Source organism: Pseudophryne corroboree, chromosome 3 (genome assembly GCF_028390025.1).
Source record: "Pseudophryne corroboree isolate aPseCor3 chromosome 3, aPseCor3.hap2, whole genome shotgun sequence".
Taxonomy (NCBI): domain Eukaryota; kingdom Metazoa; phylum Chordata; class Amphibia; order Anura; family Myobatrachidae; genus Pseudophryne; species Pseudophryne corroboree.
In genome coordinates this window covers 488,582,643-488,871,000 of record NC_086446.1, presented here as the reverse complement: position 1 = coordinate 488,871,000, position 288,358 = coordinate 488,582,643, and the positions used below count along the sequence as shown (strand labels likewise).

At 46.7% G+C, this 288,358-nt stretch overlaps 3 protein-coding genes across 4 annotated transcripts; all 3 read right to left on the bottom strand.

The window, feature by feature from the left end:
- Nucleotides 1-8,864: 8,864 nt before the first annotated feature.
- On the bottom strand, nt 8,865-12,326 carry TOB1 (transducer of ERBB2, 1). Its single transcript, XM_063960916.1, has 2 exons — nt 12,000-12,326; nt 8,865-10,648 (listed from the first exon to the last, which is right to left on the bottom strand). Exon 2 carries the CDS (start codon nt 10,571-10,573, stop codon nt 9,629-9,631), a length of 945 nt encoding a protein of 314 aa, XP_063816986.1. The 5' UTR covers nt 10,574-10,648; nt 12,000-12,326; the 3' UTR covers nt 8,865-9,628.
- A 133,060-nt stretch (nt 12,327-145,386) lies between these two features.
- On the bottom strand, nt 145,387-286,983 carry ANKRD40 (ankyrin repeat domain 40). Of its 2 annotated transcripts, none has more exons than XM_063960915.1 (5): nt 286,407-286,983; nt 274,969-275,117; nt 273,610-274,065; nt 220,633-220,814; nt 145,387-145,459 (listed from the first exon to the last, which is right to left on the bottom strand). In XM_063960915.1, exons 1-5 carry the CDS (start codon nt 286,511-286,513, stop codon nt 145,448-145,450), a joined length of 906 nt encoding a protein of 301 aa, XP_063816985.1. In that variant the 5' UTR covers nt 286,514-286,983; the 3' UTR covers nt 145,387-145,447. The 2 variants fall into 2 exon arrangements, with proteins under 2 accessions (XP_063816985.1, XP_063816984.1); XM_063960914.1 differs by lacking the exon at nt 145,387-145,459 and adding an exon at nt 215,819-217,615 and having other exon boundaries at nt 286,407-286,980.
- Nucleotides 166,731-169,927, bottom strand: LOC135057927 (UDP-glucuronosyltransferase 2A2-like). Its single transcript, XM_063963636.1, has one exon. The coding sequence runs from the start codon at nt 169,727-169,729 to the stop codon at nt 168,131-168,133; it is 1,599 nt and encodes a 532-aa protein (XP_063819706.1). The 5' UTR covers nt 169,730-169,927; the 3' UTR covers nt 166,731-168,130.
- Nucleotides 286,984-288,358: the final 1,375 nt, after the last annotated feature.

Genomic DNA, 288,358 nt, shown 5'->3' with positions numbered 1-288,358 from the left:
GGGCTGAGAAGCCAGCTGTCCCACAGCTGTTTTACGTCATCCAGCCTTGTAAGGAGTTGACATTGTCGGTTAATACCTTCCACCTATCCATCCACTCTGGTGTCGGCCCCACAGGGGACGACATCCCATTTATCGGCCTCTGCTCCACCTTCACGTAACCTTCCTCATCCCACATGTCGACACAGCCATACCGACACACAACACACACAGGGAATGCTCTGACTGAGGACAGGACCCCACAAAGTCCTTTGGGGAGACAGAGAGAGAGAGTATGCCAGCACACACCAGAGCGCTATATAATGCAGGGATTAACACTATAACTGAGTGATTTTTCCCCCAATAGCTGCTTGTATAAACAATATTGCGCCTAAATTTAGTGCCCCCCCTCTCTTTTTAACCCTTTGAGCCTGAAAACTACAGGGGAGAGCCTGGGGAGCTGTCTTCCAGCTGCACTGTGAAGAGAAAATGGCACCAGTGTGCTGAGGGAGATAGCTCCGCCCCTTTCCACCCGACTTTTCTCCCGTTTTTTTATGCATTCTGGCAGGGGTATTTATCACATATATAGCCTCTGGGGCTATATAATGTGATATATTTGCCAGCCAAGGTGTTTATTGCTGCTCAGGGCGCGCCCCCCCCCCCCCAGCGCCCTGCACCCTCAGTGACCGGAGTGTGAAGTGTGTATGAGGAGCAATGGCGCACAGCTGCAATGCTGTGCGCTACCTTGGTGAAGACTGATGTCTTCTGCCGCCGATTTTCCAGACTCTTCTTGCTTCTGGCTCTGTAAGGGGGCCGGCGGCGCGGCTCTGGGACCGAACATCAATGGCCGGTTCCATGCGGTCGATCCCTCTGGAGCTAATGGTGTCCAGTAGCCTAAGAAGCCCAAGCTACCACCAGTTAGGTAGGTTCGCTTCTTCTCCCCTTAGTCCCTCGCTGCAGTGAGTCTGTTGCCAGCAGATCTCACTGTAAAATAAAAAGCCTAAAATATACTCTCTCTAGGAGCTCAGGAGAGCCCCTAGTGTGCATCCAGCTCAGCCGGGCACAGGATTCTAACTGAGGTCTGGATGAGGGTCATAGTGGGAGGAGCCAGTGCACACCAGGTAGTCCTAAATCTTTCTTAGCTGTGCCCAGTCTCCTGCGGAGCCACTATTCCCCATGGTCCTTACGGAGTCCCCAGCATCCACTAGGACGTCAGAGAAAATAAGAATTTACTTACCGATAATTCTATTTCTCGGAGTCCGTAGTGGATGCTGGGGTTCCTGAAAGGACCATGGGGAATAGCGGCTCCGCAGGAGACAGGGCACAAAAGTAAAGCTTTTACAGGTCAGGTGGTGTGTACTGGCTCCTCCCCCTATGACCCTCCTCCAGACTCCAGTTAGGTACTGTGCCCGGACGAGCGTACACAATAAGGGAGGATTTTGAATCCCGGGTAAGACTCATACCAGCCACACCAATCACACCGTACAACTTGTGATCTAAACCCAGTTAACAGTATGATAACAGAGGAGCCTCTGAAAGATGGCTTCCTAAACAATAACCCGAATTAGTTAACAATAACTATGTACAAGTATTGCAGATAATCCGCACTTGGGATGGGCGCCCAGCATCCACTACGGACTCCGAGAAATAGAATTATCGGTAAGTAAATTCTTATTTTCTCTATCGTCCTAAGTGGATGCTGGGGTTCCTGAAAGGACCATGGGGATTATACCAAAGCTCCCAAACGGGCGGGAAAGTGCGGATGACTCTGCAGCACCGAATGAGAGAACTCCAGGTCCTCCTTTGCCAGGGTATCAAATTTGTAAAAATTTACAAACGTGTTCTCCCCTGACCACGTAGCTGCTCGGCAGAGTTGTAATGCCGAGACCCCTCGGGCAGCCGCCCAAGATGAGCCCACCTTCCTTGCGGAATGGGCCTTAACAGATTTAGGCTGTGGCAGGCCTGCCACAGAATGTACAAGTTGAATTTTGTTACAAATCCAACGAGCAATCGACTGCTTAGAAGCAGGTGCACCCAACTTGTTGGGTGCATACAGTATAAACAGCGAGTCAGATTTTCTGACTCCAGCCGTCCTTTAAATGTATATTTTTAAGGCTCTGACAACGTCCAACAACTTGGAGTCCTTCAAGTCGTCTGTAGCCGCAGGCACTACAATAGGCTGGTTCAGGTGAAACGCTGATACCACCTTAGGGAGAAAATGCGGACGCGTCCGCAGCTCTGCCCTATGTCGAATGGAAAATTAAATAAGGGCTTTTATAAAACAAAGCCGCCAGTTCAGATACTCTCCCGGCCGAAGCCAGGGCCAGTAACATAGTCACTTTCCATGTGAGATATTTCAAATCCACATTCTTTAGTGGTTCAAACCAATTGGATTTGAGGAAATCTAAAACTACATTTAGATCCCACGGTGCCACCTTAGGCACCACAGGAGGCTGTATATGCAGTACTCCTTTGATAAAAATCTGGACCTCAGGGACTGAGGCCAATTCTTTTTGGAAGAATATTGATAGGGCCGAAATTTGAACCTTAATAGATCCCAATTTGAGACCCATAGACAATCCTGATTGCAGGAAATGTAGGAAAACGACCCAGTTGAAATTCCGCCATCGGAGCACTCCGCTGCTCGCACCACGCAACATATTTTTGCCAAATACGGCGATAATGCTTCGCGGTGACTTCCTTCCTTGCCTTTATCAAGGTAGGAATGACTTCTTCTGGAATGCCTTTTCCTTTTAGGATCTGGCATTCAAACGCCATGCCGTCAAACGCAGCCGCGGTAAGTCTTGAAAAAGACAAGGACCCTACTGAAGCAGGTCCCTTCTCAGAAGTAGAGGCCACGGATCGTCCGTGACCATCTCTTGAAGTTCCGGGTACCAAGTCCTTCTTGGCCAATCCGGAGCCACTAGTCTTACTCCTCTTTGCCGTATAATCCTCAATACCTTTGGTATGAGAGGCAGAGGAGGAAACACATATACCGACTGGTACACCCAAGGTGTTACCAGCGCGTCCACAGCTATTGCCTGCGGATCTCTTGACCTGGCGCAATACCTGTCCAGTGTTTTGTTGAGGCGAGACGCCATCATGTCCACCATTGGTTTTACCCAACGGTTTAATAGCATGTGGAAAACTTCTGGATGAAGTCCCCACTCTCCCGGGTGAAGGTCGTGTCTGCTGAGGAAGTCTGCTTCCCAGTTGTCCACGCCCGGGATGAATACTGCTGACAGTGCTATCACGTGATTCTCCGCCCAGCGAAGGATCCTGGCAGCTTCTGCCATTGCCCTCCTGCTTCTTGTGCCGCCCTGTCTGTTTACATGGGCGACTGCCGTGATGTTGTCCGACTGGATCAACACCGGTCTTCCTTGAAGCAGAGGTTCCGCCTGGCTTAGAGCATTGTAGATTGCTCTTAGTTCCAGAATGCTTATGTGAAGAGACTTTTTCAGGCTCGACCACACTCCCTGGAAATTTCTTCCCTGTGTGACTGCTCCCCAGCCTCTCAGGCTGGCATCCGTGGTCACCAGGATCCAATCCTGCATGCCGAATCTGCGGCCCTCCAATAGATGAGCCTCCTGCAACCACCACAGAAGGGATACCCTTGTCCTCGGCGACAGGGTTATCCGCAGGTGCATCTGAAGATGCGACCCTGACCATTTGTCCAACAGATCCCTTTGCATGGAATCTGCCGAAAGGGATTGCTTCGTAAGAAGCTACCATTTTTTCCCAGGACTCTTGTGCATTGATGTACAGACACCTTTCCTGGTTTTAGGAGGTTCCTGACCAGGTCAGATAACTCCTTGGCTTTTTCTTCGGGAAGAAAAACCTTTTTCTGAACTGTGTCCAGAATCATCCCCAGGAACAGCAGACGAGTTGTCGGCATTAATTGGGATTTTGGAATATTCAGAATCCATCCGTGCTGCTTTAGCACCTCTTGAGATAGTGCTAAACCCATCTCTAGCTGTTCTCTGGACCTTGCCCTTATTAGGAGATCGTCCAAGTATGGGATAATTAATACGCCTTTTCTTCGAAGAAGAAATATTATCTCGGCCATTACCTTTGTAAAGACCCGAGGTGCCGTGGACAAACCAAACGGCAGCGTCTGAAACGGATAGTGACAGTTTTGTACAACGAACCTGAGGTACCCCTGGTGTGAGGGGTAATTGGAACGTGGAGATACGCATCCTTGATGTCCAAGGATACCATAAAGTCCCCTTCTTCCAGGTTCGCTATCACTGCTCTGAGTGACTCCATCTTGAACTTGAACTTCTTTATGTACAGGTTCAAGGACTTCAGATTTAGAATAGGCCTTACCGAGCCATCCGGCTTCGGTACCACAAAAAGAGTGGAATAATACCCCTTCCCTTGTTGTAGAAGAGGTACCTTGACTATCACCTGCTGAGAATACAGCTTGTGAATGGCTTCCAAAACCGTCTCCCTTTCTGAGGGGGACGTTGGTAAAGCAGACTTCAGGAAACGGTGAGGTGGCTCTGTCTCTAATTTCAACCTGTACCCCTGAGATATTATCTGCAGGATCCAGGGATTTACCTGCGAGTGAGCCCACTGCGCGCTGTAATTCTTGAGACGACCGCCTACCGCCCCCGAGTCCGCTTGCGAAGCCCCAGCGTCATGCTGAGGCTTTTGTAGAAGCCGGGGAGGGCTTCTGTTCCTGGGAAGGAGCTGCCTGTTGCTGTCTCTTCCCTCGTCCTCTGCCTCGTGGCAGATATGAATAGCCCTTTGCTCTCTTATTTTTAAAGGAACGAAAGGGCTGCGGTTGAAAGGTCGGTGCCTTTTTCTGTTGGGGAGTGACTTGAGGTAGAAAGGTGGATTTCCCGGCCGTAGCCGTGGCCACCAAATCCGATAGACCGACCCCAAATAACTCCTCTACGCATCGCCTGTCCACTGTCGTGTCCATAAAGCTCTTCTGGCCGAAATGGACATAGCACTCACCCGTGATGCCAGTGTGCAGATATCTCTCTGTGCATCACGCATATAAAGAAATGCATCCTTTATTTGTTCTAACGACAGTAAAATATTGTCCCTGTCCAGGGTATCAATATTTTCGATCAGGGACTCTGACCAAACTACCCCAGCACTGCACATCCAGGCAGTCGCAATAGCTGGTCGTAGTATAACACCTGCATGTGTGTATATACCTTTTTGGATATTTTCCATCCTCCTATCTGATGGATCTTTAAGTGCGGCCGTCTCAGGAGAGGGTAACGCCACTTGTTTTGATAAGCGTGTTAGCGCTTTGTCCACCCTAGGAGGTGTTTCCCAGCGCTCCCTAACCTCTGGCGGGAAAGGGTATAAAGCCAATAACTTCTTTGAAATTAGCAGTTTTTTTATCGGGGCACCCCACGCTTCATCACACACGTCATTTAATTCTTCTGATTCGGTAAAAACTACTGGTAGTTTTTTCACACCCCACATAATACCCTGTTTAGTGGTACCTGTAGTATCAGCTAAATGTAACATCTCCTTTATTGCCAAAATCATATAACGTGTGGCCCTACTGGAAAATACGGTTGATTCGTCACCTTCACCACCGGAATCAGTGCCTGTGTCTGGGTCTGTGTCGACCGACTGAGGCAAGGGGCGTTTTACAGCCCCTGACGGTGTTTGAGGCGCCTGGACAGGCACTAATTGAGTGTCCGGCCGCCTCATGTCGGCAAACGACTGCTTAAGCGAGTTGACGCTATCCCGTAATTCCACAAATAAAGGCATCCATTCTGGTGTCGACCCCCTAGGAGGTGACATCCTCATATTTGGCAATTGCTCCGCCTCCACACCAATAACGTCCTCATACATGTCGACACATACGTACCGACACACAGCAGACACACAGGGAATGCTCTATACGAAGACAGGACCCACTAGCCCTTTGGGGAGACAGAGGGAGAGTCTGCCAGCACACACCAAAAAGCGCTATATATGACAGGGATAGCCTTATGATTAAGTGCTCCCTTATAGCTGCTTTTATATTAATATATTGCCATTTATTTTGCCCCCCCTCTCTGTTATACCCTGTTTCTGTAGTGCAGTGCAGGGGAGAGACCTGGGAGCCTTCCTGACCAGCGGAGCTGTGACAGAAAATGGCGCCGTGTGCTGAGGAGATAGGCCCCGCCCCTTTTTCGGCGGCTCGTCTCCCGCTATTTAGTACATTTAGGCAGGGGTAAATATCTCCATATAGCCTCTGGGGCTATATGTGAGGTATTTTTAGCCTTTTTAAAGGTTTTCATTTGCCTCCCAGGGCGCCCCCCCCCCCAGCGCCCTGCACCCTCAGTGACTGCCGTGTGAAGTGTGCTGAGAGGAAAATGGCGCACAGCTGCAGTGCTGTGCGCTACCTTAAGAAGACTGCAGGAGTCTTCAGCCGCCGATTCTGGACCTCTTCTTGCTTCAGCATCTGTGAGGGGGCCGGCGGCGTGGCTCCGGTGACCATCCAGGCTGTACCTGTGATCGTCCCTCTGGAGCTTCATGTCCAGTAGCCAAGAAGCCAATCCATCCTGCACGCAGGTGAGTTCACTTCTTCTCCCCTCTGTCCCTCGTTGCAGTGATCCTGTTGCCAGCAGGAATCACTGTAAAATAAAAAACCTAAGCAAAACTCTCTAAGCAGCTCTTTATGAGAGCCACCTAGAATTGCACCCTTCTCGGCCGGGCACAAAAATCTAACTGGAGTCTGGAGGAGGGTCATAGGGGGAGGAGCCAGTACACACCACCTGACCTGTAAAAGCTTTACTTTTGTGCCCTGTCTCCTGCGGAGCCGCTATTCCCCATGGTCCTTTCAGGAACCCCAGCATCCACTTAGGACGATAGAGAAATACATTTTTAAACTCTTACTTCACGATCCATATGGACTACGATTGAGAATAGCACCCTGTGCCAATCGCAGCAAGGCACCCTGCCCAAAGCATGGCGAGCGCAGCGAGAGGAAACCGTGCACTAATTGGGGTTCCCAGTCACATTCCGAAGAAAAACCCCCCCACCCCCCCCCCCCCCCCAAAAAAAAAAAAGCCTCAGCTCAGCCTCTCTCAGGTGTCTACCTACTCACTGTTGCCCAATAGTGGTCGACCCAATGAACCACACACGTGTGCATACAGTTGTGGACATTAGTGTATGGAGACCAGTAACCCTACAAGCCATGTTAAGGGCCAGAACCTTGACCTATTTGAATAGATACACACACACGTCCATTTGCATTTAACCTCCCTGCACATTAAACATCCCTTCTAGTGATGCGACTTATTAACAAAGCATCTTTTTTCCATTAAAATGGATCTTATTTGAAAAATATTGTCTTTCACACCACTATTCTATGTCAACTGCAGTTGTATCTGCATATGAAACGCTACAGAATTTCAAGAACACACTAACAGCATTTCAGATGCAGATACAGCAGCAGACACCCACAGAATTGGTGTGAAAAAGACATTTTCAGCAATAAAAAAAAAAAAGTTGCATGGCAATTGTTAGCTCACTCACGCTAGGCATCTTCCACTGTGTGGTGCATTGAGGCAAGCTGTATGAAGACACATCTGTATCTAATATACCAGAGGTTCCCCAACTCTCATCAAGGTACACCAAGAACCCACATTTGAAGGATATCTATGCATAATCACAGATGGTTAATTCAAATTGACATACTAATGTGCTTAAGTATGAGGTTCTGAAAAGATGCACTTTTAGGAGGCAAGAGATTAATTGCCCCTTGAGCACCCACTAGTGGCAGCTGAGGGGGAACCAAATAGTTTCTCCATTCAGGGCATGTGTGCAGAGGAAATATTTCTTATCACAGCTTCCTGAGGTGGCATGGATACATGTGTGAATAGTACAGGGGTTGTGTGCTCAAACCAGGACTATAGAAGGGTTTATCTGCTACAGACAGCACTGACAATTCAATGGTTCCAAGTGCTGTATATAGCAGCAGCTAATTTCCACAAGATTACGGACCGCAACGCAAAGTGCCATTTAGGTGTCCAAATGGGACACTTCACACATTTCTGCTTGTCCCCTCAGGATGCTGCAAACAGAAATTGCAGCACTCACACCTGAAAGGAGAAACAACTGAATTGCTCTGTCAGATACCCAATAGATCGTCGTTTTGCGTGTGGCTCTGTCTCAAAGCACCCTATAGGGATGGATGTATAAAGCAGTAAAAATAGTGGAGATGTAGCCCCATAGCAACCAAAATATTTACCTATTCTAGAGAATATACTTGACAAAGGCTTCCTCAGAGCACATTAGTTGCTATGGGCAACTTCTCCATTCCTTGAAGGATCAACCCTAGTTTGGGTGACACTGAACTACACAATAGATGCTAGTCATTTGTTGACCATAACGTTCCACTGAACATTTGAAAAGATATCTTGTTAAGTATAAATAAGCCTCTGCAGATTGTTCCTGCTTATTTGATGTGGAAAAATGGATTGAGGACAAATAAAAATTAGCAATTAAACATAGGCAAATCGTATAAAAATGGGTAGTTGCAGTGCAGGCATTTTAATTAAGGGGCTTATTCACATCTATACAAATTGATAGTGTAACTTATTTTCAGATATGCTGAATTTTCTGGCCAGCCTACTGAGCCTTAAATAAACTTTCACTTTATAAAAAGTAAATCAGCAGTTTTATTGAGTCGGCTTTCCATGCTATTAATCCTGAATACAGGCAGAGAGTGCTGATGCATTGGTCTGTAGACTATGAATGGATTTTACATCCATTCAGAACACCACAGCAGCAAGTTCCATTGTGTTACCTGGACCCTTCCTGCATAAACAAGTACATGACCAAAACCTAGAAACCTACCATTAATATATGTAGAAAAGACTCAATAGTCACTCACACAAATTACAGTAAACAGAACAGAGGCACACCAGTTTAATTTAAAAAAAGGTTTTTAATACAAACTAAATATAAACTATTTCAGCTCTTAACATGTAAGACACTGACTTTATACTTTAACATTTCTTTTATCAAGTATTGCACAATTTAGATACAAAAGTTACAATTACATATCTCCATCTTATATAGCAAAAATCTTATTTGTAACAGAAAATACAACTCTGAAATTACAGTTATCCCTCTATATTATAAGGTACAGTGAGGAATAATCTGATAAACTTTTTGAACAACTGGTGTTTCAAGAACTTTACAGTTTCCAGATGGAAAAAAAAAAAAAAAATTCTACATAAAGCTGCTGAAAGAATCACAGATCCGTAAAAATCTTGAAATGTATAATGTAAATATATTTATATATATATATAAAACACATACAGAGTTGGAAAAGTTAATCCCCTTTTATACATTTAACAATATAATTTCACACATCCACCTCCCAAACATGTAGGTGAGCGGGGTAATCCAAGCTTTGTGTGCATACTTTATACATACCAATGGTTTCAATTTAGAAAAAAATAATTAGCTTCTAAATACTGTAAGAGGCAATATTCCTTAAAAAATGTAGTGAACACAAAGTAGGTTTGCACTTATCTGAAAAAATAAAATAAAGAGCTGTATGTGCTTATGCAACCAACCTTGAATGTATGAGGGCTACAAGCTGAGGAAATAAGGAATAAAATCATCACCTTGGGTTCATGCAGCTTGTACAATACTTTGGATATATAAGCAGTTCTATTACCGGTTAGTTAGCCATAACCGGCTGGAATTGCTGGTTAGTATACTGCACATTGTTCAGGCTAAAGCTTAACCCATCCACCAGCGATTTCTCATTGAGACCACCATAAGCAGAAAACATGTCAAAGGCATTACTGTATGGTAGAGGGCCAAGGCTTAGAGCATTGTCAGGCCTTTCTTCATCTTGTACACCAGGGAAGATAAATTCCTTAGCATTTGGAGAGAGGGCAGAAGTCTTCTGCTGGAGATTAGTAAGGCCAAGGCCATACAAAGAGTGCATGGAGGACGACATACTGCTCTGCTTTAACAAGTTATTGACATTGAAGTTGAACTGTGTTGGTGAGGATCTTGCTATCTTGTTACGGGTGTTGCTCTTCATTTTGGTAGAGCCAAACTTGGTGGCAGCAAAAGTGGCAGTTGTAAAGGTTAAAGGCTGAGTAGCTCTAGGCATAAATGTTGGACTTACTGCAGCAGAGTCACCAAAAGGAGGCGATGGAGAGCTGGATACAGGAGAAGATTGGTCAGTAATTGGCAAAAATGCTTGGGCTTCTGGATTAAAACTGTTCTTAATTTCTTTATCCAGTTCTGATCCATTCTCATTGTTGTCATCAACATAGAGTACTTTTACTTGTCCCTTCTCGCCAATCTGGTAGGAGACTTCTGAAGGATCAATCCATACATTTAGGTCCTGAGGAAGGTTCCTGCGGATATCATCGATGTCCAAACCACTCTCATTGGCTGCTTGCTCAATGACAGGCTCAACCTTTTCTCCTACATGTATGCACCTATATCCTGATCCTTTATAAGGTCTATCAGGATACCAGTGGCCTTCATATTTTCTCTTCAATAATCTTTCCAGCTCTTCTCCAAATATATTGACTCGTCTCCGTGGCAGTTTGTTATACAGATATGAAATTATAAAATTTAATGCTACTTGAATTTCAAGCTGCATATCTGTCTTAATTTTTGACAAATATTAAGAGACTGTCAAAATGGCAGAGGGAATGTTTGCTCAACCTTTTTTTCCCTGCAAAAAGGAAAAAACAGAAGTTACAATCAAAATAACCCCCTTTTTTTAATAATAATAATAATAATAATAATAATAATAATAATAATAATAATAATAATAATAATAATAATAATTATTATTATTATTTACATGGCACCACAAGGGTTCTGCAGAACCCAATTACAGAGTACAAATAGTCAGAACAGGAAGACAGCAACTTACAGTTGAAGACAATATAAGACAAATGTTAAGGGAAAGTAAAAATTGTAGATTCCACAAGAGGTCAAGGAAAACACAAGCCAGACAGATATTATTCTATGTATGACTAGCCAAGTCACAATGAAGGTTTTATTTTGAACACCAATGGCCTAGCACATGGAAACAAGTCACAGTCACTGAGTGCATAAAGAAAGTCAATATTTATCTGGCACACTAGTTCCAGGCAAAAGTTTCTAGGTATGCATGCAATATAAACATGTTAGATCATAAGACCGCAGAGGAACTTCAGCCACATGTACGTATGAAACCTTTACATATTTAGAATCTAAAACCTTAAAACTATACTTGTAAATAAAACTATGAACCATTATGGGGTTTTTTTTTTACTGCAGTCCTGTAGTACAGTCCCTTCCCCCATAATGTGACACAATCTTTGAAAGGTATAAGGCGACCTTTAAACATTTGCTAGCTCAGCAAGGGTGGAGTAAAGAATAAGGATGAGACAACAAAAACTTATAGAACATGCCAAGTTATATACTGGCCTGGAACACACCCGTGCAAGTTATATACTATAACTTACACAAATATTACATACACACATACCAATGTGCTTAGGTCAGTGTATGTACTAGGGTGCCCATCTGAAGACAAGCCTTGACATGCTGAGATTTCTAGTTCTACCAGGAACTAGATTTCTATAGTTAAAAGACTGAGCATCATCATATTAGAGATAATACTAATATATAACATACCCCTAGTACAACATTGATATACACCTGTGAAAAACTATAAATACTTACAATGCATACAACACACCTACTTTATGCATAGGAGGCATATAGGAACATATCAAACTGACACTAGACGACCACCTGCCACACACACATGCTAGGACACACCCGTAAGGTGACAGCCCCCCTCCGCTACATACCAAGCTACACGATGTCTCATACAGCCTACACGACGCGTCGGGCCTCCTATAGAGCGATGTGCTCGCACGGGCCCGTTCGTGTAGTCGCTTACTCTAGCCGCTTATACATGGGTGACACGAACGTAGGCAGCGTTTCCCACACATATGTCACCTATGTACTACGGTCAGACTACACATATGTGACGGCACACAGAGAGGGATGTGCAGAACCGGCCTTACCGTTGAAACCACTGCCGTCCGAGGGGATTCTACGCGTATCCCTGCCCCCTCTCCGACCGACGTACTTCACTCCAGCCTGTCGCCTGTCAGGTAGATCATTTATACGGAGTCTCCGCCATTCTGAGAACTGGGGGAGGGCGCGATGGTGCGCTGTTAGCCAATTGTAAAGCGATAGTCGTAAACTAGAGCGTTGCTATTGGTCATGTTAGGTGTCAGTATAGAGGGCGGGGGAGTGACGTCAGATGATTGGCTAAATACCGCCTTGCGATTAGTGCTCACGAACACCAATGATTTAAAGTGTTGTTAAATGTGGGTCAGGCAGTGTCAGCTCATTGGGTGATCGGATTGTCACTCACTGAGTACATGAAGGCCCTATTTATAGGAGTGCTGCCAACTGCAATGGGCTGTCCGTGATCGGTGTGACGTCATGTGTAGCAAGGTTACTTATAGCTCTACGTACGGGGTATAACACCCCTCCCTCAACATGTACACGTATTTTCCTCTAGTAACGTGTATACCACTACTGCATAAGTATAGCATCCCTCCCTCTAATATCTCTCTCTCTCAATACAGAGGGGATGGCCTCAGGGTACTGACCCCTCTGTATTTCTAAATTGGTGGGTACCTACCTAGGACATGGACACCGGGGTAAGAACTTTTCTGATTTATTGAGTGCCGGATCACAAAAAAACAAACTCTATCTAGCTATCTATATTATACTTTGCGTGATCCGGCATATATATATATATATATATATATATATATGTAGCTAGATAGATATATATATATATATATATAGCTAGATAGATATATATATATATATATATAGAATGTCGGAAATCGGCGGCACTCAGAGACTTTCACATCCAGGTTTAATCAAACATAAGGTGCTTTTAATCGGTCAACGTTTCGGGGGACGGACCCCCTTCCTCAGGACACTGCAAACTAGTGACAAAAACAGAACATACAACTTAAATACCTTACCTATCCTGGATACCTCCGGCTGTCCCCACGCCCACGCCGCCGAGAGAGCGGTGCCCGTGCTTCCGGCAACGCGCCTCCAGCACCGCCCGGAAGTCGCGTCATCCAGCCGCACGGGCTCACTGATGACGCGGGTGGCAGTCGGAGGACCAGGTTACCATGGAGACGCGGCGCAGCGTGGCGACGCTGCGCCGGCCCAAGTGACACATCTATAGAAACAAGTATATATATAAGAGTGACATCAAAATAACAATTAATTGCATGAATATTAAGCAGCAAACATGTAGCGTAGAATAAATATGTAAACATAAGTGATAAAGTGCATATCAGTGCATTATATATAAAAGCACACATTGAAGGTACGTGACAATTCTACCTGAACCGTTGTGGTGGCCTAGTCTGGCAAGGCTGGCCCGGCCTCAAACTTTAAAGTATAAATATCAGCAAAAACTGTGAGCAATAACAGTGTAAAGATGCACAAAAAACATCTTAAATATAATACCACCCAGGTGCCCCCGGTGCTCTCCTTCGGAGCTTGGGCACTACCCACCAGATCTCTACCTACCCATGGGAGTGATTATAGAGCTTCTTAAAAATTTAACTATTGAACTTAACTAAGCTACATTAGGGCCAACCGGATGATGACATTGGCAGTGTTTTTAATAAGGTTGAAATATACCCGCCGTTTCGGGATATCATGTGCTCATCTCCTCTAGAGAAAGCATTGTAGATGAAGCTGTTCATTGAGACCTCTGGGGTGGATAGTGTCTAATTTAAAAATCCACCGAGCTTCCAATCGGAGTAGTTGGACTGCTCTATCACCTCCACGGTGAGAAACTGGGATATGGTCCACAATTTTATATCTGATGGCTGCCACGTTGTGGCGCATCTGGGCGAAATGGCGAGCGACCGGTTGGTCACTTTTGCCGGAGTTCAAGGCCGCCCTAATAGCAGACCTATTGTCACGATCCGGGTATCTGGACGCCATTACTTACCCTTCAGATGCCTCCTAAGGCGGGCTCAGCGTTCCAGGACCAGATTCCGCTGTTCCTGAGTTTCCACATGCAGAGTGTCAGAGTGGTGTTTTCATCAGCCGCGGCCTCCGCTGTGCCCGCGTGGTTAAATGTGCATCTATCAGCCTGGCGTTTCCTGTCTCCGCTGGCCGGCGCCGCCATTACTGTTTCCCAGACCACATGGATTACAAACCAAACTTCCCTCCAAGTGTCTGCATGGGCGCAGCCATCTTGGATTCTGTCATCTGATCATTTCCACCAATCTGCTGTTTGTATTGTTGATTTGCATAATTGCCTAGCCAACCCCTTCCTTGCTGCAGGTATAAGTAAGCTGTGCCTGAGCAAGGAAGACGTCAGTGCTTTGGTTGTCAAACCTAGTTCCTGTTTGTCTCTCTTCTATGATTGTCTTCCAGGTTCCAGCTCCTGTCTCAAGACTTCCACCATAGAGACCCGCACCAGCATTCCACCTGTGGTGTAGCCTGACTCTCCAATCCATTGTGGATTCATCTGTTTCCAGCTACAACACTACCTGCTTCCAGCCTCAGCTTCCAGCAGAATACAGCTTCCCTTAAAGGGCCGGTGTCCTTTCTACACTTTACCACTCTCCACCGGAATTATTATTTCTCCGCTCTCAAGTTCTACATTTCAGTTCACATTTCATCGCTCCCAAAGTTCATTTATTATTTAACTGGTTCCAGCCAGTATCCACTCCGTGCTAACAACAGTCTGGTTCCAGCCAGTATCCACAGCAGCTGTTTTACCTTCAGCAACCCAGCTCTTCCTGGAACACCAGCTGGTACAATCCTGGGTTATCTCCATTGCTACAGCCGGGCCTGGTAAGGACTTTCCATCTAGAAGATCATAAGAACTATCTCACACTACCAGTGCCCTGTGGCTCCTGCCATGCTGTAGTACTCAGGAACTGTATTTATTCTTTGCTGACTTTTACGTTTTCTTTATTGCTGCTGTGATGCGGAGTTGTCATAATAAACATCATTGACTTTTATCTAAGTTGTCGTGGTCACGCCTTCGGGCAGTTATTATTCATGTTACTTACATGTCCAGGGGTCTGATACAACCTCCCAGGTTCCGGTACATCTCAGCCCCTACAACTGAGGCTGCCTCCCGTCAGCTCAGGCCCTCAGTTGTGACAGTAAGCACTGACCTAATGAATCCAGCCGGAGACCAGGATCAAGCGGCCAGGCCGATGCAAGAACTGGCAGCCCGACTAGAACATCAGGAGGCTGCACAGGGCCACATCATCCGCTGTCTCCAGGATCTCTCTACTCGGCTGGATGGGATTCAGACCACTCTCCGTGGATCAGGCGCGTCTGGTGCGTCAACCACAGTGACTCCAGCTATAACCCCACCCACCTTACCCATTCCTGCTCCACGTCTTCATCTTCCAACGCCAGCAAAATTTGACGGATCTCCAAGATTCTGCAGGGGATTTCTCAACCAGTGTGAGATTCAGTTTGAGCTACAACCTGGCAATTTCCCCAGTGACCGTACAAAAATTGCCTACATTATTTCTCTTCTCAGTGGCTCAGCCCTCGATTGGGCATCACCGTTATGGGAGAGGTCCGACACCCTGCTATCTTCTTACACTGCATTCGTGTCAACATTCAGGCGCATCTTCGACGAGCCAGGCCGGGTAACTTCAGCTTCGTCTGAGATTCTCCGTTTACGCCAGGGATCACGTACTGTAGGACAATATCTTATACAGTTCCAGATCCTGGCATCCGAACTGGCATGGAACGACGAGGCCCTGTATGCTGCATTCTGGCATGGTTTATCCGAGCGTATTAAAGATGAGTTAGCTACCAGAGACTTACCCTCCAAGTTAGATGAGTTAATCTCACTTTGTACGAAAGTTGACTTACGTTTCAGAGAGAGAGCAACTGAGCGTGGAAGATCATCTGCTCCAAAATCTTCTGCTCCTCCTCCTCGCCAACTGTCACCAACTAAAGATGAACCCATGCAAATTGGCCGTTCCCGTTTAACTCCTGCTGAGCGCCGAAGACGTCTCTCCGAGTTTCTCTGTTTGTACTGTGCAGCTCCGTCTCACACCATTAATGCCTGTCCCAAACGTCCGGGAAACTCCAAATCCTAGCTCGCCAAGGAGAGGGCCGGCTAGGAGTAATGATCTCCTCTCCATCTCCTCAAGATTGTAACCTCCCAGTCTCGCTTCAAGTTGCTCAACGTTATCAGAACGTCATTGCCCTCCTGGATTCCGGAGCAGCTGGGAACTTTATTACCGAAGCCTATGTTAAACGGTGGTCCCTACCCACCAAGAGACTTCCTTCGTCCTTTTCCTTAACTGCTGTGGATGGCAGTAAAATTTTTGATACAGTTATTTCTCTAAGGACTCTACCAGTTCGTCTGAGAGTGGGAGTTCTTCATTCCGAACTTATTTCACTTTTAGTGATTCCAAGAGCCACACATCCTGTGGTCCTGGGCCTTCCATGGCTCCGTCTTCACAATCCTACAATTGATTGGACGACTACGCAAATCCTGGCATGGGGTTCCTCCTGTACTAAGACATGTTTGTTTAAAGTGTTGCCTGTCTGTTCCTCCTCCCCCAGGTCGTCTGATGTTCCACCTCCTCCATATCAAGATTTCACGGATGTGTTCAGTAAAGCTTCTGCTGATATCCTTCCCCCTCATAGAGAATGGGACTGCCCGATTGATCTCGTTCCAGGGAAGGTTCCACCTCGAGGCCGAACTTATCCGTTGTCTCTCCCCGAGACGCATTCTATGGAGGAATACATAAAAGAGAACCTAGCAAAGGGGTTCATTCGACCTTCTTCTTCTCCAGCCGGCGCAGGCTTCTTTTTTGTAAAGAAGAAAGATGGTGGTCTGCGGCCGTGCATCGACTACAGAGGTTTGAACGACATTACCATCAAGAACCGCTATCCTTTACCCCTGATTACTGAGCTCTTTGACAGAGTTAGCGGAGCTACCATCTTTACAAAGCTGGACCTGAGAGGTGCATACAATCTCATCCGGATCCGTGAGGGTGACGAGTGGAAGACCGCATTTAACACCCGTGACGGACATTATGAGTACCTCGTCATGCCCTTCGGATTGAGCAATGCTCCAGCTGTCTTCCAGCATTTCGTCAATGAGATCTTCAGAGACATTCTATACCGTCATGTCGTGGTCTATCTAGATGATATCCTCATTTTTGCCAACAATTTAGAGGAACATCGTTTCTGGGTAAAGGAGGTTCTGTCCCGTCTCCGTGTCAATCATCTCTACTGCAAATTAGAGAAATGCGCCTTTGAAGTCAAGTCCATTCCGTTTCTAGGGTACATTGTGTCCGGTTCCGGACTAGAGATGGATCCTGAGAAACTACAAGCAATCCAGAATTGGCCAGTACCCTTAACCCTCAAAGGGGTCCAGAGGTTCTTAGGGTTCGCCAATTATTACCGAAAGTTTATACGAGACTTTTCCACCATTGTGGCGCCTATTACTGCTTTCACCAAGAAGGGTGCTAACCCGTCCAAGTGGTCTGAAGAAGCCATGCAAGCTTTTCATCTTTTAAAACAGAGGTTCATCTCTGCACCTGTCCTGAAACAGCCTGACGTCGACTCTCCTTTCATCTTAGAGGTGGATGCCTCCTCCGTTGGAGTAGGAGCGGTGTTATCTCAGAGGGCTAAAGATGGTCATTTACATCCTTGCAGTTTCTTCTCACGGAAGTTCTCCCCAGCGGAGCGCAACTATGCCATTGGCGACCAGGAGTTGCTAGCCATCAAGCTCGCTCTAGAGGAGTGGAGATATCTGTTGGAGGGAGCTTCTCATTCAATCACCATCCTTACAGACCACAAGAACCTTCTATATCTAAAAGGCGCACAATGTCTCAACCCTCGTCAGGCCAGATGGGCACTTTTCTTTTCCAGGTTCGACTTTAAACTCCAGTTCTGTCCGGGCTCTCAGAATCGCAAGGCCGATGCCCTTTCCCGCTCATGGGAGCAAGAAAATGAGTCAGAGTCTTCAGACAAGCATCCTATTATAAATCCGTTGGCATTCTCCACGGTAGGGATGGACTCTACGCCCCCATCAGGGAAAAGTTTTGTGAAACCGACACTAAGGAAGAAGCTCATGCATTGGGCCCATGCTTCCCGTTTTGCCGGACATACAGGTATCCAAAAAACCCTGGAGTTTATCTCTAGGTCCTATTGGTGGCCAACTCTGAAAAAGGACGTTTTGGAGTTTATTGCATCTTGCCCAAAGTGTGCTCAACATAAAGTATCCCGCCAGTCGCCTGCGGGGCAACTGGTTCCACTATCTGTTCCCCGTCGACCATGGACCCATTTGTCGATGGATTTTATTACAGATTTGCCCATGTGCAACAAGTTCAATACCATCTGGGTGGTAGTTGACCGGTTCACCAAGATGGCACACTTCATTCCTCTCACCGGTCTTCCGTCAGCTTCCAAGTTGGCTCAAGTATTCATACAAGAGATCTTCCGACTCCACGGTCTTCCAGAAGAAATTATCTCAGATCGAGGAGTTCAATTCACAGCCAAATTCTGGCGAAGTTTATGTCAAGTCCTCCAAGTCAAGTTAAAGTTTTCCACGGCTTACCATCCTCAGACCAATGGTCAAACTGAGAGGGTGAATCAGGACTTGGAGGCCTTCCTCCGCATCTATGTGTCCTCCTCTCAAGATGACTGGGTTCAATTACTTCCCTGGGCCGAGTTCTGTCATAACAACCAGTATCATTCTTCATCTTCTTCAACACCATTCTTCACCAACTTTGGATTCCACCCTAAAGTCCCTGAGTTCCAACCGCTTCCAGCAACTTCTGTTCCCGCAGTGGATATCACCTTGCATCAGTTTGCCAATATCTGGAAGAGCGTACGATCAGCTCTGCTCAAGGCATCGTTCAGGTACAAGAAGTTTGCGGATAAGAAGCGTCGAGCAGTTCCTGCTCTCAAGGTGGGTGATCGGGTATGGTTATCCACGAAGAATTTGAGGTTAAGAGTTCCCAGTATGAAGTTTGCACCTCGCTACATCGGTCCTTTTAAAATTGATCAAGTCATCAATCCTGTTGCTTACAGACTCCAGTTACCTCCCTTCTTAAAAATACCCAGGACATTCCATGTTTCCCTGTTGAAACCGCTAATCTTGAATCGGTTTCATTCCTCACTTCCACCAACTCCGAAAGTCCAAACTCAACGAGGCGTTGAGTATGAAGTGGCCAAGATCCTGGACTCACGTCACCGTTACGGTCAACTTCAGTATCTCATTGACTGGAAGGGCTATGGTCCTGAAGAACGCTCTTGGACCAATGCCTCTGACGTCCATGCTCCTGCCTTGGTCCGGAATTTCCACGCAAAGTTTCCTTTAAAGCCTAAGAAGTGTCCTGGGGCCACTCCTAAAGGGGGGGGTGCTGTCACGATCCGGGTATCTGGACGCCATTACTTACCCTTCAGATGCCTCCTAAGGCGGGCTCAGCGTTCCAGGACCAGATTCCGCTGTTCCTGAGTTTCCACATGCAGAGTGTCAGAGTGGTGTTTTCATCAGCCGCGGCCTCCGCTGTGCCCGCGTGGTTAAATGTGCATCTATCAGCCTGGCGTTTCCTGTCTCCGCTGGCCGGCGCCGCCATTACTGTTTCCCAGACCACATGGATTACAAACCAAACTTCCCTCCAAGTGTCTGCATGGGCGCAGCCATCTTGGATTCTGTCATCTGATCATTTCCACCAATCTGCTGTTTGTATTGTTGATTTGCATAATTGCCTAGCCAACCCCTTCCTTGCTGCAGGTATAAGTAAGCTGTGCCTGAGCAAGGAAGACGTCAGTGCTTTGGTTGTCAAACCTAGTTCCTGTTTGTCTCTCTTCTATGATTGTCTTCCAGGTTCCAGCTCCTGTCTCAAGACTTCCACCATAGAGACCCGCACCAGCATTCCACCTGCGGTGTAGCCTGACTCTCCAATCCATTGTGGATTCATCTGTTTCCAGCTACAACACTACCTGCTTCCAGCCTCAGCTTCCAGCAGAATACAGCTTCCCTTAAAGGGCCGGTGTCCTTTCTACACTTTACCACTCTCCACCGGAATTATTATTTCTCCGCTCTCAAGTTCTACATTTCAGTTCACATTTCATCGCTCCCAAAGTTCATTTATTATTTAACTGGTTCCAGCCAGTATCCACTCCGTGCTAACAACAGTCTGGTTCCAGCCAGTATCCACAGCAGCTGTTTTACCTTCAGCAACCCAGCTCTTCCTGGAACACCAGCTGGTACAATCCTGGGTTATCTCCATTGCTACAGCCGGGCCTGGTAAGGACTTTCCATCTAGAAGATCATAAGAACTATCTCACACTACCAGTGCCCTGTGGCTCCTGCCATGCTGTAGTACTCAGGAACTGTATTTAGTCTTTGCTGACTTTTACGTTTTCTTTATTGCTGCTGTGATGCGGAGTTGTCATAATAAACATCATTGACTTTTATCTAAGTTGTCGTGGTCACGCCTTCGGGCAGTTATTATTCATGTTACTTACATGTCCAGGGGTCTGATACAACCTCCCAGGTTCCGGTACATCTCAGCCCCTACAACTGAGGCTGCCTCCCGTCAGCTCAGGCCCTCAGTTGTGACACCTATGTTGGGCCATGCGTTCCTTGAACTGGCATTGGGTCTTGCCCACATAATATAGGCTGCAAGGACATATCAGTACATAAATTACATAAGAGGAACTGCACGTTAAGGGCCAGGTGATGTTAATTTTCTTACCAGTATGTGGATGTAAAATAAAATCGCCAGTCAGCATGTAGCTGCACGTGGTGCAGCCTAAACATTTAAAACAACCGGATTTGCGACTTAAAAAGTGTGGGACTGTTGTGGCAGATTTAAAACGGGTTACGTCATTTTTGACCACCAGGTCCTTGATATTAGCACTCCGGGTGTAGCAGGGCATTATTTTAGTGTGTTTAAGGGACGGTAGACTGGGATCTGTGCTGATCATGGGCCACATCTGTTTAACGCGTTTATTAGTCGTGGCACTATTTGTGTTATACTCGTTAACCCAGGTGATCTTGTCACCTCTTACTTTGGTATCAACACCATTCAGGGCCTCACTTCTACTAAGGGCCATCACCTTCCTTCGGGCTTGTTTCAAAATATCTTGCGGATAGCCTCTCTGGCGGAACTTATCTGACATTAACGCTATCTGGGTTTCAAAGTCTTCAGGTTCACTGACAATTCTGCGGACCCTGAGGAACTGGGAGTAAGGCAGGCCCCTCACCAGGGTTCTAGGGTGAAAACTATCATACCGCAACAGCGTGTTGCGGTCTGTGGGCTTGCTATAGAGGGTGGTCTGGATCCTGCCTTCATGTATACTGATTTTGATATCAAGAAAGCAAATTTCACTAGCATGGGAGTTAAGGGTGAATTTAACAGGACTAGCTGACCTGTTATGGCCCGCAATTAAAGTGCACAGTGCTTCAGGTTCACCTGTCCAAAACAGAAGTAAATCATCTATGTATCGCACATATAGTGGGATATGTTCTGAGATAGACGTGTGTTCATAGAACAACTTACGCTCTATCTCCCACATATATGTGTTAGCCAATGACGGGGCTACTGCTGACCCCATGGCACATCCTATCTTCTGGATAAAAAAGCGGCCATTAAACAGAAAATAATTATGGGTTAACGTAAACTCCAACAGTGCAATAAATAGATCTATGTCTGGGCCATTGTATAGTGGATTACCAGTAATGAGCAACCTCACTGCAGCTAAGCCTGCTTGATGCGGGATGCAGGTATATAAGCTGGTTACGTCGAGCGTATTTAATGTAATACCACTGTCAACCGGGCCATAGTCGACCAACTTCTTCAGCAATGCATTAGAGTCCTTTAGGTGGGTGAAGGTACCCTGTATGCATGGCTGAAGATGTCCATCTAAATAAATGGCCAATGCCTCACATAATGAACCCCTGGCGGATATGATGGGCCGACCAGGGGGGTGCTGTGCATCTTTATGCATTTTGGGAATGGCATAGAATATAGGAGTAACCGGAAACCTGCAGCATAACTTTCTGTATATTTCATTTGAAATGAGCCCTTCAGACATGGCTGAGCTTAAGATCCCATCAAGCTCTGTTTTAAATTCAGCAGTGGGGTCTATTGGCAATTCACTGTAAGTCTCACTGTCGGCCAGAAGGCGATCGCATTCCGCAATGTAAAAGTTCGTATCCAAGACGACAATGCCTCCGCCCTTATCTGCTCCTCGCACAATTATGTCCTCTCTCTCATGTAAAGATTTCAAGGCCAGTCGTTCCTCTCTGGTGAGATTTTGATGAAACCCAGGGGCCAGACCATCCTGCAAACTGTCCATCATGCGTGTAAAGGTCTTAATGGATGGGTTAGTGGAAACTGGCTCAAACTTGGAGGTAGAACCGAATTTACTGGTGTGCGTTTGTGAACTGGGCTTAACTGGCGGAGTGGCGGATTTATCGAAATGTTCACGAAGTTTGAGAGATCTGTTAAACTTAAAGGTCTCGATCTTCCATTTGAATCTATCCGGGGATTTGGTGGGGACATAAGCCAGACCTTTGGCTAGGACCGCGGTTTCTGCCGCGGATAGAGTTTTTGAAGATAAATTGAAAATTACGTCCGAGTCGATCTCGGGGGGCGGCCGCCCCTTTTGCCGCCTCGACTGCCCGCCCCTGCGGGTGGGTGTTTTCTTCTGCCGGACGCCACTGCCCTGGTGATTGCCCCTAAAGGGGCCCCCTGGCTGGAGGAGGATGGTTGATCTGAGGCCATTGGGTCGTCTGTTTCACTGGCTGAAGTACTACGCTGCGAGTAGTAGGTCCGTTGCCTGCGTGGTCCTCTGCCCCTGTGCTGGGCAGGGGGCGCTGCCGTGTTGGATAGCCAAGTGTATACCCGGTGTGATTCATAATCAGCTTGCATTTTTTTTAACTTATCCTTCTTGAATTTAATCAACTCCGTGCGGTAGGTTTCAATCTGTGTTTTTAACTTCTCCAGCCAATTGGTGGTCTTATCTCCTGAGAGGGTGTCTAGATGTTGTTCCTCAAATACTTTTAATTTATCCCGTGTGCAGGTGACTTCTCTGGTGGACTCCTCAATCACCAGGAGCATCAAGTCCATCGCGCATTTATTAAGCACAGCAATCCATCTTTTGCAAAAAGAGGGGTTGTGGCGTCCAATGGTGGGAGAATTTTGTACCCGAAACCCCCTAGGGATCTGTTTATTTCTGTAATAATCAGACAGCGTGCGACCATGGAACATGAAATCAATTTCCCGTTTCCTTAATTTGTATAATTCACGGTAAAGTTCCTCATTTGTGGTGCCAGTGCTTTCGTCAAACGCAGATTCCTTCAATAAAATGTGATCAGCCTCTACATCCGAAAAGCTCAAAGTGTCATACGTGTCGCACTGGAGAATATATGACATGGCGTCTCCAATGTCTGTGTCAGCGGCCGACATCTTTGTTGGATGTAAACACAACGGCGGCAAGCCGTATCAACGTGGCAGTGCAATCGATCAGTAATGGTGCACTAAAGTGCCAGTGCAGTAAAGTGAAAAAAGTGCTTGTATTTTAAAAAACAGAGTTAGTGCCAACAAAAAATCCCCACCGTGCAAGGAGAAAGCTGTAATCCTGCGTGACTGTAGTCGGTGAAATAATTACAGGTGCCTTGGCTGAGTGGAGTGTCTGGTTTCACCCAGAATTCCACTAAACATGGTCCATGGAAACAGCCCGGCACTCCGTGGTCCCCACAGGGGTATCGCTCTGGTGCCCTCCTCGGGGTATGGCGGCCCCAATATGCAGAATGTCGGAAATCGGCGGCACTCAGAGACTTTCACATCCAGGTTTAATCAAACATAAGGTGCTTTTAATCGGTCAACGTTTCGGGGGACGGACCCCCTTCCTCAGGACACTGCAAACTAGTGACAAAAACAGAACATACAACTTAAATACCTTACCTATCCTGGATACCTCCGGCTGTCCCCACGCCCACGCCGCCGAGAGAGCGGTGCCCGTGCTTCCGGCAACGCGCCTCCAGCACCGCCCGGAAGTCGCGTCATCCAGCCGCACGGGCTCACTGATGACGCGGGTGGCAGTCGGAGGACCAGGTTACCATGGAGACGCGGCGCTTTTTTCACTTTACTGCACTGGCACTTTAGTGCACCATTACTGATCGATTGCACTGCCACGTTGATACGGCTTGCCGCCGTTGTGTTTACATCCAACAAAGATGTCGGCCGCTGACACAGACATTGGAGACGCCATGTCATATATTCTCCAGTGCGACACGTATGACACTTTGAGCTTTTCGGATGTAGAGGCTGATCACATTTTATTGAAGGAATCTGCGTTTGACGAAAGCACTGGCACCACAAATGAGGAACTTTACCGTGAATTATACAAATTAAGGAAACGGGAAATTGATTTCATGTTCCATGGTCGCACGCTGTCTGATTATTACAGAAATAAACAGATCCCTAGGGGGTTTCGGGTACAAAATTCTCCCACCATTGGACGCCACAACCCCTCTTTTTGCAAAAGATGGATTGCTGTGCTTAATAAATGCGCGATGGACTTGATGCTCCTGGTGATTGAGGAGTCCACCAGAGAAGTCACCTGCACACGGGATAAATTAAAAGTATTTGAGGAACAACATCTAGACACCCTCTCAGTAGATAAGACCACCAATTGGCTGGAGAAGTTAAAAACACAGATTGAAACCTACCGCACGGAGTTGATTAAATTCAAGAAGGATAAGTTAAAAAAAGTGCAAGCTGATTATGAATCACACCGGGTATACACTTGGCTATCCAACACGGCAGCGCCCCCTGCCCAGCACAGGGGCAGAGGACCACGCAGGCAACGGACCTACTACTCGCAGCGTAGTACTTCAGCCAGTGAAACAGACGACCCAATGGCCTCAGATCAACCATCCTCCTCCAGCCAGGGGGCCCCTTTAGGGGCAATCACCAGGGCAGTGGCGTCCGGCAGAAGAAAACACCCACCCGCAGGGGCGGGCAGTCGAGGCGGCAAAAGGGGCGGCCGCCCCCCGAGATCGACTCGGACGTAATTTTCAATTTATCTTCAAAAACTCTATCCGCGGCAGAAACCGCGGTCCTAGCCAAAGGTCTGGCTTATGTCCCCACCAAATCCCCGGATAGATTCAAATGGAAGATCGAGACCTTTAAGTTTAACAGATCTCTCAAACTTCGTGAACATTTCGATAAATCCGCCACTCCGCCAGTTAAGCCCAGTTCACAAACGCACACCAGGAAATTCGGTTCTACCTCCAAGTTTGAGCCAGTTTCCACTAACCCATCCATTAAGACCTTTACACGCATGATGGACAGTTTGCAGGATGGTCTGGCCCCTGGGTTTCATCAAAATCTCACCAGAGAGGAACGACTGGCCTTGAAATCTTTACATGAGAGAGAGGACATAATTGTGCGAGGAGCAGATAAGGGCGGAGGCATTGTCGTCTTGGATACGAACTTTTACATTGCGGAATGCGATCGCCTTCTGGCCGACAGTGAGACTTACAGTGAATTGCCAATAGACCCCACTGCTGAATTTAAAACAGAGCTTGATGGGATCTTAAGCTCAGCCATGTCTGAAGGGCTCATTTCAAATGAAATATACAGAAAGTTATGCTGCAGGTTTCCGGTTACTCCTATATTCTATGCCATTCCCAAAATGCATAAAGATGCACAGCACCCCCCTGGTCGGCCCATCATATCCGCCAGGGGTTCATTATGTGAGGCATTGGCCATTTATTTAGATGGACATCTTCAGCCATGCATACAGGGTACCTTCACCCACCTAAAGGACTCTAATGCATTGCTGAAGAAGTTGGTCGACTATGGCCCGGTTGACAGTGGTATTACATTAAATACGCTCGACGTAACCAGCTTATATACCTGCATCCCGCATCAAGCAGGCTTAGCTGCAGTGAGGTTGCTCATTACTGGTAATCCACTATACAATGGCCCAGACATAGATCTATTTATTGCACTGTTGGAGTTTACGTTAACCCATAATTATTTTCTGTTTAATGGCCGCTTTTTTATCCAGAAGATAGGATGTGCCATGGGGTCAGCAGTAGCCCCGTCATTGGCTAACACATATATGTGGGAGATAGAGCGTAAGTTGTTCTATGAACACACGTCTATCTCAGAACATATCCCACTATATGTGCGATACATAGATGATTTACTTCTGTTTTGGACAGGTGAACCTGAAGCACTGTGCACTTTAATTGCGGGCCATAACAGGTCAGCTAGTCCTGTTAAATTCACCCTTAACTCCCATGCTAGTGAAATTTGCTTTCTTGATATCAAAATCAGTATACATGAAGGCAGGATCCAGACCACCCTCTATAGCAAGCCCACAGACCGCAACACGCTGTTGCGGTATGATAGTTTTCACCCTAGAACCCTGGTGAGGGGCCTGCCTTACTCCCAGTTCCTCAGGGTCCGCAGAATTGTCAGTGAACCTGAAGACTTTGAAACCCAGATAGCGTTAATGTCAGATAAGTTCCGCCAGAGAGGCTATCCGCAAGATATTTTGAAACAAGCCCGAAGGAAGGTGATGGCCCTTAGTAGAAGTGAGGCCCTGAATGGTGTTGATACCAAAGTAAGAGGTGACAAGATCACCTGGGTTAACGAGTATAACACAAATAGTGCCACGACTAATAAACGCGTTAAACAGATGTGGCCCATGATCAGCACAGATCCCAGTCTACCGTCCCTTAAACACACTAAAATAATGCCCTGCTACACCCGGAGTGCTAATATCAAGGACCTGGTGGTCAAAAATGACGTAACCCGTTTTAAATCTGCCACAACAGTCCCACACTTTTTAAGTCGCAAATCCGGTTGTTTTAAATGTTTAGGCTGCACCACGTGCAGCTACATGCTGACTGGCGATTTTATTTTACATCCACATACTGGTAAGAAAATTAACATCACCTGGCCCTTAACGTGCAGTTCCTCTTATGTAATTTATGTACTGATATGTCCTTGCAGCCTATATTATGTGGGCAAGACCCAATGCCAGTTCAAGGAACGCATGGCCCAACATAGGTCTGCTATTAGGGCGGCCTTGAACTCCGGCAAAAGTGACCAACCGGTCGCTCGCCATTTCGCCCAGATGCGCCACAACGTGGCAGCCATCAGATATAAAATTGTGGACCATATCCCAGTTTCTCACCGTGGAGGTGATAGAGCAGTCCAACTACTCCGATTGGAAGCTCGGTGGATTTTTAAATTAGACACTATCCACCCCAGAGGTCTCAATGAACAGCTTCATCTACAATGCTTTCTCTAGAGGAGATGAGCACATGATATCCCGAAACGGCGGGTATATTTCAACCTTATTAAAAACACTGCCAATGTCATCATCCGGTTGGCCCTAATGTAGCTTAGTTAAGTTCAATAGTTAAATTTTTAAGAAGCTCTATAATCACTCCCATGGGTAGGTAGAGATCTGGTGGGTAGTGCCCAAGCTCCGAAGGAGAGCACCGGGGGCACCTGGGTGGTATTATATTTAAGATGTTTTTTGTGCATCTTTACACTGTTATTGCTCACAGTTTTTGCTGATATTTATACTTTAAAGTTTGAGGCCGGGCCAGCCTTGCCAGACTAGGCCACCACAACGGTTCAGGTAGAATTGTCACGTACCTTCAATGTGTGCTTTTATATATAATGCACTGATATGCACTTTATCACTTATGTTTACATATTTATTCTACGCTACATGTTTGCTGCTTAATATTCATGCAATTAATTGTTATTTTGATGTCACTCTTATATATATACTTCTGTTTCTATAGATGTGTCACTTGGGCCGGCGCAGCGTCGCCACGCTGCGCCGCGTCTCCATGGTAACCTGGTCCTCCGACTGCCACCCGCGTCATCAGTGAGCCCGTGCGGCTGGATGACGCGACTTCCGGGCGGTGCTGGAGGCGCGTTGCCGGAAGCACGGGCACCGCTCTCTCGGCGGCGTGGGCGTGGGGACAGCCGGAGGTATCCAGGATAGGTAAGGTATTTAAGTTGTATGTTCTGTTTTTGTCACTAGTTTGCAGTGTCCTGAGGAAGGGGGTCCGTCCCCCGAAACGTTGACCGATTAAAAGCACCTTATGTTTGATTAAACCTGGATGTGAAAGTCTCTGAGTGCCGCCGATTTCCGACATTCTGCATATTGGGGCCGCCATACCCCGAGGAGGGCACCAGAGCGATACCCCTGTGGGGACCACGGAGTGCCGGGCTGTTTCCATGGACTATATATATATATATATATATATATATAGCTAGATAGATATATGTTGAGTATCCAATATCCAAATACTCAGAAATACAGAGTTTTAATTTTTTGAGTGCGATTGAGATAGTGAAACCTTTGTTTCTCTAACGTCCTTGAGGATGCTGGGACTCCGTAAGGAGCATGGGGAATAGACGGGCTCCGCAAGAGATAGGGCACTTTAAGAAAGCTTTGGATTCTGGGTGTGCACTGGCTCCTCCCTCTATGCCCCTCCTCCAGACCTCAGTTTTACACTGTGCCCAGAGCAAGATGGGTGCACTGCGGAGAGCTCTCCAGAGTTCTCTGCCTGAAAGCATTTTTGTTTGGATTTTTCTTTCTACTTTTTACTACTTTTTTCACAGGGAGCACTGCTGGCAACAGGCTCCCTGCATCGAGGGACTGAGGAGAGAGGAGCTGACCTTCTTCTCAAAGATAGGCTCTGCTTCCTCGGCTACTGGACACCATTAGCTCCAGAGGGGGTGAACGCAGGTTCTTACTGGGCGTCCACCCCCGGAGCCGCGCCGCCGTTCTCCTCACAGAGCCAGAAGTCAGAAGACGTCTCAGGCGGCAGAAGCCATCAGCTTCACTGAGGTAACGCACAGCACTGCAGCTGTGCGTCATTGCTCCCATACACCTCACACACTCCGGTCACTGTAAGGGTGCAGGGCGCAGGGGGGGGGGCGCCCTTGGCAGCAATATAAACCTCTGCATGGCAAAAAGACTATATACATGTACAGGTGGGCTCTGTACATGTATATAAAAGAGCCCCCGCCATATTTTACTAAGTTTGAGCGGGACAGAAGCCCGCCGCCGAGGGGGCGTGGCTTCTCCCTCAGCACTCACCAGCGCCATTTTCTCTCCACAGCACTGCTGAGAGGAAGCTCCCCGGACTCTCCCCTGCTTACACACGGTGAAAGGGTGCTTAAAAAAGAGGGGGGGGGGGCACATAATTGGCGGTTTACATATTACACAGCGCTGCTGGGGAAAAACATTTTGTGTTGGTCAACAGGGTTATTGCGCTGGGGTGTGTGCTGGCATACTCTCTCTCTGTCTCTCCAAAGGGCCTTGACAGGGATACTGTCTTCAGAAAAGGGGTTCCCTGTGTGTGTGAAGTGTGTCGGTACACGTGTGTCGACATGTTTGACGAGGAAGGCTCGCTTACTGTGGAGGGGGAGTGTTTGAATGTCAGGTCGCCGTCTGCAACGCCGACATCGGAATGGGTGGATATGCTGAATGTCTTGAATGCAAATGTCAATCTATTGCATAAAAGGTTAGACAAGGCAGAAGCTAGGGATCAGTCAGGTACCCAGTCCATGCCTGTCCCTGTGGCGCCAGGCCCGTCGGGGGGTCTCAGAAGCGCACCATATCCCAGATCGATGACACAGATACCGACACAGATTCTGACTCTAGTGTCGACTATGAAGATGCAAAATTACAGCCGAAGGTGGCAAAAGGTATTCGGTACATGATTATGGCCATTAAAGAGGTTTTGCATATTACTGAGGAACCCCCTGTCCCTGGCACGAGGGTACACATGTATAAAGAGAAAAGGCCTGAAGTCACTTTTCCATCATCATTTGAATTAAGTGAATTGTGCGAAAAGGCTTGGGACTCTCCAGATAGGAGACCACAAGTTCCCAAAATGATTCTTATGGCGTATCCTTTTCCACAAACTGATAGGATACGCTGGGAATCTTCACCAAAAGTGGACAAGGCGCTGACACGCTTGTCCAAAAAGGTGGCACAGCCTTCTCAGGATACGGCTTCCCTCAAGGAACCGGCTGATCGCAGGCAGGAAATTACCTTTGCTTAACAAAAAGATTAAGGAACTTATGGGCAAGAAAAGGCGAGCATTTAAAAAATACAAATCTGACGGGGAAGCAGAGTCATTTCAGCACTATAAGGAATGTAACTAAATTTGCAAAAAGGAAATAAGAGAGGCTAAAGTAGAAACTGAAAAACTAGTAGCAAAGGAAAGCAAAGCGAATCCCCAAAAATTCTTTAAAAACATTAATAGCAAGAGATTAAAGAAGGAGAGTATAGGCCCTTTAAAAGACAAGTTGGGAGTCTTAAGCAAAAATGATAATGACATAGCGGACACACTAAATGAGTTTTTTTCAACAGTATTCACTAGAGAGGACCCAATTCAGGGACTGACACACAATCTCAATAATGAGAATATCCCACTGATAGGTACTTATTTAAGCGAGGAAGTAGTCTGTGACCGATTAAAACATTTAAAGATTAATAAATCACCAGGGCCCGATGGTATTCACCCAAGGGTTCTAATGGAGCTTCACTCTGAACTGGCAAAACCGCTATCTTTGATCTTTAAGGATTCAGTTATATCAGGTATGGTTCCCAAAGAATTGCGTATAGCGGAAGTAGTGCCTATATTCAAAAAGGGAAGTAAAGCTGAACCAGGTAATTATAGACCAGTTAGTCTTACATCTATAGTGGGGAAAGTATTGGAAGGTATTCTAAGAGATAGTATTCAGAAGTTCCTTGAAGTCAATAAGGTCATTAAAAGGAATCAACATGGGTTTATGAAGGACAGATCCTGTCAAACCAACTTACTTGGCTTTTATGAAACTGTAAGTGCAAACCTAGATCAGGGTAAAGACGTGGATGTAATCTTTTTAGACTTTGCCAAAGCGTTCGATACTGTACCACACATGAGACTTATCTACAAGTTACAAGAATCAGGGCTAGGAAGCACAATATGCACTTGGGTCAAAAACGGGTTAGATAATAGGGAGCAGCGCGTTGTGGTTAATGGATCTTTTTCAACTTGGACTGAAGTGCTAAGTGGTGTGCCGCAAGGCTCAGTATTAGGACCGCTATTGTTCAATATTTTCATTAACGACCTAACAGAAGGTCTAGAGAGCATGGTGTCAATTTTTGCAGATGATACCAAATTGTGTAAGGCTATAAATACAGAGGAGGATGCCGAGTCTTTTCATAACGACTTAGTTAAATTAGAAGCATGGGCAGCCAAATGGAGAATGCGCTTCAACACAGACAAGTGTAAGGTAATGCACTGTGGTAACAAGAACAAAAATTACACCTACCTACTAAATGGGATAAAATTAGGGGATTCTGTACTGGAAAAGGACTTAGGTGTCCTCATAGATAGCAAATTAATCAGTAGTACCCAAAGTAGGACTGCAGCAAAGAAGGCTAATAAGATATTAGCATGCATAAAACGGGGTATTGATGCTAGGGACGAGAGTATTATACTCCCGTTATATAAATCACAAGTGAGGCCACACCTTGAATACTGTGTACAATTCTGGGCACTGTACTACAAAAAGGATATCCTGGAGCTAGAAAAGGTTCAGAGGAGGGCGACCAAACTAATTAAGGGCATGGAGACGATGGAATACAAGGAAAGGCTTGAAAGACTAGGCATGTTTACATTGGAAAAGCGGAGACTAAGAGGGGATATGATCAACATCTACAAATATATAAGGGGACAATATACAGATCTTGCGCGGGACCTGTTTTTGGTTAGATCAACACAAAGGACTCGTGGACACTCGCTCAGGTTAGAGGAGAGGAGATTCCGCACAATACGGCGTAAAGGCTTTTTCACGGTAAGGACAATACGTGTTTGGAATTCCCTGCCTGAGGGAGTTGTAATGGCGGAATCTGTCAACACCTTTAAGAATGGGTTAGATAAATTCTTAATGGATAAGGATATCCAGGGGTATGGTGCATAGTAATGCATTATAGTTACTATAAATAGGGATAAAATGCAACGGCTGACAGCAGCATCAGTCAGAAATTTTAGTCAAATCATCATGCATAGGAGACCACAAATAGGTTGAACTCGATGGACAATTGTCTTTTTTCAACCTCAGATACTATGTTACCTTGAAACACATTTACACTCACTCCGGTACTATTGCTAGACCGGCTATGGCGTCGGCCTGGGTTTGTAGTGCGGTTGTGGCATGGGCAGATTCCTTATCTGCAGAGATTGACACCTTAGATAGGGATGCCATTCAAATGACCATAGAGCATATCAGAGATGCTGCCTTGTATATGAGAGATGCTCAGAGAGACATTTGTTTATTAAGCTCCAGAATAAATGCTATGTCTATTTCTGCTAGGCGACTCCTGTGGACCCGGCAGTGGACGGGAGATGCCGATTCTAAGCGGCACATGGAGTCCTTGCCGTACAAGGGGGAGGAGTTGTTTGGAGACGGCCTCTCGGACCTTGTCTCTACGGCTACGGCTGGTAAGTCGAATTTCTTACCTTATGTCCCCCCGCAGCATACTAAGAAGGCACCTCAATTTCAAATGCAGTCCTTTCGTTCCAATAAAAACAAGAAGGTGCGGGGATCGTCCTTTGCTACCAGAGGAAAAGGCAGGGGAAAGAAGCTGCACACAGATAGTTCCCAAGAGCAGAAGTCCTCCCCTGCGTCTGCAAAGTCCACCGCATGACGCTGGGGCTTCCTGGGGGTAGGCAGTTATGGTGGGGGCTCGTCTTCGGTTTTTCAGCCATGTCTGGGTTCATTCGCAGGTGGATCCCTGGGCAGTAGAGATTGTTGCTCAGGGATACAGGCTAGAATTCGAAGACTTGCCTCCTCGCCGGTTTTTCAAATCGGCTCTGCAGACTTCTCCGTCAGAGAGGGAGTCAGTGTTGACAGCAATCCAAAAATTGTATGTTCAACAGGTGATTGTCACAGTTCCTCATCTCCAGCAGGGAGAGGGATATTATTCAACCCTGTTTGTGGTCCCGAAACCGGACGATTCGGTCAGGCCCATTTTAAACCTGAAATCTCTGAACTTGTACTTGAAAAGGTTCAAGTTCAAAATGGAATCACTCCGGGCGGTCATCGCCAGCCTGGAGGGGGGGGATTGGATGGTGTCCCTGGACATAAAGGATGCATACCTTCATGTTCCAATATTCCCCCCCCCCATCAGGCGTTCCTGAGATTTGCAGTGCAGGACTGTCACTACCAATTTCAGACGTTGCCGTTTGGGCTTTCCACGGCCCCGAGGGTTTTCACCAAGGTAATGGCGGAAATTATGGTGCTCCTGCGCAGGCAGGGGGTCACAATTATCCCATACTTGGACAATCTCCTTATAAAGGCGAGATCTCGGGAGAAGTTGCTGGACAGCGTGTCTCTGTCCATGAAGACGTTGCAGCTACACGGCTGGATGCTCAATATACCGAAGTCCCAGCTAGTTCCTACAACGCGCCTGACCTTTCTGGGCGTGATCCTAGACACAGACCAGATAAAGGTTTTTCTTCTGATCGAAAAGGTTCAGGAACTCATGACCATGGTCAGGAACCTATTGAAACCAAAGAAGGTTTCAGTGCATCAGTGCACGCGGGTCCTGGGGAAGATGGTGGCTTCATACGAGGCCATCCCTTTCGGCAGATTCCATGCGAGGACTTTTCAATGGGACCTCTTGGACAAGTGGTCCGGGTCCCATTTACAAATGCATCAAAGGATCACCCTGTCTCCCAGGACCAGGGTATCTCTCCTGTGGTGGCTGAACAGTGCTCACCTTCTAGAGGGTCGCAGGTTCGGCATTCAGGACTGGGTCCTGGTGACCACGGACGCAAGCCTCCGAGGCTGGGGAGCAGTGGCACTGGGAACAAATTTCCAAGGCCTCTGGTCAAGCCTGGAGACTTGTCTCCACATCAACGTCCTGGAGTTGAGGGCCATATACAACGCCTGCGTTAAGCGGAGAACTTACTTCGGAGAAGACCAGTTCTGATTCAGTCAGACAATGTCACGGCAGTGGCTCATATAAACCGCCAAGGCGGAACAAGGAGCAGAGTGGCCATGGCAGAAGCAACCAGGATTCTACGCTGGGCGGAAGGCCATGTAAGCGCGCTGTCAGCGGTGTTCATCCCGGGGGTGGACAACTGGGAGGCGGACTTCCTCAGCAGGCACGACCTGCATCCGGGGGAGTGGGGACTTCATCAAGAAGTCTTTGCACAGATCGCGGATCAGTGGGGCCTGCCTCAAATAGACATGATGGCGTCCCGTCTCAACAAAAAGCTAAAGCGGTATTGCGCCAGGTCAAGGGACCCTCAGGCGGTAGTGGTAGACGCTCTGGTGACACCTTCGGTGTACAGATCGGTCTATGTGTTTCCTCCTCTTCCTCTCATACCCAAGGTGTTGAGAATTGTAAGAATAAGCAGGGTCAGAACAATCCTCATTGTTCCAGATTGGCCACGGAGGACTTGGTATCCGGAACTGCAAGAGTTGCTCACAGAAGATCTGTGGCCTCTTCCTCTAAGGCAGGACCTGCTGCAGCAGGGGCCCTGTCTGTTCCAAGACTTACCGCGGCTGCGTTTGACGGCATGGCGGTTGAGTGCCGGATCCTAGCGGAAAAAGGAATTCCGGAGGAAGTCATTCCTACCCTGATCAAAGCTAGAAAAGACGTGACGTTGAAACATTATCACCGTATATGGCGGAAATATGTTTCTTGGTGTGAGGCCAGAGCTGCTCCTACGGAGGAGTTCCATTTGGGCCGTCTACTTCACTTCCTTCAAACAGGAGTGACCTTGGGCCTAAAATTAGGGTCCATAAAGGTCCAGATTTCGGCCTTATCCATTTTCTTTCAAAGAGAATTAGCCTCTCTTCCTGAGGTACAGACTTTTGTGAAGGGGGTGCTGCATATTCAGCCTCCCTTTGTACCTCCGGTGGCGCCTTGGGATCTTAACGTGTTGTTACGTTTCCTCAAGTCACCTTGGTTTGAACCACTTAAAACTGTGGAGTTGAAATACCTCACGTGGAAAGTGGTCATGTTGTTGGCGTTAGCTTCGGCGAGACATGTGTCAGAATTGGCGGCTTTATCGCATAAAAGCCCATACTTGGTTTTTCACGTGGATAGGGCACACTTTCTGCCTAAAGTGGTCTCATGTTTTCATGTGAACCAACCTATTGTCGTGCCTGTGGCTACAAGGGACTTGGAGGATTCCGAGTCCCTGGATGTAGTCAGGGCTTTGAAGATTTATGTGACCAGAACGGCTCAGATCAGGAAGACTGAAGCTTTGTTTGTTCTGTATGCGGCCAACAAGGTTGGCGCTCCTGCTTCAAAGCAGACTATTGCTCGCTGGATCTGTAACACGATTCAGCAGGCGCATTCTACGGCAGGATTGCCGTTACCGAAATCGGTTAAGGCCCAATCCACTAGGAAAGTGGGCTCTTCTTGGGCGGCTGCCCGAGGGGTCTCGGCATTACAGTTGTGCCGAGCAGCTACTTGGTCGGGGACAAACACCTTTGCAAAGTTCTATAGGTTTGATACCCTGGCTGAGGAGGACCTCCTGTTTGCGCAATCGGTGCTGCAAAGTCATCCGCACTCTCCCGCCCGTATGGGAGCTTTGGTATAATCCCCATGGTCCTTACGGAGTCCCAGCATCCTCAAGGACGTTAGAGAAATTAAGATTTTACTTACCGGTAAACCTATTTCTCGTAGTCCGTAGAGGATGCTGGGCGCCCGTCCCAAGTGCGGACTTCTTCTGCATGCCTTGTATATAGTTATTGCTTACATAAGGGTTATGTTATAGTTTTCGGTGATACCGTGGCTATGTTGTTGTTCATACTGTTAACTGGGTAAGTTTATCTTAAGTTATACGGTGTGATTGGTGTGGCTGGTATGAATCTCGCCCTTAGATTTACAAAAATCCCTCCTCGTACTGTCCATCTCCTCTGGGCACAGTTTCCCTAACTGAGGTCTGGAGGAGGGGTATAGAGGGAGGAGCCAGTGCACACCCAGAATCCAAAGCTTTCTTAAAGTGCCCTATCTCCTGCGGAGCCCATCTATTCCCCATGGTCCTTACGGAGTCCCAGCATCCTCTACGGACTACGAGAAATAGATTTACCGGTAAGTAAAATCTTATTTTTCTGATGGCTCAAAGTGCACAAACTTTGTTCAATACACAAAGTTATTAAAAATATTGTATTAAATGACCTTCAGGCTGTGTGTATAAGGTGTATATGAAACATAAATGAATTGTGTGAATGTACACACTTTGTTTAATGCTCAAAGTTATTAAAAATATTGGCTAAAATGCCCTTCAGGCTGTGTGTATAAGGTGTTTATGAAACATAAATGCATTCTGTGCTTAGACTTGGGTCCCATCGCCATGATATCTCATTATGGTATGCAATTATTCCAAAATACGGAAAAATCCCATATCCAAAATACCTCTGGTCCCAAGCATTTTGGATAAGGGATACTCAACCTGTATATTATATATATATAATATATATATATATATATACACATACATACATATATATATATATATATATATATAGATAGATAGATAGATAGATAGAGATATAAAGAATCCAAGGTGTTGGCACTCACAAAAGTACATTTAACATCCTGCTGGGGTGCACCGCAGGTGTATCCACAGAATCCATCCATAGTAGGCCATATATTTTCATCCAGAACTAGAGAGAGCACTCACCAGTCTTCTTTCTTTAAAGTTCCAAATGTTTAATTAACTTACAGCATGCTGTTCACCATGCTGTAAGTTAATTAAACATTTGGAACTTTAAAGAAAGAAGACTGGTGAGTGCTCTCTCTAGTTCTGGATGAAAATATATATATTTTATTTATTAGCAGTTACTTATATAGCGCAGCAAATTCCGTTGCACTTAACAATTGGAATATATATATATATATATATATATATATATATATATATATAGGAACAGTTGGTAGGTGCGGCACTCCAGTCAGAAGAAATTCACGTACAATCAAGTGGATTTACAACGTTTCAATGCCTTTAATATGGCATTTTCATCAGGCTAACAAGTCAGCTACAATGTGGAGTGCCGGTAACACGTATCTATATATATATATATATATATATATATATATACCCAACTCGAACAGCCGGCACTCCACAGGATATTTCAATGACTTGCCAGGGTGCGCTCCAGAGGCTTGCCAACCTCAAACATACTCTCCCAACGATAGAGTCACTCCTGGACTGCCAATTCGGTGAAAAAATCAAGGTGTTTTATTCAACGATTCGGGGTACTGCCCCCCGTCAGGTGTTGTGTGTCCTGATGACGGGGGGCAGTACCCCGAAACGTTGCATAAAGCACCTTGATTTTTTCACCGAATTGGCAGTCCAGGAGTGACTCTATCGTTGGGAGAGTATATATATATATATATATATATATATATATTTCTCTAACGTCCTAGTGGATGCTGGGAACTCCGTAAGGACCATGGGGATAGCGGGCTCCGAAGGAGGCTGGGCACTCTAGAAAGATCTTAGACTACCTGGTGTGCACTGGCTCCTCCCACTATGACCCTCCTCCAAGCCTCAGTTAGATTTCGTGCCCGGCCGAGGTTGGATGCACACTAGGGGCTCTCCTGAGCTCTTAGAAAGTTATAGTCTTAGAATTTGTTATTTTCAGTGAGACCTGCTGGCAACAGGCTCACTGCAGCGAGGGACTAAGGGGAGAAGAAGCGAACTCGCCTGCTTGCAGCCGGATTGGGCTTCTTAGGCTACTGGACACCATTAGCTCCAGAGGGATCGACCGCAGGCCCAGCCTTGATGTTCGGTCCCGGAGCCGCGCCGCCGTCCCCCTTACAGAGCCAGAAGCAAGAAGATGGTCCGGAAAATCGGCGGCAGGAAGACTCTGTCTTCACCAAGGTAGCGCACAGCACTGCAGCTGTGCGCCATTGCTCCTCTCACACACTTCACACTCCGGTCACTGAGGGTGCAGGGCGCTGGGGGGGGGCCCCCTGAGGCAGCAATAAAAACACCTTGGCTGGCTAAAATACCTCAATATATGGCCCCAGGGGCTATATATGAGGTAAATACCCCTGCCAGAATTCCATAAAAAACGGGAGAATAGGCCGCGAAAAAGGGGCAGAGCCTATCTCCTCAGCACACTGGCGCCATTTTTCCCTCACAGCTCGGCTGGAAGGAAGCTCCCTGGCTCTTCCCTGCAATTCTACAGTACAGTAAGAGGGAAAAGAGAGGGGGGGCATTAAAATTGGCACTGTATACAGTATATTATATAAAAAGCAGCTATTAGGGACATAACTCAGTTAGTCCCTGTATATATATAGCGCTCTGGTGTGTGCTGGCATACTCTTACTCTGTCCCCCCAAAGGGCTTTTGTGGGTCCTGTCCTCGTTTAGAGCATTCCCTGTGTGTCTGCGGTGTGTCGGTACGGCTGTGTCGACATGTTGAATGAGGAGGCTTATATGGTGACAGAACAGAGGCCGATATATGTGATGTCGCCCCCTGTGGGGCCGACACCAGAGTGGATGGATAGGTGAAAGGTATTAACCGACAGTGTCAACTCCTTACATAAAAGGGTGGATGACGTAACAGCTGTGGGACAGCCGGCTTCGCAGCCCGCGCCTGCCCAGGCGTCTCAAAGGCCATCAGGGGCTCAAAAACGCCCGCTCTCTCAGATGGCAGACACAGATGTCGACACGGAGTCTGACTCCAGTGTCGACAAGGTGGAGACATATACACAATCCACTAGGAACATCCGTGACGTGATCCCGGCAATAAAAAATGTGTTATACATTTCTGACTTTAACCCAAGCACCTCTAAAAATGGGTTTTAGGTTTGGGGAGAAAAAACAGGCAGTGTTTTGTTCCCCCATCAGATGAATAAATGAAGTGTGTGAAAGCGTGGGTTCCCCCGTTAAGAAACTGGTAATTTATAAAAAGTTACTGATGGCGTACCCTTTCCCGCCAGATGGATAAGTTACGCTGGGAGATATCCCCTAGGGTGGATAAGGCGCTCACACGTTTGTCAAAAAAGGTGGCACTGCCGTCTTAGGATACGGCCACTTTAATAGGTACCTGTTGATAAAAAACAGGAGGCTATCCTGAAGTCTGTATTTACACACTCAGGTACTAGACTGAGACCTGCAGATAGTGCTGCTGCAGCGTGGTCGGTGACCCTGTCAAACAGGGATACTAGTTGGCAAACATAAAAACATATTAAAGACGTCGTCTTATATATGGGGGATGCACAGAGGGATATTTTGCCGGCTGGCATCCAAAATAAATGTAATGTCCATTCTGTCAGGAGGGTATTAGAGACCTGTCACTGGACAGGTGATGCTGACTTAAAAAGCGCATAGAGAGCCTTATAAGGGTGAGGAATTATTTGGGGATGGTCTCTGGGACCTCGTATCCACAGCAACTGCTGGGAAGAAATAATTTTACCTCAGGTTTCCTCACAGACAAAGGTACAGTCCTTTCGGCTTCAGAAACAAATGGCGCTTCCTTTCTGTACAGAGACAAGGGTAGAGGGAAAAAAGCTGCACCAGTCAGCCTGTTCCCAGAATCAAGATTCTTCCCCCGCCTCCTGTGAGGCCACACCATGACGCGGGTGCTCCACAGGTGTAGCCAGGTACGGTGGGGGGCCGTCTCAAAAATTTCAGCAATTAGTGGGCTCGCTCACAGGTGGATCCCTGTTTCTTTCAAGTAGTATTTCAGGGGTACAAGCTGGAATTCGAGATGTCTCCCCCCAGCCGTTTCCTAAAATATGCCTTGCTGACAACTCCCTCAGGCAGGTAGGCTGTGCTAGAGGCAATTAATAAGCGGTATTCCCAGCAGGTAATACTCAAGGTGCCCCTACTTCAACAAGGACGGGGTTACTATTCCACACGGGTTGGGGTACCGAAACCGCATGGTTCGGTGTGACCCATTTTATATTTAAAATCCTTGAACACAAAAATTCAAGTTCAAGATGGAATCGCTCAGGGCGGTTATTCCAAGCCTGGACGAGGGGGATTACATGGTATCCTGGGACATCAAGGATGCTTACCTGCATGTCCCCATTTACCATCCTCGCCAGGAGTACCTCAGATTTGTGGTACAGGATTACCATTACCAAGTCCAGACACTGCCGTTTGGACTGTACATGGCACCGAGGGTGTTTTATCAAGGTAATGGCCGAAATGTTGATACTCCTTCAAAAAAAAGGGAGTTGTAATTATCCCGTACTTGGACAATCTCGTTATAAGGGCGAGGTCCAAGGAGCAGTTGGTAGTCGGGGTAGCACTATTTTGGAAAGTGCTACAACAGCATGGTTGGATTCTAAACAGTCCAAAGTCACAGCTGGTTCCTATGACACGTCTACTGTTCCTGGGGATGGTTCTGGACATAAACCAGAAATAGTGTTTCTCCCGGAGGAGAAAGCCAAGGAGTTGTCATCTCTAGTCAGAGACCTCCTGAAGCCAAAATAGGTAGCGGTGCATCATTGCACGCGAGTCCTGGGAAAAATGGTAGCTTCCTACGAAGCAATCCCATTAGGCAGGTTCCATACAAGAACTTTTCAGAGGGACCTGTTGGACAAGTGGTCCGGATCGTATCTTCCGATGCATAGGCTGATAACCCTGTCTCCAAGGACCAGGGTATCTCTACTGTGGTGGCTGCAGAGTGCCCATCTTCAAGAGGGCCGCAGGTTCGGCATACAGGACTAGGTCCTAGTGACCATGGATTCCAGCCTTTGAGGCTGGGAGGCAGTCACACAGGGAAGAAATTTCCAGGGACTTTGGTCAAGTCAGGTTATTTCCCTACACATAAATATTCTGGACCTGAGGGCCATTTACAATGCCCTGAGGCCGGCAAGGCCTCTGCTTCAAAACCAGCCGGTACTGATCCAATCAGACAACATCACGGCAGTCGCCCATGTAAACCAACAGGGCGGCACAAGAAGCAGGATGGCGATGGCAGAAGCCACAAGGATTCTCCGATAGGCGGAAAATCATGTGTTAGCACTGTCAGCAGTGTTCATTCCCGGAGTGGACAACTGGGAAGCAGATCTTCTCAACAGACACGACCTCCACCCGGGAGAATGGGGACTTCCTCCAGAAGTCTTCCAATAGGATTGTACACCATTGGGAAAGGCCACAGGTGGACATGATGGCGTCCCGCCTCAACAAAAAGCTATAAAAGATATTGCACTGGGTCAAGGGACCCTCAGGCGATAGCTATGGACGCTCTGGTAACACCGTGGGTGTACCAGTCGGTTTATGTGTTCTCCCCTCTGCCTCTCATACCAAAGGTACTGAGAATAATAAGAAGGCGAGGAGTAAGAACGATACTCGTGGATGGCCAAGAAGAGCTTGGTACCCAGAACTTCAAGAATTTATATCAGAGGACCCATGGCCTCTGCCACTCAGACAGGACCTGCGGCAGCAGGGGCCCTGTCTGTTCCAAGACTTACCGCGGCTGCGTTTGTCGGCATGGCGGTTGAACGCCTGATCCTGAAGGAAAAGGGCATTCCGGAGGAAGTCATTCCTACGCTTACTAAAGCCAGGAAAGAGGTTACAGCAACTCATTATCACCGCATATGGCGAAAATATGTTGCATGGTGTGAGGCCGAAAAGGGCCCCAACAGAGGAATTTCAACTAGGTCGATTTCTGCATTTCCTGCAAGCAGGAGTGACTATGGGCCTTAAATTGGGTTCCATTAAGGTACAGATCTCGGCTCTGTCGATTTTCTTTCAAAAAGAACTAGCTTCAGTACCTGAAGTTCAGACATTTATAAAAGGAGTGCTGCAGAGTCAGCCCCCGTTTGTGCCTCCTGTGGCACCTTGGGATCTCAACGTGGTGTTGAGTTTCTTAAAATCACATTGGTTTGAACCACTAAAAACCATGGATCTGAAATATCTCACGTGGAAGGTGGTTATGTTATTGGCCTTGGCTTCTGCCAGGCGAGTATCAAAGTTGGCGGCTTTGTCTTGTAAAAGCCCTTATTTGATTTTCCATATGGATAGGGCAGAATTGAGGACTCGTCCCCAGTTTCTCCCAAAGGTGGTGTCAGCGTTTCACCTGAACCAGCCTATTGTGGTGCCTAGGCTACTAGGGACTTGGAGGACTCCAAGTTGCTAGACGTTGTCAGGGCACTGAAAATATATGTTTCCAGAACGGCTAGAGTCAGAAAATCTGACTCGCTGTTTATCCTATATGCACCTAACAAGCTGGGTGCTCCTGCTTCTAAGCAGACTATTGCTCGTTGGATTTGTAGTACAATTCAGCTTGCACATACTGTGGCAGGCCTGCCACAGCCAAAATCTGTCAATGCCCATTCCACAAGGAAGGTGGGCTCATCTTGGGCGGCTGCCCGAGGGGTCTCGGCTTTACAACTTTGCCGAGCAGCTACTTGGTCAGGGGCAAACACGTTTGCAAAATTCTACAAATTTGATACCCTGGCTGAGGAGGACCTGGAGTTCTCTCATTCAGTGCTGCAGAGTCATCCGCACTCTCCCGCCCGTTTGGGAGCTTTGGTATAATCCCCATGGTCCTTACGGAGTTCCCAGCATCCACTAGGACGTTAGAGAAAATAAGAATTTACTCACCGGTAATTCTATTTCTCGTAGTCCGTAGTGGATGCTGGGCGCCCATCCCAAGTGCGGTTTATCTGCAATACTTGTACATAGTTATTGTTAACTAAATCGGGTTATTGTTGAGCCATCTGTTGAGAGGCTCTATTGTTTCATACTGTTAACTGTGTTTCATATCACGAGTTGTACGGTGTGATTGGTGTGGCTGGTATGAGTCTTACCCGGGATTCAAAATCCTTCCTTATTGTGTACGCTCGTCCGGGCACAGTACCTAACTGAGGCTTGGAGGAGGGTCATAGTGGGAGGAGCCAGTGCACACCAGGTAGTCTAAGATCTTTCTAGAGTGCCCAGCCTCCTTCGGAGCCCGCTATCCCCATGGTCCTTACGGAGTTCCCAGCATCCACTACGGACTACGAGAAATAGAATTACCGGTGAGTAAATTCTTATTATATATATATATACTAGGTGCTTCATCGCGCCCTACGGGCGCTCTTCACACCGTCGCAAGGGGCTACGCCTCCTTAACTCTTGCATGCCTTTCTGGGGTTCAATATATGTATTATATAAAGTATTACCTGCATTCCTTTGTTAGTGGTTAAATATTGCACAATGAAAGGGCGTGCGATGGTGAAGGAGGCGCAGCCCCTTGCGACGGCGTGAACAGCACCTGCAGGGCACGATGTACAGAATGTAGCGGGTGCGGGGGGGACTGCGGAAGGTGTCTGTAGATGCTGCAGGTGGAGGGGGGGCGGAAGTGGGGGTGGGGCCCGGATGGGGAATAGTCGGGAGGTGCTGCGGGTGGGGGAGGGGCAGAGGAGTGGGGGCTGCAGATTGGGGAGGGGTCCGGAGGCACTGCAGGTGGGGGAGGGGCCGGGGTGCCATGGGTGGGAGAGGGGCAGGTGTGGGGATGTTGTGGTGTGGGGATGTTGTGGATGGGTGAAGGGTTCCGGAGGTGCTGTGGGATGGGAAGGGGCGGGAGTGCCGGGGGTGGGGTAGGGATCCGCAGGCGCCATGGGTAGGGGAGGGGCAGGTACGGGTGGTGCAGCGCATAGGGAAGGAGGTCCGGAGGTGCTGCTGGTGGTGGAGGGGCAGGTGCGGTGGTGCCATTGGTGGGGGAGGGGTGGGTGAGGGGGGGACCGCGGATGGAGGAGGGTGTCTGCAGATGCTGCGGGTGGAGGGGGGCAGGTGTGGGGGGAGACATATAAAGGGGGTGGATGGTGGAGGGGGCCTGGAGGTGCTGTGGGTGGTGAAGGGGCGGAGGAGTGGGAGCCGCGGGTGGTGTAGGGGGTCTGGAGGCACAGCGTGTGGGGGAGGGTGAAGTGCCGCATGTGGTGGAGGGGAAGGTGCGGAGGTGTGGTGCATTGGGGAGAGGTCTGGAGGCGCTGCGGGTACTGTACCTGCCAAAAAGGTAGTTGGAGGGTATGCAGTAACAGGACCAGGACAGGGGTGACAGGGTCAGAACAGGGTTGACGGGGCCAGGACAGGGGTGATAGGGTCAAAAAAGGGGTGCGGGGCCAGGACAGGGGCGACGGGGCCAGGACAGAAATGACAGGGACAGGATAGGGGTGACAGGCCAGGGTAGGGGTGGCAGGAACAGGACAGGGGTGACAGGGCCAGTATAGGGTTGACAGGGCAAGCACAGGGGTAACAGGGCCAGGATAGGGGTAACAGGGCCAGCATATGGGTGGCAGGGCCAGCATAAGGGTGACAGGGCCAGGATAAGGGTGACAGGGCCAGGATAAGGGTGGCAGGGCAAGGCCAGGGGTGGCAGGGCAAGGCCAGGGGTGACAGGGACATGACAGAACACAGGGCACGGGAGAGATTGGTATTAGGGACAAAACAGTGGTGACAGACAGATGTGTCTTACCGGAGTCACTGCTGCTGGCTGCTGCTGTTCCACTCCAACCTGTTGGGATCTGCTGCTGGTGGAGACTTGGCATGGCTGACTCTCTTAGGCTGGAGTCCTGCTTCCTCTGCCCGTCCGCATCCCTCCCCCCCTCCTCAGTCACACACCGCAGACCTCGCACAGCTGCCGGGCACTGTGGTAAGGGGAGACTGGGAGTGACTGGTTAGCCCCCAGGAGATGCTGCGGCTGGAGGGAGGAGGGGGTCGGAGCCTGCAAGCAGCTCGGACTTCTGCAGCGTTACCCGCCGGCTAAAGTGTGTGAAGGAGCTGGGCGCACCTCACTGTGGGTGGCAGCGCTGCAGCTAGCGGTGGGGTTGCCGGGGCTGGAGATAACAGAGGCAGTACGGAACCTGCACAGCGGCAGGTGCCCCACAAAACTGCAGCTAAGAAGCGTGGAGTGTGTCAGAAAGTGACGCTCCTCCGCGCCAGAGAGGGGGGGGGGTCAAGCACACAGTGAGCCGGTGCCCGTCTGTCTGTATGTATGGCATACCCCCTCACACACCCCCATACCTCCCAAATGTTTCGATTTGCGCGGGACAGTCCCATTTTTTTGGGTCTGTCCCGCTGTCCCACCCGCGGGTCGCAGTGTCCCGCGGTAACGGGGGGTTCAGTTGGAAAGCTCCTGTACTCGCTGTTCTGCTTAGCAGAGCAGCGGTGAATAGTGGAGACAGAGGGAGAGGGGGCATCAGGGGGTATGGATTAAGGGGGGGGTTCCAGCAGCAGAGCCGGATTAAGGGGGGGGGGGGGGCAGGGGGTACATACCATTGGCCCCACAGTTTTAGGGGGCCCCCCGGATCGAGTAGCTCTGTCCCAGCTCAGAAGCTCCCCCGTCCCGCCAGCAACAACGGCAGCATTGTGCTACTGTCAGCACACGCTGCTGCGTATTGGCAGGCTTGTGGTGTTGCAGGGATGCAGCAGTCTCTTCTGCCTGTGCGGGTGTGTAGAGGGGAGAGACCACCCCCTCTGGATTTACCCCTAGCTGAGGGGCCAAAATTCCATTAAAAAACAAACAAACAAAAAAAAACCCTGGAATTTGCATAAGGGGCGTGGTCTCACGGCCCGCGATTAGACCACGCCCACAACCCACAGCAGGCACAGCAATGAGATAGGGCTCCCCTGTCACAAGTGCCCTGGGCCCCCTGGACTCATAATCAGCCCCTGGGGGCATGCCAGCAGCTCACAGAGTGCTGGGCATGCCCCCTCAGTGATGAAAACGGGGGCCCTCCCGTGAAGCCATGCCCCCTTTTCGCCGAGTGTGTGTCCCTCCTTCTGCCTGAAGAAAGCTCCTGCAGAAAGCTGGGAGGTATGACCCCTGCCTGTGCCATGCCCATACTATCTGCTTCTGCTCCTAGTCTCCTATAGATGTGGCCAGATCTGTGACTCATTTGACTAACTCCGCCCAGTGTTGTGACTCCGCCCAGCGTTAGCAAATGAATCACAAAGTCACAGAATAGGGCTATTATATAGGAGATATATATATATACATATGTGACTAACCATGTACACGTATGTACCTGTACTGACTGCATACAACACCACAACATGTGCACATATATACAGCTTTGGAGTATAACAACATACACACATATCACCATAAACATACATCTACTGGGAACCTTGCGCTCAGTGTTCCAATGTATCTGAAAGCCATACCTCCCAACATAGTGAAATCTTCAGTATGGACTTTATATGATGTTAGCCATGCATCCTAAAGTGACATTTCGGGGGGTGACCATGTGTCAAGCTTGTGTGACTTCAGATCTCCGGCAGCTGCTGGGCATCCCCCAGCGTCCTCATAGCACCGTATGCGTGGAGCATCCATTTACCAGCAACCTCCTATTTCTCTAGCATCCATAAGGGATACTGGGGTCACTTAGTACGATGGGGTATAGATGGGGTCCAAAGGAGCCGGTGCACTTTAAATTTCTTCAACTGGGTGTGCTGGCTCCTTCAGTCTATGCCCCCTCCCACAGCCAGTTTAGCAAAATGTGCCCTCAGGAGAGGATGCACACTCTGGAGCTCCAGAGGATCTTTCTTCATTTTCTTTTAGGGGGGGGGGGTCACTGGCCTTGTGAGGTGCAGAGCCGCTTCCCCGCTGCAGGACCACTGTCCTGAGGGGCTGTTTGTTCAGCAGGGCACTGTGCCATAGCTGTCGGAGTCGCAGCATGCCGTACACCCCTAACGCTGCCTGAAGGTGATCGCCGGTGGTGAGTAGACACCGGGGGCCCCGCTAGGGGGGTCCCCCGGTTCCTGGTGCTGGAAAAGCGTGGGTGAGGCATACGGGTCCCTCCTGGGGGGGATCCGCTGTAGCCCCTGCGTGACACTGGCTGACATTAGCTTAACATTTATGTGACACTATAGCGCATTTAGGAGACTTAGCCAGTATAAATATGTAACAGTAGCACTGGCGCAATTACGGGGGGGCGGAGCTATATCAGAGCGGACTCAGCTGTATTTTAGCGCCTTCCTCTGCATAAGCAGCAGCAGCCTCACATGGGATCCAGTCTCTAGGTCGACAATAACTAGGTCGACCACTATTGGTCGACAGTAACTAGGTCGACAGGGTCTTTAGGTCGACATGTTCTAGGTCGACAGGTCAAAAGGTTGACATGAGTTTTTCACAATTTTTTCTTTTATTTGAACCTTTTCATACTTAACGATCCACGTGGACTACGATTGGAACGGTAATCTGCCCGAAGCATGGCGAGCGAAGCGAGCACTAATTGGGGTTCCTGGTCACTCTACAAAGAAAATAACACCCCAAAAACATAAAAAACTCATGTCGCCCTTTTGACCAGTCGACCTAAAGATCCTGTTGACCTAGTTACTGTCTACCTTTCATACCACACCTGCCTCACTGCTCCTCCGGTCTGTCACACGCTGGATCACTGGTACAGGGTGTTTGAGTAGGGGGAGAGCCGCTATTTGTGCACAATATTCCTCTAGGGGAATCCTAGTTAGAAACAGTTTAACTGATATACAGCCCTTATCCAAAATTCAAAATCCCAAATTTTTGGTCCCCTACTGAGATAATGACATATATATTATATATTATGTGTATATATAGATATATTATATAATATATAAATATATGTGTCATTATCTCAGTAGGGGAACCAAAAATGTGGTATTTTGGATAAGGGATACTCAACCTGTATCTATATAAAAACGCTGACAGCCTCACTGGGGCTCTGCGAGTTGGTGTGCTGGTGTCCTCTTTTTGTCCTCTCACATGCAATAGGGCAGGCCTGTTTGTAACTCAGTATGTGTTATTGTGTGTTACTCCATAATGGTGAAACAAAAATTGTGCAGTATATGTAATGCCAGATTCTCCCCTCCCTCATCTGGCTCCTTATCATGTGAGCAGTGTAGTCAGAAATCACAAAATGCTGACAATGTGGGGGAGAGTCACGAGCCCTCCTTGCTGGGGGCTATCAAAAATAGGATGTCTGATATGTCATCTCAATTAACTGCTAATGCCAATAAAACACAAGAACTGCAACAAGCAGTAGCAAGTCTAGCTGCCAGGGCTGATGCCCCCCATCCCCCCTGTCTACTACAGGTGCACATAAACGTGCTTTACCTGCACTCCTGTCAGATACTGATAATATACAGGATGATGTGGACCCCATAACAGGGTATTGAACCCCTCATTTTGGCTATAAGGGATGTGCTAAAGATCCCCCTGGAGGACGCTACAAATCAGCAGTCAATTTTCCTCCCACAAGACAAACTGACAGTCACTTTTCCTGATTCTAAGGAATTAGATGATTTGTTTAAATTAGCCTGGAAAACTCCTGATAAAAAATATCTGGTGTCAAAACGATTTTTGCATAACTTCCACTTTGCCCCTGAAGGCAGAAAGTTCTGGGAAGAATCTCCAGCTGTAGATGTCTCTGTCTCCCACCTTTCCAAAAAGGCAGTACTCCCTGACGCAGGATCCTTTACGGTAAAGGACCTGGGGGATAAGAAAATTGAGGCCACACTAAAATCTATCTACACTGCTGACGGTGTATCTCAAAGACCAGTCATTGCAGGTTGCTGGATGACACATGCAATTCATTCCTGGGCTACTCAAATTCAGGATGGTCTCTAGGGGGATATGACCCTGGTTACTACAGTTACTTTCCTCAAACACATTCAGGACACGGCTAGAGTCCTCTGTGACTCCCTAAAAGAGATTGGCAATATTAATGCTAGGACCACTGCTATGGCTGTATCTGCAGGCAGAGCCATATGGTTGAATCAGGGGATTGCAGACGCTGACTCCAAATGCAATGTGGAATCTCTTCCCTTTAAGGGTGAATGTCTCTTCGGAGGTGAATTGGACGCATGGATTTCCAAGGCTACTGCTGGAGAATCGCGTTTCTTCCCTCTGGGGCTCCCCCTGCTAGACGTACCTACCCGGGACCGTCTACCCAGTCCTTTTGGTCCACCAGATTTCGATCTAGGACCAGGGGTGCCTCCAACGCAGCTAGAGGTACCAGAGGTAAGCCTAAGAAACCAGCCGTTGCGGGCTCTCAGGAACAGAGCACCAGTTCAGCTTCCGCGAAAGCTTCAGCATGATGTTGCCCGCCCACCCTGAGGGGATCTCGTGGTGGGAGCTCGGTTACGTCACTTCAGCCACATCTGGGAAGGTTCCTGCCAGGATGTCTGGGTAACAGACCTCATCTCTCAGGGTTACAGGCTGGAGTTCGACGGTGCTCCTCCCCATCGATTTTTCAAATCAAGCTTACCAGCTTTGGAAAATATGCGTGTTACACTGCTACTGGCCATCACAAAGTTTGTCCAGTCCCAGGTCATTGTTCCAGTGCCCCATGCATCAACAGGGACAAGGTTACTACTCCAGCCTCTTCGTAGTACCAAAACCAGACAGGTCTGTGAGACCCATTTTGAATCTGAAGTCCTTGAATCCTTACCTGAAGGTTTTCAAATTCCTGATGGAATCTTTAAGAGCAGTGATCGCAGGCCTGGAACCACAGGAATTCCTGGTATCCCTGGATATCAAGGACGCCTACCTCCATATCCCGATTTGGCCTCCTCATCAGGTCTATCTGAGGTTCGCCCTGCTGAACGATCACTACCAGTTCCAGGTGTTACCCTTCGGCCTGTCTACTGCTCTGAGGGTGTTCACGAAGTTTGATGGCTGAAATGAAGTTTACACTCAGAGTCTAGGGGGTCAACGTTGTCCCTTACCTGGACGATCTCCTGATTAAAAGCGAATTCCCGGGAGCTTCTCCTGCTCCATATAGATCGCACGATACAACTTATGTCTAACCACGGGTGGATCCTAAATCTCCAGAAGTCCCGCTTAGACCCATCTCAGCGGCTCCTGTTTCTGGGTATGCTACTGGTTACCGTAGCACAACGCTTATTCCTCCCAGAGGACAATACGAGAATGCTCCAGGAAATGGTGTCATGATCTGGGTAACTGGACGCCATTATTTACCTTTCAAGTGTGTCCTGAGGCTGGCTCAACATTCCAGGGCCGGGTCCCAGCTGCGTTGCTGACGTCCCCGCTTCACATCTCCTCCCTGTTTTCCCGCAGCGCTGTCACAGCAGCTTCATAGGATTACTTGTTAAATCCTAAAATGGCGTCTCCAGCCCTCCGCGGCCTCCGCTGCCATCCCTGTGTTCCAGTGTACAAATATTCAAGTATGGCGTCTCCTGCCCTCTGCGGCCTCCACCGCCATTACTGTCGTTTCTCCACATGGTTTCACAAACTGACTTTCCCTCCAAGTGCTAACATGGGCGCAGCCATGTTTTTCCCAGTCACATGCTATCACTTCACCTATCCGCTGCGCTGCTGGACTCTATAATTATCCTGTTCCTGGACTAGGAAAGTGTCAGTGCTTTGGTTGTCAAACCCAGTGTTTCCAGTCTCTCCTCTTTGTGGTTGTTTTGCTAGCTCCAGGTATTTCCAGCTCCTGTCTTCCACTCCACTAGAGACCCGCACCAGTTACCACCGACTCTGCAGTGCCCTATCATTGCACCCTGCGACTGGCAGTTTCCTAACACCGGCTTCCAGCATCTAGCTTCCAGCGGTGTCCTGTCTCCAGATACCTTCGGTGCTCCGCTATCGATTTCCAGATACCATCGGTGCTCCGCCATCGATTTCCAGATACCACCGGTGCTCCGCCATCGATTTCCAGATACCATCGGTGCTCCGCCATCGATTTCCAGATACCATTGATCCCCAGCATCACCAGTGTCGCTCATCTGTTCTCCTGCTACATTGGTGCACCAGCACTCTCACACAGTTCATCACCTGGTCCGGTTCCACCCGGCAGTTCACTTGTGCTTACCCAGAACCAGTGATTCTACAGTACTTCCAGCTTACAGTGTAACATCAGCTGGTCAGTTCCTATTCTCATTCCATTACTCAGCGGATGGGTGTTGGTTAAGGACTTTCCACCTCCTGGTTTCTTAAGACTGTCTTGTGATATTACCACACCCAAAGGCATCCTAACCACTGCTGCATTTCTAGGAACTGTGTACTGACTCTATTTGTTCATTATACCTGACCACTGCAACTGCCGATGTACCATCTGAACTGTGCTTTAATAAAACTCATTAACTTTTCTTCTGTTGTCGTGGTCACTCCTTCGGGCGTTGGTACTGCAAGCTCATCTGCATGTCAAAGAATCCCATATTGCCTCCCAGGTTCACGTACACCTCAGCCCCTACAACTGAGGCTTCCCCTGGTCAGCACCAGCCCTCAGTTGTGACAAATGGTTCGCATGGTTCTCCAACCTGCTCGAATATCCATTCATCTTTGCTTAAAATTGTTGGGAAAGATGGTGGCCTCGTACGAGGCGATACAGTATGGAAGGTTCCATGCCAGACCCTTCCAATTGGACATCCTGAACAAATGGTCCGGTTCCCATCTCCAGATGCACCGGATGATTCAGCTGTCACCCCAGGCCAGGATTTCTCTCCTGTGGTGGCTACAGTCTTCCAAACTACCGGATGGTCGACACTTCGGGATTCAGGATTGGGCCCTCCTCACAATGGAATGCTAGTCTAAGAGGATGGGGAGCTGTCACCCAGGGGGCACAGTTCCAGGGCAGGTGGTCTGCCCAAGAGGCCCTACTTTCGATCAACATCCTGGAACTTTGGGCTATCTACAGTGCTCTGATTCAGGCCTCCCCTCTGCTCCGGAATCTGGCAGTCCAGGTTCAGTCAGACAACACCACGGCCGTGGCGTACATCAATCGACGAGGAGGGACAAAAAGCAGGGCCTGCACGCGAGAAGTGTCAAGGATACTCCTCTGGGCGGAAAGAAATGCAAGAGCACGGTCCGTAATCTTCATTCCGGGAGTGGACAACTGGGAAGCGGACTTCCTGAGTCACCACTATCTCCACCCAGGGGAATGGGGACTCCACCCTCAGATGTTTCAACAGATCATCGACCGGTGGGGATGCCCACAGATCGACATGATGGTGTCTCGCCTCAACAAGAAGCTTCGCTGCTATTGCGCGCGGACCAGAGACCCTCAGGTGAGCACGGTGGATGTGCTGACATCGCCTTGGTCTACCTATTTCCTCCGATTCAGTTGATCCCAAAGGTACTCAAGAGGATCAGGCATCAAGGAGTGCAAGCAATTTTGCTTGCCCCGGATTGGCCCCAAAGAGCGTGGTACGCGGCTCTCCTGGACATGTCCGTAGAAAACCCTTGGCCTCTGCCACTAAGAAGGGATCTTCTTCAGCAAGAACCGTTCATCTACCCGGACTTACGGCAACTTCGTTTGACAGCATGGAGGTTGAGCGGAACATCCTAGCTCACAAAGGGCTTTCCAAAAAGGTCATTGCCACTATGGTGCAAGCCGTAAAACCTGTGACGTCAAAACACTATCATCATATCTGGCAGAGATATGTCTCCTGGTGCGAGGAACGCACATATCCATCTGCAGACTTCCACTTGGGAAGATTCCTTAGTTTCCTGCAAACTGGAGTGGATAAAGGTTTACGTCTGGGACCCATTAAAGTCCAGATTTCAGCTCTTTCCGTCTTCTTCCAGAAGAAGTTAGCTCTATTGCCAGAAGTTCAGACCTTCTTGCAAGGGGTGCTTCACATACAACCTCAGTTTGTGCTGCCTACGGCACCTTGGGATTTGGATGTAGTGTTATGTTTTCTACAGTCCTCCTGGTTTGAATCTCTGATGACGGTGGAAGACAAGTGTCAGGTTCGGTTTTGCTTGTGTCCCCGGAGGGGGCGCTAGTGGGTCAGTGGAGGTAGGATGGAAGAAGTGAGGAGGCTGGATTGGGTTTCTGCGCATCAGCGCAATGGTGTTTTATTAACATAAAAGTTCACACAATAAGGCAGCAGAATAACGTGCAGGAATAAACAATAAAAAGTATGCAATGGAAATGGTGCAGCTTGGAAGCTGGGAGTCTATGGAGGAAATGGTAATGATGGATAAGTTCACTGGTGTGAGAACCAGAATGGTTTAAAACGTGGAGCCAGCAGAGATGGTAATAAATGTGTAGCAAACCTGGTAGCAGATGCAGGAGACTCAGGTGGAAGTTCACAGAGCAGTTCGTTAAGCACAGGCAGCTAGCAAACTGCTTCACAGGTGAGGTGATGGAAAGCACCTGGAGAGAGTCTCTACTGCAGAGGCTGAAGCACACAGTGGTTGTAGATAGGTGTGGAGCCAAATACAAATGCAGGGATTGCTGATGCTTGTAGTTCCACGGAGATGTAGCAAGGTAACCAGGAACACGGAGAAACAGGAAGGTAACCAGGAACACGGAGGATCCAGGCACATGGGTCGCAGGAGTGACACAAAGTTCAGGACAACCACAGGCTCACTCTGCAGCTCCTGATATACCCCCTGGTGTGCAGACATTGGTTGGAGTGGGAAAAGGAGGTGCGGCCAAGCTCCGGATTGGCCGCCGTACTCTGACCGATGGAGACTGTCATGGCGGCGCCCATGCCGCGGCCCGGCGGGAACGCGGCGTGCTCACACGCCCGCTGTTACAGGAGCGTTCCTAGGCCCAGGATGACGTCTGGTGGCAGAGGAGCGGACGACAGCAGAACGTAGGGACCCCGGACGGAGTCCGCACCGACGGACAGATGTAGCTGTGGTGAGTCGATTCCTGACAGTACCCCCTCCTTTATGGGTGGGCACTGAACACCCACGTGGCTTGGAAGGATGAGTTCTGTGGAAGACACGGACCAACCTTGGAGCATGGACATCTGACGAATTCACCCAACTTCTCTCCTCAGGACCATAAACGGACCAGTCGATAAGGTATTGTAGACGACCGTACCGGCAACGGGAATCCAGAATCTTCTCTATCTCGAACTCCACGCCCCGCTGAGTTCGCACTTTGGGGCCGACTGGAAGAGCTCTTTGGAAGCGATTCAGGACTAACGGTCTGAGGAGAGAGACATGAAAGGCATTAGGTATTAGTAGAGAAGGTGGTAACTTGAGCTTGTAGGCCACAGGACTGATGACTCTTTCGATGGAAAAGGGACCGATGAAACGTGGTGCAAATTTCATCGACGGGACTCTAAGACGGAGGTTCCGGGTGGAAAGCCAAACCTTGTCACCAGGTTTCAGGCTAGGAACTGCACATCTTTTGCGGTCAGCAAAGAACTTATACCGGCTAGAAGCCTTCTTGAGAGAAGCATGAATCTTCCTCCAGGTTGAAGAGAACTGACTCAAGACAGCAGTGGCAGCAGGAACATCAATGTGAGGAAGTTCTTGAAAATCTGGAACACGGGGATGTTGTCCATATACAGCAAAGAACGGAGTTGTTTCTGTAGCAGTATGGTAGCGGAAATTGTGGGCAAATTCAGCCCATGGGAGCAGGTCCAACCAGTCATCTTGAGAAGACGAAACATAAAGTCTTAAAAAGGTTTCTAACTCTTGGTTTACCCTCTCCGTCTGCCCATTCGTCTGAGGGTGGTAGGCTGACGAAAACTTGAGGTTGACTTGCATGGCAGAACAAAGGGCTCTCCAAAATCTTGCCACAAACTGAACTCCACGGTCAGATATAATTTCAGTGGGTAGTCCATGTAAGCGGAAAATCTCCCGTAGGAAGATTTGGGCAAGCTTTGGTGCGGAAGGAAGACCCTGGAGTGGTACAAAATGGGCCATTTTGGTAAACCTGTCAACCACAACCCAGATGGTATTGAATCCTTGAGAAGAGGGAAGGTCAGAGATGAAATCCATGGTCAAGTGTGACCAGGGACGGCTGGGTACAGATAATGGTTGTAACTGACCTGCTGGAGATTGTCGAGGAGTCTTGTGCAGCGCACACTTCGGGCAGGATGCCACAAAATCTTTGATGTCAACTTTCATCTTCGGCCACCAGCATGTCTCAGAGAGGAACTTGAAAGTTTTCAGGACACCAGGATGCCCAGTGAATTTGGACTGATGAGCCCAAGACAGCAACTTGGAACGGAGTTCTGGGGAAACAAAAGTCTTACCAGGAGGTGAAGCAGGAGAAACTTGAGACGAAGCAAATACCACTGGACTCAGGATGGAATGCGGAACCGAGTCGGACGTCTCCTCTTCGGACTCCATAGATCGGGATAAAGCGTCTGCCTTGATATTCTGAGAACCTGGGCGGAAATGAAGCTTAAAGTTAAAACGAGAGAAGAACATAGCCCACCGGGACTGGCGAGGATTGAGGCACTGGGCTGCCATCAAATAAAGCTGATTTATATGATCCGTATAGATGTTGAACGGAAATTTGGCCCCTTCCAGGAGATACCTCCATTCCTCAAGGGCCAGCTTGATCGCTAGTAGTTCTCGATCTCCAATGGAATAGTTAGCTTCTGCAGGGAGGAATTTACGAGAATAAAATCCACAAGGGTGAATCTTCCCATCAGTTCCCTTCTGGGAGAGAACAGCTCCAATTCCTACTGTGGAGGCATCCACCTCCAACTCGAATGGCTTGTTTACATCCGGTTGAGACAGAACTGGAGCAGACATAAAGGCCAGCTTGATCTTTTGAAATGCCGCTAAAGCTTCTTCTGACCAGTTGGAATGATCTGCCCCTTTCCGAGTTAAGTTGGTAATAGGAGCGATGAGAGTTGAAAATCCTCGGATAAACTTCCTATAATAATTGGCGAATCCCAGGAATCGCTGAATAGACTTGAGACTACTTGGAATGGACCAATTGGCAATGGCTTCCAACTTTGTCGGGTCCATCTGGAGATCCGATCCGGAAATTATATACCCCAGGAAGGGTATGGAGGGAACTTCGAAGGTACACTTGGATAATTTGCCGTAGAGACGGTTCTCACGAAGACGTCGGAGGACCTCACGGACTTGCAGACGATGAGAAGAGAGATTTTGGGAGAAGATGAGGATATCATCCAGGTAAACTACGAGGTATTTGTACAGAACGTCACGGAAGATTTCAGTAACAAAGTGCTGGAACACTGCTGGGGCATTGCTCAACCCGAATGGCATTACCAGGTACTCGTAATGACCATCTCGAGTATTAAAAGCTGTCTTCCATTCGTCACCACTACGGATTCTGATGAGGTTGTAGGCACCGCGGAGATCTAACTTGGTGAAGATGCGGGCTCCCTTAACTCTATCAAACAATTCAGTGATGAGTGGTAATGGATAACTGTTTTTGATGGTAATGTCATTGAGACCCCGGTAGTCAATGCATGGACGTAATCCTCCATCCTTTTTTTTAACAAAGAAGAAGCCCGCACCAGCGGGTGAAGATGAGGGACGGATAAATCCTTTCTGTAAGTTCTCCCTGATGTAGTCGCTCATCGCCTCAGTTTCAGGAACGGATAACGGATAGGTACGCCCCCTTGGTGGTTTCTTGCCGGGAATGAGGTCAATGGGGCAATCCCACTCTCTATGGGGCGGCAGAACATCAGCGGCCTTTTCACTGAAGACGTCAGAGAAATCTTGGTAAGCCGCAGGAAGATTTGACTGGGTTTTGACTTCAGAAGACTTGATAGGACAAACTTGGGCTAAGCAGGATTGGCGACAATGCGAACCCCAGGAAGTGAGTTGTAACGTAGACCAATCAATCTGCGGATTATGTAGTTGGAGCCAGGGCATTCCCAACACGATCTCCTGGGTTGCCTGAGGAATAACTAAAAACTTTATTAATTCAGAATGCAGGAACCCGACTCCCAGAACCACTGGTCTGGTTTGGTGAGAGATATTCCCCTTGGAGATTCGGCTACCATCTACTGCAGTGATGTAGACTGGATATGAGAGTTCGCAAATAGGCAAACGAAACTTATCTACCGCAGCTTGAGTGATGAAGTTTCCTGCGGCTCCACAGTCCACTAACGCAGATGCAGACTGAAGACCATCTGTAGTCTCTAAAGTCACAGGAAGAATGAGGTCTTGGTTTGAAGGAGCTTGTCTAGAAGATCCCAACTTTACTCCTCCTTTACAAGTCAGGATCTGGCGTTTCCCGAACGCACTGTACAAGAATTGATCTGGTGACCTGCAGCCGCACAATAAAGACACAATCTCTCACGGAGTCTTCTTGACCGCTCCTCAGGAGTTAGGCGGGACCTATTGATTTGCATAGGCTCATCAGAAGGTGGAGACTGAAATTGTACTGAAGGTACCATTCTTGACTTGCGCGGCTCACTACGAGCACGCTCACTGTTGCGTTCGCGGATGCGAGAGTCCAACTTGATGCAAAGAGAAATCAGTTCAGGCAATTGCTCAGGGACATCGCGGGTTGCCAGTTCATCCTTGATCCGATCTGAAAGTCCATGCCAGAAGGCTGCTACCAGGGCTTGATTATTCCACTGAATCTCTGCGGCTAACGTCTGGAACTGGATGACATATTGTCCCATACTCCGGGTACCTTGACGAAGCTGAATAAGGTCTGCAGAGGCTGATGTTGCACGACCTGGCTCGTCAAAGATACGTCTGAAGGTTGACACGAATTCAGCGTAGTTGTTCATCAGAGGGTCAGCACGTTCCCACAGAGGAGACACCCAACTCAAGGCAGAACCAGAGAGCAGTGAGATAATGTAGTCAACCTTGGATCTTGACGTGGGGAAATTGTGTGATAATAATTCAAACTGGATTTCACATTGGTTAAGGAACCCGCGACATAACTTCGGACTGCCATCATATTTGCTAGGCACGGGCAGGTGCAAGCGTGACACTGGAGCTGATGCAGCCGGCGTAGCAGAACTCACAGCACTTGCAGGTGCTGGGGTAACTGGAACTGGAGTAGCAAGTACACTAGGCAGGGTTTGCTGTAGTGTATCATCCGGGAGGACATCCCTTGCAGAAACTGGAACATCTGCTGCTGCACAGCCTCTTGACCATCCAAGCGGGAGACCAGATTTTGTAAGGCCCCTGACCCCACACTCTGACCACCGTCCGAGTCCATGGGTCCTGAACTTACTGTCAGGTTCGGTTTTGCTTGTGTCCCCGGAGGGGGCGCTAGTGGGTCAGTGGAGGTAGGATGGAAGAAGTGAGGAGGCTGGATTGGGTTTCTGCGCATCAGCGCAATGGTGTTTTATTAACATAAAAGTTCACACAATAAGGCAGCAGAATAACGTGCAGGAATAAACAATAAAAAGTATGCAATGGAAATGGTGCAGCTTGGAAGCTGGGAGTCTATGGAGGAAATGGTAATGATGGATAAGTTCACTGGTGTGAGAACCAGAATGGTTTAAAACGTGGAGCCAGCAGAGATGGTAATAAATGTGTAGCAAACCTGGTAGCAGATGCAGGAGACTCAGGTGGAAGTTCACAGAGCAGTTCGTTAAGCACAGGCAGCTAGCAAGCTGCTTCACAGGTGAGGTGATGGAAAGCACCTGGAGAGAGTCTCTACTGCAGAGGCTGAAGCACACAGTGGTTGTAGATAGGTGTGGAGCCAAATACAAATGCAGGGATTGCTGATGCTTGTAGTTCCACGGAGATGTAGCAAGGTAACCAGGAACACGGAGAAACAGGAAGGTAACCAGGAACACGGAGGATCCAGGCACATGGGTCGCAGGAGTGACACAAAGTTCAGGACAACCACAGGCTCACTCTACAGCTCCTGATATACCCCCTGGTGTGCAGACATTGGTTGGAGTGGGAAAAGGAGGTGCGGCCAAGCTCCGGATTGGCCGCCGTACTCTGACCGATGGAGACTGTCATGGCGGCGCCCATGCCGCGGCCCGGCGGGAACGCGGCGTGCTCACACGCCCGCTGTTACAGGAGCGTTCCTAGGCCCAGGATGACGTCTGGCGGCAGAGGAGCGGACGACAGCAGAACGTAGGGACCCCGGACGGAGTCCGCACCGACGGACAGATGTGGCTGTGGTGAGTCGATTCCTGACAACAAGTACCTCACGTGGAAGACAGTGATGTTACTGGCCATGGCTTTTGCTAGACATGTCACGGAATTGGGGGCCTTATCGTGTAAAAGTCCATACTTGGTCTTTTACGAGGACAGAGTGGAGCTCAGGACTAGACAGCAGTTCCTGCCGAAGGTGGTCTCTGCATTTCACTTGAATCAACCTATTGTGATTCCATCCAGTTCTGGCACTTCTGCCCCTCTGGAGACATTGGATGCAGTGCGAGCCTTGAAAATCTATGTCAAGAGAACTGCTTGGATCAGAAAAACGGATTCCTTGTACGTGCTCTATGATGCGCTGAAGAAGGGTTGCCCTGCTTCAAAGCAGTACATTGCTCATTGGATTCGACTTACTATCCAACAGGCCTATGTGTTGGCAGCCTTACCTGTTCCTAAGTCTCAAAGTCCACTCTACAAGATCGGTGGGCTCTTCCTGGGCGGCTGCCCGTGGAGTCTCGGCCCTACAACTATGCCGAGCCGCTACCTGGTCGGGGAGTTCTACAAATTTGATACTCTGGCCAAAGAGGATACCCAGTTTGGGCAGGCGGTGCTGCAGATGTCTCCGCACGTTCCCGCCCATTCTGGAAGCTTTGTTACATCCCCATCATACTAATGTGTCCCCAATATTCCTTATGGATGCTAGAGAAAATAGGATTTTAATACCTACCGGTAAAATCCTTTTCTTGTAGTCCATAAGGGATATTGGGGGTCATTCCGACCCAATCGCTTGCTGCAGTTTGTCGCTGCGCAGCGATCGGGTTGAAACTGCGCACTGCGGAGCTGGCGCATGCCAGCCGTTGTTGCCTAGCGATCGCCTTTGAGGCAGAGGCGGTCGCTGGGCAGGAGGAGACTGGATGGCAGCTTTAAGCTGCTGTTTAGGGGGGCGCGGTCCGGCCAATGCAGGCGTGGCCGGACCGTTGGGGGGGGCGGGCCGCGGCGGCTGCGTGACGTCACACGTCTAAAGCTGCTCTGGTCGGGAGCTACTCTTGAAGTGCAAAGGTATCACCGCTATGCGATGCCTTTGCACTTCTGCGGGGGAAGGGGGGGCGGCACTGACATGCGGGGCGGACTAGCCCTGTGCTGGGCGTCCCCCCGCTTGTCAGTGTGAATGATCGTAGCTGTGCTAAATTTAGCACAGCTACGATCAACTCGGAATGACCCCCATTGGGCACCCGCCTCTGTGCAGTGACTTTCTGCATGTTCTCTGTTCTGTGTTACCTGTTCAGCTGTTGCTGTTATGTTGCCAGCCGTTGCTGACCCGGTTATGTTTTGGTGTGCTGGTGTGTAAATCTCACCACATTTATTGTTATGTTCCTTCTCTCAAGTATGTAATTTCTCCTTCGGGCACTGTTTTACCTATAACTGCCTGTGGGAAGGGGCATAGAGGGGAGGAGCCAGCACACCCACTGGAAGAAACTTAAAGTGCACTGGCTCCTTTGGACCCCGTCTTTACCCATCGTACTAATGTGTCCCCAATATCCCTTATGGACTACAAGAAAAGGATTTACAAGTAGGTATTAAAATCCTATTTATCTCATGGTCGGGCAGGGCTAATGCTCTAAATATGAATTATTTCACAGACTTTTATGTATTTCAAGCCCTTCCAGTAAGGATTCTTCCAAGGCTCTTCGCTCTTTACAGCACAAGCTCTCACAACTGTGGGTAGGCGGATGTCCGAGAGTATAATTGAGAGTACTCTATAAACCAGCTAGAGAAGGAGACTAGGGGGTCTGTTCATGAAGCAGTGGAAAGAGCGAAGAATAGAATGGGGAAGGAAATGAATAACAAATTTTATTAACTTTAAAAATGCCTCCCCCACTTCATTAGCATTACCATCGTAAGCCAACACATAGGCTTACTTGCTTGCCAACTGTCTGGGAAAGTCTGAGAAGGTCCCAAATTTTGGAGGGCTCTCAGGACTCCTGAAACAATGGGCCAGGCTCCCACATGCCACCCACTACTCAAAGTGACATAGGCGCCCGGCAGTGCCGTAACTAGACATTTCTCTATCGTCCTAGTGGATGCTGGGGTTCCTGAAAGGACCATGGGGAATAGCGGCTCCGCAGGAGACAGGGCACAAAAAGTAAAGCTTTAGGATCAGGTGGTGTGCACTGGCTCCTCCCCCTATGACCCTCCTCCAAGCCTCAGTTAGATTTTTGTGCCCGGCCGAGAAGGGTGCAATCGAGGTGGCTCTCCTAAAGAGCTGCTTAGAAAAGTTTAGCTTAGGTTTTTTATTTTACAGTGAGTCCTGCTGGCAACAGGATCACTGCAACGAGGGACTTAGGGGAGAAGAAGTGAACTCACCTGCGTGCAGGATGGATTGGCTTCTTTGGCTACTGGACATTAGCTCCAGAGGGACGATCACAGGTACAGCCTGGATGGTCACCGGAGCCTCGCCGCCGGCCCCCTTGCAGATGCTGAAACGAGAAGAGGTCCAGAATCGGCGGCAGAAGACTCCTCAGTCTTCTTAAGGTAGCGCACAGCACTGCAGCTGTGCGCCATTTCCTCTCAGCACACTTCACACGGCAGTCACTGAGGGTGCAGGGCGCTGGGAGGGGGGCGCCCTGGGAGGCAAATGAAAACCTTTTTTGGCTAAAAATACCTCACATATAGCCTCCGGGGGCTATATGGAGATATTTAACCCCTGCCAGAATCCATTAAAGAGCGGGAGACGAGCCCGCCGAAAAAGGGGCGGGGCCTATCTCCTCAGCACACAGCGCCATTTTCCCTCACAGAAAGGCTGGAGGGAAGGCTCCCAGGCTCTCCCCTGCACTGCACTACAGAAACAGGGTTAAAACAGAGAGGGGGGGCACTAATTTGGCGTTAGAAATATATAAAAGATGCTATAAGGGAAAACACTTATATAAGGTTGTCCCTATATAATTATAGCGTTTTTGGTGTGTGCTGGCAAACTCTCCCTCTGTCTCTCCAAAGGGCTAGTGGGTCCTGTCCTCTATCAGAGCATTCCCTGTGTGTGTGCTGTGTGTCGGTACGTGTGTGTCGACATGTATGAGGACGATGTTGGTGAGGAGGCGGAGCAATTGCCTGTAATGGTGATGTCACTCTCTAGGGAGTCGACACCGGAATGGATGGCTTATTTAGGGAATTACGTGATAATGTCAACACGCTGCAAGGTCGGTTGACGACATGAGACGGCCGACAAACAATTAGTACCGGTCCAGACGTCTCAGAAACACCGTCAGGGGTTTTAAAACGCCCGTTTACTTTAGTCGGTCGACACAGACACAGACACGGACACTGAATCCAGTGTCGACGGTGAATAAACAAACGTATTCCTTATTAGGGCCACACGTTAAGGGCAATGAAGGAGGTGTTACATATTTCTGATACTACAAGTACCACAAAAGAGGGTATTATGTGGGATGTGAAAAAACTACCGTAGTTTTTCCTGAATCAGATAAATTAAATGAAGTGTGTGATGATGCGTGGGTTCCCCCCGATAGAAAATTATGGGCGGTATACCCTTTCCCGCCAGAAGTTAGGGCGCGTTGGGAAACACCCCTTAGGGTGGATAAGGCGCTCACACGCTTATCAAAACAAGTGGCGGTACCGTCTATAGATAGGGCCGTCCTCAAGGAGCCAGCTGACAGGAGGCTGGAAAATATCATAAAAAGTATATACACACATACTGGTGTTATACTGCGACCAGCGATCGCCTCAGCCTGGATGTGCAGAGCTGGGGTGGCTTGGTCGGATTCCCTGACTAAAAATATTGATACCCTTGACAGGGACAGTATTTTATTGACTATAGAGCATTTAAAGGATGCATTTTCTATATATGCGAGATGCACAGAGGGATATTTGCACTCTGGCATCAAGAGTAAGTGCGATGTCCATATCTGCCAGAAGATGTTTATGGACACGACAGTGGTCAGGTGATGCAGATTCCAAACGGCACAAAGGTGTATTGCCGTATAAAGGAAGAGGAGTTATTTGGGGTCGGTCCATCGGACCTGGTGGCCACGGCAACTGCTGGAAAATCCACCGTTTTTACCCTAAGTCACATCTCTGCAGAAAAAGACACCGTCTTTTCAGCCTCAGTCCTTTCGTCCCTATAAGAGTCATATCTGCCCAGGGATAGAGGAAAGGGAAGAAGACTGCAGCAGGCAGCCCATTCCCAGGAACAGAAGCGTTCCACCGCTTCTGCCAAGCTCTCAGCATGACGCTGGGACCGTACAGGACCCCTGGATCCTACATGTAGTATCCCAGGGGTACAGATTGGAATGTCGAGACGTTTCCCCTTCGCAGGCTCCTGAAGTCTGGTTTACCAAGGTCTCCCTCCGACAAGGAGGCAGTATGGGAAACAATTCACAAGCTGTATTCCCAGCAGGTGATAATCAAATTACCCCTCCTACAACAAGAAAAGGGGTATTATTCCACATTATATTGTGGTACTGAAGCCAGAAGGCTAGGTGAGACCTATTCTAAATCTAAAAAAATTTGAACACTTACAAAGGTTCAAATCAAGATGGAGTCACTCAGAGCAGTGATAACGAACCAGGAAGAAGGGGACTATATAGTGTCCCGAGACATCAGGGATGCTTACCTCCATGTCCAAAATTTGCCCTTCTCACTAAGGGTACCTCAGGTTCGTGGTACAGAACTGTCACTATCAGTTTCAGACGCTGCCGTTTGGATTGTCCACGGCACCCCGGGTCTTTACCAAGGTAATGGCCGAAATGATGATTCTTCTTCGAAGAAAAGGCGTCTTAATTATCCCTTACTTGGACGATCTCCTGATAAGGGCAAAGTCCAGGGAACAGTTGGAGATCGGAGTAGCACTATCTCGGATACTGCTACAACAGCACGGGTGGATTCTAAATATTCCAAAATCGCAGCTGATCCCGACGACAAGTCTGCTGTGCCTAGGGATGATTCTGGACACAGTCCAGAAAAAGGTGTTTCTCCCGGAAGAGAAAGCCAGGGAGTTATCCGAGCTAGTCAGGAACCTCCTAAAATCAGTGCATCATTGCACAAGGGTCCTGGTAAAGATGGTGACTTCCTACGAAGCAATTCCATTCGGCAGATTTCACGCAAGAATTTTTCAGTGGGATCTGCTGGACAAATGGTCCGGATCGCATCTTCAGATGCATCAGCGGATAACCCTATATCCAAGGACAAGGGTGTCTCTCCTGTGGTGGTTGCAGAGTGCTCATCTTCTAGAGGGCCGCAGATTCGGCATTCAGGATTGGATGCTGGTGACCACGGAGGCCAGCCCGAGAGGCTGGGGAGCAGTCACACAAGGAAAAAATTTCCAGGGAGTGTGATCAAGTCTGGAGACTTTTCTCCACATAAATATACTGGAGCTAAGGGTAAATTTATAATACTCTAAGCTTAGCAAGACCTCTGCTTCAAGGTCAGCCGGTATTGATCCAGTGGGAAAAACATCACGGCAGTCGCCCACGTAAATAGACAGGGCGGCACAAGAAGCAGGAGGGCAATGGCAAAAACTGCAAGGACTTTTCGCTGGGCGGAAAATCATGTGATAGCACTGTCAGCAGTGTTTCATTCCGGGAATGGAAACTGGGAAGCAGACTTCCTCAGCAGGCACGACCTCCACCCGGCAGAGTGGAAACTTCATCGGGAAGTTTTCCACATGATTGTAAACCGTTGGGAAATACCAAAGGTGGACATGATGGCGTCCCGTCTGAACAAAAAATGGGACAGGTATTGCGCCAGGTTAAGAGACCCTCAGGCAATAGCTGTGGACGTTCTGGTAACACCATGGATGTACCAGTCGGTGTATGTGTTCCATCCTCTGCTTCTCATACCTAAGGTACTGAGACTTATAAGACGTAGAGGAGTAAGAACTATACTCATGGCTCCGGATTGGCCAAGAAGGACTTGGTACCCGGAACTTCAAGAGATGCTCACAGAGGACTTATGGCCTCTGCCGCTAAGAAGGGACTTGTTTCAGCAAGTACCATGTCTGTTCCAAGACTTACCGCAGCTGCGTTTGACGGCATGGCGGTGGAACGCCGGATCCTAAGGGAAAAAGGCATTCCGCAAGAGGTCATTCCTACCCTGGTCAAAGCCAGAAAGGAGGTGACCGCACAACATTATCACCACATGTGGCAAAAATATGTTGCGTGGTGTGAGGCCAGAAAGGCCCCACGAAGAAATTTCAACTCGGTCGATTCCTGCATTTCCTGCAAACAGGAGTGTCTATGGGCCTCAAATTGGGGTCCATTAAGGTTCAAATTTCGGCCCTGTCGATTTTCTTCCAGAAAGAAGTGGCTTCAGTTCCTGAAGTCCAGAAGTTTGTCAAGGGAGTATTGCATATACAACCCCCTTTTGTGCCTCCAGTGGCACTGTGGGATCTCAACGTAGTTCTGGGATTCCTCAAATCACATTGGTTTAAAACCAGTCAAATCTGTGGATTTGAAGCATCTCACATGAAAAGTGACCATGCTCTTGGCCCTGGCCTGGACCAGGCGAGTGTCAAATTGGTGGTTTTTTTCTCAAAAAAGCCCATATCTGGTTGTCCATTTGGACAGGGCAGAGCTGCGGACTCGTCCCCAGTTCTCTCCCTACGGTGGTGTCAGTGTTTCACCTGAACCAGCTTATTTTGGTGCCTTGCGCCTACTAGGGACTTGGAGGACTCCAGGTTGCTAGATGTTGTCAGGGCCCTGTAAATATAGGTTCCAGGACGGCTGGAGTCAGGAAAACTGACTTGCTGTTATCCTATATGCACCCAACAAACTGGGTGCTCTTGCTTCTAAGCAGACTATTGCTAGTTGGATGTGTAATACAATTCAGCTTGCACATTCTGTGGCAGGCCTGCCACAGCCAAAATATGTAAATGCCCATTCCACAAGGAAGGTGGGCTTATCTTGGGCGGCTGCCCGAGGGGTCTCGGCTTTACAACTTTGCCGAGCGGCTATTTAGTCAGGGGCAAACACGTTGGTAAAATCCTACAAATTTGATACCCTGGCTAAGGAGGACCTGGAGTTCTCTCATTCGGTGCTGCAGAGTCATCCGCACTCTCCCGCCCGTTTGGGAGCTTTGGTATTATCCCCATGGTCCTTTCAGGAACCCCAGCATCCACTAGGACGATAGAGAAAATAAGAATTTACTTACCGATAATTCTATTTCTCGGAGTCCGTAGTGGATGCTGGGCGCCCATCCCAAGTGCGGATTATCTGCAATACTTGTACATAGTTACAAAAATCGGGTTATTATTGTTGTGAGCCATCTTTTCAGAGGCTCCGCTGTTATCATACTGTTAACTGGGTTCAGATCACAGGTTGTACAGTGTGATTGGTGTGGCTGGTATGAGTCTTACCCGGGATTCAAAATCCTTCCTTATTGTGTACGCTCGTCCGGGCACAGTATCCTAACTGAGGCTTGGAGGAGGGTCATAGGGGGAGGAGCCAGTGCACACCACCTGATCCTAAAGCTTTACTTTTTGTGCCCTGTCTCCTGCGGAGCCGCTATTCCCCATGGTCCTTTCAGGAACCCCAGCATCCACTACGGACTCCGAGAAATAGAATTATCGGTAAGTAAATTCTTATTTTTAGCGCTGTGTGCAAGAAACAGCATCGGCGCCTCCCCATATACAAACAGGGGCCAGTGCGTGCCTCAGGCGCGTGCCAAAAATATAGGGGCATGGCTTCATGGGGAAGGGGTGTGGCCACCAAGCTCCCTTTTACACAGTACGGCAGGCAGAGCCCCCTTTTACACAGTACGGCAAGCAGAGCTCAGTTTTACACATTACGGCAGGCAGAGTCCCCCTTTTTTTATACATATGGCAGGCAGAGTCCCCTTTTTTTAGACATTAGGCAGGCAGAGTCCCCTTTTTTACACAGTAGGCAGGCAGAGTCCCCTTTTTTACACATTAGGCAGGCAGTTCCCTATTTTACACATTAGGCAGGCAGTGTCCTCTATTTTACACATTAGGCAGGCAGAGTCCCCTATTTTACACATTATGGCAGGCAGTCCCCATTAAAAAAACAAAAAAACATGGCAGGCAGTCCTCCTATTTACACTTTGTGGCAGGCAGTCCCCATTTTAAAAAAAACAACAACATTATGGCAGGTAGTCCCCCTATTTACACATTATGGCAGGCAGTCCCCATTTTTTGTTTTACACATTATGGCAGGCAATCCCCCTTTTATGGGAGGGAGAGAGAGAGAGAGAGACTCACCTGTGACCTGGCATCTATCACGCTCGGCTGGAAATGAGGATCCGGCGACTGAGGTTTGCCTGAGGAAGCGGACACTTGCGAGGGAAGAAGACGAGGTGGCTGGATGTAATTCCTACTCATGGGTCAGGAGCAATGGAAGTGGAGACTACCGAGAATGGATGATCACTGCAAATAATGAACTGCGGGTGGTAATCTGTGACTTGGAAAACTGAAGACTGTGAGCTGTGGCTAGAATAACGATGCTTAAGAGCACTGAAGATGAAGGACTGTGAACGGTGGGCTGTGGCTTGGATAACGAGGCTGAAGAACACTTGAAGATAATGAACTGTGGTTTGAAAGATGAGGTTGAAGAATGCAGAAGATGAGGGACTGTGAACGGTGAGCTGTGGCTTGGATAACGAGGCTGAAGAACACTTGAAGATAATGAACTGTTTGAAAGACGAGGTTGAAGAACGCTGAAGATGAAGGACTGTGAACGGTGAGCTGTGGCTTGGATAACGAGGATGAAGAACACTTGAAGATAATGAATTGTGGTTTGAAAAATGAGGTTGAAGAACACTGAAGATGAAGGACTGTGGACTGTGAACAGTGAGCTGTGGCTTGGATAACGAGGCTGAAGAGCACGGTAACTGTCGACGACCAAGATCCTTGAAGAATCAGGATTACCGAGTACGCCCCTCTCAGATGGTATCAGGTTAGGGACGGCGGGACTGCTACAATCAGAAAGACCGAGGCAGAGCAAAGCTGGAGAGTAACCAAGGTACCGAAGTAACCTGGAAGCACAGGGCTGGAGATCCTACACCTAAGTAGTAATTTGAAGCACTGGCACCTATAACCTGAACCAGCCCCCTTTTAAAAGGAGAGATCTCCCTGGATTGGCTGGACAGAATGAGCCTGTGCAAAGCTTTGGTCTCCAATATGGCGGCCCCTGTGCAGCAGACACATTTTAGTGTTTTACACCAGAACTTCCCCTGGCCTCTCCGGAAGCTGCTCCCTAGTGTCAGCAAGCCCGCTGCAGCAGCCTTCAGCTACTACGAGCGGACCCGCCACAGCATCCCCTCTCTGCCGCACACGGACATGTTGCAGAAGCCCAGCACCGCCGCTGCCCGCCAGACACCTGAGCGGTAACCACTGCTGCGCCGATTGCATGGTAAGGCTCCGGGACGTGACAGCATCCATCTGCAATGTTCATTCGGCAGTCTGGCTGCAGAGAGAGGCAGAGACCCAGGAGCTGGCTGCAGTGCTCCCGCGTCCCCTGCAGAGGCGGTAGGAGACAGGCGCTGATGGGACTCGGAGCCTGGCATTCAGAGTCCCTTCAGAGGTGGCGGCTTCGGTGGGAGACAGGCGGCACTGTGGCAGTGCTGGGAGGATTGCTGAATGCGGAGCTCACAGTCCTTCCAAAGCGGCGGCTCCGGCGGGCGGTGGATGAGAGGCGTCAGCGCTGTAGTGAGTAGTGACACCTGGCTGAAGTGGCTGCGACCGTGCTGGGGGGGTGTCTTTGGGTGCACACACCTAGTTACGGCTCTAGATTTGATGACACGCGTTGCATTGAATCATGGCCCTAATCTGAGATGATATGCAATTGCAGCAGGTGCAGTTTTTGTTCAGGATCCATGGTCTCCACAGGGTTAACCTTGGGGTATACTTGTTGGAGACCAGGATCAGGCACTGAACAGCAAAGCTTTGCAGCCTCCCAGGATGCACTAGTTCCCTCTCCCCTCATACCTTGCCCACAGCTCAGGCTCTTCAGTTTTCATTTGGTGCCAGCAGGAGCTGGTCATCAGTGAACCGTGAGGCTGTCCAAACTTTTCATATTGAATTTTTACTTTTTACTATTAATTGTTACTGAGCAAACAGCGCTTGGCGGTCCACTGGATGCCAGCGCTAATGCTCCATCACCCCCACCTTGCTGCGACACAAGCCATGGCTCGGTGATTTGAGCGGGACCCTGGAACTTTCCACTAGCAGAGGCACATAGGGACACCATGCTCTGAAGAGCTACATGGGCTGTACTAGTTTCATTAGAAAAACTGATTCCTTATTCTCCATGGCTTCCACAAGCCAATAAACAAACATTGACACATGGGCTCCACATGACCATCTCACAGGCTTACATGCAGGCTGATCTTCTTCCTGTTCCAAGTACACTTTCTGTTCACTCTACTTGCTCTGTGGGTCCTACGTGGGCAGCTCACCATGAATGTCTGCTGAATAACTATGCAAGGCCATGGTCTTCTGCCAATACATTTCTTAGGTTCTGTGCCTTTGATACGTTTGCCTCTCAGGATGTAATCTTTGGCTGCAATGTCCTCCTTTCAGCTTAGGAACGTTTCCTCCCTCTTGCAACTGTTTTGGGACCTCCCCATGGTTAACGCTGTGGAGACCATCGATCCCGAAGAAGAAAATAAGAGTTATGGTAAAACCCTTGTTAACTCCATGGGATCCACAGGGCGCCCACCCTGACGCACCTAGGTTCAGTGGATTACTTCTCTTGGTCACCAGTTCCCTTCTCCTACAAGTGAGAGTGTGTTTCCTATATGTACCATCCTTCCTTCTCTCCTCCCCAGCTCCTGTTTTGGGCTTGTTAATTAAAACTGAAGAGCCTGCGCTGTGGGCAGGGTTTGAGGGGAGAGGGACAGTGGGCATCCTGGGAGGCTCAAATGCTTTGCTGTGTGGTGCCTGATCATGGTCTCTACACCAAGTATGCCCCAAGGTTAATCCTGTGGATCCCATGGACCTCGAAAGAAAAAGTTAAAGGTAAGTTTTACCATAACTCTAATTTTCAGACAGACACACTCACTGTCGGCTTCTCAGATCCACCAGTGTAAGTCGCAAGTAAGATGCCATGGCCAGAACCACTGCGTAAGAAAGTACAGTTGCATGGTCACGACATGCCTGCTTTTGAGTCGCCACACCCATGTTACCTCCGACAAATGGCACTATCTGTTAATCACTCTGTGTCCTGATCCACAATATGAGCACTGATGCAATACCATTGTGGCACATTCATCGGGCGATTCTGTCACATGTGCAGTAGCAAACCATTGGATAACTGTGCAAATACGGCTTTTGCATTCACCTCTAAACCAGGCCCAAAGCACCTCAGTGATGCCATGTATACTGTTTGCCTATTGCAGAGGTTCCCAAACTCGGTCCTCAAGGTACCCTAATGGCCCAGGTTTTAAGTATATCCATGCTTAGCCCCAGGTAACTTAATTAGTACCTTAATCAGTTTGATTTAACCCTCTGTGCTAAGCCATGGATATCTTTAAAACTTGCACTATTAGGGTGCCTCGAGGACCGATTTTGGGAACCACTACCCAAGTGGTCAGATAATAAATAGCTTGGATGAGTTACCAATTCCAATTTATGGGTTAAAATGATTATGAAGGGCATCAAGCTCTACGCTACTAGAAAAATAGTATGGCAGTCATTAAACATTTTAGTAAAAATATTTATCATAAACTACTTTCTAGAACATTTACTATAATTACATCAGTGGTTCCAAAACTTTCTTGAATCAAAGCGCCCTAGATTATCAACATTTTTTTCACAGCATCCATTGGATAAGAATTTTTTGATGATAAATGTGAAAAAATATTAACATAAGTAAATTGTGCCAACCTATCATCTTTAGGTTCAGTTATGTGGTGGTGTACAGTTGTGCTTTTGATTGTCTACATGTTTTATGATTGGCACTATCACTGGTTTTGCCTTTCATTTTAACCATAATTTGGTCCCGGACCACCAATCCGAGACACCCCTTCAAGTGTCCCCAGGCACCCCAGGGTGCCTAGACACACAGTTTGGGAACCACTGTATTACAAATAACAAATCTCTTCCTAGACTCCCATTCATTGTATATATGAATGTACATGTTTCAAACAAGTTAAGACATGCCCTTATGGTTATATTAAGGTTATTCAGATCTTACTCACAAAGGTTGTAGAGAAAAAAGGAAGTTATTTATACTATGCAGCTGCAAAAAAAAATAGCAGAACTCTCCTTAATATTCCTTTATACCAAGAGTAAATAACACGTAGTTTATGTTTTTGAGACTATACTGTAGTTGCAGGAAGGACATTTCATATATTTAAATAAACTCTGCGCATCAACCATTTTAAATGCACAGTTGAGGTAACCAAGTCCCCAAATTGTGGTTGCTGGGATGATCTATTAATTGCTGATTCCACAATTAATTTAGGTTTCTATTTATTATTAGTAGTGGCTTAGTGACTGCATATAACAGCTATACATACCTGTCTCATGTCTTGAACATCTCTGCTTTGCTTACATACTGTCATCAGGCTACCTCCCGCTTGCCTGCACCTCTTGTCAACTGTCTGTCGCCCCTCCCCACTAGATTGTTAGCTCTTCAGAGCAGGGCCCTCTTTCCTCTTGTTATCTAAGCCCTCGTCTCGACACATTTCACTCGCAGCTCTCCTCTACTCAGCGACCATCTTTACCCTGCTGGTAAAGGCTCATCTCCATCTATGGCCACCAGCCCCTAGTAGTACGATGATCACTCCCTCAATACTTACATCTTAGCTGTATTATGTATGAGAATGTGTGGTGCTCTTTGTTACCTGTACTCTATTTGTTATTTATTTACTGTAATGCTAAGTTTTGTCTCCCTGTACTGTCCTTTGTACGGCGCTGCAAAACACATGTGGCGCCTTATAAATAAAATGTAATAATAATAATAATGCAGTTGCGCCGGTTTTTACTGATCCTAAGCAGTGTTTTTTCTCCCTCTTACCTGTAGCTAATGCTATCATTTAAAGGTTTTAGTAATATGCACATGACCATAATGATTTGCTCTAGAGGAATTCCTGGTATGGCTGATACCATCCTTAAAGCTGCAGATGGTGGAGACCCCAACTGGACCCTCAATCCCTCTATAGATACCTCCTCTAACTCACCTAAATTTTTGTCAGCTAAATTTTCCAAATTTAGGAAAGTCTTTAATGAATTCCAGCTGGCAGACTCCTGGAGAGTTCTTCATCCATCCGATAAAGATTTTACTTTTTATTCTCACCCTCATGACAGTTACTCCCAAATAGATTACCTCTTTCTTAGTCACAGGCACTTACACTTGCTGGCAGACGCTAATATAGGACCAATTACGTGGTCCGATCACGCACCAGTTTTATTAACGCTTCCCCTAAACAGTGGACCTGGAGGCTTAATGAGCTCCTTTTGCTGGATGAATATTGTAAATCCGAAATGACCTCTACCCTTATGGATTTTTTAAAACATAATGTCTCAAATTACCTTTTGGGAGTTTCACAAGTGTGTTCTTCAGGGCGCCTTTATTCGTTTGGGCTCCTTTATTAAAAAGCAGCACACTGCTCAGATTACAGCCTTGCTCCATCAGATTGTACTTCTACAATCCTCACATAAAGTGACATTATCTAGCGAAACATATTTTAAATTGTCAGAAGCACGCGCCTCCCTAAATAAAATCCTCTCGGATAAGATAAAACTCTCCTTGACAAAATGTAAAGTCAGTTTTACTCAAGGGGGAAAGGCCTCCGACAGGATAAATTGGATTTTTATGAGGTCGATGCTGGAACACTTCGGCATGGATCCAATCGCTTTACATAGAATCTTCTCCCTTTATTCCACACCATCAGTGAGAGTGAAAGTCAGTGGCTTCCTGTCTGACTCTTTTATCATCGGTAATGGTACCCATCAGGGTTGCCCCCTATCCCCTCTAATTTTCGTGCTATGCATTGAGGCCCTTGCCCTTGCTATAAGATCCAACTCTCAAATTTCAGGGATACGATTGGACGGTTCTGAATATAAACTTGCACTATTTACAGATGATCTCCTTGCTGCTATCTCTTACCCTGTAACCTAGTTGCCTCATCTTGCGCTGGAATTTGAGAAGTTTGGATCTCTTTCTAACTTTAAAATTAATTTCTCTAAATCGTCTGCTTTAAATATTTTGGCTCCCCATAAAATGATAGAAGGCCTGAAAATAGCCTTTCCATTTGTTTGGCATCCTTCACACATCACATATCTGGGTGTCAAAATTTCTAGGGACCCTTCTGAACTTTTTCCTCAGAACTTCCCAGTACTTGCCTTACTTAGGTCTGAATATACGGGGTGGAATCTGAAACAACTTCCCTGGCTGGGCAGGATAAATGCACTCAAAATGAACACACTCCCCAAACATTTATACTTTTTCCAAACCTTACCTATACAAATACTTGATGCTTGGTTTAAATCACTTAATTTATTAGTTCGACAATTTATATGGGCTAGAAAATATCCTAGAATTAAATTATCTTCTCTGACTCGATCCAGGGTGGCAGGCGGATTTCAGCTTCCAGATTTTAAACTATATTATCAAGCCATGCATCTAAATAGAATCTTTGAGTGGACTAGGGATACAGAGCTTAAACAATGGGTGGCTTTGGAAAGTTGTTTCATAAAAACACCTTTAGAAATGTTACCTTGGCTTCCTAATATTAGTAAACCCTCCCCTCCTCACCCAACTATTACCCTGACTTTGACAATCTGGAAATCTATTAGGAATGCAGCGTACATCTCCTCTATGTTTGGTCCTCTGACTTCTTTCTTAGTCAATCCTTCCTTTTCTCCAGGTCAGCGCTTGTCTTACTGCTCCACTTGGGCTGTGGAGGAGCTCTTTAAGGTAGGCCAGCTGGTAACTAATTCTGGACTTAAACAATTTGAAGAGCTTTGTGAAAAGTGGAATATTCCCCTAACTGACTTCTGGAAATTTTTACAGATTAGACACTATGATGACAGAAAATAGATTGAATTTAGCTAAAAGGGAGCTCACAAACTTAGAGAAAATGTGTGTAGCCTCTACTACCTGTTCTCATAGAATTTCTACTTTGTATAAAATGCTATTGTAAAAGCAAGATTCTCTTCACCCCCATGGGCTAGATCAGGGGTGGGGAACCTTTTTTCTACCGAGGGCCATTTGGATATTTATAAAATCCTTCGGGGGCCATACAAAAATTCTTAACTTAAACAATTACCCTGCACCCCAGCAGGTCTGTCCCATAGAGGCACTGTGTGTGCGCGCGCCAAAAAAATGGGTGTGGCCAGTTAAAATGGGACGTGATACACATATGCCCCCAATAGTGCAGTGCCAGATCCACAATTGCCCCCACAGTGCCAGGTATACAAATGCCCCTCACAGTGCCAGGTATACAAATGCCCCCACAGTGCCAAGTATACAAATACCCCTCACAGTGCCAGGTGTACAAATGCCCCCCACAGTGCCAGGTATATAGATGCCCCCACAGTGCCAGGTATACAGATGCCCCCACAGTGCCAGGTATACAGATGCCCCTCACAGTGCCAGGTATACAGATGCCCCTCACAGTGCCAGGTATACAAATGCCCCCACAGTGCCAAGTATACAAATGCCCCTCACAGTGCCAGGTGTACAAATGCCCCTCACAGTGTCAGGTGTACAAATGCCCCTCACAGTGCCAGGTATACAGATGCCCCCACAGTGCCAGGTATACAGATGCCCCTCACAGTGCCAGGTATACAAATGTCCCTCACAGTGCCAGGTATACAGATGTCCCCACAGTGCCAGGTATACAAATGCCCCCCACAGGTCCCTGCTCCCCAGTACCACCAATGTGGAGACCTGGGAAACCAACCCCACCCCCATCCCCGGCAACTAGAAGACTTATGAATGGGTTCACACACTCCTGTGCCTGTGTAAACTATGTCTGCCCCCACAGGACATCCCCCTTCCTGCATGGCCGCTCCAGCAGAGGAGGACAGGGTGAGAGGAAGTAGCAGCAGCAGCCGCTAATTAGTCTGAGCACTGAGGTGAGGTCTCTATATGCCAGGACAGCTTCTGCCTCCCAAAGAGTGGTCCTAGGTCTTGACTGGCATGCAGGGCTTTGTAGGCTGTCAAAGTCAAAAATATTACATAGAGAGAACATACAAACTGCACACATTTAAGTCGCTATACTTGTAAATATGCGCAGCGAACACAGCAATATATGGTAACACACGCATTTACACGGACATGGCACAGAGATGGATTCGACACTTATTTCATACAGTACATAATTATAATAATATCAAGCGCCGGATATCATGGTCATTTAAAATCACCTAATGAATTAATGTCATGAATGTGTATTATTTGAACGGAACCAGATACACCTGTCATGTTTGCTATTAAAACAAGCAGATTGGTGTGTAGATTAATTTGATACTTGTTGTGAAGTTGTGGGACATTGCAGCAGATAGTTATATGTATAAAAGCTAAAATCACTTTGTTAGAACAATGAATGATACAGTGAACCGGGAACTGAAGCCAACCCTTTTAGCAGTTTTCAGGGCTGAACCTGATCAGCATATACAAAGAGAATAGTGACTGAATCGTGCAGGAGAGACCCCTCCCCCAGGAACAAGACACAGGAAAGTAGTTCCTGTCTGGGGGGTCGGGGTCAGTTGCTTGTGGACTCAGAGGGAGATGGAGGTCTTGTATGATTTTACAGAGGAAAGAGAGAAAGACAGAGTCATATGGAGGGACAAACTTATATGAGAAGGATCTGGTAATTGTATCGCAGGCATTTAACTGTAACTATATGTAACTGTGTTTTAACTATGTTCTAACTGTTTTCTGTGTGAGTGTAACCATATAACAATAGGTATACTGTACTTTGTAATATATATTGTATCCATATCCTTTTAACAAGAAATATATACTTAATTGAGCTTTGGAACTCAGATAATGTGTGGGTGTATCATTTTCTCTTATGGGATGCTGTGGTATGCTTATGAGGTGTTGTGCGATGCAAGCGCACATTTATGGGATTTGGTAATAAGATGTGCAGGCATTTACAATATATATATATTAGAGCGGGCATCTTAAATATTTGTGAGAAATCTAAAAATGACATTCATAATTGGGGGCTCGTCCGGGATATAACGTTCTTAATGATGCACTGTACATTACAAACGCGGCTGTAATTGACCAGCTAATGATGGACGCATCGCAAAATGCTGATGAGAAAAAAAGAAAAAAAAAACATCCACGTTAATGTATTGTGGTATCAGTAAGACGCTGATAGGAAATTTTAAGGGACAAGGCGTTTCTCATAATATTTAAGATGCTAAAATGTATTTTTATTGTTGCAAAACAAGGTTCAAATGGATCATATCGTGTTTGATTAAGATTAGATTGTTTATCTGTTTAAGTAGGTTTAAAAGTACATTTAAAAGTTGCTGCATAGCCTTGATATAGTGTTTTTTTTTTTTTTTTTTTTAGCTCAGGCCTAGAATAACTTTAGGGGCTTGAATGATGATTTTCTTTATGACAAAAGGAACCGCATGGTCTGTCCACCATTTTGTGTAACCCTCATGGAGGTGGAAGGGGGAGGAGCAGCGGCCATTTTGGGAAGGTAAAAAATGTTTTTTTCCCCTAAGCGGCTGATTTTCAGTTGACTCAGGAAATAATCAGCCATCCATTGTCAAAAAGAAATCATCATTTAATGAGTTTTTAATGCATTTGTTTAGTCCATGTCATGGTCAATCATGAGTGGTTCAGATAGAGTTTGATATAAGTTAATAGTGGAATGAGTATTTGATTTAAGAACGATACACAGATAAAACAAAGTTTTGGGTTTTTTCTTTTGGTTTCCTTACCACCCTATTCTAGGATTCTCTGCTTGGTGCAGGATGGCCATTGAAATGCAAATGAACCTGTGTAACTGGTTTTGTTCCCTAGCAGTGTTGAAAGAAATCGCCTTCAGAGAGTTAAAAAGCACATTCATATGCAAATTAGAAGCACTGAATAAGGTCTCATATATGTAATAAGTGATTAGTACATATATGTAATATCTATATGCGTGTGCTTACATCAATGTATGTTATTAGATTAATCTAGAATTGCATGTTCATTTGTGTAATTTTCACATCTCACTTTCCTGTTTGCCATTTCATAATTGATAACGTGCTAAGAAAGATTTGTTGCTATTGATAGTTAAAAAGTAAAAATAATACGTAAGGAAGTAATTTGTAAAACACGCACACGGCTTGCCTAAGATACAAGGAAGTTCTGTGTGGTGTTCAGTAGATGATTACAGTTGAACATCGTTTACATTGATAGAAGCGTGTTAGTTGTGTCGCTGTGGGCATATCTGAACTTTGTGCATATGTGTCTCGGACAACGTGCAAAATCACATACGTGACGCAAAGGCATACGCACGTGGCGTGTTTACGCAACGGAGCGTACGGATACGCCCACTGAGACTCATCACACAATAAACTTGTTTAGTGTGGGCGGTATAGTATAGCCACCTGATAATAGCACAGGTTTGTTCAGTCTTTCCAAAAAAGTATTAGTTAAAAGAAAACCTTTTTCTCTGACGTCCTAGTGGATGCTGGTGACTCCGTAAGGACCATGGGGAATAGACGGGCTCCGCAGGAGACTGGGCACTCTATAAGAAAGATTTGGTACTATCTGGTGTGCACTGGCCCCTCCCTCTATGCCCCTCCTCCAGACCTCAGTTAGATTTCTGTGCCCGGCCCGAGCTGGTTGCACACTAGGAGCTCTCCTGAGCTTCTAGAAAGAAAGTTTAAATTAGTTTTTTTATTTTACAGTGAGACCTGCTGGCAACAGGCTCACTGCATCGAGGGACTAAGGGGAGAAGAAGCGAACCTACCTGCTTGCAGCTAGCTTGGGCTTCTTAGGCTACTGGACACCATTAGCTCCAGAGGGATCGACCGCAGGACCCGTCCTTGGTGTTCGTTCCCGGAGCCGCGCCGCCGTCCCCCTTACAGAGCCAGAAGCATGAAGATGGTCCGGAAAATCGGCGGCAGAAGACTTCAGTCTTCACCAAGGTAGCGCACAGCACTGCAGCTGTGCGCCATTGCTCCTCATACACACTTCACACTCCGGTCACTGAGGGTGCAGGGCGCTGGGGGGGGGGCGCCCTGAGCAGCAATAATATCACCTTGGCTGGCAAAATAACCACAATGTATAGCCCCAGAGGCTATATATGTGGTACTTACCCCTGCCAGAATACAGAAAAAAGCGGGAGAAAAGGCCGCCGAAAAAGGGGCGGAGCCATCTCCCTCAGCACACTGGCGCCATTATTCCCTCACAGTTCCGCTGGAAGGAAGCTCCCTGACTCTCCCCTGCAGTCTACACTACAGAAAGGGTAAAAAAGAGAGGGGGGCACTAAATTTGGGCGCAGTTTAATACAATAAGCAGCTATAAAGGGTCATAATTCAGTTAGTCCCTGTATTATTATAGCGCTCTGGTGTGTGCTGGCATACTCTCTCTCTGTCTCCCCAAAGGGCTTTTGTGGGGTCCTGTCTCCTTTAAGAGCATTCCCTGTGTGTGTGCGGTGTGTCGGTACGGCTGTGTCGACATGTTTGATGAGGAGACTTATGTGGAGGCGGAGCAGATGCCTATAAATGTGTTGTCACCCCCTGCGGGGCAGACTCCTGAGTGGATGGACTTATGGAAGGAATTACGTGCAAGTGTCGACTCCTTACATAAAAAATTTGACGACATGCCAAATGCGGGACAGCCGGCTTCTCAGCTCGTGCCTGCCCAGACGATTCAAAGGCCGTCAGGGGCCCTGAAACGACCACTACCTCAGATGGCAGACACAGATGTCGACACGGATACTGATGCAAGTGTCGACGACGATGAGTCAAATTTAATGTCCACTAGGGCCATTTGTGGCATGATTGAGGCAATGAAAGAGGTATTACACCTTTCTGATATAAACCCAGGTACCTCAAAAAAGGGTATTATGTTTGGGGAGAAAAAACTACCAATAGTTTTTCCCCCATCTGAGGAATTGAATGATGTGTGTGAAGAAGCGTGGGCTTTCCCCGATAAAAAATTGGTGATTTCAAAAAAATTACTAATGGCGTTCCCTTTCTCGCCAGAGGATAGGTCACGTTTGGAAACTCCCCCTAGGGTGGATAAAGCGCTCACACGTTTGTCTAAAAAGGTGGCACTACCGTCTCCGGATACGGCCGCCCTAAAGGAACCTGCTGATAGAAAGCAGGAGGCTATCCTAAAATCTATATACACACACACTGGTGTTATACTGAGACCAGCTATTGCTTCAGCCTGGATGTGCAGTGCTGCTGCTGCTTGGTCAGATTCCCTGTACGAAAATATTGACACCCTAGACAGAGACACTATATTGCTAACCATAGAGCATATAAAAGACTCAGTCTTATACATGAGAGATGCACAGAGGGAGATCTGCCGGCTGGCATCTAGAATAAGTGCATTGTCCATTTCTGCTAGGAGAGGCTTATGGACTCGGCAGTGGACAGGAGATGCAGATTCTAAAAGGCAGATGGAAGTTTTGCCTTATAAGGGTGAGGAGTTATTCGGGGACGGTCTCTCAGACCTTGTTTCCACAGCTACAGCTGGGAAGTCTGCATTTTTGCCCCATGTCCCCTCACAGCCTAAGAAAGCACCGTATTACCAGGTACAGTCCTTTCGACCCCAGAAAAACAGGCGGGGAAAAGGCGGGTCCTTTCTGTCTAGAGGCAGAGGAAGGGGGGAAAAGCTGCAACACACAGCAGGTTCCCAGGACCAAAAGTCCTCCCCCGCTTCTTCCAAATCCGCCGCATGACGGTGGGGCTCCACAGGCGGAGCCAGGTACGGTGGGGGGCCGCCTCAAAAATTTCAGCGATCAGTGGGCTCGCTCACGGGTGGATCCCTGGATCCTTCAAGTAGTATCTCAGGGGTACAAGCTGGAATTCGAGGCGCCTCCCCCCCCCCGCCGTTTCCTCAAATCGGCCTTACCGACGACTCCCTCGGGTAGGGAGGCTGTGCTAGAGGCCATTCACAAGCTGTATTCCCAGCAGGTGATAGTCAAGGTACCCCTACTTCAACAAGGCCGGGGCTACTATTCCACACTGTTTGTGGTACCGAAACCAGACGGTTCGGTGAGACCCATTTTAAATTTGAAATCCTTGAACACTTACATAACAAAATTCAAGTTCAAGATGGAATCGCTCAGGGCGGTTATTGCAAGCCTGGACGAGGGGGATTACATGGTATCCCTGGACATCAAGGATGCTTACCTGCATGTCCCCATTTACCTTCCTCACCAGGAGTACCTCAGATTTGTGGTACAGGATTGCCATTACCAATTCCAGACACTACCGTTTGGACTGTCCACGGCACCGAGGGTGTTTACCAAAGTAATGGCAGAAATGATGATACTCCTTCGAAAAAAGGGAGTTTTAATTATCCCGTACTTGGACTATCTCCTTATAAAGGCAAGGTCCAGGGAGCAGTTACTGGTCGGAGTAGCACTATCTCGGGAAGTGCTACAACAGCATGGCTGGATTCTAAACATTCCAAAGTCACAACTGGTTCCTTCCACTCGCTTACTGTTCCTGGGGATGATTTTGGACACAGAACTGAAAAAAGTGTTTCTCCCGCAGGAGAAAGCCAAGGAGCTGTCATCTCTAGTCAGAGACCTCCTAAAACCGAAACGGGTATCGGTGCATCACTGCACACGAGTCCTGGGAAAAATGGTGGCTTCATACGAAGCAATTCCATTCGGCAGGTTCCATGCGAGGACCTTCCAGTGGGACCTCTTGGACAAGTGGTCGGGATCGCATCTTCAGATGCATCAACTGATAACCCTGTCTCCAAGGACCAGGGTGTCTCTACTGTGGTGGCTGCAGAGGGCTCATCTTCTAGAGGGCCGCAGATTCGGCATACAGGACTGGGTCCTGGTGACCACGGATGCCAGCCTTCGAGGCTGGGGAGCAGTCGCACAGGGAAGAAACTTCCAAGGACTATGGTCAAGTCAGGAGACTTCCCTACACATAAATATTCTGGAACTGAGGGCCATTTACAATGCCCTAAGTCAGGCAAAACCCCTGCTTCAAAACCAGCCGGTACTGATCCAGTCAGACAACATCACGGCAGTCGCCCATGTAAACCGACAGGGCGGCACAAGAAGCAGGATGGCGATGGCAGAAGCCACAAGGATTCTCCGATGGGCGGAAAATCACGTACTAGCACTGTCAGCAGTGTTCATTCCGGGAGTGGACAACTGGGAAGCAGACTTCCTCAGCAGACACGACCTACACCCGGGAGAGTGGGGACTTCATCCAGAAGTCTTCCTACTGTTGGTAAACCGTTGGGAAAGGCCACAGGTGGACATGATGGCGTCCCGCCTCAACAAAAAGCTAAAGAGATATTGCGCCAGGTCAAGGGACCCTCAGGCGATAGCTGTGGACGCTCTAGTGACACCGTGGGTGTACCAGTCGGTTTATGTGTTCCCTCCTCTGCCTCTCATACCAAAGGTACTGAGAATAATAAGAAGGCGAGGAGTAAGAACGATACTCGTGGTTCCTGATTGGCCAAGAAGGGCTTGGTACCCAGAACTTCAAGAAATGATATCAGAGGACCCATGGCCTCTACCGCTCAGACAGGATCTGCTACAGCAGGGGCCCTGTCTGTTCCAAGACTTACCGCGGCTGCGTTTGACGGCATGGCGGTTGAATTCCGGATCCTAAAGGAAAAGGGCATTCCGGAGGAAGTCATTCCTACGCTGATAAAAGCCAGGAAAGAAGTAACCGCGAACCATTATCACCGTATTTGGCGAAAATATGTTGCGTGGTGTGAGGCCAGGAAGGCCCCAACAGAGGAATTTCAGCTGGGTCGGTTTCTGCACTTCCTACAGTCGGGAGTGACTATGGGCCTAAAATTGGGTTCCATTAAGGTCCAGATTTCGGCCCTGTCGATTTTCTTCCAGAAAGAACTGGCTTCACTGCCTGAAGTTCAGACTTTTGTAAAGGGAGTGCTTCATATTCAGCCCCCTTTTGTGCCTCCCGTGGCACCTTGGGATCTCAATGTGGTGTTGAGTTTCCTAAAATCACATTGGTTTGAACCACTTAAAACTGTGGATCTGAAATATCTCACGTGGAAAGTGGTCATGTTATTGGCCTTGGCTTCGGCCAGGCGTGTGTCAGAATTGGCGGCTTTGTTTTGTAAAAGCCCTTACCTGATTTTTCATATGGATAGGGCAGAATTGAGGACTCGTCCCCAGTTTCTCCCTAAGGTGGTATCTGCTTTTCACTTGAACCAACCTATTGTGGTGCCTGCGGCTACTAGGGACTTGGAGGATTCCAAGTTACTGGATGTAGTCAGGGCCTTGAAACTTTATGTTTCCAGGACGGCTGGAGTCAGGAAGACTGACTCGCTTTTTGTCCTGTATGCACCCAACAAGATAGGTGCTCCTGCTTCTAAGCAGACTATTGCTCGCTGGATTTGTAGCACAATTCAGCTGGCGCATTCTGCGGCTGGATTGCCGCATCCTAAATCAGTGAAAGCCCATTCCACGAGGAAAGTGGGCTCATCTTGGGCGGCTGCCCGAGGGGTCTCGGCTTTACAACTTTGCCGAGCTGCAACTTGGTCAGGGGCAAACACGTTTGCTAAATTCTACAAATTTGATACCCTGGCTGAGGAGGACCTTGAGTTCTCTCATTCGGTGCTGCAGAGTCATCCGCACTCTCCCGCCCGTTTGGGAGCTTTGGTATAATCCCCATGGTCCTTACGGAGTCCCCAGCATCCACTAGGACGTCAGAGAAAATAAGATTTTACTCACCGGTAAATCTATTTCTCGTAGTCCGTAGTGGATACTGGGCGCCCATCCCAAGTGCGGATTGTCTGCAATACTTGTATATAGTTATTGCCTAACTAAAGGGTTATTGTTGAGCCATCTGTTGAGAGGCTCTGTTATATTTCATACTGTTAACTGGGTATAGTATCACGAGTTGTACGGTGTGATTGGTGTGGCTGGTATGAGTCTTACCCGGGATTCAAAATCCTTCCTTATTGTGTCAGCTCTTCCGGGCACAGTATCCTAACTGAGGTCTGGAGGAGGGGCATAGAGGGAGGAGCCAGTGCACACCAGATAGTACCAAATCTTTCTTATAGAGTGCCCAGTCTCCTGCGGAGCCCGTCTATTCCCCATGGTCCTTACGGAGTCCCCAGCATCCACTACGGACTACGTGAAATAGATTTACCGGTGAGTAAAATCTTATTTTCTATTGCAAGACCCAGGGATTGGACCCCTGCCTGTATGAAAGGAATTTCTGTACAGAAATATCAGTGTGTGTATATGAGTGAGTAGGAGTGAGTGTGGAAATTTAAGTATTATTTTTTGTAAACCCACAAATCGGGATCCCGTCGGAGACCACATCAGGTGAGTGGACACTTGGTGGCGTGGACTGGCTTGCCCGCGTTAACATTATAGAAGGTAAAAGGAGCAAGTAGTATCCGCAGACAAAAGGACTGCGAAGGTTTAAGCGCAGCCCGGGGGGTTTTGCGTAGCACCCATATAGACACAAGTTGAGCTCCGGCTGAAGGTTTCGCAGCCTAAACAACCGATTCCGTTGGTCGTACAGCATATAAATATTAAGTTACTTATACGCAGTGCGACTGGACCGCACGTAATTGTGTGCATTAGTTTGTTACCTTGATACCCATTAAAATTTACTGTGGGATCATAAACGCTATTTGTACATTCTAACGTGATTTGTGTAGGTTTTTGTTATTTTAAGAGAGTTTCGCTGTTCACTCAGGAAATCTCCAACAACCAATACTTACTGGGGAGGGTAGCATACTCCCACGCGCCCCAGTAAATAGAGGTTACAAAAAGATCCTACGAATTGGGTACGTCCAGTGGTGAGAACATCACTGGAACTTGTATTGGCCAATTGGGGCGCAGAGTGAGTGAAGGCACTAGTTGAACTTTCACCGTCGCCTTACCGCAGGCAATTTGGTCTGTTTGTAAGAATTCGCTAAGACAGCAATATCTGCAAACGATGGGGGCCAGTTGTTCAAAGAAGGGACGTCCAACAAGGGTTCACGTTGGTAGTTGCTGGCCCAAAGGGTCCGCACGGTATATAATGTGTGAAAAATACGGGTCACACACACAGGTATTATGCAAAGAATGGGAACGAATGACAGAGGATGATGGGGAGCAGTTTCCCCGGGTAGGCAGTTTGAACCCTGAGGTATTGCAGAACCTACGAAAAAGGATAGGTCTAATAAAATCTGCCAAGCAGAGGATTAGACATTATGAGTGTTTACAGTTATGGCAACGGGAAAGTGAAATACAAGGAGAATTAGCTTATACAGCTGACTCTCACTTTGGTAAGAAAAATGTGGCAACGGAAGAGAAGGTGGTTACAGAGAGTGGCACACTGGTGTATGATAAAAATGCACTTAGCAACTGTATTATAGATGATAAGAGTAATTGTAATAAATGTAACAATGATAAAAGTAAAACTGTTAAACGTACAACTGTTAACCAGTGCAAGTTGCACTCCATGTTAAACTTCCCTCAGGATTACCAGCAAGAAAGTGAGCCCAGCACGATGTTGGCACCTTTTCCAGCAGCCATCACACAAGACATCCAGGTGGACGCGACCAAATCGGTAAAGGCAGTAATCAAACCCCCTAACGGAGGGTCAGGTGAGGTCGTGTCCACAGGTACGTACGGTGTTATATATCACGCACAAACAAATGTACCTCATATTGTAGAGCCAACACAAGATGATGTAGTTGAATTTAATCCTGTCAGGGTGATCACAGTCCCCAATGGGAAGACTAACGCTCAGGGAATCATTCCCGCCAGGGACAGTGCAATGCGCCGTCCCTGGTCCCGGATGGAATTGAGAACAATTATGTCTGAATTCCCTGATCCTAGGAAAGATCTAGTTGCATGTCAGAGATTTATTAAAGAACTAGGAAACTCCACAGAACCCACCAACAAAGGTTGGCGGACAGTGCTGAGGGCATGTTTGCCCTCCAGTGTTGACCCTGCAAAATTTATTACTGATTGTAAATTAGACACAGAAGTACCTCAAACGGAGGAACACATTCAGGAGTGTATTAAACAGATCAACCGACAGTTAGGAGTATATTTCCCAGCCATTGTCGAGTGGAACATCAAAAGACACCTGGAGTCACAGGGCAGTAAGCAAATGACAATCAGTAGGCAAGCCCTGACAACGAAGTCACACCAGCGTAAGACCCAAACCCCTGTGAGAAATTCAAATGTGGTAGTTTGTTACCATTGTCACAAAGAGGGACATTTTGCAAGAGATTGTAGATCAAGAAGTAGACAAAAGTCATATCAACCCCCTAGACAAAAACATGAGCAGAGTCATGATACACAAAATTGTAATCAGGGATCGCATAAGAAGAAGTTTGGGCCGCACCTATAAGATGCAGTCAGGAAAGGTGATCATTAGGACTGATAGTAAATCTGAGGTTACAGTTAATGAAATTGGGAGGTCAGTTCCTTGTAGACACAGGAACGGCCGGGTAAACGTTGTAATTTATGTGTAAATGTTTCTTTTTCCCCATCTCAGACGTTCATCGGCAGAACTCAAACATCACATAACTACTTGGTCTTTGCAGAAGTCTACCTAACCCCAGTATGACCTACCGACATCGGTGTGTCCTGGCCAGGCACAGAAAGGTGGGGTGTGGAAATACTGGTGGGGGAGACTGCGCAAAGATACCAATGGACGTGTTGGTGTGACAGCCTGATGGTGAACAGAAGATCGGACAATGTTTTTTTTTTGTTTGTTGTTTAATGTAAAATGTGATGAATTGTTCTCTCTCTCGTTTGTTTTTTCTCTCTCTCTCTCTCTTCTCTCTCATGTTTTCATGTTTTAAAGATGGTATGTCACACATCAGTTAGACAAATGGTAATGCAAGATTTTTGCTCCTTACAGAGAGATCGCTGATTTGGAAGGAATATTGTATCACCGGAGTGTTCGTTTGGAGGACTGAGAGACAGCACCTTTGAGATGACAGCAGAGCAAGAAAAACAACAAGACTAGAGGACATAAGACTTCGTAACATTTTTCTTTCCCCTCAAAGTATTTTTTTGTACCCCCATTACAAATTTCTCTTTCTCCTCCTGTAAGATGGACTCGCCCCAAGAGACTGCAGTCCGTGTTTTCCTGTTGACCATGATGTTGACCAGAGCAGTCTGTTTCGGTGAGAGTACCAGTGAGGTCGAGAAAGGATCCGGAATGGGTTTCTGATGACAGAGACGGAGGCATAGATTTCCAAGAACAACATAATCACAGAGTAAAGGCGAGTATCAGAAAACGATCTGGTAGCATTGACAATAGAAGTAAGTGCGAAGGATTGTTAGCTGAAGAAAACTGCATCTGTAGACATTGCGACAACATAGTTGAGGATGGGTGCATCAAGAAATGTCAGTCCAGCTTTAATATCAACATGGACCGGCATCCATTGGGTGACTATCACTCATTAGTGGGTAAAGTGTTAAATAAGACAGACTGTTGGGTATGCTCTCAAGTACCTCAAGGTCATAGCAAATCAGGGCTAGAACCATTCCCTTTAACTGTAGGAGAGGTACTTGAGTTAAGTGGTGGGAGGCCGGTGGACAAGAGGTTTAATATCTCTAGTCCTCCTAGTTTAAAACTCCACCAATATCATGTGGATAGATCCCTAGTTTGCTTTAATATTTCCAATCCCCGAAAGCCGGGAAATTGGGACGTGTCATGGAGTAATCAAACCATGACATTTTCACATAGAGCCGGCCGAATGCCCATAGACACAGAGCTTATACGCCAGATAGCCGACCATGGAAGATTCTTCCGGTATAGGACACTTTAGGAAGTAGGACCATGCGAGTTGGAGAAGTATCACCAGGATACTGTGCACATGTCGTACAAACAGATACGTGTACTAAACAGATGGGAGAATTAGGGTTAGGAGATTTCACTTGGAAAATTTGTAACATGGTTATGTCACACTCCGTCCCATATGTTCTCCCCGATGAGGCATATTTCATATGCGGGAGGAAGGCGTATAGGTTCCTCGCCCCAAACTCAGAGGGATTATGTTATATTGGAAAAGTACTGCCTGAAGTAATGACTGTATCCCATACCAAAATGAAAGATATTCACCGTGGTGCCCAAGCTCCTTATACTCACACTCATTACGAGCACGTCGTTAAAAGGCAACTGATAGAGAAAACAGAGCATCATGCCTCTGATTTGATCCATGAATCCACCGGGATTCAATTCCTACTCACGTTGGATATCACTCGTACCGCCAGAGGAGTGATAAATTATAAATATATATCTGCGCTTGCAAATTTATTAGACAATATCACCGAAATGTATGACGACACATTCAGGTACACTGGGAAAGAGTTACAAGCCTACAAAACAGAACTGGTTCAGCATAGGATGATTCTCAATTACCTCACAGCTGTGACAGGCGGGTATTGTGTTACCCTAGCGACTCAATATGGAACAAAGTGCTGCACGTACATTACAAACAGCACGGAGGACCCAGCCGAGGTCATAGACCAAAAGATGGATGACATTTTACAATTAAAATGGGAGTTTCGAAGGAAACACAATCTCACATTCGCTACTGTGGGTAATGAGCTGACCAGTTGGGTGTCATGGTTGAACCCACGAAATTGGTTCTCGGGTTTAGGAGAATGGGCCCAAGATATTATTATGGATGTAGGGAAATTTCTTTTGTGTATTCTGGGGGTCGTCATATTGGTTGGCCTGATATTTAGATGCGTTCGGGTTTTAGCGAAGCATAAAAGCAGTACCAGGGTGATGAGTTTAAGGAGCGAGGACACTGTACTAACAACAACTAATTTGATTTATGACCCAACGATAGAGACAATGTTGTGATGAAAATGTGATTCCACGGTCCGTTTCTTTCACCTTTTTCTCCTTTGTTTTCCTCCAAGGTACAAAGACATCCGCTTGGAAGAAGAATTTGACAACCTTTTACACAGACCACTGATGGACAATGCCATAGACCCCCAATATCCCTAGTGACTTTAACTTTTACGATAGCCCAATACTTTAAAGATTGTAAGTCTATGGACATTGAGAAAGCTTTTTGCTCAGCATTTATAGCAAAAGCATCGGGAGACTACAGTCAACATGTACATCGAGACAAGACACAAGACAAGACCTCAATCGGCAAATGTATATTAAACTCACATAGTTTATGACTGCATTTACCATAATTGCTTCTTATCTTCATTTCTACAACCGTCAGGTAATGACACACATAGTCGATAGGGAATATAGATACAGATATCAGCACTCACATATTCCCCCATTCATGTATCATCAACTAAATGTGCTCCCCCATTTGTTGCAACCAAAAGCCGAAAAGAGCTTGGTAAAGTTTGACAGCCCATCCACAGACCCGTAATACGGGATAAGAAGGAATTCAAATGTATACTTCGCAATACCTCGAAGCTTGATTTAAAACACGTACGGCACGATGATACATGACCCCTCAAACATGGATTCATACACACATGCTTCTACTATCTCACTAGGTCATACCTTTTCCCACCTTCTCCTCTCCTCCCTTTACCCAATCATAAAAAGGTACTTACATGATGACATATATTTTTCTGTTTGAATTGTTTAGATAGTTCATGGTATTATATATTTTTCTGCTTAAATTGTTTAGATAGTGGCAGTTATTGGTGACTGCCAAAGGGTGGACTGTCAAAGTCAAAAATATTACATAGAGAGAACATACAAACTGCACACATTTAAGTCGCTATACTTGCAAATATGCGCAGCGAGCACAGCAATATATGGTAACACACGCATTTACACGGACATGGCACAGAGATGGATTCGACACTTATTTCATACAGTACATAATTATAATAATATCAAGCGCCGGATATCATGGTCATTTAAAATCACCTAATGAATTAATGTCATGAATGTGTATTATTTGAACGGAACCAGATACACCTGTCATGTTTGCTATTAAAACAAGCAGATTGGTGTGTAGATTAATTTGATACTTGTTGTGAAGTTGTGGGACATTGCAGCAGATAGTTATATGTATAAAAGCTAAAATCACTTTGTTAGAACAATGAATGATACAGTGAACAGGGAACTGAAGCCAACCCTTTTAGCAGTTTTCAGGGCTGAACCTGATCAGCATATACAAAGAGAATAGTGACTGAATCGTGCAGGAGAGACCCCTCCCCCAGGAACAAGACACAGGAAAGTAGTTCCTGTCTGGGGGGTCGGGGTCAGTTGCTTGTGGACTCAGAGGGAGATGGAGGTCTTGTATGATTTTATAGAGGAAAGAGAGAAAGACAGAGTCATATGGAGGGACAAACTTATATGAGAAGGATCTGGTAATTGTATCGCAGGCATTTAACTGTAACTATATGTAACTGTGTTTTAACTATGTTCTAACTGTTTTCTGTGTGAGTGTAACCATATAACAATAGGTATACTGTACTTTGTAATATATATTGTATCCATATCCTTTTAACAAGAAATATATACTTCATTGAGCTTTGGAACTCAGATAATGTGTGGGTGTATCATTTTCTCTTATGGGATGCTGTGGTATGCTTATGAGGTGTTGTGCGATGCAAGCGCACATTTATGGGATTTGGTAATAAGATGTGCAGGCATTTACAATATATATATATTAGAGCGGGCATCTTAAATATTTGTGAGAAATCTAAAAATGACATTCATAAGGCCTACAGCAGTTGGCCTGTTGGAGTCGTCCCCCCCCCCCCCCCCCCCATCCCAGTGTGTGTGATACAGTGATTGCATGGCTTATATCAGTTATATTACACTATACACTTATATTATATAACACAAGTTATATTACAACAGTCAGTACTAGGGACTCCTCTCTGCAGCCAAGATAACCCACATTGTGTGCCCCCCTCCACAGAAAGTTGGTACTCCTCCTCTTTAATTGGTCCTAGGTCCTGACTGGCATAATGGGCTTTGTAGTCCTACAGCAGTTGGCCAGTCAGAGTCCTCCACAATACTTTATCTGAGGTGCATCTTAGTTTTCTTGTGTTCCTATCCATTTTCTTAGGGAATGTGTGCTGGATGCACCCTGACGGTGCTGGTTGTCACTTTGCCAACTGTATATTATTTTGTTTTGGACATGGTTCCAAAGTGTGTGTGTGTATATTGGCCGTCGGCTGTGCTGCGGGGCCGACGCGATATGTCTGTGAACGACGGAGTTCACAGACATATTGCCTGTACACACTGGCCGACGGACCCGCGATATATCGGCCGTTCCATAGAACGGCCGATATATCGGTCAGTGTGTACCCACCTTCACTTTCAAATATTCGGGTCCTACTTGACCTTTTCTGGGTTCCATTGAAATGAAGGTTCTTATTAATCTAACAATTTAAACAGGAAGAAATAATGAAAGCTAAACTGTTTTGTAAAGCATTATTTAGCTTTTTACAGTTATACAAAATATTATGGTAATCCAAGTAACATAAGTACACATTGACATTTTTCCATAATAGTCAGGACCTGATTATTGACCTGAACATGACGCTGCCAACATTACAGCTGCCACAGTTTTTAAAAAACAAAAGTTTTAATTTAATCTGTACTCTGAGCAGCCACATACTGACCGTTTTAAAATCTTAAAGGTTTGGAACATTACATAACATTACAGTACACAATCACAAATAAGTTATTAGCAATGTTAATACACCTCTTTTCTTGTTAGGTCCATTCAGATGCCTACAGTTGTCAAAAGGGAAAAAAAGACAAAAAAAAAAAAATATCTTCCTAGGGCACTTTTTACATAAGTAGATATGTTAGTATAAATGCAATAATTGAGTCCACAGTGTTGTGAACACGACCAACTACAAGATAAAGACCTAAAACCAATATAGAGGAAGGTCAAGACCTAAACCCCGAGGAATAGCGCTGCTTATATGCATAGTGCCCCAGTAGGAGTGCCACTGACACGCATAGTGCCCCCAGTAATAGCGCAGATAACACGCATAGTGCCCCCAGTAGTAACGCTGCTTATACACAGTGCCCCCAGTAGTTGTGCTGCTTATGCACAATGCCCCCAGTAGTTGTACTGCTTATATACAGTGCTCCCAGTAGTTGTGCTGCTTATACACAGTGCCCCCAGTAGTTGTGCTGCTTATATACAGTGCCCCCAGTAGTTGTGCTGCTTATACACAGTGCCCCCAGTAGTTGTGCTGCTTATACACAGTGCCCCCAGTAGTTGTGCTGCTGATACACAGTGCCCCCAGTAGTTGTGCTGCTTGTACACAGTGCCCCCAGTAGTTGTGCTGCTTATATAGAGTGCTCCCAGTAGTTGTGCTGCTTATACACAGTGCCCCCAGTAGTTGTGCTACTTATACACAGTGCCCCCAGTAGTTGTGCTACTTATACACAGTGCCCCCAGTAGTTGTGCTGCTTATACACAGTGCCCCCAGTAGTTGTGCTGCTTATACACAGTGCCCTCAGTAGTTGTGCTGCTTATATACAGTGCCCCCAGTAGTTGTGCTGCTTATACACAGTGCCCCCAGTAGTTGTGCTGCTTATACACAGTGCCCCCAGTAGTTGTGCTGCTTATACACAGTGCCCTCAGTAGTTGTGCTGCTTATATACAGTGCCCCCAGTAGTTGTGCTGCTTATACTCAGTGCCCCCAGTAGTTGTGGCAGTGGCGGAACTAGCGAGCGGTGAGCCTAGGTGCAACAAAATGCTTTGGGCCCCCCTCATCCCGTCCAAGTCCACCCCCTCACCCCTGGAGAGGATCTGGTGAGGGAGACCTGCTCAGGGCCAGGGAAATGGATACCTAGCAACAGTGCTGTAACTAGACATCTTAGCGCTGTGTACAAGAAACGGCATTGGAGCTCCCCCCTCTATGCAAAACAGGGGCAGTGTGCGCCGTAGGCGCGCACAAAAAAATATAGGGGCATGGCTTCATGGGGAAGGGGTGTGGCCACAAAATAATACCAATTCATATAACGGTGCACAGTAGTCTCCATTATTCAAATTAAGCCACACAGTAGCACCACTACACCAGGTAGAGCCCCTTTTACACATTACGGCGGACAGGTTCCCCTTTTTACACATTACGGCAGACAGCGTCCCCTTTTTACACATTACGGCAGACAGCTTCCACTTTTTACATATTACGGCAGACAGCATCCCGTTTTTACACATTATGGCAGACAGTCCCCCTTTTTACATATTACGGCATACAGAGGGGGTCATTCCGAACCGATCGCTCGCTGCAGTTTGTCGCAGTGATCGGATCGGAACTGCGCATGTGCCGGCACCACAGTACACCGGCACATGGCAGCTTTCGTTACCTAGCGATCGCCTCTGAGACAGAGGCGGTCGCTGGGCGGGTGGGGCTAAACGGCGGCGTTAAGCCCCCGTTTAGGGGGAGCGGTCCGGCCAACGCAGGCGTGGCCGGACCATCGGGGGGGGCATGCCGCGGCGGCTGCGTGACTTCTCACGCAGCCGCTACGGCCAGCAGGAGCAACGAACAAATCCCTGCCAGCCGCAGGAGCTGCGCTGTGTGGGAGTTACTCCTCAAATACAAAGGCACTGCCACTGTGCGATGCGTTTGTATTTGTGCGGGGGGGGGGGGCGGACTGACATGCTAGGCGGACTAGCCCTGTGCTGGGCATCCTTCCCCCCACGCATGTCAGGGAACATGATCGTAGCTGTGCTAAATTTAGCACCGCTACGATCAACTCGGAATGACCCCCAGAGTCTCCTTTTTTACACATTACGGCAGAAAGCGTCCCCTTTTTTACATATTACAGCAGAGTCCCCCTTTTTGCACATTACGGCATACAGAGTCCCCTTTTTTACTCATTACAGCAGAGTCCCCTTTATTATACATTATGGCAGACAGTCCCCCTTTTTACACATTACGGCAGACAGCGTCCCCTTTTTACACATTACGGTAGACAGCGTCCCTTTTTTACACATTACTGCAGACAGTCCCCCTTTTTACACATTATGGCAGACAGCGTCCCCTTTTTTACACATTACGGCAGACAGTGTCCCTTTTTTACACATAACGGCAGACAGCGTCCCCTTTTTACACATTACGGCAGACAGAGTCCCTTTTTTTACACATTACTGCAGACAGTTCCCCTTTTTACACATTATGGCAGACAGCGTCCCCTTTTTTACACATTACGGCAGACAGAGTTCCCTTTTTTACAATTACAGCAGACAGCGTCCCCCTTTTTACACATTACGGCAGACAGCGTCCCCCTTTTTACACATTACGGCAGCCAGTGTCCCCCTTTTTACGCATTACGGCAGACAGCGTCCCCTTTTTTTGCACATTACGGCAGACAGCGTCCCCCTTTTAAACACATTACGGCAGACAGCTTCCCCTTTTTACATATTACGGCAGACAGCATCCCGTTTTTACACATTACGGCAGACAGTCCCCCTTTTTACACATTATGGCACACAGAGGGGGTCATTCCGACCCGATCGCTCGCTGCAGTTTGTCGCAGCGCAGCGATTGGGTCGGAACTGCGCCGGTGCCGCAGTACGCCGGCGCATGGCAGCTTTCGTTACCTAGCAATCGCCTCTGAGACAGAGGCGGTCGCTGGGCGGGTGGGGGCTGAACGGCGGCGATAAGCCGCTGTTTAGGGGGAGCTGTCCGGCCAACGCAGGCGTGGCCGGACCGTTGGGGGGGGGCGTGCCGCGGCGGCTGCCTGACGTCTCACGCAGCCGCTGCAGCCAGCGGGAGCGACGAACAACTCCCGGCCAGCCGCAGGAGCTGCGCTGCCCGGGAGTTACTCCTCAAATACAAAGGCACCGCCACTGTGCGATGCGTTTGTATTTGTGCGGGGGGGCAGACTGACAAGCGGGGCGGACTAGCCCTGTGCTGGGCGTACCGCCCCCCGCATGTCAGGGAGCATGATCGTAGCTGTGCTAAATTTAGCACAGCTACGATCAACTCGGAATGACCCCCAGAGTCTCCTTTTTTACACATTACGGCAGACAGTCCCCCTTTTTACACATTATGGCAGACAGCGTCCCCTTTTTTACTCATTAGGGCAGACAGCGTCCCTTTTTTACACATTACGCCAGACAGCGTCCCCCTTTTTACACATTACGGCAGACAGCGTAGTGACCCCAGTAGTTGTGCTGCTTATACACAGTGCCCCCAGAAGTAGCTCCACTTAGACATACAGTATAGTGCCCCTAGTAATACTTATACATAATCCCCCCACAAACATACACATACACACACACACACACACACACACACACACACACACACACTTTCTCTCACTCGCTCAGTCCCTCCACTTACCTAAATCTGGCTGGCCGGATCAGGAGCAGCTTCCTCTCCCTCTTCAACACAGCAGCCTGGTCTGCGTAGCTCCGCCCCTCAAACCCTTGTAACTCCGCCCCCTCCATCCGTATTAGCCCCGCCCCTTGTGTCATCCAGAAGAACACTGTGACTGCTCTGCTGCTTTGACAGGGAGAGGGGGGACAGACTCTTCAGGCTGCCGGCGCCGCTGCCTGTATCTGTAGAAGTGTGACAAGAGCAGCGGCAGCCAGCAGTAGCAGCAGCAGGGGAACTTAGCACAGGGATGCAGAGCAGGAAGAGCGCCTCTGCATCCTGGCGCCTACCTGCACTGTATCCCTTTGCTGAGCGGGCAGCGCCGGGCCTGGGTGTCCCAATTTAGAAGGTTCCACGAATGAAAAACAAGTCTAAAAGTACAAATTCATGTTTTTTAAATACAAACAATATTTTTAAATATTACAGATTTTTATAAAAATGCTTTTATTCTCAGAATTAAGCAATTAATTTATTAATGAGTCTGGTCATTTATCAGAACAGGTATCATGATGCTACAAGTAGACCGGTTATCCAGAATCACATTAACTGTGGTGCCAGGCAGTGGCGGAAGTTCGTCCCAGTTGCCCGGAGGCAAGATAAATATTGGTGCCCCCCCTATTTCCTATATTAAGATAAATAAATGTATGTATGCGTGCGTATGTTTGTGTTTATACATTTAATTGTCTTTTATTTTAAATCACACAATTCTTAGCAGTCATTCCCAGGATTAGAACCCATGACCTGTTACACTGACAGCAGACACTTTACTGATGGAGCTATTTGCTCCTTTACAGAAAGCATGAGAATTCTAACTATATGAAGTTACGTGTAATTGTCAGAGAAGTATCTACATATAGTTAAAATTCTCATATTTCCTACACAGGAGCAAATAGCTCCACTAGTAAGGTGTCTGCTTCCAGTGTAATAGGTCGTGGTTTCTAATCTTGGGTGTGACCCTTGTAAAATGTGTACCTACAGTATAATGAAAAGGGTGTGATTTGTAAGGTGCAGGGACCAGTGAAGAAGTCGGCCACTGAAAAGACAGCGACAGATATCAATTAAGAATTAACTTAATTCAGTGGTGTCACAGAATGGGAGGAGAGGTGCCCCCCTTCAGAGCAGGAGCCCGGCGGCAGATGACTTCGTTGCCTCCCAGAGTTCTGCCTCTGGTGCCAGGTGTGTACTGTCAAAGTCAGAAAAATATCATGCTACACGTTGCCATATATCCACCCCATGCGCGTGCCTGCTGCACGTGCACATTCTCTCCCGTGCGTGCGGATACTCGCAGTTGCGTGACGGCGCCCCTACGGGCGTGCGCTTGAGCGCATGGTATTTGCATTTACGTTAGAGTTTGTGTGCGTCTAGCGGGCGACTCAATCGTTAAATAATAAAACCAAATAGTATGTTTTATAGATAATGTTCCCCTTAGTGATAACTGTAAGTTTGTTTAATGTGACTTGTTCATGGACATAGGAATCCCTCCTTTCATGATACAAAGGGTCTGTCTAAGGTTGAACAGTGGTGTCTGGTACCTAACCGAAGAGTATTTTAATAGCAACAATCCGGTGTTGGTTAGGTAAAGATTAATCGCTCCTGCGTATAGTTATGGCCATTAGTAGATTCTGGACATTTCATATATTTGCAGTTCATTATCCATGCGGCGGGAATCCGGCGATTCCCTCCCACCTGAGCAGTTTGTAATAGCCACAGCCCACCTGTTCAAATCCACCTATGACCTTTTGTTGTGATGCGAGGAGACATTCCTGTGTCCAATGAACAATGAGATTATAGGTCCCTTTGTAGTGTACTGTATGCAGTGTATATAAGATCAGCCAGCCTGGGCAGCTCACTCTCACTCCATAAACGGTTTTCATATTGACTAACTTGGAGCTGGTACCAGAAAGCAGCGCAGCGATCATTCCCAGTGTGTGTAAGTAATTCTCTGTAATCAACTCGCTCTTTGTTTGTATTGGCCATTCACTCTCTCTCTCTCTGTTATAGTATAAGATTGTAACGTTATTGTATATTTCTGTCTAGATATTCTGTTAGAATTATATGTTAGTTTGTAGTGTATGACTTGTGAACTGTTTTCCTTTTTCGAGATAACTAAAAGCTTATTAGTAAAGGTGTTGGAACCTTAGCACGGTATCGTGTGTTCATTACATTGCAGTGGGTAATAGGAGCGTCTCGATCGCTCCAACAGCTTTAGTATTAACAAGGTTAAGCAGCGTTATATCGCTACAGTGTTTCAGTACAAGGTTTACAGTATAAGAGTATCCTTTCTGTGTGTTACATTCAAGGTTTACTGATTGTCATCTTGTGAGCGTCTGCGCCGCTCGTGATCTCCTCGTGGTCTCGAGCGTCCGCTACGCTGGTAGCGTAGCATTACGGTAGTCGCCGCCTATAGCGTGCTCGACACCACGCATTAAGCTGTGAGCGAGCGTGCCGCATGTGCGTCTAGATCATGGCCGAGCGTATGCTACGCTAAGTGCGTACCCTTACGGTACCCCATACGCCAATTGCGTACTGAGTCTCTTACCCATATAGTGAAGGTTATAAGGTAATCAAAATCAGCATTATCAATTGGCGGCTCGTCCGTCCTCCACATATCCACACTGACGAAAGCAGACGTTATCTGCCAGCAAGGGCGGGAAGGCAGTAGTGCTGGCTAGATAAGCGTCTGTTTCGCTACGTTGTAGGAGTGCTGGTGGCATCCGGAACCGGAGGTAAGAACAATACGCTATTATCTTTTAAAACTGTTTATTTCTGTTTTGTGTACACACACGCACATATCTACATTGTTGTATCTCACTCCCTTGTTGCCATTAGAATTGATTATTAGACATGTGCTGAGGAAATCTGGTGCTATTTAGTTGAGATTAAATAGGATAATTTTTAAGGGAATAATTGTAAAGGACACGCACACAGCATAGCAAATACTGTGTGGTGTACGGTAAGCGATTACAGTTGAACATCGTTTACATTTATAGAAGCGTGTTGGTTGTGTCGCTGTGGGCATATCTGAACTTTGTACATACGTGTCTCGGACAACGTGCGAAATCACGTACGTGACGCAAAGGCATACGCACGTGGCGTGTTTACGCAACGGAGTGTACGGATACGCCCACCGAGACTCAAATCACACAATAACCTTGTTTAGTGTGGGCGGTATAGTATAGCCACCTGATAATAGCACAGATTTGTTCAGTTTTCCAAAAAAAAAAAGTATTAGTTAAAAGAGAACCTTTTTATTGCAAAACCCAGGGATTAGACTCCTGCCTGTATGAAAGGAATTTCTGTACAGAAAGATCAGTGTGCATATGAGTGAGTAGGAGTGAGTGTGGAACTTAAAGTATTATTTTTGTGAACCCACAAATCGGGATCCCGTCGGAGACCACATCAGGTGAGTGGACACTTGGTGGCGTGGGACTGGCTTGCCCGCGTTAACATTATACAAGGTAAAAGGAGCAAGTAGTATTCGTAGACAAAAGGACTGCGAAGGATTAAGCGCAGCCCGAGGGGTTTTGCGTATTACCCATATAGAATTAAGCTTCGGCTGAAGGTTTCGCAGCCTAAACAACCGATTCCATTGGTCGTAAAGCGTATAAATATTAAGTTATTTATGCACAGTACGACTGGACCGCACGTAATTGTGTGCATTAGTTTGTTACCTTGATAACCAATAAAAATTTACTGTGGGATCATAAACGCTATTTGTACATTCTAACGTGATTTGTGTAGGTTTTTGTTATTTTAAGGGAGTTTCACTGCTCACTCAGGAAATCTCCAACGACCAATACTTACTGGGGAGGGATCGCATACTCCCACGTGCCCCAGTAAATAGAGGTTACAAAAGATCCCACGGATTGGATTGGCCAATTGGGGCGCAGAGTGAGTGAAGGCACTAGTGGAACTTTCACCGTCGCCTTACCGCGGGCAACTTGGTTTGTTTTGTAAGAATTTGCTGAGACAGCAATATCTGCAAACAATGGGGGCCAGTTGTTCAAAGAAGGGACGTCCAACAAGGGTTCACGTTGGTAGTTGCTGGCCCAACGGGTCCGCACGGTATATAATGTGTGAAAAATCACACACAAAGGTATTCAAAGAATGGGAACGAATGACAGAGGATGATGGGGAGCAGTCTCCCCGGGTAGGCAGTCTGAACCCTGAGGTATTGCAGAACCTACGAAAAAGGATAGGTCTAATAAAATCTGGCAAGCAGAGGATTAGACTAAATGATTGTTTACAGTTATGGCAACGGGAAAGTGAAATACAAGGAGAATTAGCTTACACAGCTGACTCTCACTGTGGTAAGAAAAATATGGCAACGGGAGAGAAGGTGGTTACAGAGAATGGCACACTGGTGTATGATAAAAATGCACTTAGCAACTGTATTATAGATGATAAGGATAAGTGTAACAAATGTAACAATGATAAAAGTAAAACTGTTAAATATACAACTGTTAACCCGTGCAAGTTGCACTCCATGTTAAACTTCCCTCAGGATTACCAGCAAGAAAGTGAGCCCAGCACGATGTCGGCACCTTTTCCAGCAGCCATCACACAAGACATCCAGGTGGACGCGACCAATTCGGTAAAGGCAATAATCAAACCCCCTAACGGAGGGTCAGGTGAGGTCGTGTCCACAGGTACGTACGGTGTTATATATCACGCACAAACAAATCTACCTCATATTGTAGAACCAACACAAAATGATGTAATTGAATTTAACCCTGTCAGGGTGATCACAGTCCCCAATGGGAAGACTGACGCTCCGGGAATCATTCCCGTCAAGGACAGTGCAATGCGCCGTCCCTGGTCTCGGACAGAATTAAGGTAAATTATGTCTGAATTTCCTGATCCTAGGAAAGATCTAGTTGCATGTCAAAGGTTTATTAAAGAACTAGGAAACTCCACAGAACCCACCAACAAAGATTGGCGGACAGTGCTGAGGGCATGTTTGCCCTCCAGTGTTGACCCTGCGAAATTTATTGCTGATTGTAAATTAGACACAGAGGTACCTTGTACGGAGGAACACAATCAGGAATGTATTAAGCAGATCAACCGACAGTTAGGAGTATATTTCCCAGCCATTGTCGAGTGGAACAAAATCTTCTCCATAAGACAAAACGAAGGGGAAAGTACTTCTAATTATTTCCACCGGGCATTGCAGGACATGACTAGGTATACAGGTATAGAAAACATCGAAACAAGTGCACCGCACAGAGAAGTAGCAGTATTTGTGTTAATGGATGGTTTAAAGGAAGTGTTGAGAGCAAGGATACAGACCACCAATCCATACTGGAGAAATAACTCAGTGACTGCATTAAGGAACTCCGCTGTTGGGCATGAGCAAAACATCATCAAGCACAGGGAAACAAAGAAGCCCCAGATCCCTGTGGGTAAGTCAAAGGTGAAAAGGTGTTATAATTGCCAGAAAGAAGGTCATTTTGCAAGAGATTGTAGATCAAGAAGTAGACAAAAGTCATATCAACCCCCTAGACAAAGATATGAGCAAAGTTATGGCACACCAAATTGTAATCAGGGATCACATAGGAAGGAGTTTTGGGCTGCACCTGTAACATGCAGACAGGAAAGGTGATCATTAGGACTGATAGTAAGCCTGAGGTTACAGTTAATGATATTGGGAGGTCAGTTCCTTGAAGGCACAGGAACGGCCTGGAGAACGTTGTAAATTTATCTGTAAATGTTCTTTTTCTTCCCCATCTCTGATGTTCATCGGCAGAACTCAAACATCACATAGCTATTTGGTCCTTGCAGAAGTCTACCAAACCCCAGTATGACCTACCGACATCGGTGTGTCCTGGCCAGGAGCAAAACGGTGGGGAGTGGAAATACTGGTGGGGAGGGGACTTCGCAAGGACACCAGTGGAAGTGTTGGTGTGACAGCCTGATGGTGAACGGAAGATCTGATAATGTTTTTTTCTCTGACGTCCTAGTGGATGCTGGGAACTCCGTAAGGACCATGGGGAATAGCGGGCTCCGAAGGAGGCTGGGCACTCTAGAAAGATTTATGACTACCTGGTGTGCACTGGCTCCTCCCACCATGACCCTCCTCCAAGCCTCAGTTAGATTTTGTGCCCGGCCGAGGTTGGATGCACACTAGGGGCTCTCCTGAGCCTTTAGAAAGAAAGTATAGAAATTAGGTTTTTTATTTTCAGTGAGACCTGCTGGCAACAGGCTCACTGCAGCGAGGGACTAAGGGGAGAAGAAGCGAACCTGCCTGCTTGCAGCCAGCTTGGGCTTCTTAGGCTACTGGACACCATTAGCTCCAGAGGGATCGACCGCAGGCCCAGCGTTGGTGTTCGGTCCCGGAGCCGCGCCGCCGTCCCCCTTACAGAGCCAGAAGCAAGAAGAGGTCCGGAAAATCGGCGGCAGAAGACATCAGTCTTCACCAAGGTAGCGCACAGCACTGCAGCTGTGCGCCATTGCTCCTCACACACACTTCACACTCCGGTCACTGAGGGTGCAGGGCGCTGGGGGGGGGGGCGCCCTGAAAAGCAATAATAACACCTTGGCTGGCAAAAATACCACAATATATAGCCCCAGAGGCTATATATGTGGAAAATACCCCTGCCAGAATATAGGAAAAAGCGGGAGAATAGTCCGCGGAAAAGGGGCGGAGCTATCTCCCTCAGCACACTGGCGCCATTTTTCCCTCACAGCTCCGCTGGAAGGAAGCTCCCTGGCTCTCCCCTGCAGTCTACACTACAGAAAAGGGTAAAAAAGAGAGGGGGGGCACTAAATTTAGGCGCAGTATACATTTATATAGAAAAAGCAGCTATAGGGGACATAACTCAGTTAGTCCCTGCATTATATAGCGCTCTGGTGTGTGCTGGCATACTCTCACTCTGTCCCCCCAAAGGGCTTTTGTGGGTCCTGTCCTCTGTTGGAGCATTCCTTGTGTGTGTGCGGTGTGTCGGTACGGCTGTGTCGACATGTTTGATGAGGATAATGATGTGGAGACGGAGCAGATGCCTTTAGAAGGGATGTCACCCCCTGCGGGGCAGACACCTGAGTGGATGAGCTTATGGAAAGAAATGAGTGCACGTATAGATTCCTTACATAAGAAATTTGACGACATGCCAAATGTGGGACAGCCGACTATTCAGCTCGTGCCTGTCCAGGCGTCTCACAGGTCATCAGGGGCTCTAAAACGCCCGCTACCTCAGACCGCAGACCCAGATGTCGACACTGATACTGACACCAGTGTCAACGACGATGAGTCTAACCTGATGCCCACTAAGGCCATTCACTGCATGATTGAGGCAATGAAAGAGGTGTTACACATTTCTGATATAAATACAGGTACCACTAAAAAGGGTATTATGTTTGGGGAGAAAAAACTACCCATAGTTTTTCCCCCATCAGATGAATTAAATGAAGTGTGTGAAGAAGCGTGGGCTTTCCCTGATAAAAAATTGGTAATTCCTAAGAAGGTACTAATGGCGTTCCCTTTCCCGCCAGAGGATAGGTCACGTTGGGAAACACCTCCTAGGGTGGATAAAGCGCTCACACGTTTGTCTAAAAAGGTGGCACTACCGTCTCCGGATACGGCCGCCCTCAAGGAACCTGCTGATAGAAAGCAGGAGGCGATCCTGAAGTCTGTATACACACACTCAGGCATTATACTTAGGCCAGCAATTGCGTCAGCATGGATGTGCAGTGCTGCCGCTGCGTGGTCAGATAAACTGTTAGAAAATATTGACACATTAGACAGAGACACGATCCTGCTAACCATAGACCATATCAAAGACTCAGTCTTATATATGAGAGATGCACAGAGGGAAATCTGCCGGCTGGCATCTAAAGTAAGTGCATTGTCCATTTCTGCTAGGAGAGGCTTATGGACTCGCCAGTGGACAGGAGATGCAGATTCTAAAAGGCACATGGAAGTTTTGCCGTATAAGGGGGAGGAATTATTTGGGGATGGTCTCTCGGACCTAGTTTCCACAGCAACGTCTGGGAAGTCAGCATTTTTACCCCATGTCCCCTCACAGCCTAAGAAGGCGCCGTTTTATCAGGTTCAGTCCTTTCGGACCCAGAAAAACAAGCGTGGAAAAGGCGGGTCTTTTCTGTCCAGAGGCAGAGGTAGGGGAAAAAGGCTGCAACAAACAGCAGGTTCCCAGGAGCAAAAGTCCTCCCCCGCTTCTTCTTCCAAGTCCGCCGCATGACGGTGGGGCTCCACAGGCGGAGTCAGGTACGGTGGGGGGCCGCCTCAAGAATTTCAGCGATCAGTGGGCTCGCTCACAGGTGGATCCCTGGATCCTTCAAATAGTATCTCAGGGGTTCAAACTGGAATTCGAGGCGTCTCCACCCCACCGGTTCCTAAAATCTGCCTTGCCGATTGCTCCCTCAGACAGGGAGGCGGTGCTAGCGGCAATTCACAAGCTGTATTCCCAGCAGGTGATAATCAAGGTACCCCTACTTCAACAAGGCCGGGGTTACTATTCCACACTATTTGTGGTGCCGAAACCGGACGGTTCGGTGAGACCCATTTTAAATTTGAAATCCTTGAACACATACATAAAAAAATTCAAGTTCAAGATGGAATCGCTCAGGGCGGTTATTGCAAGCCTGGACGAAAGGGATTACATGGTATCCCTGGACATCAAGGATGCTTACTTGCATGTCCCCATTTACCATCCTCACCAGGAGTACCTCAGATTTGTGGTACAGGATTGCCATTACCAATTCCAGACGCTGCCGTTTGGACTGTCCACGGCACCGAGGGTATTTACCAAGGTTATGGCGGAAATGATGATACTCCTTCGAAAAAAGGGAGTTTTAATTATCCCGTACTTGGACGATCTCCTAATAAAGGCGAGGTCCAAGGAACAGTTGTTGGTGGGAGTAGCACTATCTCAGGAAGTGCTGCACCAGCACGGCTGGATTCTGAATATCCCAAAGTCACAGCTGGTTCCGACGACACGGCTACTGTTCCTGGGTATGATTCTGGATACAGTCCAGAAAAAAGTGTTTCTCCCGGAGGAGAAAGCCAGGGAGTTGTCATCTCTAGTCAGAGACCTCCTGAAACCAAAACAGGTATCGGTGCATCACTGCACGCGGGTCCTGGGAAAGATGGTAGCTTCTTACGAAGCAATTCCCTTCGGCAGGTTCCATGCCAGAATCTTTCAGTGGGACCTATTGGACCAATGGTCCGGATCGCATCTTCAGATGCATCGCTTAATAACCCTGTCTCCAAGAACCAGGGTGTCTCGACTGTGGTGGCTGCAGAGTGCCCATCTTCTAGAGGGCCGCAGGTTCGGCATACAGGACTGGGTCCTGGTGACCACGGATGCCAGCCTTCGAGGCTGGGGGGCAGTCACACGGGGAAGAAACTTCCAAGGACTATGGTCGAGTCAGGAGACTTCCCTTCACATAAATATTCTGGAACTAAGGGCCATTTACAATGCCCTAAGTCAAGCAAAATCCCTGCTCCTACACCAGCCGGTGCTGATCCAGTCAGACAACATCACGGCAGTCGCCCATGTAAATCGACAGGGAGGCACAAGAAGCAGGATGGCGATGGCAGAAGCCACAAGAATTCTCCGATGGGTGGAGAATCATGTACTAGCACTGTCAGCAGTGTTCATTCCGGGAGTGGACAACTGGGAAGCAGACTTCCTCAGCAGACACGACCTCCACCCGGGAGAGTGGGGACTTCATCCAGAAGTTTTCCAGATGCTGGTAAACCGTTGGGAAAAACCACAGGTGGACATGATGGCGTCCCGCCTCAACAAAAAGTTAAAAAGATATTGCGCCAGGTCAAGGGACCCTTAGGCGATAGCTGTGGACGCTCTAGTGACACCGTGGGTGTACCAGTCGGTTTATGTGTTCCCTCCTCTGCCTCTCATACCAAAGGTATTGAGAATAATAAGAAAGCGAGGAGTAAACACAATTCTCGTGGTTCCGGATTGGCCAAGACGAGCGTGGTACCCGGAACTTCAAGAGATGCTCTCAGAGGACCCGTGGCCTCTACCGCTCAGACAGGACCTGCTACAGCAGGGGCCCTGTCTGTTCCAAGACTTACCGCGGCTGCGTTTGACGGCATGGCGGTTGAACGCCGGATCCTGAAGGAAAAGGGTATTCCGGAAGAAGTCATTCCTACGCTTATTAAAGCCAGGAAAGATGTTACGGCAAAGCATTATCACCGCATATGGCGGAAATATGTTGCATGGTGCGAGGCCAAAAAGGCCCCGACAGAGGAATTTCAGCTAGGTCGATTTCTGCATTTCCTACAAGCAGGAGTGAATATGGGCCTAAAACTAGGCTCCATTAAAGTACAGATCTCGGCTCTGTCGATTTTCTTTTAAAAAGAACTAGCTTCAGTACCTGAAGTTCAGACATTTGTGAAAGGAGTACTGCATGTTCAGCCCCCGTTTGTGCCTCCTGTGGCACCTTGGGATCTCAACGTGGTGTTGAGTTTCTTAAAATCACATTGGTTTGAGCCACTAAAAACCGTGGATCTAAAATATCTCACGTGGAAAGTGGTCATGTTATTGGCCTTGGCTTCAGCCAGGCGAGTGTCAGAATTGGCGGCTTTATCATGTAAAAGCCCTTATCTGATTTTCCATATGGATAGGGCAGAATTGATGTCAGCGTTTCACCTGAACCAGCCTATTGTGGTGCCTGCGGCTACTAGGGATTTGGAGGACTCCAAGTTGCTAGACGTTGTCAGGGCCCTGAAAATATATGTTTCCAGGACGGCTGGAGTCAGAAAATCTGACTCGCTGTTTATCCTGTATGCACCCAACAAGCTGGGTGCTCCTGCTTCTAAGCAGACTATTGCTCGCTGGATTTGTAGTACAATTCAGCTTGCACATTCTGTGGCAGGCCTGCCACAGCCAAAATCTGTAAATGCCCATTCCACAAGGAAGGTGGGCTCATCTTGGGCGGCTGCCCGAGGGGTCTCGGCTTTACAACTTTGCCGAGCAGCTACTTGGTCAGGGGCAAACACGTTTGCAAAATTCTACAAATTTGATACCCTGGCTGAGGAGGACCTAGAGTTCTCTCATTCGGTGCTGCAGAGTCATCCGCACTCTCCCGCCCGTTTGGGAGCTTTGGTATAATCCCCATGGTCCTTACGGAGTTCCCAGCATCCACTAGGACGTCAGAGAAAATAAGAATTTACTCACCGGTAATTCTATTTCTCGTAGTCCGTAGTGGATGCTGGGCGCCCATCCAAAGTGCGGATTGTCTGCAATACTTGTAAATAGTTATTGCTAACTAAAGGGTTATTGTTGAGCCATCTGTTGAGAGGCTCAGTTGTTTTCATACTGTCAAACTGGATATAGTATCACGAGTTGTACGGTGTGATTGGTGTGGCTGGTATGAGTCTTACCCGGGATTCAAAATCCTTCCTTATTATGTCAGCTCGTCCGGGCACGGTGTCCTAACTGAGGCTTGGAGGAGGGTCATGGTGGGAGGAGCCAGTGCACACCAGGTAGTCATAAATCTTTCTAGAGTGCCCAGCCTCCTTCGGAGCCCGCTATTCCCCATGGTCCTTACGGAGTTCCCAGCATCCACTACGGACTACGAGAAATAGAATTACCGGTGAGTAAATTCTTATTTTTTGTTTGTTGCTTAATGCAAAATGTGATGAATTGTTCTCTCTCTCGTTTGTTTTTCTCTCTTCTCTTCTTTCTCATGTTTTAAAGATGGTATGTCACACATCAGTTGAACAAATGGTAATGCAAGATTTTTGCTCCTTACAGAGAGATCGCTGATTTGGAAGGAATATTGTATCACCGGAGTGTTCGTTTGGAAGACTGAGAGACAGCACCTTTGAGATGAAAGCAGAGCAAGAAAAACAACAAGACTAGAGGACATAAGACATCGTAACATTTTTCTTTCCCCTCAAAGTATTTTTTTTTGTACCCCCATTACAAATTTCTCTTTCTCCTCCTGTAAGATGGACTCGCCCCAAGAGACTGCAGTCCGTGTTTTCCTGTTGACCATGATGTTGACCAGAGCAGTCTGTTTCGGTGAGAGTACCAGTGAGGTCGAGAAAGGATCCGGAATGGGTTTCTGATGACTAAGACGGAGGCGTAAATTTCCAATAGCAACACAATCACCAAGCAAAGGCGAGTACCAGAAAACGATCTAGCAGCCATGTTATTGTTAGACATTGTGAAGGATTGTTAGCTGAAGAGAACTGCATCTGTAGGCATTTTGACAATATAGTTGAGGATGGGTGCATAAAGAAATGTCAGTCCAGTTTTAATGTCCACATGGACCGGCATCCATTGAGTGACTATCACTCCTTAGTGGGTAAAGTGTTAAATCAGACAGACTGTTGGGTATGCTCTCAAGTACCTCAAGGTCATAGCAAATCAGGACTAGTACCATTCCCATTAACTGTAGGAGAGGTGCTTGAGCTAAGTGGTGGGAGGCCGGTGGACAAGAGGTTTAATATCTCTAGTCCTCCTAGTTTGAAGCTCCACCAATATCATGTGGATAGGTCCTTAGTGTGCTTTAACATTTCCAATCCCCGAAAGCCGGGAAATTGGGAAGTGTCATGGAGTAACCAAACCATGACATTTTCACACAGAGCCGACAGAATGCCCATAGACACAGAACTTATACGCCAGATAGCCGACCATAGGAAATTCTTTCGGTATAGGTACACCTTAGGAAGTAGGACCATGCGAGTTGGAGAAGTATCACCAGGATACTGTGCACAGATCGTACAAACCGATACGTGTACTAAACAGATGGGAGAATTAGGGTTAGGAGATTTCACATGGAAAATTTGTAACATGGTAATGTCATACTCCGTCCCATATGTTCTCCCCGATAATGCATATTTCATATGCGGGAGGAAGGCGTATAAGTGGCTTGCCCCAAACTCAGAGGGATTGTGTTATATTGGAAAAGTACTGCCTGAGGTAATGACTGTATCCCACACTAAAATGAAAGATATTCACCGTGGTGCCCAAGCTCCTTATACTCACACTCATTACGAGCACATCGTTAAACGGCACCTGATAGAAAGAACAGAGCATCCGGCCTCTGACCTGATCCATGAATCCACCGGGATTCAATTCCTACTCACGTTAGATTTCACTCGTACCGCCAGAGTTGTGATAAATCATAAATATATATCTGCGCTTGCAAATTTATTAGACAATATCACCGAAATGTATGACGACACATTCAGGTACACTGGGAAAGAGTTACAAGCCTACAAAACAGAACTGGTTCAGCATAGGATGATTCTCAATTACCTCACAGCTGTGACAGGCGGGTATTGTGTTACCCTAGCGACTCAATATGGAATAAAGTGCTGCACGTACATTACAAACAGCACGGAGGACCCAGTCGAGGTCATAGACCAAAAGATGGATGACATTTTACAATTAAAATGGGAGTTTCGAAGGAAACACAATCTCACACTCGCTACTGTGGGTAATGAGCTGACCAGTTGGGTGTCATGGTTGAACCCTCGAAATTGGTTCTCGGGTTTAGGAGAATGGGCCCAAGATATTATTATGGATGTAGGGACATTTCTTTTATGTATTCTGGGGGTCGTCATATTGGTTGGCCTGATATTTAGATGCGTTCGGGTTTTAGCGAAGCGTAAAAGCAGTACCAGGGTGATGAGTCTAAGGAGCGAGGACACTGTACTAACAACAACTAATTTGATTTATGACCCAACGATAGAGACAATGTTGTGATGAAAATGTGATTCCACGGTCCGTTTCTTTCACCCGTTTCTCCTTTGTTTTCCTCCAAGGTACAAAGACATCCGCTTGGAAGAAGAATTTGACAACCTTTTACACAGACCACTGATGGACAATGCCATAGACCCCCAATATCCCTAGTGACTTTAACTTTTACGATAGCCCAATACTTTAAAGATTGTAAGTCTATGGACATTGAGAAAGCTTTTTGCTCAGCATTTATAGCAAAAGCATCGGGAGACTACAGTCAACATGTACATCGAGACAAGACATCAGACAAGACCTCAATCAGCAAATGTATATTAAACTCACATAGTTTATGACTGCATTTACCATAATTGCTTCTTATCTTCATTTCTACAACCTTCAGGTAATGACACACATAGTCGATAGGGAATATAGGCACAGATATCAGCACTCACATATCCCCCCAATCATGTATCATCAACTAAAATGTGCTCCCCCATTTTGTTACAACTAAAAGCCGAAAAGAGATCGGTAAAGTTTGACAGCCCATCCACAGACCCGTAATACGGGACAAGAAGGAATTCAAATGTATACTTCGCAGTACCTCGAAGCTTGATTTAAAACACGTACGGCACGATGATACATGACTCCTCAAACATGGATTCATACACACATGCTTCTACTATCTCACTAGGTCATACTTTTTTCCCACCTGATCCTCTTCTCCCTTACCAAATCATAGAAATGTATTCACATATGACATATATTTTTCTTTTTAAACTGTTTTAGGAAGTGGCAGTTATTGATGACTGCCAAAGGGTGGACTGTCAAAGTCAGAAAAATATCATGCTACACGTTGCCATATATCCACCCCATGCGCGTGCCTGCTGCACGTGCACATTCTCTCCCGTGCGTGCGGATACTCGCAGTTGTGTGACGGCGCCCCTACGGGCGTGCGCTTGAGCGCATGGTATGTGCATTTACGGTAGAGTTTGTGTGCGTCTAGCGGGCGACTCAATCGTTAAATAATAAAACCAAATAGTATGTTTTATAGATAATGTTCCCCTTAGTGATAACTGTAAGTTTGTTTAATGTGACTTGTTCATGGACATAGGAATCCCTCCTTTCATGATACAAAGGGTCTGTCTAAGGTTGAACAGTGGTGTCTGGTACCTAACCGAAGAGTATTTTAATAGCAACAATCCGGTGTTGGTTAGGTAAAGATTATTCGCTCCTGCGTATAGTTATGGCCATTAGTAGATTCTGGACATTTCATATATTTGCAGTTCATTATCCATGCGGCGGGAATCCGGCGATTCCCTCCCACCTGAGCAGTTTGTAATAGCCACAGCCCACCTGTTCAAATCCACCTATGACCTTTTGTTGTGATGCAAAGGAGACATTCCTGTGTCCAATGAACAATGAGATTATAGGTCCCTTTGTAGTGTACTGTATGCAGTGTATATAAGATCAGCCAGCCTGGGCAGCTCACTCTCACTCCACAAACGGTTTTCATATTGACTAACTTGGAGCTGGTACCAGAAAGCAGCGCAGCGATCATTCCCAGTGTGTGTAAGTAATTCTCTGTAATCAACTCGCTCTTTGTTTGTATTGGCCATTCACTCTCTCTCTCTCTGTTATAGTATAAGATTGTAACGTTATTGTATATTTCTGTCTAGATATTCTGTTAGAATTATATGTTAGTTTGTAGTGTATGACTTGTGAACTGTTTTCCTTTTTCGAGATAACTAAAAGCTTGTTAGTAAAGGTGTTGGAACCTTAGCACGGTATCGTGTGTTCATTACATTGCAGTGGGTAAAAGGAGCGTCTCGATCGCTCCAACAGCTTTAGTATTAACAAGGTTAAGCAGCGTTATATCGCTACAGTGTTTCAGTACAAGGTTTACAGTATAAGAGTATCCTTTCTGTGTGTTACATTCAAGGTTTACTGATTGTCATCTTGTGAGCGTCTGCGCCGCTCGTGATCTCCTCGTGGTCTCGAGCGTCCGCTACGCTGGTAGCGTAGCATTACGGTAGTCGCCCGCCTATAGCGTGCTCGACACCACGCATTAAGCTGTGAGTGAGCGTGCCGCATGTGCGTCTAGATCACGGCCGAGCGTATGCTACGCTAAGTGCGTACCCTTACGGTACCCCATACGCCAATTGCGTACTGAGTCTCTTACCCATATAGTGAAGGTTATAAGGTAATCAAAATCAGCATTATCAGTACTAAGGGAGGAGGGGGTCTGTGTGCAGTCTCCATTTGTGCCCTCTCCTCTCTAGCCAGCAGCACAGTAGACTCTGAGCACTAGGGCAACTAGGAGACCCTAGCGCTTTGACAGAGTATAGTGCATAAGGACAGGTCCCAAAAGATGGCGTGGAGGCTATTTTCACACTGATTTTCCTACTGTGCAAGCACGAAATCCTGGAAAAATGTGTGCTATGCCATTTTCCCTGGTGATTTGTGCAGCGCCAGTGATTTCCACCGGCACAGGACTTTGGACCAGTAAGTATTTACTTAATGGGTGCAGGGTGTGCAGTGAGGGCCCACTGGACCCAGGGGCACATGTGCTCCGTGCACCTTGCACCTATTATAAACATACCACTACATGGTGCGGATTAACTGGGTAGCTAAAATATATGCGTTATGGTAAGAACTTACCATTGATAATGGTATTTCTCCTAAGTCCACAGGATAACAATGGGATATGATGAAGCGACAGCAGATTTGCACCAATCGGTCAATGCTTAACGGCCTCCCAGCATGCAACGGGCCCGTCCATATATCCCCGCCTCCTGGCTCAGGCAAATCAGTTGTATTCCAAAGCTCAAGGCAGGAGCATCATATATAGCCCTAATCAGGCGAGAAGAATACACATGCACACCCTTCCATGCAAGAAGGAAGAAGTTAGTGAGTAAAAGGATCCTCAAATCAGGTGCATCAGGGTCGGATCTATGTGTATCCTGTGGACTTAGTAGAAATACCGTTATCAACGGTAAGTTCTTACCATAACGTATGTTTCTCTGGCAGGGTCCACAGGTTATCCACAGGATAACAATGGAATTTCCCAAAGCAATTTAGTAGTGGTGACGCTCCTGATTGGACAGGAGAATCCTTCACCAAAATTCAGCTTCATGAGAGGCAAAGGTATCCATGGCATATTGGGGGTCATTCCGAGTTATTCGCTTATTGCAGATTTTCGCAATGGAGCGATTAAGGCGAAAATGCGCATGGTATGCAGTGCGCATGCGCTAAGTATTTTAGCTCAAAACTTAGTAGATTTACTCACATCCGAACGAAGAATTTCCATCGTTGAAGTGATCGGAGTGTGATTGACAGGAAGTGGGTGTTTCTGGGCGGAAACTGGCCGTTTTCTGGGAGTGTGCGGAAAAACGCAGGCGTGCCAGGATAAAACGCGGGAGTGTCTGGAGAAACGGGAGAGTGGCTGGCCGAACGCAGGGCGTGTTTGTGACATCAAACCAGGAACGAAACGGGCTGAGCTGATCGCAGTGTAGGAGTAAGTCTCGAGCTACTCAGAAACTGCTAAGAATTTTCTTTCTTTTTTTTTTAAACACAATTTATTGGGTGGATCAAAATAAGATTACATTGGTAACAGAGCACCCGAACAATTTGGGTGTTTAAAGAACAAATATAGTTACAATGAATTGTTACAACAACAAAATAATTGATCCTTTTTTTTTGTTTTTGTTTTCCCCTTATTTTAAAAGAGTAAAGTTAAGATGTATGCGGTGGGGAACTCTCGGCGACGGATTGGCCTTCCGTCATAGAGAGTCAGCGGAGGCAATGAGAAGAAAAGAATACTCAGAGATCGAGTAAAAGGGGACAGAAAAGCAGGTGAGGCTGAGAGCCTCCAGTCGGAGAGAGAAGGAGGGGGAGTAGAGGGGGTGGAGGGGTGGCCCTCCGGGACAGGAGGCGGGCCGGACCGTGGAGTACCGTGTCAAGCTACAAATGGGGAGGAGGCTTGTTGTAGGTTTAGCCACGGGGACCATACTTTGTCAAATTGTTTCGAGGTGTTACGTATGACTGCGGTCATATATTCCATTTTGTGAACATACCATATCCGGGAGATTATCACCGGCATTGGTGAGGGGGTCAGGCTCTTCCAGTCTGTGGCAATTTGGCAAGTCATTGCCGAGACTACATGTCGAAATAGTTTGTTTTGGTGTCTATTGAGGGTTGGAAGGGACATGGGGAGCAAGAAGTATTGGGGGTCAGGGGGGATAGAGATATCAAATAAGCGCGAAAGCAATATAATGAGTTCACCCCATATTTTGTGAATTTTGGGGCAGGCCCACCATATGTGTAAGAAAGAGCCACTGTCCGTGCAACCCCTCCAGCAACCATCTGGGGTGTTGGGGAACATAGTGTGTAGACGGGCTGGGACATAGTACCAGCGGTAGAGTAGTTTATAGATGTTTTCTTTAATTTTCACACAGATAGAGCTGGAGGCCGCATTGTCCCATATATCTACCCAGTCTTCATTGTCTATAGTTACTCCCAGTTCTTTTTCCCATGCCGCTTCGTGAGGGGCTTGGGATGTGTTGGGGTAGTCGTCAAGTAAGATGTGAATATCTGATATGAGGCCCTTGGTATTGGTGCGTTTCCAGCAAATGTATTCGAAGGGAGATAAATGTCTGTGGAGTAGGGTGGTGGTAATGGTGGAGTGGAAGTGTCTGATTTGTAGGTAGCGGAAGAAGTCCGAAGAGGGGATTGCTGTTCCTTCACGGATATCCGCGAATTGTGGGAAAGTAGCATTGGAGGTGATATCGTTAACGTATAATATACCACTCGAGCGCCAACATGTATGCGAGGCTTTACCCATGCCTGGAGGAAAGGCTGGGTTGTGAAATAATGGAATCAGCGGGGATGGGTATGGGGCTAAACTGAACCGTCTATTTGTTAGATCCCATGTCGCTAATGAGCGGCTTACTACGGGGTGCGAGAGGGCCGCGCGCGGGTGCTGATTCCGGTGAAGCCACAATAGGGAGGATAATGTAGCTAGGCCCGTCTCCTCTGCCTCTATCCCCACCCAGACCTTTCGTGTCCCTCCCTCGTTGCACCATTGTGCGCACTGAGCAAGTTGTGCAGCATAGAAATATTTCTTAAAGTCCGGAATACCCAGGCCTCCGCCTCTGGAGGGGCGTTGAAGCAATTTAAGTCTAACGCGGGGACGCTTATGGTTCCAGATAAAAAGGGAGGATTGGCGTTGCAGGGTCTTGAACACGTAGGTAGGGACGTAAATCGGGAAGGTCTGAAATAAATACAAAAGCCGGGGGAGTACGCTCATCTTGACGGAGTTAATTCTGCCTATCCATGATATAAAGTAGCTGGACCATTCCACCAAATCCTCCTTGATTGTCTGCAATAAACGGGGATAATTTGCTTGGAAAAGTTGGTGGTGATGGTGGGTCAGGTATACACCGAGGTATTTGATTTTCTTTGTGTACCAGTTACATGGGAGGATGTTCTGGAGGTCCTGTTTGAGAGCTGCTGGGATATAAAAGTTGAGGACCTCTGTTTTGTTAACATTTATTTTATATCCAGAGAACTGGGAGTATGAGGTGATCTCGGATAAGAGGGCGGGAAGAGATTGGGCTGGGTCTGTGAGGGAGATCAGGACATCGTCGGCATATAACGCTATCTTATGTTCGGATAAGCCTGTGGATATTCCACGAATAGAATTGTTGTTGCGGATTCTTGCTGCTAGGGGCTCCATGACTAGTGCGAAAATTAAAGGGGAAAGGGGGCATCCCTGTCTGGTACCGTTGGCAATCTCAAAACTGGAGGAGGAGACACCATTAACCATAACCTGGGCCGATGGGGAGCGGTAAAGTGCTTTGATCCCTTCCAAAAATTCTCAGGAGAATCCCAGTTTGTCAAGGACTGCAAAGGCAAAAGACCACGATATACGGTCGAAGGCCTTTTCCGCATCGAGAGCCAGGATGAGAGAGGGAGATTTCCTTTTTTGAATCGAATATATTAGATCTATGGCCCTTCTGGTGTTATCAGGTGCCTGGCGTCCAGGGATGAAGCCGACCTGGTCCGGGTGGACCAGACCGGGCATCAAAGGCCCCAGGCGATTAGCTAATATTTTCGCGTAAATCTTCAGGTCGACATTCAATAGTGAAATCGGTCTGTAGTTCAGGCAGCTAGTCGGGTCTTTGTCAGGCTTTGGGATTACCACTATATCGGTTCGGGTGGTCTCTGGCAGGAAGGAGGCTCCCTTAAGAACACCGTTAAATAGGGAGGGGTTAGGTGTGGGGTCAGCTCCTTCGCGAAGCGTTTATAATATTGGGCTGTGAAACCATCCGGGCCTGGGGCGGCCGACGATCGCATAGATCGTATGGCGGCTAATGTCTCCTCCGAGGAGATTCGACAATTAAGGGCTTCCAACTGAGAGTCTGACAGGGTTGGGAGGGGAGTATCAGACAAGTATGAGCGCACTCCCCCAGTCTCTTCAGGAGACTGCTGGGATGGGTCAGGTAGGTTATAAAGGGAGCTATAAAACAAACGGAAGTCTTCGGCCATCACTTCAGGGTCATATGTATAGGTTCCCTTTCGCGACGAATACAATTTATCTATTGCACCCAACGCTTGCTTGCGACGTAGTTTGTTGGCCAGTAGGTAATCAATTTTATCCATTTTATCATAGAAGCGTTGTTGCAGCTTCCGGAGGATCAATGCCGCGCGATTGGAAAGAAGGGTGTTAAGTTGTCCCCGAAGGGAATCTATCTGAGTGAGCAGGGAGGGGTTGGGGGATGCTTTATGTTTGGATAGAAGGGTGGCTATTTCTGCTTCGAGGGAGGATATCTCCTGCGCGGCTTTTCTCTTAAGAGCTGACGATTTTGCCAATAAGGCTCCGCGAATCGTAGCTTTGTGGGCTTCCCAGAGAACATTGAGCGAGATATCGGGAGATGTGTTTTTGGTGAAGTAGTGTGTGATCACTAGTCTGGTTTCCTCTAATGCTGAGGGGTGTTGTAAAAGCGAGTCGTCCAGACGCCATTTGTATCTCGCACGCGGTATATGTCTATGAGGAGATAGACCCCAGCGTGGTCCATCCATGACAGAGGTGTAATGCCGTGTCCGAAATCAGTGGCACTAGGGCAGAGGAGATGTGGATCATATCGATCCTGGAGTAGTGTTGGTGTGGGGCTGAAAAATGCGTGAAATCTTTGGTGTGAGGGTGTTGGGAACGCCAAGTGTCACAGAGGCCGTGATGTTTCATGATGGCGGTAAGTGTGCGGGAGGCCCGAGGAAGGGTCGTTATAGAAGCATGAGGGGGGGGGGGCAGATCTGTCTAGCAAGGGGTCGATTATGGTGTTAAAATCGCCACCCATAATAATGCTTCCTTGTGCTTCCCGTGATAAGCGTTTAGAAAGAGAGTCGAAAAACAGAGACTGGTCTTGGTTGGGGGCATAGGTGGAGACCAGTGTGAGAGCCGTTGAGCGGAGGGTGCCCATTACCATAAGGAAACGTCCTTCTGGGTCTGTCACTGTCCTAGAGTGAATAAACGGGATGTTACGGCGAACTAATATGGCCACACCCCGTTTTTTACAGTCTGCCGAAGCAAAGTAGGACTGGGAGAACCATTTGCCCTTAAGCTGGGTATGGGGACCGGTGAGATGCGTTTCCTGGAGAAATGCTATGTCGATTTTCTCACGTCTGCAGGCGCTCAGGAACACGGTGCGTTTCCTAGGGGAGTTTAGGCCATTTACATTGGCCGAGAATATTTTAAGGGACATGGCTGTTTACATGGGGGAGTATGACATATTGCCCTAAGGGTCCAGTAACGTACCGCCCGCGCCAGGAGAGGGCCACCCCTCCGGGCCAAGCAAGAAAAGGAGCGGGAAGGTCAGGCAGAGGTCGCCAGAAGAGGGAAAGAAAGAGGAAAATAGAGAGGAAAAAGAAACACCCCAAACGGGGAAACATCCCTAAAGTTGTGGGTCCCATTCGGGGACCGCCAGGGAAAAAGCATTGCAACAGTAACATTGTAAGCAACAATGAGGGATTATGGGGGGGTAACCAGGGTACCATGTGGGAGGGCCTAGGGTGCCCGGGCCACAAGGGTTGGGATCGGCCTTTTTAACTATATCAGACATATTACAGTATAGGACAATAAGAACTGTGTCCAGACAACAAGAAATTCAAACGTAAATTCGAAATAGGGAGGGAGAAGGGGGGAGAAGGAGGGGGTTGGGGAAGGGGGAGAGAAGAGGGAGGGAGAGACAAAAAAAAAAAAAGGAATTACAGGGGTGGGGGGGGGGGGGGGGTAAACCACAGGGGTGCAAGCAAGTATGGCTTAATTATAACAGCAATAACAGAAGATAGTTACGATACTGGCAAAAGGATGGAGGTCGGGTCATCCACGACTTTGGCTCAGTTCGATGCGCGTAAGTGTTGCGCCAACATGACGTATATGATCCACAGTGGGGGGCTCCCCAAATTAGGGAGGGTCTTTGTCCACGTTACGCTGTCGGGTCACCCTCGTCCAGTCGGGAAGGGGTGGCGGAGGGTGCGGTGTTTTCGATGAAGAAGTCGCCGTATCTACTACGGATGATGCTGGGAGGAGATCTAACTTTGCCAGTAGTTCCTGTCCCTGGTTCAGGGTCTTGACTGAGTGGACAAAGTTATTGACCGAGACGTGGAGTTGAAAAGGGAATCCCCATCTGTATCTGATCTGATGCTGACGCAGGATCCGGGTGACCGGCTGGAGGTCCCGCCGTTTCTGGATCGTGGAGGGGGCCAGGTCCTGATAAATCTGTAGTTGCATACCCTTAAACAGAGTCTCCGGTGAGTCTCGAACGGAGGACAGAATTTTCTCTTTCGAACGGAAATAATGGAAACGGATAATAACATCCCTGGGTGGTTGGGCAGGAGACGGTTTTGCACGGAGTGCTCTATGTGCCCTGTCGCAGAGGCATTCTTCGTCTGTGAGGTCTGGTGTTATGTGCATGAAGAAATCTCTCAGAAATGCCGGCAGCGATGTTCCGAGGACCGATTCTGGGATGCGGCGTATGCGTAGGTTATTTCTACGCGAGCGATTTTCTTGGTCCTCTTGTCGCTCTTTGAGGATCTCCATTTCTTCGTGCAATCTGGTGAGCTCACTGTCAAGTCGGTGTTGGGAGCGACAGAGATCGTCTGTCTTGGTTTCCAATGTGTCCGTTCGATTGCCAAGGGCTGTAAGGTCCGATTTAAAGTCGGCTATGGCGTTCGAGAGTTCCTGTTTGAACGCAGATTGTACCCCCTCCAGTAGGCTCGACATGACCGCCTGTATCTGAGGGTCGATACCTGTTTCCGATGAGCACGGAGAGGGGGGGGAGCCTGCGGACATGTTGGGGTTCTGCGGGCCCTTAGATTTTGAGCCGAAGAAGTTAGTCGGGACTTGTGTTGCTTTTTTATTTTTGGACATAGTGGCATATATGTACAAAAAAAGGGGGGGGAGGGTAACGGTGGAGGTGAAAAAGAAAAGGGAATGAAAAAATTGTTGACGAGGGGACACAGCTCAGGGTCCGTACATTAAATGGATAGTCCGGGGGGGTCAGACTGCAGTCTGTTTTAGGTTTGCACCGGTCTCCTATGCGGCTGGTGGAGTGATTGGTGAAAGCCCCGGGAAGGTCGGGGGGCGGAGGAGGGTGTCTTGTCAGGTTCGTAGGAGTTGATCGGTATTCAAGATTATTTCGTGTTCCTGATTTCTGTTATTGTAAATCAAGTAGCTCACCGTAGCGGCCTCCCGAGGGGGATAAATTTGTCATCTTCAGGTGTCCTAGCCGTTGAGTTGGGGACAGTGTGCCAGAACGTTATAAATAGATTCGTATTGCTTAGTTATGGCACTTTATTATCCTGCGTTAACTCATCTTGAGAATGGGTCGGGAACATATAGATCCGAGTGTCATGACGTCGGGGCCGGGGCTCTCCCAGGCGTCAGCTCTGATGTCGGGGTAGGTTGCGGCTTAACCCTTCATCCCGTGGCCCTGGCACACCCCGTGGATATTAAAGCTCTTTCATGGTTGTCGCCACTGCGGGCAGCAGTGCGGGCAGAATCTGTAGGCCTGCACGGGTGAGAAATGTGTGGTATAATGCAATTTATCTTCACCCTGGCTGAATGCCAGAAAGCAAAATGGAGGTTCCGGGCTCGTGTCACAGGATTCTATGGGGCAGGGGTGCAGATCGGGAATGATTGCTGTGGCAGCAGCAGGTACTCACCACCCTCCAAGTGGACCAGGCATTGAAGGTAAGTCAGCTCGCTGGACGTGTTATACAGCTTTTCAGGGCTTCCCTTAGATGTGCACAGCTCCCTCCAGCATATGTCCCAGGAATCCAAGATGGCCGCCGCAGCACACACAGGGCAGCCCACACTCCTCAAATATCTCCTGTGAGGCTGATGGAGATGCTGAGGCTCTCTCCAGGTGCCAGGGGGTGCTCAGCCAAGCCAGGGAAGGAAGGTCCGAGGTCCTGGGGGTTCCGGTGCGGCCGCGCTCCGGTCCCGGAGCTCCCGGCCGGGGTATCCCCAAACTCCAGGCCCCGGCTGCAGGGCGCGTAGTAGGCCTCGGCGGCCGGAGGTAGACGGAGGTCGCAGGCCCGGCTCGTCGGCCACACAGCTCCGCCGAAGGGGTCCACGGGGGGGACGAGGTCACCGCAGCCCGGCACAGGTGATCCAGAAGGGCTGAAGGAGGCTTCCCGGCTCCCGCTGACAGCTCCGGAGCCCAGCCCCGCAAGGCGCCAAAATCGAGGCCCCGGCTTCACCAGGAGGGGAAGGCCGCAGTCCGCAGAGACAGCCAAGGCCGCCTCCCGACTCCGCAGCTCGCTTCCCTGTTGGAGGCCACCGAATGCAGAGGCAGCAAGGTATGTGGAGGTGGCACCAGGACACTTTTATGGGGGTAAATATGAGTTTTTAGCCCTTGGGTAGCAGGAGCTCATGTGAGGTGCTTCTGTCCTCACTGCTAGCCAGGCCACGCCCCCGAAACTGCTAAGAATTTTCTATTCGCAATTCTGCTAATCTTTCGTTCGCAATTCTGCTAAGCTAAGATACACTCCCAGAGGGCGGCCGCCTAGCGTGTGCAATGCTGCTAAAATCTGCTAGCGAGCGAACAACTCGGAATGACCCCCCTTGTCTAATGAATGTGTTACTGGAAGACCATGTGGCTGCCTTACATATCTGTTCTGCTGAACCACCACGTTGTGCTGCCCATGATGGACCTACCTTACGAGTAGAGTGAGCAGAGACATTAGCCAGAACATGGAGATCAGCTTGAGAATATGCTTCTGAAATTGTCATCCAAAGCCATCTTGCCAGTGTCTGCTTATCAGCAGGCCATCCTCTTTTGTGAAATCCGTAGAGAATAAAAAGAGAATCTGTCTTTCTGATGGCACTGGTACGATCCACGTAGATCCTTAATGCACGGACCACGTCCAGCGATGCATCTCCTGAAGGAATGCCTGGTACCCGGAAAGCCGGGACTACATTTTCTTAATTAAAGTGGAATTTAGACACCACCTTCGGACGATACCCAGATCTAAATCTGAGAACTGCTTTTTCTGGATAAAAAAAATCAGAAATGTTGAACGACATGATAATGCCCCTAAATCTGATACCCTTCTAGCTGACGCCATAGCCAGTAGAAAGAGAACTTTAGCTGTCAACCATTTAAGATCTACTTTATTAAGTGGTTCAAATGGGGCAACTTGAAGGGCTTTCAGGACTAGACTTATGTCCCAAGGCACTGTAGGAGGAACAAAAAGAGGTTGAATGCGCGGCATTCCTTGGAAAAAGTACGCACATCCTGTAAGTTGGCAATTTTCTTTTGGAACCATAGGCGTGCGCAGCACATTTTATAAGGGGGTGCACAACTGAAGTGGCGTGCCTTGCACTGCCTACCGGACATGCCAAGCACCATATATTAGCAGTCAGAGAAAAGGAGGGAGAAAAAGAGAAAGGCGAGACAGAGGGTAGAGAAAGAGGGCCAGGGTAGAGAGAGAGGGGGTACAGGTGGCACTGTGTAGCTCATTCTGTCCACGTACCCCTAGTACAAGCATCACTGTGTGTGTGTCCCTTCAGTACATAACGCACTGGGTACCTGAGGCAGCGGCGGTTCACCCTTTCAGCACCGGCAGCAGCGGTTCCCCTCTTCTGGTTTCTGTTGGATTGTGACGTTGGGCAACAGCATCAGAGAGGAGAAGAAAAGGTGAGAGGAGGGACTGGATCACCTCCTCCCGCTAGTACTGCGTTGACAGTGCTGCTGTATATGTCCCTTCAATGCATCACACTGCCGCAGGTCCCTGCTTAAATAGATATATATCTATATATCTATCTATCTATCTATCTATATATATATATATATATATACACAAAGTGGCACAAACCACATGGCCAGTCTGCTTCCTCCCCCCTTCCTGGACCATACAGTGCCCCTAGTCACCGCACACACATATTGTCCCCTCCAGTCACCACTTTGCCCCCCCCCCATACACACACACACACAGTGTGGTCAAAGTGGAAATTTTGAAGTGGGGGTATGGAAAAGTGAAGGTGGAAATTCTCCAGAAAAGGGGGTGTGGCCACTCAAAAGGCGGTGTGTCCTTCAGTGCCGTTTACCACCCCATATAACCCTTATGCACATTTTGCATCACAATAGTAGGACCCCTTATACTATAGAGTACTGTTGCACCTTTCACATTATAGCACACGGTATGAGTCAAAATTCACATTATAGCACACGGTAAGAGCTGAAATTCACATTATTCCCCATGGTATGAGCCGAAATTCACATTATAGCACACGGTATGAGCCGAAATTCACATTATAACACACGGTATGAGCCGAAATTCACATTATAGCACACGGTATGAGCCAAAATTCACATTATAGCACACGGTATGAGCCAAAATTCACATTATAGCACACGGTGTGAGCCGAAATTCACATTATAGCACACGGTATGAGCCGCAATTAACATTATAGCACATGGTATGAGCTGAAATTCACATTATAGCAGACGGAATGAGCCGCAATTCACATTATAGCAGACGGTATGAGCCGAAATTCACATTATAGCACATGGAATGAGACAAAATTCAGGGAGAGTGACAGCAGGGACATAGTGACAGGGAGAGTGACAGAGGGACAGCAAGAGCATACAGTAGGGACTAGGGAGAGAAAAAGGCAGCAGGGTAAAATTACCTGTTGAGCTGTGGCGGAGGCTGTGGACTGCGGTGCAGTGGATGAGGAGGCCGCGCTGCCGCTCCTGATTGGCTGTCGGTTTGAGAAAGCCCTGTGACCAGTGGATGCGGCGGCGGGGATCTTCATTCAGTGCTGAAAGTGTATACGGCTCACTCAGAGCACTGTATATATATATATATATATATATAGCTGAGCCAAGTAATCAGTAGTTTACTGAGTGCACTAATAGATTGTAGGCGCACTCAGTAAACTGTGGATTGCTTGGCCCAGCTACTATATATATACACATATATATATATATATATATATATATACATACAAACATATATATATACATATATATATACATATATATACATACACACACACATATATATATATATATATATCATAAAGTAACAACCCTTCGTTTATAAAAAAAAAATGTATTATCCCCCCACAGACTCTCACCCAGACTGGAGAGAGATTGAGCGCGGGCAGGACTTGGAGCCGGGAGGACAGCACAGGGCGCCGTGGCCAGGGAGGAAGGGAGGGAGGGGCCAGGGAGGAAGGGAGGGAGGGGCTGGGCGCACGTCAGATCGCGAGGCAGTCACTCTCTGTGAGTGACGATGCGGCTACTCATGACAGGCGGCAGCGGGACGAGAGGGAGAGGGGATGTAACCGCCGGGCAGCGCTGCACACAGGTGATCCGATCGTTGCTATCTGTGTGCTGCTGCAGTAGCACTGCTACAACAGCAGCACACAGACCGTGATGATCGGATCGCAGGCGGGGGGTGCCGGACATTAGGGGGTGCCTGTGCGCACCAGGCACCCCCCGTGCGCACGCCTATGTTTGGAACCATACAGTCAATGCTGACACTTGCACTCTCAAGGAAGCCACCTTCAAACCTTTATCCATTCCTGCCTGAAGGAATGCTAAGACCCTGGAAACTCTGAAAGACCTAGGGTCCATTTTTCGTTCACTGCACCAATGAATATAGGTTTGCCATATTCGGTGATAAATGCAAGTTGAGGAAGGTTTCCTTGCTCTGAGCATAGTTTGAATTACCTGTTGTGAGAATCCTCTTGACTTCAGGATAGAGGTTTCAAGAGCCACGCCGTCAAAGACAGTCGATCCAGATGTCTGTGATAACAAGGACCCTGCATCAGTAGATCTGGACGTTGAGGGAGCAGAAGTGGAGCATCCATCGACATTCTCTGCAGATCTGTGTACCAATGCCTTCTGAGCCGAGCCGGAGCTATTAGTATCACGGCACCTTTCCCTTGCATTATCTTTCTCACCATCCTGGGTAATAGGGTGATTAGAGGAAACACATAAGCCAGATGAAAGTCCCATCTCACCGACAGGGCATCCACAAAGATCGCTCTGGGATCCTTTGTTTTTGACCCGTATGCGAGACCTTTGTTGTTCAGATGGGACGCCATGAGATCTAACTCTGGCAACCCCCACTTGTCTACTAGAGTCTGGAAGACCTCTGGGTGTAGAGCCCATTCGCTTGCCTGAATGGCATGTAGACTGAGAAAGTCTATTTCCCAGTTTAGGACTCCCGGAACGAACACTGTGGACAAGGCTTGATGATGAAGTTCTGTCCACTTTAGTATGTGACTTACCTCCATCACTTTTCGGCTGCGAGTTCCTCCCTGATGGTTGAGGTACACTACTGCCGTCGCATTGTCCGAGTGGATCAGGACTAGTTTTCCCCGAAGAATGTCCTTTGCCTGAATCAGTGCCATGTACATGGCCCGAAGTTCCAATATATTAATTGGCAGGCAACCTTCTTCCTTGGTCCATTGCCCCTGGAAACACAACCTTCCTGACACTTCTTCCCAGCCCTGGAGACTGGCGTCTGTCGTCAGAATTTCCCAGTGTGATATCCAAAAGGTTCTCTCCTTGTCCAGATGGGATGTCTGTAGCCAGGCTAATGACCTTCTTACTTCTATTGTAAGAACCGTAGTCTGTGTTTTTATTGTCTGATGCAACCCATTCCATTTGGCAAGAATCAGACGCTGCAGAGGCCTCAAGTGGAATTGTGCATACTCCACCATGTCGAATGTTGACACCATCAAACCCATCACACGCATTGCTGCGTGAATGGATACCTTCTGACTGTGTAACAAGTCCTGAATCCTTGACTGAGCCTTGGATATCTTGTTCAGAGGTAACATTACTCTCTGAAGACTTGAATCCAGTACAGCCCACAAGTGAGTCATCCGCTGTGACGGAACCAGAGATGATTTTGCCCAATTTATGAGCCACCCCGTGCTTCTACAGACACGTTATTGTCTGTTGCAGATGACATAGGAGCAATGCCTGCGACTGTGCCAGGATTAAAAGATCGTTGAGGTATGGAAAAATTCTTATCCCCTGCTGGCGGAGATAACCTGCCATTACCACCATAATCTTGGTAAATACTCTGGGGGCTGGGGCTAACCCAAAAGGTAGGGCCTGGAACTGAAAATGCTGTTGGAGGATAGCGAACCTGAGATAGCACTGATGAGACAGTGCTATAGGAACATGTAGGTAAGCATCCTGTATATCCAGCAATACCTTATAATCCCCTGGCTCCATGGCCAAAATTATGGAATGTAAAGTCTCCATGTAAAACCAAGGTACCCAAATGTATTTGTTCAGCACTTTGAGATTGAGAAAGGGCAGAAATTACCCATTTGGCTTCTGAACTAAAAACAGGTTGGAGTAAAACCCCAGTTCTCGTTGTGCAGGAGGAACTGGAATGACTACTCCTGACTGAAACTATTTCTGAACTGCCTCTTGCAAAGCCCTGGCCTTCGTCTCTACCCGAGACGGGCTGGTACAAAAAAACCTTTGAGGAGGGTGCTTCTTGAAGGCAAAAGCATAACCTAGAGATACCGTTTCCCGCACCCAGGCATCTGTTGTAGACAGCTGCCAGATCTGTGCAAACTGAAGAAGTCGGCCCCCCACCCTGGGATCCCCCAGGTGGAGGCCCGCACCATCAGGCTGATGGCTCATCTGTCTTACCAACCGGTCCTCTGCTAGCCCAATGCTTTTTAGTCTTACCAGACTTGTTGTATTGGGACTGCCTGCTATCACTTTTACCTTTAGCTTTTCCTGTAGACCGAAAGGGCCAGAAAGCCGGAATTTTAGGTTTGAAACTGTATGTGGAAGGAAACTTTACTTTCTTGGAGTCTGCTTCTGACTCCAAAATATTTGTCAATTCTTTACCAAAAAGAATATCTCCAGAAAAGGGCAAAGATTCTAAAACCTTCTTAGATTCTGAAAAAGCTTTCCACGTATGTAGCCAAACTGCTCTACGAGCAGCTATTGTTGAAGCTGATGCCCTGGAGGCAATAGTACCCATATCTAATGCTGCTTCTTCCAAGAACATTGCAGCCTGTTTTATATGTGCAATATGGGATTTTTGCTCTCTAGATACTATTGAAAAATTCCCCTCCAACACATCAGCTCAGGCAGCCACTGCCTTTGCCATCCAAGCTGAAGCCATGGCTGGCCTTATGACTGCCCCGGACAGGGAAAAAATGTTTTTTAGAAAACCATCCACTCTCCTATCTGTGACATCATTTAATGATGTTGAAGGCAAAGGTAATGTAGATTTTCGCACTAATCAAATCACATGCGCATCTACTATAGGAGCCACCACCCTTTATAAACAATCCCCAGCTGGAACAATTGGAATTCCATTTCTTAGGAATTCTAAACTTCTTATTAGGCGTAGCCCAAGCCTCTTCCATGATTTCCGTCAGCTGATCTGACCCTGGAAACTCAGTCTTAACTGTTTTGGGACATTTAAACACAGGTGCCTTGGTTTTTAACACAGGCTCCGCTGAATCCTCTAAGGATAGAATGAATTTCATTGCTTTAATTAACTCAGCTATATCCACTGAGCTGAGACCTTCCTCCTCCTTTTCGTATGCCGAAGTAGAATTAATTGAGCTATCATCCTCATCTGAACCATGTGTAGACTGTGAGGATGAAGATTTACTTTCCACCGGCTTATCAGCCTGTTTCTTTTGAGAGGCAGCTGTTGGAAGTGATACACCACAGGTGGGAAGCTGCATGTAAGGGTTAATCGTGTAGCCTATCCCCGGTACAGGAGTTGGAGGAATTATCCTTTCAGCTATACTGGATAAAGGCTGTGCAAACATAGCCCAAGGTGGATCAACCTGCACCTGAATCTGCCTTGTATTTTTCAAGAACCCCTGATGAAAGCTAAAACAATTTGCACACAAACCATCCTGAACCAGATCCTGAGAGGATAACACAGCTTTGCAAGACAAACATTATATGAGTGTTGATGTTGCTGTGAGTGTACCTTCCTCACCTTTTCCACTCTTAGACATGATAAATAATCAACACCTCCACAGTGTACTACACAAGTTGTGACTGTAATCACTTTAAGATTTTTAAAGTGACATACAATCTGACCTTACCCATGCACCACAGGATTGAGGATCAGAATAGAACAAAACTGACAGAATATAGTAAAGTCAGCAATCACACTAGCAGTCTTTCACATGTTATACATTAGTATGATAAGCAATATGAGCACGTCATCAACTACAACTACATTTCAAGTATGTAGGAGAACATATTACTGAATCATGTTTAAACAGATCTACCTTATTCAGACGCATTGTGAAAGAAACAACAGTAAATGTATACAGACTCATATGCAATAGGCACTTATCTAACTATTCATACTCAAAAAGGTAGATAGAGACTTAGTGCTGTATTACCCATACTCAGTAGATTGGGATACAGGGAGACTCACCTTGCTTCCAGGACCGATCAATACGTTAGTGAACGCTGAGTGGATCCAGACGCTACTAGTGTACACTGCCGCTCCTCCAAGTGAAAAGGTGACAGCTAAATACAATACAGTAGGTACTATATATGTATTTACAAATTACTATGATTTAGATTATCTATTTTACTCGGATCATTTGCCCTGGATAATCAGGGTCTTTTGTACAATATATTAAATAGACGGGAGGCAATCAATTTACCGGCTGTCAGGATCCCGGCTGTCAAGATACCGGCGCCGGAATCCCAACACCCGGTGAAATACCAGCGGTCAGAATTCCGACTGCTGGCTGGAATCCCCATTTAGGTGGTGGTCCAAGCCACCACCTGAGGGGGAATGTAACCCTGTGGCGACCGAAGGGCGCCACCGGGCCCGAAGCGTGGCGAGTGCAGTGAGCCTACGAGGGGACACACTGCGCTCGCTGCCAGTATCCTGGCTGTCGGGATCCCGGCATCGACCTCCTGACCGCTGAGATCCCAACAGCCGGGATATATTAATTCCAAATAGTCTTAACCATACAAATCCAACCACGGCTGAGTTGTCGCCAGTGATAACAATTTTTATACATTGAGCAGTGCAATAATAAGCTCTATCACCAGTGGAAACACCTATTTTCACCAGCCTTAAGGCACTTACCTCATTGATAAATATATCCCCTTATGTGACTTTATTCTGTAATCACAAAAAGAGCATGCCAGGGATGGCTGAATGGCTGCAATATCACCATCTAGTGGCACAAATAAGGTTTGCTGGGAAGGGGTTTCTCCTGAATTTACACCACTTGTTTTTTTAACCTTTGTTTAGAAATGTCCTCATCATGTATTAAATACAACAATTGCTCCCCTGTAAAATATTATTTTGTGTTTAAGCATTGCACTATAAAATGTATCTTTTTCTGTATTTTACATGCAGTTATTCTATAGGCATTATAAAGTTAAGATTGTGGTGGAGTTCTTAGAATTTATAAAGTGTACTATTATTATTATTATTAGTATTACTTTTATTATCATTATTATTATTATTATTATTATTAGGTTTAGTAAAAATGATGGGAATTGCAGTGTTACAGTCTGCATAACATGCTTGTATGCATTATTCCAATCATCCATGTGTCCCTAAAAATGATTTTAAAATGTTGTCATCTATGATTTTTTTTTTGATTGAAATTCATGTTCTTAAAAGTCCAGATGTATGGCCTCATCTAGAATACTGTGTTCAATTCTAGAGGCCATATCTTCAAAAGGATATTAATACATTAGAGAGTGTACAAAGAAGGGCAACTAAAATGGTGCATGGCCTACATCACAAAACATACCCAGAAAGACTAAAAAATCTCAATATGTATAGTTTGGAGCAGAGAAGGGAAAGGGGGGACATGATAGAAACTTTTAAATGCATCAAGGGTTTTAACAAGATGCAGGAGGGAAACATTCTTCAGATGGAGAGAAGCAGTGGTGTAAGTTCGTCCCAGACGCCCGGAGGCTAGATAAATATTGGTCCACCCACCCCTATATTTAGACAAAAATATATATATATATAGAGAGAGAGAGAGAGCACGAGAGAAAGAAGGTTATAGGTGACACCCAGGAGGCTGGATAATTCAGTATATTTTTAATGCATACAGTGCATTATAAGGGTGGGGAGCACCAATAGTGATCTTGCCAACTATATATATGTACCGCCATTCTTCGAGAGCATAACGGCATATGCTTGAAGAAAATTCCAAAGGGCAGCTCTTGTGGTAAGAGCTTTTCATTGCGATGATAGGATTCCGGGTCATTAACCCGGAAGTCCTATCTGCGTATGCATGGGCTGACGCACACTGCTGGGGGGTGCTGGGAGAGATACAATTGGGCAGAAGGTCTGAGCAAAGGGGGGGGGGGGGCAGATGGAGCAACGGAGGTCAGAACAGGGGCAAACCGGCTCACTCCACGAGCAGCGACCAAAACACCCGTCGACGTTATTCCTTCCACCAGCGCACACGAAGGGGGCAGCAGAACCAGAGGCTCTACAAAACCTCCTGCAGGCAGCAAAGCCAAAAAGAAAACACCAATCTAATATTCAATTTATCCTCTCGATCCTCGTCCGTAGATGAAAAGAGATTGTTAAATAAGGGACTGTCGTTTATCCCCACCAATAAACATGATGCATTCAAATGGCGCACCGAACAATATCGCTTTGAAAGGTCTTTAAGGCTGCGTGAATTCTATCAACATCAACCCAGTACACCACAGGGGGCTACATTCACAAAATCCTCCTCTACTTTTGACCCACAGAGCACAAACGCATAGATCAAGTCATTCTCAAGATAGCTTGATTGTGCCGTCAGCAAATATGAAGGGGCACAACCCAAGATTTTTTCCAATCTCACGCATGGGGAACAAACCGCTCTAAAATCTCTATCTCAGGACTCTTCTATCATTGTCCGACCAGCCGATAAAGGCGGTGCAATCATTATCCAAGATAGGACACAATATATCAAAGATCTGGATGAACTTTTATTGGACAACACCACCTACAAAAATCTTCCTGGCAATCCTACCGCCCGTTATAAATTGGAAGTGGACAAAATCCTATCTACAGGCCAGAATCAAGGTAAAATTGACGAGAAAAGTAGATTGGGATTAATTCAAAAACATCCCAAAGTGCCTGTGATTTATTACTTACCCAAGATTCACAAGGATGCTGTCAGACCGCCTATTAGACCCATTATCTCAGCAAGGGATTCTTTATATTATCCGATCTCCAAATTTCTCAACCTTTTGGTACAACCCTTGGTGATTAAGCAACCTACACATCTACGAGACACCACAGATCTCCTAAACATCCTAACCACCATGGACACTTTGCCTGTTAACACCATTATGTGTACCATGGATGTGAAGAATTTATATTCGGTGATTCCGCACACTAAAGGGTTGATTACCATGAGAGCTTTTTTGGAGTGTAACAATTTTCAATTGATTGATATTGACCTATTCATCACCCTGTTGAAACTGACACTCCAGCGTAACTGCTTTATACATAATGGGAAATATTTTGAACAAACAACAGGCTGTGCAATGGGTTCTTGCACCGCACAGTCGCTAGCTAATGTGTACATGTTCGCCAAAGAACATGAGCTGTTCTTTTCAGATTCTTCTATCAGTTCCAACATTCTTTTGTACAAACAGTACTGTCACGATCCGGGTATCTGGACGCCATTTCTTACCTGTCGGATGCCTCCTGGGGCTGGCTCGGCGCTCCGGGACCGGATCCCATCTGTTGTCCTGGTGTGCGCGTTCCCGCGTCCTCTCCTGTCTCTCTGGACGCAGTCACAGTGACGCCTTGTACATCTGGCGTGGCGTCTCCCGCGGCCTCCGCCGCCGTCCCTGAGCTTCTGCATTCGGGGTGGCGATTGCGTCGGCCGCGGCCTCCGCTGTGTCCGCGTGGTCGGGTGTGCATCTGTCGGCCTGGCGTCTCCGGTGGCCGGCGCCGCCATTACTGTTTTCCAGACCACATGGATTACAATCCAAACTTCCCTCCAAGTGTCTGCATGGGCGCAGCCATCTTGGATTCTGTCAGCTGATCATTCCTACCAATCCGTTGTCAGTATTATTAATTTGCATAATTGCCTAGCCAACGCCTTCCTTGCTGCAGGTATAAATAAGTTGTGCCTGAGCAAGGAAGGCGTCAGTGCTTTGGTTGTCAAACCTAGTTCCAGTTTGTCTCTCTTCTGTGAATGTCTTCCAGGTTCCAGCTCCTGTCTCCAGACTTCTGCTATAGAGACCCGCACCAGCATTCCATCTGCGGTGTAGCCTGACTCTCCGATCCATACTGGACTCACCTGTTTCCAGCTACAACATCACCTGCTTCCAGCTCAGCTTCCAGCAGTGTACAGCTTCTCTTAAAGGGCCGGTGTCCTTTCTGCAGTTTACCACTCTCCACCGGTATTATTATTTCTCCGCTCTCAAATTCTACATTTCATCTACATTGCATCGCTCTCAAGCTTTATTTATTATTTAACTGGTTCCAGCCAGTATCCACTCCGTGCCAACACCTGTCTGGTTCTAACCAGTACCCACAGCAGCATTTTATCTACAGCAGTCCAGCTTTCCCTGGAACACCAGCTGGTACGACCCTGGGCTTTCCTCATTGCTACAGTTGAGCCTGGTAAGGACTTTCCAACTTGCAGATAATAAGAACTGTCTCATACCACCAGAGCTCTGTGGCCCCTGCCACCCTGTAGTACCCAGGAACTGTATTATTATTTCTCTGCTGATTTTTATGTTACCTTTTACTGCTACTGTGATGCATGGAGTTTGTCATAAATAAATATCATTGACTTTTACTCAAGTTGTCGTGGTCACGCCTTCGGGCGGTTTCTCTTCATGTTACTTACATGTCCAGGGGTCTGATACAACCTCCCAGGTTCCGGTACATCTCAGCCCCTACAACTGAGGCTGCCTTCCGTCAGCTCAGGCCCTCAGTTGTGACAGTAAGCACTGACCAAATGAATCCAGCCGGAGACCAGGATCAAGCGGCCAGGCCGATGCAAGAACTGGCAGCCCGACTTGAACATCAGGAGGCTGCACAGGGCCACATCATCCGCTGTCTCCAGGATCTCTCTACTCGGCTGGATGGGATTCAGACAACTCTCCGTGGATCAGGCGCATCTGGGGCGTCAACCACAGTGACTCCAACTATAACCCCACCCACCTTACCCGTTTCTGCTCCACGTCTTCATCTTCCAACGCCAGCAAAATTTGACGGATCTCCAAGATTCTGCAGGGGATTTCTCAACCAGTGTGAGATTCAGTTTGAGCTACAACCTGGCAATTTTCCCAGTGACCGAACAAAAATTGCCTACATCATCTCTCTTCTCAGTGGCTCAGCCCTTGACTGGGCATCACCGTTATGGGAGAGGTCCGACACCCTGCTATCTTCTTACACTGCATTCGTGTCAACATTCAGGCGCATCTTCGACGAGCCAGGCCGGGTAACTTCAGCTTCGTCTGAGATTCTCCGTTTACGCCAGGGATCACATACTGTAGGACAATATCTTATACAGTTCCAGATCCTGGCATCTGAACTGGCATGGAACGACGAGGCCCTGTATGCTGCATTCTGGCATGGTTTATCCGAGCGTATTAAAGATGAGTTAGCTACCAGAGACTTACCCTCCAAGTTAGATGAGCTAATCTCACTTTGTACAAAAGTTGACTTACGTTTCAGAGAGAGAGCAATTGAGCGTGGAAGATCATCTGCTCCAAAATCTTCTGCTCCTCCTCCTCGCCAACTGTCACCAACTAAAGATGAACCCATGCAAATTGGTCGTTCCCGTTTAACTCCTGCTGAGCGCCGAAGACGTCTCTCTGAGTCTCTCTGTCTGTATTGTGCAGCTCCGTCTCACACTATTAATGCCTGTCCCAAACGTCCGGGAAAACTCCAAATCCTAGCTCGCCAAGGAGAGGGCCGGCTAGGAGTAATGATCTCCTCTCCATCTCCTCAAGATTGTAATCTCCCAGTCTCGCTTCAAGTTGCTCAACGTTATCAGAACGTCATTGCCCTCCTGGATTCCGGAGCAGCTGGGAACTTTATTACCGAAGCCTATGTTAAACGGTGGTCCCTACCCACCGAGAGACTTCCTTCCTCCTTTTCCTTAACTGCCGTGGATGGCAGTAAAATTTTTGATACAGTTATTGCTCTAAGGACTCTACCAGTTCGTCTGAGAGTGGGAGTTCTTCATTCCGAACTTATTTCACTTTTAGTGATTCCAAGAGCCACACATCCTGTGGTCCTGGGCCTTCCATGGCTCCGTCTTCACAATCCTACAATTGATTGGACGACTACGCAAATCCTGGCATGGGGTTCCTCCTGTGCTGAGACATGTTTGTTTAAAGTGTTGCCTGTCTGTTCTTCCTCCCCCAGGTCGTCTGATGTTCCACCTCCTCCATATAAAGATTTCACGGATGTGTTCAGTAAAGCTTCTGCTGATATCCTTCCTCCTCATAGAGAATGGGACTGCCCGATTGATCTCGTTCCAGGGAAGGTTCCACCTCGAGGCCGAACTTATCCGTTGTCTCTGCCCGAGACGCATTCTATGGAGGAATACATTAAAGAGAACCTAGCAAAGGGGTTCATTCGACCTTCTTCTCCAGCCGGCGCAGGCTTCTTTTTTGTAAAAAAGAAGGATGGTGGTCTGCGGCCGTGCATCGACTACAGAGGTTTGAACGACATTACCATCAAGAACCGCTATCCTTTACCCCTGATTACTGAGCTCTTTGACAGAGTTAGCGGTGCTACCATCTTTACAAAGCTGGACTTGAGAGGTGCATACAATCTCATCCGGATCCGTGAGGGTGACGAGTGGAAGACCGCATTTAACACCCGTGACGGACATTATGAGTACCTCGTCATGCCCTTCGGATTGAGCAATGCTCCAGCTGTCTTCCAGCATTTCGTCAATGAGATCTTCAGAGACATTCTATACCGTCATGTCGTGGTTTATCTAGATGATATCCTCATTTTTGCCAACAATTTAGAGGAACATCGTTTTTGGGTAAAGGAGGTTCTGTCCCGTCTCCGTGTCAATCATCTCTATTGCAAATTAGAGAAATGCGTCTTTGAAGTCAAGTCCATTCCGTTTCTAGGGTACATTGTGTCCGGTTCCGGACTAGAGATGGATCCTGAGAAACTACAAGCAATCCAGAATTGGCCGGTACCCTTAACCCTCAAAGGGGTCCAGAGGTTCTTAGGGTTCGCCAATTATTACCGAAAGTTTATACGAGACTTTTCCACCATTGTGGCGCCTATTACTGCTTTCACCAAGAAGGCTGCTAACCCGTCCAAGTGGTCTGAAGAAGCCATGCAAGCTTTTCATCTTTTAAAACAGAGGTTCATCTCTGCGCCTGTCCTGAAACAGCCTGACATCGACTCTCCTTTCATCTTAGAGGTGGATGCCTCCTCCGTTGGAGTAGGAGCGGTGTTATCTCAGAGGGCTAAAGATGGCCATTTACATCCTTGCAGTTTCTTCTCACGGAAGTTCTCCCCAGCGGAGCGCAACTATGCCATTGGCGACCAGGAGTTGCTAGCCATCAAGCTCGCTCTAGAGGAGTGGAGATATCTGTTGGAGGGAGCTTCTCATTCAATCACCATCCTTACAGACCACAAGAACCTTCTATATCTGAAAGGCGCACAATGTCTCAACCCTCGTCAGGCCAGATGGGCACTTTTCTTTTCCAGGTTCGACTTTAAACTCCAGTTCTGTCCGGGCTCTCAGAATCGCAAGGCCGATGCCCTTTCCCGCTCATGGGAGCAAGAAAATGAGTCAGAGTCTTCAGACAAGCATCCTATTATAAATCCGTTGGCATTCTCCACGGTAGGGATGGACTCTACGCCCCCATCAGGGAAAAGTTTTGTGAAGCCGACACTAAGGAAGAAGCTCATGCATTGGGCCCATGCTTCCCGCTTTGCCGGACATACAGGTATCCAAAAAACCCTGGAGTTTATCTCTAGGTCCTATTGGTGGCCAACTCTGAAAAAGGACGTTTTGGAGTTTATTGCATCTTGCCCAAAGTGTGCTCAACATAAAGTATCCCGCCAGTCGCCTGCGGGGCAACTGGTTCCACTATCTGTTCCCCGTCGACCATGGACCCATTTGTCGATGGATTTTATTACAGATTTGCCCATGTGCAACAAGTTTAATACCATCTGGGTGGTAGTTGACCGGTTCACCAAGATGGCACACTTCATTCCTCTCACCGGTCTTCCGTCAGCTTCCAAGTTGGCTCAAGTATTCATACAAGAGATCTTTCGACTCCACGGTCTTCCGGAAGAAATTATCTCAGATCGAGGAGTTCAATTCACAGCCAAATTCTGGCGAAGTTTATGTCAAGTCCTCCAAGTCAAGCTAAAGTTTTCCACGGCTTACCATCCTCAGACCAATGGTCAAACTGAGAGGGTGATTCAGGACTTGGAGTCCTTCCTCCGCATCTATGTGTCCTCCTCTCAAGATGACTGGGTTCAATTACTTCCCTGGGCCGAGTTCTGTCATAACAACCAGTATCATTCTTCATCTTCTTCAACACCATTCTTCACCAACTTTGGATTCCACCCTAAAGTCCCTGAGTTCCAACCGCTTCCAGCAACTTCTGTTCCCGCAGTGGATATCACCTTGCATCAGTTTGCCAATATCTGGAAGAGCGTACGATCAGCTCTGCTCAAGGCATCGTTCAGGTACAAGAAGTTTGCGGATAAGAAGCGTCGAGCAGTTCCTGCTCTCAAGGTGGGTGATCGGGTATGGTTATCCACGAAGAATTTGAGGTTAAGAGTTCCCAGTATGAAGTTTGCACCTCGCTACATCGGTCCTTTTAAAATTGATCAAGTCATCAATCCTGTTGCTTACAGACTCCAGTTGCCTCCCTTCTTAAAGATACCCAGGACATTCCATGTTTCCCTGTTGAAACCGTTAATCTTGAATCGGTTTCATTCCTCACTTCCTCCAACTCCGAAAGTCCAAACTCAACGAGGCGTTGAGTATGAAGTAGCCAAGATCCTGGACTCACGTCACCGTTACGGTCAACTTCAGTATCTTATTGACTGGAAGGGTTATGGCCCTGAGGAACGTTCATGGACCAATGCTTCTGATGTCCATGCTCCTGCCTTGGTCCGGAGATTCCATTCCAAGTTTCCTCAAAAGCCAAAGAAGTGTCCTGGGGCCACTCCTAAAGGGGGGGGTGCTGTCACGATCCGGGTATCTGGACGCCATTTCTTACCTGTCGGATGCCTCCTGGGGCTGGCTCGGCGCTCCGGGACCGGATCCCATCTGTTGTCCTGGTGTGCGCGTTCCCGCGTCCTCTCCTGTCTCTCTGGACGCAGTCACAGTGACGCCTTGTACATCTGGCGTGGCGTCTCCCGCGGCCTCCGCCGCCGTCCCTGAGCTTCTGCATTCGGGGTGGCGATTGCGTCGGCCGCGGCCTCCGCTGTGTCCGCGTGGTCGGGTGTGCATCTGTCGGCCTGGCGTCTCCGGTGGCCGGCGCCGCCATTACTGTTTTCCAGACCACATGGATTACAATCCAAACTTCCCTCCAAGTGTCTGCATGGGCGCAGTCATCTTGGATTCTGTCAGCTGATCATTCCTACCAATCCGTTGTCAGTATTATTAATTTGCATAATTGCCTAGCCAACGCCTTCCTTGCTGCAGGTATAAATAGGTTGTGCCTGAGCAAGGAAGGCGTCAGTGCTTTGGTTGTCAAACCTAGTTCCAGTTTGTCTCTCTTCTGTGAATGTCTTCCAGGTTCCAGCTCCTGTCTCCAGACTTCTGCTATAGAGACCCGCACCAGCATTCCATCTGCGGTGTAGCCTGACTCTCCGATCCATACTGGACTCACCTGTTTCCAGCTACAACATCACCTGCTTCCAGCTCAGCTTCCAGCAGTGTACAGCTTCTCTTAAAGGGCCGGTGTCCTTCTGCAGTTTACCACTCTCCACCGGTATTATTATTTCTCCGCTCTCAAATTCTACATTTCATCTACATTGCATCGCACTCAAGCTTTATTTATTATTTAACTGGTTCCAGCCAGTATCCACTCCGTGCCAACACCTGTCTGGTTCTAACCAGTACCCACAGCAGCATTTTATCTACAGCAGTCCAGCTTTCCCTGGAACACCAGCTGGTATGACCCTGGGCTTTCCTCATTGCTACAGTTGAGCCTGGTAAGGACTTTCCAACTTGCAGATAATAAGAACTGTCTCATACCACCAGAGCTCTGTGGCCCCTGCCACCCTGTAGTACCCAGGAACTGTATTATTATTTATCTGCTGATTTTTATGTTACCTTTTACTGCTACTGTGAAGCATGGAGTTTGTCATAAATAAATATCGTTGACTTTTACTCAAGTTGTCGTGGTCATGCCTTCGGGCGGTTTCTCTTCATGTTACTTACATGTCCAGGGGTCTGATACAACCTCCCAGGTTCCGGTACATCTCAGCCCCTACAACTGAGGCTGCCTTCCGTCAGCTCAGGCCCTCAGTTGTGACAAGTACATTGATGATCTGATTTTGTTTTGGACCGGAGACGAAAATAGTCTAAAGCAACTCCTTTGCTCCATCAGTTTGGTAGATTCACCAATCCGGTTCACTCATCATTACAGCAAAGAAGTGATTCAGTACTTGGATGTTTCTATTACCATAAAAGACTGTCATATACATACGACTGTTAACCACAAACCGACAGACCGGAATACACTCCTTGAGCACTCTAGTTTCCACCCGCCAGCTCTGAAAGTAGGACTACCCAAGTCTCAGATGACTAGGGTGGCCCGCATTACAAGTACTCCTGAGGAGTTGGATCAAGCACTAACCCAGATGGTGGATAGATTCAGAGCCAGGGGTTATCCATACAACAAGCTTTTACAACAGAAGTTTGATGTTTCAAAAAAATCACGGGCAATGCTACTACAGCCCAAGAGGGGTGAGACGCTATCTGAGAAAATTCCACTAGTTACAGAGTTCACTATAGCAAGTTCAGTGATCCCCAGGGCCATCAGTGCGCTCTGGCCGATTGTGAAAAGTGATCACACGTTGCCGTGTTTTCACAACAAATCAGTAATGCCCAGCTATAGGTGCGGCCGCAATCTACGTGACCTCTTGGTACACACAGATGTCTCTCCGAAGGTTATAACATCCACACGCAAAGGCTGTTATAAATGCCCTTCATGCACTACATGTAACTATCTGATTGCCGGCTCGTTTTTTCGACATCCTTCTACGGGCAAGAAGTACACTATACACCACTTCTTAACTTGCAGTTCTCAGTACGTCATTTACGTTATTATTTGTCCTTGTGGACTACTGTACGTTGGTCAAACGATCAGAACATTCAAAGAACGTATGGCCCTTCACCGGTCAGCCATTAAAGCTGCTATTGAGGGCAAGGACAATGATCAACCTGTTGCCCGTCATTTCAAGCTATGCGGACATCCTCTCTCGAGTCTAAAATACCAGATTGTGGACCATGTCCCTATTTCCAACCGCGGTGGTGACAGACAAAAACTTCTGTCACAACGAGAAATGCGATGGATGTCCTTGTTAAACTCTGTAGCACCTCAGGGACTGAATGAAAAACTGACATCCAGTGTTTTTCTGTAAATGTCACACTGTCTCATTGTGCAGTTTATTATACCTCTCGGGAGTTATTAACATATGTTCAGTGTGCAATGTGTAGCAGCATCCAGTTTCTTAGCTTGTTTATCATCATGTTTTATTGAATGCTTTATAACATGAAGTTCTTTAATCGACACATATGTTGACATTAAGTTAAAGATGTTCAGATTGTCTCCCAGTCACACGATTGCTCAGCTTTTAAGTATCTTTACACTTACACTGTTGGAAACTCTATTTTGTTTCCTCATATTGTTTTATGTCTCACCTTTTCACACTTTGTACTTAATAATGCCTCTGCTCTACAGCGCAGTAACGGGATGTGCCGGGTGTTGGTGTTTCCCGGTAGCCTAGCAACGGTGACGTCATCTCCAGCCGCCCGATGCCGGAGCCGCCGGCGATTCTCCCACCCGCCGCACCTGTCTGGCTGCACTGACAAGAGAGAGGTATTTAAGGTAAGAACAATGTACACACTGTTTGTTTTCACCATGTGTCCTTGACAAAAACACCCGCCGCGGTGTTGAAACGTTGGACTCTTCATGCTGCTTGTTTCATAAAGTTTTCATTCTACACCAAATCCGTGGAGTGCCGCCTGTTTCTGTGGTAGAGGGGTCAGTCGACTGTGGCTTCCTACTCTGCAGACACCCAGATTGTATATATATATATATATATATATATATATATATATATATATATATCTATATCTATATCTATCCATGGAAGTCCTGCACTCACGTCCATATATAATCAACTTTGGGGTGCACCCAGTAGAATCCACACAATCTCTGTAGATCAACACATATAGTAGTAGTTCCAGTTTCCTGGGGGGCACTCTCCTTTGCACATCATCCAACAAAATTTCTTAATTCACAATAGGCTTTATTGGGTCTCACAATCGGCTTTATTAGGTCGACGTTTCGGCTCAATAAATGGGGCCTTTATCAAGACAAGCCATACATATAATCATATTGTCAAATGATCGTAACCTATACAAATAACAAATACATAGAATGAATATATACAATCAGTACTGATTGTATATATTCATTCTATATATTTGTTATTTGTATAGGTTACGATCATTTGACAATATGATTATATGTATGGCTTGTCTTGATAAAGGCCCCATTTATTGAGCCGAAACGTCGACCTAATAAAGCCGATTGTGAGACCCAATAAAGCCTATTGTGAATTAAGAAATTTCGTTGGATGATGTGCAAAGGAGAGTGCCCCCCAGGAAACTGGAACTACTACTATATATATATATATATATATATATATATGCAAACATATATATACTGTGTACATATACTGTGTGTGTGTGTGTGTGTGTGTGTGTGTGTGTGTGTGTGTGTGAATATATATATATATATATATATATAGTATATCACATTGTAATTATTAGAATCTTTAGTGAGACCTCATTCCTCACCTCCTTCTACTTCTCCTTTCCCCTAGAGAAAGAAGGCTCTTCTCTCCCCAATTACCAGAGGCAGAGCGCAAATACAGTAGGGAGTGGAATCCGTGGCGAGCGCGGTCCCGCCTCTTCTAATCACAACAACGCCTCGCAGGGGCAAACACAGGATTTTTATGTGTGTGATTATGTATGCAGTGTATATACATAGACAGACACACACACCACACATGCATATGTCCCCCACATACATATGCACCACAGAAAATATAGGCTGCTGCAATCACTATAGCCCCCTTCCCCAGCAAACATTGGCCTGTGCAGTCATCTATTGTAGACCCCACCGCTCCATATATATATATACTTACCCACCCATACCCCTCCTTCCCCTAGCAAATAACGGCACCTCTGCATGTGCCATACACAGTGTGGGCGCCGTCTTACCTGTGGACCAGCACGGAGGAAGAGAGTTTGTGTGTAGCACAGCTCTCAAAGCCTCATAGAAAGCAACTGCAGGAGAAGAGCTTCGGCTTCCCCCTGCAGTAGATTTAGCCAGCTACATGAGGAGCTGCTGTTCATGCGTGGCAGCTCAATGGAACTCGGTTTAGAAAACCAAACAATAACGAAATCAGCTGTGGCAACGGATCGGTGTGTGTGTGTGTGTGGGGGGGGGGGGGATGGAGTGTTTCTAGGTACTCAAAGCACTCCCTCCCTGCATGCGCGTATGCCGCCTCACACGTGAGTGTGTCCCCCGCAGCAGCACCTCCTCTTGTAGGTGTTCTACAATCACTGCAATGCAGCCACACTCACTGGGTGGAGGGGCTTTCAGGCAAGAGTCAGCCTGACTCATTGCGGCCAGCATGGAACTGGAGACAAAGGAGGTGAGGTGCCCCCTTGAGGTCAGGAGCCTGGCAGCTGGAGAGAAGTAATCGGACACGAGGATATGCACTAAGACTGGAGGGAGGTAGGTTCAGAGGAAATTTGAGGAAAAATTACTTCACGGAAAGGGTAGTGGGCAAGTGGAACAACCTCCCATAGGAGGTGGTAGAGGCTAAGACATTTAAACATACGTGGGATAGACATAAGGATATACTTACAAATAAATAAGGATCAAATAGGGTTGAGATAAAAATATGAAAAAAAGGGGCAGACTAGATGGGCCAAGTGGTTCTTATCTGCCGTCAAATTCTATGTTTCTATGTCAGTATTCAGTTAGTATCTTCAGAATGTTTTATTATATGTGCCAGAATAACATTAACAGCATGAAAATTCTGATATTGCTGATAATACATATATAATATTTCCAAATGACATAATCAGTTTTTGATAAATATCATACTAGTATTACGGTGCATCATTTGCCATGTCGTTAGCTAATCTGACCGATTTTGTGGTGTCCAGGCAGCCAGTGAGAGCTGTGAGGGGAGGGATGGGGTGGGGTCTCCTGGCAGCTCTCTACTAAACCTGCGCTAGACATATGGCTCTAGCTGGTTATAATAGGATTTTGGTACCTACCGGTAAATCCTTTTCTCGTAGTCTGTAGAGGATGCTGGGGTCCACATTAGTACCATGGGGTATAGACGGGTCCACCAGGAGCCATTGGTACTTTAAGAGTTTTAGATTGTGGGCTGGCTCCTCCCTCTATGCCCCTCCTACCAGACTCAGTCTAGAAACTGCCCGAGGAGACGACATACTTCGAGAGAAGGGTTATACACAGATAGTGGTGAGATTCATACCAGCTCACACATACAAGGCACGACAAGCCAATTAGCTTGAACTACTCAGCAACAGCTGAAACATTACTTACCAAGTAACCATGAAGTACTCAACTAAAACGAAGTTGTACTGAACCAGATAACATTTGCAGGAAAACGGAGCGCTGGGCAGGTGCCCAGCATCCTCTACGGACTACGAGAAAAGGATTTACGGGTAGGTACCAAAATCCTATTTTCTCTTTCATCCTAGAGGATGCTGGATGCATCCTAGAGGATGCATGGCATTAGTACCATGGGGATGTACCAAAGCTCCCAGAACGGGAGGGAGAGCGCGGAGGCTCCTGCAGAACTGATTGACTGAACTTCAGATCATCAGAGGCCAAAGTATCGAACTTGTAAAACTTTGCAAACATGTTCGACCCAGACCAAGTTGCAGCCCGGCAAAGTTAAACTGCCGAGACACCCCGGGCAGCCGCCCAGGAAGATCCCACCTTACGAGTAGAGTGGGCCTTAACAGATTTTGGACACGGCAGACCTGCGGTAGAATAAGCGTGCTGGATAGTGAACCGGATCCAGCGAGAGATCGTCTGCTTAGAAGCAGGACACCCAATTTTCTTGGGATCATATAGGACAAACAGAGAGTCCGACTTTCTGTGACGAGAAGTTCTCTTCACATATATCTTCAGAGCACGTACGACATCCAAGGACTTTGAAGTAATCGAGGAGTCAGTAGCCACTGGCACCCCAATAGGTTGGTTGATATGAAATGCCGACACAACCTTCGGAAGAAACTGCTGACGAGTCCGGAGCTCAGCTCTTATCTTCTTGGAAGATCAAGTAAGGGCTTTTACAGGATAAAGCCCCCAGCTCGGGCACATGTCTAGCAGAAGCTAAGGCCAACAAAGTGACCGCCTTCCAAGTAAGAAATTTGAGCTCTACCTCCTGTAGAGGCTCAAACCAATCCGATTGGAGGAACTGTAACACCACGTTAAGGTCCCATGGCGCCGTAGGCGGTACAAAGGGAGGTTGGATATGCAGAACTCCCTTCAAAAAGGTCTGAACCTCAGGGAGGGCAGCCAATTGTTTCTGAAAGAAAATAGACAGGGCTGAAATCTGGACCTTCACAGATCCCAACCGCAGACCCATATCTACTCCTGCTTGCAGGAAGAGGAGGAAACATCCCAGTTGAAACTCCACCGTAGGAAACTTCTTGGACTCACACCAAGAAACATATTTCTTCCAAATACGATGGTAATGTTTAGACGTTACCCCTTTCCTAGCCTGTATGAGGGTAGGAATAACTTTCTTCGGAATGCCCTTCCAAGCAAGAATCAGGTGCTCAACTTCCATTCCGTCAAACGTAGCCACGGTAAGTCTTGATAGGCGAACAGCCCCTGCTGCAGCAGATCCTCCCGAAGAGGAAGAGGCCTCGGGTCTTCTTGCAGTAGATTCAGAAGGTCCGTGTACCAAGCCTTTCTTGGCCAGTCTGGGGCAATGAGGATCGCTTGAATCCTTGTTTTCCTTATGAGCTTTAGGATTCTTGGGATGAGTGGGAGTGGTGGAAACACGTACTCTGACTGGAACACCCACGGAGACACCAGGGCGTCCACTGCCACTGCCTGTGGATCCTCGACCTGGAACAATAACGCCAAAGCTTCTTGTTGAGATGAGAGGCCATCATGTCTATTTGGGGTAGGCCCCAAAGATCTGTTACTTCCTTGAACACCTTCGGATGGAGTCCCCACTCTCCTGGATGGAGATCGTGTCTGCTGAGGAAGTCTGCTTCCCAGTTGTCTACTCACGGAATGAAGATGGCTGACAGCGCCAACACGTGCTTTTCTGTCTAGAGGAGTGTTCTCGTCACCTCTGACATTGCCGCTCTGCTCTTCGTTCCGCCCTGTCGGTTTATGTAAGCCACTGTTGTTACGTTGTCCGACTGCACTTGAATGGCCCGATTTCTTAAAAGAAGGGCCGCCTGCAGAAGACCGTTGTAGACGGCTCTTAGTTTCAGAATGTTGATGGGCAGGCCGGCTTCCAGGCTTGACAATCGTCCTTGGAAGGTCACTCCTTGAGTGACTGCTCCCCAGCCCCTGAGGCTCGCATCCGTTGTTAGCAGGACCCAGTCCTGAATCCAGACCCTGTGGCCTTCCAGGAGGTGAGGCAATTGGAGCCACCAGAGGAGTGAAATCCTCGCCCTTGGCGACAGACGAATTCTCTGATGCATGTGGAGGTGAGATCCCGACCCCTTGTCCAGGAGATCCAGTTGGAAGGTCCAAGCATGGAACCTCTCGTACTGGAGAGCCTCGTAAGAGGCCACCATCTTTCCCAATAGGCGAATGCATTGATGAACAGACACCCGGGGCGGCTTTAAGACATCTCGGACCATGGATTGGATCACCAACGCCTTGTTCCGCAAAAGAAACACCCGCTGCACTTCCATATCCAGGATCATTCCCAGAAATGACAATCTCTGGGTTGGTTCCAAATGTGACTTTGGAAGGTTCAGAATCCACCCGTGACTCTGGAGCAGTCGCGTTGTGAGAACAATGGACTGCAGCAGCTTCTCCATGGATGATGCCTTTATCAGGAGATCGTCCAGATATGGAGTGATGTTCACACCCTGCTTGCAGAGTAGTATCATTTCCGCCATCACCTTGGTAAATACCCTCGGTGCAGTGGAGAGGCCGATGGCAGGGCCTGGAACTGAAAATGACAGTCCAGCAATGCGAAGCGGAGATAAGCCTGATGCGGCAGCCAGATCGGAATGTGAAGGTACGCATCCTTGATATCCAGTGATACCAGGAATTCTCCTTCTTCCAGACCTGATATCACCGCCCTGAGAGACTCCATCTTGAACTTGAACTCCTTTAGAAAGGGGTTCAATGATTTTAGGTTCAGAATGGGCCTGACCGAACTATCCGGTTTCGGTACCACAAAAAGGTTCGAATAGTAACCCTTGGTCAGCATGTGAGGCGGTACCGGCACAATGACTTGTGCCTCTACCAGCTTTTGGACAGCGTCTTGAAGTACTGTGCTGTCCTCCAACAGAATTGGTAAGCCCGACTTGAAAAAACGATGAGGAGGGAGACTTTGAAATTCCAGCCTGTATCACTGAGACACAATATCTACTACCCAGGGTTCCAGGCCGGACGATACCCAGACATGACTGAAATGTCTGAGTCTCGCACCCACTGGCCCCACCGCCGGGCCGTGCAGTCCACCGTCATGCGGAGGACTTTGGGGTACTTGAAGCAGGCTTTTGTTCCTGGGAACCTGCAGCGGCAGGTTTCTTGGACTTAACCTTACCTCCCCTAAAGAAGGTATTGGATGTTCTGGCCTTTCTAGGCTTGTTAGGCCGAAAGGACTGCTGTGCAGCTGAGGAGAAGGATTTCTTCGGAGCAGGTGCTGCTGAGGGAAGAAATGGAGACTTACCCGCTGTAGCAGTGGATATCCACGCGTCTAGAGCTTCCCCAAAGAGAGCCTGACCTGTATAGGGTAGCGACTTCACACTTCTTCCGGATTCCGCGTCGGCCGACCACTGGCGCATCCATAGTACCCGACAAGCTGAAACAGACATGGAAGAAATTCCCGCAGCCATGGAACCCAGGTCTTTCATGGATTCTACCATAAAACCTGCAGAATCATGTATGTTGCGTAAATATAATGCAACGTCATCCCTATCCATCATATCCCAATCCTCAAGCAAGGTAGCCGACCACTTCACTATTGCTTTTGCAATCCATGCACTAGTAATAGTGGGACGTAAAATGGCCCCAGAGGCAGTATACATTGATTTATTTCTATCTGCCGGCTCCTTTAAGGCGGTAGATCCCGGAACAGGCAAAACCACCTTTTTTGAGAGTCTGGACACAGATGTGTCAACAATCGGCGGGTTTTCCCATTTTTTCCTATCCTCCCCAGGGAAAGGAAAAGCCACCTGAACCCTTTTAGGGATCTGGAACTTCTTTTCAGTGTTTTCCCATGCTTTTTCAAATATAGCATTCAACTCATGTGACGCAGGGAAGGTTAGCAAGGCTTTTTTATTCAAGAAAGGCAAGAGAGACACAGAGATCGGAGCCAACCCACAACACAGCGCTTTTAGTAAAAGGCAACCCCTTACCAGCGCAGACTGTGTCCCTTAATAGGAGACACAGTCTTTTTGCAGCCTCCCCTCCCTTCTACAACCCCCTGGTACCGTGTACAGTCAGATGGAGCTGCTGTGGAGGGACCTGATCTTCCATCCAGCGCTGTGCAGGCTGGAAAATGGTGCTGGAACGCTGCTGAGTCCGCTCTGAGGAGAAGCCCCGCCCCCTTAATGGCGCTGTCTTCCCACTCTTCAGATGTTTATACTGGCCTGAGGAATTTTGCTGGCTGAGATCCGCAGACCCAGACAGGCTTGCTGACCAGTGTGGGGGTAAGTGGGGTCGGTGACTAACTCACCACTTCTTCAGCTCTGTAAGGGGTTGGTGGCATGCTGCTGGGGCGAGCGGTTCCCCTGTGGCAGAGACCGATCCGACCCCTCTGGAGCTCAGTGTCCAGTCAGCGGAGTCAGTGGCTCAGACCCCGCAGGGCGGACACTGCTCTCCCCCTTAGTCCCACGCTGCAGGCAGGCTGTTGCCAACAGCCTCCTGTAAAAAAACAAACTCTAAAATAACTTTTACCAGAAAAGCTCAGGCGAGCTCCCCTAGCTGTGACCGGCTCCTCCGGGCACATTTTCTAAACTGAGTCTTGTAGGAGGGGCATAGAGTGAGGACCAGCCCACACTCTAAAACTCTTAAAGTGCAAATGGCTCCTGGTGGACACGTCTATACCCCATGGTACTAATGTGGACCCCAGCATTCTCTAGGACGTAAGAGAAATAATGGATATTATGCATATACATTTTTCACATACGGGATTAGAACTGTGTCCACAAAAACCAAAACGTTTTAAGTCTATTAGATTACAGTCACATGAGCATACTTATGAATAACTGAAAAGGTGTTTCCATAGTGATGAGCAACATTTTGAAAACTGTTATGTGAAATATTCACCTCATTCTGCATTTGCCAGCTATGCATGTTTCCCTGGCAGAATTTGTAAATGTGTGTTCCATCCGGAATTCCCTCAATTATTCTTGTGTAAACTAGACTTCTCCCTTATCACACCACATTCACACGGACAGTGGAGTGATTTGACACTGTTGTTATTCCAATTCTATTTATTGACTATTAATGTCCATGGAAAACAGATGAACAAATACAGTTCAGGATGGCTGTTTTTGAATGGTCTGTTCTACTGTGACATAGGAGCTTTGTGAAAATGTACGCATCTTTATATTTCAGCATGCTTTCTGTTAAAAAAAGAAAAAGAAAATTTGTAGCATTTGATTTTTTTAACCACTTAACTGACAAAGATTTTATTAAGAAAAAAAGTCATCAAAAGCTGTAATCTTTTTTTATTTACTTAATTAAAATGTATTTAGGTAACTTAACCACTCACTGTAACTGGCTAATATTTTTCCAAAAAATGCTTATGATTGATCTAGCTTAAGAACATCTACTTAAAACCTATCCAACACGATTTTATTTTTTAAAAAAAGTGATTTTGACCATCAATGGTTGATACCTGTATAACGGGCCATCGATGATAAGAAGACCATCACGACCATGGCGGCTTTACATTTCCCAGACAGCTGCTCCTCTCTGCTGCTGCCGGGTGCAAGATTAGGACTGCTTCTTTTACATTTTTCCGATCAGCGTAATTGGCAGCATGGCAGGCACTGGGGGAAGGAACAAGGAAGCAGACGGACTGGGATGTCACTCTGAGTTTGGAAGCTACTGGAAGATCAACTTCCAGCCACCGCCCAGTGGCCGTATCTAGCTGGTCGCATCAAATGCGACCATATCAGGAAAAGCCCAGCCTGGCATGGTCACCTCTGATGCGATCACGCCAGGGAAGTGTTTGATGAAAAAACACGCCTAGGGGGTGTCTTGCACGGGTATGGGTCGTTGGATAGACACAACTTAGGGCAACAGTCATTAGGTCGACCATGGAAGATTGACATGCATTAGGTCGACATGGACAATAGGTCGACATGGTCTGATAAAGCTAACTATCTTATAACACAAGCTATTTACTAATACCTTCAAGCCGTAATGGCCGCTGAACCACGTGCACGTGCAACGCACTCCATACACTATTTGCATACAAAGACCTCGCACGTGGTACGCAAGTTACGTACACACGCTGCGCTAAGTGTACGGAATACACACAGCGAGCGTACACACAGACAGTACTTTTATAAACTTTAAACACAGAATATGCTTATACTGTAAACCTTAGTACTGCAATACTGTAATGATATAACGCTTCTTAACCTTGTTAATATAAAAGCTGTTTGAGCGACTGAGACGCTCAGTATACCCTTAGCAATGTAATGATAAACACACGATACCTTGTAAGGTTCCAAAACCTTTATCTAGATGATTTTAGTATGTAAAAAGGGGAAAACAGTTACAGCTTATACACTACAAAACTAACATTAATACCTAAACAGAATAACTATACATAAATATACAATAGCGGCACAATCGCAAACAATAACATACAAAGAGAAAGAGTAAATGGCTAACACAGGCGGAGAACAAAGATGGTCACAGAGAAACTTACACACGTGGGAATGATCGCTAGCGCAGTCCTGGAAACCAGCTCTCAGTTAGTCAATGATGAAAACCTTTGTGGAGAGAAGTGAGTGAGCTGGCCCAGGCTGGCTGCCTTATATACACAACATACAGTACACTACAAAGGGCCCTACAATCTTATTGTTCATTGGACACAGGAATGTCCCCCTGCATTATAACAAAAGGTCATAGGTGGTTTTGAACAGGTGGGCTGTGACTATTTCAAACTGCTAAGGTGGGAGGTATCCTCAGGATTCCCGCCGCATGGATAATGAACTGTAAATACAATAAATGTCCATAAACTACTTTTAATCATAACTATACGCAGGAGCGATTAATCTCTTCCTAACCAACACCGGAATATTCCTGATAAAATACTCTTCAGTTAGGTACCAGACACCACTGTTCAACCTGTGTCAGACCCTTCGTATCATGAAAAGAGGAATTCCCAAGTCCCTGAACCATTTACATTAACCATACTTACAGATATTATTAAAGGGAATATTACCTACAAAACACACTATGTGGGTTAAATATACTATAAACGAGTCGCCCGCTACAAGCTCATAAACTCTACCGTAAATACGCATATACCGCGCGTACTCGCCGGAGCGAGCGTACGCAATTTGCGGACATGTGCACGTACAGCAGACTATATGCACGAGCAGCGGGCATGTGCATGATATTTTTCGACTTTGACAGTCCACCCTTTGGCAGTCATCAATAACTGCCACTTCCTAAACAATTCAAACAGAAAAATATATGTCATCATGTAAATACCTTCTTATGATTGGGTAAAGGGAGGAGAGGAGAAGGTGGGAAAGATGTGACCTAGTGAGACAGTAAAAGCATGTGTGTATGAAATCCATGTCTGAGGGGTCATGTATCATCGTGCCGTATGTGTTTTAAATCAAGCTTCGAGGTATTGCGAAGTATACATTTGAATCCTTCTTATCCCGTATTAAGGGTCTGTGGATGGGCTGTCAAACTCTACCGAGCTCTTTTCGGCTTTTGGTTACAACAAATGGGGTGCACATTAGTTGATGATACATGAAGGGGGAGAGTATGTGGATGCTAATATGTGAGAATCACCTGTCGACTATGTGGGATACTACCTGGAGGTTGTAGGGATGAAGATAAGAAACAATCGTTATAAATGCAGTCATAAACTATGTGAGTTTTAATGTACAGTCGCCGATTGAGGTCTTGTCTGATGTCTTGTCTGATGTACATGTTGTCTGATGTCTCACGGTGCTTTTGCTGTAAGTGGTGAACAAAAGCTTTTCCAGTGTCCATAAAATTACAGTCTCTAAAGTATTGGGTTTCCAGTAGAAAGTTAAAGTCACTAAAAGTATTGGGTGTCTGTGACACAGTTCATCAGTGGTCTGTATAAGAGAGGTTGTCAAATTCTTCTTCCAAGCGGATGTCTTTGTACCTTGGAGGAAAACAAAGGAGAAACGGGTGAAAGAAACGGACCGTGGAGTCACATTTTCATCACAACATTGTCTCTATCGTTGGGTCATAAATTAAATTAGTTGTTGTTATTACAGTGTCCTCGCTCCTCAGACTCATCACTCTGGTACTACCTTTACACTTCGTTAAAGTCCGAACGCATCTAAATATCAGACCAACCAATATGACGACTCCCAGAATACACAAGAGAAATTTCCCTACATCCATGATAATACCTTGGGCCCATTCTCCTAAACCAGAGAACCAATTTCGTGGGTTCAACCATGACACCCAACCGGTCAGCTCATTACCCACAGCAGCGAGAGTGAGATTATGCCTCCTTCGAAACTCCCACTTCAATTGCAAAATGTCATCCATCTTTTGGTCTATGACCTCGGCCGGCTCCTCAGTGCTGTTTGTAATATACGTGCAGCACTTTACACCATATTGAGTTGCTAGGGTAACACAATACCCGCCTGTCACTGCTGTGAGATAATTGAGAATCATCCTATGCTGAACCAGCTCTGTTTTGTAGGCTTGTAGCTCTCTCCCAGTATACCTGAACGTGTCGTCATACATTTCGGTGATATTGTCTATCAGGTTCGCAAGTGCGTTTATATACCTAAAGTTTATCACTCCTCGGGCGGTACGAGTGATATCCAACGCGAGTAGGAATTGAATCCCGGTGGATTCATGGATCAGATCAGAGGCCGGATGCTCTGTCCTCTCTATCAGGTGCCTTTTAACGACGTGCTCGTAATGAGTGTGAGTATAAGGAGCTTGGGCACCGCGGTGAATGTCCTTCATTTTGATATGGGGTACAGTCATTACTTCAGGCAGTACTTTTCCAATGTAACACAATCCCTCTGAGTTTGGGGCAAGCCACTTATACGCCTTCCTCCCGCATATGAAATATGCATCATCGGGGAGAACATATGGGACGGAGTATGACATAACCATGTTACAAACTTTCCATGTGAAATCTCCTAACCCTAATTCTCCCATCTGTCTAGTACACGTATCTGGTTGTACGATATGTGCACAGTATCCTGGTGATACTTCTCCAACTCGCATGGTCCTACTTCCTAGAGTATATCTATACCGGAAAAATTTTCCACTGTCGGCTATCTGGCGTATAAGCTTTGAATCTATGGGCATTCTATCGGCTCTATGTGAAAATGTCCTGGTTTGATTACTCCATGACACTTCCCAATTTCCCGGCTTTCGGGGATTGGAAATGTTAAAACATACTAAGGACCTATCCACATGATATTGGTGGAGCTTCAAACTAGGAGGACTAGAGATATTAAACCTCTTGTCCACCGGCCTCCCACCACTTAACTCAAGTACCTCTCCTACAGTTAAAGGGAATGGTACTAGTCCTGATTTGCTATGACCTTGAGGAACTTGAGAGCATACCCAACAGTCTGTCTGGTTTAACACTTTACCCACTAAGGAGTGATAGTCACCCAATGGATGCCGGTCCATGTTGATATTAAAACTGGACTGACATTTCTTGATGCACCCATCCTCAACTATATTGTCACAATGCCTACAGATGCAGTTCTCTTCAGCTAACAATCCTTCACAATTCCTTCTATTGTCAATGCTACCAGATCGTTTTCTGATACTCACCTTTACTCGGTGATTGTGTTGCTCTTGGAAATCTACGCCTCCATCCTGGTCATCAGAACCCATTCCAGACCCCTTCTCGACCTCCATGGTACTCTCACCGAAACAGACTGCTCTGGTTAACAACAGGGTCAACAGGAAAATCCGGATCACAGTCTCTTGGGGTAAGTCCATCTTATAGGATGAAAAGGAGAAGAATGAGAAGGGGGGAGGTAGAAAATGAGGGAGATGGGAAGTGGAGAAAACAACAAAAGGGAAAAAGAAATCTAGCTCGACAACTGCCTCCGATCTTATTATTCTCAGTGCTCAGGTGCCGTCTCAACCTTCCTGAAACAGACACTCTAACGATACAATTTCCTCTACCGTCTGTTCTTTGTCGCGGGACCTCTCTGGATCAGCAACCTTCTTACAATGAGACGAATGGACCCAATTCTCCCTCTCGGCAACCTTCAATGCTGTTGTGCTGGTTAATAAGACTTGATATGGTCCTTCCCATCTGTCAATAAGGCAACCTGAGCGTAGAAAATTCTGTATCATTACATAATCCCCAGGTTCAATGTCATGACAATTACTGTCTGGTAGATCAGGAATCACCAACTTCAGATTATCATTCTGATTCCTCAATTGCTTACTCATCTTAACCAAATATTTTACGGTTACTTCATTGTTACACTTCAAATGATCCTGGGGGTTAATCATAACATGGGGTTGTCGACCAAACAGAATTTCAAAAGGAGACAGATTAAGAGGGGACCTGGGAGTGGTTCTGATGCTGTATAATACGATTGGTAAAGCTTCGGGCCACAACAATCCTGTTTCAGCCATTACCTTGCTTAATTTGTTTTTAATAGTGCTGTTTACTCTTTCCACTTTCGCACTCGCCTGGGGGCGGTACGGAGTATGCAGCTTACTATTAATTCCCATTAACTTACACATTGCTTGAAAAACTTCACCTGTAAAATGGGTACCCCTATCACTTTCAATGATTCTAGGGATACCATACCTGCACACAAATTCCTGCACAATTTTCTTTGCAGTAAACACAGCGGTATTTGTGGCCGCGGGAAATGCTTCAACCCAATTTGAAAACACGTCAATACAAACCAATACATACTTTACATTTCTACAAGGTGGCAATTGTATGAAATCGATTTGTATTACCTGGAAAGGGCCATCTGTAGGAGGGATATGGGATGGCTCTGTTGGTATTGCCTTTCCGATATTCTTCCTCAAGCAGGTGAGACATGTCATCGCTCTTTTACCCGCATGGGAAGAAAATCCTGGGGCGCACCAATAAGCTCTTACCAATTTACACATTCCTTCTTTGCCTAGATGAGTCAGCCCATGTGCCGCTTCCGCTAGACTTGGAAGGTATGCTCTGGGTGCCACTGGCTTACCCTGTTCATCTGTCCAGAGTCCTGAGGACTCCAGGCCATATCCTTTTGACCTCCAAACTGCCTTTTCCTGTGGGGAACACAAATTTTGCATTTCACACAATTTCTGTGTATTGACGGTACTGAATACCATCAGTTGTGTGATGTCTGTCTGTATGGGGGTACCGGCTGCTGATTTAGCAGCTTCGTCTGCTCGGCTGTTACCAAGTGATACCGGGTCTTGGCTATACGTGTGAGCTTTACACTTGATAACAACCACTCTGTCGGGTTCCTGTATCGCTGTTAGGAGTCTTTTGATGTGGGCTGCATGCGCTACGGGTGTGCCAGCTGCCGTCATGAAATTTCTGAGGCGCCATAGGGCCCCGAAATCATAGACTACTCCGAAGGCGTACCTAGAATCCGTGTAGATATTGGCTGACTTGCCTTTAGCCAATTCGCATGCTCTGGTTAGGGCAACCAGCTCAGCAACTTGTGCTGAGTGTGGTGGGCCTAGGGGTTCCGCTTCTATGGTACCTTGGTCATCTACGACTGCGTATCCAGTACACAAGTCTCCCGAGTCCGTCTGTCTGTGACAACTACCGTCAGTGTAGAAAGTAAAATCTACATCTTCCAGTGGGTTGTCACTGATGTCAGGCCTTGCCGTGAAATTTTGGGTCAAATATTCCATACAATCATGTGTGTCATCTCCTGTACTAAATCCTCCTTCACCATCACTCTCATCCTCCACCCTTTGTGCTTGTCCAGGCACACCTGGGAGATATGTTGCAGGATTTAATGCGCTGCATCTCCTTATGGTGATGTTTACCGGGGCCATTAATGCCAATTCCCATCTTGTAAACCGCGCTGATGAGACGTGTCTGGTTTGGGCAGAATTCAGTAAAGCTGACACTGCATGTGGTGTATGAATTGTGAGGTTGTGTCCTAGGACTACATCTTCGCTTTTACTTACTAGCAATGCTATCGCTGCAACACTTCGCAAACATGTGGGGAGGGATCGCGCTACCGTGTCTAGGTGAGCGCTGTAGTAGGCTACCGGCCTGCTGGCATCACCATGCTTCTGGGTTAAGACACCTGCCGCACACCCAGCATTCTCCGTTCCGTACAGCTCAAAGGGTTTCTCATAATCTGGCATACCTAATGCTGGTGCCTGCGTTAGGCACTGTTTAAGTCTTTCAAATGCCATCTCAGACTCGTCTGTGTGCGAAATCCGATCTGGTTTGTTTGATGAGACCATCTCCTGCAAAGGCAAAGCCAGTATGGAAAAACCTGGGATCCAGTTACGGCAATACCCACACATTCCTAAAAATGTTCTTATCTGTTGCTGGGTTTGTGGCAGAGTCATGTCATTAATTGCTTGAATTCTATCAGCGGTGAGGTGTCTCAGTCCTTGTGTCAAACAGTGTCCCAAATATTTTACCCTGGTCTGGCATAATTGTAACTTATCTTTGGAAACCTTGTGTCCGGTGTCTGAAAGATGAAACAGGAGTTGTTTCGTATCTCTCAGGGACGATTCGAGCGAATCCGAACACAGCAGTAGGTCATCTACGTACTGTATTAATATTGATCCGCTCTCCGGTTGAAAAGACTGTAAACAATCATGCAAGGCCTGTGAGAAAATACTTGGACTGTCAATGAAACCTTGGGGTAAACGAGTCCAGGTGTACTGAACTCCTCTGTATGTGAATGCGAATAAGTATTGACTGTCAGGGTGCAGAGGTACCGAGAAGAAAGCGGAGCAGAGGTCAATCACAGTGAAAAATTTGGCAGTGGGAGGGATTTGCATAAGGATGACAGCTGGATTTGGCACTACGGGGAATTGACTCTCAACTATTTTGTTGATCCCTCTTAGATCCTGCACTAGTCTGTAACCCCTCCCCCCACTCTTTTTAACAGGGAAGATGGGACTATTGGCAGTGCTGGACGTCCTTACCAGAATGCCCTGTTGTAGCAAGCGCTCTATTACAGGGTAAACTCCTAACTCCACCTCTGGCTTCAGAGGGTATTGTGGGATTTTTGGAGCTATCCTACCATCTTTTACTTGTACTACTACAGGAGCTACATTTGCCATCAATCCAGTGTCTTGTCCATCCTTGGTCCAAAGTGATTCCGGTATCTGGGAAATCATTTCCTCTACCTTGGACGGACACCTATTTACAACAACAGTGTGTGACATTAATCTTGTTGGGGAATCTAGCATATCCTGTACTTCCTGAGCGCGGCTCTCGGGTATGTCCAAGAACACACCTTCAGGAGTACAATATATGACACATCCCATTTTGCACAGTAAATCTCTCCCAAGGAGATTAGTCGGAGCCGATGCAGCCAGCAGAAAAGAATGCTTGGTATGCAAAGGCCCTATCGTAATCTCTGCAGGTTTGCTTAAAGGATAGTGTTGTACTACTCCTGTTACTCCCATGGCTGGAATTGTTTTACCAGTGGTTCTCATACCCACGGTCGAATTTATCACTGACTTGGCCGCCCCCGTATCTACAAGGAAATTTAGAGATCTACCAGCTACATCAATTGTGACCTCGGGTTCACTTCCAAGACTCGCAATTAATTTCACTGGCTGCAGATTACAGGTGTGGTCCCACCCCTATGGTGTGTGGTGACCTCCCTGCATCGCACTGGCAGCTATTACCTGTGAAGGGGGCAAATGGGAATTATCAGAGACTTGCCAGTCTCTTCTTGGGGGATACCTTCTTGTTTCCCCTGCGTGTGGCTCATAACTCCGTCTCTGCGGTCCTTGATCCCAATCTCGTATGTCATGTCGTTGTCTAGGGGTTTGATATGATTTTTGTGTATTTCTTGATCTATATTCCCGTGCAAAATGTCCCTCTTTGTGACAATGATAACAAACTACCACATTTGACTTACCCACAGGGGTCTGAGACTTATGCTGAGTTGGCCTTGTGGTAAGGGCCTGTATACTTACGGCCATCAGCTTATCACTCTGCGACTCCCTGTGTCTGGTGATGTTCCGATCATGATCATTAGCGGCCTCTCTCAAAGTAGCCACCGACAAACCTCGCCAACATGGTTGGGTGGTCTGTACCCTCGTCCTCAACACTTCCTTTAAACCATCCATTAACACAGAAACTGCTACTTCTCTATGATTCACATTTGTCTTAATGTCTTCTATCCCTGTATACTTAGCCATTTCCTGCAGTGCCCGATGAAAATAATCAGCAGCTCTTTTTGCTTGATGGAGAAAATTTTGTTCCACTTAGCAACGGCTGGGAAATATACTCCTAACTGCAGATTGATTCTTTTTACATTATCTTGGTTGTACTCATCCGTATGGGGTACCTCTTCATTCAATTTACAGTCAGCGATAAATTTCACTGAGCCGACATTGGAGGGTAAACATGCCCTCAGCAGTGTCCGCCAATCTTTGTTATTGGGCTCTGCAGAATTACCTAGCTCTCTAATGTATTTCTGGCTTGCAACTAGATCTTTCCTAGGATCAGGGAATTCAGACATCATTGATCTTAATTCTGTTCGGGAAAAAGGGCAGTGCATGGCGATGTTCCTGACGGGAGTGGCTCCCGATGCGTCAGTTTTCCCATTTGGGACCGCAATTACCCTGACAGGATTAAGTTCAATAACGTCATTCTGAGTAGATTCTACAGCATGTGGTGTAATGGTTTCTGCATAGTGTACAGTGCCGTACTTACCAGTTGATACGACCTCACCTGTCCCTCCACTAGGGGCCTTTGATACTACTCTTACTGGTTGGGCCGTGTCCACTGTAGTCTCTTGTATGGTGGCTGCTAGAGAGAGTGCCGATATTGTGGTGGGCTCATCTTCCTGGTCGCAATCCTGGGGAAAGTTTAAAACAGGGTACAGCTTGCACTGGTTAACATTAGCATCAATAACCTTATTTACGTTACTCTTAACATCTATACATTTACTAAGTGCATGTTTATCATACACCAGTGTGCCATTCTCTGTAACCACTTTCTCTCCTGTTATGTATGGTGGTGGTGGTGCAGTGGCTATCAGTTTCCTGATAGGGTTTGAACCAGCCGCTTGAGCCAATCCTCTTTGTATTTCACCCTCCTGTTGCCATAATTGTAAATAATCATAATGTCTGATCCGTCTCTTCGCAGATTTAATTAGACATATCCTTCTCCTTAGATTTTGTAACACCTCAGGACTAAAACTGCCTACTCGTGGGAACTTTTCCCCATCATGCACAGTCATTCTTTCCCATTCATCGCACAAAACCTCTGTGTGTGATCCGTATTTTTCACACATGATATACCTTGCCGACCCTATTGGCCGGTTTACTAAATCAACCTGAACCAGGGTTGATCGCCCCCTACCTGAACAACTGGCCCCCATCTTTGCAGGTGTTGCTTTCACTACCTCTGACCTTCAAATCAGGGTCTTCAGCGAACCCTTACAAAAACCAAGTTGTCCGGGGTAGGCCGACGGTGAAAGTTTACCGAGTACCTTCACACACTCGCCCACGTCGACCAATACGCCCACACACTGCCTTAGTGCTGGCGTACTCAACCCAGGGCCCCCGCGACCTGAACCTCTATTTACTGGAACATGTGGGTGTGATCCGCAGAGCACTTACCCTTCCCAGTAAATATCAGTTGCTGGAGAATTTCTGAGTGATCAGCAAACCTCCCTTAAAATAAAAAAAATTACACAAATCACGTTAGAATGTACAAATAGCGTTTATGACCCCACTAGCGTACGCAAATGGTGATGGGTCAAGTTACAAACTAATGCACACAATTACATGCGGTACAGTCGCACTGTGTATAAATAACTATTATTTATACGCCTTACGACCAGCGGAATCGATGATTGCGGCTGCGAATTCCTTTCAGCTTGAGCTTGATGGCCTATATGGGTATTGCACCAACCCTCCCGGAGTTGTGCCTCTTGACTCTATCTCTAGCGGACTTCCTAGTCTGCTGTACCTGGACCTCCTGGTCTGTATCTCTGGACCTCCTGGCCTGTGACCTCCTGGTCTGTGTCTACAGTAGACCTCCTAATCTGCTGTACTCTAATGCTCTTTTCTCTAACGTCCTAAGTGGATGCTGGGACTCCGTAAGGACCATGGGGAATAGCGGCTCCGCAGGAGACTGGGCACAAAAGTAAAAGCTTGAACTAGCTGGTGTGCACTGGCTCCTCCCCCTATGACCCTCCTCCAAGCCTCAGTTAGATTTTTGTGCCCGAACGAGAAGGGTGCATGCTAGGTGGCTCTCCTGAGCTGCTTAGAGTAAAAGTTTATTTTAGGTTTTTTATTTTCAGTGAGTCCTGCTGGCAACAGGCTCACTGCATCGTGGGACTAAGGGGAGAAGAAACGAACTCACCTGCGTGCAGAGTGGATTGGGTTTCTTAGGCTACTGGACATTAGCTCCAGAGGGACGATCACAGGTTCAGCCTGGATGGGTCCCGGAGCCGCGCCGCCGGCCCCCTTACAGAGCCAGAAGAACGAAGAGGTCCGGTGAAATCGGCGGCAGAAGACGTTCCTGTCTTCAACTAAGGTAGCGCACAGCACTGCAGCTGTGCGCCATTGCTCTCAGCACACTTCACACTCCGGTCACTGAGGGTGCAGGGCGCTGGGGGGGAGCGCCCTGAGACGCAATAAAAAACAGAAATACCTTAGGATGGCAAAAGAAATACATCACATATAGCTCCTGGGCTATATGGATGTATTTAACCCCTGCCAGTTTTCCAGAAAAAAGCGGGAGATAAGGCCGTCGTGAAGGGGCGGAGCCTATCTCCTCAGCACACAAGCGCCATTTTCCCTCACAGTTCCGCTGGAAGGACGGCTCCCTGACTCTCCCCTGCAGTCCCTACAGAATCAGGGTAAAAACGAGAGAGGGGGGGCACTATTGGCAGCTAAATTATAAACAGCAGCTATAAAAGGGAGTAACACTTATATAAGGTTATCCCTATATATATATATAGCGCTCTGGTGTGTGCTGGCAAACTCTCCCTCTGTCTCCCCAAAGGGCTAGTGGGGTCCTGTCCTCTATCAGAGCATTCCCTGTGTGTGTGCTGGGTGTCGGTACGATTGTGTCGACATGTATGAGGAGGAAAATGATGTGGAAGCAGAGCAATTGCCTGTGTTAGTGATGTCACCCCCTAGGGAGTCGACACCTGACTGGATGGTTGTATTTAAAGAACTACGTGACAATGTCAGCACTTTACAAAAAACTGTTGACGACATGAGACAGCCGACAAATCAATTAGTACCTGTCCAGGCGTCTCAGACACCGTCAGGGGCGATAAAACGCCCGTTACCTCAGTGGGTCGACACAGACCCAGACACGGATACTGAGTCCAGTGTCGACGGTGAGGAGACAAACGTAATGTCCAGTAGGGCCACACGTTACATGATCACGGCAATGAAGGAGGCATTGAACATTTCTGACACTACAAGTACCACAAAGAAGGGTATTATGTGGGGAGTAAAAAAACTACCAGTAGCTTTTCCTGAGTCAGATGAATTAAATGAGGTGTGTGATAAAGCGTGGGTTTCCCCCGATAAAAAAGTGCTAATTTCTAATAAATTATTGGCACTATACCCTTTCCCGCCAGAGGTTAGGGCGCGTTGGGAAACACCCCCTAAAGTAGATAAAGCGCTCACACGTTTATCTAAACAAGTAGCGTTACCGTCTCCTGATACGGCCGCCCTCAAAGAACCAGCGGATATAAGGCTGGAAAATATCCTGAAGGGTATATACACACATACTGGTGTTATACTGCGACCAGCAATCGCATCAGCCTGGATGTGCAGTGCTGGAGTGGCGTGGTCGGATTCCCTGACTGAAAATATTGATACCCTGGATAGGGACAGTATATTACTGACTATAGAGCATTTGAAGGATGCATTACTATATATGCGTGATGCACAGAGGGATATTTGCACCCTGGCATCAAGAGTGAGTGCTATGTCCATTTCGGCCAGAAGAGCGTTATGGACGCGACAGTGGTCAGGGGATGCGGATTCCAAACGACATATGGAAGTATTGCCGTTTAAAGGAGAGGAGTTATTTGGGGCCGGTCTATCGGACCTGGTGGCCACGGCAACGGCCGGAAAGTCCACCTTTTTACCCCAGGTCACCTCTCAGCAGAAAAAGACACCGTCTTTTCAAACTCAGTCCTTTCGTTCCCATAAGTACAGGCGGGCAAAAGGCCACTCATTTCTGCCCCGGGGCAGAGGAAGAGGAAAAAGACTGCACCAGGCAGCCTCTTCCCAGGAGCAGAAGCCCTCCTCTGCTTCTGCCAAGTCTTCAGCATGACGCTGGGGCTTTACAAGCGGACTCGGACACGGTGGGGGCCCGTCTCAAAAATTTCAACGCGCAGTGGGCTCACTCGCAAGTGGACCCCTGGATTCTGCAGGTAGTATCACAGGGGTACAAACTGGAATTCGAGACGTCTCCCCCTCGCCGGTTCCTGAAGTCTGCTCTACCAAAGTCTCCCTCCGACAGGGAGGCAGTTTTGGAAGCCATTCACAAGCTGTATTCCCAGCAGGTGATAATCAAGGTACCTCTCCTACAACAGGGAAAGGGGTATTATTCCACGCTGTTTGTGGTACCGAAGCCGGACGGCTCGGTGAGACCAATTTTAAATCTAAAATCCTTGAACACTTACATAAAGAGGTTCAAATTCAAGATGGAGTCACTCAGAGCAGTGATAGCAAACCTGGAAGAAGGGGACTATATGGTGTCTCTGGACATCAAAGATGCTTATCTCCACGTCCCAATTTACCCTTCTCACCAAGGGTACCTCAGGTTTGTAGTACAAAACGGTCATTATCAGTTTCAGACGCTGCCGTTTGGGTTGTCCACGGCACCTCGGGTCTTTACCAAGGTAATGGCCGAAATGATGATTCTTCTTCGAAGAAAAGGCGTTTTAATTATCCCTTACTTGGACGATCTCCTGATAAGGGCAAGGTCCAGGGAACAGTTAGAAGTCGGAGTAGCACTATCTCAGTTAGTGTTACGTCAGCACGGGTGGATCCTAAATATTCCAAAATCGCAGCTGATTCCAACGACACGTCTCCTGTTCCTAGGAATGATTCTGGACACAGTCCAGAAAAAGGTGTTTCTCCCAGAGGAGAAGGCCAGGGAGTTATCCGAGCTAGTCAGGAATCTCCTAAAACCAGGCCAGGTGTCAGTGCATCAGTGCACGAGGGTCCTGGGAAAAATGGTGGCTTCTTACGAAGCGATTCCATTTGGAAGATTCCATGCAAGAACGTTTCAGTGGGATCTTCTGGACAAATGGTCCGGATCGCATCTTCAGATGCATCAGCGGATAACCCTGTCGCCAAGGACAAGGGTGTCTCTTCTGTGGTGGCTGCAGAGTGCTCATCTACTAGAGGGCCGCAGATTCGGCATTCAGGATTGGATCCTGGTGACCACAGATGCCAGCCTGAGAGGCTGGGGAGCAGTCACACAGGGACAAACTTTCCAAGGCTTGTGGTCAAGCATGGAAACATCTCTTCATATAAACATTCTGGAACTAAGGGCCATTTACAATGCCCTAAGTCAAGCAAAACCCCTGCTTCAGGGTCAGGCGGTATTGATCCAATCGGACAACATCACGTCAGTCGCCCACGTAAACAGACAGGGCGGCACGAGAAGCAGGAGGGCGATGGCAGAAGCTGCAAGGATTCTTCGCTGGGCGGAGAATCATGTGATAGCACTGTCAGCAGTGTTCATTCCGGGAGTGGACAACTGGGAAGCGGACTTCCTCAGCAGACACGACCTTCACCCGGGGGAGTGGGGACTTCATCCAGAAGTCTTCCAAGAGATGGTAAACCGTTGGGAAAAACCAAAGGTGGACATGATGGCGTCCCGTCTCAACAAAAAACTAGACAGATATTGCGCCAGGTCAAGGGACCCTCAGGCAATAGCGGTGTACGCTCTGGTAACACCATGGGTGTACCAGTCAGTGTATGTGTTCCCTCCTCTGCCTCTCATACCAAAAGTACTGAGAATCATAAAAAGGAGAGGAGTAAGAACTATACTCGTGGTTCCGGATTGGCCAAGAAGGACTTGGTACCCGGAACTTCAAGAGATGCTCACGGAGGACCCGTGGCCTCTACCTCTAAGAAAGGACCTGCTCCAGCAGGGACCTTGTCTGTTCCAAGACTTACCGCGGCTGCGTTTGACGGCATGGCGGTTGAACGCCGGATCCTGAAGGAAAAAGGCATTCCAGAAGAAGTCATCCCTACCCTGATAAAGGCCAGGAAGGATGTAACCGCAAAACATTATCACCGCATTTGGCGAAAATATGTTGCGTGGTGTGAGGCCAAAGAGGCCCCTACAGAGGAATTTCAACTGGGTCGCTTCCTACATTTCCTGCAAACAGGACTGTCTATGGGCCTAAAATTAGGGTCCATTAAGGTTCAAATTTCGGCCCTGTCGATTTTCTTCCAAAAAGAACTGGCTTCAGTGCCTGAAGTCCAGACGTTTGTCAAAGGGGTACTGCATATACAGCCTCCTTTTGTGCCCCCGGTGGCACCTTGGGATCTCAATGTGGTTTTGGGGTTCCTAAAATCACATTGGTTTGAACCACTCACCACTGTGGAATTAAAATATCTCACATGGAAGGTGGTAATGCTGTTAGCCCTGGCTTCAGCCAGGCGTGTCTCAGAATTGGCGGCTTTATCTTATAAAAGCCCTTACCTGATTTTTCACACGGATAGGGCAGAATTGAGGACTCGTCCTCAATTTCTCCCAAAGGTGGTTTCAGCGTTTCATGTGAACCAGCCTATTGTGGTGCCTGCGGCTACTAGGGACTTGGAGGACTCCAAGTTACTGGACGTAGTCAGGGCCCTCAAAATATATATTTCCAGGACGGCTGGAGTCAGGAAATCTGACTCGCTGTTTATCCTGTATGCACCCAACAAGCTGGGTGCTCCTGCTTCTAAGCAGACGATTGCTCGTTGGATTTGTAGTACAATTCAGCTTGCGCATTCTGTGGCAGGCCTGCCACAGCCAAAATCTGTAAAAGCCCATTCCACAAGGAAGGTGGGCTCATCTTGGGCGGCTGCCCGAGGGGTCTCGGCTTTACAACTTTGCCGAGCAGCTACTTGGTCAGGGGCAAACACGTTTGCTAAATTCTACAAATTTGATACCCTGGCTGAGGAGGACCTGGAGTTCTCTCATTCGGTGCTGCAGAGTCATCCGCACTCTCCCGCCAGTTTGGGAGCTTTGGTATAATCCCCATGGTCCTTACGGAGTCCCAGCATCCACTTAGGACGTTAGAGAAAATAAGAATTTACTTACCGATAATTCTATTTCTCATAGTCCGTAGTGGATGCTGGGCGCCCATCCCAAGTGCGGATTGTCTGCAATACTTGTATATAGTTATTGTTACAAAATTCGGGTTATTATTGTGTGAGCCATCTTTTCAGAGGCTCCTTCGTTTATCATACTGTTAACTGGGTTCAGATCACAGGTTGTACGGTGTGATTGGTGTGGCTGGTATGAGTCTTACCCGGGATTCAATGTCCTTCCTTATTATGTACGCTCGTCCGGGCACAGTATCCTAACTGAGGCTTGGAGGAGGGTCATAGGGGGAGGAGCCAGTGCACACCAGCTAGTTCAAGCTTTTACTTTTGTGCCCAGTCTCCTGCGGAGCCGCTATTCCCCATGGTCCTTACGGAGTCCCAGCATCCACTATGGACTATGAGAAATAGAATTATCGGTAAGTAAATTCTTATTATTACAAGACTAACAAGGGATGCCTCCCAAGCCACCACGTGCTATCACTCGCACGGATGTACCTCTACGAGAACTCGATTTCCTAGGTTCCAACCAAAATGAGAAACTTATATATATATGCACACACTCTTTCACCTCATATACTCTTTACTTTCTTTTCTGTACAGAAAATTCCTTTCATGCAGTAACACAGGCTAGTCCCAGAGGAGTTGCAACTAGAGAAGGATTAAAATTTTGGACACTGAGATTAACTTGCGCTATTATCGCGTTGCCTCCGTATCGCCTACTAAAACAATACTATCGTGTGATTTGTATTAAGTGGGCGTACCCATACGCTCCGTTGCGTAATATATGCTACGTGTATCGTCCTTTGCGTCGCGTACGCTTGTCCCGCCCTTTGTTAGGGACACGTGTACACAGGCCAGACACGTCCACAGTAACACAAGTAACACGTTTCTATCAATGCAAATGATATTTAACTATAATCATTTACCGAGCACCACACAGATCTCCCTTGTATCTTAGGCAAGGCCGTGTGCGTGTTTTACAAATTACTCCCTTACGTATTAATTTTACTTTTAACTACAAATAGCAACAAATCTTTCTCAGCACGTTATCAATGATAAATGGCAAACAGGAAAGTGAGATATGTGAACGTACACAAATGAAAATGCAGGTGTGTGCGTGTATTTCGTACGCAATGTGTATCAAAACAGAAATATAGTTTTAAAAGACAATAGTGTACTGTTCTTATCTTCCGGTTCCGGATTCCACCAGCACTCCTACAACTAAGCGAAGCAGACGCTTATCTGATCAGCACTACCGTATCCCCAACCACCAACACGGATACAAAGGGATACTACCTTCCCGCCCTTTGCTGACAGATAAAGTCTGCTTGTGTTCGCTAGTGCGGATATGTGGAGGACGGACGAGCCCTCAATTGATAAAGCTAACTATTTATCTTATAACACAAGCTATTTACTAATACCTTCAAGCCGTAATGGCCGCTGAACCACGTGCACGTGCTACGCACTCTGTACGCTATTTGCGTACAAAGACCTCGCACGTGGTATGCAAGTTACGTACACACGCTGCGCTGAGTGTACGGAATACACACAGCGAGCGTACACACAGACAGTACTTTTATAAACTTTAAACACAGAATATGCTTATACTGTAAACCTTAGTACTGCAATACTGTAATGATATAACGCTTCTTAACCTTGTTAATATAAAAGCTGTTTGAGTGACTGAGACGCTCAGTATACCCTTAGCAATGTAATGATAAACACACGATACCTTGTAAGGTTCCAAAACCTTTATCTAGATGATTTTAGTATGTAAAAAGGGGAAAACAGTTACAGCTTATACACTACAAAACTAACATTAATACCTAAACAGAATAACTATACATAAATATACAATAGCGGCACAATCGCAAACAATAACATACAAAGAGAAAGAGTAAATGGCTAACACAGGCGGAGAACAAAGATGGTCACTGAGAAAATTACACACGTGGGAATGATCGCTAGCGCAGTCCTGGAAACCAGCTCTCAGTTAGTCAATGATGAAAACCTTTGTGGAGAGAAGTGAGTGAGCTGGCCCAGGCTGGCTGCCTTATATACACAACATACAGTACACTACAAAGGGCCCTACAATCTTATTGTTCATTGGACACAGGAATGTCCCCCTGCATTATAACAAAAGGTCATAGGTGGATTTGAACAGGTGGGCTGTGACTATTTCAAACTGCTAAGGTGGGAGGTATCCTCAGGATTCCCGCCGCATGGATAATGAACTGTAAATACAGTAAATGTCCATAAACTACTTTTAATCATAACTATACGCAGGAGCGATTAATCTCTTCCTAACCAACACCGGAATATTCCTGATAAAATACTCTTCAGTTAGGTACCAGACACCACTGTTCAACCTGTGTCAGACCCTTCGTATCATGAAAAGAGGAATTCCCAAGTCCGTGAACCATTTACATTAACCATACTTACAGATATTATTAAAGGGAATATTACCTACAAAACACACTATGTGGGTTAAATATACTATAAACGAGTCGCCCGCTACAAGCTCATAAACTCTACCGTAAATACGCATATACCGCGCGTACTCGCCGGAGCGAGCGTACGCAATTTGCGGACATGTGCACGTACAGCAGACTATATGCACGAGCAGCGGGCATGTGCATTGGGGTTAGTACAAGGCAATGTGAAGCATGATATTTTTCGACTTTGACAGGTCATTAGGTCGACATGTACTAAGTTGACAGGTCAAAAGGTCGACATGGGTTCTTTGACTGTTCTTCGCCTTGTTTTCTTCGTAAAGTGACCGGAACCCCAATTAGTGCACCGTGTCCCCTCGCATGGCTCACTTCGCTCGCCATGCTTCGAGCAAGGTGCCTCGCTTTGCTCGAAACAAGTTACCATTCCAAACATAGTCCACGTGGATCAAGTATGGAAAAAAAAAAAAAAAAAATTAAAAAAGTGAAAAACTCATGTCGACCTTTTGACCTGTCGACCTAGCACATGTTGACCTAATGACCATGTCGACCTACTGATCATGTCGACCTTCAGTGGTCGACCTAATGACTGTCGACCTAAGTTGTGTCGACCTAACCATCACCCTATTAGTGGCAATAGATTACCTAGTGCCAACACCCTGCACGCCCCTAGTGGTATTAGATCCCTAACTGCATAAACCCCCACCCACCAGTGTCTAATGCCCACCCCCAGCGCCACGTTTCGCTTTTGAAATACTGTACCCCTCATCCCTCCAATGGCAATACATCTTTTTGGTACATTACCTCCCCAACTCCCCATAGCAGTAGATCACCCTTCAGTGGCATTACCCCTCGCCCTAATGCAGAGCCCAGCAAAGTAAGCCACAAGGAGGACTGAGAATGCACAGAGATCAGCGTAATAGTGCTAATGGAGGAACTGAAGTTCTCCTCTTGGTGCTTTTGTAATTGGCGCTTGTGTTCCAGAATGCCATTTGGACAGCACAGAAGACTGCTACATCATTGCTGGGGTCCGGACAAGAAAGATGAAATCCATTCTGCAAATGTGCAGAACAGATTTCCTCTTTAAATGCCAGAGAAATCAGTGAGAAGTAATGTGATAATATTGTGATCACATTATTTCCTCCTTTGGCCATCTCAGCTGTGCTGCTGTGCTTATGCCCACAGATCCCTCTCACGAAAGCACCTGTGAAAGGTAGCCTGCAGGCAACTATAAGCTAATACCATCTAGAGATGGTGTTAGCATCCGTGGTCAGTCTTCATAAATCCGGCAGCACAGCAGCCCCCTTAGTAATTTATGACGAGCCTGCCACTGGTCTCTATTTAAGTGAGAGGCTACATCCTCAGAAACATTGACTTTGCCAATAAAATGGCTGCCAGCATAGTGTGGAGGGAACCGGTGTTCTTTAATTAGAGCCTAACATTCAGAAACTATAAAACATGCTTTTCATGTAGCCCGTTGCAAACATTTAATTTATTGGATTTCCACTTGTGGAGAACTACCAGGGCAAATTACCATAAAACCATGGAATTAATTTGCAATTTTGTAAAGCTCATTATTTAACAGCCAGTTAGGTTAGTGTTACACGATATAAGGTAATTGACCAATAATGATTTTATAGAAATCAATAGGATCATTACCAGACATTTTAGTACATCAGTTCAGAAGATGACAGCTATCAGTCTGTCTTCTTCCAACATTAACAAGACCCACTGTCTCTGGACTCTGTGGCATCTACTTGTGTGGTCAAACTGGACTTTCATCCTGTAATCTGGTTCTTGGGTTGACTGTCCGACTGTCCGGATGAAAGCATGTAGACTTATGGATAAAGACATCTTTAGAGAATTGAAAGCACAACTGTTATTTTGGTTTTGATTTTAAACTAATTGCTGCTTTATGTCTAGTGACGGGATGCGGTTAATTTACTGTCGATGCTGGAATCCCGACAGGCGGGGAAATGCCGGAGGTCAGAATCCCGACAGAAGCCCGGTATTCCCACTTGGGTGGTGGTCCACGCCACCTCCAGAGGGGGAATATAATAGTGTGGCGAGCAAAGCTCACCACCGGACCCAAAACGCGGCGAGCACAGTGAGCCCATGAGGGGACTCACTGCACTCGCTGCCGGGATTCCGGCTGTATGCATTCCGGCATCGGTCTCCTGACTGCCGGGATCCCGGCTGCCGGTGTCTCATACCGAATCCCTAGTGACTATCGCTGGCTCCCATAAATCACAGGATATAACATTTTGGCCCATTGGCTGTGTTTGGTAACAGATATTACATGGGAAATCATAGTTGTCAAATTTGAATAATTTCCTAACAGGTGAGCACTAATCTGTGGACATTTTGGAGCTTATTTAATACCCAGCTCGACTAGCAGCTAGATTTACTACAAGTGGCTTTGTAAGCTGCCTCTTCCTGGTGGGTCTATATATAAACCACATTACATTTTCCTCATTCACATCACATTTTCCTCATTTGCGTCAAAATGACACCATATGCCACTCAGATGTCTCATGCCAGAAGATCCTCACAGCTCTCAGACCAACACTTCTAACAAAATGCCCCCACATACTGTTGCCATAAATGTCCCTACATACTCTTAAACCTTCTCAAGCCTTAAAATCCACATGTACTATAAAATTCCCTCTTTCACCACTAAGACTTCCTCATAGGCCCTTTGCATATCACTTAGATATCCTTACAGTTCCCTTGCATGCCACTTACACCTACTCCATCCACATGCCTTAAACAGTGATCTACACAGCCGAAGCCTGCACAAGAAAGAGAGAGAGCAAAGGAGCTAATGTGATGTGGATACCTCTGCTTCCATTCAGTTTTATTCTCTTCTTTACAACAGAGCAAAGAAAAAGTAAAATCAGAGCACAGAGCTGGGCCCACAGGTGAAGGAACAATGAGCTGCTGATGGCCCGCCTGTATCATACCACTGTTATAGACCGCAAGCAGTAACGGAAATCAAGTTTTAGTCTTATTTAATAATGTGCTCAGAGCAGTGATATGCTGCAACCTTCTAGATACCAAGGGGTAATCTAGTAGGGTGCGAGAAGCTGGAGGCGCGGGAATGCGCATATTTTACAGCAGCAATCGTTTACAAGGCAAAACCAGGTTGGTTTTACTTTGTAAATTATTGCCACCTGTGGTTCTCAAATTGTGTGCCTAGGCACCCTGGGGTGCCTCGGGATACTTGCAAGGGTGCCTCGGATTGGTGGTCCAGGACCAAATAAAATGTATTTATGGTCAGTGTAATAGACAAAACCAGTGCTGGTGGCTGTCAATCATAAAATATGTTAACAAACAGAAACAAAATCTTTTCCCTCACCACACTATTGAACCTAAGGATAACATATAAACACAATTTACTTAATTTAATATCTCTTTCTAAATTTCACAATAAGAAAATTTTGGCCTAGGGGTGCCATGAAAAAAGTCTGATATTCTAGGGCGTGATTCAAGAAAGTTTGGGAACTACTGATAGCCTCTTTAAAAATACAGGAATTCTCGCACAAACTCCCGCACCTCCGGCTTCTCGCACTGTATTACATTTGCCCCCATATTTTTATCTTTCTACTTTAGTCACAATATTGAAAGCTAACATCTGATTTGTTGCTATTTGTTGTTATAATTGTGGTATTATATCATGCTGTTTACTGTGAACTGTTTACAACAGAGCTTTGCATAATGCGCATATAGCTCTTAGCTCTATAAAACTCTTATTCTCATTGTTTACAGTTGGCTGAGGCATTTGTGGTTCTACAATTGTTCTACAAACTAGTAGTCCCAGCATCTGAAGAACCGCAAATTACCTAAACCTCATCTAGTGAATTTGTCTTAATTTATACATTTGAATCATGCTTTGATTGTTTTCTATGTACCATAATCAAAATGTGTGTCCTCAATACACCCGGAGAAGCTCAATCATTATTCATCATCTATTCCTTATTAAACAGTTTAATTATATAAATTCTAAGCTTGCATGGACAATTATTTTAACTTATCCCATTACAATAAGTTGTGCAATTGAATCACCTTATTTAAATGGTGTGTGTTTAAACCAGGATTGCTGTGCACATGGTCTAGAATTCAAACAAAGGTAATTTAGCCTCAGGATCTCTTCTGCTTTTGCTTCTGCTTTCCACAGCATGTTCTTAACACAGCTCTGATTAATCTGTATGTCAAATAGGAAGCAATGATGAGTATGATGAGCAGAACTATAATAACATCAATCAGATAGTATTGGTACCAACGAAGGTTATTGCCTGCTGCCTGCAGGTGTCCTGCTCCTCTATGGCGCATGACAAACTCAGTCCAAAACACAGCTAAATCACGTGGTGGAACAAGTTTATCTCGATGAAGCAGAGACAGATATTTCATGGCCTTATTGTAAGATGGGTCATCAATAACTAGACGTACTGCATTGAAAACATCTTTGGCAGTAACAGCTTGTGTGTTCTCCAGCAGGACAGCAGCCCCTCTGATCTTCAGACGAAGTAGGTTTTCATACTGGTCACCAAAAAGTGGGAATCCTATTATGGGTACACCATGGTAAATGGCCTCATAGACACCATTCTCCCCTCCATGTGCTAAGAATGCTTTAGTGTTAGGATGACTGAGAAGGTCATTTTGTGGAAGCCAATCTACAATCTTAGTGTTATTTCCCAGTGTGTCCAGAGGTTCTCCAGAGTAACGCCAAATGACTCGCTCCTTCAGTTGTGCTAAACCTGCTGCAATCTCTCTGGCAATGTTGAGCGGTAGGTACCTAACAATAGTCCCCAAGGAAAAGACTACCACTCCTTGCTCTGAACTATCCATGAAGTCATGGATATCCTGGGGGAGGCGTTTGGCTGGTCTCCCTTGAAAGCCACCAATATATACAGCATTGGGCATGGTTGGTCGAGGAAACTCAAACACAAAGTCCACTTTCATCAAGTAGATGTCAGCCTTCCTGTACATGTCAAAAACTCCAATATCTGTGTTAAGATAGTGTTGAATCAATTTGTCATAAACTGGGTACATTAGGAGGTGGCTGGTGGCCTGATAAATATAATAGAGGACAAAATTTTTAACTCTTTCTGAGAAGATCATTCTGTCAGTCACTCTAGAGTTTATCACTGGCACATAGGAGAGTGGAGATGGTGCAATAGCAAAGTGTATGTCTTCTGTAACCATCCACCTTCCAAAAAACACTATGGGAAGCTTCAATCGATGAGCCAGCATTACTCCTGCCACATTAAAGGGGTCAGCTAGAATCAACTCAAAACCAGCATTTGTCAGACGGCCTATAGCTTCCTGGTTCTCAAATAACGATTTAAGTGCAACGGTTGCCATTTTAGTCCCAGTCTGAAGTGCTTGGATGAAATTCCATGCAACGGTGAAGGAGGAATCATGCTTTGTGAAAGCTTGCTGAAAGATCCAATTCAATGCATACTCTTCAAATTGTTTTCTGCTGAGCACATGTTCATCAGACACAGAAATGTTCTCCACCTTGAAGTGTTCAGACAGCTCCTCAATGTACAAGCTGTTTGAGTTTCTAATGACTGTTAAATCATGTCCTTTCTGAACCAACTCCATTATTAAGATTTTTATATTAATCCAATGGCTTCCGTCTACTGGTACAACAAGTATTTTCCCAGTCTGAGCACAGGTCAAGAACAACACACAGGTCAAGAAACAAACACCAAATACCTTGCTTCTGACTGCCATCTTACATGAGCCACAGATTTATAAGAGGAGTTCTTCAGGAGATCTTGCACTTACTACTAAAGAACATGTAACGGGATCAACTCTGGGCTGCCAGACTTAATGTAAAGTGCACAGTCATTCTGATGTTGCATAGAGGCTCCTCCTTTCCCTTCTATATAAGTATTTTGTCACAGCAATGCTCCTTTACAATGCACAACAAGCATGTTCTCACATTTTTTTTACAACTTGTATTCACTGAATGGTATTGCCTTCTTGTCTCACAATACGAATGCTTTTCAGTACCTTTATCTGTATTCTGTCATAGCAATTTGACTTGTACTTTAGACTCTGACGGAGGAAGGACATAGGAAGTTCATTACTGGAATAAAAACAAATATGCAGTTTCTCTGGCAACCTGCCAAAACGCGAATCATAAGTACTCAGGGCAGGTGCAGACAATGGGGATCACATCCCCCCCCCCCCCTCCCCACTCAGAAGTGCTCCCTTAACTCTCCCCAACTTGGAGATGTTCTCAAAATACAACACAAACTTCTACTGTCATCTTGAACATTATTTATAATTAAATTCTGAATGTCAGTATTACTAATAAAGGACATTATGGAGCAACAGCCAAATGCTAGCACGCTCAATGGGACATCCACTCTCGGATACAGTACCTAAAGTTTATTTTCCAGCATGTCCTAAATATATAAGAATGCTCTAATGTACATTCCGTTGAGATCTGTTGTATGCAATCAAACAACTGCATACATACTAATACATACATCCCAAGTGTCCCAATTTCAGCAGAATAATCCTTTTACCTGTGTGGATGACTTTTATTGCTTAGCCTAACTAACTTTACAAAGACAGTAGCACCATCTAATATTGTGCTGTATATTTTACATTGTACAAAATCTCTTTGTTAACAATATTTGCAGTTTTTTCTTCAGGGATTAAAATAAAAGATGCTTGGGGCTACTAACTCGTGAGCAAGCCACGTAAAGCTGCCCATGGGAGAAGCAGCTGGTCATGAGATCTACGCCTGCAGCCAGGAGCTTTTTTGGGGGTATGCAAAATATGTATATATATTGTATATTTATATCCATATTCATTTTGGATTTGAGGAGACGGCACACTGCACACGCCGAGTGTCAAGTGTCTGTTTTTTCCTTTGTTGCGTCTCTCCCTGATGTCACATTGAGATCATACATACCTCAATTTCTTTCTAGGTCAATAAGCTATGCAATTGTTCATAAACAGTTCCTAGAAGCATATTTCTAAACAAAATTGCTATGTGCAGACACAACTCACAGTTCTATTATATGTATAGATTCCAAAAACTCGGCACTCTACAAACCGCTGCATTGTATTACATATTGATAAGCTGCACTCACATAATTCGTCTTGATAAGTTGCTGGGGTGCATTAACTCAGGAGCGTCCAACAGTTTGGTTGTCACCATACATAAACATGTAGCCATAGAGAGCACTGACCAGTCTTCTAATAGTTAAATACCTTGAAACTTTATTCCCTCAACACAATAAAAGCATGTCTGTCGACATTTTGGTCCATGCAGGAAACTTTGTCAAGCCAACCATAGACATGTAAAAAAGGTGCATCACTTCCAGGACTCCTTGTCCTTCTTTACGCTAAAGATAGTTCTTAATGACATTGGCTGTATGTTTGGTGTCGTTGCTTTGCTGCAGAATACATTTGGAGCCAATCAGATGCCTCCCTGATGTATTGCATGATAAATAAGTACCTGCCTGTATTTCTCAGCTTTGAAGCACAAAGAAACAGGCAACATTGAGGACCATAGATGCAAATGTGCGCTATATTGCAGGACATGCTTTTTAAGACCTAACCTGGAATTTTGTTTTAAGCTTTTGCAGATGACACTTACCAATTTTTTTTTTCTTTGATGGTCAATTTTATATGCAATAACACAGGATGCGCCATGGGGTCCAGTGTGGCCCTGGCATATTCCAATATTTTTATGCTAGAGGTCGAGCAAAAAATCTTTGAGAAAAAGGATATTGCAGCAATATTTCTTTCTATTGCCGATATACAGATGATCTTCTGTCATTCTGGATGGGATCTAAGGAGGCACTTATGACAGTAAGTGATAGACATTATGGCATCACCCACCCAGTGAAATTAACATACACTATCAGTGAAATGACAATCAATTACCTTGATGTGCAAATCTCTATTTTTGAGGGTCATCTAACCACGTCCCTTTTTTCCAATCCCACAGATAGGAACAATCTCCTACAATATAGTAGTTCTCACCCAAGGCCACTAAAACATGGTCTGCCTTATTCCCAGTTACTGCGGATTAGGCACATTACATCTGACCCCACACTAGCTGAAACTCAGATGAATGACATGATCTTGAAATTTCAGACAAGAGGATATAACCACACACTCCTTGCTGAGGCTAAACATAAGGTTATAAATACTGCATGTCACAATCTCCTCAAATCCAAAAAGAAAGGGCAAGCCCAACCCATGATTCCTTGGATGGGCCATTATAATGCAACTAGCAAGGGGATCAATAACATTTCTAAAAGTCTATGGCCAGACGTACAGTCTGACCCTGTCCAGGGGGGTAAAAAGGGCTGTATAAGATGTTCGTGCGCTACTTTCAATTCATGATTCCGGGTAAAACATTCCAGCAACCACAATTGGGCAAAATGTACTATATTACACATAGACTTACATGCAGTTCTCGATTTGTAGTCTATCAATTGGCCTGTCCCTGTGGGCTGTCATACATTGTTAAGAACCAACGTACGTTTAAGGAATTCAGGCGGCGACAATGCTCCGTTTCCTAGGTGGAGACGAAGCGTTGCGGGGGCATGACCTATAAATGGGGAACATGCCTGCGCGAGTGGGGGCGTGATTGCAGCAGCTGCATGGCATCACATGCAGCCGGCGCGATTGGGAACATGGCGGTGGGCCTCCTGCGGGCACAGCTAAGCTGCAGGTGGGCATAAGGAAACCGGTTTCCTGACAAAGCCTGTCTAAAGGTGAAACCGGTTGATCCCAGCGCAAGTGACCTAGTCTGCCAGCAGAAATTTGGACTTTTGGATCTTCACCTACTTTCAGCACCTTTCCTTATGCCCACACTGTGAGTAACCATTTGGACTTTTCAGATGAGGCTATTTTCGGGACTTTTGTTTTCATCACACAGCGCCTGATTTTTATTACATCCAGATTGGATAATAGAAAATGTATTGCCATCTACGATACTTACGATCTATCAGTTCTTGGGTGAGAGTAAACCGCCCTTCAGGTGTGTCCTCTCCCAAGCTTACACTGATGTCTATGTTATATGTTTATTTTGTCTGTATAGCATATGTCTGTATACCGGTATTAGGCTTGATGTACATATAGCAATCTTTTCTCCCCCACCTTATTAATAAATACTCTTTGATTATTGAATTATTACTCTTTTGGGTGTATACACAATTTTATTTATTATATACAGTTTTTACACCATACACTTAATTATATTGTGGTTTTAATCTCTGTCCTTATACTATATTTTCCATATATGTAAAGAGGGAGTGCGGACCCCTCTTACTGTCACTTACAGCAGCTATCCTCCTTAGTTAGTGATCAAACGCAGTACTCTAGCCACTCTGTCTCAGAACCTCATACCTATTATGGTACGGGGTGCTCTTCTTCTAAAGTATGTATTTGAATTAAATCTACCCCTTTGAGATTTCTTGGACGACTGATTACTAATCTCCATAAGGTCTATAATATGGAGAATAATTAGAGGAATTTCTCCTGGTTTTATATCTTACTTGTTGCCAGCTGGCTTGATTGTCTCTATAATGATCTCTCGGTTGTCTAGCTGTATCCTCAATTTCCTCATTAAAATTAATCCTAGAAACCCTATTCCTTACCGGAGATCCATTATCACTCCAATTATGTACTTTACCACTCACATAGTCGTGGGAGCGCGGACTTATGCCCCATCTATTGAAGACTACACAGGTGTTGGTGGAACGCAGACATGCGCTCCACCTGATTAGCGTTCCAGAAGGTGGGTATTAATGGAGACCCCACATGTATTACGGGCCCAATTGAGATTGGGGATTTAACTAATAATAAACACTGCATGGCCAGCTACATTTAGAGAAGGCTGTTCTCATTATGAGGATAGAAAAAACTAGGTAACATCTTTATTTGTATGATCACCCTCATTTAATGGATAGGAAATGATGACATAATCCTTGCACTATAAATACCTGGCAAGGGCAGTATGCTGACACTTGCACTGCAGACAGGGCCGGATTAAGGGGAATTGTGGGGGCCCCTATCAATAAAATGATCAATGATATATATATATATCCAGGGGCGTATCTAGCCATTGGCCAGGATGGCACTCGCCAGGGGCGCCAGCTGAGGAGGGGCGCCGCCTGGTTGTGCCACCCGTGGCCAAGGGGCAGATTCACTATGCCCCTGTGTCCCCCACCTGCAGGGATGCCCGGCAAAGACCACAGAAGGCAGCAGCGGCAGACACTGTTCTTCTCGCCAGGGTCCGGCACCGCTCTGCAGTCTGCACTACAATCAAGTAACTCTTTAAAACTACAGCTCCCAGCAGCCATTGCTGCTGTGAGCTCCCGGCAGCAATGGCTGCTGGGAGCTGTAGTTTTGCAGAGTTACTTGATTGTAGCATGGACTGCGGAGCGGTGCCGGACTCTGGCGAGAAGAACAGTGTCTGCCGCTGCTGCCTTCTGTGATTTTTGTCGGGCATCGGACGACGACAACACAGGTCAGCAGCGGCGGATTGGGATGCCCCCCTCCCCTCCCGTTGACTTCAGTGGCCGTGCTCCGCCCCACTTTGGCCGATTCCTATATCCGCGGCTGCGGCGATATGAGCTTCTGCGCATGCGCAGAACAAAAGCTCATTCAAACTGGAGCCGCGACAGTGAAGCTAGTGTGTGCTGCTGAGGCAAGTGACCAGGGACAGCGAGCGCACAGAGGGGCCAGGCGTCCAGGGCCAGGCAAACAGTGTATTAGCAGGGGGTGCCCTGGAGCCATACAACCCTTGGTCCCTAGGACCCAGCAGCCTGCAGCAACTGGAATCGAGACCTTGTCCTCAGACGTGAGCATGTGCAGGTTAGTGATGCCGGTGACTCTTTGATCAGCTATGAGATTGTGTCTGACTGCAATGCGCCCTCCCAAGTTCCCATCCCCTTATCTGGATTTTTCAGCTGCACGGTCAAGACGGGGCTGTGCTGTGCTGTGATAGGAGGTCGGGGGTTGGATGCCTAGATCCCGCGAGGCACTGACTAACCAGAGCCGCTACGGCACAGGCAGGAAAGAGCTGGTCTCTGCGGCTCTGGACCCCGTCCCTCACATGGTGCACATCATCAGCGCTGACTGTAGGGAAGCTCCTCAGCGGCACTGCTGTTAAGAGGACAGCTGAGCCGCATATGAGGGAGCTGGTCGCTGCGGCTCTGGACCTTTTCCCTCATGTGGTGCACATCGTCGGCGCTTGAATGCCGGGTATGCAGCTGGGCGACTCCCACACTATCACCAATGGCATAAAACTTCATATTTCTAAATACTCACATTACACACATATGTATATAAAAGTGTAATCAACGATATACATAAACAATTTTACCTCGCCAAACAACATTGTTATCATGAGCCCCCCCCCCAAAAAAAAAATACAATAAGAAACAACCTTCAGAACAATAGGGACCTGATTCAAGAATCTCCAAAATAGTACATACTTTTTCTACATTCTTCCTCCTTCCCACTAACAGGGGTCTACCGTATATATAGATCCTGAAGATGATTAAGTAAAATCGAAACGTTGATCATATCTGCGGGTATTTCGTTATTTCTTTGCAAGACCTGTGAGTGTCGCTTTCACGAAAGATAGTGTGTGTGTGTGTGTGTATATATATATATATATATATATATATATATATACACATATATATACCCCCACATACACTGTGTATATATAATAGGCTTTTCTCCTAGTCCGTAGAGGATGCTGGGGACGCTTCAAGAACCATGGGGTATAGACGGGATCCGCAGGAGACATGGGCACTTTAAGATTTTGAATGGGTGTTAACTGGCTCCTCCCTCTATGCCCCTCCTCCAGACTCCAGTTATAGGAGCTGTGCCCAGGGAGACTGACATTTCGAGGAAAAGGATTTATTGTTAAACTAAGGGTGAGATACGTACCAGCTCACACCACCAAACATGCCATACAACCTGGCAAAACAGAATTCCAGTCAACAGCATGAACAAAATCAGCAACAAGCTGACCATAACCAAAACACAACCTTTGTGTAGCACAAGCAATAAATATTAAACAAGTACTGCAGATAGAGTCCGCACTGGGACGGGCGCCCAGCATCCTCTACGGACTAGGAGAAAAGGATTTACCGGTAGGTATTAAAATCCTATTTTATCATACGTCCTAGAGGATGCTGGGGACGCTTCAAGAACCATGGGGTTTATACCAAAGCTCCAGAACAGGCGGGAGAGTGCGGATGAGTCTGCAGCACCGATTGACCAAACATGAGGTCCTCCTCAGCCAGGGTATCAAACTTGTAGAACTTAGCAAAAGTGTTTGAACCCGACCAAGTAGCCGCTCGGCAGAGCTGTAACGCCGAGACCCCATGGGCAGCCGCCCAAGATGAGCCCACCTTTCTCGTAGAATGGGCCTTCAGCGATTTTGGTAATGGCAATCCCGCCGTAGAATGAGCCTGCTGAATCGTATTACAGATCCAGCGTGCAATAGTCTGCTTGGAAGCAGGAGCCCCAATCTTGTTGGGAGCATACAGGACAAACAGAGCCTCCGTTTTCCTAATCTGAGCCGTTCTATTGACATAGATTTTCAAAGCTCTGACCGCATCGAGAGACTTCGATTCCGCCAAGGCTTCAGTAGCCACTGGCACCACAATAGGTTGGTTCATGTGAAACGATGAAACCACCTTTGGTAGAAACTGCTGACGAGTTCTCAACTCTGCTCTATCTACATGGAAGATCAAATAGGGGCTCTTGTGAGACAAAGCCGCTAATTCAGACACCCGCCTTGCGGACGCCAAGGCCAACAGCATGACCACTTTCCAAGTGAGGAATTTGAGCTCAACCTTATGCAAAGGTTCAAACCAATGAGATTGCAGGAACGCCAACACCACGTTAAGATCCCACGGTGCCACTGGAGGCACAAAGGGAGGCCAATTCTTTCTGAAAGAAAATTGATTAGGCCGAAATTTGTACTTTAATGGAGCCTAACTTTAGACCCGCATTCACACCTGCTTGCAAAAAATTGAGAAAACGCCCCAGCTGAAATTCTTCCGTAGCAGCCTTCTTGGATTCACACCAAGACACATATTTTCTCCAAATACGGTGGTAATGTCTCGCCGTTACTTCTTTTCTAGCCTGAAGTAGTGTGGGAATGACTTCACTGGGAATACCCTTTCGGGCTAGGATATTGCGTTCAACCGCCATGCCGTCAAACGCAGCCGCGGTAAGTCCTGATACATGCACGGCCCTTGCTGTAACAGGTCCTCTCGTAGAGGAAGAGGCCAGGGATCTCCTATGAGTAATTCCTGAAGAGGCGGATACCAGGCCCTCCTTGGCCAGTCTGGAACAATGAGAATTGCCTGAACCCTTGTTCCTCTTAAGATCTTTATCACCTTTGGAATGAGTGGAAGTGGAGGGAACACATAAACTGACTGAAACACCCACGGTATCACTAGGGTGTACACTGCTATTGCTTGAGGGTCCCTCTACCTGGAATAATATCTCTTATGCTTCTTGTTGAGGCGAGACGCCATCATGTCTGTTTGAGGAATGTCACTTCTGTAAACCCCTCTTGATGAAGACCCCACTCTCCTGGATGGAGATCGTGTCTGCTGAGGAAGTCTGCTTCCCAGTTGTCCACGCCTGGAATGTAGACCGCTTACAGAGCGCTTGCCTGTCTTTCCGCCCAGCTAAGAACTTTTGTGGCCTCCGCCATTGCCGCTCTGCTCTTTGTTCTGCCCTGATGGTTTATGTACGCCACTGAGGTTATGTTGTCCGACTGAATCAAGACGGGCAGACCTCGAAGAAGATGTTCTGCATGCAGAAGGCCGTTGTAAATGGCCCTTAATTCCAGAATGTTTATGTGCAGACAAGCTTCCTGGCTTGACCATTTTCCCTGGAAATTTTCCCCCTGTGTGACTGCTGCCCAGCCTCGGAGACTTGCATCCGTGGTCACCAGGATCCAATCCTGGATCCCAAACCTGCGTCCCTCTAGGAGGTGAGAACTGGGTAGCCACCACAGGAGAGAGATTCTGGTCCTGGAAGATAGGATTATTTTCCAGTGCATTTGCAGGTGAGACCCGGACCACTTGTCCAACAGGTCCCACTGAAACACCCTGGCATGGAACCTGCCAAACTGTATGGCCTCGTAGGCCGCCACCATCTTCCCCAGCAACCGAGTGCATTGATGAATTGACACTCTTGCCGGTTTCAGAATCTGTTTGACCATGTTCTGGATTTCCAGAGCCTTTTCCACTGGAAGAAAAACTCTCTGTAATTCTGTGTCCAGAATCATACCCAAGAATGACAGCCGTGTTGTCGGAACCAACTGTGATTTTGGCAAGTTTAGGAGCCAACCATGTTGTTGCAGGATCGCCAGGGAGAGCGTAACGTTCTTCAGTAATTGCTCCTTGGATCTCGCCTTTATCAGGAGATCGTCCAAGTACGGGATAATTGTGATTCCTTGCTTGCGCAGGAGAACCATCATTTCTGCCATTACTTTGGTGAAAATCCTCTGAACAACAAACCTCAGGGAAGCCTGATGCGGAAGATATATGGGGACGTGTAAGTAGGCATCCTTTATGTCGACCAACACCATAAAATCCCCCTCCTCCAGACTAGAGATCACTGCTCGGAGAGATTCCATCTTGAATTTGAATTTTTTTAGATAGAAATTGAGGGATTTTAGGTTCAGAATTGGTCTGACCGAGCCGTCTGGCTTCGGAACCATGAACAGGCTTGAATAAAGACCTTCTCCCTGCTGTGACGGGGGTACCGTGACAATGACTTGATTTTGACACAGCTTTTGTATTGCAACGCATACTACCTCCCTTTCCAGAAGAGAAGCTGGCAAGGCCTTTTTGAAAAATCGGTGAGGGGGCACGTCTTGAAACTCCAATTTGTACCCTTGGGCTACTATTTCCAATACCCAAGGATCCAGGGCCGAGCAAACCCAGACCTGACTGAAGAGTTGGAGACGTGCCCCCACCGGTGCGGACTCCCGCAGAGGAGCCCCAGCGTCATGAGGTAGATTTGGCAGAAGCCGAGGAGGACTTCTGTTCTTGGGAACCTGCCACAGCCGGTGACCTTTTTCCCCTTCCTCTAGTAGCAAGGAAGGAAGACCCTCGTCCCTTTTTGTATTTATTGGGCCGAAAGGACTGCATCTGATAGGAGGGTGTTTTCTTTTGTGGTGCAGGGACATAAGGTAGAAATAATGACTTACCCATGGTAGCCGTAGATACCAGGTCAGCGAGGCTGTCACCAAACAATACATCACCTTTATACAGCAGAGACTCCATAGCCTTCTTAGAGTCAGCATCAGCATTCCATTGATGAATCCACAATGCCCTCCTAGCCGAGACTGCCATGGCATTGGCTCTTGATCCCAAAAGTCCAATATCCCTCGCAGCTTCCTTTAGGTAGGCTGCAGCGTCCCTGATATAACCCAGTGTCAAAAGAATGCTATCACTATCCAGGGAATCCATATCAGATGACAAGTTATCTGCCCACTTTTCAATAGCGCTACTCACCCATGCCGATGCAACGGCAGGTCTGAGTAGCGTACCCGTAGTGACATAAATGTATTTTCTTGCTTACGATCCGCAGGATCCTTCAGGGCTGCCGTGTCAGGAGATGGAAGCGCCACCTTTTTGGAGAGACGCGATAGAGCTTTGTCCACAGTGGGGGGTTGACTCCCACCTGTCCCTATCCCCAGAGGGGAATGGATATGCCACTGCAATACTCTTGGGAATCTGTAACTTTTTGTCAGGATTTTCCCAAGCCTTTTCAAAAAGCGCGTTCAGTTCATGAGAGGGAGGGAACATTATCTCAGGTTTCTTTCCTTTAAACATACAGACCCCTGTGTCAGGAACATCAGAATCTTCCGTGATATGTAAAACGTCTTATCGCCATAAACATGTACTGAATTGCTCTTAGCCAGTTTAGGATTCAATCTGGCATCACTATAGTCGACACTGGAGTCAGAGTCCGTGTCGGTATCTGTATCCGCTATCTGGGTAAATGAACGCTTCTGTGACCCCGAGGGGGTCTGTACTTGTGATAATGCATCCTCCATGGATTTTCTCCATGCCTGGTTCTGAGACTCTGATTTGTCTAATCTCTTATTCAATCGAGCCACATTTGCATTCAAACCACTCAACACATTTACCCAATCAGCAGTCGGCGGTGCCGACAGGGTCACTCTCACGGTCTTTTCTGTCCCCACTCCAGCCTCCTCCTGGGAAGAGCACTCAGCTTCAGACATGTCGACACACGCGTACCGACACCACAACCACACTGGGGCTATAGGGGACAGACCCACAGCAAAGCCTGTTAGAGAAACACAGAGGGAGTTTTGCCAGCTCACAACCCAGCGTCTATCCCGGTACTGAAACGTTTAGAGTTATGCCTCAGACCTGTTAGCGCTATTAATATTGAGAAAACAGCACCAAATTACTGTCCCCCCCCCCCCCCCCCCCCCGTTTTTGTACCCTGTTACTTGTACAGCAGTGTAGGAAGCCAGGACCAGCATCTCTGCAGCTCTGTGAAGAGAAAATGGCGCTGATTAGAGCTGTGAGGGCTAAGCCACGCCCCCTTAATGGCGCGCTTCAGCCCCGCTATTTTTACACATATTTATACTGGCGGGGGTCTGGTTTTAGTGCCCAGGCACTGTATACCCCTTTTGCCAGTCCATTTAGTGAGGTTTTATGCTGCCCAGGGCGCCCCCCCTGCGCCCTGCAGTGCCGCTGTGTGTGTGGGAGCATGGCGCGCAGCGCGGCCGCTACGTGGTACCTCAAAGCCGTCACTGAAGTCTTCTGATCTTCTTCTACTCACCCGTCTTCTGACTTCTGGCTCTGCAAGGGGGGTGACGGCGTGGCTCCGGGAACGAACATCTAGGCGTACCTAGCAATCAGACCCTCTGGAGCTAATGGTGTCCAGTAGCCTAAGAAGCAGAGCCTTGAAACTCACAGAAGTAGGTCTGCTTCCCTCCCCTCAGTCCCACGAAGCAGGGAGCCTGTTGCCAGCAGGTCTCCCTGAAAATAAAAAACCTAACATAAAGTCTTTTTCTGAGAAACTCTGGAGAGCTCCTCAGTGTGCATCCAGTCTCACTGGGCACAGAATCTAACTGGAGTCTGGAGGAGGGGCATAGAGGGAGGAGACAGTTCACACCCAAAGTCTTAAAGTGCCCATGTCTCCTGCGGATCCCGTATATACCCCATGGTTCTTGAAGCGTCCCCAGCATCCTCTTGGACGTATGAGAAATATCTATATATATATATATATATATAGATATATACCCCCACACACACTGTATATATATATATATATATATATATATATATATATAGATGCAGCAGCTAGGAGTGTTTCTTTCTGTTGAGAGGCACAATTGCAGTGCTTTGCCTTGTTCAAATTGATACCTGGACGATATCCAGTGATTAGCTGCTCCAATTGGCTTTATTTAATTGAATCGGCACTGTTGCGGTGATCTGCCTTGTCCAAATAAACACTTGGACGACACTCAGTGATCAGTCACTTTATGGGCTTGATGTAATCTAATTGGTACTATTACAGTGGTCTGCTTTGTCTAAATTGACATCTGGAAGATATCCAGTGACCTGCCACTTTATGGGTTTAATTGAAATAAATTGATTCAGAATTACTCTAAATTTCAAAAAAGGTTTTTGCCCAGTGGATAATCAGTGAAAAGGGTCACTTCTAATTCAATTCTAATTGATACCCTATATGGCGAAATTTGGTCCGATACTATTTTAAGCATTGTTAAATTGCCTTTTTGAAGACACGATAAGATGTATGTCCATATTGTGATTCTTTGATTAATACACCCTGATGAAGTCTGTAGGACGAAACGCGTTGGAGTAGCACATTGTTCTCTGACATCTCTTCAAAGAAGATCAATTTGATGTTGTTTGAATTACCAACACAACTATCGTCTGTACAAACATTGTTTATTGTTATTCTGGGAAAATTGTAAACAGTTTTATGTATTGTTTAAAAAATAAATAAACAATCTCTCTTTTTTAAGATCATTTTATTATACAAAACTTGTACATACTAAAGTACGACATCAGCTCCCTGGGGAAATCTCTTCTTTCATTATCTGTTGTTTATACCCCATCTAACAGGGGGTATCTTCCCTAAGTTGAAGCTTTCACATCTTTAGCGCGATATAGGTCTTATATCTTTTCAAATATATATATATATATATATATATATATATATATATATGGCCAGCGCCATCTTGGCAGAGTCTTAAAAGCAGGGAGGCGCCCAGCTGGAGACGCACTCTCCCTGCTTTGCTGCTATTCGGTTATGCTGCCGTCTGCGCCTGTCACACTGTATGACAGGCAGCAGTGTTGCCAGTTCTGAGAGAGCAGCAGGGGAAGTCCCTGCAACTCACTCACTGTGGTGCAGAGCCTCTGACTCCTTATCTCAGCAAAAAGGTCAGAATAGCATGTGCCGAGCTTTGATTGGAGGAGCTCGGCACATGCTGATTAGAAGAGCCCCTGATTGGAGGAGAGTGTCACTCTGATGCCTTGAACACTGATACTCTCACAACATAGGCCCTCATTCCGAGTTGTTTGCTCGCAAGGCGATTTTAGCAGAGTTACACACGCTAAGCCGCCGCCTACTGGGAGTGAATCTTAGCTTCTTAAAATTGCGAACGATGTATTCGCAATATTGCGATTACAAACTACTTAGCAGTTTCAGAGTAGCTTCAGACTTACTCGGCATCTGCGATCAGTTCAGTGCTTGTCGTTCCTGGTTTGACGTCATAAACACACCCAGCGTTCGCCCAGACACTCCCCCGTTTCTCCGGCCACTCCTGCGTTTTTTCCGGAAACGGTAGCGTTTTTATCCACACGCCCATAAAACGCCGTGTTTCCGCCCAGTAACACCCATTTCCTGTCAATCACACTACGATCGCCGGAGCGAAGAAAAAGCCGTGAGTAAAAAAGCTATCTTCATAGCAAAATTACTTGGCGCAGTGCGAACATTGCGCATGCGTACTAAGCAGAAAAACGCTGCGATGCGAAGAAAATTACCGAGCGAACGACTCGGAATGAGGGCCATAGTCCCCATCTGTAAATATTCAGCCTTCCTCCTCTGTCTCCACAGTTCCTGCTCCTGTCTCCATAGCTCCTGCCTATCTCTGCCACCCTCTCTATGCAACTTCTCTATCTCTGACTTCTACATGTTTCATTCTATTTCTTTATATTTTCTGCCCAGTATATGTCTCCCTCCCCTCTCTGCTCATCATCTGCCCCCACTCTCTGCCCATCATCTGCATCCCTCCTCTCCCCAGCAATGTCCCTACCTCCTATCTCTGCCCATCATCTGTCCCCACCTCTTTTTGCTCATCATCTGCCCCCCTCTCACTGTCCAGCATCTTTTCTCATATGTCCTAGAGGATGCTGGGGACGACATCAAGACCATGGGGTATAGACGGAATCTGCAGGAGACATGGGCACTCTAAAGACTTTTCATTGGGTGTGAACTGGCTCCTCCTCTATGCCCCTCCTCCAGACCTCAGTTTTAGAAATGTACCCAGGAGACTGGATGCACTCTGAGGAGCTCTACTGAGTTTCTCTGAAAAGACTTATGTTAGGTTTTTTATTTTCAGGGAGATCTGATGGCATCAGACTCCCTGCTTCGTGGGACTAAGGGGGCAGAAGCAGAACCAACTTCCTCAGAGTTTCATGGCTCTGATTCTGGCCATTAGCTCCTGAAGGGAACTGAACGCTAGCCGTGTCTAGATGCTCACTCCCACAGCACGCCATCACCCCCCTCACAGAGCCAGAAGTCAGAAGACAGGTGAGTATGAGAAGATTGAACTTCAATCAAGTAAGTGACGGCTGAGGTACGACGCGGCTGGCGGGAGCGCAGCGCGCCATTGCTGCCCACACACACAGGCACTGCAGGGTGCGGGGGGGGGGGGCGCCCTGGGCAGCAAAATACCTCTATAAACTGGCTAATAGGGGGCATAAGATGCCCAGGCACAGCCCTACCCCCGCCGGTATAAATATTACAAACAATCTCTGAGGTAAAAAGGGCGGAGCTTCTTCCTCAGGCAGCCAGCACACTGCTCAGCACCATTTTCTCTCTCTCCTCAAGCTGCAGAGATATAGCTGGTCCTCCTCCACTTCTGACTACAAGTATTCAGGGTGTAGATAAGGGGGGCACAAAGCGATTTGGGTGCTTTACAAATGTGTTTTACTGTGTAAAGAGCGCTGCATGTCAGTGAGCATTCTGTGTTCACAGCCATTAAATACAGGCGCTGGGGTTGTGAGCTGGCTGCTCCTATACTGTGTCCCTCTGACAGATTTTACTGTGGGTCTGTCCCCAAATAAGTCCCAGTGTGTCTGTGAGTGCTGTACAAGTGTGATGCATGTCTGAGGCAGGGAGTTCCTCCCCGGAGGAAGCCATTTTAGGGACACAGAGTTGTAATGCGGTGGCACTACCGGCATACCAAGAGCCTGCATGGGTGAAAGAGCTACGTGACAGTATGCATCTGATTAACCGTAGATTGGATAAGTCTGAATCTAAGGCTGCATGCTGGAGAAAATCTGTGGAAGATGTGATTTTTCAGGATGCTGTTATTCCTTATGCGGGCAGCCCCTCTGGGTCACATAAGAGACCATTTGCAAATGTTGTAAACACTGATACCGACACGGATTCTGATTCTTTTGTCGACGATAGTGAATCCAGAGAGATAGATCGTAAATTGGCAAAAAGTATACAATATATGATTGTGGCTATAAGGGACGTGTTGGAGGTTACAGAAAGCACTCCTGCACCTCAGGAGAAAGCTTATTTATGTAAGGAAGATAAATCCAAAGTCATGTTCCCTCCTTCACACGAACTAAATGCTCTGTTTGAAGGGATGTGGGTGAATCCTGATAAAAAAAATTTGTATCCCCAAAAGTATTCACATAGCTTATCCTTTCCCGGTTGAAGACAGGAAAAAATGGAAGTCACCCCCTGTGTTAGACAGTGCACTTTCCAGGTTGACAAAGAAGATAATTCTCCCTGCTCCTGGCACGGCTTCTCTTAAAGAGCCGGCAGACCGCAAAATGGAAACAACATTGAAATCCATTTATGTTACCAATGGTACACTGCTCAGGCCCACTATTGCCTGCGCATGGGTGAGTCGCGCTATTGAAAAATGGTCAGAAAGCGTGTCATCAGAAATTTACACAATTGATAAAGATAAGATACTGCTTAAGTTAGGGAATATCAAGGACGCTGCCGCCTACATGCTGGAAGCAATGAAGGATATTGGACTCTTGAGTTCACAAGCCGCTACCATGGCAGTATCGGCTAGGCGGGCCTTATGGATTCGCCAGTGGAACGCGGATGCAGATTCCAAAAGAAACATGGAGGCTCTCCCATATAAAGGTGAGGCCTTATTTGGCGATGGCCTGGATGCGTTAGTCTCGGCGGCTACCACAGGTAAGTCAACATTTTTTGCCCTCTGCGCCTGCACCGGCAAAAAAGAAAAAAAAGAAAAGAAAAAAAAGACCTATCACCCGCAAATGCAGTCCTTTCGGCCCAATAAATACAAAAAGACGAGAGGTTCCCCCTTGTTTGCAGGTAGGGGAAGGGTAAAGAAGCCCACACCGGCTCCAGGTTCCCAAGAACAAAAGTCTACCCCTACTTCTGCCAAATCCTCAGCATGACGCTGGAACTCCCTTGCGGGAGGCCGCTTGGGTGGGGGCACGTCTCAAACTCTTCAGCCAGGGTTGGATTCTGTCTGGCCTGGATCCCTGGGTGTTGCAAATAGTATCCCAGGGATACAAACTAGAGTTTCAAGACGTTCCCCCATGCCGATTTTTCAAATCGACCTTGCCAGCTTCTCCACCAGAGAGAGAAGCAGTAACAGCGGCAATCCAAAAATTATGTCAAGACCAGGTCATAGTCCTGGTACCGTTGTCACAACAAGGGCGAGTTTTTATTCAAGCCTCTTTGTTGTTTCGAAGCCGGACGGCTTGGTCAGACCGATCTTAAATCTAAAAGATCTGAATTTCTTCCTGAAAAGGTTCAAGTTCAGGATGGAATCACTTCGGGCGGTGATTGCCAGTCTGGAGGAGGGGGACTACTTGGTGTCGGTGGACATAAAGGATGCTTACCTGCATGTTCCCATTTATCCTCCTCACCAGGCTTATCTGAGATTCGCGATTCAGGATTGCCATTACCAATTCCAGACGTTACCTTTCGGTCTCTCCACGGCGCCGAGGGTATTCACCAAGGTGATGGCGGAGATGATGGTCCTCCTTCGTCAGAAAGGAGTCAATATAATCCCTTAGCTGGACGACCTCCTGATAAAGGCGAGATCCAGGCAGCAGTTATTACAAAACATATCCCTCTCCCTGTCAATACTCCAACAACACGGGTGGATCATAAATTACCCAAAGTCACAGTTGGAACCGACGACAAGGTTGTCTTTTCTCGGGGTGATTCTGGACACAGAAGTTCAGAGAGTATTTCTTCCGCTGAAAAAGGCTCTGGAAATCCAGAAAATGGTAAAACAGTTATTGAAACCATCAAGTGTGTCGATCCATCAGTGCATTCGGTTGTTGGGGAAGATGGTGGCGGCCTACGAGGCCATACAGTTTGGCAGGTTCCATGCCAGAGTATTCCAGTGGGACCTGTTGGACAAATGGTCGGGGTCACACCTACACATGCACAGAAAGATAATCCTGTCGTGAAAAAACAGGATTTCGTTCCTGTGGTGGTTGCACAGCTCTCACCTGCTAGAGGGACGCAGGTTCGGGATTCAGGGCTGGGTCTTAGTAACCACGGATGCAAGTCTCCGAGGCTGGGGAGCAGTCTCTCAGGGAGAAAACTTCCAGGGACGTTGGTCACAACAGGAAGCCTGCCTTCACATAAACGTTCTGGAGCTAAGAGCCATTTACAACGGCCTTCAACAAGCGGTACATCTTCTTCAAGACCGTCCCGTGCAGATCCAGGTGGACAATGTAACAGCAGTCGCATACATAAACAGGCAGGGCAGAACGAAAAGCAGAGCGGCAATGGCAGAGGCGATACAAATCCTCCGCTGGGCAGAAAAACATCTACAAGCTCTGTCGGCAATATTCATTCCGGGAGTAGATAACTGGGAAGCAGACTTCTTCAGCAGACACGATCTCCATCCAGGAGAGTGGGGCCTCCACCAAGAAGTCTTCGCAGAGGTGACAAGTCTTTGGGGATTTCCTCAAATAGACATGATGGCGTCTCGTCTCAACAAGAAGCTTCAGAGATACTGTTCCAGGTCGAGAGACCCTCAAGCAGTAGCAGTGGATGCACTGGTGACCCAGTGGGTGTTTCCGTCAGTGTATGTTTTCCCTCCACTTCCGCTGATACCAAAAGTACTCAGGATCATAAGAAAGACAAGGGTTCGACCAATCTTCATTGCCCCAGACTGGCCAAGGAGAGCTTGGTACCCAGATCTTCAGCAGTTACTCATAGGAGATCCTCGGCCTCTTCCTCCTCGGGAGGACCTGCTGCAGCAGGGGCCGTGTGTGTACCAAGACTTACCGCGACTACGTTTGACGGCATGGCTGTTGAGCGCCATATCCTAGCCAGGAAGGGTATTCCTAAGGAGGTCATCCCCACCCTTATTCAGGCCAGAAAGGGAGTAACGTCAAAACATTACCACCGTATTTGGAGAAAATATGTGTCTTGGTGTGAATCCAAGAAGGCTCCTCCGGAAGAGTTTCACTTAGGACGTTTTCTCCATTTTTTGCAGGATGGTGTGGAGGCGGGCCTATAATTGGGATCAATCAAGGTCCAGATTTCGGCCTTGTCAGTGTTCTTCCAAAAACAACTGGCCTCTCTTCCAGAGGTTCAGACCTTCGTGAAAGGGGTTCTGCACATCCAGCCTCTATTCGTGCCTCCAGTGACACCATGGGACCTTAACGTGGTATTGCAGTTCCTTCAATCGGATTGGTTTGAGCCTCTACAAAAGATAGAGTTGAAGTTTCTCACTTGGAAAGTGGTGATGCTTTTGGCATTGGCATCCGCAAGGTGGGTGTCTGAATTGGGGGCCTTGTCTCACAAGAGCCCTTACCTGATTTTCCATGAAGATAGGGCAGAGTTGCGAACTCGACAACATTTTCTTCCTAAGGTGGTTTCTGCTTTTCACATAAACCAACCTATTGTGGTGCCAGTAGTTACTGACACATTCACTGATTCAAAGTCTCTAGATGTGGTTAGAGCGTTGAAAATCTATGTTGCTAGAACAGCTCGTATACGGAAAACAGAGGCTCTGTTTGTCCTGTATGATCACAACAAGATTGGCTGTCCTGCTACCAAGCAGACTATTGCACGTTGGATTAGAAATACGATTCAGCAAGCTCATACTACGGCTGGATTGCTGTTACCGACGTCGGTAAAGGCCCACTCCACTAGGAAGGTGGGCTCATCCTGGGCGGCTGCCCGGGGGTCTCAGCATTACAACTTTGCCGAGCAGCTACTTGGTCAGGGTCAAACACATTTGCTAAGTTCTACAAGTTTGACACCTTGGCCGATGAGGACCTAAAGTTTGGTCAATCGGTGCTGCAGGGTCATCCGCACTCTCCTGCCCGTACTGGAGCTTTGGTATAGACCCCATGGTCTTGATGTCGTCCCCAGCATCCCCTAGGACGTATGAGAAAATAGGATTTTGATAACCTACTGGTAAATCCTTTTCACCTAGTCCGTAGAGGATGCTGGGCGCCCGTGCCAGTGTGTACTTTACCTGCAGTTTAGTTATTACAGTTACACAAGTTGTGTTATTTTGGTTTCAGCATGTTGCTGCAATTAGTTCATGCCTGTTGGCGTGTGTTATGTTGAATGCCATGTGTGCGGCATGGTTGAGGATGTGAGTTGGTAGATATCTCACCACTAGTTAAGTAATTCCTTTCCTCGAAATGCCAGTTCACACCCAATGAAAAGTCTTTAGAGTGGCCATGTCTCCTGCCGATCCCGTTTATACCCCATGGTCTTGATGTCGTCCCCAGCATCCTCTACGGACTAGGCTAAAAGGATTTACCGGTAGGTTATCAAAATCCTATTTTCCCATTTCTCTCTCCCTATCATCTGTCCCCACCTCTCTTTCTCCCCAGCATCTGCCTTCCCCTCTCTCCCCAGCATGTGTCCCCACCTCTCTGTCCAGCATCTGTCCCCAACTCTCTACGCCCAGCATCTGCCCCTCTTTCTCCCCAGCAGCTGTCTCCCCCCTCTCTCTCTGCTCAGCATCTGTCCAGTATTGGTCTCCCTTCTCTCTCTGCCAACCCCCATACCTAATATCTCCCCCCCCCCCCCCCCGCCTAGCATCTGGCTGTCCTCCCTCTTTATGCCGAGCATGTGTAACCTTTCTCTCTACCCTACCTGCTCAGTATCTATCACCCTCTTTCTGATCAGCAGCTGTCCCCTTTCTTTTTTCTGCCCAGCATCTGGCTGCCCCCCCCCCCCCCACGCCCCGCATCGGTCTCCTCCCTCTTTCTGCACAGTATCTGGCCGTCCCCCCTCTCTCTGCCCAGCATGTCCCCTTTCTGTCTCTCCCCAGTATCTGCCCCCGTTCCTCAGCGCAGCATTATATGTATAAGCGGCACTACTACTATGGGTGTTATGTGTAAGTGGCACTACTACTGTGGGCATTATGTGTAAGACGCACTACTACTGTGTGCATTATGTTTATAAGGGGGCACTACTGTGTGGCGTAAGGTATATAAGGGACTACTATGCATGCAACATGAATAAGGTGCACTACTGTGTGAAGTAACACTAATAATGGGCACTACAGTGTGACGTAACGTGTATAAGGGAAACTACTATGTGGCATAATGTGAATCAGGGGCACTACATGCTGTGTAAAGTGAATAAGATTGTGCTACTGTGTGGCGTAATTTGAATTGGGGCACTATTGTGTGGCCATGCCTCTTCCTTGTGAGACCACACCCTTTTTTTGAAGAACTGTCTCTTTATTAAACATGGGAGGAAGGGCGTAAATTTATAGTTTGCAGGGCAGCGCCAAACACCCTAGCACCGGCGATAGATTTTTGATCTTGAATGCTGAAATATTTTATCTCCACTTACCCCTGTGGAGAAGCAGATACAACGTTGACAAGACAAAGTGGCAGAGACATAGCACACTTCCCACAGAGATGTACCTTATGGTGCTAAGCAAAAGTTCAGATAGCGGCAGTGGGGTTTATACAATCCTAATGTACAAAAGATCATTAACTACATTACAAGAAATAAAAAGGAGATACAGTTTCATTTATAGATTTATAAACTACTGTGGGGGAAGATTTAGCAAAGTTTAGAGAGAGATAAAGTACCAACCAATCAGCTTTAAACGCATATATGTTCAAATTACCATCTCCAATGGTACATTACACACAGATATGTACTGCATATTTGTTGTTTACATTTAACTACACTAGTCGCCGTACCCCTATTCTTTTTATCAGGTGGCGGCGCTGTATTTCCCATACAGTGGGGTTTGAAGTTTGGGCACCCTAGACAAAAATTAATTTTAATGTGCAAAAAGAAGCCAAGGAAAGATGTAAAAATCTGCAAAAGGCATCAAATTACAGATTAGACATTCTTATGACATGTCAAAAAAAGATTGATTTTATTTCCATCATTTACACTTTCACAAGAACAGAAAACAAAAAATGGCGTCTGCAAAAGGTTTGGGCACCCTGCAGAGTTAATACCTTGTACCCTTAGATTGTATATTTATAATTAATAATCTGACTGTCCATATCCACCAGATGATATATTAATTTCCACAATACAGGCAGTTATAATTCTCAGTGATAGTCTCAGTTGTATATACCTGCCACACTGACGAACGCTATGCCTGACCTCCAGCTGCGTTGGATTACATGTGTACCGGTGTTATTGAATAATGTCACAATTCGTTTGCTGTGCTTAGGTTGACATACCGGAAAGTTCTCCAAACTGCCAGCACTGTTAATATAGCAGGATCAATATATTTAACCTGCTGAGTCTGTGACCTTGGTGACTTTTGACCGTAGTTGCTGGTATGTATAAAGATTCCTCCGTGCACCGGCACTGCAGCAGCAGAGAAGGGAGAACGCAGTTTTGGTGGGACTTGCGGTGTGTGGATACCTCTGTGGGTAGGTGATAGATGGTCGGTCTGGACTGCTGGAAGTGGCTGTCAGTACCTTGACTAGTTTCTCCATTTTTAAAACATAATTGTTTCCTCTTCTGACTTACGGTGTATGGATACCTCCGTCACCTGCCACCAATCCAGACCCACCATCTATCACCAGTCCTTCTGTATGCATGTGTATATGTTATAAAGAACAGCCAAAAGTGGTCACATGATTAAAGCGGGATCGGTATGAAATACCTCCAATCAAAATCCCGACAGCAATTGACCGTTGGTCAAAATCCCGACATGGACAAAACACCGACATTTAAAATACCGACAAGGTCAAAATACCGACATGTAAAATGCTGACAGGTCAAAATACCGACATGCGTTTTTCATTGTTTGTGTATGTCGACATAGGTCGACATGGACACCATATAAGTGCCCCGCGTCCCCTCGCATGGCTTGCTGCGCTCAGCACACTATTATATTCCCCCTCCAGGTCCACTGGGATGATAAAGTATGAACAAGTCAGTTTCAATGAAAAAAATCATGAAAAACTCATGTCGGCATTTTGACCTGTCTGCATTTTACATGTCGGCATTTTGCTCTTGTCGGTATTTTGCCCATGTCGGGATTTTGACCGTCGGTCAATTGCTGTAAGGATTTCGACCGTCGGGATTTTGATTGGAAGTAAATTGACTGCATCCCGATTAAAGCAATTAGAGGCACCTTACTCACAGTGCTTGAAGCCGTTTAAACCAATATTCAAGAGAATGTAGCACAACTACACACTAGAAACCAATGACATTAGTGAGGTCATTAAGGCTACAATCTTGTGAATATTTGTTCTGCCTTTAAAATGGCCGACTCCACTGTGAATAGGTTAAAAGAATGTGGACCTCTTACTCCAACATAACCTTTATTTAAAAAAAAAGTCAAAATATTATATAACAGAGTAATTACAACTAATATGCAGAAGTTTCAGGAAGTTATTAGAAATAAATATTTAACATAAGAATATGGTCATACATCTAAGGACCTAGACATTTTTTCTTGTCCTCTAGATCTTAAACAGGCAGATAGAAGAGGACAATGGCTTGTTTTGGGTTATGATGATACACATAAGGGGGATATTAAATTGTCTGTGAAAACATGGTTATTTATTGCTGATAAACTTTTTGCCCTTATCGCTCAAAAAGTGGAGCAGAAATGGTTTGTAGCAAGTATGTGTGCTGTCATTTTTTTACTTATTCAATTGCAAATGTACGAAAATGGGATTTGTGCAATAATTCTTGCTGGCAAAACCAGAGAAGAGTGTAGGTGAAAATGGGAAAATCTGCCTGTAATCCCAAAAAAGCCCAAATAATATAGGATAGCAATACAGCAGTATTATAATAAAAGTATTGTGGTACTTAAATTGGGTCAAATGGATGTGATATGCATTTTTATTTTTAAAAAGTGAAAAAGAAAAAAAGATAGAAAGCAAAATAAATTAAATTAGGGGTACATAACAATGGGTATAAATACATATGTGTCATTTTAAGCCACCTTAAAAAAAAAAAAAAAGAAAAAAAGATTACTCCCACCTGCAAGCCTAAAAATATTTATCCTACTTATAAAGCAGTAAGATATACCCGTCACATACCTTGGACCTCAATTTCCATAATTTTTCACTTTCACCCTAAAAATGATGAAATTATTGCCCAATTAAAAATTATTTAAAACCTCTAAGTGCCTAATTAGTCATTATGGGGGGTGCCGCATGGGTTCTGAACCAAATCCCAACATTTTTACCTTAAAATAAGGATTTTTTACAACTTTTTACATAATTTGGAGGTTGTGAAAAGAAATGTGTTAAACCTAAGGAGAATTATCACCGCTAATTTTCGCAGACAACTGAATATTGGCTTTTCACAATTCGTGATGAAGGCCCTTTTTTATTGTCAAGACGGGATTTATAATTGAATTCTCCCCATACTTGTGTATTTGTAAACATTTAAAAAAAAATTATTTTCTTAATTTACAACCTTATTAATTGCTGTAGGTTACAGGGTCGCAGTGCAGTGTAAACGGGTAAGCTGGGTCGTTGTGACAGCATAGGGAGAGTCGGCACCAGGAGAGGACTTTATCTCCAAGCGCTATCACTGTTCACGTGTGCGATGAGGTCACTGACCCGGCAATAAGCCCGGTCCAGCCGCCACTCTGAAAGGAGTTTCAGTCGGGTCACACCCAGGATGTATGGAAAATCCTGGGTGCGGCTCAGCATTTCAATGTTAAAAGGGTATGACACATCAGTTACTGCCCTCACAAATTGTGATGCGGACATGATCACTAAACGAAATAAGGTGAGCGATTCTTTCTACAGACATGTTGAATGATGACCAATCACACACAGCAAGGGGAGGGGGACATATGGGTCTGCTTTGCACTGTTTCCAAGCACAATCCAAACATGTATAGCAATGATTCACCAAATGACCAAATTACACTATACAAAAAAACCACACACTTTTTTTGTCCAGTATAGGTGGGACCAGTCAAGGTGATACTTTCACACATACTTTCACTTTGGTTTAAACCAATTTATTTTTTATTAAAAACACTTTTTTTTTATTATGCTGCGACAACTGGCACGGCGCCGTGACTTCTTATAAAATTGCCCATTATATTAAAAAAACTAGTGCTTTTATTCAAAATGTGTAATGCCAGTGGCATGCCCAGTGCTAATGATTAATACCTCCGTTTGTGTGTGCGTGTGTTTCTCTGAAAAGTGCTTTTGCATTTACCAATACTATTAAGATTTTAATTAGAATAAGTGGAATAATGCTTAACATTAACTTATTGTTCTTATTTTCAATTTAAACTCCCCCTCCTCCATGTTGGCTATTATTGCTCTGAGAGATTCCATTTTGAATTTGAATCTTTTTATGTACAGGTTTAGGGATTTCAGATTCAAAATCGGTCTGACCGTACCGTCCGGTTTCGGGACCACAAATAGGGTTGTGCAGGGGAACCTTGATTATCACTTGCTGTATACACAGCGTTTGAATTGCAGCTAACACTACATCCCTTTCCGATGTGGAAGCTGGTAGGGCCGATTTGAAAAATCGGCGCGGGGGCGCCTCCTCGAATTCCAATTTGTAACCCTGGGAAACTATTTCCAACACCCAGGGATTCAGGTCCAAACTGACCCAGGCCTGACTTAAAAGTCGAAGACGTGCCCCCACCGGTGCGGACTCCCTCAGGGGAGTCCCAGCGTCATGCTGTGGGTTTTGGAGCAGCCGGGGAGGACTTTTGTTCCTGGGCACCTGCCGAAGCAGGTGCTCTCTTGCCTATGCCCTTACCTCTGGCGAGGAAAGAGGATCCCCGACCTCTTTTGGACTTGTGCGACCGAAAGGACTGCATCAGATAAGGTGTTGCTTTCTTTTGCTGTTGGGGAATATATGGTAAAAAATTTGATTTACCTGCTGTAGCTGTGGAAACCAGGTCCGTCAGCCCATCTCCAAACAATACATCACCCTTATAGGGTAGTACTTCCATATGTTTTTTGGAATCCGCATCACCCATCCATTGGCGAGTCCATAAGGATCTTCTCGCTGAGATAGACATGGCATTGGCCCTAGAAGCTAGCAATCCAATGTCCCTTTGAGCATCCCTCATAAATAAGACTGCGTCTTTTATATGGGCTAGAGTTAGGAATATAGTATCCTTATCCATAGTATCAAATTGATCTGTCAGCTCATCTGTCCAAGCTGCAATTGCGCTACACACCCATGCCGACGCAATCGTCGGTCTTAACACAGCACCCGTATGAGAATAAATACACTTGAAGGTAGTTTCTTGCCTGCGATCTGCAAGGTCCTTAAGGGCCGCTGTGTCAGGAGACGGTAGCGCCACTTTCTTGGACAAGCGCGTCAGGGCCTTGTCCACAGTGGGGGGTGATTCCCAAATCTCCCTGTCCTGCTTAGGGAAAAGGTACGCCATAAAAATTCTTTTGGGGATCTGCGGTCTCTTATCCGGAGTCTCCCAAGCTTTTCCAAAGAACTCATTTAATTCATGAGATGTGGGAAAATTAATAATCTGTTTCTTTTCCTTAAACATGTGTACCCTTGTGTCGGGGACCGAGGGTTTATCCACAATATGCAACACATCCCTTATTGCCACAATCATACACTGAATGGTTTTAGTCACCCTAGGGTGCAATTTTACTTCGTCATAGTCGACACTGGAATCAGAATCCGTGTCGGTAGTAGTGTCTTGTGTTAAGGGACACTTTTGAGACCCCGACGGGCCCTGTGAGTCGGTCCAACCTGAGGATTGACCGCCTGATGTCCCCCCTAAACCAGCCTTATCAAGCCTTTTATGTAAAGATGCCACACTTGCATGCAACGTATGCCACATGTCCATCCAATCTGGAGTCGGCACAACCGACGGGGACACACCACTCATTTGCTCCACCTCCTCCTTGGAGAAGCCTTCCGCCTCAGACATGTCGACACACAAGTACCGACACCACACACACACAGGGAGTTACCTATAAGGGGACAAAACCCCAACCAGGCCCTTAGGAGAGACAGAGAGAGAGAGTATGCCAGCACACACCCAGCGCTTAAAAACACTGGAATATATGACCAGATAGCGCTGTTATATGTATATAATTGTAATCTCCACTCACTGCGTCGCCAAAGTGCCCCCCTACTCTTTTTTCCAGCCTGTGAAGCTCAGCAGGGGAGAGAACAGGGAGCCAGCGTTTCCTCATGCAGTCTCTGTGGAGAAAATGGCGCTGGTTAGTGCCGAGGATCAAGCCCCGCCCACCCAACGGCGGGCTTCGGTCCCATCAACTTTCTATAGAAAAATGGCGGGGGTTACCGGATTTACTGTGCCACATCCTAATCCATGCTTGTCAATGCCAAATATGAGGAATATTGCTGCCCAGGGAATATTGCTGCCCCCCCCTGCGCCCTGCACCCTTCAGTGCCTGCTTGTGTGTGTGTGACTGGGAGCAATGGCGCGCAGCTTACCGCTGCGCGCTTACCTCATGAAGATCTGATGTCTTCTGCCGCCTGATGTCTTCTTTGCCTTCTCATACTCACCCGGCTTCTATCTTCGGCATCTGTGAGGACGGCGGCGCGGCTCCGGGACGAACCCCAGGTGAGACCTGTGTTCCGACTCCCTCTGGAGCTAATGGTGTCCAGTAGCCTTAGAAGCAGTGCCCAACTTGACAAGCCAGCTCTGTTTCTCTCTCCTCAGTCCCACGATGCAGGGAGCCTGTTGCCAACAGGACTCCCTGAAAATAAAAAACCTAACAAAAATCTTTTTCCACAGAAAACTCTGGAGAGCTCTCTGCAGTGCACCCATTCTCCTCTGGGCACAAGATCTAACTGAGGTCTGGAGGAGGGGCATAGAGGGAGGAGCCAGTGCACACCCATAGACAAAGTTCTTTTTAGGTGCCCTATCTCCTGCGGAGCCCGTCTATACCCCATGGTCCTTACGGAGTCCCCAGCATCCTCTAGGACGTAAGAGAAACTCATGTTGGCATTTTGACCTGTCTGCATTTTACATGTCGGTATTTTGACCTTGTCGGTATTTTGTCCATGTCGGGATTTTGACCGTCGGTCAATTGCTGTAAGGATTTCGACCGTCGGGATTTTGATTGGAAGTAAATTGACTGCATCCCGATTAAAGCAATTAGAGGCACCTTACTCACAGCGCTTGAAGCCATTTAAACCAATATTCAGGAGAATGTAGCACATCTACACACTAGAAACCAACGACATTAGTGAGGTCATTAAGGCTACAATCTTGTGAATATTTGTTCTGCCTTTAAAATGGCCGACTCCACTGTGAATAGGTTAAAAGAATGTGGACCTCTTACTCCAACATAACCTTTATTTAAAAAAAAGTCAAAATATTATATAACAGAGTAATTACAACTAATATGCAGAAGTTTCAGGAAGTTATTAGAAATAAATATTTAACATAAGAATATGGTCATACATCTAAGGACCTAGACATTTTTTCTTGTCCTCTAGATCTAAACAGGCAGATAGAAGAGGACAATGGCTTGTTTTGGGGTATGATGATACACATAAGGGGGATATTAAATTGTCTGTGAAAACATGGTTATTTATTGCTGATAAACTTTTTGCCCTTATCGCTCAAAGAGTGGAGCAGAAATGGTTTGTAGCAAGTACTGTATGTGTGCGGTCATTTTTCGACTTATTCAATTGCAAATGTACGAAAATGGGATTTGTGCAATAATTCTTGCTGGCAAAACCAGAGAAGAGTGTAGGTGAAAATGGAAAAATCTGCCTGTAACCCCAAAAAAGCCCAAATAATATAGGATAGCAATACAGCAGTATTATAATAAAAGTATTGTGGTACTTAAATTGGGTCAAATGGATGTGATATGCATTTTTATTTTTAAAAAGTGAAAAAGAAAAAAAGATAGAAAGCAAAATAAATTAAATTAGGGGTACATAACAATGGGTATAAGTACATATTTGTGTCATTTTAAGCCACCTTAAAAAAACGTTTAAAAAAAATAAGAATTTACTTACCGATAATTCTATTTCTCGTAGTCCGTAGTGGATGCTGGGGACTCCGTCAGGACCATGGGGTTTAGCGGCTCCGCAGGAGACAGGGCACAAAAGTAAAAGCTTTAGGATCAGGTGGTGTGCACTGGCTCCTCCCCCTATGACCCTCCTCCAAGCCTCAGTTAGGATACTGTGCCCGGACGAGCGTACACAATAAGGAAGGATTTTGAATCCCGGGTAAGACTCATACCAGCCACACCAATCACACTGTACAACCTGTGATCTGAACCCGGTTAACAGCATGATAACAGCGGAGCCTCTGAAAAGATGGCTCACAACAATAATAACCCGATTTTTGTAACAATAACTATGTACAAGTATTGCAGACAATCCGCACTTGGGATGGGCGCCCAGCATCCACTACGGACTACGAGAAATAGAATTATCGGTAAGTAAATTCTTATTTTCTCTGACGTCCTAAGTGGATGCTGGGGACTCCGTCAGGACCATGGGGATTATACCAAAGCTCCCAAACGGGCGGGAGAGTGCGGATGACTCTGCAGCACCGAGTGAGAGAACTCCAGGTCCTCCTCAGCCAGGGTGTGCCCCTGACCAAGTAGCAGCTCGGCAAAGTTGTAAAGCCGAGACCCCTCGGGCAGCCGCCCAAGATGAGCCCACCTTCCTTGTGGAATGGGCATTTACATATTTTGGCTGTGGCAGGCCTGCCACAGAATGTGCAAGCTGAATTGTACTACACATCCAACTAGCAATCGTCTGCTTAGAAGCAAGAGCACCCAGTTTTTTGGGTGCATACAGGATAACAGCAAGTCAGTTTTCCTGACTCCAGCCGTCCTGGAAACCTATATTTTCAGGGCCCTGACAACATCTAGCAACTTGGAGTCCTCCAAGTCCCTAGTAGCCGCAGGTACCACAATAAGTTGGTTCAGGTGAAACGCTGACACCACCTTAGGGAGAAACTGGGGACGAGTCCGCAGCTCTGCCCTGTCCGAATGGACAATCAGATATGGGCTTTTGTGAGACAAAGCCGCCAATTCTGACACTCGCCTGGCCGAGGCCAGGGCCAACATCATGGTTACTTTCCATGTGAGATATTTCAAATCCACAGATTTGAGCGGTTTAAACCAATGTGATTTGAGGAATCCCAGAACTACGTTGAGATCCCACAGTGCCACTGGAGGTACAAAAGGGGTTGTATATGCAGTACTCCCTTGACAAACTTCTGGACTTCAGGAACTGAAGCCAATTCTTTCTGGAAGAAAATCGACAGGGCCGAAATTTGAACCTTAATGGACCCCAATTTGAGGCCCATAGACACTCCTGTTTGCAGGAAATGCAGGAATCGACCGAGTTGAAATTTCTTCGTGGGGCCTTCCTGGCCTCACACCACGCAACATATTTTCGCCACATGTGGTGATAATGTTGTGCGGTCACCTCCTTCCTGGCTTTGACCAGGGTAGGAATGACCTCTTCCGGAATGCCTTTTTCCCTTAGGAACCGGCGTTCAACCGCCCTGCCGTAAAACGCAGCCGCGGTAAGTCTTGGAACAGACATGGTACTTGCTGAAGCAAGTCCCTTCTTAGCGGCAGAGGCCATGAGTCCTCTGTGAGCATCTCTTGAAGTTCCGGATACCAAGTCCTTCTTGGCCAATCCGGAGCCACGAGTATAGTTCTTACTCCTCTACGTCTTATAATTCTCAGTACCTTAGGTATGAGAAGCAGAGGAGGGAACACATACACCGACTGGTACACCCACGGTGTTACCAGAACGTCCACAGCTATTGCCTGAGGGTCTCTTGACCTGGCGCAATACCTGTCCAGTTTTTTGTTCAGGCGGGACGCCATCATGTCCACCTTTGGTCTTTCCCAACGGTTCACAATCATGTGGAAGACTTCCCGATGAAGTCCCCACTCTCCCGGGTGGAGGTCGTGCTGAGGAAGTCTGCTTCCCAGTTGTCCACTCCCGGAATGAACACTGCTGACAGTGCTATCACATGATTTTCCGCCCAGCGAAGAATCCTTGCAGTTTCTGCCATTGCCCTCCTGCTTCTTGTGCCGCCCTGTCTGTTTACGTGGGCGACTGCCGTGATGTTGTCCCACTGGATCAATACCGGCTGACCTTGAAGCAGAGGTCTTGCTAAGCTTAGAGCATTGTAAATTGCTCTTAGCTCCAGTATATTTATGTGGAGAGAAGTCTCCAGACTTGATCACACTCCCTGGAAATTTTTTCCTTGTGTGACTGCTCCCCAGCCTTTCAGGCTGGCATCCGTGGTCACCAGGACCCAGTCCTGAATGCCGAATCTGAGGCCCTTTAGTAGATGAGCACTCTGCAGCCACCACAGAAGAGACACCCTTGTCCTTGGAGACAGGGTTATCCGCTGATGCATCTGAAGATGCGATCCGGACCATTTTTCCAGCAGATCCCACTGAAAAGTTCTTGCGTGAAATCTGCCGAATGGAATCGCTTCGTAAGAAGCCACCAATTTTCCCAGGACCCTTGTGCAATGATGCACTGACACTTTTCCTGGTTTTAGGAGGTTCCTGACTAGCTCGGATAACTCCCTGGCTTTCTCCTCCGGGAGAAACACCTTTTTCTGGACTGTGTCCAGAATCATCCCTAGGAACAGCAGACGTGTCGTCGGAGACAGCTGCGATTTTGGAATATTTAGAATCCACCCGTGCTGTCGTAGAACTACTTGAGATAGTGCTACTCCGACCTCCAACTGTTCTCTGGACCTTGCCCTTATCAGGAGATCGTCCAAGTAAGGGATAATTAAGACGCCTTTTCTTTGAAGAAGAATCATAATTTCGGCCATTACCTTGGTAAAGACCCGGGGTGCCGTGGACAATCCAAACGGCAGCGTCTGAAACTGATAGTTTTGTACCACGAACCTGAGGTACCCTTGGTGAGAAGGGCAAATTGGGACATGGAGGTAAGCATCCTTGATGTCCAGGGACACCATATAGTCCCCTTCTTCCTGGTTCGCTATCACTGCTCTGAGTGACTCCATCTTGATTTGAACCTTTGTATGTAAGTGTTCAAATATTTCAGATTTAGAATAGGTCTCACCGAGCCGTCTGGCTTCAGTACTACAATATAGTGTGGAATAATACCCCTTTCCTTGTTGTAGGAGGGGTACTTTGATTATCACCTGCTGGGAATACAGCTTGTGAATTGTTTCCAATACTGCCTCCCTGTCGGAGGGAGACGTTGGTAAAGCAGACTTCAGGAACCTGCGAGGGGGAGACGTCTCGAATTTCCAATCTGTACCCCTGGGATACTACTTGTAGGATCCAGGGGTCCACTTGCGAGTGAGCCCACTGCGCGCTGAAACTCTTGAGACGACCCCCCACCGCACCTGAGTCCGCTTGTACGGCCCCAGCGTCATGCTGAGGATCTGGCAAAAGCGGTGGAGGGCTTCTGTTCCTGGGAATGGGCTGCCTGCTGCAGTCTTCTTCCCTTTCCTCTATCCCTGGGCAGATATGACTGGCCTTTTGCCTGCTTGCCCTTATGGGAACGAAAGGACTGAGGCTGAAAAGACGGTGTCTTTTTCTGCTGAGATGTGACTTGGGGTAAAAAAGGTGGATTTTCCAGCTGTTGCCGTGGCCACCAGGTCCGATGGACCGACCCCAAATAACTCCTCCCCTTTATACGGCAATACTTCCATGTGCCGTTTGGAATCTGCATCACCTGACCACTGTCGTGTCCATAAACATCTTCTGGCAGATATGGACATCGCACTTACTCTTGATGCCAGAGTGCAAATATCCCTCTGTGCATCTCGCATATATAGAAATGCATCCTTTAAATGCTCTATAGTCAATAAAATACTGTCCCTGTCAAGGGTATCAATATTTTCAGTCAGGGAATCCGACCAAGCCACCCCAGCGCTGCACATCCAGGCTGAGGCGATCGCTGGTCGCAGTATAACACCAGTATGTGTGTATATACTTTTTAGGATATTTTCCAGCCTCCTATCAGCTGGCTCCTTGAGGGCGGCCGTATCTGGAGACGGTAACGCCACTTGTTTTGATAAGCGTGTGAGCGTCTTATCCACCCTAAGGGGTGTTTCCCAACGCGCCCTAACTTCTGGCGGGAAAGGGTATAACGCCAATAATTTTTTATCGGGGGAAACCCACGCATCATCACACACTTCATTTAATTTATCTGATTCAGGAAAAACTACAGGTAGTTTTTTCACACCCCACATAATACCCTCTTTTGTGGTACTTGTAGTATCAGAAATATGTAACACCTCCTTCATTGCCCTTAACATGTAACGTGTGGCCCAAATGGAAAATACGTTTGTTTCTTCACCGTCGACACTGGAGTCAGTGTCCGTGTCGACCGACTGAGGTAAATGGGCGTTTTAAAGCCCCTGACGGTGTTTGAGACGCCTGGACAGGTACTAATTGGTTTGCCGGCCGTCTCATGTCGTCAACCGACCTTGCAGCGTGTTGACATTATCACGTAATTCCCTAAATAAGCCATCCATTCCGGTGTCGACTCCCTAGAGAGTGACATCACCATTACAGGCAATTGCTCCGCCTCCTCACCAACATCGTCATCATACATGTCGACACACACGTACCGACACACAGCACACACACAGGGAATGCTCTGATAGAGGACAGGACCCCACTAGCCCTTTGGGGAGACAGAGGGAGAGTTTGCCAGCACACACCAAAACGCTATAATTATACAGGGACAACCTTTATATAAGTGTTTTTCCCTTATAGCATCTTAATATATATAATCATATCGCCAAATAAGTGCCCCCCCTCTCCGTTTTAACCCTGTTTCTGTAGTGCAGTGCAGGGGAGAGCCTGGGAGCCTTCCCACCAGCATTTCTGTGAGGGAAAATGGCGCTGTGTGCTGAGGAGAATAGGCCCCGCCCCCTTTTCGGCGGGCTTCTTCTCCCGTTTTTCTGCGACCTGGCAGGGGTTAAATACATCCATATAGCCCCAGGGGCTATATGTGATGTATCTTTTAGCCAGTATAGGTATTTCATTGCTGCCCAGGGCGCCCCCCCCAGCGCCCTGCACCCTCAGTGACCGCTGGTGTGAAGTGTGCTGACAACAATGGCGCACAGCTGCAGTGCTGTGCGCTACCTCATGAAGACTGAAAAGTCTTCTGCCGCCGGTTTCTGGACCTCTTCACTCTTCGGCATCTGCAAAGGGGTCGGCGGCGCGGCTCTGGGACCGGACTCCATGGCTGGGCCTGTGTTCGATCCCTCTGGAGCTAATGGTGTCCAGTAGCCTAAGAAGCCAATCCATCCTGCACGCAGGTGAGTTCACTTCGTCTCCCCTAAGTCCCTCGAAGCAGTGAGCCTGTTGCCAGCAGGACTCACTGAAAATAAAAAACCTAACAAAACTTTTACTCTAAGCAGCTCTTTAGGAGAGCCACCTAGATTGCACCCTTCTCGGCCGGGCACAAAAATCTAACTGAGGCTTGGAGGAGGGTCATAGGGGGAGGAGCCAGTGCACACCACCTGATCCTAAAGCTTTTACTTTTGTGCCCTGTCTCCTGCGGAGCCGCTAAACCCCATGGTCCTGACGGAGTCCCCAGCATCCACTTAGGACGTCAGAGAAATAAGATTTTACTCACCGGTAAATCTATTTCTCGTAGTCCGTAGTGGATGCTGGGGACTCCGTAAGGACCATGGGGAATAGACGGCTCCGCAGGAGACTGGGCACATCTAAAGAAAGATTTAGGACTATCTGGTGTGCACTGGCTCCTCCCCCTATGACCCTCCTCCAAGCCTCAGTTAGGAACTGTGCCCGGAAGAGCTGACACAATAAGGAAGGATTTTTGAATCCCGGGTAAGACTTATACCAGCCACACCAATCACACCATATAACACGTGATAGGAACCCCGGTTAACAGTATGATAACAATTGGAGCCTCTGAAGAGATGGCTCACAACAAAACCCGATTTTTGTAACAATAACTATGTACAAGTATTGCAGACAATCCGCACTTGGGATGGGCGCCCAGCATCCACTACGGACTACGAGAAATAGATTTACCGGTGAGTAAAATCTTATTTTCTCTGACGTCCTAGTGGATGCTGGGGACTCCGTAAGGACCATGGGGATTATACCAAAGCTCCCAAACGGGCGGGAGAGTGCGGATGACTCTGCAGCACCGAATGAGAGAACTCCAGGTCCTCCTCAGCCAGGGAATCAAATTTGTAGAATTTAGCAAACGTGTTTGCCCCTGACCAAGTAGCTGCTCGGCAAAGTTGTAAAGCCGAGACCCCTCGGGCAGCCGCCCAAGATGAGCCCACCTTCCGTGTGGAATGGGCTTTTACAGATTTAGGCTGCGGTAAGCCTACCGCAGAATGCGCCAGCTGAATAGTGCTACAAATCCAGCGCGCAATAGACTGCTTAGAAGCAGGAGCACCCAGCTTGGTGGGTGCATACAGGATAAACAGCGAGTCAGTCTTTCTGACTCCAGCCGTCCTGGAAATATAAATTTTTAGGGCCCTGACTACGTCCAGCAACTTGGAATCCTCCAAGTCCCTAGTAGCCGCAGGCACCACAATAGGTTGGTTCAAGTGAAAAGCTGAGACCACCTTAGGGAGAAACTGAGGACGAGTCCTCAATTCTGCCCTATCCATATGGAAAATCAGATAAGGGCTTTTACAAGACAAAACCGCCAATTCTGAAACCCGCCTGGCCGACGCCAAGGCCAACAGCATGACCACTTTCCACGTGAGATATTTTAATTCCACAGTCTTAAGTGGTTCGAACCAATGTGATTTCAGGAATGCCAAAACCACATTGAGATCCCAAGGTGCCACTGGGGGCACAAAAAGGAGGCTGAATATGCAGTACTCCTTTGACAAAAGTCTGAACTTCGGGCAGTGAAGCCAGTTCTTTTTGGAAGAAAATCGACAGAGCCGAAATCTGGACCTTTATAGACCCCAATTTGAGGCCCAACGTCACCCCTGCTTGCAGGAAGTGCAGGAAACGACCCAGTTGAAATTCACCAAGCAACATATTTTCGCCAAATGCGGTGATAATGTCTTGCGGTGACATCCTTCCTGGCTTTGATCAGGGTAGGGATGACTTCCTCCGGAATACCTTTTTCCTTCAGGATCCGGTGTTCATGGTTTTCACTCCTCGCCTTCTTATTATTCTCAGTACCTTGGGTATGAGAGGTAGAGGAGGAAACACATAAACCGACTGGTACACCCATGGTGTCACTAGAGCGTCCACCGCTATCGCCTGAGGGTCTCTTGACCGGGCGCAATATCTTTTCAACTTCTTGTTGAGGCGGGACGCCATCATGTCTACCTGTGGTTTTTCCCACCGGTTGACCAGCATTTGGAAGACTTCTGGATGAAGTCCCCATTCTCCCGGGTGGAGGTCGTGCCTGCTGAGGAAGTCTGCTTCCCAGTTGTCCACTCCCGGAATGAACACTGCCATCAGTGCTAACACATGATTCTCTGCCCATCTGAGAATCCTTGTGGCTTCTGCCATCGCCATCCTGCTTCTCGTGCCGCCCTGTCTGTTTACATGGGCGACCGCCGTGATGTTGTCTGACTGGATCAGTACCGGCTGGTGTTGAAGCAGGGGTCTTGCCTGGCTTAGGGCATTGTAAATGGCCCTTAGCTCCAGGATATTTATGTGAAGAGAAATCTCCTGATTTGACCACAGTCCTTGGAAATTTCTTCCCTTTGTGACTGCCCCCCAGCCCCGAAGGCTGGCATCCGTGGTCACCAGGACCCAGTCCTGTATTCCGAATCTGCGGCCCTCTAGTAGATGAGCCCTCTGCAGCCACCACAGCAGCGACACCCTGGTTCTGGCCGATAGGGTTATTCGCTGTTGCATCTGGAGATGGGACCCGGACCATTTGTCCAACAGGTCCCACTGGAACGTCCTTGCGTGGAACCTTCCGAATGGAATTGCTTCGTACGAAGCTACCATTTTTTCCCAGGACTCGTGTGCATTGATGTACCGACACTTTTCCTGGTTTTAGGATGTCTCTGACCAGAGATGACAATTCCTCGGCTTTTTCCAGTGGAAGAAACACTCTTTTCTGGTCTGTGTCCAGAATCATTCCCAGGAACAGAAGACGTGTCGTCGGGACCAGCTGTGACTTTGGAATGTTTAGAATCCAGCCGTGCTGTTGTAGCACTTCCTGAGAAAGTGCCACCCCCACTATCAACTGTTCTTTGGACCTCGCCTTTATCAGGAGATCGTCCAAGTACGGGATAATTAAAACTCCCTTCTTGCGAAGGAGTATCATCATTTCGGCCATTACCTTGGTAAAGACCCTCGGTGCCGTGGATAACCCAAACGGCAGCGTCTGGAACTGATAGTGACAGTCCTGTACCACAATCTGAGGTACTCCTGGTGCGGAGGGTAAATGGGGACATGCAGGTACGCATCCTTGATGTCCAGGGATACCATGTAATCCCCCTCCTCCAGGCTCGCAATAACCGCCCTGAGCGATTCCATCTTGAACTTGTACCTTTTGATATAAGTGTTCAAGGCTTTTAAATTTAAGATGGGTCTCACCGAACCGTCCGGTTTCGGTACCAAAAACATTGTGGAGTAGTAACCCTGTCCTTGCTGAAGGAGGGGTACCTTGACGATCACTTTCTGTGAATACAGTTTTTGAATAGCTACCAACACTGCCTCCCTGGCAGAGGGAGTTGCCGGCAAGGCAGATTTTAGGAAACGGCGGGGGGGAGACGTCTCGAATTCCAGCCTGTACCCCTGAGATACTACTTGAAGGACCCAGGGATCCACTTGTGAGAGAGCCCACAGTGTGCTGAAAAACCTGAGACGTGCCCCCACCGTTCCCGATTCCGCCTGAGCAGCCCCAGCGTCATGCTGTGGACTTACCGGACGCAGGGGAGGACTTCTGCTCCTGGGAACTAGCTGTGTGCTGCAGCTTTTTTCCCCCTTCCTCTGCCCCTCGGCAGAAAGGATGAGCCTCTAGCCCGCTTATTTTTCCTGGGCCGAAAGGACTGTACCTGATAATACGGTGCTTTCTTTTGCTGTGGGGTAGCCTGTGGCAAAAAAGTCGATTTGCCAGCAGTAGCTGTGGAAACGAGGTCTGAAAGACCTTCCCCAAAAAGTTCCACCCCTTTATAGGGTAAAACTTCCATGTGCCGCTTGGAGTCGGCATCACCTGACCATTGCCTAGTCCATAACCCCCGTCTGGCGGCAATGGACATAGCGCTTATTTTTGATGCCAGCCGGCAAATATCCCTCTGTGCATCACGCATGTATAAGACCGCGTCTTTTATATGGTCAATCGTTAGCAAAATATTGTCCCTATCCATGGTATCAATGTTTTCCGACAGGGAGTCTGACCACGCAGCAGCAGCACTGTACATCCAAGCTGATGCAATAGCGGGTCTCAATATAATGCCAGTGTGTGTGTATATAGCTTCTAGGGCACTTTCCAGCTTTCTATCAGCAGGTTCTTTTAGGGCGGCCGTATCCGGAGACGGTAGTGCCACCTTCTTTGATAAGCGTGTCAGCGCTTTATCTACCCTAGGGGGTGTTTCCCAGCGTGACCTATCCTCTGGCGGGAAAGGGTACGCAGTCATTAACCGTTTAGAAATGATCAATTTCTTATCTGGGGAAGTCCACGCTTCCTCACACACCTCATTTAATTCGTCAGATGCAGGAAAAACTACTGGTAGTTTTTTCTCACCAAACATAATACCCTTTTTTGTGGTACCTGGGGTATCATCAGAAATGTGTAATACATTTTTCATAGCCTCAATCATATAACGGGTGGATCTATTGGAGGGTACACTCGTCTCATCATCGTCGACACTGGAGTCGGTATCCGTGTCGACATCTGTATCTGTCATCTGAGGTAGCGGGCGTTTTACAGCCCCTGATGACATTTGAGACGCTTGGACAGGCACAAGCTGAGTAGCCGGCTGTCCTATGTCGTCAAACCTTTTATGTAAGGAGCTGACACTGTCACGTAATTCCTTCCATAAGTCCATCCGCACTGGTGTCGACCCCGCAGGGGGTGACATCACATTCACAGGCATTTGCTCCGCCTCCACATCATTATCCTCATCATACATGTCGACACAGCAGTACCGACACACAGCAGACACACAGGGAATGCTCTTACAGAGGACAGGACCCCACAAAGCCCTTTGGGGAGACAGAGGGAGAGTATGCCAGCACACACCAGGGCGCTATATAACACAGGGATATCACTATACAGAGTGTTTTTCCCTATAGCTGCCTATAATATATATATTGCGCCTAAATTGTGCCCCCCATCTCTTTTTTACCCTTTCTGTAGTGTATTGACTGCAGGGGAGAGCCAGGGAGCTTCCCTCCAACGGAGCTGTGAGGGAAAAATGGCGCCAGTGTGCTGAAGGAGATAGCTCCGCCCCTTTTTTCGCGGACTTTCTCCCGCATTTTTATGGATTCTGGCAGGGGTTAAAAAGCACCTATATAGCCTCTGGGGCTATATATGGTGCCAGTTTGCCAGCCAAGGTGTCAGTATTTCTGCTCAGGGCGCCCCCCCCCAGCGCCCTGCACCCATCAGTGACCGGAGTGTGAGGTGTGCATGAGGAGCAATGGCGCACAGCTGCAGTGCTGTGCGCTACCTTGGAGAAGACAGAAGTCTTCAGCCGCCGATTTTCCGGACCACCTTCTTGCTTCTGGCTCTGTAAGGGGGACGGCGGCGCGGCTCCGGGAACGGACGACGAGGTCGGGTCCTGTGTTCGATCCCTCTGGAGCTAATGGTGTCCAGTGGCCTAAGAAGCCCAAGCTACCACCACTTAGGTAGGTTCGCTTCTTCTCCCCTTAGTCCCTCGATGCAGTGAGCCTATTGCCAGCAGGTCTCACTGAAAATAAAAAACCTAACAAACACTTTCTTCCTAGGAGCTCAGGAGAGCCCCTAGTGTGCATCCAGCTCAGCCGGGCACAGAAATCTAACTGAGGCTTGGAGGAGGGTCATAGGGGGAAGAACCAGTGCACACCAGATAGTCCTAAATCTTTCTTTAGATGTGCCCAGTCTCCTGTGGAGCCGTCTATTCCCCATGGTCCTTACGGAGTCCCCAGCATCCACTAGGACAGAGAAAAAGAAAAAAAGATTACTCCCACCTGCAAGCCTAAAAACATTTATCCTACTTATAAAGCAGTAGGATATACCCGTCACATACCTTGGACCTCAATTTCCATAATTTTTCACTTTCACCCTAAAAATCATGAAATTATTGGCCAATTAAAAATAATTTAAAACCTCTAAGTGCCTAATTAGTCATTATGGGGGGTGCCCCATGGGTTCTGAACCAAATCCCAACATTTTTACCTTAAAATAAGGATTTTTTTACAACTTTTTACATAATTTGGAGGTTGTGAAAAGAAATGTGTTAAACCTAAGGAGAATTATCACCGCTAATTTTCGCAGACAACTGAATAATAAGATTTTACTTACCGATAAATCTATTTCTCGTAGTCCGTAGTGGATGCTGGGGACTCCGTCAGGACCATGGGGATTAGGGGCTCCGCAGGAGACAGGGCACAAAAATAAAGCTTTAGGATCAGGTGGTGTGCACTGGCTCCTCCCCCTATGACCCTCCTCCAAGCCTCAGTTAGGATACTGTGCCCGGACGAGCGTACACAATAAGGAAGGATTTTGAATCCCGGGTAAGACTCATACCAGCCACACCAATCACACCGTACAACTTGTGATCTGAACCCAGTTAACAGTATGACAACGTAGGAGCCTCTGAACAGACGGCTCACAACAAGAACAACCCGATTTTCTTGTAACAATAACTATGTACAAGTATTGCAGACAATCCGCACTTGGGATGGGCGCCCAGCATCCACTACGGACTACGAGAAATAGATTTATCGGTAAGTAAAATCTTATTTTCTCTAAACGTCCTAGTGGATGCTGGGGACTCCGTCAGGACCATGGGGATTATACCAAAGCTCCCAAACGGGCGGGAGAGTGCGGATGACTCTGCAGCACCGAATGAGAGAACTCCAGGTCCTCTTTAGCCAGGGTATCAAATTTGTAGAATTTTACAAACGTGTTCTCCCCCGACCACGTAGCTGCTCGGCAGAGTTGTAATGCCGAGACCCCTCGGGCAGCCGCCCAGGATGAGCCCACCTTCCTTGTGGAATGGGCCTTGACAGATTTAGGCTGTGGCAGGCCTGCCACAGAATATGCAAGTTGAATTGTGCTACAAATCCAACGAGCGATCGTCTGCTTAGAAGCAGGAGCACCCAGCTTGTTGGGTGCATACCGTATAAACAGCGAGTCAGATTTTCTGACTCCAGCCGTCCTTGAAATATATATTTTCAATGCCCTGACAACGTCCAGCAACTTGGAATCCTCCAAATCGCTAGTAGCCGCAGGCACCACAATAGGCTGGTTCAGGTGAAACGCTGACACCACCTTAGACAGAAAATGAGGACGCGTCCGCAGTTCTGCCCTGTCCGAATGGAAAATCAGATATGGGCTTTTATACGATAAAGCCGCCAATTCTGACACTCTCCTGGCTGAAGCCAGGGCCAGTAGCATGGTTACTTTCCATGTAAGATATTTCAAATCCGCCGATTTGAGTGGCTCAAACCAATGGGATTTGAGAAAATCCAAAACTACATTAAGGTCCCACGGAGCCACTGGGGGCACAATCGGGGGCTGTATATGTAGTACTCCTTTTACAAAAGTCTGGACTTCAGGAACTGAAGCCAATTCTTTCTGGAAGAAAATCGACAGGGCCGAAATTTGAACCTTAATGGACCCCAACTTGAGGCCCATAGACAATCCTGTTTGCAGGAAATGTAGGAATCGACCCAATTGAAATTCCTCCGTGGGGGCCTTCCTGGCCTCGCACCACGCAACATATTTTCTCCAAATGCGGTGATAATGTTGTGCAGTCACCTACTTCCTGGCTTTAACCAGTGTAGGGATGACCTCTTCCGGAATGCCTTTTTCCCTTAGAATTCGGCGTTCAACCGCCACGCCGTCAAACGCAGCCGCGGTAAGTCTTGGAATAGACACGGTCCCTGCTGAATCAGGTCCCGTCTTAGAGGTAGAGGCCACGGATTTTCCGTGAGCATCTCCTGAAGTTCCGGGTACCAAGTTCTTCTTGGCCAATCAGGAGCCACGAGTATCGTTCTTACTCCCCTTTGCCGTATAATTCTCAGTACTTTGGGTATGAGAGGCAGAGGAGGAAACACATACACTGACTGGAACACCCACGGTGTTACCAGAGCGTCCACAGCTATTGCCTGAGGGTCTCTTGACCTGGCGCAATACCTGTCCAGTTTTTTGTTGAGGCGAGACGTCATCATATCCACCTTTGGTTTTTCCCAACGGTTCACAATCATGTGGAAAACTTCTGGATGAAGTCCCCACTCTCCCGGGTGTAGATCGTGTCTGCTGAGGAAGTCTGCTTCCCAGTTGTCCACTCCCGGAATGAACACTGCTGACAGTGCTATCACATGATCTTCCGCCCAGCGAAGAATCCTTGCAGCTTCTGCCATTGCTCTCCTGCTTCTTGTGCCGCCCTGTCTGTTTACGTGGGCGACTGCCGTGATGTTGTCCGACTGGATCAACACCGGCCGACCCTGAAGCAGGGGTTTTGCCAGGCTTAGAGCATTGTAAATCGCTCTTAGCTCCAGTATATTTATGTGAAGAGACATCTCCAGGCTTGACCATACTCCCTTGAAGTTTCTTCCCTGTGTGACCGCTCCCCAGCCTCTCAGACTGGCATCCGTGGTCACCAGGACCCAGTCCTGTATGCCGAATCTGCGGCCTTGTAACAGATGAGCACTCTGTAACCACCACAGAAGAGACACCCTTGTCCGTGGCGATAAGGTTATCCGCTGATGCATCTGCAGATGCGATCCGGACCATTTGTCCAGCAGATCCCACTGAAAAATTAGTGCGTGGAATCTGCCGAATGGGATTGCTTCGTAAGAAGCCACCATCTTTCCCAGGACTCTTGTGCATTGATGCACAGACACTTTTCCTGGTTTTAGGAGGTTCCTGACAAGTTCGGATAACTCCCTGGCTTTCTCCTCCGGAAGAAACACCTTTTTCTGAACCGTGTCCAGAATCATTCCCAGGAACAGCAGACGTGTTGTCGGGGTCAACTGAGATTTTGGGAAATTCAGAATCCACCCGTGTTGTTGCAGCACTACTTGGGTTAGTGCTACTCCGTCCTCCAGCTGTTCTCTGGACCTTGCTCTTATCAGGAGATCGTCCAAGTAAGGGATAATTAATACGCCTTTTCTTCGTAGAAGAAACATCATTTCGGCCATTACCTTGGTAAAGACCCGAGGTGCCGTGGACAATCCAAACGGCAGCGTCTGAAACTGATAATGACAGTTTTGCACCACGAACCTGAGGTACCCTTGATGTGAAGGGCAAATTGGGACATGCAGGTAAGCATCCTTGATGTCCAGGGACACCATAAAGTCCCCTTCTTCCAGATTCGCTATCACTGCTCTGAGTGACTCCATCTTGAACTTGAATTTTTGTATGTACAGGTTCAAAGATTTCAGATTTAGAATAGGTCTTACCGAGCCGTCCGGCTTCGGTACCACAAATAGTGTGGAATAATACCCCTTTCCCTGTTGTAGGAGGGGTACCTTGACTATCACCTGCTGAGAATACAGCTTGTGAATGGCTTCCAATACCGTCGCCCTGTCTGAGGGAGACGTTGGCAGAGCAGACTTTAGGAACCGGCGAGGGGGAGACTTCTCGAATTCCAACCTGTAACCCTGAGATATTATCTGCAGGATCCAGGGGTCCACCTGTGAGCAAGCCCACTGCGCGCTGAAATTCTTGAGTCGACCCCCCACCGTTTCTGAGTCCGCTTGTAAAGCCCCAGCGTCATGCTGAGGGCTTTGCAGAACCCGCGGAGGGCTTCTGTTCCTGGGAAGGAGCTGCTTGCTGCCCTCTCTTACACTTTCCTCTGCCTCGGGGCAGATATGACTGTCCTTTTTCCCGCTTGTTCTTATAGGACCGAAAGGACTGCGGCTGAAAAGACGGTGTCTTTTTCTGTTGGGAGGGGGTCTGAGGTAAAAAGGTGGATTTCCCGGCCGTTGCCGTGGCCACCAGATCCGATAGACCGACGCCAAATAATTCCTCCCCTTTATACGGCAATACTTCCATATGCCGTTTGGAATCCGCATCACCTGACCACTGTCGTGTCCATAAACTTCTTCTGGCAGATATGGACATCGCACTTACTCTCGATGCCAGAGTGCAAATATCCCTCTGAGCATCTCGCATATAAAGAAAAGCATCCTTTAATTGCTCTAAAGTCTGTAAAATACTGTCCCTATCCAGGGTATCAATATTTTCAGTCAGGGAATCCGACCAGATCACCCCAGCACTGCACATCCAGGCTGAGGCGATGGCTGGTTGCAGTATAACACCAGTATGTGTGTATATACTTTTTAGGGTAGTTTCCAGCCTCCTATCAGCTGGATCCTTGAGGGCGGCCGTATCAGGAGACGGTAACGCCACTTGTTTTGATAAGCGTGTGAGCGCCTTATCCACCTTAGGGGGTGTTTCCCAGCGCGCCCTAACCTCTGGCGGGAAAGGGTATAATGCCAATAACTTTTTTGAAATTAGCACTTTTCTATCTGGGTTAACCCACGCTTCATCACATACATCATTCAATTCCTCTGATTCAGGAAAAACTACAGGTAGTTTTTTCACCCCCCACATAATACCCCTTTTTGTGGTACTTGCAGTATCAGAGATATGCAAAGCCTCCTTCATTGCCGTGATCATATAACGTGTGGCCCTACTTGAAAATACGTTTGTTTCTTCACCGTCGACACTAGATTCAGTGTCCGTGTCTGGGTCTGTGTCGACCGACTGAGGTAAAGGGCGTTTTACAGCCCCTGACGGTGTCTGAGACGCCTGGGCAGGTACCAACTGGTTTTCCGGCCGTCTCATGTCGTCAACTGATTTTTGTAATGTGCTGACATTATCACGTAATTCCATAAACAAAGCCATCCATTCCGGTGTCGACTCCCTGGGGGGTGACATCACCATTATCGGCAATTGCTCTGCCTCCACACCAACATCGTCCTCATACATGTCGACACACACGTACCGACACACAGCAGACACACAGGGAATGCTCTATTGAAGACAGGACCCCACTAGCCCTTTGGGGAGACAGAGGGAGAGTTTGCCAGCACACACCCAAGCGCTATAATATATATGGGAACAACCTTATATAAGTGTTGTATCCTTATAGCAGCTTAAATATATAAAATATCGCCAAAAAAAGTGCCCCCCCTCTCTGTTTTACCCTGTTTCTGTAGTGCAGTGCAGGGGAGAGTCCTGGGAGCCTTCCTCACAGCGGAGCTGAGCAGGAAAATGGCGCTGTGTGCTGAGGAGAATAAGCCCCGCCCCCTATTCCGGCGGGCTTTTCTCCCGGAGTTTGAGATATCTGGAGGGGTTAAATACATCCATATAGCCTCAAGGGCTATATGTGATGTATTTTTTTAGCCATAAAAAGTATTATACATTGCTGCCCAGGGCGCCCCCAGCAGCGCCCTGCACCCTCCGTGACCTAATGGTGTGAAGTGTGTGACAACAATGGCGCACAGCTGCAGTGCTGTGCGCTACCTTCATGAAGACTGAAAAGCCTTCTGCCGCCGGTTTCTGGACCTTCAATCTTCAGCATCTGCAAGGGGGGTCGGCGGCGCGGCTCCGGGACGAACCCCAGGGTGAGACCTGTGTTCCGACTCCCTCTGGAGCTAATGGTGTCCAGTAGCCTAAGAAGCCAATCCATCCTGCACGCAGGTGAGTTGAACTTCTCTCCCCTAAGTCCCTCGATGCAGTGAGCCTGTTGCCAGCAGGACTCACTGAAAATAAAAAACCTAAAACTTTTTCTAAGCAGCTCCTTAAGAGAGCCACCTAGATTGCACCCTGCTCGGACGGGCACAAAAACCTAACTGAGGCTTGGAGGAGGGTCATAGGGGGAGGAGCCAGTGCACACCACCTGATCCTAAAGCTTTATTTTTGTGCCCTGTCTCCTGCGGAGCCGCTAATCCCCATGGTCCTGACGGAGTCCCCAGCATCCACTAGGACGTTTAGAGAAATTGGCTTTTCACAATTTGTGATGAAGGCCCTTTTTTATTGTCAAGACGAGATTTATAATTGAATTCTCCCCATACTTGTGTATTTGTAAACATTTAAAAAAAAAATTATTTTCTGAATTTACAACCTTATTAATTGCTGTAGGTTACAGGGTCGCAGTGCAGTGTAAACGGGTAAGCTGGGTCGTTGTGACAGCATAGGGAGAGTCGGCACCAGGAGAGGACTTTATCTCCAAGCGCTATCACTGTTCACGTGTGCGATGATGTCACTGACCCGGCAATAAGCCCGGTCCAGCCGCCACTCTGAAAGGAGTTTCAGTCGGGTCACACCCAGGATGTATGGAAAATCCTGGGTGCGGCTCAGCATTTCAATGTTAAAAGGGTATGACACATCAGTTACTGCCCTCACAAATTGTGATGCGGACATGATCACTAAACGAAATAAGGTGAGCGATTCTTTCTACAGACATGTTGAATGATGACCAATCACACACAGCAAGGGGAGGGGGACATATGGGTCTGCTTTGCACTGTTTCCAAGCACAATCCAAACATGTATAGCAATGATTCACCAAGTGACCAAATTACACTATACAAAAAAACCACACACTTTTTTTGTCCAGTATAGGTGGGACCAGTCAAGGTGATACTTTCACACATACTTTCACTTTGGTTTAAACCAATTTATTTTTTATTTTTTATTAAAAACACTTTTTTTTATTATGCTGCGACAACTGGCACGGCGCCGTGACTTCTTATAAAATTGCCCATTATATTAAAAAAACTAGTGCTTTTATTCAAAATGTGTAATGCCAGTGGCATGCCCAGTGCTAATGATTAATACCTCCGTTTGTGTGTGCGTGTGTTTCTCTGAAAAGTGCTTTTGCATTTACCAATACTATTAAGATTTTAATTAGAATAAGTGGACTAATGCTTAACATTAACTTATTGTTCTTATTTTCAATTTTCATCTATTTTGGAGTGTACTTTGTATGTATTAATATGTTTAGTCTATCTACATGTAGTCAGACGTAGTAGGAATAATAAGCTGTAAAAAATTGGTTTTATTGAAAGATGTAAAATGATTCAAAGCCTAATAACATTATTAAATGTTAGAAAGCATTCAAACATGGTTGATCAAGGTTTCTAATACATGATTCAATTATTTTTCATTAAAACAAAGAAAAAAACTGGTTTAAACCAATAAATACGTTGTGTTTTTTTCCAACCCTGCTTTCAGATACTAAATACATACTAAATAGTCATATACATATACAAGAAACACCACAGAAAACATGAATGTTATATGTTATATTTGTAAACAATAAGTAACTAAATTACATAAAATCTGTACAGAATTAGACAAAGCAGCTGTTCTGTACGCACTCCACAAAGTCATTGTATTAGGATTTATTAGAAGAAAGAATCTGCCTGGGTCACTGTGGCCTCAGTACTAGTGGTCAATTGGTTAAAATGTACTGGAAACCTATACAGCTGCTAATAGTAAAGTGAAACTAATTAGAAGTAGTAATACAAGGATCCTATATTCAAGGTTATTTAACAAGACCCTAAAATACTAATTTAGGACACAGAATACTTCTGGGTAGACTACTGTTTGATGTGATATCACCAGCAACCCACCAACAAGGGTATGGGAGCTCCCTGGAGGTTTTATAGTCAAGGTATCAACACCATTGAAACCAGTCAGTAGTGGTAGACATTAGAAACAGTGCCAGACTGGTTGAATACCTGATGAAAGTGACATATAGTTGATACCCTACACCCCTGAGAATGACAGTCAACCATAAACCCAGAAGTATTAATAGGTGTAATTAGTATATAAATTTCAGCATACAATACTGTTATATAGCCATAGCTCTTTCCATTGATGGTAATACAGAATTTGTTAATAGAAACCATCAATTAACATACTGAACTATGTTGCTACTGCTAAATAGATCATTTTTGTAATCGTGCTTTTATGGCATAAGTATGTTGTGCATTTAAAAGAAGGACGTTTTTATTGCAAGTCTAAGACATGTACCCGTCATGTATCAGAGGCATCTTCGGAACCGTGAGGCTGCTTAGAAGAAAAAAAAATGTCATGGAATATGCCATCAACATTAACAGTCAGAGAAACTCCAGTCCTCAGACACCTGGTGTAACAAATACATGCAGACTGTAGAGGAAGGGACAGCGTTTAAGCAAGAAAATAACTGACTGCTTGGAAAAATGATCTAGTTAAAAAACACAAACATATTCAAGCTCAAGGTACATAAATGCTGCTTCCCCTACTCTAGCAATAAAAAGAAGACCAAAATTACTAGATTATTTAGTGCCTAGGTCCTCTGTACGGAGCCACTCAACTGCTGTTATGGAACTACAAGTTCCAGCATGTTCTGCCACATAGGAAGCACAGCCATACAAGATTCTTTATGCCTTTTAAAATTAAAACTATATATCTATCTCTCTTACAGTCAAAAAGAAAAGAATTTATTTAGCAAAAAAATAAACTTTGTTATCCCATTCACTCTGTGCTTCTTTAAACTCTACCGAGCAATGCAGATTGCTTATTGTTAAATAACTGATCTATGCGTCACAAGAACACCCCATGTTTAGTACATGTAAACTAAGGCTGCATTGCTCTGTGTAATGTATTGTTCTGCTAGCCGGTTACACTATACTGTATATACACTGCCACTGTCAGTAGGTTAATTTTGATGCCTTCTTGTTAAAACAGGGTCTTTCAGTTAGTGTTGTTGATGTCCTGAATGGGCTGTGGTCATGTTTCAGGACCAGCTCCAGTTCTTGGAAATACTGCAGTCTCGCAACATCTTTGTCCTTAAACAGAAAATGGTGGCATGTTAAATCAAACGTCCTCCTCACATAATGATGTTTTTAAAACCAGAATTAAGGCTTTGTCCAGTTCCTCTATCCTATATAATAAAAGGCTAACGCTGCTCCTCACCTCTATGGTGTTTTGCGCGCCGGCAGCCATCATATGGCACCCGACGGAGTAATTCATGTGTTGCTCCATTCGGGTGCACACCGCCGGAGCTGACATTACTGTTATGTTGTTCCATAATTTTGACGGTCTGGTAACTGGTAGACAATAATGAATGACCGCAAGTGCTGAACATTATCTGTATAGTGTGGCATTATTTATGGAAATCCTGTACTGTGCAAGACTATACAAGAAAAATACTTTATTTACAACTGAGACATAGACAGAGCCGTTTCTAGACAATTTGGCTCCCAGTGCGAACATTAAAAAATGCTTCCTCCTCCCCTCCAAGGCCATTTTGAGAAAAAAATAATTTGCATGCCAAAGGAGTGTAAGAAAGAGGGCGTGGTCTTGATAGAAGGGGCGTGGCCTTGCAGAAAAAGACTACCTTACACCTTGGTTATGCCCCAAACACTATATTATGCCCAACACCATAGTATGACCTACACTGTAATGCCCCATCCCTACAAACAGCACTGCCCACCCCCCATGCTCTCCTTTTTGTTTCAACATCACAAAGAAGATAATAATTATATAATAACCCTCAACTGGTTGCTGTTTTAAGTTCCATATGTTTGATATATCACACAATCAGTGTCTGTCTGTGGCATCTGAAGCCCCTCAGGTAGTGTCACTCACTGGCAGACTGTCACACTCACTCTGTAAACTGCACAGATAGTGCTGGGGCAGCCACCCGTCTTCTTCTTCCCCTAATTTAGGAGTATCTCTCTCTCTCCATTCTCTGGGCCCTGTGATGTGAACCACCTCATTGCTAAGCCTCTGCTTAGAGCAAATGAAGATGAAAGCGAGAATGGAGTAGGGGCCAGCCAACAGTAACTAGTCACATATTGTAGGGGTCGGAGCTAAGTGCAGGGTGAAGGAGGACCCCGGAGGCAGGAGGAGAAGGGCTGTGCGGAGGGAGGAGGTGGAGCAGCTGGAAAGGGGATTATCTCCAGTATGACATTTCCCCATGGTAAGCCTAGATGGTGGCCGCAGAGTGCCATGTGCCCCGTGACCCAGTACATTAACTGGCGCCTCTTACATATTGGGGAGGGGGGAGCCGACCTCTTGCCCTTCCCTGTCCCGACACTTATGCTAGTAGGATTACTTATGGGAATCATGAAACTGATTCAGCAATATACGTGAATGTCATACTACACCAAATCAGGAACAGGCATGTACATTGCAAGAACGACGGGGCCTTTGCAGAGTTGCACAAGTCCATTTTTGCAGACAGATTTTGATAATTTTTTATTCTAATTCTTACTCAAGGTTCTGTAACCATGTATCTGCATCTACAGGCGACTGAGTCAAATGCAGTTGCATATCCACACAGTACTGTATGTGATGTTTTTGTTCAAACCAACAAACAGGTAATTTTTTCTGCCACTGGAAGGTGCCACTGCACATTAAGCGATTTTTTTTTACGTTTCAGATTTTTTGCCACCCCACACTGAATTTACATATGTCTGCCCACAAGGAGGAGGAGTTAATCAGGATAAACCGCAGGAAATATGGCCAGATTATTCAGAATGCCCACACACTGCACAATATCAGAACATTTTGGCAGATCATTTCTGTGAAGGCCGCCCAAATTAATAATCGAAGCCGAACGTCTCTGCCAGGTTTGGAACAGTTTTTCTGTGTTTAGCCAAAACGCTCCTGCATACACACTATACAATAAAACAGTCAGATCACCCAATTATTGGCAAATCAGCCCAATAATTGTATATCCCCTAAGGTGTACCCAGCTTAAGTTTACTGAGGGTGTATCAAATGTGTGTAGAATTGTCGGTTATGGGGGTAAATCCAAGTTGATCGCAGTTGGGCAAAACCATGTGCACTGCAGGGGAGGCAGATATAACATGTGCAGAAAGAGTTAGATTTGGGTGGGTTATTTTATTTCTGTGCAGGGTAAATACTGGCTGCTTTCTTTTTACACTGCAATTTAGATTGCAGATTGAACACACCCCACCCAAATTTAACTCTCTCTGCACATGTTATATCTGCCTCCCCTGCAGTGCACATGGTTTTGCCCAATTGCTAACAAAATTCCTGCTGCGATCAACTTGGAATTACCCCCTATGATGGGTTGGGAACGAGCAGAGATCCGTTTGATTTCAGGAGGAGAGAGCTGCTGCAATTGTCTGCTGATAATGATGGCTACGAAACCAAACAAAGGGATGCGGATGGTGTGATCACATAAAGGGACACAACTCTGCATGTCAGGCGAATATATTTGGATGTAGTTACAAGAGTCTTTCAGCAACAAAACGGTTCCAGCAAACAGAATCATTCAATTGCCATTTCCATTCCACCATTTAGCTTACAGATTAACTCCGTAAGTTCCTAGTTCCTCCCCCGAGCACTGTTCAGCTGCGCTCTGCAGGATTGTAGAACGGTAAAGCTGGGTATACTTTAGGCTATATGCTCGATGAGCGATATAGTCTAGTGTTTACCCTTGATTCCCGGGCAAACAATGTAGTGCGTACACACTGAACGATATCGTTCAGTGTGTACGCACTACATCGTTTGCCCAGGAATCAAGGGTACACACTGAACGATATCGCCAACGATATCGTTCAGTGACGTCACCGGCCCAAACATGCAGTTTTGGACAATATAGTCCAAATTTAACTGCATGTACAGACAGCAGAGAAGGTCGTTAACGAACCATAGGAGCATGCATCGTTAACGATATAGTATGTACACACTAGACGATATGCACAAAAATATAATTAACGATATCGTTATCGTGCATATCGTTAAAAATTCTAATGTGTATACGGCTTAAGTTCCCTGTGAGGGGAGGGGCTAATAAAAACACCTATAATGGTATAAGTGAGCCAATTACCTTCCTGAGCATGGTGTTCGGTAGTTTCCTGATTTTCTCCACACTCTCTGGATTGACCCCAAGCTCATAACAGCAAACTCGGAGTAGTTCCCGGTAGGTCAGTTCCTCCCTGTCCATTTCCACCTCAATGAAGTCATTATCCATGGGGGAGTTACTCTGAATTCTCACTTTCAGGACTAATTCTGGCCAAGAACAAGACAAACACAAAACCACCACAATGTGACATATAAATTGTTAATAAAAAAGTCGGTTACCTACCGGTAAATCCTTTTCTCGTAGTCCGTAGAGGATGCTGGGGTCCACATTAGTACCATGGGTTATAGACGGGTCCACCAGGAGCCATTGGCACTTTAAGAGTTTGAGAGTGTGGGCTGGCTCCTCCCTCTATGCCCCTCCTACCAGACTCATTCTAGAAACTGTGCCCGAGGAGACGGACATCTTCGAGAGAAGGATTTAACACAGATAGTGGCGAGATTCATACCAGCTCGCACATACAAGGCACATCAGGCTAACTTAGCCTGAAAACTCAGCAACTGCTGAAAACATTACTCACCAAGTAACAATGCAATACTCAACTAAAAACAAAGTTGTACTTAACCAGATAACAATTGCAGGAAATCGAAGCGCTGGGCGGGCGCCCAGCATCCTCTACGGACTACGAGAAAAGGATTTACCGGTAGGTAACCAAAATCCTATTTTCTCTTACGTCCTCGAGGATGCTGGGGTCAACATTAGTACCATGGGGATGTACCAAAGCTCCCAGAACGGGACGGAGAGCACGGAGGCTCCTGCAAAACAGACTGACTGAACTACAGATCATCAGAGACCAAAGTATCGAACTTGTAAAACTTTGCAAACGTGTTTGACCCTGACCACGTTGCAGCTCGCCAGGAAGACCCCACCTTAAGAGTAGAGTGGGCCTTGACAGACGTAGGATACGGCAAGCCTGCCATAGAATACGCATGTGTTATGTCCTGATGTACATCTCTTTATTTCAATGAATCATACAGTATGAAGATTATGTATTTTATTTCTTATTGGTAAGTAGTACTTGCATGGTTATAGATAGACATCAACTCCACATGCTGCTCTCCTCCTTACTCTCCTTCTACTTCCTGATCACATGTTCATCTGTGCAGCCAGATTCTTAAAGGTACACTACCTCATCTAGCTAATGCACATAAACTATTTGCATAGATACTACATCTCCCCCTTCCTTTCATATATGTAAATTAATATATTTCTTTAAAACACATAAAATTGATTTTACGTTCAACCAATTAAACATACAACAATATGTTGACTGAATTTGAGCATGAACATTAACCCACAATATACAATACACATTAAACTGGAAAAGATTTTTGAACAACAAATTATGAGCTTTAAGATGAAAGTCATATCTGCTCAATAAGCCTTGTAGGAGGTTTAATGACTCTGCCTGCTTTCGTCCGAGTATATGATCCTTCACTCAAAGGAACAGACACAATAGAATCACTTGGTGCTGAGGATGTTATAGGTGGTATGTTGACATCATCTTGACTTGGTGCATCAGAAGATAAGGATGGGAATATCTTCTTGAAATGGGACACATTCCTTGTCACAGTGTGATAGTCATTTTCTGCAACAACCATTGTTCCTTTCCTTTTCACTACAGTCAGTGGACTTGGGTGAAAAGCAGTCATGTCCTTACGTACTACTTTTTGTTTCACCAGAACACGATCTCCTTCTTGTAAGTCCGAAACAATAGCTCTCCTTTTCCGGTCTGCATATTGTTTAGCCTTTTGTTTATTGGCAGAGTCCTTCTGTCTAACCTGATGATCTCTAGATGAAGGAGTCAAATGGATTTCTGGAAGAGTGGATCTGATTACTTTTCTTTGAAACATTAATGTCTGAGGAGGGACATTTGTTGTGGAATGAGGCACTGAGCGATATTGTCTGAGAAATTGATTTAGAGATTGTTGAATTGGAATTCGGGATACTTTACAAATCTTTATTTGCTTTCCCAGATTACGCATGAAACGTTCAACAAGACCATTAGCCTGTGGCCACAGGGGAGTGATTTTTTGATGTCGAATTCCAAAATGTTTCATGAATTTGCTGAAATCATCACCTTGAAATGGCGGACCATTATCAGTCTTTATTGTTCCTGTAATTCCATAAGTAGTAAATATTCTATCCAACGCTGGTAAGACAGATGTGGCAGACGTTGAAGATATTATTTCAAGAACAGGATATCTTGAATATTCATCCACAACCACTAGTACATATTTACCATTGTATAAAGGTCCATAGAAATCAACATCGACATTTTCCCAGACATTGTCAGGTAGATTAGTCATCCGCAATGGTTCACTGCTAGTTTGCGTAGAAAGAAGGGTGCATGTCATACAGTTACGGATTTCCGATTCAACAAGTTGCTCCATGGAGGGAAACCATACCTTTTCACGTAAAAGTTGTTTGGTCTTTACGATTCCTAAATGACTGGCATGGGCAATATCAATTACCCTCTTTCTCAAAACAGCTGGAATAACAATTTTGTCACCTCTGAGAATTATTGAATCATCATGTACAGTAAGTTCTTGACAATGTTTATGAAGTGTTCGGAATTCTTGTTCCTCATCAGTTGAAAATAAAAACTGTCCCAGTCGCCAATCATTGGAAATAATGCAGTGTTTTACTGCTGACAAAACTTTATCTGAGGAAGAAGCCTCTTTGATGTTGGCACTAGTAAGTGAATCAGGAATTGAATTGCTAATAATAAAGTTCACATATTCCTCCACTGAAGTAGACTGCGATATGTCAAAAGGCAGAGGATGTCTGGACATGTAATCTGAGGGATTGTCAGCACCAGCTCTATGAATGATGGAGAAATTGTATGCCTGCAAACGTAAGCCCCATCGCTATATCCTAGCTGGTTGTTTGGATTTTGGATTTCCAAAAAGTGTCACTAGGGCTTGATGATCAGTCTGGATGGTAAAGTCAATGCCATATAGATAGAGATGAAAGCGTTCACAACCCCAGACTACTGCAAGAGCTTCCCTTTCTGGTTGAGAGTAACGTTTTTCCACCTCTGTCAAACTGGGACTTGCACATGCTACAATATGATGAACCCCATGTGTATTCACCTGAGTCAAGATAGCTCCGAGCCCCACAGGACTGGCATCCACAATAAGTTCTATTTTCCAGTCAGTGTTGTAATATGACATTGTGACACTATCCTGCAGACATCGTTTTATGTCATCAAATGCTTGTGATTGAGAGGAAGTCCATATGAATTTGCATTTTTCTTTGTGAGTTCCCTTAGTGGGGCAGTCAGAGTAGCGTAATTTGGAATGAATTGGGAGCAATAGTTAGTCATCCCAAGAAATGACTTGACCTCACAAGCATTAGCAGGTTTGGACATATTTGTGATAGCCTGGACTTTTTATGGATCAGGACCAACTCCATCTTGAGAAAAGATATGCCCAAAAAATTTGAGCTTCTGTTGAAGAAAGACGCATTTATCTTTATTCAGTGTTAAGTTTTTGGCTTGAAGACACTGCAACACTTGACGCAGAGCTACATCATGTTCTTCGCGTGTTGCTCCAAAAACCAGGATATCATCACTGTAATTGATGGCATTTGGAACTGACTGTATAACCTGACGGATAGCATTTTGAAACACCTCTGCTGCAGATACGATTCCAAATGATAGCCGTTTGTATCTTCGTAACCCAACATGAGTTGAGAATGTTGTTATTTGCCGTGACTCTTCATCAAGTTCCAGTTGATGATAACCTTTATTTAAATCCAATTTTGAAAAGAAACTTGCACCTGTGAGTCGATGTATGATATCATCCATAGTAGGAGTAATATGGCGCTCTCTTTTAATGGCAACATTAGGATGACGCATATCAACACATAATCTCACTGCATTTGGTTGACCTGGTTTGGGCACTACCACAATAGGGGATACCCATGGTGTCGGACCAGATACCCTTTCAATTATATCTAAGTCTTCAAGGGCCTGAATTTCTTCTTCCACTTCCTTCCTTATGTTGATAGGAATACGCCGATGTTCTTGAGCAATCGGGATAACTGAGTGATCAATGTGAAGATGAACTTGATAGTCTTTAAGTTTTCCAATGCCATGAAAAAGATGATCATACTCCCGTAGTAAAACATCCACATCACTTCGTAGTGGTTTTTGGGTCATGTAGGACAGGAGTGAGATTGGGAGGGTCATGTAAGACATGAGCGGAATCATAAGTGTGTGCCACAATTTGTATAAGACCCAACTCTGATGCAGTATCCAATCCCAAAAGATTACTTCTTGCATACTTAGTGACATAAAATACAGCTTTTGTCATTTTGTCATTTTTGTGTGCAACTATGTCAAAAGAACCCTTTAGTGGAAGAGGTCATTTATTACCATAGGTGAATATTTTCAAAGATGTTGGATTCAAAATTACTCTGCCATGCAGCTTCTTGAAACTGGTAGCATCCATTATATTTACAGAAGCACCGGAATCTATGAGAAAGTCGTCAGAAGTGTGTTCTAGAGTGATGACAGTTTTTGGACTGACCTTGTTTTTTCCAACTTGATGAAACATGTAGATAAATCCTTCTGACTTGTCATCACTGTCAGATGATTCTGCAGGCAGATCCACTGTAGAATGTTGATCCACGCAACGCACTGTCTTTCGCCTGGATTTAAACTGCTGTGAAGATTGTCTAGGTGTAGACTTGATTTCCTTAGATTTACAAACAGAGAAAAAGTGATTAATTTTGCCACATGCAGTGCAAATTTTACCTGTGGCAGGACAGTCTCCTGAATGTGGATAGGAGCGTCCACACCTGTAACATGATCTAGATTTCCCTGTCTCCGGAATGGTACTTGTGTCCGTGTGTAATTTATTGCACACTTGCAGCTGGGTCATGCCCCTCTCCATGTCTTTAGCATGTGTCTCTGAAAGTTCTAGACTTCTAGCGTATTGCTGCAGCTCAGTCAGCGTCATTTCAGATTTAAGAGCACGTCTGCGCAATTTTCCACATGTTCCAAATGCGATTAGCTGCTGCTTAATTTCATCCTCTACATCATGGAACTGACAAGTCTTGGCAAGAATCCGTAATCTAGTAATGTATGCATCAACAGATTCAGTTTGCAGTTGCATAGCTGTCCTGAATAGGTATTTTGAATGTGACAGGCTGCATTTTGGGGCAAAATAAGCAGTCAGAGAGTCCCTGCATTTGTTATAATCCCTGGTGTCTGCCTCTGGCAAAGTATCATACAGTTCATAAATCTTGGAGCCAGCACTGAGAAGAAGCATGCTTTTCTTTCAGAAGTAACCCCCATAGCTTCAATATAGTGATCAAACTGGGCAAGTAATTTTCTCCATACCTCTGCTGCATGAGGGGCATCAGTATGCAGAAACTGAGGGATTAATGCCAGCATGTCAGCCATGGTGACTAAGAGGAATGTACAGTAGCTGAGAGTAAGTAGTTAAAAGTTTATCCTCGTCGCCAGTTGTTATGTCCTGATGTACATCTCTTTATTTCAATGAATCATACAGTATGAAGATTATGTATTTTATTTCTTATTGGTAAGTAGTACTTGCATGGTTATAGACAGACATCAACTCCACATGCTGCTCTCCTCCTTACTCTCCTTCTACTTCCTGATCACATGTTCATCTGTGCAGCTAGATTCTTAAAGGTACACTACCTCATCTAGCTAATGCACATAAACTATTTACATAGATACTACAGCATGTTCGATAGTAAACCTGATCCAGCGAGAGATCGTCTGCTTTGAAGCAGGACACCCAATTTTCTTGGGATCATACAGGACAAACAAAGAGTCCGATTTCCTGTGACGAGCAGTCCTCTTCACATAGATTTTCAGAGCCCTTACAACATCCAAGGACTTTGATGAAATTGAGGAGTCAGTAGCCACTGGCACCACAATAGATTGGTTGATATGAAATGCCGACACAACCTTCGGAAGAAACTGCTGACGTGTCCGGAGCTCAGCTCTATCTTCATGGAAGATCAAGTATGGGCTTTTACAGGACAAAGCTCCCAACTCCGACACAGGTCTAGCAGAAGCTAAAGCCAACAAAGTGACAGCCTTCCACGTAAGAAATTTGACCTCAACCTCCTGTAGAGGCTCAAACCAGTCAGACTGGAGAAACTGCAACACCACGTTAAGATCCCATGGCGCTGTAGGCGGTACAAAGGGAGGTTAGGATGTGCAGAACTCCCTTCAAAAAGGTCTGAACCTCAGGGAGGGCAGCCAATTTTCTTTGGAAGAAAATGGATAGGGCCGAAATCTGGACCTTCACAGATCCCAACCTCAGGTCCATATCCACACCAGCTTGTAGGAAGAGGAGAAACCGTCCCAGTTGAAAACTCCACCGCAGGAAATTTCTTGGACTCATACCATGATACATATTTTTTCCAAGTTTGATGGTAATGTTTAGACGTTACACCTTTCCTAGCCTGTATCAAGGGTAGAATAACCTTTTTCGGAATGCCCTTCCGAGCTAGTATCAGGCGTTTAACCTCCATGCCGTCAAACGTAGCCTCTTGATAGGCGAACGGCCCCTGCTGCAGCAGGTCCTCCTGAAGAGGAAGAGGCCTCGGCTCTTCTTGCAGTAGATGCAGAAGATCCGCATACCAAGCCCTTCTTGGCCAGTCCGGAGCAATGAGGATCGCTTGAACCCTTGTTCTCCACGACCCATGTTCCCTGAGAAGCTGGGTCGTGAGTGTTATGGACCGTAACAGCTTCTCCGTGGACAATGCCTTCATCAGCAGATCGTCCAGATACGGAATTATGTTCACCACCTGTCTGCGGAGGAGAATCATCATTTCCGCCATCACCTTGGTGAATACCCTCGGTGCTGTTGAGAGGCCGAATGGCAGGGCCTGGAATTGAAAATGACAGTCCAACAGTGCGATCGAAGATAAGCTTGATGCGGCAGCCCAATCGGAATGTGGAGGTACGCATTCTTGATATCCAGGGACATTAGGAATTCCCCCTCCTCCAGACCCGATATCACCGCCTTTAGAGACTCCATTTTGAACTTGAACTCCCTCAGAAAGGGGTTTAGTGATTTTAAGTTCAGAATGGGCCTGACTGAACCATCCGGTTTCGATACCACAAAAAGGTTTGAATAGTAACCTTTGTTTTGCATATGAGGAGGTACTGGTACAATAACCTGTGCCTCCACCAACTTCTGGAAGGCTTCTTGCAAGGCAGTCCTGTCTGCCAGCAGAGCTGGCAAGCCCGATCTGAAAAATCGGTGAGGAGGGAGATTTTGAAATTCCAGCCTGTACCCCTGGCACAATCTCTTGCACCCAGGGGTCCAGGCCAGAGGACACCCAGACATGACTGAAATGTCGGAGTCTTGCTCCCACCGGCCCCACCTCCGGGGCATGCAGTCCACCGTCATGCGGAGGACTTTGGTGTACCTGAAGCAGGTTTCTGTTCCTGGGAACCTGAAGCCGCAGGTTTCTAGAACTTGGGCCGACCTCCCCGAAAGAAGGTGTTGGACGGCTTGGCCTTTCTGGGCTTGTTAGACCGAAAGGGCGGTCATGTAACTGAAGAAAAGGGTTTCTTCGAAGCAGGTGTAGCTGAGGGAAGAAAGGGTGACTTACCAGCCGTAGCCGTGGAGATCCACGCATCTAACGCTTCCCCAAAGAGAGCCTGACCTGTGTAGGGTAGGGTCTCCACACTTCTCCAGGATTCCGCGTTGGTAGACCACTGGCGCAACCACAGTCCTCAACGAGCTGATACCGACATGGAGGAAATTCCCGCAGCCATGGAACCCAGGTCTTTCATGGATTCTACCAGAAATCCTGCAGAATTCTGAATGTTACGTAAAAACAATTCAACATCACATTTCTCCATAGTATCCAAGTCCTCAAGTAACGTGCCTGACCACTTTACTATAGCTTTGGCAATCCAAGCACTGGCAATAGTGGGACGTAGGATCGCCCCCGAAGCCGTGTACATGGATTTGAGCGTATTATAAATTTTACGATTAGCCGGCTCTTTCAAGGCGGTAGATCCTGGAACAGGTAAAACCACCTTTTTTGAGAGTCTGGATACTGACGCGTCAACAATAGGCGGGTTTTCCCATTTTTTCCTATCCTCTACCGGGAAAGGAAACGCTACCAGAACCCTTTTAGGTATCTGGAATTTTTTATCCGGGTTTTCCCAAGCCTTTTTAAATATAGCATTTAATTACTTTGACGCAGGGAAGGTTAGCGAGGCTTTCTTATTTTCAGTGAAGTAAGCCTCCTCAACCTGCTCGGGTGTTATTCAACACATCTCTAATAGCCTCTATCATCAACTGCACCCCTTTAGCAACACATCCCCATCACCGTCTGCAGTATCAGAATCGGTATCAGTATCATCCTGCTTGATCTGAGCAAGAGCACGTTTATGTGAATATACAGTGGGGAGTCCTGATGTATCAGAACTGGGCCAGACTGCCATAGAGTTCTGTAAAGCCTGAGTTGCAGATTCATTTTGTGCAACGCTATTTGACATCTGAGAAATCATAGATTTGATAGTGGATAACCACCAGGCTCCCTTGCTGGAATCTGTGCTAAACCACTGCAATCCTGATTACATGGAATGGGATCATCCTGAGAGGACATGTCCTCTGCAGCATATGACACAGAGTCCCTGGACATTGCTTAATGGAGACCACAGAAACTCCACACACACACACACACACACACACACACACACGGGAGGGCAGACAGAGTTTCACCCCCAAGAATGGCAAGAGAGACACAGAGATTGGAGCCAACCCACACACAGCGCTTTTAATATAAAGGGAGACCCCCAACCAGCGCTGACTGTGCACCTTAATAGGTTACACAGTCTTAATGCAGCCCCCCCCTTCTACAACCCCCTGGTACCGTGAGAGATAGCTGGAGTTGCCTTGGAGGGACTTGCTCTTCCTGGACAGCGCTGTGCAGGCAGGAAAATGGCACTGAACGCTGCTGAGTACGCTCTGAGAAGCTCCGCCCCCAAAATGGCGCTGTCTTCCCGCTCTTCATAGGATTATAATGGCCTGAGAATTTGTGCTGGCTGAGATCCTGGGACCCCGACAGGCTGTGTGACCAGTGTAGGGTGTAGGCGCTGGCTCAGGGCGCCCCTTACAGCGCCGCACTAAGTACCGCTGAGCCTCCGGAGTGCAGTTAATTCTGCGCTCCTACCCCTTCACACCGGGCCACCGCTTGCTAGGGGGGTTGGTGACTAACTCGCCACAAATTTTCAGCTCTGTAAAGGGGTGGCGGCATGCTGCTGGGGTGAGCGATCCCCTGTGGTGGGGAACGATCTGTCCCCTCAGGAGCTCAGTGTCCTGTCAGCGGAGATAGTTGGTCAGACCCTGCAGGGCGGAGACTACTCCTCCCCTTAGTCCCACGAAGCAGGGAGGCTGTTGCCAGCAGCCTCCCTGTAAAATAATAAACTCTAAACTAAACTTGACTAGAGAAACTCTGTAGAGCTCCCCTAGCTGTGACCGGCTCCTCCGGGCACATTTTCTAAACTGAGTCTGGTAGGAGGGGCATAGATGGAGGAGCCAGCCCACATTATTAAACTCTTAAAGTGCCAATGGCTCCTGGTGGACCAGTCTATACCCCATGGTACTAAAGTGGACCCCAGCATCCTCTAGGATGTAAGAGAAATAGACCTTTTACCTCCATTACAGAAACACTGTACACATAAACATAATTGTGCACTAATTTTGTTTGTGTTCAAAGAGTGTTGTCATTTAGACTATTATAACAATACTGTCTCCTCTTTTTACCTGTCCCTAATCTAATAGTCAACACAGCCCATGTGAGGTTATAAATGACAGAGCGCTTGTATAATATGTGTATGTGTACCTGTGGGAAATAAATGGTTAAAATTGTGTTTACAGCTCTCTTAAGGTAAATGTTTTGAGAGTTCACAGAGACATGAAGGGTTCCGATATATGCCGTTGGTGGTTGAGTGGGAGCGAAAGCTGGTACTCAAGGCCGCTGTCTTTCCCCAACACTAATACCTGTGTGGTGAGCGGTCTCCGGCTGGTTCCCTTGTTGCGGCGTCTTCCGCCTGCCTGTCGGTGGCAGGTGCAGGACGTGTGTTCTCCGTGGTCTTATTAAAAAGCTTTATTAAATCAGAAATGGGAACAACAAAGAAAGAAATGGAAGCTACCATTGTTTAAAATGTGTATCATGTAAAACGACAAAGGAGAATTCCATACTTGCAATTAAAGGAATCCAGTCAAATGTAATAAAAAAGAGGTATCAAATTAAAGACCAAATCACCTGTTGTAAGCAGTAATCTATTTCCTTGAATGCCCATGTGGTTACCAGTATATAGGCCAAACAAAAAGACTGCTAAAAAGAAGAATATATCGGAACATATACTAAATATAAAAAAGAGGATTTTGGTACTTACCGATAAATCTATTTCTCTGAATCCACTCGGGGACACTGGAGAGTCAAACAGCTGGGGTGTGAAGAACGGAGACCGGAGGTAGCACAATGTAAAACAAAAGTGCACAGTTGGTGCCTCCCCCTTCACACCCCCCGTCCCTCCAGTTTGAAAAATTGATGGCGAGAAGAGGGAACGTAGAGAAAAAAACATTCGGGAAGGAACCAACCATACCATAAAGTTAACCATCAACCACGAACCATCAAACTTTAAACCAAACTCGTTTGAGCCAATATAACTATATACACGCAGGCTGGCAGCACCGAGGCGGGCGTCCAGTGTCCCAGAGTGGATTCAGAGAAACAGATTTATCAGTAAGTACCAAAATCCTCTTTTCTCTGTCATCCACTAGGGGACACTGAAGAGTCAAACAGCTGGGGACATCCTAAAGATAATCCCATGGGCGGGGGTGCTGTCCGAAGCCTGCAGAACCAACCGGCCAAACTTGGATTCTTTAGCCGCAAAAGTAACAAATTTGTAGAAACGCATGCGCGGAAGACCACGTTGCCGATCTACAAAGCTGGGCAGTAGAAGCTCCTCTGGCAGCCGCCCAAGAGGCTCCTACCGACCTGGTGGTATGAGCACCCACCCAAAACGGAATGGTCTTACCATTGTAGCTGTTGTCTGTTTTGTAGCTGGCAAACCCCTCTTGGGTCCATTATACGGCACAAACAAATTATCTGACTTCCTAAGGGAACTCGTAGCTGGTACGTAAACTCTTAGTGCCCTGCCTTCTGACACCTGAAAGGATGGGAACACAATCGGTTGGTTTATGTGGAAACCCGAAACCACCTTAGGTAAGAACTCAGCTTTAGGTCCTAATTCAGACCCGATCACTCGCTAGATTTTTTTTGCACTGCTGCGAACAGATAGTCGCCGCCCATAGGGAGTGTGTTTTCGCTTTGCAAGTGTGCGAATGCATGTGTAGTAGGGCTGTACAAACAGATCTTGTGCAGTCTCTGAGTAGCCCAAGATTTACTCAGCCGCTGCGATCACTTCAGCCTGTCCGGGACCGGAATGGACGTCAGGAACCCTCCTTGCAAACGCTTGGACATGCCTGTGTTTTTTCAACCACTCACAGAAAACAGTCAGTTACCACCCAGAAGCGGCTTCTTCCTGTCAATCTCCTTGCGATCGCCCGTGCAAATGGATTCTTCGCACAAACCCATTGCTGAGCGGCGATCAGCTTTGTACCTGACGTGACGTGCCTGCATATTGCGGTGCATGCGCAGTTCTGACCTGATCGCAGCGCTGCAAAAAACGCTAGCGAGCGATCAGGTCTGAATTACCCCCTTAGTACGGAGCTCCGCTCTATCCTCATGGAAAACATGAAAAGAGTTCATACAGGATAGGGCTTCCAATTCCGATACTCTCCTAGCCGAAGCCAATGCAAGGAGCAAGACCGTCTTCCAGGACAAATATTTAAGATCTACTCCTTCCAACGGCTCGAAGAGGTAAGATCTCAAAAACTCCCACACCAGGTTTAGGTCCCACGGTGCTTTGGGAGGGCGAAATATATACGTTATGGTAGGAACTTACTGTTGACAACGGTATTTCTCCTAAGTCCACAGGATAACATTGGGATATGATGAAGAGACAGCGGATTTGCACCAATCGGTCAAATTTTTTCCGGCCTCCCAGCATGCAACGGGCCCGCCCATATATCCCCGCCTCCTGGCTCAGGCAAATAAGTAGTATTCCCAATGCTCAAGGCAGGAGCATCATAGATAGCCCTAATCAGGCGAGAAGAACTCAAATGCTCACTCTTCCATACAAGAGGGAAGAGGTTAGTGAGTAAAAGGATCCTCAAATCAGGTGCGTCAGGGTGGGATCCCTGTGAATCCTGTGGACTTAGAAGAAATACCGTTATCAATGGTAAGTTCTTACCATCACGTATATTTCCCCGGCAGGGTCCACAGGTTATCCACAGGATAACATTGGGATATGATGAAGAGACAGCGGATTTGCACCAATCGGTCAAATGTTTTCCGGCCTCCCAGCATGCAACGGGCCCGTCCATATATCCCCGCCTCCTGGCTCAGGCAAATAAGTTGTATTCCCAATACTCAAGGCAGGAGCATCATAGATAGCCCTAATCAGGCGAGAAGAACTCAAATGCACACTCTTCCATACAAGAGGGAAGAGGTTAGTGAGTAAAAGGATCCTCAAATCAGGTGCGTCAGGGTGGGATCCCTGTGAATCCTGTGGACTTAGAAGAAATACCGTTATCAACGGTAAGTTCTTACCATCACGTATATTTCCCCGGCAGGGTCCACAGGTTATCCACAGGATAACACTGGGATTTCCCAAAGCAATTTAGTGGTGGGGACGCTCCTGATTGGACAGGAGAATCCTTCGCCCGAATTCAGCGTCCTGAGAGGCAAAGGTATTCATGGCATAATGTCTAATGAATGTGTTAATGGAAGACCATGTGGCTGCCTTACATATCTGTCCTGCTGAAGCACCAGGTTGTGCTGCCCATGATGGACCTACTTTACGAGTAGAGTGAGCAGAGACATTAGCCGGGACAGGGAGATCAGCTTGAGAGTATGCTTCTGAAATAGTCATCTAAAGCCACCTTGCCAGTGTACGCCTATCAGTAGGCCATCCTCTCTTATGAAATCCATAGAGAATGAAGAGAGAATACATCTTTCTGATGGTACTGGTACAATCCTCGTAGATCCTTAAGGCACGGACCACGTCCAGCGATGCATCTCCAGCAGAAAGGCCCGGTTCCTGGAAAGCCGGGACTACAATTTCTTTGTTAAGGTGGAATTTAGACACCACCTTAGGAAGATACCCAGATCTAGTTCAGAGGACTGCTTTATCTTTATAAAAAAAATCAGAAATGGGGAACGACATGACAAATGTCCCTAAATCTGACAATCTTCTAGCTGACGCCATGGCCAGTAGAAAGAGAACTTTAGCTGTCAACCATTTAAAATCCACTTTATTAAGTGGTTCAAATGGGGAAACTTGAAGGGCCCTTAGGACTAAACTTAAGTCCCAAGGCACTGTAGGAGGAACAAAAGGAGGTTGAATGCGCAGCATTCCCTGGAAAAAAGTACACACATCCTGTAAGTTGGCAATTTTCTTTTGGAACCATACAGTCAATGCTTTATCCATTCCTGCCTGAAGGAATGCTAAGACCCTGGAAATTCTGAAAGACCCAGGGTCCATTTTCCATTCACTGTACCAACGAATATAGGCTTGCCATATTCGGTGATAAATTCGAGCTGAGGAATGTTTCCTTGCTCTGAGCATTGTTTGAATTACCTGTTGTGAGAGTCCTCTTGACTTCAGGATAGAGGTCTCAAGAGCCACGCCGTCAAAGACAGTCGATCCAAATGTCTGTGATAACAAGGACCCTGCATCAGTAGATCTGGACGTTGAGGAAGCAGGAATGGAGCATCCATCGACATTCTCTGCAGATCTGTGTACCAATGTCTTCTAGGCCAAGCCGGTGCTATTAGTATCACGGCACCCTTTCCTTGCTTTATCTTTCTCACCACCCTGGGTAATAAGGTGATTGGAGGAAACATAGGCCAGATGAAAATCCCATATCACTGACAGGGCATCAACAAAGATCGCTCTGGGATCCTTTGTTCTTGACCCGTATGCGAGAACTTTGTTTTTCTGACGAGACGCCGCGAGATCTATCTCTGGCAACCTCCACCTGTTGACTAGAGTCTGGAAGACCTCCGGATGTAGAGCCCATTCACTTGCCTGAATAGCATGTCGACTGAGAAAATCCGCTTCCCAGTTTAGGACTCCTGGAACGAACACTGCGGACAAGGCTGGATGATGAAGTTCTGTCCACTTTAGTGTGTGACTTACCTCCTTCATAGCTTTTTGGCTGCGAGTTCCTCCTTGATGGTTGAGGTACTCTACTGCCGTTGCATTGTCCGAGCGGATCTGAACTGGTTTTCCCCGAAGGATGTCCTTTGCCTGAGTCAGTGCCATGTATATGGCCCGAAGTTCCAATATATTTATTGGCAGGCAACTTTCTTCCTTGGTCCATTGCCCCTGGAAACAAAACATTCCTGACACTGTTCCCCAGCACTGGAGACTGGCATCCGTTGTCAGGATATCCCAATCTGATATCTAAAAGGGTCTCCTCTTGTCCAGATGGGATGTCTGTAGCCACCAGGATAATGACCTTCTTACTTCCATCGTAAGGACCATAGTCTGCGTTTTTATCATCTGATGCAACCCATTCCATTTGGTAAGGATCAGATGCTGCAGAGGCCTCGAGTGGAACTGTGCATACTCCACCATGTCGAATGTTGACACCATCAATCCCATCACACGCATTGCTGCGTGAATGGATACCTTTTGACTGTGTAGCAACTCCTGAATTCATGACTGAACTTTGGATATCTTGTTCAGAGGTAAAATTACTTTTTGAAAGCTTGAATTCAGTACATCCCCCAAGTGAGTCATCCGCTGTGATGGCATCAGAGACGATTTTTCCCAATTTATGAGCCACCCGCGCTTCTGCAGACACGTTATTGTCTGTTGCAGATGACACAGGAGCAATTCCTGCGACTGTACCAGGATTAAAAGATCATCAAGGTATGGAAAAATTCTTATCCCCTGCTGGCGGAGATAAACTGCCATTACCACCATAATCTTAGTAAATACTCTGGGTCTGTGGCTAACCCAAAAGGTAGGGCCAGGAACTGAAAATGCTATTGGAGGATAGCGAACCTGAGATAGCACTGATGGGACCGAGCTATAGGAACATGTAGGTAAGCATCCTGTATATCCAGGGATACCATATAATCCCCTGGCTCCATGGCCAAAATTATGGAACATAAAGTCTCCATATGAAACCAAGGTACCCAAATGTATTTGTTCAGCACTTTGAGATTGAGAATGGGCCAGAATGACCCATTTGGCTTCTGAACTAGAAACAGGTTGGGGTAAAAACCCTGTCCTTGTTGTGCAGGAGGAACTGGAATGATTACTCCTGACTGAAGCAATTTCTGAACTGTATCTTGCAAAGCCCTGGCCTTTGTCTCTACCCGGGATGGGCTGGTAAAAAAAAAAAAACTTAGAGGAGGGTGCTTTTTGAAGGCAAATGCATAACCTAGAGATACCGCTTCCTGCACCCAGGCATCTGTTGTAGACTGCTGCCAGATCTGTGCAAACTGAAGAAGTCGGCCCCCCACCCTGGGATCTCCCAGGTGGAGGCCCGCACCATCAGGCTTATTTTCTGTTTTACCAACCGGTCCTCTGGTAGCCCAATGCTGTTTAGTCTTACCAGACTTGTTGTATTGGGGCTGCCTGCCATCACCTTTTCCTTTAGCTTTTCCTTGAGACCGAAAGGGCCGAAAAGCTGGAACTTTAGGTTTGAATTTGTATGTGGAAGGAAACTTTACCTTCTTGGAGTCTGCTTCTGACTCCAAAATATCTGTTAATTATTTACCAAATGAAAAAGGCAATGATTCCAAAACCTTCTTAGATTCTGAATCAGCTTTCCACCTATATAGCCAAACTGCTCTGTGAGCAGTTATTGTTGAAGCTGATGCCCTTAAGGCAATAGTACCCATATCCAATGCTGCTTCTTCCAAGAACATCGCAGCCTGTTTTATATGTGCTATAGGGGATTTTTGCTCTCTAGATGCCATCGAAAGATCCCCTTCCTATGCATCAGCCCAGGCAGCCACTGCCTTTGCCATCCAAGCTGAAGCCATGGCTGGTTTTGTTTTTTAAAAAACCATCCACTCTCCTATCCGTGACATCAGTTGAAGGCAGAGGTAATGTAGATTTTCGCACTAATCAAATAACATGCATAACTACTTTGGGAGCCACCTCCCTTTTTAAACAATCCCCAGCTGGAAGAGGATAATTGGTGTCAAAGTCAGAAAAATGTCTTAATGCACACTGCCATATTTGCACCGCACACTGGTCCGTGCTGCGCATGCGTACGCTCTCCCGTGGAAGCGCATACCCGCAATAGCGTGCACTCGCACGCGCAGTATGCGCATTTACGGTAGAGTTTATGTGATCGTAGCGTGCGACTCATTAGTTACAAATGTTCACAATTAATGTAGTTTATAGATCATGATCCCTTTGATAGTTTCTGTAAGTTTGGTTAAAGTACAATGTCCCAGAGCTGAGGAATCCCTCTTTGCATCGTACGAAGGGTCTAACAGGAATCATACTGCAGTGTTTGGTACCCATCGGAAGAGTATTTAATTAGCAATATTCCGGTGTTGGTTTGGAGCGTATTAATCGCTCGTGCGAATAGTTATGGACATAAGAAGTTTATGTCCATTTCTATGATTTACACATACTCAGGTATGCGGCGGGAAACCCAGTTTCCCACCCACCTGAGCTGTTGGAAATCGTCACAGCCCACCTGTATGAATCACCCTATGACCTTTTGTTATGATGCAGGGCCGAATTCCTTCGGCCAATGGACAATGGGATTGTAGGGACTAGGAGATTGCATTGTGTGTGGGGCATAAATAGGCAGGCCGACCATATCCAAACTCACTCTCTCATCAACGGTTATCTGCTGATAATCGGGAGCTGGATATCGAGGCGCTGGCGATCATACCCTTTGTGCGTAAGTTCTCTCCATAATCATTGTCTTTCTGCGAGCCAATTTCTCTCTCTCTCTCTCTCTCTATCTCTCTCTCTCCTCTTTTCTCTTAAATACCTTATAGTATTATAGTATTGTATTGTATTTCATTTAGGTCAGCGTAGTATTGTCTTATTGTATTTATTGTTTAGTTCTGTGGTTAGGAGGTCTCTGTTATATTGTAGCGTATCATATGTACTGTTATCCCCTTTTACAAGTATATTAGATATAATACAGTTAATAGGCTTTGGAAACCTAAACCAGTATCAGTGTATTTACTATAGTGTTAAGTGTTCACTTGAGCGTCGGTGACGCTCAATCAGCTTTGTAGTTAGTCAGGTTACACAAGGTTGCATTTACACCCTGTACTCACATTAAGGTATTCTGTGTGTTTCATCGGTATAAGGTTTAACATAAAGGTATAGTGTTGTGAGCGTCTGCATCGCTGGTGACCTCCTCGTGGTCTCTAGCGTACGCTACGTTACAGCGAATCTTTCCCCTAGACATAACCAATAACGTGTCCTGTGATCACTAGGCCGTGAGCGAACGTGACGCTTGTGCGTCTCGCTTACCGCTGAGCGATCGTTACGCAAATAGCGTATCATTACGGTATTTCTTAAGTAAACAGCGTACAGTGTTCTTAGCTTCATAAAGGGTTGATTATACGACAAAGGAATTTAGCATTGTCAATTGCGGGCTCGTCCGGTCCTTTTCACATCTGCACTAGGTAGATCAGCAGACATTATCCCCCAGCAAAAGGGTGGGAGGTTGTCTCGCAGTTGCTGACGGGATAAGCGTCTGCTTCGCTTAGGTAAAGAGTGCTGAAGGAATCCGGTAACCGGAAGTAAGAACAAAACGCTTGTGTCTTTTTAAAACTGTTTATTTTTCTTTTGTCTTGCGTACGCACGCATATATCTGCATTTCTGTTTCATTTTCGTATATCACTATTCCTGTTTGCCAAATTTTATAGTTGATAGAAAGGGCTAAAAGGAGATTTGCTGTTATTTAATAAGTAGAGGTAATAGTTAAAGTATAGAACAACACACGGCTTGTCCGAGAGACGAGACAGCCAGTGTGCAGTGTGGATTGCGGTAGATGATCAGGGATCATCTACATTGATAAAATATATATTGTGTTACGGTGGATCCTTTGCATTGCGTACACGTGTCACTAACAAAGACTAGCGTACGTAATCCGAAAGGCAGGACGCACGCAGCGTACATTACGCAACGTAGCGTCTGGTTACGCCCACGTAGCTCAAGTTGTGATAAAGTTGAATTAGCGCAAAAGCGATAAGTAGCGCAAAGGCGATAAGTAACGCACAGCGGTAGATAACGCGACGCGGTAAAATAACGCAAATCTATTTTTGGAAAAATCTGAAATTTAGTTTAACAGATCCTGCTCCTAATTGGTAACACTCTTGGCCTGAAGACAATTTCTGCGCAGAAATAGACATAGAAACAAAGTGTACATGTGTTGAGTGAGTGTGTTTTGTATACAAAAGTTTATACAATTTTAAAGGTGGAACCAAAAGGAAAGTCGGGTACTCGTCAAGGGACATACGTGTAAGTGACATATACGGTGGCTAGGGAGGCATCCCTGGTTAAAATAATAATTTGAGCATTAGAGTATAGCGGACCATAAGGTAAAGGTAACAAGACCAGGAGGTCATAAGGTAACAAGACCAGGAGGTCATAAGGTAAAAAGGTCCGCTATAAAAGTCCAGTGGCACAACGCCTGGGGTGTTGGTGCAGAACCCATATAGGCCATACAAGCTCTGGCTGGAGGAATCACAGCCGGAAACATAGATTCCATTGATCTTTCAGTACATGACAAGTAGTGCTCGTGTACTGAACGATTGGACCGCACGTAATTGTGTGCAGTAGTTAATCTGACCTCATACCATTAGAGTAAAGAGGTCACAAACGCTATTTGTACACTCTGACGTGATTTGTGTAATTTTTTATTTTTTCGGGAAGAGAAGTTCGCTGGTCACTCAGGAACTATCTAACAACCCCAACGTTTACTGGAAAGAGTAAGTGTCCTGCGGGTATCCCTCATATGTTCCAGTAAACTGAAGGTTCCATAGGGGCCCTGTATCGAGTACGCCAGCACCATATCGGTGTGATCAGGTCGTATTGGTCGAGGTGGGCGAGTGAGTGGGGTACTCGGTAAACCGCCACCGCCGGCCTACTGCGGAGTAATTTGGTTGTCTGTAAAGGCTTGCTGAAAACCTTGATACAGAAAATCCAAGGAGGACTAAGCAACACCTACAGACTATGGGGGCCAGTTGCTCAGGTAGGGGGCGATCAACCCAGGTTCAGGTTGATTCGGAGAACCGACCAGTTGGGTCGGCAAGATATGTAATGTGTGAAAAATACGGTAGTCACACAGAGGTTTTATGTGATGAATGGCAAAGAATGACTGTACAAGACAGGGACAAGTTCCCAAGAATAGGTAGCTTCAGTCCAGAGGTGTTACAAAATTTAAGGAGGAGGATATGTCTCGTAAAATCATCAAAGAGACGAATTCAGCATCATGATTACTTACAGTTATGGCACCAGGAAGGTGAGATACAGAGAGGTTTGGCTCTGGCAGCAGGATCTGGGGCAGTCAGGAAGTTGATTGCCACAGCTCCTCCTCCACCATACATTGCAGGAGAGAAGTTGATTGCGGAGAGAAACGCACTGGGTTGTAAAACACAAACTCTTAGTAACAATGTAAATGTTAATGATGTTAACCAAATAACTCATGCAAGTATTAACCCGTGCAAGTTGTACCCTGTTTTGAACCTTCCTCAGGAGTGTGAACAAGAAGACGATTCGGCAACAATTTCAGCGCTCTCTCTAGCGGCCACCATATCAGAAACCACAGTAGGCACAGCACCACCCACGAGAGTAGTGAAGGCCCCTAGCGGAGGGATAGGTGAGGTCGTGTCAGCGGGTAAGTACGGCACCATGCACTACACTGAAACAATTGTACCACAAGTTGTAGAATCTACACAGAGTGAAGTTATAAGAGTTAATCCAGTTAAGGTGATAGTAGTTCCCAATGGGAAAACAGATGCATCAGGAGTCACACCCGTCAGGAACATTGCCATGTATTGCCCGTTAACTAGAATGGAATTAAGGACCATAGTGTCTGAATTCCCAGACCCCAGAAAGGATTTAGTGGCAAGCCAAAAATACATCAGGGATCTAGGAAACACTTTAGAGCCCAATAATAAGGATTGGCAGATAGTGTTAAGAGCTTGCTTACCTCCCAGTGTCGACTCAGTTAAATTCTTAGCTGACTGTCTATTAGATAAAGATGTACCACTTACAGATGTGTACGATCAGGATAATGTAAAAAGGATAAATTTGCAGCTAAAAGAATATTTCCCAGCCGTTGCTAAATGGAATAAACTATTCTCCATTAAACAAAAGGAGTCTGAAACGGCAGCAGAATATTTCCACCGGGCATTATCAGAAATGGCAAAATACACTGGTATAGAAGACATAAAGACCAACCCAAACCATCGAGAAGTAGCAGTATCGGTACTGATGGATGGTTTGAAAGAAACATTAAAGGCTAGGGTACAAACCACGCAGCCATGCTGGCGAGGTCTGTCAGTGTCCACTTTGAGAGAGGCTGCTGTTGATCACGACAAAAACATCACTAGACACAGGGAGTCGCAAAGTGATAAGTTGATGTCCGTAAGTATACAGGCGCTGACCACAAGGCAGCCTGCGTATGTACCACCGAATCCTGTGGGTAAGGCAAGTGGAATAACATGTTTTTCTTGTAACAGACCAGGACATTTTGCACGAGAATGTAGAATAAAGAATGTACAAAGATCTTTTCAACCCCCTAGACAACAACACCACACACGACATTGGGAGCAGGGTCCACAGAGGCGGAGTTTTGAGCCACATACAGGGGAAACAAAAAGATATCCCCCGAACAGAGATTGGCATGCCTCTGGTAGTTCCCAGCTAACCCCCGCACAAGTAGTTGCTGCCAATGGGATTCAGGGAGGTCAGCATACCCAATAGGGGTGTGGCCATACCTGTAATCTGCAACCAGTTAAATTGATTGCCAGTCTTGGAAGCGAACCAGAGATTACAATCAATGTAGCCGGTAAAACTTTAAACTTTCTTGTAGACACAGGGGCGGCCAAGTCAGTGATCAATTCGACAATGGGCATGAGAACCACTGGTAGGACAGTTCCAGCCATAGGAGTAACAGGAGTAGTCCAGCACTACCCTGTTAGCAAACCAGCCGAGATTACAATAGGGCCTTTGCATACCAAGCATTCCTTTTTGCTGGCTGCATCGGCACCAACCAATCTCCTGGGAAGAGACTTACTATGTAAAATGGGTTGCGTCATTTATTGTACTCCTGAAGGTGTATTCTTGGACATCCCTGAGAATCACGCTCAGGAAGTACGAGACATGTTAGACTCCCCATCAAAATTAATGTCACACACCATTATGACAAATAGGAACCCATCCCAGGTAGAAGAGATGACATCTCAGATACCAGAGTCACTTTGGACAAAAGATGGACAGGACACTGGATTAATGGCAAACGTAGCTCCAGTAGTAGTACAAGTAAAAGAAGGTAGGATAGCTCCAAAAATCCCACAGTATCCTCTGAAGCCAGAGGTGGAGTTAGGAGTTTTTCCCGTAATAGAGCGCTTGCTACAACAGGGCATTCTAGTAAGAACGTCCAGCACAGCAAATAGTCCCATCTTCCCTGTTAAAAAGAGTGGGGGGAGGGGTTACAGGCTAGTGCAGGATCTAAGGGGGATTAACAAAATAGTCGAGAGTCAGTTCCCCGTAGTGCCTAATCCAGCTGTCATCCTAATGCAAATTCCTCCCACTGCCAAATTCTTCACTGTTATTGACCTCTGCTCCGCTTTCTTTTCGGTACCTCTGCACCCTGACAGCCAATATTTGTTTGCATTCACATACAGAGGAGTCCAATACACGTGGACTCGATTACCCCAAGGTTTCATAGACAGTCCAAGTATATTTTCTCAGGCTTTGCATGATTGTTTACAGTCTTTTCAACCAGAGACTGGATCAGTATTGATACAGTATGTGGATGATTTACTGCTGTGTTCAGATTCACTGGAAGCTTCCCTGAAGGATACGAAACAGCTCCTGTTTCATCTTTCAGACACAGGTCACAAGGTTTCCAAAGACAAGTTGCAATTATGCCAGACTAAGGTAAAATATTTGGGACACTGTCTAACACAAGGACTGAGACACTTGACCGCTGATAGAATCCAAGCCATTAGAGACATGACACTGCCACAAACCCAGCAACAGATCAGAACGTTTTTAGGAATGTGTGGGTATTGCCGTAATTGGATCCCAGGGTTTTCCATATTGGCACTACCTTTGCAGGAAATGGTCTCCTCAAACAAACCTGATCGGATTTCGCATACAGACGAATCTGAAACAGCATTTGAGAGACTCAAACAGTGTCTAACGCAGGCACCTGCACTAGGTATGCCAGACTATGGGAAACCCTTTGAACTATACGGAACAGAAAGTGCTGGGTGCGCAGCAGGTGTACTAACACAAAAACACGGTGATGCCAGCAGGCCAGTTGCATACTACAGCGCTCAGCTAGATACGGTAGCGCGGTCCCTCCCCACATGCTTGCGTAGCGTTGCAGCGATAGCATTGCTAGTGACGAAAAGCGAAGATGTCGTGCTAGGCCACAACCTCACAATCCATACACCACATGCGGTATCTGCCTTATTGAATTCTGCCCAAACCAGACACGTCTCATCAGCAAGGTTTACGAGATGGGAATTGGCATTAATGGCCCCCGTAAACATCACCATAAGGAGATGCAGTGCATTAAACCCTGCAACATTTCTCCCAGGTGTGCCTGGACAGGCACAAAGGGTGGGAGGTGAGAGTGATGGGGAAGGAGGATTTAATGCAAAGGAAGATACACATGATTGTATGGAATATTTGACCCAAAATTTTACCGCAAGGCCTGACATCAGTGACAATCCACTAGAAGATGCAGAACTCACGTTCTACACGGACGGTAGTTGTCACAGACAGTCAGACTCGGGAGACTTGTGTACTGGATACGCAGTCGTAGATGACCAAGACACCATAGAAGCGGAACCACTAGGCCCACCTCACTCAGCCCAGGTTGCTGAACTGGTCGCCCTAACCAGAGCATGTGAATTGGCTAAGGGAAAGTCTGCCAATATCTACACCGATTCTAGATACGCGTTCGGGGTAGTCCATGATTTCGGAGCCCTATGGCGGCTCAGAAACTTCATGACGGCAGCTGGCACACCGATAGCGCATGCAGCTCATATAAAAAGGCTTCTAACAGCGATACAGGAACCCGACAGAGTGGCTGTTATCAAATGTAAAGCACATACATATAGCCAAGACCCAGTATCCCTTGGTAACAGCCGAGCAGACGAAGCTGCAAAGCTTGCAGCTGCTACCCCCATACGGACAGACACCACACAACTGATGGTATTTAATACCATCAACACACGAAAGTTGTGTGAAATGCAGAATTTGTGTTCCACTCAGGAGAGAGCAGTCTGGAAGGCAAAGGGATATGGCCAGGAGTCCTCAGGGCTCTGGACGGATGGACATGGTAAACCAGTGGCCCCCAGGGCATACCTTCCGTGTCTGGCTGAAGCAGCTCACGGGCTGACTCATCTAGGCAAGGAGGGGATGTGCAAATTGGTAAGAGCATACTGGTGCGCCCCAGGATTCTCCTCTCATGCTAGTAAAAGAGCAATGTCATGCCTTACCTGTCTGAGAAAGAATATTGGAAAGGCAATACCTACAGAACCATCCCATATCCCACCTGCCGGCGGCCCTTTCCAAGTAATACAAATTGACTTCATTCAATTGCCCCCATGTAGAAATTTAAAGTATGTACTTGTCTGTATAGATGTTTTCTCAAATTGGGTCGAAGCTTTTCCAGCAGCTACAAATACCGCTATGTTTACAGCTAAGAAAATTGTGCAGGAATTTGTATGTAGATATGGTATCCCTAGAATCATTGAAAGTGATAGGGGTACCCATTTTACAGGTGATGTCTTCCAAGGAATGTGTAAGTTGATGGGAATTGATAGTAAGCTGCACACTCCGTACCGTCCACAGGCGAGTGCGAAGGTCGAAAGAGTGAACAGCACTATTAAAAATAAATTGAGTAAAGTAATGGCAGAGACAGGATTGACGTGGCCAGAAGCTTTACCCATTGTTTTGTATAGCATCAGAACCACTCCCAGGTCCCCTCTTAATCTGTCTCCTTTCGAAATTCTGTTTGGTCGACAACCGCATGTCATGATTAACCCTCAGGATGATTTGAAATGTAACAATGAAGTAACTGTAAAGTACTTAATTAATATGAGTAAGCAGTTGAGGAATCAAAATGATAATCTGAAGTTGGTGATTCCTGATTTACCAGATAGTAATTGTCATGACATTGAACCTGGGGATTATGTAATGATACGAAATTTTCTACGCTCAGGTTGTCTTATTGATAGATGGGAAGGACCATACCAGGTCTTATTGACTAGCACCACAGCATTGAAGGTTGCTGAGAGAGAGACTTGGGTCCATTCATCCCACTGCAAGAAGGTTGCTGATCCAGAGAAGTCCCGTGATAAGGAACAGACGGTAGAGGTTGTATCACTGGAGTGTCTGTTCCAGGAGGACTGAGGCGGCACCTGAGCCTTGAAGACCGGAAGCAGTTGTCGACTCCCCTCTCCCTTTTATTGTTTTTTCTCCACTTCCCATCCCCTCTCCCTTAAAATTTCTGTTTCCCCCTTCTCAATCTTCTCCATTTCCTCCTCAAAGATGGACTTGCCCAAAGAGACTGTGATCCGGATTTTGATGTTGACCATGATGTTGACCAGAGCAGTCTATTCCGGCGAGAGTACCATAGAGGTCGAGAGAGGTTCTGGAATGGGTTCCGATTATGATGATGGAGGCGTAGTTTTCCAAGATCAACCAATCCAACAAGCAAAGGCGAGTATCAGAAAACGATCCGATAGAAGAAATTGTGATGGATTGTTAGCTGAGGAAAATTGTATCTGTAGGCTCTGTGATAATCTGGTTGAAGATGGATGCATAAAGAAATGCCAATCTAGTTTTAATATCCATATGGACCGGCATCCATTGAGTGACTATCACTCTCTAGTGGGTAACGTATTAAACAAGACCGATTGTTGGGTATGCTCTCAAGTACCTCAGGGTCACAGCAAATCAGGGCTAGTACCATTTCCTTTAACGTTAGGGGAGGTACTTGAGCTAAGTGGTGGGAGACCGGTGGACCGGAGGTTTAACATCTCCAGCCCTCCTAGTTTGAAGCTCCACCAGTACCATGTGGATAGGTCCCTCTTATGTTTTAACATCTCCAATCCTAGAAAACCGGGAAATTGGGAAGTGTCATGGAGCAACCTTACCATGACCTTTTCACACAGAGCAGATAGAATGCCTACAGATACAGAGCTCGTACGCCACATAGCCAGTAGAGGAAAATCTTTCCGGTATCGATATACCTTAGGAAATAGGATTACTAAAGTTGGAGAGGTATCACCAGGATACTGTGCACATATCGTACAAACTGATACGTGTATTAGACAGATGGAAGAATTAGGGTCAGGAGATTTCACCTGGAAGGTTTGTAACATGGTCATGTCCTTCTCCGTCCCATATGTTCTCCCCGATGATGCATATTTCATATGCGGGAGAAAGGCGTACAAGTGGCTTGCCCCAAACTCTGAAGGATTGTGTTATATTGGAAAAGTATTGCCCGAAGTGATGACTGTTACACATGACAAAATGAAGGACATACACCGTGGTGCCCAAGCTCCTTATACTCACACTCATTACGAACACCGAGTTAAAAGACAACTGTCAGAAAGGTTAGAGCATCCGGCCTCTGATCTTATCCATGAATCCACCGGGATTCAGGTTCTGGTAGCGTTAGATTTCACTCGTACCGCTCGAGGAGTGATGAATTATAGATACATTTCCGCACTCGCCAATTTGTTAGATAATATCACTGAAATGTATGATGACACGTTTAGATACACTGGAAGAGAACTTCAAGCTTACAAAACAGAGCTAGTTCAGCATAGGATGGTTCTTAATTACCTTACAGCAGTTACAGGCGGATATTGTGTTACATTGGCAACACAGTACGGCATAAAGTGTTGCACGTATATCACCAATAGCACCGAGGATCCGGTAGAGGTCATAGACCAAAAGATGGATGATATTCTGCAATTAAAGTGGGAATTTCGTCGAAAACACAATCTCACCCTTGCTGCTGTAGGTAATGAGCTGACTGGTTGGGTGTCATGGTTGAACCCGCGAAATTGGTTCTCCGGTTTGGGAGAGTGGGCTCAAGGAGTCATAATGGATGTTGGAAAGTTTCTACTGTGTATTTTGGGTGTCGTTATATCGTTTGGATTGATATTTAGATGCGGGCAGGCTTTGATGAGGTGTAAACAAAGTACGAAAGTGATGAGCTTGAGGAGTGAGGAAACTGTAATTAACCTGGATTTGATTTATGACCCAATGCTAGAAACCATGACGTAATGATGTAATGAGTATACGGTCCGTCTTTCACCCATTTCTATGTTTTCCTCCGAGGTACAAAGACCCACGTAGACGAAGGATTTGATGAGCCAAGGGGCCGACAACGGAAAGATGGAAAGAAGAAGAGCAGACGACCTGATATACAAGATTTTGATGGACAATGCCATGGGTACCCCAGTTTCCCTAGGAACTTTAAAATCACGCTAGCCCAACATTTTTGTAAATCCATGGACGTTGTTTGCTTTACTCACGATTTATGAGCAAAAGCACAAAGAAGAAGACTCCAATCAACCGACACCAATCAAGACCTCAATCGACGAATGTACATTTCCCTGACATAGAATATCATTGCATTTTCCATAAGTGTTCTTTATCTTCATCTCTACAACCCTCAGGTAATGACACACATAGTCGATAGGGAATACAGGCACAGATATCAGCAACCACATACCTCCCCCATTCGTGTATCATCAACTAACATGTGCATCCCCATTTTGTTACAACTGAAAGCCGAAATGAGCTCGGTAGAGTTTGACAGCCCATCCACAGACCCTTAGTACGGGATAAGAAGGAATTCAAATGTATACTTCGCAATACCTCGAAGCTTGATTTACCACACGTACGGCACGATGATACACGACCCTCCAAACATGGACTCATACACACATGCTTCTGCTTTCTCACTAGGTCATACCCTCTTCACACCTACTCCATTCTTCTTCCTTTCCCCACCATGGAAATCAATTAACCCCTGACTTACATTTTTCTCCTTAAATATTTTGTGGCAGTTATTATTGACTGCCAAAGGGTGGACTGTCAAAGTCAGAAAAATGTCTTAATGCACACTGCCATATTTGCACCGCACACTGGTCCGTGCTGCGCATGCGTACGCTCTCCCGTGGAAGCGCATACCCGCAATAGCGTGCACTCGCACGCGCAGTATGCGCATTTACGGTAGAGTTTATGTGATCGTAGCGTGCGACTCATTAGTTACAAATGTTCACAATTAATGTAGTTTATAGATCATGATCCCTTTGATAGTTTCTGTAAGTTTGGTTAAAGTACAATGTCCCAGAGCTGAGGAATCCCTCTTTGCATCGTACGAAGGGTCTAACAGGAATCATACTGCAGTGTTTGGTACCCATCGGAAGAGTATTTAATTAGCAATATTCCGGTGTTGGTTTGGAGCGTATTAATCGCTCGTGCGAATAGTTATGGACATAAGAAGTTTATGTCCATTTCTATGATTTACACATACTCAGGTATGCGGCGGGAAACCCAGTTTCCCACCCACCTGAGCTGTTGGAAATCGTCACAGCCCACCTGTATGAATCACCCTATGACCTTTTGTTATGATGCAGGGCCGAATTCCTTCGGCCAATGGACAATGGGATTGTAGGGACTAGGAGATTGCATTGTGTGTGGGGCATAAATAGGCAGGCCGACCATATCCAAACTCACTCTCTCATCAACGGTTATCTGCTGATAATCGGGAGCTGGATATCGAGGCGCTGGCGATCATACCCTTTGTGCGTAAGTTCTCTCCATAATCATTGTCTTTCTGCGAGCCAATTTCTCTCTCTCTCTCTCTCTCTATCTCTCTCTCTCCTCTTTTCTCTTAAATACCTTATAGTATTATAGTATTGTATTGTATTTCATTTAGGTCAGCGTAGTATTGTCTTATTGTATTTATTGTTTAGTTCTGTGGTTAGGAGGTCTCTGTTATATTGTAGCGTATCATATGTACTGTTATCCCCTTTTACAAGTATATTAGATATAATACAGTTAATAGGCTTTGGAAACCTAAACCAGTATCAGTGTATTTACTATAGTGTTAAGTGTTCACTTGAGCGTCGGTGACGCTCAATCAGCTTTGTAGTTAGTCAGGTTACACAAGGTTGCATTTACACCCTGTACTCACATTAAGGTATTCTGTGTGTTTCATCGGTATAAGGTTTAACATAAAGGTATAGTGTTGTGAGCGTCTGCATCGCTGGTGACCTCCTCGTGGTCTCTAGCGTACGCTACGTTACAGCGAATCTTTCCCCTAGACATAACCAATAACGTGTCCTGTGATCACTAGGCCGTGAGCGAACGTGACGCTTGTGCGTCTCGCTTACCGCTGAGCGATCGTTACGCAAATAGCGTATCATTACGGTATTTCTTAAGTAAACAGCGTACAGTGTTCTTAGCTTCATAAAGGGTTGATTATACGACAAAGGAATTTAGCATTGTCATTGGAATTCCATTTCCTAGGAATTCTAAACTTCTTACTGGGCATAGCCCATGCCTCTTCCATGAGTTCCGTCAGCTGATCTGACCCAGGAAACTCAGTCTTAACTGTTTTGGGACGTTTAAACATAGGTGCCTTGGTTTTTAACACAGGCTCTGCTGATTCCTCTAAGGTTAGAATGGCTTTCATTGCCTTAATTAACTCAGCTATATGCACTGAGCAGAGAGCTTCCTCCTCCTCTTTCGTTTGCCAAACCAGAATTTATTGAGCTTTCATCCTCCGATGAATCCTCATCTGAACCATGTGTAGCCTGTGAGGATGAAGATTTACTTACCACTGGCTTATCAGCCTGTTTATTTTGAGAGGCTGCAGCTGGAAGTGATAAACCGTAGGTGGGAAGCTGCATGTAAGGGTTAATTGTGTAGGAATTATCCGCTCAGCTACAGTATACTGGATAATGTTTGTTCAAACATAGCCCAATGGGGATCAACCTGCACCTGGATCTGCATTGTATTTTTCAAGAGACCCTGGCGAAAGCTAAAACTATTTGCACACAAACCATACTGAACCAGATCCTGAGAGGTTAACCCAGCTTTGCAAGAAAAGGTGTTGGTGTTGCTGTGAGTGTATCTTCCTCACCTTTGCTGCTCTTAGACATGATAAATAATCAACACTTCCACAGTGTACTACACAATTTGTGACTGTAATCACTTTAAGCTTTTTAAAGTGAATTACAATCAGACCCTACCCTGCTATGCACCAGCATTGAGGATTGGAATAGAAAAAAACTGACAGATTATAGTAAAGTCAGCAATCACACTAGCAGTCAGTCACACTATACATTAGTATAATAAGCAATATGAGCACATAATTAACTACAAATACATTTCAAGTATGTAGGAGAACCTATTACTGAATAATGTTTAAAAAGATCTACCGTATTCAGACGCACAGCAAAGGAAACAAAAGTAATAGTATACAGACTCACATGCAATAGGAACTTATCTAACTATTCGTACTCAGAAGGTAGATAGAGACTTAGTGCTGTATTACCCGTACTCAGTAGAGTGGGATACAGGGAGACTCACCCCGCTTCCAGGACCGATCAATACATTTGCGAACGCTGAGTGGATCCAGATGCTACTACTGTACACTGCCGCTCCATGAACCTATAGTGAAACAGTCGTCTATGCTGCGACTGGGTCCCCTTCTTATACAGCATCTCAGACGGAAGCAGGAAAACAGTTCATAGCAGGAGACTTGGAGGAAACTGGTCATGAACCGGGGGGGAGGGGCGATCAGGAGAGCATCTGATTCCACACTGCCGACATCAACCCTAGGGATCGCGGCCTCATACTATTCCTGGAGCCTATGATCCCTAAGGCCTAGCGCTGGGGCACCCGAGGTGGCAGCCGAGTCAGCGACTGTTTGGTAGTCTCCTCCCAAAACAGTGCGGCTGTGTCCGTATTACCCTTCTAAGCGGAGCCGATGTCTTCTCCCCGTGCTCCGGCCACAGCCTGGTGACGTCTGCTGGACCTGCTAGAATATCCGACAAAGACACCCGCTGAAACAGCACTGACCTTGTGGGTAAGCGTTGTCGCGACCCGGCGGAGAGTTGTTGGAGCGGCTCTTTCTAAGGTACGTATAAGATGCTTTTTAGAAAGATCACTCAAGAAAGACTATAAAAACAAAATAAGAAAGCTTAGGGCTGCTAAAAACCAGCAGCCCTCTGTCCATGGTCCGGCTCCTTCCGCACCAAACAAAACACTGATTTGCCTGAGCCAAGAGGCGGGGATATATGGACGTGCCTGTTGCATGCTGGGAGGCCGAAAAACTTTGACTGATTGGTGCAAATCCGCTGTCGCTGCATCATATCCCAATCTTATCCTGTGGATAACCTGTGGAGCCTGCTGGAGAAAAGGTGGTTGAAGTAACAGCACTCCTTGTAGAAATGTCTGTACCTCCTGTAAGAACGCCAGACGTTGGAAAAAACTGGAAAGGGCTGAGACCTGGATTTTCAAGGACCCCAACCTCTCTGTCCAACCCTGCTTGCAGAAAACGTAACAACCTGGTAAGGCACAATTGTCTGGAGTTCCAACCCTTAGGCTGGCACCAATCCATGTATTTCTTCTAAATTCTATAATAGTGTGCCGCAGTAACCGGCTTTCTAGCTGCCAACATGGTAGGGTTAGCCGATTTCGGAATACCCTGTTCCTTCAGGATCCTGGTCTGAAGAGCCAAGCCGTCAAACTTAAGCAGTTTAGGTCTGGATGTAGAAATGAACACTGCGATAACAGATCTTACCTCTGTGGTAACCGCCAAGGCTCTTCCGCTAGTAGGCCCCACAGATCGGAGTACCAATTTTTGCGAGGCCAGTCCGGTGCTATCAGAATCACCCACGCTCCTCCTTGTTTCACCTTCAACACCTTCGGTAATAGAGGAAACAGCGGAAATATGTATACCAGGTCATATGACCAGGGAATGGCCAGTGCGTCCACTGGTTCTGCTGCTGGATCTCAAGTTCTGGCCACATATCTTGGAAGTTGCTGATTGTGTCAAGAAGCCATTAGATCCACTTGTGGTAACCCCCATCTTTGTACTACGGCCTCAAAGATTTGAGGGTGTAGACTCCACTCTCCCAGGTGCATGCGTTGGCGACTGAGGTAGTCTGCCTCCCAGTTGTCCACTCCTGGAATGAATACTGCTGTGTCTTTCTGTCCACGACAGAATCCTTGTTGCTTCTTTTAACGCTAAGCGGCTTTTTGTTCCTCCTTGTCAGTTTATATATGCCGCTGCCGTCACATTGTCAGATTGGACCTTCACATGTTGTCCTCATACTAGGCTCTCCGCTTGCAGAAGTGCATTGTAGATAGCTCTTAATTCCAGTACATTTATTAGCAAACAACTCTCGTACTGTGACCACCTCCCCTGGAACTGATTGTTTCCCAGTACTGCACCCCAACCTCTGAGACTGACAGCCGTTGTCAGAATGATACAATCCTGGATTCCAAACCAGTTTTCCCGCAGACAGGTTCTTGAGGACCGACCACCAGGTGAGCAGAATTCTGGCCTGAGGTGACAAACGAATCTCCTTGTGAAGACACAGATGCATGCCTGCACCTTGTGCGATCAGGTTCACCTGAAAAGGTCTTTAGTGAAGTCTGCCATATTGAATCGCTTCAAAAGATGCTACCATCTTCCCTAGAAGTCGTATACAAAGAAGTAGAGACACCATCTGATTTTGTAAAACCTGGCGAACCATGTTCCTGATGTCCTGAATTTTGTCCTCTGGAAGAAAGACTCTCAACCATATCGTGCCCAGGATGAGACCCAAGAATTGGATCCTTTGGGTTGGTAGTAAGTTGGCTTTTTTGAAGTTCACCATCCAACTGTGTTGAGTCAGGACCTGATACGTGACCCGTGCGTCCCAAATCAAGAATTCTCGAGACGGAGCCTTGATGAGCAGGTCATCCAAATGAGGTATTATTGTGATTCCCATCGACCTCAATTTTGCTACCATGACCGACATGATCTTTGTGAAGATCCTTGGAGCCGATGACAGGCCGAACGGTAGTGCTCTGAATTGGTAGTGCTCTTTCTCCACAGCAAACCTCAGATATGCCTGATGTGGAGACCAAATCAGAACATGAAGGTATGCATCCATGTTCATTGACACCAGGAATTCCGTTTGTTCCAAACCTGCAATGACTGACTGTATCAATTCCATCTTGAACTGGTAAACTGACAGGAATTGATTAAATACCTTTAAAATTTAAAATGGGTCTGACTGAGCCATTTGGTTTGGGTACTACAAAAAGATTTGAATAAAAACCTGTCCCCCTCTGTGATACCGGAACCGTAACAATAACCTCTTGCAGAAGCAACTTTTGGATTGCTGTAGCTATAGCCCTTGCCTTTTGAGGGCACAGAGGTAGACCCGTAGTAAAGAATTGACAGTGGGGACTGATTAGAAATTCTATTTTGTAACCCTGGGAGACTATACTGTTGACCCAGACTTCTGGAGAGGTTTTGGCCCAGGCTTCCTGAAACCTTGTCAACCGGGCGACCAAACCCTCCAATTCAGGATCAAACAATGTCTCATTGACAAAAGGAATGGCTTCGACTGCCTTCTTTGAGTCTGAATACACTTGCCATTCTCTGAGCCAGAGAATTCGTCTGGCCAAAACTGCTGAAGCCGAAATACGCTGACTCACGGATATGCTCCGCTACACAGAATATCTCCTCCTGGCTATTATCTTCGGCTGCTGCGCAAACTATCTGGCCAGTCCATACAACAATAGCCTTGTTAACACAGGCACTTACCAACGTCGGTCTGTGGGATGCTCCTGCTGCCACAAAGATGGATTTAAGTGCCATGTCCAACTTGCGGTCCGAAGCATCCTTTAATGTAGTCACATTTGGTATCAGCAAGATCGTCTTTTTTGACAATCTAGCCAGGGACGCGTCCACATTGGGCAGAACCTTGTAGAAGATACAGCTGCTCCCCACTGCAGGACCTGTCATCAGCGTCCTTTGGGAGAAATAAACATACATATGTCAATGTACCTCAGAGAGAATCAGTGAGCTTCAATATGGTGGCTCCACCCCTCCCCCTTAACTCACAGCCCGCACTCCTGCGCACCTGAAAATGTTTCTACTTCCAGTGCCCCGGAGCTCCTCCTGCTTTTGTACCTGCCGGTGAGCACTACTGCACCTCTGCGCCCCTTACACAGCTGTCAGTCCCGCTCCGGCTTCCTTTGCATGACTGCCTCCCGCTCAGAAGCCCCGCGTCTCCAGCGTCTGCTATCTTTCCTCTCAGTTACCGGCGCTGCTCTGAGAACTGCTGCACCGGCTAAGTGAGTCGCTATGTACCCACTGACTCTATATAAATCCTCACTGCGTCTACACTGCTGCGGGGAATGTAGGGAGGGGGGAGCCCATATTACCACCATTATTCACGGTTATTGTAGCTCCTAATTCCCCCAAAGTGAGCAGCGATCCCTTCCACCGGGATCTGTGTTCATTAGTACAACTGTACTCTTGTCACTGCTCCCTCCTTTGATTGAGGTGGGATTAGACCACTGAATCCTTTACGGAGCTAGAGCTCCCAAATGTGCTACTTTCCTCCTCAGCACAATTTTTCAAACTGGAAGGACGGGGGGCGTGAAGAGGGAGGAGCCCCCTTCACGCCGGTCTCCATTCTTCACACCACAGCCGTTTGACTCTCCAGTGTCCCCTAGTGGATGACAGAGAAAAAAAGTTTGGAAACACATAGTGAATCAAAACACTATGCTGATTATCACAATAATGGTCCTTCAAGCATAAAGTTCTTAGGAATTCCAAAAATCAAAAAAAATTGGAGAGGAGGAAACCTATAATCAGAATTAAAAAGAAACGAGACAAAATGGATATATCATATGAATGCACTGAGCCCCATGGGTCTTAACATCGATATTGAACTCAATGCTTTTTTAGAATCACTATCTTCCTTTATAAAGCTCTATTTTAAATACTACAGCTCATTTTAATATTTACACAGAAATTAATGCATAGTATATTGTAATTAATTTATTAAAAATAGGATTTTAATTACCTACCAGCAAATCCTTTTCTCGTAGTCCGTAGAGGATGCTGGGGTCAACATTAGTACCATGGGGTATAGACGGGTCCACTAGAAGCCATAGGCACTTTAAGAGTTTAAGAGTGTGGGCTGGCTCCTCCCTCTATGCCCCTCCTACCAGACTCAGTCTAGAAACTGTGCCCGAGGAGACGGACATCTTCGAGAGAAGGATTTTACACAGATAGTGGCAAGATTCATACCAGCTCACACACAAGGCAAACCAAGCTAACTAGCTTGAAGCATCAGCAACAGCTGAACAATATTACTTACCAAGTAACAATACAGTACTTACCAAGACCGAAGCAGTACTGAACTAAGTAACCACTGCAGGATAACGAAGCGATGGGCGGGCGCCCAGCATCCTTCTACGGACTACGAGAAAAGGATTTACCGGTAGGTAATTAAAATCCTATTTTCTCTTATGTCCTAGAGGATGCTGGGGTCCACATTAGTACCATGGGGAGGTACCAAAGCTCCCAGAATGGGAGGGAGATCGCGGAGGCTCCTGCAGAACCAATTGACCAAACATCAGGTCCTCAGAGGCCATAGTATCGAACTTGTAGAACTTTGCAAACGTGTTCGACCCAGACCAAGTAGCTGCTCGGCAAAGCTGTAAAGCCGAGACACCCCGGGCAGCCGCCCCGGAAGAACCCACCTTACGAGTAGAGTGGACCTTAACAGACGTAAGACATGCCAATCCTGCAGTAGAATATGCATGCTGGATAGTGAACCTGATCCAGCGATAGATTGTCTGCTTAGAAGCAGGACACCCAAGTTTCTTGGGATCATACAGGACAAACAGAGAGTCCGATTTTCTGTGACGAGCAGTCCTCTTCACATAGATTTTCAGAGCCCTTACAACATCCAAGGACTTTGATGAAACTGAGAAGTCAGTAGCAACTGACACCACAATAGGTTGGTTGATCTGAAATGCCGACACAACCTTCGGAAGGAATTGCGGACGTTGTCCGGAGCTCAGCTCTATCTTCATGGAAGATCAAGTATTGGCTTTTACATGACAAAGCCCCCAACTCCGTCTAGCAGAAGCCAAGGCCAACAAAGTGACAGCCTTCCACGTGAGAAACTTGACCTCCACCTACTGTAGAGGCTCAAACCAATCCAACTGGAGGAACTGCAACACCACGTTAAGATCCCAGGGCACCGTAGGTGGCACAAAGGGAGGCTGGATGTGCAGAACTCCCTTCAAAAAGGTCTGAACCTCAGGGAGGACAGCCAACTGTTTCTGGATGAAAATGGATAGGCAAACAAAGAGGAGGAAGGGGGGTGCAAATCCCCACCCCCAAATTCCCTTCCGCACACTGAAAATTACCTGTAACCATCCCTGAATCTATCTGGTAATAAAATTCAGAGAATTTGTCACAAATGTTTGCAAACACATGTTTAAGCTGCTGGCCACTTCACGGCTTCTCTGATACAGCAGTCCTAACTACTTAATAGCAGTGCCCACATTGGGCCATGTAATTTGTCACAGTACGCCTCATGATAAAGGTCAATACTAAAACATTTCCAGACAGAGAGCTAACTTACCAGGGAGCCACCCCCAGGATCTCCCATTGGCACTACAAGGAACAGCATGCCTTCCAAATGCTGTATCAGAGAAGCCGTGAAGTGGCCAGCAGCTTAAACATGTGTTTGCAAACATTTGTGACAAATTCTCTGAATTTTATTACCAGATAGATTCAGGGATGGTTACAGGTAATTTTCAGTGTGCGGAAGGGAATTTGGGGGTGGGGATTTGCACCCCCCTTCCTCCTCTTTGTTTGTCTGTCTATGACCCCTCCCCCTTCCAGCACCTGATATATAATTATCTCCAGGTATGATTGAGCAGCTTCCAAATTGTTTGTCTGCTTGTGAGCATGAGGCATTGAATGGGAGCAGCATTTGGAAGGCATGCTGTTCCTTGTAGTGCCAATGGGAGATCCTGGGGGTGGCTCCCTGGTAAGTTAGCTCTCTGTCTGGAAATGTTTTAGTATTGACCTTTATCATGAGGCGTACTGTGACAAATTACATGGCCCAATGTGGGCACTGCTATTAAGTAGTTAGGACTGCTGTATCAGAGAAGCCGTGAAGTGGCCAGCAGCTTAAACATGTGTTTGCAAACATTTGTGACAAATTCTCTGAATTTTATTACCAGATAGATTCAGGGATGGTTACAGGTAATTTTCAGTGTGCGGAAGGGAATTTGGGGGTGGGGATTTGCACCCCCCTTCCTCCTCTTTGTTTGTCTGTCTATGACCCCTCCCCCTTCCAGCACCTGATATATAATTATCTCCAGGTATGATTGAGCAGCTTCCAAATTGTTTGTCTGCTTGTGAAAATGGATAGGGCCGAAATCTGGACCTTTACGGAACCCAATCTCAGGCACATATCCACAGCTGCTTGGAGGAAGAGGAGAAATTGTCCAAGTTTAAACTCCACCGTAGGAGACTTCTTGGACTCACACCAACACACATACTTTTTCCAAATGCGATGGTAATGCTTTGACGTTACTCCTTTATCAGGGTAGGAATAACCTTGTTCGGAATGCCCTTCCGAGCTAATATCTGGCGTTCAACCTCCATGCCGTCGAACGTAGCCGCGGTAAGTCTTCATAAGCGAACGGCCCCTGCTGTAGCAGGCCCTCCCGAAGAGGAAGAGGCCTCGGCTCTTCTAGCAGTAGATCCAGAAGATCCGCGTACCAATCCCTTCTTGGCCAGTCCGGAGCAATGAGGATTGCCTGAACTCTTGTTCTCCTTATGAGCTTTAGAACCCTTGGAATGCGTGGAAGTGGAGGAAGCATGTACACCGACTGGAACACCCACGGAGTCCCTAGGGCTTCCACCGCCACAGCTTGTGGGTCCCTCGACCTGGAACAATAACGCCGAAGCTTCTTGTTGAGACGAGAGGCCATCATGTCTATTTGAAGTACACCCCAAAGATTTGTCACTGCACTTGAATGGCCCGATTTCTCAGAAGATGGGCCGCTTGGAGAAGACCGCTGTAGACGGCTCTTAATTCCAGAATGTTTATCGGCAGGCCGGATTCCAGACTTGACACCTTCCTTGGAAGGTTTCCCCTTGAGTGACTGGAGACTTGCATCGGTGGTTAGAAGGATCCAGTCCGGAATCCCGAACCTGCAGCCCTCCAGAAGGTGAGGTAATTGCAGCCACCAGAGGAGTGAGATCCTGGCCTTTGGCGACAGACGTATTCTCTGGTGCATGTGTAGATGAGGTCCCGACCATTTGTCCAGGAGATCCAGTTGGAAGGACTGAGCATGAAATCTCCCATACTGCAGAGCCATGTAAGAGGCCACCATCTTCCCCAGAAGGCGAATGCACTGATGAACCGACACCCGGGCTGGCTTCAGGACATCCTGGACCATTGTTTGCATCACCAACGCTTTTTCCTCTGGAAGAAACACCCTCTGCACTTCCGTGTCGAGGATCATTCCCAGAAATGACAACCTCCTGGTTGGTTCCAAATGTGATTTTGGAAGATTCAGGATCCAACCATGTTCCCTGAGAAGCTGGGTCGTGAGAGCTATGGACTAACAGGTTCTCCTTGGACGATGCCTTTATCAGCAGATCGTCCAGATACGTAATTATGTTCACCCCCTGTCTGCGGAGGAGAATCATAATTTCCGCCATCACCTTGGTGAATACCCTCGGTGCTGTTGAGAGGCCGAATGGCAGGGCCTGGAATTAAAAGTGACAGTCCAACAGTGCGATCGGAGATAAGCTTGATGCGGCTGCCAAATCGGAATGTGGAGGTACGCATCCTTGATATCCAGGGATACCAGGAATTCCCCCTCCTCCAGACCTGATATCACCGCCTTTAGAGACTCCATTTTGAACTTGAATTCCCTCAGAAAGGGGTTTAGTGATTTTAAGTTCAGAATGGGCCTGACTGAACCATCCGGTTTCGGTACCACGAAAAGGTTAGAATAGTAACCCTTGTTTTGCATCTGGGGAGGAACTGGTACAATAACCTGTGTCTCCACCAACGTCTGGATGGCTCCCTGTAGGATAGCCCTGTCTGCCGGCAAAGCTGGCAAGCCTGATTTGAAGAACCGGTGAGGAGGAAGATCTTGAAATTCCAGCCGGTAACCCTGGGACACAATATCTTGTACCCAGGGATCCAGGCCGGATGACACCCAGACGTGACTGAAATGTCTGAGTCTAGGCCCCACCTCCAGGCCGCGCGGTCCACCGTCATGCTGAGAACTTTGGCGTACCTGAAGCAGGCTTCTGTTCCTGGGAACCCGCAGCAGCAGGTTTCTTGGATTTTGGTCGACCTCCTCTAAAGAAGGTGTTGGACCGTTTGGCCTTTCTTGGTTTGGCAACCCAAAAGGACTGTGATGTAGCTGAAGAAAAAGGTTTCTTCATAGCAGGTGCAGCTGAGGGAAGAAAAGGTGAGTTACCCGCTGTAGCCGTGGAGATCCACGCATCCAACGCTTCCCCAAAGAGAGCCTGACCTGTGTAAGATAGGGTCTCCACACCTCTCCTGGATTCCGCGTCGGCAGACCACTGGCGCATCCAAAGTCTCCTACGAGCTGAGACAGACATGGAAGATATCCCTGCAGCCATGGAACCCAGGTCTTTCATGGATTCCACCATAAATCCTGCAGAATCATAAATGTTACGTAAAAACAACTCAACATCACTTTTATCCATTGTATCCAAATCCTCAAGTAACGTGCCTGACCACTTTACTATAGCTTTGAAAATCCATGCACAGGCAATAGTGGGACGTAAAATCGCATCTGAAGCCATGTAAATGGATTTGAGCGTAGTCTCAATTTTGCGATCAGCCAGCTCCTTTAAGGCGGTAGATCCTGGAACAGGTAAAACCACCTTTTTCGAGAGTCTGGATACAGACGCGTCCACTATGGGTGGGTTTTTCCATTTTTTCCTATCCTCAGGGAAGGGGAAAGCAACCAGAACCCTTCTAGGGGTTCTGGAATTTTTTTCTCCAGGTTTTCCCATGCTTTCTCAAAAATAGCATTTAATTCCTTGGACGCAGGGAAGGTAAGCGAGGCTTTCTTATAGTCAGTGAAGTAAACCTCCTCAACCTGCTCAGGTGTTGTATCAGCAATATTCAACACATCCCTAATAGCCTCTATCATCAATTGCACCCCTTTAGCAAAAGACGCAGCCCCCCAGAGCACATCCCCATCACCGTCTGCCGTGTCAGAATCGGTATCCGTGTCATCTTGCATAATCTGGGCAAGAGCACGTTTGTGGGAACCTACAGCGGGGGGGCCCTGAGGTAACAGAACCGGACCAAACTGCCATAGAGTTCTGTAAAACCTAAGTTGCAGATTCATTCTGTGCAACCCTAGTAGAAATCTGAGAAATCATAGATTTGATAGAGCATAACCGTTCAGGCTCCCTTGCTGGTATCTGCGCTAAAACAGTGCAATCCTGATTACATGGAATGAGATCATCCTGAGAGGACATATCCTCTGCAGCATATGACACGTCCCTGGACATAGCTAAATGGAGACCCCAGACACTCCACACACACACAGGGGATAGACAGAGTTTCACCTCCAAGAATGGCAAGAGAGACACAGAGATTGGAGCCAACCCACACACAGCGCTTTTAAGGTATAGGGAGACCCCAACCAGCGCTGACTGTGCAACTTAATAGGTTACACAGTCTGTACATAGCCCCCCCCACCCTTCCCCTTCTACAACCCCTTGGTACCGTAAGAGATGGCTGGAGTTGATATGGAGGGACTGCTCTTCACTGACAGCGTTTCTGCAGGTAGGAAAATGGCGCAGAACGCTGCGGGATCCAGAGAAGCTCCGCCCCCTTAATGGCGCTGTCTTCCCGCTCTTCTGGAGAGTATACTGGCCTGAGGAATTATGCTGGCAGCGTTCCTGGGACTCTGACAGGCTGAGAGGTCAGTGTAGGGTGTAGGCGCCCCTCACAGCGCCGCACTATGTACCGCTGAGCCCCGGAGCGCAGTTAGTACTGCGCTCCATACCCTGTTGCCGTCATCTTCGCACCGGCTCCCCGCTTGCTAGGGGGGGTGGTGACTGACTCGCCACTGATCTTCTGGCTCTGTAAGGGGGTGGCGGCATGCTGCTGGGGTGAGCGATCCCCTGTGGTGGGGAACGTTCAATCCCCTCAGGAGCTCAGTGTCCTGTCAGCAGAGATAGTGGCTCAGACCCCGCAGGGCGGACACTACTCCTTCTATTAGTCCCACGAAGCAGGGAGGCTGTTGCCAGCAGCCTCCGTGTAAAATAATAAACTCTAAAAATAAACTTTTATCAGAGAAGCTCTGTAGAACTCCCCTAGCTGTGACCGGCTCCTCCGGGCACATTTTCTAAACACAGTCTGGTAGGAGGGCCATAGAGGGAGGAGCCAGCCCACACTCTCAAACTCTTAAAATGCCAATGGCTCCTAGTGGACCAGTCTATACCCCATGGTACTAATGTGGACCCCAGCATCCTCTAGGACGCAAGAGAAATACGCATTACATAAAAGATAGAGACTATCCCTTTTATATTGGAAAAAAACTTCCGTTTTTTATCAATTCATTACATTTTACAAATAAAAAGGACACGAGAAGTAAAGTGCTATCCTTAATAAAGGGCATGCCGCCCGAAACGCATTGGTTAGCGCATGATTGAGACTTCAAGCCAAAGACCGCGGAGAACACACGTCCTGCACCTAACGCCGACGGGCGGACGGAAAACACTGCAACAAGGGAACCAGCCGGAGAACACTCACCACACAGGTACTGGTGTTAGGGAAAGACAGCGGCCTTGAGTACCAGCTTTTGCTCCCACTCATCCGCCAACGGCATATATCGGAACCCTTCATGTCTCTGTGAACTCTCAAAACATTTACCTTAAGAGAGCTGTAAACACAATTTAAAAAAATGTTTCCCCCTCAGGTATGCGTACACATATTATACATTTATAACCTCACGTATAAAAAAATATTTTTCGGAGCTGCTTTTATAAACCAGCATTGATAGCACAGACCTATATTAATAGTATAACACACCCCATGTGCCTTGCGAGAATCAGAACCTGGCTGCGTAGTTGTGTACATGAGGTGGATTTACATCTGTGAGAACAGGCAGACAGCTAGGAACGGACAGTCATTAGTTATTAGGAGCAGTAAGTATAGAGAGCGAGAGCTTTATGTAACTGATAAGGGATGTCAAAAACATAGCTCCTAAATAAAGGTTTCATTTGCCCCTAGACAAACAGCTCCGAATGGGGAAGTTTTCAGTAGAAGCTATGTGTCTATATGAAGGGAAAGTAGAGAAGGGAAAGTGTTAAACAGGGATGCACTGCTTAAATATTGTTTGGTAAAATCAATCTACTTCATGGGGGTCATTCAGAGTTGTTCGCTCGCTAGCTGCTTTTAGCAGCATTGCACACGCTAGGCCGCCGCCCTCTGGGAGTGTATCTTAGTTTAGCAGAATAGCGAACGAAAGATTAGCAGAACTGCTACTAAATAATTCTTTGCAGTTTCTGAGTAGCTCCAGACCTACTCCTAGATTGCGATCAGCTCAGTCCGATTAGTTCCTGGTTTGACGTCACAAAAACGCCCTGCGTTCGGCCAGCCACTCCCCCGTTTCTCCAGACACTCACGCGTTTTTCCCTGACACGCCTGCGCTTTTTAGCACACTCCCGGAAAACGCTCAGTTACCACCCAGAAACGGACCTTTCCTATCAATCACTCACTGATCAGCAGTGCGACTGAAAAGCGCAGCAGAATCCACAGCAAATCTACTAAGTTTTTAGTTAAATAACTAAGCGCATGCGCCCTGCGTGCCATGCGCATGCGCATTTTGCAACAAATCGCAGCATAGCGAAAATCGTCAACGAGCGAACAACTCGGAATGACCCCCCCATATCCTTGGCTGACTCTTCTAAATATGAAGGCATGCAGCAACCATTTGATAAGCATCTTAACAAAAAAATAAAGGTTTTCTGTTAAGAAAGGACAAGACTAATTAAAATATCCTGTGTAACAAAGAATCAAAATTAATTTTAAGGCATATTTATTTATACAAAAAAATAAAAATAATCAACAAAAAAAGTGATATCTATATATGTAAATGCAAAAGTCCTCACTGTCTGACTGACTGATTCATCACTAATTCCCTTACTTCCCGATATGTTAGGAAGATGTAATGTAACATAGGTATTCTTCAGGTGGGAAATAGGATAACTACATAGTTAGAATTTTAATAAACCTCCCCTAAGGGGATGAAAAGTGGGTTACAAAATGACATCATTACCGATGAGTGGCTTGCGCTGCGTGAACGATAACGCCCAAACGGACAATTAGATTTGGATTGAACCTCTAGTGTGTAGAATTTAATAAACTACAAAAATAGTCCTGTAAGTTTTTACTGTATCTGCTATGGGTGCTCCTCAGGTAGTGCCAATAACCATGGATTAATATTACTTACATTAAGACGTCTCAAATCTACATCTCTATAGATTTACCACTGATTTATAGTTACAACCATGAAAATCAGAAAATCCCATGCAAAGAATGGGTAGAACAGCTAGTACTGTATAAGTGTTTGCATAGAGGACCTGACTAAAGTTAGGAAGCAAATGGAAACTGATCAATTTGTTATTTGGTAAAAACCCTGTTGCACTGGGTCTGGGACTCCAGGTCGACAACAAAAAGGTCGACACGCCTTAGGTCGACGCCAATTGGTCGACATGCCTTATGTCGACATGGACAAAATTTCGACAGGAACAAGGTCGACATGGAAAAAGGTCGACATGAGTTTTTTATGGTGTCGTTTTCTTCGTAGAGTGACCGGGAACCCCAATTAGTGCACCGCGTCCCCTCGCATGGCTCGCTTCGCTCGCCATGCTTCGGGCATGGTGCCTTCGCTCCGCTACCGATTCGCTCGGCACAGATTACCATTCCAATCGTAGTCCATGTAGATCGTTAAGTATGAAAAGGTTCCAAAAAAGAAAAAAATTGTGAAAAAAATCATGTCGACCATTTTCATGTCGACCTTGTTCCTGTCGACCTTTTGTCCATGTCGACCTTTTTGTCCATTTCGACCTAAGGTGTGTCGACCAATTGGCGGCGACCTAAGGTGTGTCGACCTGGAGTCCGGATACCGTTGCACTGCCAGTGGGGGAAGATTTAAAAAGTTCAAAGAAATGTAAAGTTGGGAAGTGGTGTCTCCTAGCTTCATTCTAAATAGTGTAAAAGTAAAACGGTCTAGTAATTGCTCACTACATGGAAAAAAAGAAATAAATGGATTTGCACCCCTTGCATTGCAACATGGTTTGTTCCAGGAGCAAGTTGTTCCTTGTCTTCTTACAAGAAATAGTAAACCCATTTTAAGTTTAATAGAGGCTGACACAACTAATGTGTTCATACACAACTAAATGCAGGCACAGAGCGGAATTCGAATGTTTCCACTGGCAGCCAGTAGATGGCGCCCAAATGGAGTCATTCAACTGTAGCTTTGTTCGGGCACAATGGCTGCATTTTAGCTCACACCCACAGCACTTTTCGCAATCCAGCACTTTAGTTGACTTTAGTTGGGTTTAGCTGCTTTCATCGGCTAAATCCAACCTCTATGGGCACGATTAGTGCAATAAACGGACACAACTGAATATCAGCCCTGCGATCTCCCGTCACTTTAGATGGGAGATCCAGTGAGATAATCAATTGAATACCACCCATAATTTCATCTCCCTGACCCTGTTTCCAATAGCGATCATGCTCTGTGCAAAAATAAGGAGATTTATGGTAGACTTACCACTGTTAAATCTCTTTCTGCGAGGTACACTGGATTCCACAGGGAATAAAATCGGGGTGTAGAGTTGGATCTTGATCCGAGGCACCAACAGGCTAAAAACTTTGACTGTTACCAGGATGCACCGCACCGCCTCCTCTATATAATCCATCCTCCGTGCACAGGAGCTCAGTTTTGTTAACCAGCCCAATGCAGTAGCAGGTAAAGAGACGGTAGATGTTAGTCACATAGAACCACGTTCTCACGACAGGAGAAGGGACCAGCGGCTAATGCCATACAAACCCAAAGAAGCTAAGTGCGTCAGAATGGACACCCTGTGGAATCCAGCGTACCTCGCAGATAAAGATTTAACAATGGTAAGTCTACCATAAATCTCCTTTTCTGCAGCGGGGTACACTCGTATTCCACAGGGAATTACATCGGGGATGTCCTAAAGCAGTTCCTCAAGGGAGGGGACGCACTGCAGCGGGCACAAGAACCCGGTGTCCAAAGGAAGTATCCTGGGAGGCGGAAGTATCAAAGGCATAGAACCTGATGAACGTATTCACTGAGGACCACGTAGTCGCCTTGCACAATTGTTCTGCGGACACGCCACGGTGGGCCGCCCAAGAAGGTCCAACAGACCAAGTAGAATGGGCCTTGATAGCAGCAGGAGCTGGGAGACCAGCCTGCCCATAAGCTTGTGCAATCAACATTCTAATCCATCTGGCCAAGGTTTGCAGCCCAGCCATGTTTGTGAAAACCAAACAGTACGAAGAGGGAATTAGAGCTCCGAACAGGGGTAGTCCTCTCCACATATATACGGAGAGTCCGTACCACATCCAAAGACCTTTCTTTGGAAGACAAACCAGGAGAGATAAAGGCCGGAACCACAATCTCTTGGTTAAGGTGGAACGATGACACCACCTTAGGCAGATAACCATGGCGAGTACGGAGAACTGCTCGGTCACAATGAAATATCAGGAAGGGCGGACAACAGGACAAAGCGCCTAAGTCCGACACCCTCCTAGCAGAGACAATAGCAGACAGGAACTTAATAGTAAGCCATTTCAGGTCCACAGAATCAAGAGGCTCAAAGGGAGACCGTTGCAGGGCGTCAAGGACAACAGACAGATCCCATGGAGCCACAGGAGGGACATAGGGAGGATGTATCTGTAAAACACCATGAGTGAATGTGTGAACGTCAGGATTAGATGCAATTTTTCTCTGAAACCACACCGACAAGGCAAAAATATGAACCTTGAGGGAGACCAGACGAAGGCCTAAGTCCAGGCCCTGTTGCAGAAAAGCCAGAAGCCATGAGGTTCTGAACTTGTAAACATCGTATTTCTTAGCAGCACACCAGGTGAAGTAAGAGTTCCAGACCCTGTAGTAAATTTGAGCCGAAGCAGGTTTACCGGCATCAGCATAGTTTGGATGACCACCTCGGAGAATCCTTTGGCCCTTAGGAGTGACGCTTCAAGAGCCACGTCGTCAAAGCCAGTCTGGCCAGGTCTGGGTAGACACAAGGGCCCTGAACGAGGAGGTCTGGGCGTTGAGGAAGTAGTAGAGGACGTTCCATCGAGAGACCCTGCAGGTCTGAGAACAAATGCCATCTGGGCCACGCTGGAGCGACCAGAAGTAGTATTCCTCCTTCTTGCTTGAACTTCCGCTGAACCCTGGGCAGGAGTGACACCGGAGGGAACACGTATGGCAGAAAAAAAATTCAATGTAATTGCTAGTGCGTCTACGAACGCTACTTGAGGATCCCTTGTCCCTTATCCGAAGACCGGAACTTTGTGATTGTGTCGAGACGCCATCAGGTCTACATCTGGTAGGCCCCACTTGTCCACTAGGAGTTGAAAAACCTCCGGATGAAGGCTCCACTCTCCGGTGTGTACGTCCTGATGACTGAGGAATTCCCAGTTGAGGACATCCGGGAATTAACACTGCCGATATTGCTGGCAGATCGCTCGCCCATTGAAGAATTCTGGACACTTCCGTCATTGCTTGTCAGCTTCAAGTGCCGCCTGGATGATTTATGTACGCCACCGCGGTGGTGTTGTCCGTCTGTACTTGAACAGGCCTGTTCCTTTATAGAGACAGGGCTAGTGTCAACGCATTTATCACTGCCCGCAGATCCAGAATGTTGATGGGGAGGAGAGACTCCTCCTTGGTCCAGCGACCCTGGAGAGAGTGTTGCTTGAACACCGCGCCCCAGCCCCTCAGACTGGCGTCCGTTGTCAGGAGGACCCAGTTGGGAATCCAGAAGGGACGGCCCCTGCTCAACTGTTGATCCAGGAGCCACCAGGACAGAGACAAGCGGACCTCCAGAGTCAGGACCATCATATGAGACCTGATCCGTTGAGGCAGACCGTCCCACTTGGATAGGATTAACCGTTGGAGAGGATGAGAATGGAAATGAGCATACTCCACCATGTCGAAAGTCGACACCATCAGGCTTAGTACGTGCATCGCTGAGTGAATGGATACTTTTGGGCGAAAGAGGAAGTATCTGATCCTGTCCTGAAGCCTCAGGACCTTCTCTGGAGACAGAAACAGCCTCTGGCTGTGCGTATCCGGCAGAGCTCCCAGGTGCACCATGCGCCGATCAGGGACTAGGGAGGACTTTTTCCAATTGACCAGCCACCCGTGGGCTGTGAGGAATTGCACCATCAGCTGGAGATGGCTCAGGAGGACATCTTGGGAGCTTGCCAGGATTAGCAGGTCGTCTAGATACAGCAGAATCCAGATTCCCTTTTGACGGAGATGAGTTGTCATCATGGCCATGACCTTGGTGAAAATCCGAGGGGCCATGGTCAGTCCATACGGCAGAGATCTGAATTGATAATGGAGATTGCCAATAGCAAACTGCAGATATTGCCGATGTGAAATGGCAATAGGAATATGCAAATAAGCATCCTGTATATCCAGGGATACCATGTAGTCCCCAGGTTCCATGGCAAGTACAATGGAGCGGTGTTTCCATACGGAATTTGGAAACTCTCACAAACTTGTTCAGTGACTTGAGGTTGAGAATAGGCCGGAAAGACCCATTGGGTTTCGGTACTAGAAACAGGGTCGAGTAGCTAGCCCTTTTTGAGAGAGAGGCACCGGCACCACCACTCCTGTCTCCAGGAGGGATTGGACAAACAAGAGCTTGTGCCTTCAAAGGGTCCGATGGGATGACCGTTGCGCAGAACCGGCGAGGGGAACGTCTCTTGAAAGAGACCGCGTACCCGTGAGAGATAACTTCCTGCACCCAAGCGTCTGAAGTGGTCCTTAACCAGACCTGGGTGAACTGCAGGAGTTGGCCTCCCACCCTGGGGTCCCCCAGGGGGAAGCCCGCCCCGTCATGCTGTAGGCTTGTCCTGTTTGAAAGCAGGCTGACTGGCAGCGCAGGAGTGTTTAGATTTGGGCTTACCAGCCTTGGAAGTACGTGTCACGAGCCGGGTGACTGGTCGCCTTTTTCTGCCAGTTAGGCGTCTCCTGAGATTGGCTCAGCGTGCCAGGCCCGGGTCATAACTATGTTGTGCTTTTATATTTCATTTTTGTGTCACCTGCAGCGCCGGCTCAGCGGCCTTCTTAGTGATTTCACTTAGCTTAGTATGGCGCTCCTAGCCACGTCGCGGCCGTCACCATCGCATCCGCGATCCTGCCGCATGGAGACTGAGTGTGGCGTCCTCTGTGAACCGCGGCCGCTGCTGTCATCCCTGAGGCCGCTGTGCGTGTGGCGTGGAGTCTTCTGCTGCCGCGGCCTCCACCGCCATCGGTGTTTGGCACATGGTTCTTTCCCCTTCAAACACTGTCATGGGCGCAGCCATGTTGCATAAAGTCACGTTATTCCTTTTGCCAATCCGCTGCGCTGCTGGTGCCTGTGTCAAGTTGTCAGCCAATGCCTGTTCACCAGCGGGTATAAATATCTTGTCCCAGCGCCCAGGAAGTTGTCAGTGCTTCAATTGTCTGTCCAGTGATTCCAGTCTACAGCTCCACTAGAGACTCTCCTGTGTTATATCCTGCAGTACAGCCTGACTTCCCTGTGTCCATACTCTGCGGGGCAGCTTGCTTCTCCTGTGTTAACGCTCTCCGGTGCAGCCTGCTTCTCCTGTGTTAACTCTCTGCGGTGCAGTCTGCAATCCTCGGTGGTGCAGCCTGACTTTCCTGCTACTGCACCCTGTGTTGGCAGAGTATATACTTTGGTTACTAGTAGCTTCTCCAGCGGAACTCTGTTCATTGTTCTCAGTGCTATTCCTGCGATCTCTAGCATCATTCTAATATTCCTTCAACGTTCTCAAGCATAATTAAATACCTTCAACTACTTTCCAAGTTACTGGTCTCAAACCAGTTGGAATCCAGAGACTCTCTTCATCGTTATTGTTTTGTTACACTGTTTCATGACTTTTAATATTTAATAAAACCCTTAAAGTTATCTTCAGTTGTCGTGGTCACGCCTTCGGGCATTGGTGCTGCAGCCTCTGCGCATGTCTAGGATTCCCATCTCACCTCCTAAGTTTAAGTACCCGTCAGCCCCTACAACTGAGGCTTCCCGTTACCAACACCAGCCCTCAGTTGTGACAGTATGAGGCTTGCTCGAGTACCCGTGACCCTTTGATTTACCTGAAGTCCGAAAGGAATGAAAGTATTCGGAGCAGAAGGAGTAGTATTAGGAAGACACGCAGACTTAGCAGAGGCTAAGTCAGTCACGATCTTATTAAGATCTTCTCCAAATAGGATGTCAGCCTTAAAAGGGAGCACCTCCAGGTCTTCTTGGAGTCTAGGTCCACCTTCCAGGACCGCAACCATAGAATCCGGTGAGCCACAATAGACGTAGTGGACGCTTTGAATGCCAGAATACCTGCCTCAGAGGACGCCTGTTCAATATAATGGGAGGCGGTGGTAATATGAGACAGACACTGTTTGGCAATGCCAGAAATATCCTGAGGTAGCTCCTCCTCCAATTCCTGGACCAACGCATTAATAGCTTTTGCAGCCCAGGAGGCCGCAATAGTGGGCCTGTGAATTGCCCCAGTTAGGGAATAAATACACTTCAGGCATCCCTCCACATCCATCCCTCGGATCCTTCAGGGAGGTGACAGGGGTGACAGGCAGAGAAGAGGAAACCACAATCCGGGCGACATGAGTCTCGACTGGCGGTGGAGTTTCCCACTTGTTAGTCAACACTGCAGGGATAGGAAAATGAGCCAACATCTTCTTGGATAGGAAATAACAGGAAAAAGACAAAAGAAAAAAGAATAAAAAGACTTTTTGTTGAGGCACTCTTGAAAAAAATTACAAAGTATAGTCGAAGTGTAAAAAATATTACAATGTTTATTGATATGCATTAAAAATAAGTAACCACATGACTACCAAGAAGTTAGTCAAAAAATAACCAAAGATTTATAGTAATAAAATCACAAAATGCAAAATACGGGATGCACATGTAATGAAAGATTTCTCTCTCAAGACACTCAAAATACAAGTGATCTATCTGACATTTTTTCAGAGATTTTCATACAAATTTCTCAACCATTGTTGATATTTACTACAATTTATGACTCTAGGGAGCACCACTACCAGAGAGATTTTGATTTAATCCATTACTGGAACATTTTCTACTCCATGTTGGTTTGTTTAAAAATTACATATTAAAAATTAAAATAAACTAGTTATTCAAATACTTACCTTAACTCATGGTCAGTGCGGCACTTCCCCCTTTTCTCCGCGAGATCTTCTTGGATAGGGCAAACTTCTTTCCTGGGGAGACCCAAGCCTCTTGACGTATGTCAATTAAAAGGTCAGAGTGAGGAAAAACTACTTTTGCCACTTTCTGACGCTTGAATTTATCAGGCTTTTTTGATGCAGTAGTGGGATCAGCTTCATCATCAATCTGGAGAACCATTTTGATAGCTTCCACAAATTAAGGGACATCAACCTGAGGTACATGCTCCCCATCAGAGTCCGCTGAGTCAGAATCAGTCGGATCAGTATAGGCCCCATCTTCATCAGAAGAAGTATCTGAAAGATGAGTGGATTGAGAGGAGGAAACCACACGCTTAGAGAGCCCCTTAGCCCCAGAGGGCTGAGGAGTAGACTTCTGTTTAACCAAGGATTTATTTAAAAAAAATCTGGTTAGATAGTGTGTCCGCCCAAGGCGGATTAGCTACAGGGAAAAGTTGTGGCTGCAATGGCACAGGTAGTCCAAAAGGGGGCGTAAGACGTGTTACCAAAGTATTTAGCATACAAGAGAAGGCAGCCCAAGGTGGCTCTTGGTTGACCACGAGGGCCACAGGTGGAGTGGGAGATGTAAGGGACCCACCTCCCCAGCAGCAGGTTACCCCCCTGGTAAATCCGTGGGAGCTGCACTGCCTGATGCAGGAGCATCCGCGGAATTCCCGCCCTGTGTGGCAGACATCATGAGGAATGTAGCCGTGGGGCACACAGTACAATATAGCCAAACAATAGGAATACCGTAATCCCCTGCTTTATGTGCTAATAAAAGCAGGACACAAACAGAGAAATGAATAGGTATGGGGTGACTGAAATACACTGAGATGTATAGACTGTGCAGCAATATATATATATATATATATATATATATATATATATATATATATAGAGAGAGAGAGAGAAAAACACAGATTCCCAAGTGCGCTAGTGATGTAATGTAATTACACAATTCTTCCAGCGTTTATTTCATCAGAAAATGTGGACTGGAGGATGTTTAGATCTGGGGACCTGTAACAGACACCCCTCACCAAAAAGTCACCCAAACAAGAGGCCAACAGGCCAATTAATAAAAGGTTATTTTAATAACATATGATTTTTATACACAATATAAAATTATATCAATAAAACACAGCCACAACCAACATGTTTGTAAGATGGATTCTAGATACTCCCTCACCTTTTTCAAGGTGCGAGCTCGAAGGGAGTATCTTCACAAACTAGGGTGCGATTTTCTGACTGACAGTCAGTCAGAAAATCGCACCCTAGTTTGTGAAGATACTCCCTTCGAGTTCGCACCTTGAAAAAGGTGAGGGAGTATCTAGAATCCATCTTACAAACATGTTGGTTGTGGCTGTGTTTTATTGATATAATTTTATATTGTGTATAAAAATCATATGTTATTAAAATAACCTTTTATTAATTGGCCTGTTGGCCTCTTGTTTGGGTGACTTTTTGGTGAGGGGTGTCTGTTACAGGTCCCCAGATCTAAACATCCTCCAGTCCACATTTTCTGATGAAATAAACGCTGGAAGAATTGTGTAATTACATTACATCACTAGCGCACTTGGGAATCTGTGTTTTTCTTTGTATGTTCCTGAGGTCTCCCAACAAAGACCTCTCCCAGTGTGTCGCTCTTGAGTTGGCGCGAGATAAGGATACTTCTGTGTTTTTATATATATATATATATATATATATATATATAATGTGGACCCTGACGCACTTATCCTCAGAATATAGTGATAGCAAAGGTGTGATGCACTTAAAAGGAGAGCACACGCAGCAGCTATATGGCACACTCAGTCACAAACACAATGCAGGAGTAATGTTCACAACAATAATACTGCACTGGACAGACACTTTACATATAATGGCAGATATGCATATGCAGAGAGATATAACACTGCACAGCAATACTGGATGTATATCACAGAATAATTGTATCACCTATTCTGTTAGAAGCATACTTATTTCTTAACGAACGCTTCCTATATGACATGTAGAATACTCAAGTGTCTGTATAAGCAAGGCGCTGTGACAGGCGGCTATACAGAGAAGACAGCAACCAGCTATCCCGTGGAGAAGAGCCCTGAAGTAGAAATGGCGCCTGGTCTCAGCAGGGAGTTGAGTGAGAAAGTGAAAGCAGCTCCAGGGCGGGAACATCTGCGGGAGATGGTGCCCGGAGCTGGTGGGAGCGGCGACAGGTTAGCGCTCTATCTCCCTTTTGCTGGACTTCACCACCGGTATAAACTGAGTCTGTAGAAAAACTAACCTGTGCTCCTATAGGCCTGGTGGATATAGTGGGGTCCCTGAGCCGTACAGTGTCCATGCCAGCCGCGCGGTCCGTCTCCTAGAGACTACGCGGGATCGCGATTTCAACCCTGCGGGTCCCACCTGGGGGACCCTCTTACCTCCTCCCCATGTCCTGCAGCCATGTGATCCTGGAGGTGAGCAGCGCCGTTGTAAGTACCCGGGAACCAGGCTGCGGGAGTATGCGGCGCCACAGAGGGGAGATGATGGAGCCGCAGCACAGCATGTCCTAATGACATAAAAATTCTGGTGCTCAGTCTTCAAAAAGCTTTCTTCTTCTAATTCTTCAGGGCTGCCTAACGCAGCCCTCGCCTGTTAGTGACCTGCTATGCAGGCACCAACTTTAAAGCTGAGCTCCTGTGCGCAGAGGAGGGGTTATATAGAGGAGGCGGTGCAGTGCATCCTGGGAACAGTCAAAGTTTTTAGCCTGTTGGTGCCTCGGATCAAGATCCAACTCTACACCCCGATGTTATTCCCTGTGGAATACCAGTGTACCCCGCTGCAGAAACACACATCTATACAGAGCATTTCTCTTACTAAACAGGCCGGTAATCAGACTTAAGTGTCGGCTTCTTTGCATTGCTCCTCCTTTAATAGAAGAAATTCTGAAACCTGCTGAACACTGAAACATTCACTTAGAAATAGGACAGACTGCATGGCATTTTCACAACATGGATATTTACCTTTCATATTTGGTGGGAAGGCACCGGTAAAAAAGAATGGCTGAAACACTTGCATGGGTCCACCGTGAGCACTGCTGTGTGGCAGATTAGACGGAATGGGTGAAAACATAGTGCAGTTCTGGGAGATAGCCGGCTGGCATACAGGGCCACTCTGTACTGAGGAGAGAGTGCATTCTGATGCGGCCTGCACTTCTCCATTATAAAACAAGGCCGGGAACGTGTCCTCTTTCTTCACTGAGGTAGCTGTGTTTTCCACACTGCTGTTCAGTAGTGGGAAACTTGTAGGTGGTGGCGTGGTGCACGAATTACCATTTTCAGCATATGATGTTGCAGAACTTTCTTGTTTGATGCCAGCTTCTCGACTGTAAGTGTAAGGGAATGGAGGGTTTGCTAGGTAACTTGGAACAAAAGCAAATTCAGGTTCAGATTTAACATCCTCAACTTCTGGTTCTTCAACTGCAAGACAAAATAGATTTCATGTTCAAAGTCAGAGAAAAGACATGAAAAAGCGGACTCTATGGGGGATATTCAATTGTTTGAAAACTCGGGCAGATTTATTAAGCCAGTCAGCTCCTAACTTCCATGATACAGGCTGGGTTTGAAAAATGACAGTTAGGAGCTGACTGGCCAGCATCATTTTGAAAGAAGCCTCACATTATTCATAATGCAGGGAACACAGGGGCAGATGTATTAAGCCTGGAGACGGCATAAGGAAGTGATAAACCAGTGATAAAGGGCAAGGTGATAAACGCACCAGCCAATCAGCTCATGTTAATTTACATTATCAGAGCTAATTGGCTGGTGCCTTTATCACCTTGCACTTATCACTGGTTTATCACGACCTTATGCCTTCTCCAGGTTAATACATCTGCCCCCATGTTCCTTCCACTAACTCTAAGTGGTGTATATATATTAGCAGACGGTTAAACATCTGCGGTTTTCACAAATAGTTTTAAAATGGCGACAGAAATAAATGCTTCACCAGGTTTGCTTAAGATTTATTTATATTACAATTTTAAAACAACCGGGTCAAAGTCGAATTGAGAAATGGGGGTTCCTCAATATAGATTTCCATTGGATGGAGTTATACAATCCATGGGGATCAATCCAGTTATGGTGCCACCAGTTTTGCAGAATTTTGTTTGCAGCCCCATAGGTCTACACACAAAAAATCTGGAATGAGATAGGGCCATGAGAGGAGCAAGTTCAGATGCCATTGTAGATGTTTACAAGCTATCATAATGACAACTTGCTCTCCTTGTGTGCGTGGTTGGGTTAATTTGATTGAGCCTCATTTTGTCATTGTTTCCCAAATCCTAGTGATATTATCCCTCTACTGTAGGAACTTTACAAACGTACCCCCTAAAACTCTCTTTATTTCCTTCTTTGATGTCAGTTGAGCTGCCTTTTCGCCTTTGTTTGTGAAAATATCTTTATCAGCCCCAGACTCTAGCAGATAAGTCACAATGTGAAGATGATTCCTCTTGCACGCCCAGTGGAGACAGGTCCTATGTAAAATATACAAAAATGTTTTAGAACAGAAAGTAATACTTTTAAGAGAATGGAAATATTTTGAATGAGTTGTGTTTAACTGCTGGATGTAACATTTTCATTACTGTTCCTCATTGGAAAATAAAATGTATGATATTGTTGGAATATAGTTGGGATTGCCGGCAACAGCTCCTAGCCCTTGGGCTCTTCCACCCTCATGCTTAAGTATTGTGACTGCTGATGCAGCAACATTTATACACCTTGTCCATGTCCTGTAATGTTCTGTACTGTCAGACACTTATTTTGTTCAAACTGTATCTGTACTTTGCAAGGCACTGCAGACCCTTTGTGGCGCCACATAAATATAGGATAATATTAATAAAAATAACACGTGCAAAGCTTTGATAAGGAATTAAATCACATTTAAAATTAATACATGTTCTATTTATAAGCAACATTTGTAAAAATATTCCACTAAAGCAAAAGGCAAAGGTAGTTCTCTGCAAAAAATTAAGTTTTACTGCATACTTTAAAAGATGTCCCCTACAATTTGTTTTAACCCAACTGTTTTAGCTGACTGAAATGCCAACCTACCGCTACCTTATTTATAAAAAATATAAATAAAACACTTAACACCTGTACACAAAGTGGATGCGTCAATATTCATGCCTATAACTTCGACAGGAAAATGGCTGTGTGTATGGAACAGGTACATATTAAGAGAATTGGGGTGCCCCCAGTGGGCAATAAAGGTTGCTAAAAATACTACCTTGACTTTTATATAACCTTGGGCTAAATGTAATAGCCTCTGAGTTGCCAGAGGTACGGGACTCTGCTGCTTAAAAAAAAACACCAAAAAACCAAAACAAAACAGGTAAATGCGCGCAATCATTTACAAGACAAAACCAGGTTGATTTTGCCTTGTAAATTATTGCTGCTTTAAAAATATGGGCAGATTCGAACAAAGAGGTTATTACTTTTACCCCCTGTTGGGTATATGTATATACAGGGGTATAACCAGAACTTTGTGGGCCCCATAGCAACATGTTGAAGGGGCCCCATCCCAATGCTTCTTGAGAGACACCTTTCCACAGCAGTTACTCTTTTTATGCCCCATAATAATGCCCTAGTTTATTTTCTGAACCATAGAAGTGCTCTAGTTCAATTTATGGACAGGTGTACTTCCCTAGTTTACATGATGTCGCAATGTAGGGCTGCCAGTACACATCATGCCGCAGAGTAACCCAAATTCACATTAACGGGGCAATTTAATCGTTTATGTGCACCCGATGTTCCATCTAATGTGATGTGAAATCTGAGGGCGCTATTCAATAGTTTTCTTTTTTTAATCAAGCTAATCACTCCCTGCAGTGCCAGGTTTAGCGGTGTAAAATGGCTAAACCCAACTAAAGTGCTTGGTGTGACGCCCTTTGGGCGCTTAAACGGGTCACCTTTTGCACATTTCTGCTCTCCAGCACAGGGGCTACGTGCAGAATTGCCGTGGCTGGCAGCTATACGTACCTGAACGAAGCAACAATTGAACTGCTATGTCGGGCGCCCGGCACTGACAGCTGAATTTCTCCCTATGACACAGAGTCTGTGATTTCATTGTTTAATGGGCGCCCGCCTGGCAGCAATTTGTTTGTGCTGCCATATGGGTGTGCATGCTGCCGGCGCTGACATTTCTGCTTGCAGCCCCCCTAGCTGCGAGCAGAAAGATGTGAGAATTGTCCTGTTTGGGTGCCCAAACAGGACATTTTGCATTGTAGGCAGCACTTTGGTAGGGTTTAGCCATTTTGCACAGCTAAACCCTGCAGGCCAGGACGCAATAAGCATGATACAACAATTAGTGCCTAAAATATTGCAAACCACCTTGCCCAGTGAGAGGGTGGGTCTAAGAGTACCGCTGTACCGGGCCACACTGTTGTAGGAGCCCCCAGCGGGTCCCACAGACAGATCAAGTCTCTCACCGCTACCTGCGCTTCTGCATGTTCCCCAAAGCACAGGCCCATCTAAGAAAAGCTCGCTGAAGCATTATTGTGCTGGCTGGAGCAGATACACGTTGGCCACGATTATCCTCTCCCCCATCACACAGTGCAACCGCGATCACGTGCCGCAGCTGTATTCAGGGCACAAACAGAAATTCAGAGGAAGCCCTGCAGCTGGCAAATATTCAGTAGCTGCTCAACCCTGAGATCAGCAGCAGCACAGAGGATTGGACCAATCAGAGAGTGTTCTCCCCAAAGGACTTTACAGAGCCTGGAAAACAGACTGTAGTGCAGAGAAATGTCAGTGAGCTACTGTGCCTGGTCTGTGATGTCAGTGTGTATGAGGGACAGCTAGCTGGAGGGATGCTGTGGGGACCTGGGTATAGGGGGCTCCTAAAAAAAATATTTAAAAAATGGGTGTACCGGGGCCCATGATTTCTGTTGCCGGCCCTGCATACCACCCCATCTAAAGTGTTGGGGAAAATGCAATTTATGCCGCCCATTAAACAATTTAAATCGTCGCCACAGTGTCCCCAGTTCATATTATGCCACATTACAGTGCCCCAGTTCTTATTATGTAACATTAGTGCCCTCCACATTACAATGAGCAGATCAGATTATAACACATTACAGTGACCTCCAGTTCAAATGATGCCACATTACAGTGCCCCTTACCATTACAACATCCACCACACACAACTCTCAGTGAAAATGTAATGTCACACAATTCAGGCTGGGCAATGGATCAGACCCAATTGCTTAGCAGGCAAAGCTGGGAAATTGGTATATAACTTTATAACGTGTGTCCAGACTCCCCTAGGCCTCTAGTCCCCATAGTAATTGCACCCCATGTGGAATAATAAGAACTGAAGGGTAATGTAATGCGTCATTCTGATCTGCTCATTGTAATATGGAGGACACTATAAATTAAATAGTAAGAACTGAAGCATTGTAATGTGGTACAATAAGAAATGGAGACACTGTATTGTGGCATAATATGAACTGGGGACACTGTATTGCATTATGTGTACTGGCAGCCCTACAATGTGACTAGGGAGCATCGATGGATCATTACATAAACTAGAACACTACTATGGAGCATAATATTAATTAGGTCACTTCTATGATACAGAAAATGAACTAGGGCACTGTTATGGGGCATAAAATTAGTAAATGCTGCGGAGAGGTGTCTCAAGAAGCATGTTGCTATGGAGACCACTACGTTCTGGTTACGCCCCTGTAACAAGGTATTGTAAATGCTATATTTTCATCTAATGTAAAGACTTTTCTATATAAACAAAACCACAGGGCCTAATTCAGACCTGATCGCAGCAGCAAATTTGTTAGCTAATGGGCAAAACCATGTGTACTGCAGGGGGGCGGGCAGATGTAACATGTGCAGAGAGCGTTAGATTTGGGTGGGGTGTGTTCAAACTGAAATCTAAACTGCAGTGTAATAATAAAGCAGCCAGTATTTACCCTGCACAGAAACAATGTAACACACCCAAATCTAATGGGCCCTACACACTGGCAGATCCGCCGCCGAGCTACCCGACGGCAGATAAGGCCGACGGGTGACCCGGCGGTGGGGGGGCAGTGACGGGGGAGTGAAGTTTCTTCACTCCCCCTGTCACCCGGTTCCATAGCAGTGCAGGCAAATATGGATGAGATCATCCATATTGGCCTGCATGCACAAGCGACGGGGCACCAGCGATGAATGAGCGCAGGGCCGCGCATCGTTCATCGCTGGTGCCTCCACACTGAAAGATATGAACGGTATCTCGTTCATTAATGAACGAGATCGTTCATATCTTTCAGTATTCTCGCCCAGTGTGTAGGGCCCAAAACTCTCTCTGAAAATGTTAAATCTGCCCCACCTGCAGTGCACTTGGTTTTGCCCACTAACTAACATATTTGCTGCTGCGATCAGGTATGAATTAGGTCCACAGTCAGGGTCAATTTAATGCCTCTTGTTTTTATTAATACTTTTTTTTTTGAGAAAGATACACAAAAGTGTAATTGCTCATGCAATACATAAATAATAAGAATTTACTTACCGATAATTCTATTTCTCGGAGTCCGTAGTGGATGCTGGGGTTCCTGAAAGGACCATGGGGAATAGCGGCTCCGCAGGAGACAGGGCACAAAAGTAAAGCTTTTACAGGTCAGGTGGTGTGTACTGGCTCCTCCCCCTATGACCCTCCTCCAGACTCCAGTTAGGTACCGTGCCCGGACGAGCGTACACAATAAGGGAGGATTTTGAATCCCGGGTAAGACTCATACCAGCCACACCAATCACACCGTACAACTTGTGATCTAAACCCAGTTAACAGTATGATAACAGAGGAGCCTCTGAAAGATGGCTTCCTAAACAATAACCCGAATTAGTTAACAATAACTATGTACAAGTATTGCAGATAATCCGCACTTGGGATGGGCGCCCAGCATCCACTACGGACTCCGAGAAATAGAATTATCGGTAAGTAAATTCTTATTTTCTCTATCGTCCTAAGTGGATGCTGGGGTTCCTGAAAGGACCATGGGGATTATACCAAAGCTCCCAAACGGGCGGGAGAGTGCGGATGACTCTGCAGCACCGAATGAGAGAACTCCAGGTCCTCCTTTGCCAGGGTATCAAATTTGTAAAAATTTACAAACGTGTTCTCCCCTGACCACGTAGCTGCTCGGCAGAGTTGTAATGCCGAGACCCCTCGGGCAGCCGCCCAAGATGAGCCCACCTTCCTTGCGGAATGGGCCTTAACAGATTTAGGCTGTGGCAGGCCTGCCACAGAATGTACAAGTTGAATTTTGTTACAAATCCAACGAGCAATCGACTGCTTAGAAGCAGGTGCACCCAACTTGTTGGGTGCATACAGTATAAACAGCGAGTCAGATTTTCTGACTCCAGCCGTCCTTTAAATGTATATTTTTAAGGCTCTGACAACGTCCAACAACTTGGAGTCCTTCAAGTCGTCTGTAGCCGCAGGCACTACAATAGGCTGGTTCAGGTGAAACGCTGATACCACCTTAGGGAGAAAATGCGGACGCGTCCGCAGCTCTGCCCTATGTCGAATGGAAAATTAAATAAGGGCTTTTATAAAACAAAGCCGCCAGTTCAGATACTCTCCCGGCCGAAGCCAGGGCCAGTAACATAGTCACTTTCCATGTGAGATATTTCAAATCCACATTCTTTAGTGGTTCAAACCAATTGGATTTGAGGAAATCTAAAACTACATTTAGATCCCACGGTGCCACCTTAGGCACCCCAGGAGGCTGTATAAGCAGTACTCCTTTGATAAAAATCTGGACCTCAGGGACTGAGGCCAATTCTTTTTGGAAGAATATTGATAGGGCCGAAATTTGAACCTTAATAGATCCCAATTTGAGACCCATAGACAATCCTGATTGCAGGAAATGTAGGAAAACGACCCAGTTGAAATTCCTCCATCGGAGCACTCCGCTGCTCGCACCACGCAACCTATTTTCGCCAAATACGGCGATAATGCTTCGCGGTGACTTCCTTCCTTGCCTTTATCAAGGTAGGAATGACTTCTTCTGGAATGCCTTTTCCTTTTAGGATCTGGCATTCAAACGCCATGCCGTCAAACGCAGCCGCGGTAAGTCTTGAAAAAGACAAGGACCCTGCTGAAGCAGGTCCCTTCTCAGAAGTAGAGGCCACGGATCGTCCGTGACCATCTCTTGAAGTTCCGGGTACCAAGTCCTTCTTGGCCAATCCGGAGACACTAGTCTTACTCCTCTTTGCCGTATAATCCTCAATACCTTTGGTATGAGAGGCAGAGGAGGAAACACATATACGGACTGGTACACCCAAGGTGTTACCAACGCGTCCACAGCTATTGCCTGCGGATCTCTTGACCTGGCGCAATAACTGTCCAGTGTCTTGTTGAGGCGAGACGCCATCATGTCCACCATTGGTTTTACCCAACGGTTTAATAGCATGTGGAAAACTTCTGGATGAAGTACCCACTCTCCCGGGTGAAGGTCGTGTCTGCTGAGGAAGTCTGCTTCCCAGTTGTCCACGCCCGGGATGAATACTGCTGACAGTGCTATCACGTGATTCTCCGCCCAGCGAAGGATCCTGGCAGCTTCTGCCATTCTGTTTCTTGTGCCGCCCTGTCTGTTTACATGGGCGACTGCCGTGATGTTGTCCGACTGGATCAACACCGGTCTTCCTTGAAGCAGAGGTTCCGCCTGGCTTAGAGCATTGTAGATTGCTCTTAGTTCCAGAATGCTTATGTGAAGAGACTTTTTCAGGCTCGACCACACTCCCTGGAAATTTCTTCCCTGTGTGACTGCTCCCCAGCCTCTCAGGCTGGCATCCGTGGTCACCAGGATCCAATCCTGCATGCCGAATCTGCGGCCCTCCAATAGATGAGCCTCCTGCAACCACCACAGAAGGGATACCCTTGTCCTCGGCGACAGGGTTATCCGCAGGTGCATCTGAAGATGCGACCCTGACCATTTGTCCAACAGATCCCTTTGCATGGAATCTGCCGAAAGGGATTGCTTCGTAAGAAGCTACCATTTTTTCCCAGGACTCTTGTGCATTGATGTACAGACACCTTTCCTGGTTTTAGGAGGTTCCTGACCAGGTCAGATAACTCCTTGGCTTTTTCTTTGGGAAGAAAAACCTTTTTCTGAACTGTGTCCAGAATCATCCCTAGGAACAGCAGACGAGTTGTCGGCATTAATTGGGATTTTGGAATATTCAGAATCCATCCGTGCTGCTTTAGCACCTCTTGAGATAGTGCTAAACCCATCTCTAGCTGTTCTCTGGACCTTGTCCTTATTAGGAGATCGTCCAAGTATGGGATAATTAATACGCCTTTTCTTCGAAGAAGAAATATTATCTAGGCCATTACCTTTGTAAAGACCCGAGGTGCCGTGGACAAACCAAACGGCAGCGTCTGAAACTGATAGTGACAGTTTTGTACAACGAACCTGAGGTACCCCTGGTGTGAGGGGTAATTGGAACGTGGAGATACGCATCCTTGATGTCCAAGGATACCATAAAGTCCCCTTCTTCCAGGTTCGCTATCACTGCTCTGAGTGACTCCATCTTGAACTTGAACTTCTTTATGTACAGGTTCAAGGACTTCAGATTTAGAATAGGCCTTACCGAGCCATCCGGCTTCGGTACCACAAAAAGAGTGGAATAATACCCCTTCCCTTGTTGTAGAAGAGGTACCTTGACTATCACCTGCTGAGAATACAGCTTGTGAATGGCTTCCAAAACCGTCTCCCTTTCTGAGGGGGATGTTGGTAAAGCCGACTTCAGGAAACGGCGAGGTGGCTCTGTCTCTAATTTCAACCTGTACCCCTGAGATATTATCTGCAGGATCCAGGGATTTACCTGCGAGTGAGCCCACTGCGCGCTGTAATTTTTGAGACGACCGCCTACCGCCCCCAAGTCAGCTTGCGAAGCCCCAGCGTCATGCTGAGGCTTTTGTAGAAGCCGGGGAGGGCTTCTGTTCCTGGGAAGGAGCTGCCTGTTGCTGTCTCTTCCCTCGTCCTCTGCCTCGTGGCAGATATGAATAGCCCTTTGCTCTCTTATTTTTAAAGGAACGAAAAGGCTGCGGTTGAAAAGTCGGTGCCTTTTTTCTGTTGGGGAGTGACTTGAGGTAGAAAGGTGGATTTCCCGGCCGTAGCCGTGGCCACCAAATCCGATAGACCGACCCCAAATAACTCCTCTACGCATCGCCTGTCCACTGTCGTGTCCATAAAGCTCTTCTGGCCGAAATGGACATAGCACTTACCCGTGATGCCAGTGTGCAGATATCTCTCTGTGCATCACGCATATAAAGAAATGCATCCTTTATTTGTTCTAACGACAGTAAAATATTGTCCCCGTCCAGGGTATCAATATTTTCGATCAGGGACTCTGACCAAACTACCCCAGCACTGCACATCCAGGCAGTCGCAATAGCTGGTGATAGTATAACACCTGCATGTGTGTATATACCTTTTTGGATATTTTCCATCCTCCTATCTGATGGATCTTTAAGTGCGGCCGTCTCAGGAGAGGGTAACGCCACTTGTTTTGATAAGCGTGTTAGCGCTTTGTCCACCCTAGGAGGTGTTTCCCAGCGCTCCCTAACCTCTGGCGGGAAAGGGTATAAAGCCAATAACTTCTTTGAAATTAGCAGTTTTTTATCGGGGCACCCCACGCTTCATCACACACGTCATTTAATTCTTCTGATTCGGTAAAAACTACTGGTAGTTTTTTCACACCCCACATAATACCCTGTTTAGTGGTACCTGTAGTATCAGCTAAATGTAACATCTCCTTTATTGCCAAAATCATATAACGTGTGGCCCTACTGGAAAATACGGTTGATTCGTCACCTTCACCACCGGAATCAGTGCCTGTGTCTGGGTCTGTGTCGACCGACTGAGGCAAGGGGCGTTTTACAGCCCCTGACGGTGTTTGAGGCGCCTGGACAGGCACTAATTGAGTGTCCGGCCGCCTCATGTCGGCAAACGACTGCTTAAGCGAGTTGACGCTATCCCGTAATTCCACAAATAAAGGCATCCATTCTGGTGTCGACCCCCTAGGAGGTGACATCCTCATATTTGGCAATTGCTCCGCCTCCACACCAATAACGTCCTCATACATGTCGACACACACGTACCGACACACAGCAGACACACAGGGAATGCTCTATACGAAGACAGGACCCACTAGCCCTTTGGGGAGACAGAGGGAGAGTCTGCCAGCACACACCAAAAAGCGCTATATATGACAGGGATAGCCTTATGATTAAGTGCTCCCTTATAGCTGCTTTTATATTGATATATTGCCATTTATTTTGCCCCCCCTCTCTGTTATACCCTGTTTCTGTAGTGCAGTGCAGGGGAGAGACCTGGGAGCCTTCCTGACCAGCGGAGCTGTGACAGAAAATGGCGCCGTGTGCTGAGGAGATAGGCCCCGCCCCTTTTCCGGCGGGCTCGTCTCCCGCTATTTAGTACATTTAGGCAGGGGTAAATATCTCCATATAGCCTCTGGGGCTATATGTGAGGTATTTTAAGCCTTTTTAAAGGTTTTCATTTGCCTCCCAGGGCGCCCCCCTCCCAGCGCCCTGCACCCTCAGTGACTGCCGTGTGAAGTGTGCTGAGAGGAAAATGGCGCACAGCTGCAGTGCTGTGCGCTACCTTAAGAAGACTGCAGGAGTCTTCAGCCGCCGATTCTGGACCTCTTCTTGCTTCAGCATCTGTGAGGGGGCCGGCGGCGTGGCTCCGGTGACCATCCAGGCTGTACCTGTGATCGTCCCTCTGGAGCTTCATGTCCAGTAGCCAAGAAGCCAATCCATCCTGCACGCAGGTGAGTTCACTTCTTCTCCCCTCTGTCCCTCGTTGCAGTGATCCTGTTGCCAGCAGGAATCACTGTAAAATAAAAAACCTAAGCTAAACTCTCTAAGCAGCTCTTTATGAGAGCCACCTAGAATTGCACCCTTCTCGGCCGGGCACAAAAATCTAACTGGAGTCTGGAGGAGGGTCATAGGGGGAGGAGCCAGTACACACCACCTGACCTGTAAAAGCTTTACTTTTGTGCCCTGTCTCCTGCGGAGCCGCTATTCCCCATGGTCCTTTCAGGAACCCCAGCATCCACTTAGGACGATAGAGAAATATTAATGAAATGATTAGTTAATATTAAAGATATTAAGATTTACAATTCTTTTGGGAAGAAGACAAAAAAGAAAAAAGAAAAAGGTCTATGCAAATATCAAATTGATTTAGCCCAAGCTCATTAAGCACAATATATTTAGCATTTACCGGCATAACATGTACATAGTGATATGAAGCTAGCAAGTTCACAGTGAACACAGGTTCTTCCTTTACTGAGAAATTTAATGGCACAGAGAGAAAAAATTACTTATATTAATTAAATATATACTATATATACACATGGCCATTGTTTTCAGGATTATTTCCATCACCAGGAATCCTCTTTGCAGGTTGGTCACTAAAGCCATAACATGTTGCTAAAAATGTCAACATATTTAAACAATATTTCAGGAGCAGCATGTTGAAAAGCCTTGGCATGTAGTCACGGGTGGTATTCATGTGACCGCCGGTCAGCTGACCGACAGTCACATGACCTCCTCCACCAGCCCGACGGCTCTCTATCCCGATGGTCGGCATGCCGACCAACAGGGACTATTTCCACTCGTGGGTGTCCACGACACCCATAGAGTGGGAATAGAACCGTCGCCACCGAGCCCGCAGCGTGGCGAGCCCGCAAGGGGCTTGCTGCACTCGCCCCTCCCCGCCGGGATCCCGGCGTCGGTAAGCTGACCGGCGGTCTCCTGACCGCCGGTCAGCAGTACTACACCCGTAGTCACAGTGTAACTCTTATACCCCTTTCACACAGAAACTGAAATTATCAAGTGAAGCAGTTCTACCCAGTAATTTCACCAAAAACACGGGTCCTTTTTCTGTGTGAAAGGGTCAACCTAGGATGAAATTCCCGGGACTTCGACCCTGGAATTTACAACCTGGTTGACCCTTTCACAAAGACGAAATACCTGTGTTGATCCGCAAATAACCGGGTAGAAATTCTGGACCCGGTAATTTGTTTCTCTGTGTGAAAGGGGAGTTCAGACAGAGCCCGGCAACATGACCCGGCACTGAAATGCCATGTAATTGCCGGAGTTTCTGTCTGAAAGTGCTATAAATGGAGAAGTAAAATCTCCACCATGTGATGTACACAGAATTTTATAGTAATTGGTTAGACGCATCTTAATATTCCTTTTCAATAAATTAAAACATTTAAGGAATAATTCAATTGTTTCTGTGCGCCTTCTCATCCGTCTAAACTGACATGGCGTGGCAAGGAAAAAATTGTTTGGGCACCCAAAAACACTTTCTAGCGCCCTATCAGAGCAACAGTTGAATAGTTCGTCGGGCGCCCAAAAACGAATGACTTTCCCGCTAAAACCTAAAAATAAGAATGCATTGAAATTATTATATATAAAACAGAGAAATGTTATTGGGCTGAATACGGAAAGAGACAAATGTATAAAGCCTTTTACTGCCCTGAAAATGTATAGATAGGATCTGCGAATCACAGTAGGCGTATTAGATTAGAGATACGTACCACATAAAGACCCAGATATATCAAGCCTTGGAGAGTGATCCATTGCACGGTAAGTACCAATCAGCTCCTGTCATTTTTCAAACACAGCCTATAACATGACAGTTAGGAGCTGATTGGTTGGTACTTTATCACCATGCAATTTATCACTCTCCAAGGCTTGATAAATCTGGGCCAAAGTTTCAGTTTTTTTGTAGACTTACCATCCATTGATTTCATTCTGAGAGTTTATATCCACCCCAGAATTCAGCAGCTCCTGCACTTCTTCCAGGTCCCCCAAAGCAGATGCTTCCCTCAGTCTTTCTTCCATGGATAGATGGGTATAACGATCATATATTAGCTAATATCCAAAACTGGTCATCCAGTAAAAATGTTTTGGAAGTACTTAAAATATCTCCAAAAATAAAGCATTCATATTAACTGCAAATAATCCTATTTAATAAAGATCCAAAAATTCCATTCCATATACAAATCTGCTCTGGTTAGCTACATTAACTTAATAGCACAGATAAAGAAGTATATTGTATGGTAGAGTGCTCAGCTCAGCCTAGTAAAGGATCATCGTCTCAGAAAGCTGGCCCGGGCTGGTGATTTGGATAAAATATTATTACATCGAAATACTAAAAAAATACACATAGCAGCTCTGAGCGTCCCCTTGACGAAGCAATCCGGGATATAGTTTATATCAAACACTAATGTGATATTTTGTATCTTCTCTGCAAGTCTCAGAACACTTTCCTGGGGGGCGGTGTTTAATGTGACACCCGCGGAAAAGCACTTTGGTTCCGGGGTAAATTGTTTCTGTCACTATAGCCATTCCGGAGTGCAAGTATGTTTTTTTTTTTTTGCTTTTATACAGAGGCATTTTACAGTTTCAGTGTGAATTTGCAGGTTTCTGGGGTTAAGTGTACTTAATATTGTATGTAACTTTATATTGGGATGGAATTTAATTTAAGGATTAATAATCTGGCTATTTGGTTTAAAAGGTGAACGTGTTTATTTCCATATAATTTACAATAGCATGTTGATATGTTAATATGCTGAGGTTATATATTAATATGTTAATATACTGCAGCATTTATTTTGTACAGTCATAAAATAATGGTACACAATTTTAAAAATGTTAGTTTTTCTAGTTATATTTGTGTACTTTATAACTGTCTCATTATCCCATGTGCCCAGATTTTTGATCCTACTTGGGGACACATGGGAGATATGTCACATTAGGTGATGGCCATTCTATTCCATGCATTCCGGTGGCCGCAGCATGCAGCATTGAAAAGGTATTCTTAGGGGAGGGTAAAGCATCTTTAATGTATGCGCTTGGTGCATTTTACATTTTATTTTACATAAATACATTTTATTGTGCTGCTTGTTAGTACTAAAAAATAGTGATGTACCCTGGGAAAAATGTTTTAAACCTGTGACTCTCCATGAAAATTAGGGGCAAAAAGCATTGGTGTAGGGCGGCTCTGCAGATTTAAGGATCCTGACTGTCGGGGTAATTCCAAGTTGATCGCAGCAGGATTTTTGATAGCAATTGGGCAAAACCATGTGCACTGCAGGGGAGGCAGATATAACATGTGCAGAAAGAGTTAGATTTGGGTGGGTTATTTTATTTCTGTGCAGGGTAAATACTGGCTGCTTTATTTTTACACTGCAAATTAGATTACAGATTGAACACACCCCACCCAAATCTAACTCTCTCTGCACATGTTATATCTGCCTCCCCTGCAGTGCACATGGTTTTGCCCAATTGCTAACAAAAATCCTGCTGCGATCAACTTGGAATTACCCCACTGTCAGGATCCTTAAATCTGCAGAGCCGCCCTACACCAATGCTCTTTGCCCCTAATTTTCATGGAGAGTCACAGGTTTAAAACATTTTTCCCAGGGTACATCACTATTTTTTAGTACTATCAAGCAGCACAATAAAATGTATTTTTTTTCCCTGCATATAAATCAGGGGTAGGGAACCTTTGGCCCTCCAGCTGTTGTTGAGCTACACATACCAACATGCTCTGGTACAGTTTTGTTATTTGGCCATACTAAAACTTGTGCAGGGCATGCTGGGATGTGTAGTTCAACAACAGCTGGAGGGCCGAAGGTTGCCCATCTCTGATATAAAGGGACATGTACAGAGCCTTATAAGGTG

Bases quoted from the DNA above. Each gene is read 5' to 3' on its own strand.
- LOC135057927 (XM_063963636.1), bottom strand. From the start codon at position 169,729: ATGGCAGTCAGAAGCAAGGTATTTGGTGTTTGTTTCTTGACCTGTGTG.
- TOB1 (XM_063960916.1), bottom strand. From the start codon at position 10,573: ATGCAGCTTGAAATTCAAGTAGCATTAAATTTTATAATTTCATATCTG.
- ANKRD40 (XM_063960914.1), bottom strand. From the start codon at position 286,513: ATGGAAGAAAGACTGAGGGAAGCATCTGCTTTGGGGGACCTGGAAGAA. The intron at 275,118-286,406 runs GTAAGTCTACAA...TATTTTACATAG, and splicing joins CAGAATGAAATCAATGGATG to GACCTGTCTCCACTGGGCGT. The intron at 274,066-274,968 runs GTACGTTTGTAA...TTTGTCTTGCAG, and splicing joins AATAAAGAGAGTTTTAGGGG to TTGAAGAACCAGAAGTTGAG.